This window comes from Dama dama, chromosome 32 (assembly GCF_033118175.1).
Source record: "Dama dama isolate Ldn47 chromosome 32, ASM3311817v1, whole genome shotgun sequence".
NCBI lineage: Eukaryota > Metazoa > Chordata > Mammalia > Artiodactyla > Cervidae > Dama > Dama dama.
In genome coordinates, this window is record NC_083712.1 from 30,810,569 (window position 1) to 31,098,926 (window position 288,358).

Here is a 288,358-nt window from a genome sequence, read left to right on the forward strand (position 1 = left end):
CTCAGGCCCGGACCCTACCCCAAGCAATGCTGCCCGCCCCTCTCCGTGCTGCCCCCACTTGCTGGCGGCGGATGCAGGTGTCTGGGGTACTTTTCTGCTGGGAGTTGCTTTTAGGCTCGTAATCTGTGGGTTTTATTTATTGTTTCCCTCCCAGTCAGGTTGCCCTCCGAGATTCAAACACTTCCCCCAGGCCCGCCAGTGCAAGGGTTTCCCGGTGTCTGGAAACGTCCTCTAAAGACTCCCTTCCCGGGACGGATCTCCGTCCTTAGCTCTTTTGTCTCACTTTTTATCTTTTATATTTTGTCCTACCTCCTTTCGAAGACAATAGGCTGCTTTTCTGGGCGCCTGATGACCTTAGCTAGTGATCAGAAGTTGTTTTGTGAAGTTTGCTCTGCGTTCAGTTATTCTTTTGATGAATTTGTAGGAGAGAAAGTGGTCTCCCCGTCCTACTCCTCCGCCATCTTGGCTCCTCCCTCTCTACATGGAAACAATCTAAATGTCCTTAAACATGTGAATGGATAAAGAAGATGTGGTACATACAAACAATGGAATGTTACTTAGCCATAAGAAATAAATGAAATAATGCCATATTTTCAGCAACATGGATGGACCTAGAGATTATCATACTAAGTGAAGTCAGAAGGAGACAGACAAATGCCATATGATATCACTTACATGGGGAAACTAAAATATGACACAAATGAACTTATCTACAAAACATAAACAGACTCACAGACATAGAGAACAAACTTGTAGTTGCCGAGGTGGGGGTGGGTGGGTAGGGAGAGGGGTGGATTGGGAGTTTGGGGTTGGGAGATGCAAACTATTATATAGAGAATGGACAGACAAGGCCCTACTGTATAGCACAGGGAACTGAATATAATGACAAAATATAAAGACAAAAAAAAGACAAAATATAATGGTAAAGAATATGAAAAACAATGTATATAAATGTATAACTTAAACTCTTTGCTTCATAGGCAAAAATTAACACAACACTGTAAATCAACCACAATAAAATAAAAAATAAAAAGCAGTTATTTTAATAGGAAGTTATCATTTACCACAAATTGTTACAGAAGTTAAAACAGTACACAGTGAAATATATAAACAGTTTTTATTGAGATGTTTCAGCTTCCTTATGTCAAGTTAGTCAGTTTGTAAAGACGTTAACAATTCCTGTAGGAAAAGAGACTTGAAATTAGAGAATATGCGTTACATTAAAACAAAGCAAAAACACGGAGATGGTTGAGCTACACAGAAGTGAGCAGAGATTGCAGGATTGAGGGGCGGGGGACATAAATTTTAGGGGTAATGTTAACTAACCCTAATTACACCTCACTTCACCCCAAGTAGTATTGAGCCCCTTTTGGAAGTCTACCAAAAACTGAATTTCTTGATTACATGTATGTTTCAGTTTGGTGTGAACAACTTGAGACTAAACAGAATCAGCAATTAAAAAAGTTACTGAGCATTCATTTGGTCTACATAATAACATCATTTTCCAATAAGAAAAAGATCTATAAGTTAACATGGCCTACTTTCACTCTGCCAGGAGTTTTTGGTAAGGGCATTCTGTGACTGGATCTCACCACCTGTTTTCCTCAAAGACACTTCCCAGACATACCTGTTCATCATAAGCTTCATTGACAAAAGTCTCACTATTCATTAGATTCTCCTCTTCTTGGTCATTTTCTTTATGGCAGGTCAAATTTCTTGATGATGCTGTACTGTTTCTAGAAATCAGAAAAAGCCAAAAGAGTTGTTCCTTAAGGTAGAAGCTGGGAATGGGGCATGGTTCGAAGACGTTAACTTGTCCCCTTATGAAAAGTTATTGTTATGGGAACGAGGTTGTGTTTTTATTGTCTCTATAACAAAGAACTGACCTAGAATGGCCAACACTTGAGTCAGTTATGATTTGTTACTAGGCAATCACTGAACTTCCAAAATGTATCTTCTCAGTTGAGAGAAAACTAGGGAATTAGTCAGTGAGAATTGGAAATCAGGTAAGTAGCAACTGGACATAGATGAGTTAAGAAAGCAGGTTAATGTAGAAGATAGACCCGATTGACAGTCAGAAGCACAAAGGAAGCACCTCAGTTCATCTTAACATTAACCAATGTTACTTTAGGCAAAGATATACCATTTCTCCTGGCCTTTTATCCAGTCTGTAAAGTGATGGCTGTCCAGAGGAGATGTTACTTTAAAGGGTTTTAGTTATCTCCATAATGTTTCTTGATATGTATTCTGTACTGTTGCAGGTACTGTGTGTTAGTCACTCAGTAAAGTCTGACTCTGTGCAACTCCATGGACTGTAGCCCATCAGGCTCCTCTTCTGTCCGTGGGATTCCCAGGCAAGATTACTAGAATGGGTTGCCATTCCCTTCTCCAGGGGATCTTCCCGACCCAGAATTGAACCCGGGTTGCCTGCATTGCTGGCTGATTCTTTACCATCTGAGCCACTAGGGAAGCCCCAGTGTTTCTTGATATATAGGCTGCTTAATATCCCTTCCCAATATGTTTAATCAGTTCCCTTCAGTTACTATATCTTCCTAAAGCTTATTTTGTCATCATTCTTAATCATTTGGGTCATTCTTTTTTGTTTCTTTTGTCTCTTTAATCCAGTGACTCTTGCTCTTAGATAAAACTTTATGCTTTTGCCTTAAATCTCTCTTATGAGCTTATCACACTTCTTGTCATGGGCTATGTTTTGTCCCCCTAAAATTCATATATTGACGTCTAACCCCTAGTACCTCCAAATGTGACCATTTTAGGAATAGGGTCCTCAAAGTGGTAATTTATGTTAAAAGGAAGTCATTAGGGTGGGGTCCTAATCCAACAGGACTAGTGTCCTTATAAGAAGAGGAGATTAGGGCATCAACATGTACAGAGGGAAGACTACATGAAGACACAGGAGAAGTCTGTATCTACAATCCAAGGAGAAAAGCAACCCTCTGCCTCAGAAGAAGCCAAGCATACTGACACATTGATTTCAGACCTCCAGCTCCAGGACTGTGAGAAAATAAATTTCTGTTGTCTAAGACACCCACTAGGGGGTGTTTGTTATAGCAGCACTAGCAAACTAATACACCCAAGAAATTTTCCCTCCAAACAGTCATTGGCACTGACTCTGCCTCACTGGGGGCTTCCCAGGTGGCGCTAGTGGTAAAGAACTTGCTTGCCAATGCAGGAGATACAGGTTTGATCCCTGGGTAAGGAAGATCCCTTGGAGAAGGAAATGGCAACCCACTCCAGTATTCTTGTCTGGGAAATCCTATGGACAGAGGAGACTGGTGGGTTACAGTCCATGGGGTCACAAAGGGTCAGACACAACTTAACGATTGAGCATGCATGCACACACACTTCCTCATTAGAGAGGACTCTCCTCACTTTATCCCTGAGACTATGCCCCTGACTGCCCCTTACATTACAGTTTGCTACAGGTCTCACACAAAGATGGTCCCAGTTATGATTTTTCCAGGTCATCTAACAGATAGGGCTGCTTCATTGCACAAATCTTTTCTCAGAGAACAAATTTCTACAGTGGATTCATACCTCTGATCTCATTAATCTTGTTTTAGTTTTATTTAACAAACTGCCTTTAGAATAAAATTCTCCCACGAGGACAAAAGTGGCTGCTCACCGCTTTAATTTGTGTTCTCTTCTGAAATATACAAATGCTCCCAGAATGACCAGAACAACCAGTAGGGCTATGGTTAGGCTGAGGGTGATGTGGCCAGGGGCAGGTCCATGGGCTGCTTCTTCACAGAAGTCTCCGCTGTAGCCCATCAGACAGTTGCATTTTCTCAGCTCTCCTTGCATCGTACAGATTCCCCTCCCATTGCAGAAATCGCTGCTACAGAGCAGAAGTTTTTCCCTGTGTGAATCCTTGGGCTGACCTCCTTCCTTGGTTTCTGGAGCCTTGCTCTCTAGAGCAGGAATCGGAGGGGTTAGCATCTTTCTGACAGGGTAATTCATTCCTTCTGGACCTGGAGATCTAGTCTTGGTGGACCTGGCACCCTGGAGCGGTTGGACAGCTTTTGGTGTTGGTCTCTTTCCAGACTCTGACGTTTTAGGTGTTGGTGTTGAATGGGTTGTATCTGGAGAGGTACCTGCAAAAACAGTAGGTGTGAGTACGAGTGTATATGCAGGTTTGTTATTGCCAATTAGTAACTATTTCAGAAGAACAAGAATTCCAGTGAACTTAACTGGATAAGTTTGAATTTTTAAAATCACAATCACTACCATTACTTTGGGCTTCCCTGGTGGCTCAGATGATAAAAAATCCACCTGCAATGCAGGAGACTTGGGTTCGATCTCTGGGTTGGGATGATCCCCTGGAGGAGGGCATGACAATCCACTTCAGTATTCTTATCTGGAGAATCCCCATGGACAGAGGGGCCTGAGAGGCTACAGTCCACGGGGTCGCAAAGAGTTGGACATGACTAAGCGACTAAGTACAGCACAGCACCATACTTTTGACAAAAAAAAAAAACTATCAAAAGCTGATTTAAAAAATACATATCTAAAGGCACTTAAAATATTTGGTTTCAGGACTGGTGTAGTCTATCATACCAATCCATTTTCAAATGATGGTATGCAGAATTTTAGCCAAGGTAGATGCCACCAGTTTCAAAAGTCTTCTCTCTATAAGGATGAGTGTAGTAGATCAAAATAGTATATATCTAGACTATAAGGATTAAGTTTATCTGTAAATATTTCACATTTTTTTGAGTCCAAGTAAACTGTAGGTTTAGCAAGATGTACAAGTTGCAAATATTGAACCAAATTTGGTGGCAGTGTGAGAGGGACACTCATAAAGCAGGGAGCAGACAACAGGGTTCTATCCAAAGAGCAATCCAAGAGCTAAGTTTATGTTTAAGGCATTTCACCATGTTCTCTGTCATTGTTGACACACGTGTTACTCCTCAAATGGAAGACCAAAGTACCAGGAGTGAAAAGAGAAGAATTAGCAATAAAAATGCGTCTTGCTTCTGTCCTAAGCTGGCCTCACAGGAGCATTTCCAATCCTGGGCATTTGGGGTCCTTGATAGCAGGTTACATCCAAGGGAATTCAGCTTAATTTTATATACCCAGTACCATTTCCCTCAAAAAAGTTTTATATGTAGTCAGGGTGAAATCATCAAGAAGCAGAGTCAGCTCTTGGGCCCAGCACATCAGGAATGGGAGGGCAAAAGAAGGTTAGGTTAGATTTTAAACCGGAAACCTAACCTAACCTCAAGGTGGTAAAGGTGATAAATTTCTCACTCATTTACCCCCATCCTTGAGTCATTGCCAACAGAGGACTAGCAACAAAAGCACCCTTAATTGCTGAAAAATAGAATCAACGATGGGAATCAAAATCCCTTATCTTTCCCATTTAAGATGAAGTGTTTAGAGGTAATAAACAGCCTTCCAGCCAGTCAGGTTTTACAGAAATAAGAATTTACATTGAGAAGTCAGTGAGAACTCTTCACTGTAAGGCTTCTTTTCGGATCTCTTCCTTTGCTGGTTATGACTAAGCCCACTGTCTCTTTGATTCTACCGTGAAGGGGACTTAGATACCAGAGGAGCTATAGCTGATGATTCTAGCAGAATTAGGTATTATGATTACTCATCTGTCTGGTCATGAAAACACCTTCCCATGAAGGCATGATTTGGAACAATATTTCTATAACAACCTCCTACAGCTAGCATTTAAGAATTAACTTGACAGTGTTATAATAATGTGACAGCTTTCTATACGTCCTCTTTAATTCCTTAATAACTCTGAGCTAGAATATGCTCTTTCCACATTCAAAAGGGGGAACCAGGAGAAGTCAACTAGTTTGCCAACCTCTTACTTTCCAGGTGATGCTATTGTGATCAGTTTCCATGGGCTGAATCGGATCTGGGTTGGAGGAGTGCTCTTTCAGGCAACATACACTGTCGAGCCCCATGGAGTGAACTATCATATGGCCTACTCTAAAATCGAATAGAGGGGACATTAGGTTTTTACAAAGAGTCCCCATAATCTATATACAGTTGCCCATAGTTAGTTTCATATTGTTCAGTTTAAGGAGTACACAGTGAGAAGGAAGTAACAGTTTAAAGGATAAAATCTTGAGGAACACTGTGGAATTAAATATTATTAAAGGTAAATCACCAAGGTGACCAATGGTGGGTCTTGGGTAGGAGTTACTCACAGTCCATTTCATCAGATCCATCCAGACAGTCAGCATGACCATCACAAACCTGTGTGGCGGAAATGCATTTCTGACCATCCTTACAGGACTGTGATGGTGCAGAGCATCGGACAGCTTCAAGGCACTTCTTTATGTCATCCAAGTAGTACCCACTGGGACATTTACAAGTCTGTCCTTCTGGCTTTGGTAAACAGATATGGCTACATCCTCCGTTGTCTTTTGAGCAATGGTTACTACCTGTGGATCCCCACCCCCAAAAAAATATTGATTTAGACTATTTCAGAAGGCTCTTCTGTAAACTTTTTGCAAATAGACCATCAGGTAGAGGACCCATTTTTTTTTTCCCCAGAGTAGATGGCTTTTCAGTTTAATTCCTTTTAGACAACTGAGAACCAAGTGATTGGTGATTCTTCTTCATGGATAAGGATGGCTTTAGAATATCAGGAGTTCACATCTGTAACTGTAATTAAGCTAAACATGAGTTTATATTGATGTCTCCAACTCTAATCTATTACTATATGGATCATTCTAGCTTCCTTCGCTTGCTTATCTGTAAATTCTCAATAGTGAGAAAACTGTCTCCTATCACCTGCTATCTATTTACTTCATTGCTCAATTCCAGTAAACATATATAGTGGTATCAGAATTGTTAGTCTGTACCCCAGTGGGAAACAAATTTATCAATGAGAGTACAGGGCTTATGTACAGTTTGTTTTGCTTCAGTGTTAGAGACTCCACTCATTTCCAGAGTTACTTTGCTCAGCACCTTTTCTATCTTTTCAGTAACGTCATTTCACACATTTGTAGAACAATTAGATTGTTTTGTCACAGTTTGTGTTCCATCCTAGAATCCCCTGACCTTCTAAATGATTTCTTAAAATTTGCATGTCTTAAGGTTTACTCTTTGTGCTGTGAAGTTCCATGGGTTTTGACAAATGCATAATTTAATGTATCCACAATTACATAATCATACAGAATGCAAGCCTTAAAAATATCCTCTGTGCTTCACCTATTCAACTTCCCTTTCCCCCCCTCCTTCCTGGAAAACACTGATCTTTTTTTACAGGGTCTATAATTACACTATTCCAGAATGTCACATAAGTATATAGCCTTTTCAGACTGGCTTCTTTCACTTTGTATTATGCACTTAAATTTAATCCATGTTTCCTGGTTTGAGAGCTTGTTTCTTTTTTTGTGGCTGGCTAATATTCCATTTGTACCACAGCTTGTCTGTCCATTCATACCACAGCTTGTTTATCCATTCACTTATTTAGGAACATCCTAATTGTCTTCAGTTTTTTGTGATTGTGAATAAATTTGCAATAAACATACACATGCACAAAACAAAACAAGCCAATAGTTCATATAAAGGGGCAGTTTAAGAAAAATTGAGGTAAACTTGGCTCATTGAAGATCTCCTGTAAGTTCTCCTTTCCCTTCACATCATGTAGCCAAGATCTTAACTAGAAGGGCCTTAGAAATAAAGCTCTCTTTAGATGAGAACTCGAAGGCTGTGGTCTCTCTCATCCCTCTAAGAGTCAAAGATACAGAGAACAGATTGGTGGGCGCAAGAGGTGGGGGTTGGACAGTGGGGGACAAGAGTCTGATTAAGTCAGCCATGTATAGCTTCCCATAGTTCTCCAAGGCTTCTATCTCAAACTTTGACTTCTGGTGAGGCTTTATCTCTTGACATATTCCAGGAATTCTGGAATAGATTATGGATATAATGAAGATAAAGTGTACTTCAGAAATGACAGGGACCCTCAGTTAGGCATTTGTGTCTATAAGAAAGGTGGAGAAACACATGCAAGCACCCTCAAGTTGATATTTGAAAGATAAGTTAACATCAAAAGTAGATGTAAGTGACAATGAGTAGAATGAAGACCAGTTTCACTCTAGAACTGAAAGGGGATTTCAGTTATATCACAGCTGTAATTCAGTCTTCAATAAGAGAACTTAAAATAGGACCCAAATATACCAAACTCAAGCCCAATATCCTTACCACCATGTGTCTCCTAGCTACGCAACAGGACTAGCTATTAACAGAAGCAGACCATACATAACTGCATGAAGATAACAGAGTTATATAGATCTACAGGAATGTGTCAGAGAAATATTTTAATGGGAAACACAGAGATATTCCAAGGAGATACTATAGGATGGAACAACTCCTTCATAGGGAAATTCAGTAGACTTCAGTGTTGTTATAATCACTGCAAGGTTGCTTACCCTGTTGGCTAAGTTTACTATAAACTTTTAAATCCACAATCTTCTGGTCTACTTGGAACCACCGGTTTTCTGAAAGTTCTGCTTTGCTGTACCAAACTTTACTGATCTGGGCTAAAACAAAAGGCAGTGGACAATCATTAACAAAAGTGAAATTTATCTTACAATTTCCTGGGCAAAGAACACTGCTCAGTATGAAAACTGTCACTCATCTGCAAAAACTCCAGTTTAATAACAAGAGTTTTACAGAAGAGACATGCATTTTTCTAAACCTAGTTCCTGGGAAGAAACTTAAAGATCAGTAAAAGCAGTTTTATGCTTTTGCCGAAAATAAAGTCCAGTGAACTTATGTCCAGCACGTTCATATACATCTGCATACACAGAGAGAAAAGTAGGATATGATACATGAAAATTCGGCTCAAGCAATTGATGGGTAATGATTTTAGGCATTCTTCCAGAACAGCATTTCTAAAAATGGCTTATTTGTAACAAGAGTCACCAGGGGATCTTAAATGGCAAAGGTCTCACCACATACCTAACAGTTTAGCATCTTTGCGGTAGGATCTGATAACTTATTTTTGCAGTTCTCATGAGGCCAGCCCAACTGGTCAAGGGACCAGCACTGGGAAATATAGAGAGACAGATTTACTTTAAACAGCCTTTTCCAGTTTTACCAGACCTAGACTCTAGTCAGAAATAACATACTAGAAAGAGTAGTGTGGTTTAGACAATCTCTTTGAATACTAGAAATATCCAGCAAGTATAGAATGCTCTAGAAGTCACCTAATACTTTCATGTGTACTTAGTCGATCGGGATAGGTACACTTCCCTCATGTTACAGGTAAGGTGTTATAGCTACTAACTGACAAAGCCACCTGGTCCCAGTTCCTGGCCCAGTTCTCTCTGTGCCATACCCTGGTGTTCTCCAAAGCCAAGAGCCTCCTACAAAAGCCAGAAATTTCAGGCAGAATGAGATAAAGCACATTCACATTTAAAGAAAAACCAAATAAGTAAAAGCTCCCTCAAATCACACAGTCACTGTTGACATTTATACATGTTAAATTAGGGAAACTGCTTAGCTATTCCTCCGCAAGAAACACACTGCCAAAGATCAGTACTAAGCAGTAGCACATTCACTTTAGATATCCAGGCATAAATTCAGCTCACAAAGACAATCGGATGTAGAATTAAGACCTACCATCATCGACGGTGGTCCAGAACATCATGCCTTGGCCATATGTAAACAGGTTAAGGCCCTGAATTCCTCTGCGGTCTACTCTGTATCTAGAGCCGTCTTGTTGAATACTTTCTATGAGTCCTCTCCCTAGAAGGAGAGTTTCAGTTAATTTCTGTTTGGAGCCCAAACAGCTGTACTCCATCCTGGGGCTCTTTATGTCCTGTCCTGCCTCCCCTCCAGAGGGATACATGCATTTCCTGAAAACTAGTTCTTATTCATTCTAAGAGTACTACACAAAGATTTGCTCATGCATATTTGTTAGGTTCTTGATTTCGCCCCTTCACCAAGAGGCAACTGCATGACTCTCTGGGCTAATATATGCTGCCCAGGATGGGGACTGATTGTATTTGTTTAGAAAGTGGTGCAGAAAATGTAAACTCAGACCTAAAAGCCATTTGAAGTTACAGCTGAAGACCAGAAACCATCACTATTTCTCTGGCCAAGGTCCCTCACCCTCACACTTAGGGTGGAGAAGATAACTGCTCACCAGGATCGGCCCAGTACAGACGAGTCCCTGCATCTGAAAAGCTCAGGCCCACAGGGACCTGGGGTTTCCGCCAGAGCACCTTCCTCCTGCTGCCGTCCATGGAGGCGCATTCGATGCTGGAGCCATGCCTACCATCCTCCTGGGGACCCAGGTCCACAAAACACATGACTGCAGTCGGCGGGTGGAGCACGACAGAGGTCGGGCGGTAGAGACTTCCGCTGAGCAGGGCGGTGGAGTACTGGCCTCCGGGGGAGGCTATGTTGATGTGAGCATTCTCACTGCCAATCCAGTATACATTTCCACTCAACCAGTCCACAGCAAGGTCAGTCACCGTGCCCGCCACGGATATGATTTTCCTCCAAGAGAGCTTTCCAGAGTCTTTGAGCCTCAGTAGCCAGATATCACCCGTATTCCACTCTGTCAGGTAGAGCACCTTCTCCTGGACGACGTAGTCCATTGATGCAAGCTGGTTGACATTGGTAAAGGGAAGAATCCTATGTCCTGGTAAAGTTGCTTGTCCTCGTGAAGCATCTAGATTTTTCAGATAGATCTGTGGGGAAAAGTTAATGGAATGACACCAGTTGAGACTTGTCAAATTCTTCATCTTGAATTTGAATTCATGTTCAGACACATACATTCAGATTTTCACACAGTCTATTGCCTAAAAGCAAATTGCATTTCTCTCCCTTCCTGGAGTTTCAGGCCCTTAAAATTCCTTGAATTCATATGCTTGAAATATTTACTCCTCTGTGAAAGGCCTCCCCCCTTAACTTTTTTAATATTTTTACTGAGATAAAACTGACATACAATACTCCGTAAGTTTAAGTTGTACAATGTGTGAATTTGATACACTTATATATATGAAAGGCCCTCCTCTTTAAATGAGACTTCAGTCTGAATATCTTACTGAAACTGAAGTTGGTCTTCCAACCCCAAAATTTGCTTTGTCATTTTAAAATGCCAAAGTCATCAAGTCCTCTGGATATGAGAAGTTAGGGGTGACTTGCTTGTTAGTACCTTTTCTCCTCCTATGATTTAAGAAAAGTGTCCTCACAAAATGTACTTACCTCTCAGGCTAGAACCCAGACAAGTTGCTTGTATTTGGAATCACTCTCCATCATCAGCTAGGTGCCTGGACAATTCGACTGAGTTAAACACTATGTCAGATCCCTAGCCTCACTATGTTCTGAGGTGCTAAGTGTTTCTTAAGGAATCTGAGTATGAGTGGTCTTCATTTCATAGCTACTTTTTTTTTTTTTTTTTTTGGTATTCATAGCTCCCAATACATAGTGAATATTCAAATTTAAATTGTATTTGAAGAATATTCCAAAGGGAAGAAATTCAAGGAATTCAAATTACCCAAAGTCTGAAATAGACTGTGGCCCAAGCATGTGACAGAATAGCATAATACCTGCATGATAACTGTGGGCAACCCAAGGAACAGAAACGCAGATTCCTTGAGGGGAACACAGTTGACACCATCGTCTGCAAGCAGGAGTCCAGCTGGACAGCGACAGCTTCCCTTAGATTGTGGGCTCAGAAGGCACAAGTGAGAACATCCAGTATCCAGACAAGGATTTGAAGACCTGGGCTGTAGCACTTCATGCATTACCTGGAAGAAAACACCTAGATGTCACTACATGTTGTTGCATCCTTAAAAACAGCAAGTAACTCAACCCTGCCTTTCAATCACTATAGATGGAAGTCCCTGCAGTTTGTCCTTGGGCAGCTCATATACATAGCCTTCCCAGGGAGGATCAGAGGATATTCTGAAGCATCGACTATAGACCTTTAGTCCGTAAGGCTGTTCCAAACGCTTGATGAGGACAGCCCGGTTCTTGCCAGTCATCTTTTTCATGCGTTGTACTGTTCTCGTCTTCATTTCAGACCAGAAGACTTCATCCTCGAACACAGCCACTGAGAAGGGGCTCTTGATTTGTGTTAGCTGCAACATCTAAAATGGTGATGGTGAGGTTCCTGGGATGAGTTTTACACAAGGCACACGACATTTCACACAAGCCTATTACCAAAAGAACACTTACGCTAATACCAGTACCATCTAGGTTGGCAGAGCCAATGCAGTGAAATTTGTCATCAGACCAGAATATCTTCCAACTCAATTGGTCGAGAACTATGCTAGTTGGCCAGCCAAGACCTTGACTGAGGAGTAGTTTTCTGCTGCTCCCATCCATTCCAGCTTGTTCTATTTGAGGCTGTCCTCCAATTTCAGACCAGTACATTAGCCTATGTGGATAAAAGTCAGCTTTAAGATAAAGAATTACCTCGCAGAAAATAACACCAGTTCATTCCTCAAAACCCTGATTTACAGCCCAATTATTTCTTTCCTTCAAACTTGGTCTATGCCTTAAACATAATTTGTGAAGTAGTAAAAGAAGGTTTTCTTTGAAATTTTATGGTGATTGTTCATTATTTAGGGATATAATATCTATTATGACCACTGTATAAGAAGTCTAAAAAATACATTAGACCCTAGCCTGGAAGACATCCAGGGAAACTGCCAGTCTTTTCTGGGCTAGAAAGTCCACTAGTTCCATGGGCAATGGGTGCTTCAGATCACATTCTTGGTCATAACCCATTAGATCCATCAGAAAACTCCTGCCAGTCTCCTGAGGACCATGTTACCAGATTCCTGGTTGGAGGTATTGAAAAGATGAGAAAAAAAGAGGGAAGGTATCTGACCTAGGTCACCTCTGGATCCTGAGTTTTGCTCTATCTTATTCTTACATTTGATACACACATGGCCATCCCAATTAGGGCTTTGCCTGGACAAGTAGGAAATGCTGCCTCTAAGCTCCTGGCCCTTTGCAGAGAGAAAGGGCTCTGGACAGAAGAGCTCAACCCCCACACCCAACTCCTCTGCCCCCATCACCACCCCCAAGTCATATCACTATAAATTAAACACCAGCTCTAGTTCCATTCTCCCCCTCCTGCCATTTTAAAGCCATACAAATTCTCGACTCAGAGGTACCTCTGTTTTAGCCAAAGAAAGTATAGGTGGGCTACCATGTGAGCAAGCCTACATCTCACTTTTCTAAAATAAAGGTCTTTTTGCAGGAGCTTTCACAACTACTATGTGTATGGTTGACTCACATCATAAGATCCAAAGTCAAGTCAAATAAGATTTCTATTCACTCATTCTGTGTTGAGGGAACACAACCAAAGGAGAACTAAAGAGGAACAAACCTGACAGACTTGACCAGGCATTGTGACACCCGGACTCACCCATTTAGGGGATCTAAAGCCAAAGACCGTGGTTGGTTCAAATCATTGTCCAGGACAACCGTGTACTCAGATTTTCCTTTCCAAATTGCCGTCAACTGAATTGCCAAAATCTGACCAGCTGTCCCATCTGTCCAATAGAGATTCCTCCCGATCCAGTCAACCGCTATGCAGTCTGCCTTTATCCCTGAGGAGAGGAAGCTATTCATCATGTGTACTTAAATTACAGCTTTTCAGAACGTTGAAGTTCACAGGCCTCAGACTTGCATGCCACGTTAGTTCATTTTCCAACTGATATATGCATCTCTATCAGAGCAGTCTTTTAAATGCTCCAAAATACTATTTGCAGAACAAGATGACCATTATGAGTAATGGTCACTGGCTGATAGTTTGACTGACTCTGTATCAACAGAGATGGCAACTTCTCATTTCTAGCTAACTATTGATGATAGCAAGACTTGACCACTTGTAGTTAAGGAGATATAAACCAATGTTTAGAAAGTTCATGGCCACTCATCCTATCTTTCATGCTATGTGTAATTAGTAAGGGCAAGATGAGAGCCTCTTATAAGGGGACAAACCTTTCACCATAGTCCCTTTCTTCTTCATGTCCATGCTTATCCACTGAATACTTTGAGCCCCGAGATCAGTCCAGAAGACTTTCTGATCCACCAAGTCATAGTCAATAGAGAAAATAATCAGGTTCTTGTCTGTAGTTGCCAGAATATCTTCTTTCAAGCTCCGCATCCCATAGAGGAGTAGCTTAAACTGGATTGCCACAAGCAGGACTGGTTCAGTACCTGTCAAAAAAGAACTGCTTTCAACATGGTCTTAAGGAGTTTGAATGGTGAGCCCAACACTGGCTAAGGAATCAGAGGACAAAGTAGTTTTTGCTTTCTCATTGACAGGGCTGTGGTACCAGCTCACTGGCATCTAAGTAGTTCTTCCCTTGATGTAATGGTTAAGCTAAAACATGGTTTGAAGACACTTAGAATTAAGGCATAATTAGCCTAAATTGAAAACCACATTTATAAGTAAATATTTGGTGTTAGGTGGACAGGAAAGAAGGTCTTGTCTGGTCTTTAGATATTTATTTGAACTTCAGGTAAGGCTGACCCATGGTTACAGAGGTTTAATTTATGGGTTTGTTATAATAATGCCTTATTTGTAGATACTTTCAGACTCAAATTCAAGGTATAAAATACAAAGTATAAACAGGAGGCTTTGGAACTGTGCTTGTCTTGTTCTGAAGACAAATAAAGCAGGCAGGAACACTTAAGGCCTGAGAAAGAGATTTGCATTGGTATTCCTGGATGTCCTAGGACCTCAAGCTCTCAACCTACAGTTGAGATATTCCCAGCTCCATTTACCTGTTGCTTTACAGGTATGGCCATCAGGCTCCAGTGAGTAGCCAGGATGACAGGTGCAGGTGTAGGAGCCTTTAGTGTTGACACAGTTCTGACTGCAAGGGTGACCACCCAGCCTCTGGCATTCATCCACATCCTCGCAGATCTGGCCACTGCTTTTCAGCTCAAAGCCTCGCTCACAAGCACATACCTGACAGAGGTTGGAAAACATGAAGACTTTCTAAAGGCAAGGTACACAGTTGATAAAAAAGACCTCAGCCTTGATATAAAAAGCACATGGCGATATGCTCCATGTCAGCAACTCAAACTGTGCTTTGAACCAACTTCATTCTGAATGCAGTCACTCTCTCCATCTCCTGCCATCTCCTCCACTCACCCCACACCCTTGCCACCCCCAGGGGTCCTAAGTTAACAAAGTTGTCCATTTCAGCCCAAGCCACCTAGGACCCCATCAGAATCTGTAAGTGAAGAGACCCCTAGACTTCACTGAACTGGTTGTCTGCCAACAGGACCAGACATCAGCATGGTTTTCTTCCCCTTGCCTGTCAGAATCAAGTTCACCATGTTCAGCCAACCAATAATGCCAGACCAGAACACGGACAGTTCTTGACTGAAGGGCAAGTCATATTCTAAATACTCACACAGAAAGGACTTCCTCACAGGCAGGTACTTCGTTTCCTGAGCTGCGGCATGGCGGGGAGTTACCTGACTCTTGGGACAAATCCCCCCAAACCTACTGCCTCACCGTGAATGTCGCAGTAGGGGACTTTCTGGAGCTGGGGGGGGGGGGGGGCAGGGTTCCAGAAGATGGGAGAGGGGAAAGGGACTAGACAGGACTCGGCAGAAAGCCTCCAGCACGGGGACGTGGGAGGAGGGCTCCGGGCAGCTCCGCCGTGGAAGACCCGGCGTGGGGAGCAGGCAGCCCGGCTGAGGGTGACCGCCTCGCCCCACACCGCGTCTCCCAGCAGCCGGAGCACAGAAGCAGAAAGCACTCACAGGTCCGTGGGGGGACGGGTAGCAGGCGTGGAAACACTGTCCCTGGCGGCAGGCGGACGACGAGCACTGCCCGCCCTCGTCGGCGCCATCGGCACAGTCCGGCTTCCCGTCACACACCAGGCTGAGGTCCAGGCAGGCGGAGGGCTGACACTGGAACTCGGAGCTCCCGCACTTCTCCGGGGGGCCTGGAGAACGACCTTCCGCCTTTAGAGTCAAACCCTCCGCCACACACCCCTCCCACAGCAAGGCTCTCTCGCCTACAATCCAGACACCTCCATCCCGGCAGAGGGATGGATTTCGGGCCCCGCAGCATTTGCCCAGTGAGCTGGGTCCCCCCGCAGCCGCGCCCCTCGGAGGCCGCCCGCCTCCGCGCCCTGCGCTTACATCCCGTCTCGTCGCTGCGGTCCCCACAGTCAGGCTGCCCATCACAGCGCCAGGGCTCGGGCACGCACTGCTCCCCGCTGGCACACGGCCACTGCCTGGAGCCACAGCGCAGCTCCTTGGGGTCACAGTCCTGAGGAGACAGTGAGCGACTCCGTCAGCAGCACCCAGGTTCAGAGCCCAGGAAGGGGCGTGGGTTATGAGAGAACCCTCAGGTCCCCTCTGCAGCGAGGCCAGAGATGTGGGTGATAAGCAACGCCTTCCTCAGCTGGAGTTTAGCCGAGGAATTGTGGGTGATACCAACGTGGATGGGAAAGTGGGAAGGAGATGCCTTATTCTGTAAACTGACCAGCCAGGAAGTCTTAATTCATTTAACCTACCGCTTGTTTAAAAACAACTAGATACAATATGATGATCGTGTACCTAGTTTGTTTCACTTTTTCTATTTCATATTCAATGGCCCCATTTCATTTAGTTTATGTTTTTCAATTTCTCTTTTCTCTTTCTTTTTAAACATTCTTTCTCAAGACTTTATCAAGCATAGTAGAAAAGCTTTTGTATACATATATATATGTAGTATGTATAAAAGTGAAAGTGCTGGTTGCTCAGTCTGGTTGTGTCTGACTCTTTGTGACCCCATGGACTGTAGCCCGCCAGGCTCCTCTGTCCATGGAATTTTCCAGGCCAAGAATACTGGAGTGGGTTGCCATTTCCATCTCCAGGGGATCTTCCTGACCCAGGGATCGAATTTGACTCTTCTGCATTGCAGGCAGATTCTTTACTGTCTGAGCCATTTTATATGTATATGTATGTATTTTAGAAAACTTATGAATTTTTGCCTAACTAAAAAATTCATGACATTTTGATTCCACGTGTTTGACTTAATATGAATAGAATGCTGTATTTCTAATGGAAAAAACAGATATGCAACAAGCAACAAAGATTAACTATATAGCACAGGGAACTGTAGTCAGTATCTTGTAATGACCTATAATGGAAAATAATCTCAAAAATAATATATGGGTATATGTATAACTGAATCACCTTGCTTTGCATCTGAAACATTGTAAGTCAACCATACTTCAATAAAATATATATATTAAGAAAAAACTATATAAAAAAATAACCCATGACTGATTCACATTGATATATGGCAGAAACCAACACAACATTGTAAAGCAATCATCCTCCAATTAAAAATAAAAAAATTTTTGAAAAGCATAAGCAAAAGAATCTGCTCTAGAAACTCTTCTTTGAATTCCCACCATTTCTAACGCACACTCCAGCATTTGTACCTATTCTGACTGGGATTCTCAGAACTGGTGCAGGGAGAAGGATATTTCAGATCTGTGCCCCTATGATACAGCAGCACCTTGAGATACAGTTTCAGCCCAGCAGACACTACCCATTCTATTGATGAGAAAACAGAACATCACAGCAGAGCTGCTTTCTTAAGGTCAAATGTGAGCAATAGGTTCAAAATTGGGCTGCATCTCGCACAATGCAGAAGCAACGGTGTATGTCATGGGAACTGGTTAGGCAGAGCTTCAAAGCATCTCTCTAAACGAGACATTCAAACTATGACCATCAAGACCTAACATTTGCAAAGCTCCTCCAATAAAGATCTTACAAGTTTGACGTTCAACCAGAGGATCTTAACACTTTGGAGACTTTGATGCAGTTACAAGTGGCTTTCTGGGCAGAGATTGTGGGAGACCTCTGTTTGTACATTTCCCCAAGTTTTCTAGTGAGGAAGTACATGTTACTGTTGTGATTAGAAGTCTACTGTGTTTTTTTTTTTTTTGAACGAAGAGTGGGCTACCTTCTCGTCAGTTCCATCTTTGCAGTCTAAGTCATGGTCACATATCCACTCTGCCAACACACACTCCCCGCTCCTCGGGCACTTCACCTCCCCTGATGGGCATGGCAGGGGCCAGGCAGGACAGCCCTCTTCATCCGAGTGGTCCAGGCAATCCCGGTTCCCATCGCAACGCAGAGAAGAAGATACACATTGGCCATTCTCACATTTAAATTCAGATGGGCTGCATTTTTCATGAACTGAAAAACAAAGCTTTAGGTAACAACTCAGCCAGATGGAGAAGAAGCAATCTGATGGCAAATAAAATGGTTTGAAGACTCCCAGTCTTCTCCTGTCACCTTAGGAATTAAGCCCCAGCTTAATTAGGGCAGGAAGGTGGGTTAGGGCAGGAAGCTGGTTCATACAGACTGTTAGGGCAGAAAAGGTCTATCAGCTAGCCCAGAAAATCCTCCTTTCCTGGAGGACGAGAGCTGGGGGACAGGGACGGGAGGACACGTAGGAGGATGCTCGGACAGGCAGGGGAGCGAGATTCCTGCCTGGGACCCTAATGTGAGTTGCCTGCAACACACCTTTCCAACCGGGGCTGAAAAGGCACCATTTTGACCTTAAGTTTCCATTCTCAGACTAAAAGAAGTATCCTTTTGGTAATCCTTTTTGTTGTTTAGTCCGCCAAGTCGTGTCTGATTCTTTGTGACCCCCATGGATTGTAATCCACCAGGTTCCTCTGTCCATGGAATTTTCCAGGCAAGAATACTAGAGTGGGTTGCCATTTCCTCCTCTCAGGGATCCCCCCAACCCAAGGATCAAACCTGCATCTCCTGCATTGGCAGGCTGATTCTTTACCACTAAGCCATCAGGGATGTCTTGCAGTCATTTAGGACCATGTTTTTGTTTTTGTTTTTTTTTTTAACTTTCTAGTGATTTTTCTATTTAAAATGACTCCAAATGTAGTGCTGAAGTGCTGTTTGGTGCTCCTAAGGGTAAGGAGTCTACAGTGTATCTTATGGGAAAATATACATGCATTCAATAAGCTCTGTTCAGCATGAGTTTCGGTACTGCCAGGTATTACTGAGTCAACAATACATGTTAAGTCATCTTTAAACAGAAACACACATTTTAAAAAGGTTCTATATTGATCAGTTGACAAAAATGTGACCAGAGACTCTAAGAAACCTCACCCTGTATATTTTCCAGGAGCAATGATCCAATATCCTCTAATTCAGTGTTCATGGCAGCTTTATAGAATGTAACTCCCACAAATAAGGAGAACTGACTACAGTGTAGTTGGAAAAACTCCAAATAACTTCCATGGAACTTACTACATCCTTGTTCGTCTTTTCCATCAGAACAGTCGGGGTGGCCATCACACAGCCAGCTCTTGGGGATACAGCGGGTCCTGTTGTCACAGCGCAGAGAGCAGTCTCCAACGGGCTTCCAGCAGCCCAGCTCATCGGAGCCGTCCAAGCACTGCTGGGCTCCGTCACAGTGATATTTCTCCTCGATGCACTTGTTTCCATCCAGACACTGGAAGACCCCTTCCATGGAACAAGTCAAAATCAAGGCCCATATACGTTCATCAAATTGAAGTTTTATTACTGGATTAAACTCACCCTCATTCTGGAGTTCGAGGGGTAGGTAGACTGATCTTATTTGAGTTGTGTGTGCATGCTAAGTTGCTTCAGTCATATCTGCCTCTTTGTGACCCTATGGACTGCAGCCCGCCTGTCTTCTCAATCCATGAGATTCTCCAGGCAAGAATACTGGAGTGAGTTGCCATACACTCCTCCAAGGGATCTTCTCAACCCAGGGATTGACTGAACCCGCATCTCTTATGTCTCCTGCATTGGCAGGGGGATTCTTACTACTAGTGCCACCTAGAAAGCCTGTTGAGTTCTAGATATACATATTTTTAAATTTTTTATTTATTTGACTGTGCCGGGTTTTAGTTGTAGCACATTGGATCTTTAATCTTTGTTGAGGCAAGAGGAATCTTTAACTGCATCATGCTAATTCTCAGTTGTGGCATGTGGGATCTAGTTCCCTGACCAGAGATTGAACCCGAATCTTCTGCATTGGAAGGTGGAGGCTTAACCACTGGACCACCAGAGAAGTCCCCTGACTTCTATATCTTAACTGATCCATAAGTGAGCTTTAATAAAGTGCTAAGGTTAATTAAGCTGAACTAGGTCCTTGAAATACTAAGGCTTCATATTGGTTTGGTTACTTTAACAACTTGTTAAAATATGACCAAGTCAGTTATAAGTGGTCCATTTAGGTCACTCTGTGCCAATATAAAGGCAGCTATTGGAGTACTTAGGCAAATTTGAGGAAGCAAGGAAACATAGTCAAATTATACCTGGTAAAACACTGTGGACTTAAATGTGATAAAATGAGCAATCAGACAGTCTGTGTCTGACAGGCTATGTGGTCTATGAAAATTTATAGGGAAAGCAAGTGTGATTATAATGAACACTCCGGCAATTCATCGCATGCACCCAAGGCAGAATTAGCACACCTGGGACAAGAGACCAGGAGGTGGTAACACACCTGGTCTGTTGCAGAAGTGGGAGCAGTTCTCTTCATCCGAGCCGTCCCCGCAGTCCTGCTTGCCATCACAGAGGTACCCCCGGGAGATGCACTCCAGCCCATCCCGACAGGGCACAGAGGATCGGGTGCAGAGGACAGGGGCTGGCGGGGGTCGGGGAGGAGGGCTGGGGGCTGCCTCTCCTTCGACCTCAGGATCTAGAATCAGCAATGTGTCAGCAGGTCAGTCCATCAGGTGTCAGCAGTGGAGACAGGCTTCTACCGCCCGGCTCCCCAAAACCCCGCGTCATGGCCAGGTAGCTATGTTTGTCTACCTTGCAGAAAGAAAAAGTAAAGACCCTGGATCTTTAGACCACGTGTGTGGTGTGTTGGCCCATTATCTCATGGTTTTGAATTGGGGGAAATTGTTTTTTCCTTGCAGGCCTATAAATTTAATTTTTTCCACTACCCAATGCTATATTCTAGGCATGCAGAATAAAGTAAGTTTCTGAAGACAGGACTTCAGTTTTATGGTGAGATGTCTGAGTTAGGCACTTCCAGAAGTTACCAGTTAGTCTTCTTCAGCACCTGTCACAGAAACCTAATGGATATGCTAGAAGAATAATCAAAACTGGATTTTTTTTTTAACCAAGAGTTAACCTCTTGTTAACATATTTTACCACCTAGGAAACATATTCCTACGTCTAATACTTCTTAACCTTGAAAAAATCAAGTCAAACCAATGAATCAGAAAACAACAGTTAAGATTGCAGGGGGAGATGAAAGACCTCTAGGGGGCAGGTACATGGGAAGAGGAACAGGTCTGGGCATCTCTGTTTCTACTCTTCCTCAGGGTTTTCAGCTGCTTCCACCAAGGAAGCCCCCTAAATCCTGTGATAAGACTTTTTTTTCTGCCTCAAGATCTGGAATCAGATTTTTTGGCACCGTGCCAAAGGTTTATATGAAAATAGTTAAACCAGCTTTAAGCAGATTAATCTGAATGATCAAGGCACAGCTTTAACAGAAGAGCTGCTTCCCCTGGTAACCAGGACCCAGAGCAGCTTCACAGAAGATCCCCTGCAAGATGTCACTGCTATGAGAAAGGGGGTTCCTCGGTTAAAAAAAAAAAAAAAAAGCCAGCTTGGGAAGCCAGCTTGGGAAACTGGTTTGTGTGAATCAGTGCTCTGTCGTGTCCCATTCTTTGCGACCCCATGGACTGTAGCCCACCACGCTCCACTGTTCATGGAATTTTCCAGGCCACAATACTAGAGTGGATTGTCATTTCTTTCTCCAAGGAATCTTCCCAACTCAGGAGTTAAACCTGGGTCTCACGAATTGGCAGGCAGATTCTTTACTGCTATGCCCCCTGGAAAGCCCAGGAAACCTGTTTAGAGCAAGTTAAATAGATCTCTTTACTGCCAAACTAAGAGCTTCAACATGCTAACATGAAAGATGATTCCCAAAAGGGGCTAGGGTGCGCACCCTCCTTGGGGTATTACTCAGGAACTGGTGTTGTTTAGCAACTTTGAGAAATGTGTTAGATTCTTACTTGAACAAGCTTCAGTACAAGGACAAGTTCGGCAGAAGGCCTGCTGAACACTGAGGAGAGCAGGGTAACATGGATCTCTAAGAAAACCCCCCAGGGGAAGACTTGCCTGGAACCTCCAAGTTCTCGGCCAAGATGATCATCTTCTGGACGTAGGCCTCTTTTGATACTGGGAAGGGCTCTGGCTTCCTCCTGTTCCACAGCACGAGAGCGGTTCTGTTCAGAGTCAGTAGGTAGGGCTCATGGGCCGCAATCATGCCATCACTCCAAATCTCGTTCAAGGTGTAGGTTCTGTTTTTTAGGAAACTCAGACTTTGCAACCCTAAGAAAGAGTCAAGTCCTTATAAGCTGATACAGAACAAGTAACCTGTGACAGCAAGGAGGCAAAGGCACCATTGGATTGAAAGTTTCAATGACCTTGCACTGAAAATATGCACAGATTTGTCTATGAAGTTTTGTAAGTTTTAGTTCTATAGTTAAAGATAATCCAAAGAAGTGTTTAAAGCTCCAGAAAAGTGAGGGGTACTGCATGGAAACATCAGATGTGACTTGACCACCAGTCCTACAACCCCAGTCATTAGCACAGTGCCATCAGGTCATCCTTGAGACTTCTGGGTGAGGAGATTATCATATTCAGCTACGAAGGTGTAACATGTACCTGCTGTCAAGTTATAACCAAAGTATCTGTATTTTGTTTATAATGGAAGTTTCATTCCATTACTTCTACTTACAGAAGTAGAAACAAATAGCTTTTTGCAGTGTTAAAAATTAAGTACGCTATTTCTAAAGTTTTCTATCTCTTCAATCATAAATTTAGACTCATAGATGAGAATAGTTTGAGATCAGTGACTTGTGCCCAAGCTTTAACTATGAAAATCAGAGTTTGACGCTATATCTAATTAGTTCTAAAAATGGTGTCATTACTACTAAAAAGAAGACTCTCATTCAGCCCCTCAAGCCTCTTCCAACCTCATTGGTTATGCAGTGCTTACCTAACCCTTTGGTGGTCCAGAGGATGCTGGAAGAGCCGAGATCTAAGGTCACGTGGGTGTCTGCCGTCCAACTGCCTCTCCAGACTGTCTGTATGCTTTTGCCATCAAGGGTCATACTTTGCAAGGGTTCCCCACTTTCCACCCAGTAGAGCAGCCTCCTCGGCCAGTCGAGAAGGAGATGCAGTATAACGCTGCCCGTTTTGTACAGGGTATGGGTGTCTGGGCCAGCAAGTCTCGTCCTCTGAATGGCACTTCTGTCACAGGGCAGCCAGTACAAGTTCCCAGTTGGAATGTCCACATTTGCTGAGCAGACTGTAAGGAGGACAAGTCGCTCCCATTAGGAAGGACATTCAAATGTGTTCTCATTCTGTCTTAAACTCTGGGCCAGGGATGAAGTCAGACAGTTGCAGGATGCAAAGATCATTCCCTAGAAACCTACATACCTTGTTTGCACGAGGGTCCCATCATGCCTACTCTGGTTTCTTGTCTGTCAGTATGAGCTCCCCTGATCCTTGACAACCTCTAGGCAAGGTAGACACTCACTGCATTTTATAAGTTGGATAGCTAGGTGGAAGACTGGCAACTTCCTAAGAACACACTGGCCCCATGGGGTTCTGTTTCTCTGGACCTCACTGGGCTCTGCCCTCTGCAGAAAATATGTGCTTTCCTCTGGAGTCAGATGTAACCACAAAAATCCCACATGTGAGCATCACAGAATGCCCTCAGAGTGACTCTACACCAGTTGTTAAAAACGTGCACTCTTTCCTAAGGTGGAATTTTGAAGCCCTCCCATTTTTGATTCAGAACTTCATCTGTTTTTTCTAGCCTCAAGTTTTAGTCTGAGGACAATATTAACACACCCAAGAGAAAATAACACAGATGTCAGTACAGTTCAGTTCAATTCAGTCGCTCAGGCATGTCCGGCTGTTTGCGACCCCATGGCCTCTAGCACGCCAGGCACCCCTGTCCATCACCAACTCCCAGAGTTTACTCAAACTCATGTCCTTTGAGTTGGAATCCATGTTCCTGAGACACTCTTCAGATCAGTGGCTGATGTCTTGATCCTTATAGAACTGGAATTGCTTCAGGCAATGTTTGTTTTTTTCCTTTGTTTAGGACACCCAGTTTATGTTACAGAATTGCTTGGTGTGGGGGGGGGGGGGGGGGACACATACTGGTGTCACAGGCACTGAGGTGTAGTAAAGGGCTTCCCAGGTGGCACAGTGGTAAAGAATCCACCTGCCAATGAGGAGACACAAGAGACGTGTACACACTGATATAAAAATAAGGTGAAAGCTGCAGACCCAAGAGTTGCAAGGAGGCCCTGAGATCCTGCAAACTGGCCTTGGGAGCAGAGGTCAAGCTGATTACTACCCAGAAAAGGCCTGCCTGGCTTTGTCAAGCTTTCCAGTTAACTGTGTAGGAAAAACATCTGTGTGTCTCCTTTGTGTGCGTATGTGCTCAGCCTCTCAGTCATGTCTGACTCTTTGAAGCCTGTGGCCTGCCAGGCTCCTCTGTCCATGGGATTTCCAAGGCAAGAATACGGGAGTGGGTTGCCATCTGGGGGATCTTCCCAGGAGATCTTTACAACCCAGGGATGACACTCACGTCTCTTGTGTCTCCTGCATTGGCAGGTGCATTCTTTACCTCTGTGCCACCTGGGAAGCCCTTTACTATACCTCAATACTTGTGATACCAGACATGTGCTTATTCCCCGCCCCACCCCCCCAAGCAATTCTGCAACAAAAACTGGGTGTCCTAAACAAAGAAAATAAAAATTGTCTGACGCCATTCCAGTTCCCTAAGGATTAAGACATCAGCCACTGATCTGAAGGGTGTCTTGGGAACGTGGATTCCAATACAGCACTTCATATAGTAAAGCAGTTCCTTGGCACTTAGAATACCCACAGTACAGGCATTCAGAAATCAGATTACTCACCCTGGAACTCACCTCTCAGTTTTCTTTTATAAAGCAGATATTTTCATTTAGGCTGAGTACAGGGAGCTAAGGGTGGGGTATGCCATGTAGGAGTGTGGGAGGGGAGAGAAAGTATATATTATCAAATTAAAAAAATATCTTGCTGGTTCTCTCTGAAATCTGCATTGCAAATTGCTTCTAAATTAGTGTAAGAAAAATCTGCAATGCAAAGTTGAAGTATTTAAGGTCTGTTTCCATCCTATCCAGATGTAAGGCCAGAAAAGTAGAATTTTAAAACCCTTATCGCTGACCTGAGTATTTCCCAAATCATGGTAGCCTTTTAAGAGTCTACACACCCTTCATAAGAACAAGGGTAAATCACAGACACTTAATATTTAAATTAGTTAAGAACCACTCTTTGGTATTAAGCTTGATTCAGATCAGAGACAGGTAGGGGTTTGGAGATGTTTGGGAGCCTACTTAAATCTAGAGCCAGAGAATAAAGGAAAAAATTCAAAATAACCAACCCAAGCTACCTGTATGTTCTGTCCAAATCTCTTGCTTGTCCCCCAGGTAGCCAGCTGAGCGAAACAGATGTCCCTGGCTATCTGTCCAGTAGATGAAGTTTCTTTTCCAGTCAATATCCAGCAAGTAGATGTTCCTTGGATGCTCTTGAACTAGGCTTCTCTCTATAGCAGTTCCCATAAAACCAACTTTCAACAAGTAGAGACGTTTGCCAGAGGAAAACACTAGTTTTAACTCTACCAAAGAAAAAGAGAGATGTACTGTTGGAGCATTTGTCAGGGACCCCCACGTTCCCCTCTGAAACAACACTGCTCTCTCAAGTTGAGTTTCCCCAAGAATTCTAGGATCTTATAAAGTTTGCTTCTGAAGCACATATACACAACCTGAATGCCTTGGCTTCCTTAGAGAAGGAAGTCATTTGGGCAAATGAAAGCACTGCTCAGCTTCCCTAAGGCACCAAGTCCTTTAAATTTCTGCAAAAAGATTAACATAGAATCCTAAGGATTAGGGCCTCAGCGTTACTGTTTGATTCAGTAAGGTCATCAAAGCCTTTCCTGTAGCACACACATTGCAACACAAAGAATTTTAAGCTTGGCTGCCTATCTAAAGAAAAGTTACCTGGGTGCTTAACTGTATAGAAGGTTCAGAAACATTTTAAGCTAAAGACTTGTGTTTGGCGCAACAGCTTACTGCACCATAATCATGCTCCATGGCTACCTATTGTGAATTGCCTTCTACAAAGGCAGTTAGAGCATCAACATATTTATATCATTTATTCTTCTTACAACCTCACTGTTCTATAGGAAAAATTCAAGGAGTTGGGCAGTGATGTTCAACCAATTATGTAGCCCTTAGAGTTTCAAAGATGGAACAGTGACACGAGGCATTATGTTAACAATGTTAACATAGACACTCTGCTTACAAGCATGAGTCAGTACATACTATAGTCATAAGACTGTAGAGGGTTTCTTTCTTATACCAACTTAGTCATTAGTCTTTCGTGTAAAACTGAGTAGTATAAGCTATTTTTTCTTGTTTTAAAAGTCACTGAACCCAAATATCCATTGATAGATGAATGGATAAACAAAATGTAGTATCTACATACAATGGAATATTATCCCACCTTAAAAAGGAAATTCTGTCACGTGTTATAACATGGACGAACTTTGAAGATATGATGTTAAGTCAAAAAAGCCAGTCACAAAATGACAAATACTGTACCATTGTATTTAGATGTGGTACCTGGAGTAGTCAGATTCACAGAGACAGGAAGTAGAATGGTGATTGCCAGGGGTAGGGGGAGAGGGGAATGAGGAGTTATTCTTTAACAGGAATAGAATTTCAGTTTGGGGAGATGAAAAAGTTCTGGAGACCAAGGGGGGCTGATGGTTGCCCAAACATATGAATATACTTAATGCCACTGAATACTACACTTAAAAATAAAGTGGTACCATTTGTTATGTCTATTTTAACACAATGAAAAACCTAATCAAGGTCTTTAGACAACAAAACTTGTGCTTTCAGGACAAAAGTGATTGATTCAAAAATAGAAATGATATTATTTCCAGACCTACCACAGAATGTGGCTTCTTGAGCCAAACCCACTTCACCCAGCATCCTTACCACTACACGTGCCGGAAGGTAAAAGAAACATCCCCTCTGGACAAACACACTTATAGCCCTTGGGATGGACGGGGGACAGGAGACACAAGTGGCTGCAAGAACCTGGAACATATGCTGGGTATTTACCTGTTTTAAAGTAAAAACAGATGGATTTATCCAAACCAATTCAAAACTTAAGACTCAAAGGAGTGAAGGCATTTTTGCTTTAAAAGGAATCCCAATATATTTGTCACCCTCTAAGTTAGGCATGCTGACCTTAAACTCCTGGGGTCCCCTGTCTTTCAGATGGTGACAATGACCTCTCTACAGTAAGCTCAGGCTAAGAAAGCTTCAACTAACAGTATCTTCCCCCTCCAAGTTAAGGCAAAATAACTGTCTAGCTTGCTGATAGGAAGTAAATAGTGGTTGCAGTTCTCCACTTTGATTAGTTACTTGGACCATGAAGAAGTATAATCTGAGTTGAAGCTGACAATTTCAGATTAACAAGCTTTTAACTCCTAGTCAACAAACATGTGACTTCCCCCTATAAGCAGGATGCCAAGCTTGGTTCCATTTTCTGTTATCAATTGACGTGTCAGTGAGAAAGCTACTCTGGTCCTTTGGTGAACAGCGCAACCCCCGTTTTGTGTATTAAAACTCAGATGTTTTGTGTATTAAAACTCTGGTTGCTAAAAAAAAAAAACAACAACAAAAAAACCTCTGGTTGCTATGTTAGATAAAAGCCAGGTATGTGCCTGGAACAAATTTTCCAGCAGATAGTTTCGTTCTGTTCATCTTACTCAAAAGTCCTGGGTTACGTCTGGAACGATACCCAGAACATTTCCCCGGCCCCAAAATAGCAAGTTCCAACAACAGATGGAGGTAGTAATTTAGGGGGGGTTTCCATTTAGTGCGAGTTCTGATTCATAAGTGTTTTGAAAGCAAGTGATGAGACTTACTTTTAGGCTGTTGGGATTGGTGGAGTACCAAGAAGGCAGATATGGAAGCGTTTAGCAGCACCACTCTCTCCTTTGTGGTGTGGGGTGAAGTGTGAAACAGCTGTAGTTTATTTGCCCAGAAGAAAGAGTTCTCAAATACGGCCAGTCCCACTGGATCATCCTCTTCCCGGAAGACCTTGGGAAAGGTGTGCCTCCCAGAGCCGTCCACATTCACCGTCTCTATGGACTGAAAGGGTGACAGGGTCTCTTGAGAGCGTGGCAGCAAGAGGGGTGACCACCTCAGTGCACCTCAGTTTCTTGGACACCAATTAAACATGTTTTGATATCAATTTGATAGAGATGAAGTGATCTTGGGATCCGCAGCGGCTAATGCCAAAGGCAGAGGATTGAGCTGCTTCTTATATCAATTAGGGTATAAATCTTGTGCAAGTAGCTACTATAACATAGTGTCTGCATCAGACATTGTACCAAATCCTTCTACTACATTCCCCAACCACCTCCCGAGGCAGGCATTCTCTCTCTTTCCAGAGAGGGCAAGAAGAGCTCAAACAGGCACCCTAGGTAACCAGAAATCACAGCTGGAAGAAATAGGTTTAAATATATGACTCCCAAGCCTGTGCTTTCAGCCCCCATGTCCAACTGGTCTTTTAGTTTGATGGTTTCAAAAATAAGATAACATGACCTGTAATATGAAAACCTAGAAATGTGGGCAGAAGACACTGAGATACTTAAGTAACTGCATGTTTGTTTGTTTTTTTGCCACCTTAAAACATTTTATATCCCAGGTACCATACAGAACATGACCTAGACAACCAGGAAATTCCAATGCTGGGTTTTGCTGTAGAGAGTTTAAGAAAGTCACACAGAGTCTCCCAACCTGTGCTGATACAGTCCAATTCCATCTGAAGATGCCGTGCTTTTCTCGGTTTTCACGGCCAGAAGCTACTTCACTAAGTTAATGCAACACATAAGAGAACTCTGTCCTCAAAAGAACCCTTGACCCCTACTAAACAGGTTTACCTTTTCCTCCTGACCCATCCATGGTACCTCTTTATATTCACTGATCCAGTAGAGTCTGCCAGCCACTTGGTCCAGCGTCAGCCCTGTGGGCTCCTCCATGTTGACCACCGCCAGCACCTTCCTATCAGAGCCATCCATCCCTGCCATTTCGATAGTCCTCAGGCCTTTCCCACCTCGATTTACCCAATACAAGTACCTGAGAACAGCAGAGACACAAGGGTTAGAGAATCCGCTCCAGGGCATGTATATGATTCTGACCAGCCAGGCTGCCCTGGTGGCTCGCAAAGACCTCTTATCATTCCACTGGTCAGAATGCTGGAGATTTCTGCTCTCAGACTCAGTAGACTTTGAAAAGTTTGGCTCGATGGTATTCAATTTAGACTTCAAAATTAAGAATGTTTTGGAGCAAATGAGACCTAGGTCGAAAAGGTTGACCTGTTCTCTTATCAACTTAAATACCTAAGACAACCAATGATTTGGGATATATTCCGAAGAAAGCGCGACTTACTTCTTTGCAGGAAACACGATGAGTTGCTCTGGCACGAGATCCTTTTCCAAGATTCTGACGTAGCCTCTGCCATCACTTAAACCAGCACAGATGACCCTGGCAAAGCTGCTAGCCCAATACAACTGCCCCGTGAACCAGTCCAAAGAGATACTGTTGATGGTTTTAAGTTCTGGGAATTAAAAGAGACAGTGTTATGTTTCTGTGTTCTCCTACACCCGTCTCACCTTGAAAAAAGAGACTCCGACAAAATTTTTCTGCACCTTCTGATCTCAAGCCAACAGGACACAGGGAATGAATGAGAGCTTCTGCTGTGTGAGGTATTCCCAATATACAGTGGGCAGTAAGGAAGGACAAAGGTCTTAGAAGTATAACCAAGACATCCAGGAGAATGTGACCTCAGTTTGGGACAATGTTCACTATCAAAGTTTTTGATATTTTTTCTGGGAATGCTGTGATGAATGCTACCTCTTAACTGCCAGCAGAGGATTTCTGTGCATCCAGGACTCTGCTAAGCACTTCTTCCCCTTAATCCCCATACTTACCCAATGAGACTGTTACCCAATGCTGTTATCTTCATCTTTTACATGGTGGTTCAAAGGAGTTAACAACCTGCTCAGGATCATACAGCAAGTGATGGAGCTGAGACTAACCTTGGCCTGAGCCCACATCTCTATACCTTCCATACTGCTTAACAATCTCATCTCAGGTTATGCTCTACAAAGCTCCTACAGAATCCAGCTACATAGACTTAAATGAAGACTTTATGTACTCTCATGATTCATGACAAGTGAGTCACAGAAGATGTCCGGATGAACATATATTTCTCACACAATGTTTAAGTAGCTTAAAGAAGCTAGGGCTCTTAATATCAAGGAATATACCTGGATAGAGAGGAGCAGGGTTTGGCTTCCCAAGAACAAACACATTTAAGACTTCATCCACCCAGAAGTACATGCTTCTCTCTAGATCATATGCAACAGAAGTAGGCCTTGATTTTACAGGTACCAGTGTCTCATAGATGCCTGTTCCTCGATCCAGGATACCAAGTTCTCTATCTGCTGCAATAAGAATTTTAACAGCATCATCTGCAATAGAAGTAGAAGGTGACTCATGACCATGAAACTTTCTTTCACACCATTCTCCTTAACTAAAGACGTTGGCTAGTGGCCCATGCCAAAACCTACTTATCTCTAAAGTCTGCACTAAGGTGGATCTAGAGGAGACCTGGTTGACCACCTGAAGCCTCAATTCCTCCTCTGAACTCTAGCACATTGAAATGAATCTTTGGAACTTTTCTGCCTGATTTCAGATTCAGCCCCTCACCCCTAGACAGAAGTCCTCTCCAGGCCTTATAGACAACAGCCAAATATAATCAAGTGTCCCATCATGGAAGTGGTACAGGACAAAGTAAGATCATCAATTGCACCTACAAGATCATCTACAGCACCTAGCTGTAGATCCTACAGAAAAACTAAATCATTTTAAAGACAAGCATGTGTGCTAACTCACTTCAGTCATGTCTGACTCTTTGTGACCCAGGGGAATGTAGCCCACCAGGCTCCTCTGTCCATGGGATTCTCCAGGCAAGAATACTGGAGTGGGTTGCCATGCCCTCCTCCAGGGGGGTTTTCCAACCCAGAGATGGAACCCATGTCCCATGTCTCTTGTGTCTCCTCCTCTTTACCACTAGTGCCACCTGGAAAGCCCAATCATTTTAAAGACACATGATAGCAACTGACACTCAAAACTGATCAACTAACATTATAATAGCAGTTCTCTATGGAAAGAGTGGCGTCATCTCTAATACCAGGCCCTGAAGTGAATTATCTATATCACTCTTACCTAAATGCTGCTAAGGATAGGGCAGGGGCTCTGCTTTGCTTCTGGTACTGAAACTCACCTGTAACACGACAGTCAGTGCCATTGTGGAGCTGGTAACCTCTAATACACCCACAGGAGTAAGAGCCGCGTGTGTTATGACATAGCTGGCCACAGGGGCTGTATGCCATTGAGCACTCATCCACATCTGATGACAGAAAGTTGGAAATTAGTGAAGACCGAGGAACGATCTCAAGTATTTTTGTTCTTTGGGGTCACTTTTCAGATGCTCATGGAGCATGCATTAAGTGGAGACGACTGTGTGGGTCCTGGGATAGAAAATCCCCATGTCCATAGGATTCCCATGTATGTGAGTGCCTTGCAGCAGAACCATCAATACAGGGACCCTAGATGTGTGTCCCTGTTACTCTAGCAGCATTCCCAGGGACATGACCCATCTCAAGCCAACCAGAGCCCAATTTAGAATGAGCTGCAAGGATGTGCAGAAATCAGAACCCATGTGCATTGCTAATGGGAATGTCAAATGGCGCAAGTTTGATGGTTTCTCAAAAAGTTAAACACAGAATTTACCATGGGACATAGCAGTTCCCCTAGTGTTGTATACCCAAGAATATTGAAAGCAGGGACTCAGTGAACGCTTGCACACCATTGTTTACAACAGCCTTGTCCACAGTAGCCAAAGGGTGGAAATGACCCAACTGTGCATCAACATATGCATGGATAAACAAAATGTGACACACGGTCGTCTCTTGGTATCCACAGGGATTGGTTCCAGGACCCCCAGAGAATACCAAAATCCATGTCTCTTGTATAAAATAGTTTGGTATCGGCATATAACCTATGCACATGCTCTCATATACTTTAAGTCATCTCTAGAGTACTCATAATCCCTAATACAATGTAAATAGTTGCTAGCAGACAGCAAATTCAAGTTTTGCTTTTTGGAACTTTCTAGAATCCCACTCCCCACACCACCCCCACCCCAGTATCTTCAACCTGCAGTTGGTTGAATCTGCAGATGTGGAGCCTGCATATACAAAGAACAAACTGTATGCATACAATGGAATATTATTTGGCCTTTAAAAAGGAGGGAAATACCTTTTCAACATGAATGCACCTTAAAGACAAGCTAAGTGAAGTTAGCCAGAAACAAAATGACAAACACTGTATGATCCCACTTATACATAGTACTGAAAGAAAGTGAAGGTGAAGTTGCTCAGTCGTATCCGACTCTTTGCAACCCCATGGACTGTAGTGTACCAGGCTCCTCTGTCCATGGGATTTTCTAGGCAAGAATACTGGAGTGGGTTGCCATTTCCTTCTCCAGGGGATCTTCCTGACCCAGGGATCGAACCCAGGTCTACCACATTGCAGGCAGACACTTTACCATCTGAGCCACCAGGGAAGCCCAGTACATAGTACTGGAACAGATAAATTCATAAGTAGAAAATCAATCAAGTTTACCAGGGAAAGGGGGACAGAGTTATTGCTTAATGGGTACAGGGTTTCTGTCTGGATGATGAAAAAGCTCTGGAAATAGTGTGATGGTTGCACAACACTGTGAATGTACATCAAAATGCACATTGAAAACGATGAAAATGGTAAATGTTAAGTTAGTCTAATAAGAACTTGTAAAGATGAGCCAAATGAATTCTGACCTCCACAGCTCTGGCCATCGGGCTGTAAGCGCCATCCACCTGCACATGAACACCGGACACCCCAGGGTGTGTCCCCACACTGCCCCTCGCAGCCCCCGTTGGCCAGAGAGCAGCTTCTCCCTGGTAGAGACAGCACAGTGGTCAGTACAGATGAACATGGTCAAGATCACATGCTTTATAAACCACGCTGTGTCACAACCTTCCATACTTCTGTGAGGAGGAGATGCCTGGCTAAAGATAACCTTTGACCCGCCCCCCTTCCCTAGGAAGATGAGCTAGGAAAGTGGAGGCTTTATGGGGAGACCAGAGGAAGAGAGAAAGTTAGGAATCACAGAGCTGGGGAAAGGTGGACCGTCTGGACTGTTCCAAGTGTTGGTGTGCGGTTCACTCATGGAGGGACCAGTGATGTCTCTTCTATTTTCTCTACAATCTGTAGACAGCTGGGACCATTAGTTCAGGAAGTGATATAATAATTTATTAATCCCAATGAATTATCTATACAGGAACAGAAGCCTGTATTTTGGGTCCTACTGTTTATGCTTTTAGTATCTCTTAAGTGCAAAGCTTCTTTCACGGCCTTTAACAGTACTAAAAGAGCTTTCACCATAGTGTCTAAGATCGATTTGGGGGGAAATGAGAGACAGATGACAAAATGACTGGGGACAGATGCCCGTCTCCCTCTGCCTCAACTGGAACCTTTCAGTTCTTTTTTTTTTTAATTAAATTATTTTTAATTGAAGGATAATTGCTTTATAGTATTGTGTTGACTTCTGCCAATCAACATGAACCAGCCATAGGTATACCTATGTCCCCTTCCTCTTGAACCTCCTCCCCATCCCACCCCGCCTCCCCATCCCACCCCTCCAGGTTGATAGAGCCCCAGTTTGAGTTTCCTGAGTCATAGAGCAAATTCCCACTGGCTGTCTGTTTTACATGTGGGAATGTTACTTTCCATACATCCCGTGTTACTCTCTCCACACATCCCACCCTCTCCTCCCCTCTACCCCCAACTGTGTCCGTCTGTTCTCTGTGTCTGTGTCTCCATTGCTGCTGCTGCTGCTGCTAAGTCACTTCAGTCGTGTCTGACTCTGTGCGACCCCATAGACGGCAGCCCACCAGGCTCCCCTGTCCCTGGGATTCTCCAGGCAAGAACACTGGAGTGGGTTGCCATTTCCTTCTCCAATGTATGAAAGTGAAAAGTGAAAGTGAAGTCACTCAGTCGTGTCCAACTCCTAGCGACCCCATGGACTGCAGCCTACCAGGCTCCTCTGTCCATGGGATTTTCCAGGCAAGAGTACTGGAGTGGGTTGCCATTACCTTCTCTGATGTGTCTCCATTGCTGCCCTGCAAATAGGTTCATCATTCCTCAGTTCTTTGGCTAAATCTTTAGAGAATTTGCCCTTTTGTCTTGAACAAATGATTTGCTTCTTTGTGGCAAGGTTTATGTTTCTTATTCCAGAATTTTAGGAGCCCTGTAGTTTGGGGGCTATTTAGCTAATCTAGTTCCATAAAGCTACAACATGAGAATGGCCCTCAATTTTTACAGTTCAGGTAACATTTCCTCGCATTCAGGAGACCAAAGCCAAGGGCTGGGACTTGTAAGGGATCCATCATTGAAGGATAACTGCTTCTAAAGGAGTTTGAGCCCAAGAGTTATCTCAGAGAGTAGACCCCATGATAACTGAGGTGCTGGCTTGTTTCATCTTACTCTCCTCTCTCCCATGTTAAGCAGAGCAATTGACTTCTTACCACACGTGATGGGTTCATCAGTACCATCTGTGCAGTCCACTTGCCCATCACACATCAGGGATTCTAGAATGCATTTCCCCTCATCACATCCAACCATGCCTTCTGGACAGGAAGCTGTGTAGGAAGTTAAGTATTCTTTTCATTAATATTTGGAGTGGTAGTAAAAATAGACAAGTCTTACAGCCAGGAAGGGAGGTGGCACTATTTCTATAACCCAAGGCAAGTCTAGGCTGGAAAGGAAGTTATCTTTTTAAGCAGAGTTTTCAGGAACTGGGACTTAAGACTTGAAAGCAACAGTGTTAAAACATCAGGGCACTGGATTGAAATTGTATTAAACTTGAACTGAGCTAGCATTAAATAGTTCTAATTGAAATCATATTAAAGTCAGATAACATTAGCCCTAAAAAAAAATACTCTCTTAAGAAACCAGGTTATAAATTACTATAAAAATGTTAGAACCTGAACACATTTACTATTACAGATTTAACTCTAGGGAAGAAGAGTGAAAGGTACTGAAGTTCATTAAAAAAACTGGAGGTTCTGCTACACTGTGTATTGAGGGTACAAAAAAAAAAAAAAAAGGAATGTAGCAGTCACCATGTTTTGGAGAGGCTTTCTATTTTTTAGTGACGAATGTTCTCTTTCCATATTCACCACACAAGGATGTAGGCATCTGTTAGGAGACTGCCTCCGGATGCTGGCGCTCAGGTGTTCTGCAAGTTGGCCAGACTTGATCAGCGGAAACAGTCTAGGCTGTGCCGTGAGTGTCCACTGCAGTTGCTATTTAAGCACTGCTTTATGTTTCCATGGATAAGGAAATCTTGGTTATTGCTAGGAAACACCCCATGTTTAGATATAAGATGGGAGTCTCAGTCATAGGGATTAAAGCACCGCTTGCAGAAAGGAGCCCACATGGTCCAACCTCCCCTTTAACGAAAGGTGGGGCAGGCCGAGACTCACCACAGCCCTGCTCATCTGAGGAGTCCCCACAGTGGTCCTCGCCATCACACCGCCAGCTGTCCGGGATACACAGACCGTTCCTGCACTGCCACTGGCCACTCAGACAGCGATGCTGAGGGCAGAGCGCATCCCCAAACCGCTTTCCACAGTCCTCATTGACATCACAGGGGTCCCAGGCATCTTGGCACTGCGGATCTCCTGGACACCGGGTTTTGGGATATGGACATGCCGTCCTTCTCTCTAAAAGGCAGGAGTTGGCTGGGTGAGGTAGAACCCCCCATCATGGCCTTGTTATTTAGGGATTTATGATTTGCTCATGAATTTAGTCCATAGAAAACCAAGAATGGGAGGGGACGGGAGCTGTCAGAGATGTGGCCATAATTTTGTGTTCTGAAGTTTCACCCCAAAATAGGTTTTAAGTCAATAAAGCTAATCATCTGTTTTTTAAAGACTTTTTTTTTTAAGGTGGTCCTTTTTTAAAGTCTTTATTGAATCTGTTACAATATTGTTTCAGTTTTATGTTTTGGTTTTTTGGCTGCGAGGCATGTGGGATCTTAGCTGCCCAAAAGGGATTGAACCCGCAGCCCCTGCATTGGAAGGTGAAGTCTTAACCACTGGACTGCCAGGAAGTCCCAAGCTAGTAATCTTCTTAATTTTAGGTAGTTTTGAAAAATGGAGAAGTGAGTGAAAACAGTCACCTGCAATATGGGAGACAATGTAAAGTCTGGGTTTAGCATATAGGCAGAAGGCTACTTTGTGATGGACTTCACTTAAGACAGTTGCTGCTCATCAATGCAGCTAATAAACAGAATGCAACCGAAGATAAAAAGATAAGCTGTACACACCACAGTTAGCCTCATCAGAGCCGTCTAAGCAGTCGCCAACACCGTCACAAAGCCAGTGGGAGGAAATACATCTTCCGTCATCACACTGCCAGGCCTGCGGGTGTCCACAACACACCTCCTCTGTGGGTCAGCGGCGGTGCCCGGGGAGAGGAACAAAGGAAGAAGTGCTCGTCAGGGCACTAGCAGCTTTTAAATTTGGATTTCCTATCAGGTATTTTCATTAGCAAAGGAATAATTCATTCCTGATTTGTCCCTGGAGTGAACCCTAAACTGGCCCATCCTTTCCATGTTACTTTTGATGACATCACTCAGTAGCCCTGCCTTAGGGGCAATCAGTCAGCAGATCAATAGACATCGCCTCATATATACAGATACACATATACCTATACATATATGGCTGAGTCCCTTTTGCTGTTCACTTGAAGCTATCACAACATTATGAATCATCTATACCCCAGTACAAAATAAAAAGTTTAAAAAATAAAAACTATCATCTCCTCCCCATCATTCTTCTAGAACACCATTGTCCACTAAATCCTTCTGTGACAATGGAAGCATTTTACATCTCTGCTGTCCCAAATGGCAGTCACCAGTTACACGCGGCCATTGAGCTCTTGAAACGCGGCCAGTACAATCCAGAAATTGAACTTTATTTGTATTCATTTAAATAAATTTAAATCCTCACATGTGGCTAGTTGCCCTTAAATTAGTTCAGTTTTCTAGGTTTACTACTCTGATTTCTTTTGACGTTTGAGACTCTATTAAGACCTCAGGCAACCTGGGAACTGGGGTTGGGGGCTTAATTAGACCTTCAAGTGTTTCCACCAAAGTCTGACTATAGGCCAAAGCAAGTCAACTTGAGGAGCTGGGCTGAAGTGTCTGGGGGCTCGAGCCCAAGGCATTTCTGCAAGTCTGAAATTTTACCCTAACCTGTAATAGTACACATTTTGATATCCAAGGTTTCATGTTAAATCACAGTAGGTGACCACCCCAGGAATGTGCGTGAGGGGAGCATTCACCCAGTGCTGTGGGGGTCTTCCTCTTTTAATGAGGAACGTCCCCTCCCATAGTCACTGCACCCCCCCAGGTGCCAGGCACCGTGTGAGGGGCTTTCCTCACACAAGCCCTCCAGCCTCCCTTCTGGGGTTTTAAGTTCTCTCAGCAGAGACGGACTTGAAATTTATTTCAGGAGGACATTTACCAAACGGCTAACTGACTTCTGTTGGTTTTATAGTTTTTGTCCCCAACTTGAAAACTGTTTTCAGTCACATAAAAGCTCTAAGCATATAAAAGTTTAAGTAGTTTATTGTATATAAAACTGTGGTCTGCAGGGGTTTTCTATCAAGGAATCCCTGTATTATTCCAGTTTGAGTAACACTGTCTCAGATGTTTAGGTCTGAATTGAAGATGAGGAGCCAGACTCTTGCTGGATTTTTCCATCCCAAATCTCCCTCCACATGTTTGCACAGCAGGGTTGCCAACACTTGAAGACACATCCCTGGCCTTCCCCACCAAAAGCCTGCAACAACTCAGAGTTCCCAGGGTTTTAGATTACTTCCCAAGAGGGTGAAAACCAGGAGAACTGTCAACAAGGCATGTAGCACTATGGACCAGGTGTGGGTGAATGCATTATATACAGCACAGCTGGGAGGCTGCTTACCGCACTGCTCGTCCACCCCATCCGGGCACTCCCACTCTCCGTTGCAGAGCCAGGCCACAGGAATGCACCTCCCACCACATGCAGCTTGCCTCGTCGCATGACACTGCATTTCATCTGCATTGGATGACCAAGAAGCAAAGCCATCAGAGTTCCCAGCTTCCTTGGGTCCAGGAGACCTTTTTGTGATAAGCTGAAGTCATTGTTCTCTTTGGAAGACCTTCCTTCGACTACTACCGAGGAGAACACTAGTGAGTTCAGTACCCTAAAAACCCATGCGATTTCACCAGTGATGACCCTTGGGGACCATTCTTTCTGATGCTGTGGAATGCTGTCATTCACCTCCTCATTGTCCTGTTAGAATGGCTCAGACTTGCACTTGTGCTTTGACAAGATATGACTACTTCCTCCAGGTCTGATTTGGTCTTAAAACTCAGAGTATGAAGAGTTGCAAGTTTAGAGGTTTGGGTTCAAAGCACTTGACCACACTTTACTTTTAGACATGTGTAGATATAACTTCAAGGGAAGTTAGGGTTTGGGGGTCCTACATGGCATCTTTATAAGAAAGCCTCTAGCAGCCTGGTTACATACACTTCAGTTTTCAGTTATTTTCAGGACACTGATTTATATTGTTGGTTTTATTCACATCATGAACTTGAGTTTATCAACTCTGAATGATTAATGGTCAAATATAATTCTGTTATGGATTCAGTGCTCAGAGGAAAACACTGGAAAGGCCTGACTGTATTTAGTTTACTTTTTTTGTCCTAACTTTCAAAGAGAAAAAGCCAATCCTTGGTTCCAAGAAAATATAAACTACATGGCCCACTCAGTAGAAGTTTCTGCAAGACACAGTGAAGACCCAGCACTCCTACCCCAGGGACAATGTGTACACATGGATAGAAAGTTGTGTGCAAAGCCATGTGATGGGAGTTGACAGTGGAAGCCCACTGCATAGACTTCACCTTCTTTGGTAAGGACCAGACCTCAGCCTTACTTATATCCATCTAAGGTAGTGCTTTTTTGCATACTTACTCGATGTTTGATTTTTAAGTGCTGGCTTATAAATTGCATTATAACTGAAAGACTCAGAAGGTACTGGTTATTACTGAATAGCTCACAACTTTGCCAGCTACTCACATACTATCCAGGCGATCCCATTTAACTGGACCAAAGCCATCCATCTGAGAGGAGATAAGGTCAGCAACCCCTAAGATGTATCCCAGGCTCAGTTGTCAGGCTACTCACTTGGAGTTTTGGTTAGAATACTCACTAACAACATCATCCTGGGAGACTTACTGCTTCAGTTTTTCTTGTCTATAAAGTGAGGATAGTGAATAAGTAGTTCTAAGAGGAAAACTCAAGGATTAAATGAGCACAAAATCACTTGGCATAAACCCAGCAAATAAACGCTCCTCGGTTTTTTTGCCACCTCTTCTAGCAGATCCTTCCAGAAGGATCCAAGTTAGGATTGCAGTCAACCCTCAGAGACTTGCACTGTTAGGCAAGTCCCACCTAGAACACTATTCTGCCCTGGGGATTCTCAGCCTGACGACCCAGTGTGCACATGGATTCTACACACCATCTGTAGATGAGTCTCAAACATGACTTTTCAAATTTAGGTACATGCTTGCTGTGAATAAATTTAAACTTTACTGATCTAATTACATATTAAATTTACAGTAGCATTCTCATAGTCTGTCAATATACAAAGTATATTGTGTACAATATACAGAGCAGATCACACACTGTTCTACAACAGACGTCATGAAGATGTCTTCACACCAGAAGGCTTCAGGAAACACTGCTTAGTGAAAAATGAAAGTAACTTTAAATCCCATTTCAGGAGTGGGGCAGACAGACCACACACAGGTAAGGGCTTCCTGCCACAACAGAGACCCTCCACCAAGTTAGGGGGAAACCCTGGGCATTAAAATCGCTCCTGGAGGACCATCTCCTGCAAACCAGTTCACAGTACCTTGACCAAGAAAGTGTCTGCGTACTTTAACAAATGATTTCAAGCCTGCCTCCATCCTTCAGGGCCAATCAGGAGCACCTGTCAGGAGAGATGCACTCCCGCAGGCCAGGTAGTCTGACAAACGCTGGACAGCTCCTGCACCGGCTAAGTCACCAGCCACCGACCCTACGGGAGCTGAGGGTGTCTCAGTCACCCTGGGACCCGACTCAGCTCTCCTCTGCCTTGCGGTCTGCCAGCCCCTAAGTGGTATTAACAAATGCCCCTCCAAGTTGCTTGCTGGCCGCACCTTAGGACCAGGCTCCGTCGCCCCCGCGGCTGTTGGTAGAGAGAAGCATCTCCTTCCAAGGTCTCGAGCCTCCAAGAGGCTAAATTTGCTGCCTGGTTAAACCTTGGCGACAGGCGCATCAGAGACCTGGGCTAGAAAGCCAACCCCAGTCCTCAGGACGCTCGGGGAAGAAAGAACCTAGGAGGGAGGGTGTGCCAAGCACTCAGGTGCGGAGGGAGCTTCCTTACCCTGCGGCTTGAGGGCCAGAGAGGACAAGACAGCCAATTGGTCCGCTGAGCCAACCCACCCAGCGGGGCTTGTTAAGGAGTTAAGGACTCAGAAACAGGGGCCCCTCCAGATGGTCCAGCCTTGCCCTCCCGGATAAAAGGTCACCGCAGGACCGGGGAGACGCCGCGCACACCTAGCGAGGACGCCCCAAGCTCTCCTCTGCCCCCGCCCCTCAGCGTCCCTCCCCGGGGGCCTCACTCACCGGTCGCGGAGCCCCCGAGGCCGCCCAGAGCGGCCAGCACGGGAAGCAAAAGCAGAAGGAGCGTCTGGCGTCCCATGGCCGCGAGGGGACAGCGCGGGACCCGGGCGCGCGGCGCGCTGCGCGTAGATGCCGCGGGCGGGCGGAGCGCTCCGGGCGCCCAGGAGGCTTTAACTCGCGCTCCCGCCCCGCAAGGGGAACGCCGGCGCCTGAGGGCGGGGTGTGCGGGGAGTTGGCGTCTCCAGATCCCCGAGAAGAGCAGCAGGGACGCAGTGGGGCTGCAGACTGAGCCGGGGCGCCTCGCATCCGTCTCCCCGGGAGGTGCTCGGGGACCGTGAGTGCCTGGCACCCTCGCGCCCCTCCTGCAGCAGGACAGCAGACGCTCAGCTGATTCAAGGTCCTTCTCACCCTTAAGGTCAAGGTAGGGATGGTCGACCATACTTAAGGCTTTTTAAACTTTGGTTTTTAAAAATTAAGTAGAGTTGATTTACAACATGGTGTTGATTTCTGCGGTACTGAAGTTCAGTTATATATACGTTTTTATAGTCTTTTCCATTACCGTTTATCAGAGGATATGGAATATAGTTCTCTGCGCTACACAGTAGGACCTTGTTGTTTGTGCATTTTATATATAATAGTTTGCATCTGCTAACTCCAAACTCCCACTCCATCGTGCCCCCATCCCTCTTCCCCTTAGCAACCAAGTCTGTTCTCCATGTGAGCCTGTTTGTTTCCCAGATATCATTTGTGTGATATTTTAGATTCCACATGTAAGTGATATCATATAGTATTTGCCTTTTCCTTTCTTATTTCATTTAGTGGGATAATCTCTAGTTCCACCCATGTTGCTGCAAATTTTACTGAACCAACCTTGGGTCTGCTTGCCCCAGGGCAGTAAAGTCCATTTAATTTCAAACACCTGGTTGTGGTAAAGACCTTAGAGCCTTTATTACAGGGCCAAGCAAGCCTTCCAGGGCAGCTAGTGCTTAAAAGACCCAAACTCCCAAAGGCTTTCAGGGAAAGGGTTTTAAAGACACAGTGAGGGAGGGGGTTGTGGGGGGTGTTATCAGCTCCTGGACATTCTTCTGACTGGCTGATGGTAAGGTAATCAGGAGTCAACATCACTAACCTGGGTGCAACCAGTCTGGCGTCTGCTTGTTTATGGGAAACATATGAATAGTTAACTTTTCCCACCTGATGGCCCTTTCAGTATCTGCAAAACAACTCCCAGGACATGGCTCAGAATAGTCTCTATAGCCCTTGAGAAACTACGGGTCCTAGATTTTGTCTAATGGTTAAACTATTATTATTTTGTCTTGCTTCATTGTTTTTCCTTTTTTTCCTGAATTTTTTCACTTCTTTGATTAAATTTATTCTTTGAGTAAAGTCTTTTTTGCAGACAAAAAGCAAGCTGAGGACATGAGGGCAGGGGTAGTTGCTCTGGGAAGGCCCCATAGGGTCCTGCTGGACTGTGCAAATGTCATTATTTTGTTCTTTTTCTATGGCTGAATCATATTCCATCATATATATGTACCTCATTTTCTTTATCCATTCATCTGTTGAACATTTGGTTGTTTCCATGTCTTGGCTATTGTGAATAGTGCTACTATGAACATAGGAGTGCATGTATCTTTTTGAATTGTAGTCGTATCTGGATATATGCCTAGGAGCAGGATTGTTGAATCATATGACAACTCTCGTTTTTTGAGGAACCTCCATACTGTTTGCCATAAATGGCTGCATCAACTTACATTCCCACCAACTGTGTAGGAGGGTAACCTTTTCTCCACACCCTCTCCAGCATTTGTTATTTGTGGACTTTTTTTTTAAGATTTATTTTTTTATTTTTGACGGTGCTGGGTCTTCATTGCTGCTCGTGGGCTTTCTCTATTTGTGGAGATCAGAGGCCACTCTCCATTTGTGGTGTGCGGGCTTCTCACTGCAGTGACTTCTCTTGTTGCAGACCGTGGGCTCTAGGGCGTGTGGGCTTCAGCAGTTGAGGAACATGGGCTCAGTAGTTGTAGCTCCCGGCTTCTAGAGCACAGACTCAGTAGTTGTGGCTCATGGTCACATAGTTGCTCCTTGGCATGTGGGATCTTCCCAGAGCAGGGATCAAACATATGACCCTTGCATTGGCTGGCAGATTCTCAACCATGGGACCACCAGGGAAACCCTATTTGTGGACTTTCTAATGATGGCCATCCTGACTGGTGTGAGGTGGTACCTTTTTGTAGTTCTTTTTTTGAAATTCAAACTATCTTTTTTTAAACACTTTAACAATACATTTCAAATTTATTACTCATGCTACGTGAATGATTTTGGAATTGTATTTCTTGCCAAGGTATATGTTGTGTATAGCCAAATGGAAAATATATCTGAAAAGGGGGGAGAAGGGGAGCTTTCCCACAAACTGACTGTCCAAGTGATTGCTGAAATAAACTTGAGGAATCAAATGAGTAATAAAAAACAGTGTGTTCATTGTGTTAAAAAACACTGTAACAATAAGAAAGATAACAAAAAGCCTAAGTTATCTGTGTATCAAACAAGATGGCATTGGGGCTGTGGGACTTCCATACAGGGCTGGGAAGGTGGCCCCCTCTTCTTGGGAAACAGGCCTGGCTTTCTTGGAGCCGGTCCTGGACCCTGGGTGACATGTCAGCCTCCAGGACTTAGAAGGCTCTGAGCTAAGGCATCTAGGCCTGGTTGGGCCGTAGTCAGGCCTCATAAGGCCCCAGTAAGGGCAAGAGGCTAAGAAGGTTGAATTTGTATATGTCAGAGGAGCGGGATGACTCAAGCAGACTCTGCATCCTTCATCCAGTCACTGCCCCCACACTCTTGGGGTGTCGGACTGATCTGGCCTCTGGCTCTGTCCAAGCAGCCACTCTGCCTCTCAGAACAATCAATAAAGAAAATGCTTGCTACCATGCTGGTGGGAGTAGATACAAGAGGGTCTTGGCAGATACACACTGATAGATGAGGAAGACTGTGAACAAGTTCCCGGGGGTTTTCAGGATCAGGAGCACCTCCTTGGGAGCCCAGTCAAGAGAAGAGTTTATCACAGGGTGTCGTCATTGTAGTTTTGTTTTGCATTTCTCTAATAATTAGCAGTGTTGAGCACCTTTTCATGTGTCTGTTGGCCATCTGTATGTCTTCTTTGGAGGAATGTCTACTTAGTTCTGCCCATTTTCAATTAGGGTATTTGGTTTTTGTTGTTGTTGAGTTGTATGAGCCATTTGTATATTTTGGAAATTAAGCCCTTGTCAGTCCGTTGTTTGCAAATATTTACTCCCAGTCCATAGGTTGTCTTTTCATTTTGTTTATGGTTTCCTTTGCTAGGCAAAAACTTGTAAGTTTGATTAGATCCCATTTATTTTTGCTTTTATTTCTATTGCCTTGGAAGACTGACCTAAGAAAACATTGGTATAATTTATGTCAGAGGATGTTTTACCTTTGTTCTCTGCTAAGAGTTTTATAATGGCATGTCTTATGTTTAAATCTTTAAGGCATTTTGAGTTTATTTTTGTGTATGTGTATTCTCACTTCATTGATTTCCATTGACTGTCCAACTTTCCCAACATCCCTTGCTAGAAAGACTTTCTCCCATTGTATATTCTTGCCTCCTTTGTTGAAGATTAATTGACCATAGGTGTGTGGGTTTATTTCTGGCCTTTCTGTTCCATTCATTCATGTGTCTGTTTTTATGCCAATATCACACTGTTTTGATTACTGTAGCTTTTTACTATTGTCTGAAGTCTGGGAGGATTATGCCTGCTGCATTATTCTTTCCCCTCAGGATTGCTTTGGCGTTCTGGGTCTTTTATGGTTCCATATAAATTTTAGGATTATTTGTTCTAGTTCTGTGAAAATGTCATGGGTAATTTGATAGGGGTCACATTAGATCTGTAGATTGCTTTGGGTGGTATGACCATTTTAACAATAGTCTTCCAAATCCAAGAGCATGAGATATCTTTCCATTTATTTGAATCATCTTTAATTTCCTTTGTTCATGTTTTATAGTTCTCAACATGTTAGAACTTTCACCTCTTAAGTTTTGTTTGGGGGGAGGGGGAGTGGGTTGGTATGATTTTTATGTGTCCAGAAAACACCTGGAAACCTCCTAAATAAGCAGACTCTGCTCCTGCAGGTCCAGGGAAGAGCCTGAGAATCTAACAGACTCTTAGGTGATGGGTTTGTTGGTCGCCCTCAGACCTCACTTTGAAAAAGCAGGGGTTTGAGGGCCACAAACTGAGGGCATCACTGTGACTGCAAACCTCTGGGCTCTTGGCCTGCTTGGACCCCTTGCTGCCTCCTGTCTTCCCACTTGAGCAGTGAGGCCTTCTTGACCCGGGTCTGTAATGACAGCTGAGACAGCCGTCCTCTTTAGCTGGTGATCATCACGCTGTTAATACCGAGTAACAGCACAAAAGTCCTGAAAAACACTCTTCCCCTTTTAGCCTCTGTCACAGCCAGGAGGAAAATGCTTTAATAAACAGCTGGGGGACTTCCCTGGTGGTGCAGTGATTAAGACTTCGCCTTTCAAGGCAGAGGGTGTGGGTTCAATCCTTGGATGGGGACCTAAGATCCCACATGCCTCAGGGCCCAAAAAATCAAAAGATAAAACAGAAACAATATTGTAACAGATTCAACAAAGACTTTAAAAATGGTCCACATCCAAAAAAGTTGGATATGGACGTGTATCAAATTTAATGAATCTGAATCAGAGTCACACATAATCCCTGTAGGATGGTAGACTTAGAGGACTGGAAGAATTCAGAGGTCATTTTACCCAAATGCTGCCATTTAGGAATGAGATGGTGGATAAAAATTAGACTGTGTGACACATGCCATAGAGGCTCAGACCGCCCTCCCACCCCCTTCCTCAGCTCAGCTGTGACATTCCTTCTTTCCAGTCCACCAGGAGAAGTGTCAGATTCTTGGAGAGAACACGATGGGGTTTGAATTTAGATGGAAACTGGCAGGGAACAGTTACAGTGTCTGGGAATGAAAGGCAGCAGTAAAACACCAGGAAAAAAATAGAAAATCGAGTTGCAAAGTGCCTTCTTAGGTTTTATTTGCAACACAGTCCTCCAACAGCTTTCTTTTAAATCATACCTCCTCTTCATTTTCGCTGCTGGTCCCATCAAACCACACTTTGAAGACATCGGAATGCCATATGCTATGGAACTTTAAAGTCATTGTAGGCTCTGATTACATAAGCCAATTAAAAGGACCCTTCTGCTTTTAACAAAAATCTAAGATGTATCAATTTCTGCTGAAATGTTGCTGCTTTGGAACAAGATTATTTGAGATGCTTAATAATGTTCGGTGACACAGAGGTACAAGAATATAGGCCAGTTTTCCTCACTGGTCCTCAAAGAGGCTTTGAAGCTAGTGGTAAGGTACTTGGGATGGGGGTATGAAAGACCTAGGTTCCAGTCTTAACTAAACAAGACCATATGCACACAGAGGATAGCAGCTTTATTGATGGTATGGGTTAAACGCTGATGCTCTGATACAGCCAACATCAGCTCTTAACCCATACCATCTGAGGACGCCACAGACACAGGTGATAGAAATAAGTGATTTAAATAAGGTTCCTCTTTATCTTTGGGCTTCCCTGGTGGCTCAACTGTAAAGAATCCCCCTGCCAATGCAGAGGTCAATCCCTGGGTTGGGAAGATCCCCTGGAGAAGAAAATGGCAACCCATTCCAGTATTCTTGCCTGGGAAACCCCATGAACAGAGAAGCCTGGTGGGCTACAGTCCACAGAGGTCATGAAAGAGTCAGACACGACTTAGCCACTAAGCAGGTTATCTTTAAATATATTCTATATATATATATCTATAAATATATATATTCTGTCTATCAAATGTTTCATGCAAGTCCTATGTGACAAGCATGAAAATTCACACCTTCATTGAATTCATTTAACAAATTCTCAAACACCTCCTCTGTTCCAAGCACTATTCAAGCACTGAGGATACATCACGGAACAAAAGCAATAAGGTTTACATTCCAGAAATGATTCGGAGGGGCAGTGGTATGTGTAGTTTGACCCAAAAGCAGAACAACAGGCCTAATGATGAAAGCAATCTAGCTTGTGCTCTATCTTCTAGACTCAACACGTAGGTTGAGAAAAGCATTCTCCCTGGAGGTACAAATCAAAGAGGTACAGTATTTCCCTCTACCTATCAATATTTTCTATATCATATTAAAACAGAATTTTAAACATGATTAATTTAGGCAGAATAATACATTGATTACATGTTAACATAAATGACATATTTTTATGAAAAATAATCACACTTCCCAAACTACAAAAAAAATTAGAGTGGTGGCAGGATTTTACATTTTTGCAAATCTTTTTAATGAGACTGATAGAAGACAGCTGTATTTTCATATGTGGTTTTGCATTCAATCTGTTATGATATGTTGTTTTGGTTGCTGTATATGAGGAAAATCTGGCCTCACACTGATACGTGTTGGCCACAGAAATATTTCACAGGCCTTTTCAGATCATTGTAAATATTCTTATTTGATACTGTTATGGGTTCAATAGTGTTTCCCCCCAGAAAGGAAGTCCTAACTCCCAGGACTTCAGAATGTTGACCTTACTTGGAAATAGGTTCTCTACAGATTTCATCAAGTTCAGATGAGGGCATTAGAGTGGCTCCTAATACATTATGACTGGTGTGTTGGTAAGAGGAAATTTCAGACACAGACATACAGAGAAGGAAAACACTGTGAAGAGAAAAAGACATGGGGAGAATGTTACGAGATGGTATTTGAGGCAGAGATGGGAATTAGGCCGCCACAAGCCGAGAGCCATCTGGGGCCACCAGAGGCTAGGAGAGGCAGGGGAGAATTCTTCCCCTAGAGCAGTGGTCCCCAGCCAGTTTGACGCCAGGACCGGTTTCGTGGAAGGCAATTTGTCCACACACTAGGTTTTCAGGGAATGGTTTTGAGATGATTCAAGCACATTACATTTATTGTGCACTTTAGTTCCCTTGTTATTACATCAGCTCCACCTCAGATCATCAGGCATGAGATCCTGAAGTTTGAATACGACTGATGGAGCCTTCAGAGAGAGCACGTACCTGCTTAATTTCAGACTTCTGGCTTCCACAATGTGACGTAATACATTTGTGTTCTTCTAAGCCATCTAGTTTGTGGGTTATGTCAGCTCTGTGAAAGTAATGTAGATACCAACACTTAAGAAATAACTTCTCAAAGGTTAGCTGTCATGTGAAATCTGAAACCGTATCAACAAGCATTTCATACTGTCCTCATTAAAATCTATTGGCCTGTTTTGTACTTTGAGTGGATCTTCTAACCATACAAAACTGTAACTTCATACGTTGCTCATTTGAAAAATATTGGTTCATTAAGTTACGCTGATGTTCCAAATGTTGACACCTTCCACTGTACAATATTTTGAAAACTGAACCTGTTAAATTAATTTCTGATGACTTTTGTAGTGATGTTAACTATCGGGAAACTATCAAGCTCATGATGATGGATTCAAGTTTTCAAAAATTCTAATTTTCCCTTGAAAGCTCAAATTCTATCATTGGGGGAAAAAAGCTGTCATTTTCCTTAAAGTGACACATACACACTCTTTGTTTTTTGAGAAACATGTGTGCCAAGCACACAAATCTGAATAACCAGATGTCTATCAGTCATTCTTTCCAGTAAAAATGATATTCTGTGAAAAGAGTGGCTAGGTACGCTTGCAACTGCACAAGAATTTTTCCTCCTCAAATCTTGACATTCAGCAGAAGGGCTTATGCAAACGTCCCATGTAATAAGTACTATGTACCGTGCTGTGTTGATGTAGTAGCAATGTTAAAAAGCCATGCACATCAGGGTTAAAATTTAATAAAGTTAATAATTTTTACTACATCATTAAATACATTCTTAAGTGAAATGGGTATATTTTAACACAGTATTGACTGGGGGTTATCTGTAGAAACTAATGCCTGTGGCCGGTGATTTGCTATGTAAGCAAATATTGAACTGTCTCCAATTAATAATGTTCAGGTAACAAAAGACGTATTAATATTTCTCTAGTCAATCAGTTGTTAAAACTTAAAGCGTGTAGTGGTGAAAGGTATGACCGCTAGTACGGGTTGATGCTACCACCTTGATGCATACTAAGGAGTCAGTAGTTTTACCCACCATTAGTTTTTTTTGTTTGTTTGTTTGTTTTACCATCAGTGCAAATGTCAGCACACCAAAAATATGCATCGTACTTTCGTTTTCTTTTGGAAACAGTTTTGACCTTGCAGACCTATAAACTATACTTTTAGATTAGAGAGATTTTTGCTTTGTTTTCGCTTTTTGACCTTGCAGACTTGCATCAAGTGTTAGGCAGGATGTGAAGCATCTGGAACTGCCATCCTTTGCTGGTGAGGATGTAAAATAGAACAATCAGCTTAGGAAAACAGACTGTTTCCTGTGAAATTAAACATCTACTTAATATATGACTCAGCAATCCCTCTTCCAGATATTAAACCAAGAGAAAGGATGTGTCCGTAAAAAGACTTTCACATTAATACACATTAATTTTGTAGCCACTTTTTTCACTGTGGCCCCCAACTGTAATAACACAGATGTTCATTAAAACATGAGTAGTTCAGCAATGTGTGGGGTATAGCCAAACAGCAGAATACTATTCAATGATAAAAAAGGACAACTACTGATAGGTCCAATAACATGGATAAATCTCAGAAACATTGTGTTAAGCAAAGTAGACAAACCCAAAAGAGTACATATGGTATGATTCCATTTATATGATGGTCTAGAACAGACAAAAGTAAGCTACAGTTTTAGAGTTCAGGTTACTGGTTGCCTGAGACTGGTGAGATTAACTGAAAAAATATGCAAGGAAACTTTTGGAGTTGATGGAAATATTTTATATCCTGCATGAGATGGTGGTTGCACAGCTATATTGATTTGCTGAAACTCATTTAATTGTCCACTTAAAGGCATTTTATTGTCAACTACACTTGAAGAGATGGTTTTTTATTTTTTTAAAGAATTAGACTCAGTTGACATTTTTTTAACTTGAATCCTAGCTCACCTTTAAAAGATAAATAATTTGAAAACTACTAAGACAGTCTATAAAGAAATTACACATCAGAGAAAAATATGGAAATAATGCCAATTTGTCTTATGAGATTACTGTAATTTTAATTCTTCATAATAGACAAGCATTACATATGAAAATGAAGGTAAAAGCCTAAAAAATTAAGTAGCAATAGAATTAGATGAAATTATGTCAAGTAGTTTAAAAGAACATAATACTAAATAGCTAGTAGGGTTTATTTTGGTAATGCAAAGTTGATTCACCATTAAGAAGTTTATTAATTACCTTAAATATTAAAGGATTAATACTAATCCATATCATTTGTAAATATGTGCTCAAAATCTCAATGAAATTCAGCAGCCATTCATAAATTTTTACAAGTATAAGTAAAATAGGAATAGAGAAATCTTCACAAGTAGGATAGGACTAAATGAAAACAACAGCCAGCATTGTAACAAACAATGAAATGCTAACGCACAAATTCCATGATTATTCTACATTGTCTTAGAAATCCTAGCTAATGCAGCAAGATAAAATAAGCAGTATAATAAAAAGTATTAGAAAATAAAGGAAATATTTGCTATATCCATAAAACTTAATAAATATTAAGTTATGCTGAAACTAGTAAGAGACTTTCCTAGTGGCCCAGTGGTTAAGATTCTGCACTTCCAATGCAGGAGGTACAGGTTCGATCTCTTGTCAGGGAACCAAGACCCCACGTGAGCCCCCACACACAAAAAAGAAATTAATAAGAGAATATGCTAATATGCCTATAAGCAATGTAACAGTTGGTATCTCCTCTCTATGCTACCAAATAAAGCAGTCGAAGTGGAAAAGCAAAAAAAGTAAAAAATGACAGTACAGGATATATCCTAAAGCTATAAAAATGTATTGACTTTTATTAATATTAAGTATATATTAGATATAGTATATTTCTATTAATGAAGTATATATACATACATATTTTGAGATATGAAGACCTTAATTGCATAAACATTTCTTTGATTACATGATAAGCAATATACTCAAAATATTTAAAGACTTTCTTAGGCAGTTTTTAATGGGGTCATGCTACCGTTGCTTCTGATATTATTGCAGTCTTTCTCTTTATACTTCTGTTCCCTAATACCCTTGAGGTTCAAGGCATGAACCTTGTCTTTATAAGCTTTGAGCTCCAGCATCTAACACATCTTTGATGTATGATAAACAAAGAATCAATGATTGTGAGTGAGTGAGTGAATGTGTGAGTGAATGACTTCTAAACAGAGGCGCCAACTGTTCTGTTCCCATTGAGGGCACTTGTAATAGCCCGGCGCTCCAGAAGCTGGTGTGCAAATGTGTAACTGACCTTTGATGTGGCCCAACAGGGCACATCTTGCAGTCTCCTAGTGTGGCTTCCTGATCCAATTGTGATGGTTAATTTTGTGTGTCCACTTGACCGGCCTCAGGGATGCCCTGATAGCTGAGAAACCATTATTTCCAGGTGAATCCTTGAGAGTGTTTCCAGAAGCGAAGAGATTAGCATTTGAATGAGTAGACTGAGTAAAGAAGATCCACCATCTCCCACGTGGTGAGCATCCACAGTCCATTGAGGGACCCCATAGAACAAAAAAGCAGAGGAATGTCCATCTTCTCCTGCTCTCCAGCATCAGAAGCCTTGGACTTGGACAGTTACACCAGCAGGCCTCCAGTTCTCAGGCCTTCTTACTTGGACTGAATTATATCACTGACTTTCCTGGTTCTCCAGCTTGTGAATGGCATCTCATAGCATATCTGAACCCCCGTAATCACGTGAATCAATTCCCATGATAAACTTTCTCTTACAGATCTAAATCCCTGGAGGAGGGTATGGCAACTCACCCCAGTATTCTTGCCTGAGAATCCCATGGAAAGACCTGACGGGCTACAGTCCACAGGGTCAGAAAGTCAGACATGACTGAGGTGGCTTAGCACGCACACACATAGATCTAAATGCATCCTATTGGCCCTGTTTCTCTAGTAGTAGTAATTTAGTCGTTAAGTCGTGTCCAACTCTTGTGATCCCACAGGGTGTATGTAGCCTGCCAGGCTCCTCTGTCCATGGGATTCTCCAGGTAAGAATACTGAAGTGGGTTGCCATTTCCTTTTCCAGGAGATCTTCCTAACCCAAGAATCGAACTCAGGTCTCCTGCATTGCAGACAGATTCTTTAGCGACTGAGCTATGAAGGAAGGTACCTGTTTCTCTGCAGAACCCTAATACAGCTGTGTCATGAAATGAACGCCATTCTGAATTGGAACTCTGTGTAAAACCAAAATCTAGACTTTAGCCCCTGGGCCTCTAGAGTTCTAGTAGATAAATTTTTTGTTTTGCATGTTCAGGATTCTGCCTAGAAAAAAGTTTGTATTTGTTCTCCTGCATATATATATATATATATATATATATATATATATATATATGCGCTAACAAGATATTTGCATTTCTGGTCATATCCCAAAATTTCAACTCGTATAAACAAAACAAGAGAGAAGAATCATGTAACATAATTTGCATTGCTGGACACTTAGAGTTGGAATCTATGCAGAAAAACTGAAAGTATTTTCATTCTGAAAGTTTATATTTTCACTGATTTTCTGAAATTCAGTGTCTGGTGAAACTGAACCAATATCTTAGTGACCAGTGTCTTGCATATAAGGATGTGTGCTAAGTCACTTCAGTCATGTCCAACTCTTTGCGACTCTATGGACTGTAGCCTTCTCAGGCTCCTCTCTCCATGGGCTTCTCCAGGCAAGAATACTCAAGTAGGTTGCCATTTGTGCATACAGGATATACACAACAAATGTTAAATTGGGTTGAACTTCTGTTGATGATCTGCTGTTGAGGTTTTTTTTCCCCCCCTTAATCCTGAGTTTTTAATTAATGCCTAAACTTTCTGATCAGTTCTGGAAAATAAGTGTTGTCATGAAAACTAAAAGATACTTTATGACTTCAGTTGATTTGAAACTAATCTTTAAAAGTCTCATGACTACCATCAGTAATAATAAATCTGCACTTACTATCAGCTCTTTTTGATTTAAAGGGAAAATAATGTTAAGGTGCACCACCCTTCTCCCCATTCAGTAGACACTTCCATAATTTTAAGAAGCACCCAGCACTGGAGATTCAAAATAATTTAAGATACATGCCCTATAGTTTACCATCCCCGTGACTTCAGTGCAGTGTGATATGTGTGACAGGGGGATGTGTGGATATTCTGAGAAAACAAAGAGGAGACAGAGATGGGCCTGGGAGAGGCATGATCTGGCAGGTTTCACAGAGAGCATGACAATGAGCATATTTCTAAAAGATGTCATCCAGATTAAGAACCTTCCAGGCAGACACTAGAAAAACACAAAGGCCTGGAAGCATGTTCTGAGAAATTGCTGCCTCTGCAGAATGGCTGGAGGGAGGGTTCTCGCCGGGTGATGGATAGCCATGAAGCTCGGCAAATGGGCAGATCCCAGGGTGTGAAGTGCCGTGGGCTGGAGCAAGGAAAGTTCTGGGGAACCTTTGGGACAGTTTGTAGCAGTTGTTCATTTGCTAAGTTGTGTTCTACTCTTTGCCATCCCATGGACCCCAGGCTTCTGTGCACTTCACTATCTCCCTGAGCTTGCTCAAACTCACGTCCACTGAGTCAGTGATGCCATCCACCATCTCATCCTCTGTCGTCCCCTTCTCCCCCCACCCTCAATCTTTCCCAGCATCAGGGTCTTTTCCAGTGAGTCAGCTCTTCCCACCAGGTGGCCAAAGTATTGGAACTTCACCTTCAGCATCAGTCCTTCCAATGAGTACTCAGGGTTGATCTCCTTTAGGATGGACTGGTTGGATCTCCTTGCAGTCCAAGGGACTCTCAAGAGTCTTCTCCAACACCACAGTTCAAAAGCATCAATTCTTCGGTGCTCCGCCTTCTTTATGGTCCAACTCACATCTGTCCATGCCTACTGGAAAAACCATTGCTTTGACTGTATGGACCTTTGTCAGCAAAGCTTTTTAATATGCTGTCTAGGTTTGTCATAAATTTTCTTTTGTAGTAGGGGAGGGACCTAAACTGTTCAAATGAACAATTTAATAATATTCAAGGTATAGTTATAGTGGAATTTCTTTCTGTATGTGACTTGTAAAGTGGTCCTGCAGAAAATTTTCAGAGTCCAAAAAACAAAAAGTAAACATGTTATGGAAATGTCATTATAGTAAATTCATAACCTTCTGGGAGGACTGCTGTGAACCTCCTCAAGACTTCCCAGGAGCAGTGATTTAGAGACAACACCTTGGCCATCTTTTCCATAGCATCTTGCGAAGGAGAAGGTAAGGGAACTGAGGGGAGGAAGAAGGAAGGAGAGAATTAGGACTGCAGCTTGGTTGAGATTGGGCCATCCGAGCTGATAAGCTGGCGTTCTAAAGCCAGTTCTAAGTTAGGAGTACATGGGCTTCCCTGATAGCTCAGGGTAAAGAATAAAGAATCTGCCTGCAATGCAGGAGATCCCTGGTTCGATTCCTGGGTCAGGAAGATCCACTAGAAAAGGGATAGGCTACCTATCCCAGTGTTCTTGGGCTCTCCTTGTGGCTCAGCTGGTAAAGAATCCGCCTGCAATGCAGGAGACCTGGGTTCAATCCCTGGGTTGGGAAGATCCTCTGGAGAAGGAAAAGGCTACCCACTCCAGTATTCTGGTCTGGAGAATTCCATGGACTGTACAGTCCATGGGGTCCCAAAGAATCGGACACGACTGAGTGACTTTCACTTTCACTTCAAGTAGGAGTACAAAGATTCCAACTAAGGTCAGGCCAAGAGCATCAAGAGGGGACCCAGGTGGAACTACTCTAGGAGTTCCGATCAGATGGGGGCAGTGGTCCAGCAATTGAAGACAAAAGAACCCATACATGCCGCAGGCTTCTCTTCACTGGCCCCAGGAGAAGCATGGAGCCACCATAAACAGAATCTGCCAGGAAAGAAATGGTCTGGAGGCCAGAACCAGCGATCACATTTATTTCAAAACCCACTGGCCATAGATTTTTTTTTCTTTAATGTTTTTTTCATTGTGGTGAAATATGGTCACATAATACAAAACATACTATTTTAACTATATTCTACTATACAGTTCAGTGGGGCCACAGACTGCTTAATGATATCAATGTTCATAATTAGGACCTTTAAATATTTTGAGTTATCAAAGATATTTTTGAAATATTGTGAAATGGTATGGAACAGGAGTGAGAAGGCCTGACTATTACTATAAAGCAATACTGTGTGGATTTTTTGCCACTTGGTATCCGGGCCCCTTCCCTGCAGCACCTGAATTTCCTTGTGGAGAATTACTTCCTTGCTGTTGTGGTCTTGGTGGGAGCCCAGTCCCCACCTCCTACCAGTACCCAAGGACAGATTGCTTTTCTGTCCTACCCAGCCCGGCAGGGAGTGGGCACCTAGCTTGGCTGATTCATCTCCCCTGGGTTTTGAAATCTGGAGCCAGAAATATTCTTGACCTTGAGGGAAGGCATTCAGTCTTTGTCTGTTACATGAAATAATGTTTTTTTTTTTAATAGATGCATCTGCACAAGTTCCTTCTATGCTTAGTTTATTCAGTAATTTTAATGTGAAAAGGAGTTAGATTCTGTTAAGTGCCTCTTCTGCACCTATCAAGATGATCGTGTGATTTTGATCCTTTATAATGTTCATATTGTGGAAGGAAATTGCAACCCACTCCAGTATTCTTCCCTGGGAAATCCCATGGACAGAGGAGCCTGGTGGGCTACTATCCATGGGTTGCAAGAGTCCAACACGACTTAGCGACTAAACCACCACCACCATTCTATTAATATGGTACGTTATGTTGATCTACTTTTCAGATGTTAGACTAGTTTTGGAGTCAGTCTCAGCCTATTAATAGTGATGCTATGGACTGGACATGCCTGGGGCGCTCACCTGGGCTATGTGACTGGCAGCCCCCAAGGACAGTTCCCAGACCACAGCCAAAGTGTGGCTGGACCAGCCCTTATAGTTTTTATTCTGATTACAGGAAGCACCTCAAAACAACCACCAGAGAGAGAACTTGGAAAAAACAAGGCTTATTTCTCACAGGTCCCGGAGGTACTGTGAGGTCTCTAGAGAGCAAGTGTGGACCTGGGTTTTGCCTTTGTTGAGGTTGGCAGTGGCGGGGCCTACTGTTTTGAGGCTTCATTTTTATTGGTAAATTTTAAATATAAGAGCAGGAATTAAAGCACAGGAATGGAAAAGTAGACAAGTGGTCAGTCATTTAAGTCACTGAGTACTTTCTGAAAAGCGGAGCTGCACGGGTGGGGTGGCCTGGTCTTTGTGTGGTTACGTATTTGGCAATGTGTTTTGTGGAGATAGCATCCTTCCAAGTGGATGCCTGGCAATCAAAAAGCTTAATGTTAGGCTCTCAGAGTACAATAAAAAAAATAATAATTGTCAGGAGTTTACATTACAAGCAACCATGCATTCCTGGGATAAATTCATCCCACTTGGTCGTAAATATAAATTTGTATTAAAGAAATATAGTGTGGTTAATGGACTGTACCCCCTCCATTGACTAATGAAAGCATGAGTGTATAGTCAGCACAGTATATACATATAAACAATAATCATACTATGACTGTTGTGAATCCTGGGTGCTGATAGAAGTTCAAAAATGTGCAATTAATAATAATAATAACAAATGATATAGTAAATTGTGATGAAGCTTAATACTTTAAAAATTGATACTAAAATGATTTATTTGGTGTTGTGTGTGTGCACGCTCAGTCATGTCCAACTCTGCAACCCCATGGTCTATAGCCCACCAGGCTGCTCTATCCATGGGATTTCCCAGGCAAGGATACTGTAAGTGGGTTGCCATTTCCTTCTCCAGGGGATCTTCTGGACCCAGGGATAGAACCCGAGGTCTCTTGCGTTTCCTGCATTGGCAAGTGGGTTTTTTATCAGCTGATTTGGTATTAGGTGCATTTTATTTTCTAACTTTGGAATTTGCTAATTTATGTATGTTTAAGCACGGTGAATCTCCATCAGTGAGTTGATTCACCAGCACCTCACCCTCTGTCATGCTGGGTAGCAGAGAACTATGTGGGTATCCATGTATGTGTTAACAGCTAAAAGGAAGAAATATTGAATGATGACTTGCCAGGCGATATCAGCCTGTAAAGATTATAGGAAAGAGGTGAAATTTAAGCAGCAATTTGAAAGGAGAAAGAAGCCTGCTACAGAGGACCATTAATGCAGCAAGCCCAATCTGTGTTAATTTTCATAGCTGTTGATTTGGCAATGTGGCAAACTAAATTACTTTGGAAGAACCCATCTGTTTGAGTATAAATACCAGAGAATCACCTTTTCCGAGCCTCCCTTGCTGGTGTCCATCTGGGCCATCTGATTAACAGATTGCTAATGTACACTGGTGTGACATGAGATGTTTTAGAAGCTGCTATCCTTGTCCCATTCTAAGTGACAACCCGCATCTACACCAGTGATTTGAACCATGTTTCTAGGGGAATCTTCCATTCCGTGGAGCCATTTGATTGCACTTCTTGCCCAAATTTGTGTCACTTAACGCTTTGCATTTAACATGTACTTTCCATTTCTAACGAGCCTCTAAAATGTTGTTGTCACTGGTCAAAATGAGTCATCCTGACTGCTTTTGCTGTTTCTCCAAAGAGTGTACCCCAGGGACTCAGGGTAGAAGACCTTAAAGGGAAATAGCAAGAAAAAAAATAGCACAGCTATTATTGGCGTGTCACTTACCGTTATTATTCTTCATCTTCCAAAGGGTAGTGGCAAAGGTCAGCATAGAATCAGCACCAGCAGGGACCACCAGCGGAACAGATGAAGACTGCAGGGCTGCAGCCTCTGGTTTGGGGTCAGTCTGTTCACACATTAAGTTTCTAACAAGAAAGATAGCAGTTAGTAACTTTCTTCTGTACTATACTAACCTTTGCCCAGCTTATTCAATCAGGTGCTTGCCAGGCTCTGTTATCCCACGTCTGGTACCTGCTTTTTCTGGCATCTCTGCCCCGCCTCCGTATGCCCACGGGCCCCCCCACCCCATCCCTACCACACACCCTTCTCAGCGGGTTTGCACTATGATCAAGTGTTGGACAGCTGTTCATTTTTCTGCAGCAGGTTACTCTGGTAAGCCTGCAAGTACTCTTACATTCCTTTCCACCTATTGAAAGATAGATCTTGATTTACTTGGCAATTTTCTTTCTCTGCTGTTTTTTACCCAGTCCTGCAAGATCGTGGCTCAGGGAAAGATACAGTTATCAGACTTTGAAATTAATAAAACTATAAAATATAGTTTTATTAGCTATCCAGTTTTGAAAGTGTGACTTCATACTTCATTTACCAGATGTTTTTTCTTCCTCCCGTCCCATCCTTTCTTTTCTTTTTCCCTTTCTTTCTTTTTGTTTTTGGGGGAGTAGAATGAAGAATCTCATCTCTTGCCTCAGATCTACTGGAAAGAAATGTACATAATAAGAAGGTCCCAGATAATATGTCTATTCCTTAAAGCAGCGGTCCCCAACCTTTTGGGCACCAGAGACAGGTTTTGGGGAAGACAATTTTTCCATGGACCAGGGCAGGGTGGGGGGTTGTCTCGGGATGATTCAAGTGCATTACATTTATTGAGCACTTTATTTCTATTATTATGACATCAGCTCACCTCAGATCATCAGGCATTAGATCCCGGAGGTTGGAGACCCCTGCCTTAAAGCACACCCTGGGCCACTGCCCCTAGCCGTGGATACCTCCTGGCATGTTATACTTACCTTGTCTGTTGAGTGTCTCTAGCAAGAAGGTGGGGTGGGGGATGCAGGGTCCAGACATGGAGGCTTAACCTGACATCTTCTCAGATCCGTTTGTTGTCAGTTTTCAAGAGTGTCTTTAGATGTTTGTAACAGTATGGTTTTCGATTTATAGAATGCCAAAGTTTAAAAAGATCTGTAAGAGGTCTGATTTACACTGATTGTATAAATGAACACATAGGCTAAGAAGTTTAATAAATTTCATAGAACAAATTTCTTGCATCAGGGCAAGAAAAGAATGTCTAGACCATTGTTCTCTGTCTTCATTCCACTGTATCCATCTCTAAGCAGTAATTTTTGTAGTTGTTCTGTAAATAAATACTAATCTTCAGATATAACCAGGGCAAACCTAAACCAGAACCAAATCAAAACAACAAAAACTCGCCGTGGTTTTCAATAACCTGACTTCTGTGGGGGCTGAGGGAACCCACTCCATAAAGAGGCAGCCGGTGAGGAAAGGTGAGCAGGCTGGCTAAAAAGAACAGGTTTGTTTCTGTTGGGGTTCTGTTAGCAGACAAAACAGGAGAGAACTTTACTAAAACTTAGGGGGTTCCCTGGCAGTCTAGTGGTTAGGATTCGATGCTTTCACTGCTAGTGGCCTGGATTTAGTCGCTGGTTGGAGAAGTAAGATCCTGCAAACCCCAAGTCACAAAAAAAAAAAAAACAAAACAACAAAACAATGAGAAAACCCCTCTAGCCATAGTCACCAAGAATAAAAGAGAGGACACAAATTATCAACATCGAGAGTGAAGGAAGGAGGGGGTCACTGTAGACTAACCCTTTCCCAGACGTGAAAAAGATGTCTTAGGTGAAATAGACAAATTCCTTCAAAGACACAAAGTGTAAGATTCAACAGAAGTTTTCAAAACTAAGGGATGACCGAAAATAAATCAGGCATGTGCAAACTGAATAATATCAGATGAAATGAGGTGCAAAAGCAGTAACTCTGATAACAGTTGTGGGAGAGCCATATGGCTTTGCAAGAGATAAAGAATCATCGGATGCCTCCTTGTCTCCTGTCTACCCCGGGAGGGTCTGCATGGTTTCCTTAGCAACCCAGTCAAACGGGGAGAGCTTGTTCTAGCCTAAGTACTGTGAACAACGGCTGTCACAGGCCATCATTTGGAAGCTGTCACTCATTAAGTGTCAAACTTAGCCAAGATAACTCCTTGTGGCTGAGAAGGACATTCTGGTTTTTTTTTTTTTAACTTAAACATGAATGCATCATTCTCTGGAGTTTGTGTTCGTGATCTCAGATCTCTTCATGAACACTGAAGAACAGATTGTTGTTTAGTCTCCAAATCGTGTCCCGACTCTGCAACCCCGTGGACTGCAGCACAGCAGGCTTCCCTGTCCTTCAGCATTTCCTGGAGCTTGCTCAAACTCATGTCCATTGAATCGGTGATGACATCCAACCATCTCATCCTCTGTCACCCTCTTCCTGCCTTCAATCTTTCCCCAGCATCAGGGTCTTTTCCAAGGAGTGAGCTCTTTGCATCAGGTGGCCAAAGTTCTGGAGCTTCAGCTTCATCGTTAGTCCTTCCAATGAGTATTCAATGTTGGATAACTTCAAATGATGTGTTAAATCCACAAAAATTACGGCTGTGAAAGACTTCCAGGTCTGTTTTGCCAGTCACAGTAAGCCAATAGAGGGTCCACTGTGATACAGGGCTGGCTTTTTTCCATGTCTGAGTTTCTGCTGCCACCTGCAGTCTCCGTCTGGACACAGTCTAGAAAAATGCAACTTCTCACACTTGCCAAAATGTCCCTTAAGTACTATATATGTTGCATATTGCACCATGAATTTACAAATATGAAGGCTCTATGAATACAGTGAGTACCCCGTGTAGGAATTTCAGGCAGACGTGTACATGTTAGGGAAAGCAGTGGGATAATGAACCCATAGGAGGAGCATCTTCCTTTGCCAGTCTCTGAGATGACCTCAGAGTGAGGAATCCTAGGGTTCACACCATCTCCCCAGCCTGGAAATTCAACTTTGGCAGCCCGTCTTCAAAACACAAAAGATCTGGTATAATTGCTGCATGCGTGCTAAGTCACTTCAGTTGTGTCTGACTCTCTGCGACCCGATAGACTGTAGCCCTCCAGACTCCTCTGTCCATGGACTTCTCCAGGCAAGAATACTGGAGTGGGTTTCCATGCCCTCCTCCAGGGTATCTTCCTGACCCAGGGATCAAATCCACATCTCTTATGTCCCCTGCATTGGCAGGCGGGTTCTTGACCACTAGTGTCACCTGGGAAGCCCCAGTTGCTGCAGAGCAGAGATGCCCAACTTAAAAAAATAATTTCTATTGTCAAAAGTACATAAGGTTTAATTGAGGAGAATGATCAAATTATTTCACCATTCGGATCCTCAGCTTCAGGGAACTAAATGAAATAAACCCCTGTAAATGATAATCATTTCAAACTTTTCATTTCAGTGGCCAGGAGATGATAGGCTAGTTGTATTTGCCAGTATTTGACACTGTGAAACTGAGAAAGATTTCTCCACAAATGTGTCTTTCTAATGACATGATACTTTCGATTTTACTGGTTATAAATAACCACTGTTGACAGTTTATACTGACAAGTGTTTGAGCTGTTGTCAGTAAAATGTTCATTTTACTGACTTTTTTTTTTTCCCTTAGGTGTATATCGTGACTGAAATTTAAGTAGCTCAGAGTGTAAATATTATTGGATTGGCAGAAAAGTTTGTTCTGGTTTCTCTGTAACATCATACATAAAAAAGCTGCAGGAGATTGGGAGAAAATAATAGCAAATGAAGCAACAAAGGATTAATCTTAAAAATATACAAGCAACTCCTGAAGCTCAATTCCAGAAAAATAAATGACCCAATCAAAAAATGGGCCAAAGAACTAAACAGACATTTCTCCAAAGAAGACATACAGATGGCTAACAAATACATGAAAAGATGCTCAACATCACTCATTATCAGAGAAATGCAAATCAAAACCACAATGAGGTACCATTACACACCAGTCAGGATGGCTGCTATCCAAAAGTCTATAGGCAATAAATGCTGGAGAGGGTGTGGAGAAAAGGGAACCCTCTTACACTGTTGGTGGGAATGCAAACTAGTACAGCCACTATGGAGAACAGTGTGGAGATTTCTTAAAAAACTGGAAATAGAACTGCCATATGACCCAGCAATCCCACTTCTGGGCATGCACACCGAGGAAACCAGATCTCAAAGAAACACGTGCACCCCAGTGTTCATCGCAGCACTGTTTATAATAGCCAGGACATGGAAGCAACCTAGATGCCCATCAGCAGATGAATGGATAAGGAAGCTGTGGTACATATACACCATGGAATATTACTCAGCCATTAAAAAGAATTCATTTGAATCAGTTCTAATGAGATGGATGAAACTGGAGCCCATTATACAGAGTGAAGTAAGCCAGAAAGATAAAGACCAATACAGTATACTAACACATATATATGGAATTTAGAAAGATCGTAAAGATAACCCTATATGCAAAACAGAAAAAGAGACACAGATGTACAGGACAGACTTTTGGATTCTGTGGGAGAAGGCGAGGGTGGGATGTTCTGAGAGAATAGCATTGAAACAAGTATACTATCAAGGGTGAAACAGATCACCAGCCCAGGTTGGATGCATGAGACAAGTGCTCGGGGCTGGTGCACTGGGAAGACCCAGAGGGATCGGGTGGAGAGGGAGGTGGGAGAGGGGATCAGAATGGGGAATACATGTAAATCCATGGCTGATTCATGTCAATGTATGGCAAAAACCACTACAATATTGTAAAGTAATTAGCCTCCAACTAATAAAAATAAATGAGAAAAAAAAACACAAAAAGCCGCAGGAATTTTTTGGCCAACCCGATAATTGAGCGGTAACTCTTAGCTTCCTACTGAGTGACCACAGAGCAAGCAGCTTTCCATCTGAGTCACAGGATTATGAGAGAATTAAGTGACATGCTACAGACAGCTTCGGTTGGTATTTTAGTAAGTTATTAAGAAATCCTAAGAACAGCTGCAAGTTTCTTTAGAGATGGTTGTCTAAGTCTCTCCAACAGGTGCCCATTGTAAGTGGGTAAGTGAAAGGTCTGTATATGCAACCAGGAAAACGCTCTCCACACAGCCTCTTCCTCAGTCCAGCTCTCCATACATCTGCAGCCAGACTTACAGCCTTATGGCAAGAAAGGAGGACCCCAACTCCTCTAGGGAACACTGACATTGAGATGCTGCCCAGTGAAGTGGTGAGGTCCCTTCCCAGTCATTCTCCAGTAAAGCCCACCAGATACTCGCCTCATAAAACACACAAGTTACAATCAGCTCAGAAATACACCTCACTCATAAATGGTGAGGCAGAACTTGCTGGATATTTCAGGAGCTGGTCTAAAACAAAAGTAAGATAGAAGAGACCAAAATGGACAGATGGAAACCACAAATTCAGAAGCAGCAGAGACAATGCAGGAAGCAGATTTTTTTTAAAAACCCATAAAATGATCACTGTGCTCAGAGAAACAAGCAGATGTGTATATGTGAAACAAGAACAGTATGTCTTTTAAAGAAACAGAGAATGTGAAAAGCTTTGGAAGTTAAAAATTTGGTAACCAATCTAAGTCAGGGAAAGTGTTGAAAGTAAAGTTGGAAAAAATCTCCCAGATAGTTTTTTAAGATAACAGGAGGTAAAAGATAAGTAAATTACAAAACCATTGCGGTGAGTGCAACAGCAAAAGTATCAGAATTCCAAACGGAGAGGGTGAAGAAGAGAGTGCAAAAGAGTGTAGAAAACAGTGCAAAGAGGTGGCAAAAGACAGAAGAAAACTGCCCTGCACTAAAGATGCAGTTCTCCAGATCCCAGACCCAGTATCTGCCCATGGCAATAAACAGACTCACGTGACACATCCCTCTAAATTTCAGAGCTGAAGATGAAGGGAAAAATCTAAATGTTTCCAGATTAACCAGGACAAAAGATAATAAAAAGGAATCCATATGGTACCAGATTGCTGAATGGTAACCCTAATAGTTACCTGCCTCTTGAGAAACCTGTATGCAGGTCAGGAAGCAACAGTTAGAACAGGACATGGAACAACAGACTTGTTCCAAATAGGAAAAGGAGTACGTCGAGGCTGTATATTGTCACCCTGCTTATTTAACTTATATGCAGAGTACATCATGAGAAACGCTGGGCTAGAGGAAGATTTCTCCCGGAATCAAGATTGCCGGGAGAAATATTAATAACCTCAGATACGCAGATGACATCACCCTTACGGCAGAAAGTGAAGAAGAACTAAAGAGCCTCTTGATGAAAGTGGAAGAGGAGAGTGAAAAAGTTGGCTTAAAGCTCAACATTCAGAAAACTAAGATCATGGCATCTGGTCCCATCACTTCATGGCAAATAGATGGGAAAATAGTGGAAACAGTGGCTGACTTTATTTTTCTGGGCTCCAAAATCACTGCAGAATGAAATTAAAAGACGCTTACTCCTTGGAAGGAAAGTTATGACCAACCTAGACAGCATATTGAAAAGCAGAGACATTACTCTGTCAACAAATGTCCATCCAGTTAAGGTTATGGTTTTTCTAGTAGTCATGTATGGATGTGAGAGTTGGATTATAATGAAAGCTGAGCACTGAAGAACTGATGCTTTTGAACTGTGGTGTTGGAGAAAACTCTTGAGAGTCTCTTGGACTGCAAGAAGATACAACCAGTCCATCCTAAAGGAAATCAGTCCTGGATGTTCTTCGGCAGGACTGATGTTGAAACTGAAATTCCAATACTTTGGCCACCTGACGTGAAGAGCTGACTCATTTGAAAAGACCCTGATGCTGGGAGAGATTGAGGGCAGGAGGAGAAGGGGACGACAGAGGATGAGATGGGTAGATGGCATCACCGACTCAATGGACATGGGTTTGGGTGGACTCTGGGAGTTGGTGATGGACAGGGAGGCCTGGCGTGCTGCGGTTCATGGGGTCGCAAAGAGTCGGACACGACTGAGCGACTGAACTGAACCGTAATAGTAAGAAAACATTGTATGCCTTTAAAATTCTCAATGAAAGTGATTTTTTTTTTCAGCCCAGAAATAAAGAGCCAGCCAAACTAAAGACAAGTTCTGTGTTACTCAGAAGAGTTGTAACCTCTGCAGCCCACATTCCCACCTATTGAAACAATGGAGACATAGCACTTACCTTGCCCATCTCCCAGAGTCCTTGTTAAGATAAAACAGCTTCCATCCATGGAGTACTAATCTCTATGTAAGTTCTAAACTCTGGGGTGATGTATTTTCATCTTTGGACTTTCTAAATTATCCAAGCCAGTTACTTTATACTCAGTAGATACCAATAAATAGTTTTTTTTTTTTAATTAAGTATGACATAGCCATGAAGCAGAATATTGTGTATATTAGTAGGCTGAGTGGTGGTGTGGTGGTAATGGTTTTGTGCCGGGACAGTGTTTTCATGATGGGCTTCCCAGGTGGTGTTAGTGGTAAAGAACCCACCTGCCAATGCAGAAGATACAGATTCAATCCCTGAGTCAGGAACATCCCCTCGGTTAGGAAATGACAACCCACTCCAGTATTCTTGCCTGGAAAATCCCATGGACAGAGGAGCCTGGCGGGCTACAGTCCTTGGGGCCACAAAGAGTCAGACACGACTGAGCGACTACAGTGTGTAGTGTCCATGATACAGTGTTTCTGTGTCTAAGGCGGATTACAGGTCAATAGGAAGTCACATCCTGCACACACACAGACATGCCCACACACCTGCTTTATTTCCCAGTTCAACTCACCAAAAAGAGAGAAATTAGCAGAAACAAGGTGGCTCCCAGTGGGAGAGCAAATGGAGATCCTGAGGGGTACGTCCTGGTCCTTGACTTCCCAGCAGTTCTGAAGGGGCTGGTGTTACCCTCTGACCAGGTGGGACCCGTCAGACTTGAGCAAGCAGCTCTGATACTCAATTTATGTCCTCAAGCCAGAATAACCTACATTGATAATCTGCGTGCTCCCTTTGGAAGAAATACTTATGAATATTGATCTTTTCTTGTTCTTGAACCCGACTTACCACACACAGGGCCCCTCCTCTTCCAGTTAGAAGGTCAAGGCAGTGCCTGGAGAGCCCTAAGGAATCCCTCTGCCTGCTCTTCTCTGCTGTCTCCCCACCGTCCATCTCAGTTTCCTGGGTGGTGATCCGTCTGTGTTGGCTTGAGCCCGCATCATGAATCCAGATAGTCTACAGTCTCAAATGTTACAGACGTAGACAAATAGAAGGAAATAGGACAAAATATTCATGATGGCTGCCTATGAGTGATGGGATTTCAGTAAGTTTTTATTGTTGCCCCTCTTTTTTGTGCTGTTTCATTTTGCATTAATGCTTTTTCAGTACTTGTTAAAGATTCTGTAGTCAGCATACATTCTGTGGAGCAGATATATATGAAGACCGTATGTGCGATCTGGAGAACATATAATATCCAACTCTCTGTGACCTTTCTGTGGATAAGTCTGAAATTTCCAGCCACAACTTCTCCTTTAAATTCCAGTCACATATTTCCAACACCCTGCGAAATTCTCTCTAATGTTGAGGGCATTAGCTTCTACAGTGATTTAGGGGCACATTTGGTGGCTTCTACTGGGCCTCATGTGGCTCAGTGGTAAAGAATACCTGCCAATGCAGGAGATGCAGAAGACGTGGGTTTGATCCCTGGATTGGGAAGATCCCTGGAGGAGGAAATGGCAACCCACTCCAGTATTCTTGCCTGGGAAATCTCATGGACAGAGGAGCCTGGCCGGCTACAGTCCACGGGGCCACAAAGAGTTGGACACAACTGAACGACTGAACACACAGACACACATGCTGTGTAGCTAGAGAAATTCTGCTGCTCCAAATGGGTTGATCTGTGGAGTGTTACTGAGGTAATTCAAGGAGAGTGAGCAGCTGATTATGGAGACGTGAGAAGTGGTTCAACAAAGAGCTATGTCCTGTTTTAGTGAGAAAGCTACACGCTCCATCAAGCATATGCTCATTTGTTGGAGTGAATCAATAGACACTGTGTGAAAAAAATTCCCATAGTACATCTCCTTTCAAAACAGACTTAATCATCTTCCATTCCTTACAAATCCACCATAAAATTATTAATGATATTCTTGAGATATGAACAAGTGGTGCTTTTTTAACCTTTTATAAGCTGTGAATTAAAAGAATAATAAGAATAAGCTGTGAATTAAAAGCAGCTGTTAGAAAGCTTTACTAGTTTTTGTGATCTGTAACATGCAATATAAAAACAATGAAATTCTTATGCAAATAAATGCAGCTTTCAGCCGCATCCCTTACCCCATCCTCCGCTGTATCCAAGTCCTGCCCACAGAGAAATGCTCCAGGTGCCCTGGTCATTCAGAGACTGGTCCTCAAACATTTTTAGTCCTAGAATAGAATTTGGTAAAAGCTACATACTTCTTGCATGTGGTTAAGTTGATATCAATATTTTCCATCATGTTTAAATAGCTTCCTCGGTGGCTCAGTGGTAAAACAATTTGCCTGCCAAGAGACAGAGGTGCAATCCCTGGGTCGGAAAGATCCTCTGGAGTAGGAAATGGCAAGCCACTCCAGTATTCTGGCCTGGGAAATCCCATGGATAGAGAGCCTGGTGGGCTACAGCCCAGGGGATTGGAAAGACTTGGACACAACAGAGCGTGAACGCGTGTTCAATAGCTACACAAGATGTCGTTTGTGATGTATTTGTAAATGTTGACATTAAGAGACTGGTAGGAGTTTTACTACTAATCTATTCAATAGAATCCAAATGCTATAGAGATTTAATAGCCATCAGCATCCATTTTAAATATATATATACACAGGCTCTTCTTTTGTAAGATACTTGACATTTTTTCTCCTTGTCTCTATTTCATATCAACCATAATTTTATCCTCTGACAATGCTTTTTTTAAAACTTGAATTACAGTTGCTTTACAATGTGTTAATTTCTGCTAAGCAGTAAAGTGATTCAGATATATATACCTATATATATATTTATATAATGTTCTTTTCATATTTTTTTCCATTATGGTTTATCACCAGGTATTGAATATAGTTCCCTGTGCTATACAGTAGGACCTTGGGGTCTATTTTCTGTACAATAGTTTGTATCTACTAACCCTAAACTCCCACTCTGTCCCTCTCTCATCCCACTTATCCCTTAGCAACCAACCACAAGTCTGTTCTCTGTGAATCCATTTCTGTTTTGTACATAAATTTGTTTGTGTCATATTTTAGATTCCATGTAAATGATTTTGCTTGTTCAGTCACTAAGCTGTGTCTGACTCTTTGCAACCCCATGGATGGCAGCATGCCAGGCTTCTTATCCTCCACTATCTCCCTGAATTTGCTCAAACTAAAGTCCATTGAGTTGATGATGCCATCCAACCATCTCATCCTCTGTCATCCCCTTTTCCTCATGCCCTCAATATTTCCCAAATCAGGGTCTTTCCCAATGAGTTGGCTCTTTGCATCAGGTGGCCAAAGGATTGGAGCTTCAGCTTCAGCCCTTCCAATGAATATTCAGGGTTGACTGCCTTTAAGATTGACTAGTTTGATCTCCTTGCTGTCCAAGGGACTCTCCAGCACCACAGTTCAAAGGCATCAATTTTTTGGCATTCAGCCTTCTTTATGGTCCAACTGTCACATCTGTACATGACTACTAGAAGAACCATAGCTTTGACTATATGGACCTTTGTCAGCAAAATGATGTCTCTGTTTTTTAATACGCTGTCTGGGTTTATCATAGCTTTTCCTCCACGGAGCAAATGTCTTTTAATTTCATGGCTGCAGTCACTGTCCTCAGTGATTTTGGAGCTCAAGAAAATAAAATCTGCCACTGTTTCCATTGTTTCCTCATCTATTTGCCATGAAGTGTTGGGACTGGACGCCGTGATCTTAGTTTTCTGAATGTTGAGTTTTAAGCCAGCTTTTTCACTCTCCTCTTTCACCTTCATCAAGAGGCTCTTTAGTTCTTGTTCACTTTCTGCCATAAGGGTGGTGTCATCTGCATATCTGAGGTTATTGGTATTTCTCCCTGAAATCTTGATTCCAATTAGTACTTCATCCGGCCTGGCATTTCGCGTGATGTACTTTACATAAAAGTTAAATAAGCACGGTGACAATATACAGCCTTGATGTACTCCTTTCCCAGTTTGGAACTAGTCCATTGTTCCTTGTCCGGTTCTAATGGTTGCTTCTTGACCTGCATACAGAATTCTTAGGAGGCAGGTAAGGTGGTCTGGTATTCCCATCTCTGAAGAATTTGCCACAGTTTGTTGTGATCCACACAATCTAAGGCTTTAGTGTACTCAGTGAAGCAGAAGTAGATGTTTTTCTGGAATTCCCTTTTTCTGTGATCTAGCGGATATTGGCAATTTGATCTCTGGTTTCTATGCATTGTCTAAATCCAGCTTGTTCATCTGGAAGTTCTCGTTTCACATACTGCTGAAGCCTAGCTTGCAGGATTTTGAGCATGAACTTGCAGGCATGTGAAATGAGTACAATTGTACCGTAATTTGAACATTCTTCAGCTTTGCCTTTCTTTGGGATTGAAGTAAAAACTGACCTTTTCCAGTCCTGTGACCACTGCTGGGTTTTCCAAATTTGCTGACATGGGTGCAGCACTTTCACAGCATCATCCTTTAGGATTTGAAGTAGTTCAGCTGGAGCTACAGCACCTCCACTAGCTTTGTTCATAGTGATGCTTCCTAAGGCCCGCTTGACTTCGCACTCCAGGATGTCTGGCTCTAGGTGAGTGACCACACCATCAGGTTTATCTGGGTCATTAAGACCTATTTTGTAACAGTGGTTATCTGGGTCATTAAGACTTTTTTTGTACAGGTCTTCTGTGTATTCTTGCCACCTCTTCTTAATCTCTTCTGCTTCTGTTAGATCCATACCATTTCTGTCTCTATTGTGCCCATCTTTGCATGAAATGTTCCCTTGGTATCTCCAGTTTTCTTGAAGAGATCTCTAGTCTTTCCCATTCTATTGTTTTCCTCTATTTCTTTGCACTGATTACAGAGGAAAGCTTTCTTATCTCTCCTTGCTATTCTTTGGAATTCTGCATTCAGATGGGTATATCTTTCCTTTTCTCCTTTGCCTTTTGCTTCTCATCTTTTCTCAGCTATTTGTAAGGCCTCCTCAGACAGCCAGTTTGCCTCGTTGCATTTCCTGTCTCATGGATGGTTTCGTTCACTGCCTCCTGTACAATGTTATGAACCTCAGTCCATACTTCTTCAGGCACTCTGTCTACCAGATCTAATCCTTCAAATCTATTCATTACCTCCACTATGTAATCATAAGGGATTTTATTTAAGCCATACATGAATGGCCTAGTGGTTTTCCCTTTCTTCAATTTGAGCCTGAAGTTTGTAATATATCATATGGTATTTGTCTTTCCCTTTCTGACTTCACTTAATTTGATAATCTATAGTTCCATATGTTGCATCAAATGGAATTGTTTTTGTTTTTTATGGCTGTGTAGTATTCCATGCGGAGAAGGCAATGGCAACCCACTCCAGTACTCTTGCCTGGAAAATCCCATGGACAGAGGAGCCTGGTAGGCTGCAGTCCATGGGGTCGTGAAGAGTCAGACATGACTGAGGGACTTCACTTTCACTTTCACACATTGGAGAAGGAAATAGCCACTCACTCCAGTGTTCTTGCCTGGAGAATCCCAGGGACGGGGGAGCCTGGTGGGCTGCCATCTATGGGGTCGCACAGAGTCGGACACAACTGAAGTGGCTTAGCAGCAGCAGCAGCAACATTCCATATGTATATGTATACACACACACACCACATCTTTTTTATCCATTTGACTGTCAGTGGACATTTAGACTATTTCTCTGTCTTGGCTATTGTGAGTAGCACTGCTATGAACATAGGGATGCATGTATCTTTTTGAACTATAGTTTTGTCTGATATATGCCCAGGAGTGGGATTGCTGGATCATATGGCAACTCTGTTTTTAGTTTTTTAGGTACCTCCCCACTGTTTTCCATAGGGACTATACCAACTTACCTATGTACCAACAGTGTAGGACAGTAACCTTTACTCCATTATCTTCCCAAGAATTTATTTGTGGACTTTTTCATGATGGCCATCCTGACCAGTGTGAGGTGACACCTCATGGTAGCTTTGATTTGCCTTTTTCTAATAATTAGCAATGGTGAGTGTCTTTTCATGTGTCTGTTGACCATCTGTGTGTCTTCTTTGGAGAAATGTCTGACTCTTCTGCCCATTGTCAACCGAGTTACTTGTGTTTCTGTTGTGTAGCCAGTTGTATATTGTAGAAAGTAAGCCCTTGTTGGTCATGTCATTTGCAAATATTTTCTCCTGGTCTGTAGGTTGTCTTTTCACTCTGCTTATGGTTTCCTTTGCTCTGCAAAAGCTTGATTAGGTCTTGTTTAGTTTTTGCTTTTATTTCTCTAGTCTTGGGAGGCTGACCTAAGGAAACTTTGGTGTGATTTTTGTCAGAGAATGTTTTGCTTATGTTCTCTTCTAGGAGTTTCATGGTGTGAGGTCTTATGTTTAAATCCTTAAGGCATGTTGAGTTTATTTTTGTGTATGGTGTGAGGGTGTATTCTCTCGTCACTGATTTACATTGACTGTCCAACTTTCCCAACACCCTTTGGTGAAGAGACTGTCTTTTTCCCATTAGGTATTCTTGCCCCCTTTGCTGAAGATTAATTGACTGTAGATGTGTGGGTTTATTTCTGGTCTGTTTTGTACCATTCATTCATATGCCTGTTTTGGGGTCAATATTGTGCCATTTTGATTCCTGTGGCTTTGTAACGCCTGAAGGTCTGGAAAGGTTATGCCTCCTACTTTGTTCTTTTCCCTCAGGATTGTTCTGGATATTCTGGGTCTTTTATGGTTCCATATAAATTTTAGGATTATTTGTCCTAGTTCTGTGAAAATGTCATGCATAATTTGATAGGGATCACATTAAATCTGTAGATTGCTTTGGGTAGTATGACCATTTTAACAGTTTTAACTCTTTCCAGTCAAAGACCTTGGAATATCTTTCTATTTCTTTGAATCATCTTCAATTTTCTCTATTATTGTTTCATTGTTTTCAGCATTTAAGTCTTTTATCTCCTTGGTCAGGTTTATTCCTAAGTAATTTTTTTGTGTGTGGTATGATTTTAAAAAGTGTTTTTATTACATTCTCTTTCTGATATTTCATTGCTAGTGTAAAAACATGTGACCAGTTTCTGTATGTTAATCTTGTGTCCTGCTACCTTGCAGAATTCGTTTTTCAGTTCTAGCAGTTTCTATGTGGAGTCTCTAGGGTTTTCTATATATTAGAAATAATGTCATCTTCACATAATGATAGTTTTACCTCTTCCCTCCCAGTTTGGATGGCTTTTCTTTCTTTGTCTGATTGCTGTGGTTAGGACTTCCAATACGATGTTGAACACAAGTGGTCAGAGTGGGCATCCTTGTCTTATTCCAGATTTTAGTGGCAAGGCTTTCAGCTTTTCACCATTGAGAATTATATTGGCTTTGAGTTTGTCATACATAGGATTTTGTGATGTTGAGGCATCCTGTCTCTATACCCATTTTGGTGAGAGTTTTTTATCATGGATGGATGTTGAATTTTATCAAAGCTTTTTCTGCATTTGTTGAAATGATCAGGTGGTTTTTGTCTTGTCTTCATATGGTATATCACATTCTTTGATTTGCTTATGTGGAACTGTCCTTATGAACTTGGGATGAATCCAACTTATTCATGATGTATGATTCTTGTATGTATTGTTGGATTTGGTTTGCTAATATTTTGTTGAGAATTTTTGCATCTATATTCATCAAAGATTATTGGCCTGTACTTTTCTTGTCTGGTTGACATCTTTGTCTGGTTTGGGTATCAGGGTGATGGTGACTTCATAGAGTGTCTTTGGGGGTGTTCCCTCCTCTTTAATCCTTTGTAAGAGTTTGGAAAGAGCTGGTATAAGTTCTTCTTTGTATGTTTGGTAAAATTCTCCTGTGCAGCCATCGGGTCTAGGACTTCTGCTCGTAAGGAGTGTGTGTGTGTGTGTGTGTGTGTGTGTGTGTGTGTGTGTTACAGATTCTATTTTCACTTCTAGTGATCAGTCTGTTCAAATTATTTATTTCTTCTTGGTTTGGTTTTGGTGGGCTGTAGGTTTCTAGAAACTTGTTCATTTCTTCTAGGTTGTCAAATTTGCTGGCATATAATCGTTCACAATATTTTCTCTTTTTTATCCCTATGCTCATTGACCTCTATGCTCATTGAAGGCAGGAGGAGAAGGGGATGACAGAGGATGAGATGGTTAAATAGCATCACCAGCTCTATGGACATGAGTTTGAGCAAGCTCCGGGAGTTGGTGATGGACAGGGAAGCCTGGTGTGCTGCAGTCCATGGGGTTGAAAAGAGTCAGACACGACTGACTGACTGAAGTGAACTGAATTCATTGACCTCTAAATGCTAAAAATTTCTTTTTTGGATTGTCTTTATAGTTAGTGGTATACAACTTTAATCAAAATAGCATAAATATCTTTCAAATTGTGATAAAAATTAAGCATAAGTGAAATTGCATCAGAAGTACATCATTTAATTAAGTGAATGTGGACTTTATTACTAAGTTTGTGAATCCACAGATTAAATTTAGTTCGAATTAGGCCAGGTTCAACATCCAATTTCTTCTCGTTTTTCTTATGAAAGATTTAAGTGATGAGAAATGATATTCATATAAATAAGTGAAATGAGAAGTATGTTGTTACTACAATGTTATTCAAGTCTTTACTTTCCTTTGGAGTGATATAACAAGCAACTTAGCGCACACACACAGCATGATCTATCATAAAAGTCATTTCCAGTCATCTATCATCTGGCAAATCAGTTAGATCCTTCTTCATTTTGCACCTCACTTGCAAAAACATTTGTTACCTGGGCAGTGGAGTGCTTTATATAAAACTGACCTTTTTCTGGTCCTGGGGAGGTTTTAACATTCAAAGACAATGAACAGACTAGAGGGCAGAGTGGGGAAGGCCGGTTGGGAAGAGAAGCCCCCTAGCGGCCCTGCACCGCCACTGCAGAAGGATTTTAGAAACAGTGGAAAGGAGTACGGAGTACGGAGTACTGACTCATTTGAAAAGACACTGAAGCTGGGAAAGATTGAGGGCAGGAGGAGAGGGGGACGACAGAGGATGAGATGGTGGATGGCATCACCGACTCAATGGACATGAGTTTGAGTAAACTCCAGGAGTTGGTGATGGACAGGGAAGCCTGGCGTGCTACAGTCCATGGGGTGGCAAAGAGTCAAACATGACTGAGCAACTGAACTGAACAGAGGAAAGGCTTCAACAGTATGTGAACCATGACCTTCCAGATGTTCAAGCTGGATTTAGAAAAGGCAGAGGAACCAGAGATCAAATTGTCAACATTCGTTGGATCTTTGAAAAAGCAAGAGAGTTCCAGAAAAACATCTACTTCTGCTTTATTGACTACACCAAAGCCTTTGACTGTGTAGATCACAACAAGCTGTGGAAAATTCTTCAAAAGACGTGAATACCAGACCACCTTACCTGCCTCCTGAGAAATCTGTATGCAGGTCAAGCAGCAATAGTTAGGACCAGATATGGAACAACAGACTAGTTTCCAAATTGGGAAAGGAGTATGTCAAGGCTGTATATTGTCACCTTGCTTATTTAACTTACATGCAGAGTACATCATGCAAAATGCTGGGCTGGATGAAGCACAAGCTGGAATCAAGATTGCCAGGAGAAATATCAGTAACATCAAATACGCAGATGACACCACCCTTATGGCAGAAAGTGAAGAAGAACTAGAGAGCCTCTTGATGAAAGTGAAAGAGGAGAGTGAAAAAGCTGGCTTAGAATTCAACATTCAAAAAATGAAGATCATGACATCTGGTTCCATCACTTCATGGCAAATAGATGGGGGAACAATGAAAAAAGTGACAGACTTTATTTTCTTGGGCTCCAAAATCACTGCAGATGGCAATTGCAGCCATGAAGTTAAAAGACACTACATCCTTGGAAGGAAATCTATGACCAGCCTAGACAGCATATTAAAAAGCAGAGACATTACCCTGCCGACAAAGGTCTGTCTAGTCAAGGCTTTGGTTTTTCCAGTAGTCATGTATGGATGTGACAGTTGGACTATAAGGAAAGCTGAGCACCAGAGAATTGATGGTTTTGAACTGTGGTGTTGGAGAAGACTCTTGAGAGTCCCTTGAACTTCAAGGAGATCCAACCAGTCCATCTGGAAGGAGATCAGTCCTGAATATTCATTGGAAGGACTGATGGTGAAGTTGAAATTCCAATACTCTGGCCACCTGATGCGAAGAAGTGACTCCTTGGAAAAGACCCTGATTCTGGGAAAGATTGAAGGCACGAAGAGAAGGGGGCGAAAGAGGATGAGATGGTTGGATGGCATCACTGACTTGGACATGAGTTTGAGCAGGCTCCGGGAAGCCTGGCGTGCTGAAGTCCATGGGGTCGCAACAAGTCGGACACGACTGAACGACTGAACTGAACCGAGGAAAGGCACTTACCTATAAACAAATGCCCTGGAAACCCTCTGGCAGGAAGCCTTGTGACTAGTCTGTGGAACCTCAAGACTGCACGGCCCCTAGATTAAAAAGTACTGATTCTGAACTCCAGGACTACCAGTTCTTGCTAAGAGCACCGCCTGCTAAGAAAAGTGCTGTTTAGGCAAGATGCCAAAGGGACTTGGAAACAGTCCACCTCTGGGTAGACGTTTCTCTGAAGTGAATGACCACTTGCATCAAGTGTGACCTGGGTGTTTATTTAATATGTTTAGTATGAAGATTCCTAGGTTCTGCTCTGAACCAGTTGAGCTGAAGTCTTTAGGAAGAGGGACCTAGGAAACTTTGACAAGCAGCCTACGTGTTCCTTAAGCACAGTTAATGTGGGAGAAATACTCTCTAGGCAACCTCATTTCTACACTTGGGGGGCCTAGATAAAGCATCAGAAGCTTCATCTTTTGCCCACAGGTCCTTCACTGAGGTTCCATGTTACACCCTTGGATTTTGTAAATATCACAGATAATTATGTGCGGCATCATTGTACCATTTATTAAAATAGCATAGTTTGATGTAGATGTCTATATCACTCAGTCTCCCCTGTTGCAAGCCTGTTAAGGATTTTAATTTACAAAGCAATGCTTAGAAATAAAGTATCTCCCTTGCTGGTCTGGAATGAGACCCAGTTATACATCACAACAAAAATTATGCCGTTTCTGTTTTTCCTTTGTGCCCTAACGGCCAGAAGCTCACAAGTTAATTTAAACTTGAATCACAGTCATGTTGAACTTTACAATTAAAAGAAGGATTTTCATTTTAAAATTTTTTTAAAAAAATTAAATTCTCATTTTCGTTGATTCTGAACTTCTCATGTTTTAAAATGTCATTGTACTTTTTGTAATAAACTATTTAAGTCTAAATCTTGGACAAGACTTTTTAAAAGTATAATAACTTAAGCCAGAAAGTTCAGTTATCTCCTTTTTATATTTTAAGCTTGGTAAAGTATAAAGAAGAATTGGTCTGTAATCTTACTATTCAGAAATAGCCAGAGTTAATATTAATATTTCCTTGCATTTATTTTCTTCTCTTCTGTACACATGAAGTTTTTATTTTTTTGGCCACACTGTGTGGTATACAGGACCTTAGTTTCCCAACCAGGGGTCGAACCTGTGCACCCTTGCAATAGAAGTGTGGAATCTTAACCAGTGGGCCGCCAGGAAAATCCTAGAATCATACTATACACTGCAAATCCTGTTTTTTAAAAACTTAACGTGATTATATTTATCAAAAGCATTAACCAGGTCATTAAACATTCTTGATAAACATGATTTCTTTAATATATCCCTTTTCTAAATGTATCAAAATGTGTGTATCTTCTCTGGTTGTTTTAAGTTATGTTCTGCTATACCTCTACGGTGATAAGCATCTTTTACACACATTTTTATGCTCATTTGTGATTATTTGGGAATAAACTCCTAGAAGCAAAATGACTGGATCCATAGGTAAGAACATTTAAATCTTGTATGATGTTTTACCAAATCACTTTTCTAGCAATGCTCTCTGAGTCTTTTGGAATTCTTCAGCTCCGGAGCTCCACAGCAGTGAAAGCCATCAGCTCTTTTCCTGCGGATTCCGTTTTCCTGCTGCCCAAGGTCAAGTCCTGTCATTTCTCACGCTGCGGGGAGGCTCCCCTCCCCCACCTCCCCGCCCCTCCCCCTATCTGTTCTTCCTTTACTTCCTCCACTTCCTTTGTGATTTGGGTAATTTTTGTTTTTAGTATTTTTGCTTTCCCTTTGCTCCCATCACCCTTTCCTCCTCTTTTGTTGATGCATAGTTTGCTCATTCTGTGGGACAAGGCTTGCCAGAAGTGGCTAAGTGTAGTGAGCAGGGCTCTTCATCTCTTGCTAAAAATGTCCACATCTTTATCATTTTTAGACCGCGAGCTTGAATTGTCCTATGTCCCGGCAGAAAATAAGCCCACATTTGGCACCTGTGCCCGGCAAACCTTGAACAGATAACTCCATTAGTCGTGGATCTAATTTTCTCCTTTGATCAAAAATATTGAAAGGCTCACATTTTATTACCCCCGCATGCAGTCCATTTTCCACGTGATAATCAAGACCATTCAGGGTGGTCCTTAGCCTGATTTCCAGTGTCATGGCTCATTATTTCTGCCTCATGGACAGTCTTTCCTCTGGCCAAAATGCCCTGCTTGTTCCTTCGAAAATCCTCCAGTCTATGCCTTCAGGCCTTGATTCATCTTTCCCTGCCTTATCCCTCTGTCCACAGTCTATACACCCTTCAAGGTCACCTTAGGGGCTCCGCCGGGAAGCTGTCCCTTATCCTCCTGCTTCCAGTCAATTGCTTTTGTTCCCTGGAAGCTACAGATTCTGCTTCACTGACACTTCCAAATATAATCCTTTGCCTCCACCGCAACCCTGGGGAGCCCTCGAATGCAGGGACTGACTCTGTGTCTCTTTGAACCACATCTCCCAGCCAAGTGACCAGCACACATGTGTGCCCAGCAGATAACAGTTGTATAAATGAATTCATATCCCAGTAGAAATACAGAAGTGAAGAAGGGGAGAGAATGGTTGAAGACACCTGCCCCCGATGTATGGTTAGGGTTCAATGACATTAAAATCACACTAAAGAGACTGGTGTTGTGGATTAGCACAACCACAAGCTGGCCTTTAAGTCATGTCTATCTCACCCTGTACATTTTTATTATCTTAAATGTATGTCATGAGATGGGGTCTGTGATGGCAAGAGCAGGATTCTGGGATGGAAGATAGGGGTTATGCCTTCAGTTTGGGCATCTGTGAGATATCAGGATGGAATGTGTGCAGATCTGTTTGCTGAGAACCCTGTCAGCCTCTTAGGAAAGAGTGACGAGAACTTCGGGATGTTTGTTAGGACGTTGGATATTCTGATTAACATTTATAAGGCAGGCCTGGAGATCTGTCCTCTGCTCTGGAGTTGGGGTGGTAATTTCAGGGGAGGACAAAAATCCTGCCTTTGGCCCAACTCCTGGGACTTTATCTTAAAGGCCTTAGAATGGGAGAAAAGAGTCAAATTACTCATTGGAAGACTAATTAGTAGTTGAAAATGCTAGTGGGTAAAGAATTTCCCTATCTGACTAGCACCCTGAAGCAAAAGACAGCGGCAGGGAACATGGTAATTGCAAGCTGTAACCACCAGATGGCGCAGCAGACCACAAAATTCTCAGCAGGCCCTGGCCAACAAGACGGCGGCAGGGAGCATAGCAATTGCAAGTTTTATCCACAAGATGGCACAGCAGGCCGCAAAATTCTCAGCAGGCCCCGGCCAACAAGACGGCATCAGGGAGCATAGCAATTGCAAGTTTTAACCACCAGATGGCGTAGCAGACCACAAAATTCTCCGCAAGCCAAGGTAAACCCGTCCCTTAAGCTCTTCTCCCCAGAGGAGTTTGGTAACCCCAAAAATTTATCTGGAGGAGGGCTAAGAATTAGACACCCTTGAGATTGTAGCCCAGTGTTTTAATTTCACCACTCTCCCAATTTTCCCTTAAAAAATACTTCCAGAAAATATAGTATCTGATAGAACTGGCTCTTGAGAGCCAATTGCTACATTTTCAGGAATTAGCATTTTTAAAATTACAATTAGAGTATATAAGTTTTTAATTAAGTAGGTTATATTAAAACAAATACTCAAAACTTAGTTATCTATTTTTTGACATTTTATTGTCTTTGTGCTTTTTGAGGTTATATTGTATCTTTATAAATTAGATAATGAGACTGTATTACACATCACTTGGTAATTTGAAATTAACCACTTGGAACTTGGCCATAGAAACTGGCAAATGCTACACATGAGCTTTTCAGAGGGCTGATTGGTGAGCATTTACCAAATACCAGTGGGTGAGGGAAAAGAAAGATGGCCCATGTATGATGCCAGGAGTCAAGGAAAAGGAGTTTGAAATTACAATTTGCTTCTGATGTTAATTCAGACAGAACAAAACACAATAACTTAAGAACTCATACTCTGCAGTCAGGATCAAGGCCTCGAATCTGTGCTCTGCCATTTATTAACTGTATCCCTTGGGCGATTGACTCTCAGTGCGTATTTATCTATAAAAAGAACGTAATAGTACCTTCATAAGATTACTGAAAGGATTAAATGAGTCAACATACATGTCACCTTAAATAGCTCTGTGTGTGTGTTCAGTCACTCAGGCATGTCCAACTCTCTGCAGCCCCATGGACTGTAACAGCCTGCCAGACTTCTCTGCCCATGGCATTTTCCAGGCAAGAATACTGGAGTGGGTAGCCATTTCCCAATCCAGGAGATCTTCCCAACCCAGGGTAAATATTAATAGCTCTATGGGTTGCTTATTCTGTTTGCTGAAAGGAGATGAGATTATGAATACTCATGAGGGAAGGAACGTTGATGCAAACAGCAGAGAATACATTTTAATTCTAAGACCCTAAAGCTATATATTTTCCAATCGTGTTAGATCTTTACATATAATTTCACATCATGATTTCCATTTATTTTCTGAAAAGAGATTAAATATAATGCCACATTTCAAGACAGAATAATGTTTACTGTCATACGTCTCTTTTTTTTTAACATTTGGGAAGTTAAAATTTCCAAAGTTTAGTTTGAAAGACTATCTTGATGTCTTAAGTATTTTGTAAATAATCAGAGAATAAGTTGAATTTTCCCAAAGAGCACGCCGTTTTACCCCAGAGTATATCTTGGGTTATCCCTGTCAAACTGAGAGGTTGCTCAGAAATCGAGTTAATAGAAAACCCACGTCTAACTCCTCTAATGAGAGGTTAAGAATTTATCTCCATACTCAAATGGTGACAGCCTTGGTGAATAAATTCAGAGACTGATCTCACAGTGACAGAAGGGGAATGAGAGGAATCTCGAGTAATTGAACACGTGACTTTCTCTGAAATCACAAATGACGACCCAGCTTCGTGGTATGAAGAGTTTGATCTGTGAGGACCAGATATGCAGAGGCACAGAACTTCGACTGTCGTTTGGCATTAAGCTGTGGAAGCTCTTCTGGGGAATGTTGGCGAACAGCCCACACTCCGACGTGTCGACACTTCCCTGCCTGGAGTCGGAGGAAAACGCTGTGACCCACTGGCCTCCCCTCCAACTGGCAGAAACTGGAAAACTTTTAAACAAGTTGGTCAGAAACTGTCCAGCCTACTGCATAATCCAGATTCTACAACCCAGACTGCAGAGTTCTCTCGTCACGCCAGTCACTTGCACCTTTTGGATTTATTTTTCAATTAGCTCATCAAAGGAGCATTTCTTAGCTGTTATGTATGCCCAACACTGTGAGAAGTGCTTTTAATTTGTTTAAAAAACTTCAACTGGGGAAGAATTTGAGTAGTTTTTCCAGGGAACCCAAAGATTGAGACGGCATGTTCTGTCAATTGGCGATAAATAAAAATTTGGTTAAAACATCAGTGACACATGAACTGTGCAGATAAACGCCAAGTTCATCGCTCTGGAACTCTGCTGCCCTCAGAAAGTGAACAGGGCATTTCTGTCCTACAGAGAGTGCACGCTGCCGTATTTAGCATTTCTTCTGTCTTACAGCATCGTCCTGGCCTCAGGGGAGAATCACGTGGCCCTCCCAGTCATTTGCAAGCACAGCTGTCTCACTATCAGACCCCACTGAGGACTGTTTTGGCATTTCCGCAGCTGCTGGCAGAGCCCAGAGGGGTGTAACCACGTCGGGAGAGTTAGTGATAGCCCAAGACAACCGACACCCGCCAGGTGCCAAGGGCGGACCAGGGGCCACAGCCCTTGCTAGCATTTTCTAAAATCACAAATGTACCTGTAGGAATAAATACACACTCACGGCTGAGAATGTGTAAAACATAAAAGCATGAACAAGATTAATTTTATTCTGTTATTGTTTTTCATACCCCCGCCCAGCTTTATTGAGATATAATTGACATATAACATGGTCCATGTTTGAGGCGCGGAATGTGATGATTTGATGATGGTGAAGGGCGGGGAGGTCTGGCGTGCTGCAGTCCGTGGGGTCACAGAGAGTTGGACATGACTTGGCGACTGAACGGCAACATACTTCACAGTTTACAATTAGGTCAGTTACGTCCTTCACATAATTACCTTGTTGTTGTTATGTGAGAACATTTAAGGTCTACTCTCAACAACTTTCAAGTACGCAAAATACAGTATTGTTCATTTTCATCACCTGTACATCAGACCCGTGGAGCTTATTCCCCTTATGACTGGGCGGTTAGACCTTTTGACCAACATCTCTACGTTTCCCCCACCCCCTTGGCATTCACTATAATCTCTGTTTTTATGAGGTTTTTTTTTTTTTTAGATTCCGCATATAAATGAGAACATACATATTTCTCTGTGTTGGACTCCACTTTGTATAACGCCTTCAAGGCTCATCCGTGTTGTCACAAATGGCAGGATTTCCTTCTTCATTAAGGCTAGATAATATTCCTCTGCATACACACACGCATACATATATATACACACATACACATGTATACATACACACATGTACGTGCATGCATACACATAATACACAAATATATATATTTCACATTTTCTTATCCATCTATCAGTAGACACTGAGGTTGCTTACATATCTTGACTGTTGTATATAATACTGCAGTGAACTTAGGGATGAATATATCTTCTCTGATTAGTGTTTTTGTTTTCTTTGGATAAATACTCAGGAGTGGAACTGCTTGATCATATGGTCATTTTTAATTTTTTGAGGAATGTTCATAACTGTTTTCCATAGTGACTGCACCAGTTTAAATTCCCACCAACAGTGCACAGGGGTTACCTTTTGCTCCATGTCCTTGCCAGGTCTTATATTTCTTGTCTTTTTGACAATAGCTGTTCTGACAGGTGAGGTGGTATCTGATTGTGATTCTGATTTGCATTTCTCTAATAATTAGCAATATTGTGCACTTTTCACGTACCTGTCAGCCACTTGTGTGTCTTCTTTGGAAAAATGTCTGTTCAGATCCTCTATCCAACTTTTCATCAGATTATTTGATTTTTGCTACTGAGTTGCATGATTTCTTTATAGATTTTGGAAATTAATCCCTTGTCAGATATATGACCTGTGAATACTCTCTCCCATTTGGTAGGTAGCCTTTTCACTTTGCTGTTTCCTAATCATTTGGTTTCCTTTGGTGCAGAAGCATTTTAGATTAATGTAGTTCCACTTGTTTACCTTTGCTTTGCTGCCTTTGCAAGAAGATTAACTTTAAATGTAGTGTCCCACCATCTAGATAGAAATACTATTAACAGGTTTGCTACATTTCCTTCAGACATGTTTCTGCTGGTGGGTTTGCAAAGAGAGTCACAGAGACACAGGAGAAAGGGAGAGAGAGGTTGAAAAAGAAGATATTTTTTCCTCCCCCTGCCCCCCACTATCTCTACCATTTATTTTGAAATAGTTTCAGGTTTACAGAAAAGTTACAAAAATAGTATAAAGAATTCCAAAATGCCATTCACCCAGATTCCCCAAATATTAACATTTTTATCACATTTGCTTCCCCCTCTCTCATATGTATATTATTTTTTCCCGCACCATCTGATGACAGATTGCAAACTGATACCCTCTAAAAAATATCTGCATGTATTTCCTGAAAACAAGACCAGTTTTATAGATACCTATGCTAGGCTTAACAAAATCAGAAAATTAACTGTGATATATTGTATTACTCAACCTACAGAATTTCGCCAGTTCTCTTCTTATTGCTCATTTAGCAAAAGAAAAAAGAAAAATTCTAGTCCAGGATCCAGTCCCACATCACTTATGGCATTTAGTCTCTTGGGTGTCCTATCTGGGTGGTTCTTCAGCCTTTTGTCCGGCTTTGACATCTTTGTAAGCACTGGCCCATTTCCCTGAAAGAGAGGTTTGGTTGTGTTGATGCTTCCTCAGCTGCTGCAGGAATGCACCAAAGTGAGGTGGAGTTCTCCTGGCATCTTATCAGGGCATGTGCCGTGGTTTTGACACATGCTGGTGATGTTAACCTTGGTCAGTCGTTAAGGTGGTGTCTGCCCACATGCTCTGTCATAAAGGATACCATTTTACCCTTTGTAATGAAAGAATATCCTGCAGGGAGATAACTTTAATATTATATAACAATTGTATTAATCTTACAGTTTTTACTTACTATTTCTATGATCCTTGATGTTCTTGCCTGAATTCAGTAGTATTATGATGGTGACCATGTAGCCATTTTCTAATTCCATCAACACTTATTTATTTGTTAGTTGGTGTTCTATTGGAAGGGAGCGCTTTTCTCCTCCCCACTTACTTACTTGTTCCCTTTTTTATGTCAGTATAAGATGTAAACACTGTAAGATGCAAGATACTCAGAGACTCTCATGAGTCTGGCTTATTTGTTGCTGTCTTGATTTATTTGATGCCCAAACGCGCCCGCCTCCCCCCCGCTCCCCGCCACAGGCGGTCAGGGGAGCCCCTTCAGTCTGGCTCTATCTTTTTGACATGTCCCATCGTCTTTTGAGTACACGCTTACCTGTTTGCACATCAAGATGCTCCAGCAGCCCTGGAATCAGCCGGTTCCCCAGGAAAACCGTTCCTTTAAGTTCCTTTAAGTGGAGTATTAGGGCACCAGATCTTGCCAGTAAATGCATTCATTGCTTCTGGGATGGCACTGCTCTCCAACATATTCAGCAAGCAGAGCCGGGAATATTTGCTTTGTGTCCTGAGAGTCATATTAATTTCAGTGTTTATATATTTAAAAACCATGTGTTTATATTCACATGTCCAGTTCCGATTCAATACCACAGGGCACATCCTAACTTTGCCCTTGGTGTATTTGTAGCTCCCTTCCCTGATGGTAAAATCTGAATTCCTTTGCTCAATTCAAGAAAATACATACAGTCATTTCAGAATTGCTAACATACAGCACTGTGAACAACAAAGTTCTTCACTACAATAATCACTTCTAGTTTTTGTCTTTAGCCTCAGAATATAAAATCAAACTACTATGCTCAAAAATCACTTGGATGGTTCCCCAAGCTCTCTTTCTATATGGCAGTTATTTTAGATATTATTAGGGTTGTTTCTGCTGACATTCTATTTGCAGTTTTTATTCCACATCCTCCTAGATTCTGATTATTAATTAATGCATTTGTGTATTTGAGTATGTGAAACAGACATGGTTCTAAAAAGTCAAAATGATACAAAAAGGTTACTCAGGAGTATCACTTCCTCATCCATTCTGCCCTGTTCCCATCCACCTGCCCTGAAGGTTTCCAAGCTCAATGATTTCTAGTCTCTCTTTCTAGGATTCCTTTTGCAAAAATAAGCAAATATATGTATATTTTCTTACTCCTCCCACTTTTTTTTGTTACACAAAAAGTAACATACAATGGATACTCATTTGTACACTTTGTTTTCTGTTTAACAGAAATCGTTCCATATCAGTGTGTAGAGACACTCACACTTTCTCACAGGTGCAGAAGACTCCACTGTACCGACACACCATAGCTGATCCAGCCTCCCGTGCCCAGGGGCTCAGGTTGTTGCCAGTGTTTTAAACCTACAAACAGTGCCACCATGAACAACCACGTGCATGTGAGTTTCATCTTGCTGGGGTTCTATATTCGGGGTAAATGCTTAAAAGTAGAATTGCTGGGTAGAAAGGTTGTTTTAAATAGATGTGCAGTGATTTGATACTGCTGCGGTCCCCTCCAGAGGTGCTGCGCCAATTTCCATTCCTGTGGGGCATTCTCCTACAAGGCGGTTTCTCATGGTTTCTTTAGTAGAAGGTGTAGTCAGGCTTGCTAATCGTTGCCAATGTGATAAGTGAGAAATGGCACCTCAGTGAAGTTGTCATTTGCATCTCCCTAATTATGAGTGGGGTTGAACATTTTTCACCTGCTTAGGCTATTTTTAGATTTTTTCTTTTTTATGAACTGTCTGTCTTTTGTCCTTTTTTCTACCTAGTTTTTGGTTTTCCTTTCCTTAATTTTAAAGAGTTCTTTATATATTTGGGACATAAATATAAATACATTTGCAATAAATAAATGTGCAAATATTTTCTCTCAGTTTATCAGGTGTATCTTGACTTTATTCATCTTTTGGTGAAAGATTTTTTTATCTTTTCTTCTTTCTCTTTCCTTCTGGATTTTTAATCTTAAAAAACCTTCCTCAGTCTGTGTTAACAATGGAATTTCTTTCTTCTAGTACTTCAGTTATTTAATTTTACAAAATGAAAATAATGAATTTTATATCCCTTTTTAAAAAGTTAACATTATATATGAAGACTTTTCTATGTTGATTAAGAATTCTCTGAAAATGTGCGCATTTCTGCTTTTTCTCTGAATGTTCCTACTACTGCTGTTTAGATGCTTAGTCGTGTCCAACTCTTTGTGACGCCATGGGCTGTAGCCCACCAGGCTCCTCTGACCATGGAATTTTCCAGGCAAGAATGCTGGAGTGGCTTGCCATTTCCTTCTCCAGGGGATCTTCCTGACCCAGGGATCAAACCTGCACCTCTTGCTTGGCGGGTTTTACCACTGAACCACCTGGGGAGCCCTTTGTTTGAATGGACTGATTATGATTGCTTGATTTACCTCTCCTGGAGTTTGCCCAAGTTCATGTTTATTGCATCGGTGATGCCATTGAGCTGTCTCATCCTCTGATGCCCTCTTCTCCTTCTGCCCTCGATCTTTTCAGCATCAGGGACTTTTTCAGTGAGTCAGCTGTGTGCATCTGGTGACTGAGATACTGGAGCTTCAACATCAGTCCTTCCAGTGAATATTCAGGGTTGATCTTCCTTAAGAATGACTGGTTGGATCTCCTTGCAGTCCAAGGGACTTTCAAGAGTCTTCTCCAACACCACAGTTCGAAGGTATCAATTCTTTGGCATTCCGCCTTCTTTATGGTCCAGCTCTTACAACCGTACATGACCACTGGGAAGACCATAGTCTTGACTACACAAATCTTTTTCAGCAGAGTAATGTCTCTGCTTTTCAATACACTGTCTATGGTCATCGCTTTTCTGCCAAGAAGCAATCGTCTCCTGATTTCATGGCTGCAGTCACCATCTGCAGTGATTTTGGAGCCCAAGAAGAGGAAATCTGTCACTACTTCCCCCTTTTCCCCTTCTATTTGCCATGTAGTAATGGGTCCGGGTGCCATGATCTTAGTTTTTTTTAATATTTAGTCTTAAGCGGGCTCTTGCACGCTCTTCCTTCACTCTCATCAAGAGGCTCTTTAGTTCCTCTTAGCTTTCTGCCATTAGAGTAGTGTCATCCGCATATCTGAGGTTGTTGATGTTTCTCCCCGCCTATCTTGATTCTGGCTTGTAACTCATCCAGCCCGGCATTTCTCATGATGCGATCAACATAGAGATTAAAGAAGCAAAGTGACGGCAGACCGTGGCAGTTGGACGTTTAGATAGCCTCTAATTTTTTGATAATGTAAATAATGCTATAATATATATCCCCATACATAAATCTTTGAACAGATATTATTATTTCCTTAGAATACATGTCTAGAAAAATAATGGACAGTGTTACGCCAGTTGACAGGTGAATTAATAAATTATGGTATATCCATAAATAGAATATTACTTAGAGAAAGAATAGAATATTCCTTAGAGAAAGGAATTAATTTGATACATGCAACAACATAGATAAATGTCACAATCTTGATCTTAAGTGAATATCTAGAGACGGGAAAAAAGGATGTATTGTACTATTTAATGTATATAAAATTCTAAAAGATGTAAACTAATCTGTGATGACAGAAAGCATAGAAGCATTTGCTTAGAGATAGAAAGGAATAGATTATGAAGTGCACAAAGAAACATTTGGGCATCATTGCTTGACTGTGATGATAGTTTTATGAGTGTATGAGTATATCAAAATTTTCAAATTGTTCATTTAAAATGTGTACAGTTCATGGTATACCAATTGTACCCCAATAAAACTGTGAAACAAATAAGATATAAGACCACAGGGACCAGGAGAAAAAAAAAATAATAGTCACCTTTAAGGCACTTAATACTTATTGCTATGCTGTGCTTAGTCGCTCAGTTGTGTCTGACTCTTTGCGACCCCATGGACGGTAGCCCTCCAGACTCCTCTGTCCATGGGATTCTCCAGGCAAGAATACTGGAGTGGGTTGCCATGCCCTCCTCCAGGGGATCTTCCCAACCCAGGGATTGAACCCAGGTCTCCTGCATTGCAGGCAGATTCTTTACCATCTGAGCCACCAGGGAAACCCAAGAATACTGGAGTGGGTAGCCTATCCCTTCTCCAGGGGATCTTCCTGACCCAGGAATCAAACTGGGGTCTTCTGCATTGCAGGCAGATTTTTTACCAGCGGAGCTACCAGGGAAGCCCTGATATGCTTTCTGCTTGTTGCCCACAAAGTCTTATATGCTATATAGTACAGTCGACCTTCTGTATCCATGGACACAGAATCCACAGATGTGGAGACCAGACTGTACCGCACAGTTTTATACCAGGATCTTGAGCATCTGTGGATTTTGGTATGGCAGGTGTGGTGGAACCAATTCCCTGAGGACGCTGAGGGACACCTGTGTATATGTATAGCCACTTCACTCCCCTCATTAGCAAGGATTTTGCATCTTTAAAACATCTTTGCTTGTTTGGTAGGCACAATCATGAGATTGTTCTCATATGCTTTTTCATAAATAAGGCAGTCAAACATTTTCATATGTGTACTTACTGTTTGCATTTCTCCTTTTGTGAATTCTCCAGGTTGTTTGATCATTTTGCTAAATTTAATTGATTTTTACAATTTCTTTTTATAGTATACCATCTCTTCATGTATGTTGCAAATATTCCTTTAAATTTGTTTCTTTTAACTCCTTATTTTGTTCATTTTAAGATGGACAGAACTTTTGATACTTAATCAAATGCAATTTCCTTTATGGTTCTTGTTAGAAAATTCAACCCCTTTCTGAAATCAAGTAAACAGTCACTTATTTTTCCAGTGTCTGTTTTAGTTTTTACGCTTAATCTCCTTATTCTTGTTTGGAATTTATTTAGGTGTGTATTAAAAAGAAAATATCTAACTTTTTTTTTTTCCTGATGAGTAGTAAAACATTTTCCAGGACCATTTTGGTGATATTTCTAAAGAACAAATGCCATTTCAAAACAGAGGTTTTTATTTATGTTATCCTGGTTTTTCTATCTGTAAGCTAGGTGTAATAATCTCCACCTCCTCATTTGCTCTCCAGGCTAGTTCTTATGTGCAAGATAAGCACTGTTAAAAGAGGATTATGAAACTCTGATGCCCTGAATTAATGCACCAGTGAGAGCTTAAATTAACTCTACCTGTAACCCACTGTAGGTAAGATGAAGGACTTGGGGGAAAATGTTCACACTGATGGTCTTCTCAATGTCCTAAGAAATGTCCTAAGATTCAGAGGAATACAAGTCAGATCAGCTTCAAGACAGGGAAAGGGAAAGAGGTAACAGAAACAAGTGGGCAGTAATATTCACCTACATAAAAGAAATGTACAAATCATTTCACCTACATAAATTTGACTCCACATTTTCCCCTCAGTATGCTATTCTCATATTTGATCCTTAAACACACAGTTGTTCCAGAAAAAAAAAAATAATGTAATGACACACTCTCTTATAAACATTCAGTTTTGCAGATAAAACCCCTGACACCTACTATGTAAAACTTCAAGTTTATGTAAAACATAAATTAGAAAGCCCCTACATTACTGCGAACTTACCTACTCTGTGGATCCTTTTAAAGAATTAGCCATCCTGGTACTTTTAAACCCTGCCCTGGTTGACAAAATACAATGTTTGTGGGTACAGAATATGAATCTTGTGACATTTCCTTTTGGCTTTTAGTCTATGTATAGCTGAACTTCTACCCAGGGAACACTGCAATCACCTTTCTGACCTTCATCCAGAAATCATTTTATAAGTGGCCTTACTATTTTAATAATATAGGAACCTCCTGTAACATTTTGTGATCACAGGCTTAGATAAACCATTGGTGATGTTAGGCAGTTGTAAAACAGAGTCACTAAACAGAGTCACTGCATGCTCAGCAAAGGCTTTGCCCGACATGGTCAGTTTTATTACCATTTCCAGCATCATGGAGGTTGGTCCATTTCTTCCTCCCTTGCCCACACACACATAAGCATTTGGGAGAGTCTCTGCAGGCTCTAAGTGTGCTGCTATTATCATCAAAGTCTCCGTCCTGAAGGGCTTGAATTTTAGTAGTCTGTCATCTTGCTAGTGGCATTTATGCTTTCACATGTCTAATGGTATGCCTTAGTCCATTCAGGCTGCTATAACAAAATACCTTAGCCTAGGTGGCTTATATACAAGAGAAAGCTATTTCTTACAGTTCTGAAGGCTTGGCAGTCCAAGAGCACTGTGCCGATAGATTCCCTGTCTGATGAGGGCCCTCTTCCTGGTTCATAGAGCCGGTCATCTTCTCACTGTGCCCTCATGTAGCAGAAGAAACAAAGGTTCTCTGGGGTTTCTTTATAAGGGCACTAATCCCATTCATGGGGGCTCCACCTTCACGAGCTCATCATTTCCCATTGGCCTCTTCCTCCTAATGTCATCACATCTGAGGTTAGGTTTCAACACATGAATTTTGGAGGGGATACAAGCGTTCAGCCTACTTCGTGGCTTTCACACAGTGTTAGTACTTTTGGGGGTCCTTTTTATTTTGAGGCCAATTTTTAGCTGCCTACAGGTGGAAACCTATCCTTTTTGGAAGAGGTTGAATATCTGATTTCTTTGTTGTTGTTGTTCAGTCACTAAGTCTTGTCTGACTCTTTGCAACCCCATGGACTGCAGCACGCCAGGCTTCACTGTCCTTCACTATCTCCCAGAGTTTGCTCAAACTCATGTCCATTGAGTCGGTGATGCCATCCAATCATCTCATCCTCTGTCACCCTCTTCTCCTCCTGCTCTCGGTCTTTCCCAGTATCAGGGTCTTTTCCAATGAGTCAGCTCTTTGCATCAGGTGGCCAAAGGATTGGAACGTCAGCTTCAGCATCAGTCCTTCCAATGAATATTCAGGGTTTCTTTGGAGCCTGGGAAATGTTTTGAGAGGAGGTAAGAGAGAAGGGGAATTGGCCGAATTCTGTCCCAGAAACTAACAGGGAAAGAGTTGATGGCTGTTGTCAGATCCAGAAAGAGGAAGTGTGTTGGCCTCGAGGTCTGCCTAGGGATCAAGAAGTCTGTGGGCTGATTGCTAATCCTGCCTTGCGGTCCTATCCTCCCCCGTCTCCTGCATCTCCACTTTCAATAGGAGCACACCATCTGATGGGGATGCAACTCCGAGCTCCCAGAGCAGTCTGTCTATGTACCTCTCTTTTAAGCATTTATAATGCAGTGGTCCTCCAAAGGTGGATGCCCAGGTCAGCATCATCTGGGATCAGACTGACTGACTCAGAAAGTCTGAAGGTGGAGCCCAGACATCTGTGGTTTAAGAAGCACCCCAGATGATCCATGCTAAATTTTAGAAACCACCCCTATTCCATACAGCTGTCTGTATCCTCTGCTTCTGCATTCTCAGATTCAGCCAGCTGCACATCCGAATCTATGGATGCAGAACGCTTGGATACAGAACACAAGTTGTAATGCACTGTTCTATACAAGGGCCTTGAGTGTCCTAAGATTTTGGTATGGTGCAGAGCAGGGCGGTGGGGGGGCTGGACAGTCCTGGAACCAAGCCCCCTTGGATGTTGAGGAAGGACTGTAATAGCTGGTTTACTCCTATATTCTCAGCAAGGGACTTCCCTGGTGTCTCAGACAAATTCACCTGCAATGTGGGAGACCTGGGTTCAGGCCCTAGGTTGGGAAGATCCCCTGGAGGAGGGCATGGCTACCCACTCCAGTATTCTTTCCTGGAGATTCCCCATGGACAGAGGAGCCTGGCGGGCTACAGTCCATGGGGTCGCAAAGAGTCGGACAGGACTGGGTGACTTAAGCACACATTCTCAGCCAGACAGAAAGTTTCTTAACGACAGAGACAAATGTAGTCATAAATATGTTAGTTAATAAATGAATGAAACAAATGAACATTTTTGCAGTCCTCACTATTTAATAAATGTTTAGTAAATAATTTCTGCAACATCAGGCTTGAGGTGGATTCCTAATGAACCAGAGCAAACAAATCACTGAAAAAAATCCCTCCCTGCATTCCACCAGTTTCACCTTAGTTGTGAAAACAAAACATTTCTCCATAATCCATTGAGGACTCATTTAAATAATTGTATTTTTTTTCTGATGGGAAATAGAATGCAGTTTTATTGCAAAACAGTTCAAAAATGCAAAGAAAGTAAGATTTATCTCTTACCCCACCCCCTTCTGAGTCTTTTTTATGGACTTTTATGCATATCCCTCAATTACCATGTTAGAGATAACTCTTTTCCTTGCAAGCAGAGCACATCTCTCAAAGATTGGAAAATATAGGACAGCATCACAGGGAAAAGAATAACACCAGTTAATTTCATCATTCAGAGATGTTAATACTCTGGGGTATCTTCTCCAGACTCTGTGTGTCTTTGTATGTATTTTGGGAGAATGTGAGGGTGGGATATTTCAAAAGAACAGCATGTATACTATCTATGGTGAAACAGATCACCAGCCCAGGTGGGATGCATGAGACAAGTGCTCGGACCTGGTGCACTGGGAAGACCCAGAGGAATCGGGTGGAGAGGGAGGTGGGAGTGGGGATTGGGATGGGGAATACGTGTAAATCTATGGCTGATTCATATCAATGTATGACCAAAAAAAAAATAATAATAATAAAAAAAAAAAGTCAAAAAAAAAATAAAATTATATCACAGTGAAAACAAACAAACAAAAAAAGCCATGTGTATGCTCTGTAGCCGTCTCCTCTTCTCTGATTCCATCGGTTCCAGCAGGTCATACACAATTTCCTCCTGTGCTGTCTAATATGCAAAACATACTCAGGGTTACCCCACAGGGCAGACTTCCAGGAAAAGCTTCTATGCTGGATGTGGCCCAAAAGTCCCAAGGTTCAAATCTGCTCTCTGATTTTCCTGAGCACTACTTTGACTTATTTTATGATGCCTTAGTAAGGCAGTAAGGAGACAAGATGCTGGAATCTTTCTATAGTTCGGGGCTTTCACCAAGTGAAAAGCCAGTTCCAAGAGAAAGTGTGGAGTCACTGGGGCCAGAGGATGGAGGTGTGCTGGGATAGTCCACTTTCACCTGGCTCTTGGGTAATGCTTAGCATTTCAGAACTAAGCCATGGTCCATGGATGTCCACCTTGCCATGTTTCTTCCTATTATCTTCAAAAGAATTATTTGAAATTAGGTAGGATATTGCTCCTACCTATCTTGAAACTCTCCATTACACTTGTCAATATGGGCAGTGACATTTGTAATAGTTATTACGAGCAGAAGTGAATTTGTGACTTTGATTTTCATGTTTCCATTGTATCTGCTGGGAGAAAGGCATGGTGGGGATGAACAGGGAGATGAAGTGGTCACCAGTGAGGGAGGAGAGGTCGTCTAAGGCAGTGGTCCCCGACCATTTTGACACCAAGGACTGCTTTCATGAAAGGCAAGTTTTCAGTGGGCCAGGCCAGGGGGAGTGGTTTTAGGATCATTCAAATGCATTACATTTATTGTCACTCATTTCTATTATTATTACATCAGCTCCACCTCATTAGATCTCAGAGACTGGGGACCCCTGATCTAAGGGCCACCCAGTTTTTTGTAATGATATTATAATTTCAAGATAAAACTTGTTGTAGGTAATTCGGAAAGCAGAGTAAAGTGGAAAGGAGAAAGGAAAAAAAAAAAAAAAAAAATCACCCACCCTCCCAAATCTAAAGTAACCTGTTAGCATTTTGCCTTGCATCTTTTCATCTATTTGTCTTCACAAATGTTGAAAAAATATTATACATAGTACTTGCAACCTCAGTTTTCCACTTAAAATTGTAGCAAACATTTTTGTATGTTATTATGAAACATTCTTAAGAAGTGTCATTGTAGTGATATTTTCCATCCTGCATCTCTAAGTCACTTCCCTGTTGTTGCTTTACATTTTTGCTAGAAACACAGATTTTTTTTACCATTTCTCTGTGATGGGACGGCTCGGGTGCTGCAGTCCATGGGGCCACAAAGAGTTGGACACGACTGAGCGACTAGACGACAGCAACAGCTATGATGTTGGGACAGATTCCTGAGAGTGGGATTAAAATTTGGACAGCTGGCAGCTTTGATAGCTATTCCTAATTGCTCTTCAGGGTGGTCCAAGTTCTACTGCCATGGCCTCAGCATGTTTGCAGAAGAGGCAGACATGAGAAGCACATTGTATGAGAATGTTTGTAGCACCAGATGACACGAGATGTCAGAAATAAGGTGTTTACTGATATGATCCTCCTTAGCAACGTGGTCAACATCTGTATTTTACAATCCTAATGATGTGATAGGAGTCTGTTTTGGATCCTGCCTGGGGAGTCTGGTCTCAGAAATGCCTCACATTAAAGTCCAGTCTGTCCACGTTTTCAAAACTCAGGTTCTAAGAGCAGTCTTCTAGAAGAGATGTCAGGGTATAATTGTTTCCCGTAAGCCAGATGGATGGTTGTCCTTTAGCTGTTCTGAATGCCTGCCTCATTTTCACAAGGCATCACCCTTGCACAGAAAATGGATCACTCCTCCGACCTCTCCACTAAAGAACTTGAACATTTAGTTCTTTTCACTTGAGTTTAAAAATAACATAAAATAAAATCCTGGAGGGCTGGTGACCTCGTGAATTGGTTCATTAACTGTCTCTGATCCTCTGTAGCTCAGGAGACAGTGGTTCTAGGGGCTGAGCCCCTAACACTCTGTATGAGTGAGAGGCTCAGGGTCGTCACCCTGGCCAGACCCCGTCCCCTCAGGCCAGCGTGTGACAGACACGGGGTTATCACATGGAGAGCCGGGTCAGAATGCGCGCCTGGGTCAGTGTGATTAGACGATCACCTTCGTGTGGACGAGTACGCTCAGTGACTTTGTCACTGTGAGACTACACTGTCAGGGACTGGCCCAGATTCAACTCTAACCCCGGAAAGCACCATAAGCAATTGCTGAGTGTGCAGATGAGCAGTTTAAGGCCTAAAGAAGCCCAGGAACACGCCCCAGATCCATGACTAGTTAGTGGCTCTCTAGGTCTGTAACCAGGCTTCCTGACTGCAAAGCTCCAGGCGCTTTCTAACCTGCGCTAGCTGCACCTCTGGCCCATGTCCATGGAGTCTTGGCAAGGTCAACGGGGCTCAGCAGAACTGGTTGAGAGACAAGCCTGCACACAAGAGAAAGCATCCTTTATCATTACTATTTATGCTGCTGCCTGCCCGGGTGGCTCAGTAGTAAAGAATCTGCCTGCCAATGCAGGAGATGTGGGTTTGAACCCTGGGTTGGGAAGATCCCCTAGAGGAGAAAATGGCAATCCACTCCAGTATTCTTGCCTGGGAAATCCTGTGGATAGAGGAGCCTGGTGGGCTACAGTCCACAGGGTCACAAAGAGCAGGACACGACTGAGCATGCACACCACCTGCACACAGTTAGTGGCATTTTATGGTGCAGCCCAGACACGGACAGTCAGCCCCTCACCCCATATGCGTCTCTCAGGAGGAAATAAAATTCACATAAGTACCCCCTTCCACAGCCCCACATTTATAGTAAGCCCCCCATGCACGAAGGGAATGATTCCAAACTGAGATTCTTTCCGTATGAGATGCAAACCAGTCTGCAGTGAAATGTGAAAAGAGACTGTTATTTCCTGACCCAGCACCATTAAAGCTCAGCAAAGCCATCACGTTAGCTTGTTTGCATGTAATTGTATAAACACAGTTTTCCCAGTTCAAAGCACTTGGAAGTATTTCATTATGCCTTCGTCCTGGCTGGGCGACACTGACCATGTGCCAGGGCTGAAAAAACCAGCCCGCCCGTGAGCTAGGGCTGATGTGGAGGAAGGCAGCTGGGCCAGAGTCTTGAGCTGCTTGTCACCGGTGTGATTGTACTCTCCCGGGAAACACGTGACCGTGGCCTTGGGTGCGGACACTGAGCATCACCGAAGAGCATGTGTCCCCCTCACTCTCTCCCCCCTAGCTCCTCACAGGTCGAGTTGAATTTGGTTTCACCAGCATGCATTGGAGGGGGGCCCCGTGGGGAAGATTCAGGCATAGGAATCAGGCCCAGATCCTGTGCTCAACGAGTTCAAGTTCCTAAAGATGAGAGAGGCATGTGAACAATGAACTCTGAGGCAGAAGTGTGGCCGCGATGGCCACGGGAGTGCTAAGTAGTATAAGCAAGAGGGGAACCGTCTTGCTTCAGAGATCCTGGGAGCCTGCGAGGAGCTGGTAGCATTGAGCAGGTGAAGGTGTTTCTGTGGAGAGGAACCTTTCTAAACAGCTTGAGCCAAAGGCTTGTAGCCGGGATGTGAGAGTGCAGGGCCTGGGCCGGAGGAGGGTAAGCTGGGGTGGGAGTGAGCATGATGGTCTCTGACCACGGGAAGATTTTCTTTCTGCAGAGGCCTGGCCTGCCTTAGCTAGCAGCGCTGGATCTCCAGCGCCAAACAGCACCCAGCACCTAATGAGTGCCCAGGAATTTTACATTTTTTAAAGTTGAAGTCCAGTTGATCTATGATGTTGTGTTATTAATAGTTGTAGGTGTGTGTGCATGTGTGCTCAGTTGCTCAGTCCTGTCTGACTCTTTGCTACCCTGTGGACTGCAGCCCGCCAGGCTCCTCTGTCCATGGGATTCTCTAGGCAAGAATTCTGGAGTAGGTTGCCATGCCCTCCTCCAGGGGATCTTCCCAACCCAGGGATCGAACCCATGTCTCCTGAGGCTCCTGAATTGCAGGCAGATTCTTTACCGCTGAGCTACCGGGGAAGCCCCAGTTTTAAGAGCACTGCAAAGTGATTCAGTTTTCTCTCTCTCTCTCTCTGTATATACACACACATACACACACATATAAATTCTTTTTCAGATTCTTTTCCCTTATAGGTTGTTACAAAATACTAAGTGCGGTTACCTGTGCTCCACTGCAGATCTTTGTTGGTTTCCTGGGATGCCCAATAATTGAATGCAGGAATTCCTAGGAAAGGTGTATTGCTGCAGCCGGGTATTAGGGGGAACAAATGTAGGGGTCCATTCTAGGTATCTCTCGGGAAGGGTGGGGCTCAGGGGAGGTGTGCCACTTTAAGAATATATTTGGACTGGAACAGTGGAGGTGACTCCAGGGCCCCACGATTGTCTCCAGATCCAGTTGCAGGACGTGTGGTCCCTGGCGTTGCTCTCCTGCATTGTTTGGCCAGCTGCCTCTGCTTCAGCCAGGCCTGTGCTCCAACTTTTTTTTAAATTAATTTTTATTAGAGCACATTTGCTTTACAGTGTTGTGTTATAATAGTTTCTACTGTACGGCAAAACGAATCAGCTGGACACATACATGTATCCCCTCCTTTTTTGAATTTCCTTCCCACTTAGGTCATCACAAAGCACTTAAAGTTCCCTGTTCCATACAGTAGGTTCTCAGTAGTTATCTACTGATTGTTGTTCATTTGCTAAGTCACACTCCATGGACTGCAGCACGCCAGGCTTCCCTGTCCTTCACCATTTCCCAGAGTTCGCTCAAACTCATGTCCATTGAATCAGTGATGCCACCCAACCATGTCATCCTCTGTCATCCCTTTCTCCTCCTGCCCCCAATCCCTCCCAGCATCAGGGTCTTTTCCAATGAGTCAGCTCTTTGCATCAGGTGGCCAGAGTATTGGAGCTTCAGCTTCAGCATCAGTCCTTCCAATGAACATTCAGGACTGATTTCCTTTAGGATGGACAGCAGTCCAGGGGACTCTCAAGAGTCTTCTCCAGCATCACAGTTCAAAAGCACCAATTCTTTGGTGCTCAGCCTTCTTTATTTCCAACTCTCATACCCCTACATGACTGCTGTAAAAACCATAGTTTTATACGGACCTTTATTGGCAAAGTGATGTCTCTGCTTTTTAATATGCGATCTAGATTTGTCATAGCTTTCCTTCTAAGGAAAAAGCGTCTTTGAATTTCATGGCTACAGTCACTGTCCACAGTGATATAGTCTCAAGAGTGTATATAAGACAATCCCAGTCACTCAGTTCATTCCACCACCTCCTTTCCCCTTTTGGTGTCAACACATTTTTTTTCTCTTCATCTGTGCCTCTGTTTCTGTTTTGCAAAGATCATCTTTGCCATATTTGTAGATCCCTCATATATACGATAATATGTTAACATATGATACTTGTTTTTCTCTTTCTGAGTTACTTCACTCTGTATGACGATCTCTAGGTCTACTCACATCTCTACAAGTAACCCAGTTTCATTCTTTTTTATGGCTGAGTAGTATTCCATTATAAATATGTGCTATATCTTCTTTATCTATTCTTCTGCTGAAGGATAATTTAGCTTGCTTCCATGTCCTGGCTATTGAAAATAGTGCTGCAATGAATATTGGGATGCATGTGTCTTTTTGAATTGTGGTTTTCTCTGGGTATATGCCCAGAGGGATTGCTAGGTCATATGGTTGTTCTATTTTTAGTTTTTTAAGGAACCTCCATACTATTCTCCATAGTGGCTGAATCAATTTACATTCCCACCAACAGTGTAGGAGTGTTCTTTTTCTCCACACCCTCTCCAGCATTTATTGTTTGTATACTTTTTGATGATGTCTATTTTGATTGGCGTGAGGTGATATTTCATTGTAGTTTTGATTTGCATTTCTTTAATCCTTGGAAGGAAAGTTATGACCAACCTAGACAGCGTATTAAAAAGCAGAGACATTACTTTGCCCACGAAGGTCCGTCTGGTCAAGGCTATGGTTTTTCCAGTAGTCATGTATGGATGTGAGAGTTGGACTGCGAAGAAGGCTGAGCGCTGAACAATTGATGCTTCTTAACTGTGGTGTTGGAGAAGACTCATGAGAGTCCCTTGGACTGCAAGGAGATCTAACCAGTCCATCCTAAAGGAGATCAGTCCTGGGTGTTCATTGGAAGGACTGATGCTGAAGCTGAAACTCCAACACTTTGGCCACCTCATGCAAAGAGTTGACTCACTGGAAAAGACCCTAATGCTGGGAGGGATTGGGGGCAGGAGGAGAAGGGGACGACAGAGGATGAGATGGCTGGATGGCATCACTGACTCGATGGACATGAGTTTGAGTAAACTCTGGGAGTTGGTGATGGACAGGGAGGCCTGGCGTGCTACGATTCATGGGGTCGCAAAGAGTCGGACACGACTGAGCAACTGAACTGAATAATTAGTGACGCTGAGCATTTTTTCCTGTGTTTGTTAGGCATCTGTATGTCTTCTTTAGAGAAATGTTAGTTTAGGTCTTCTGCCCATTTTTTGGATTTTTTAATTTTTATATTGAGCTGCATGAGCTGTTTGTATATTTTGCAGATTAATCCCTTGTCAGTTGCTTCATTTGCTAATATGGTCTCCCATTCTGACGGTTGTCTTTTCATCTCATTTATGGTTTCCTTTGCTGTGCAGAAGGTTTTGTTTAATTAGGTCCCACTTGTTTATTTTTGTTATTGTTTTCATTACTCTAGGAGGTGGGGCAAAAAAGATCTTGCTGAAATTTGTATCAAAGAGTGTTTTCCTGTAAGAGTTTTATAGTATCTGTTCTTACATTTAAGAGTTTTGAGTTTATTTTTGTGTGTGACACCAGGGAGTGTTCTAATTTCATTCTTTTACATGTGGCTGTCCAGTTTCCCCAGCACCACTTATTGAAGAGACTGTCCTTTCTCCATTGGATATTCTTGCCTCCTTTGTCATAGATTAGGTGACCATAGGTGCATGGGCTTATATTCCCCCTTATTTTTGTTATTTTAACCTTTTATTTTTCAAAGGGATTGCTCTGGTTCTGCATAAGTCACTTATTGGTTAAAAGCTGTGCTTCCATATTGTAAGGTAATTATCCTCCAATTAAAATAAGTTAATTTTAAAAAGTTGTGCTTCAGCCCTTCCATCAGTTACATTTTTACCTTTACTGTTGGATGTGAGTCTAGCTTGCAGGTTGCAATCACACTTCAGGAAATTTACATTTTGGGCTCCACGTTCAGCCAGGGACTAGCAGCTTGGATTTCCCTCTCCGATCACTCCTGAGAGGGCTCCTCTTGCACAGGAAGTATTCAGGCTCCCAGGAGTAGTGTGATTTTAGACACGAGCCTGGCTTCCTAGGAGTGGCCCCGGGTTGGGATACTGACTGTGCAGTCCGGATTCTCTCAGAGGCTGTGTCTCAGCCTGTGGCACCAGTGAAGCTTCTGCCCCAGGTTAGTGGGTCTGCCTGTGGCTTGGGGATGTTCTGAAGCCTCCCGCATGTCCTGCTCTGACCACCCCTGAGCAGTGCAGCCCAAGCACCCCCAGAATTGACTGTGATCCCCGGAGGACACCTCCGGGTTCTTTGTCTGGTTCTGGCAAAACTTCGGGCACTCTGCTGTTAGAATCACATGGCGGAGCTGCCAGCCTCCTCCAGCGCTCTCCCCCAGGTCCCCATTGCTGAGGCAGGCAGCCCCCTGGCTCTGCTCCTGAGAAGGTCAGTCTGGTCAGGCGGAGCTGGGGAGACCTTCAGCTGTGTGGCTCCATTTCCCCTGGACAAACCCCTGGGCCCTGCCCGGGAACTCGGGGTGGGGACCCTCTCTTCTGGGAGTGACACCCCTGCTCTACAGCCGGGCACTGAGGGAGGCAGAAATGGTGGTTCTGTCTTCCTGGCTTCCTCTCCTGGAGGGAATCTCCACCCTACCTGAGAGCTGGGGCGGGGGCACTCGCACCTGGGTACCCCTGGCCCACCCTGCCTGTCGGGGAGCCTTCAGCCCATGAGCAGAAGGAGACCCTGGTCTCTGGGTCCCTCTTGCCTGAAACAGAGCTTCTGCAATTAACCCCTGGGGAGGTTGAGAGATGCGGGCAGCCCGCTTTCCCCAAGATGAAACCATAGCCCCAGACAGCTGTGAGGGGAGAGACAAACTCCATCTTCTTGGCCACATCTGCCCAGAATGGAGGATCCAAGACATGGAGCTGTGGGTGCGGGGTGGGAGTGGGGTTTAGGGAGGTCATGGCTCAAAGGTCACAGATGCTGGCTGAGCGTATATTTAGTGCCTTTTCTTGAATGACTATTTCTCCATTTGCTGTATGTCCTCAGGACAGTTTTCAGAGATTTTAAAATAATAGTGGGTTTGTTTTCTTATTTTTCAACCATTTTCCCCACTTTGTATTGCTGGAGAGAATTTCCACCAGTTCAGCTGCCGTCTTGACCTATTTTTTGGAGCAGGAGAGAAAAGACGGACTGTATCTCTGGTTGCCAGGCATTACTTCTACCCCTCCATGCTCCCTGGGCACATGGCCTGTACCCAGCTTCATTTCATGCCATGATTTCTCAAGGACCGAGTGATTATAAAACGAAGCCATTTGTTCTGTTCAATGTGTACCACATCGGTTAGTGAGATTTTTTTTTTTCATTTCTGGTGAGTGAAACATGCGGGTTCACTTTCAGCTTCGGCAAAATATCCAGAGAAAAAGCATTACACCTGGAAGAGCTTCCTAAAACATATGCACATTCTCACAAATTCAAGCTCCCCAAATTTCAGAGTTGTGTTTATATGACCAGTTCGGCTGTATTGAAACATTTAAGAATGCAGAGCCTACTTTAAACTTCAAATTGAAGAAATACTCATTTTCTCATCATCATTCTTCTATAATCTTTCATTAAAGTTTTCTAGCAGAAATTTTAAAACTAGGGGGAAGTATTTTGTGGTGCAGGGAGGTCCTTCTGATGTACACGGAAATTGTGTGATCTTTCCATGGGCAGCGTTATACCAGACTGGATCCCTCCATTACGTTACCCAGATGCTCACGTATACCATCTTCATAATTTTTGCCATCTAGTCACCATTTTTTCTATGTCTGTGTACCACCTGCACTTATTCACTTAATATTTTTCTTTCTCATATATTTGAAGTGTTTCTTTCTAAAAGCATTCATCTTTTAAAAAATTATTTGCCTGTGGTGGGTCTCAGTTGTGGCCTGTGGGACCTTTGCTTTTAGTTGTGGCATGCGGGATCTAGTTACCTGGCCAGGGATCGAACCCAAGCCCCCTGCATTGGGAACTTGGAATTTTAGCCACTGGACCACCAGAGAAGTCCCTAAATACATTCATTTGTAAAGCAACTGTTCTATCACTAGTGGGAATAATCAATTAGTAAATACGATGAAGACATAACTTAAAAATTCTAGTTAGATACTATCAAGGACTCAGAGCTTAAGACTAGCTTTCCCAGTAAAAAAAGAGAACTCTATGTGTTACGAGAATAGGATGAGCTATGTTTGATGCCCATACTGAGAGCTGTCCCAAGTCCTTTACACATGGGATCTCGTTAGATATTCATCACAACTGTGTGAGGTAGATGGCTTGCTCCATTTCACGTGGGGACACAGGCATGGGAAAGTGGGTGCAGAGCCAGGATTCACAAGAGTGAGTGATCTGGGGCAGTGCTCTTTGCATGCTTAATCTGCCCAGTCATGTCTGACTCTTTGGTGACCCCATGGACTGTAGCCTGCCAGGCTCCTCTGTCCATGGGATTTCCCAGGCAAGAATACTGGAATGGGTTGCCGTTTCCTTCTCCAGGGGATCTTCCTGACTTAGGGAAGTCAGGCAACCAGGTCTCCCATGTCTCCTATACTGCAAGCAGGTTCTGTACCTGCTGAGCCATCGCAGGTTCTCTTAACCACCCTGCAATCCTGCCTCCAAAGAGAAGTGACTCTGTTGGTTGAAGCTACCTCTGCCTCACTGACAAGTGCCCTGGGCTCTGTAGACATCCTGTACCTTGGAAATGACAGATTTAGAGACTGTCCACAGCCATCCTCCCCCCTCCAGCACTTGTGGAAATGCCTTCTAGTCCACTTTGAACATTCACAATGTTCCTTGGCATCTAAATGGTTCTGAATCCTGCAGTGAAAATTCGTTTGTGCTGTGCGTAGTCACTTAGTCATGTCTGACTCTGTGTGACCCCATGGACTGTAGCCCACCAGGCTCCTCTGTCCATGGGGATTCTCCAGGCAAGAATACTGCAGTGGGTTGCTGTGCCCTCCTCCAGGGGATCTTCCCAACCCAAGGATCGAACCCAGGTCTCCCACATTGCAGGCGGATTCTTTTTAAGCTTTATTTAATTCACTTTCTCAAACTTAGAACCTCTTAATATTAAAATAGAGGAACATGTCTCAGTAACTCAGGAATTCTTCATGGAGCAGTTTGTGAAATACTGAGAGGACAGTGAAAAAGTTGGTTTAAAACTCAACATTCATAAAATTAAGATCATGACATCTGGCCCCATTACTTCATGGCAAATAGATGGAGAAACAGTGGAAACAGTGGCAGACTTTATTTTTTTGGGCTCCAAAATCACTGCAGATGGTGACTGCAGCCATGAAATTAAAAGACGTTTGCTCCTTGAAAGAAAAGTTATGACCAATCTAGATAGCGTATTAAAAAGCAGAGATATTACTTTGCCAACAAAGTTCCATCTAGTCAAAGCTATGGTTTTTCCAGTAGTGATGTATGGATGTGACAGTTGGACTATAAGGAAAGCTGAGCACTGAAGAATCGATGCTTTTGAACTGTGGTGTTGGAGAAGACTCTTGAGAGTCCCTTGGACAGAAAGGAGATCCAACCAGTCCATCCTAAAGGAGATCAGTCCTGAATATTCATTGGAAGGACTTATGCTGAAGCTGAAACTCCTATACTTTGGCCACCTGATGCGAAGAACTGACTCATTGGAAAAGACCCTGATGCTGGGAAAGATTGAAGGTGGGAGAAGGGGACGACAGAGGATGAGATGGCTGGATGGCATCACCGACTCGATGGACATGAGTTTGAGTAAGCTCCAGGAGTTGGTGATGGACAGGGAGGCCTGGTGTGCTGCAGTCCATGGGGTTGCAGAGTCAGACACGACTGAGTGACTGAACTGAACTGAGTTAGTCTTTGTGTTTAGAATGAAATTCACTTCATGCTAAATTATTTCTTGTGTTTAAAGATGGAGAGGTTATTTCTTTTTCAAAAAGCTTATTTTGGCTCAGCTGGGTCTTCACTGTTGCATGTGGGCTTTCTCTAGTTGCAGTGTCTGGGCTTCTTTCTGCAGGGGCTTCTTTTGTTGCAGAGTGCAGGCTCCAGGGCGTTCAGCTTCCAGAGCTGTGCTCGCGGGCTCTAGAGCACAGGTTCAGTAGTTGTGGTGCGCAGGCCCGGTTGCCCTGCAAATCATCCCAGACCAGGGATCAAACCCGTGTTTCCTGCACTGGCAGATGGATTCTTAACCACTGGAGCCCTTGAGTAAGATATTTCTTACTTGAGCTTAAATATTCAAATAGGGTTTCTAATACCCGATGAGTTTTCTCATGTGTTCAAACCCGTATTTTAAAGGTTCACGTGCTTCCTAAACCTCTTCCAATAACTCCACACCCCTCCCTACTGGTGCGACCATACAGCTTCTGCCAGGTGATATTCTTCCTTCTTCCAGGACTGCTGGGTAATAGTCATGGGCAAGGGAAACCCTGAGCATCTGAACCCACTATTTGTGGGACACTGTGCATTCAAAGCAAACTAGCAATCTTCTTCAAAAAGCTCACAATTAAACAGGAGAAATAGCTTTGGGAGGGAAGGATACATACGTGTGATGGATGACGCATTTGTAATCGTCACTGGGGGTGTCTGCTGGTCCGTGACCTACTCAGCAAGTGTAAAGATCTCCAAACTTATTGGCAAAGAAAAATGAGGCCCAAAGTGTGGTTTATGCTCCTTGTTTCTTTCCAGTTCAGGAGGGTTAGCGGTGGCACTGAATCTGAGGACTTTGCTTTACCTGGACATGGTCCACAGGGGTCACACCTCATTTCCTTACTCCTTTAAAAAAAAAATTTTATCGGACTGTGTTAATTTTCAACATTATGTTAGTTTTAGATGTACAGAAAACTGAATCAGTTATACACACACACATATATATACACACCTCCATTCTTTTCCATGCTTTTTTTTTTTTTAACCATATATTACAGAATATTGAGTAGAGTTCCCTGTGCTATACAGTAGGTCCTTACTAGTTATTCTATATATAGTAGTATGTATATGTTAACCCCAATCTCCTAATATATCACTTCCCCAATTTCCCCTTTGGTAACCGTAAGTTTGGCTTTGAGATCTGAGTCATTTTTTAAACAATTAATTAATTAATATGGTTTTGTTCAGTCTTAGTTGCCCAGAGCAGGGTCTTTTAGTTGTGGCAGGTGGGATCTAGTTCCCTGACCAAGGATTGAACCCAGGCTCCCTGGCATTTGGATCACAGAGTATTAGCCACTGGCCTGCCAGGGAAAGCCCTGTGAGTCTGTTTTGTAAGTATGTTTATTTCTATCACTTTTTATTAGATTCCACACATTGGTGATATCATTTGTCTTTCTCTGACTTACTTAGTAGGATAATCTCTAGGTCCGTTCATGTTACAAATGGCATTATTTCATTCCTTTTTATGGCTGAGTAATATTCCTTTGTAAATATGTACCACATCGTATCCATTCCTCTGTTGATGGACATTTAGGTTGCTTTCATGTCTTGGCTATTGTGAAGAGAGCTGCTCTGAAGACTGGTGTGCTTCCCTACTCTTGAAAAGTCTGATCAGCAATTGGTTTAAGCTTTTCCACTGGCAGAGGGAGACTTGACTTCAGGGCACCCAGTGACACCACTTACCTTCTCAGGAGTCTTACAACAAGGCCCTCCTTTCTCCCCTGTGTCCCCAAAGCTCCGGCACCTCAGGGCAGGGCTTGTGTGCACTGGGTCCTTCCCTAAAGGTTGTTGCTTCTGCAAGAAGCAACCACATGCATTTCCTTTCTTATCCTTAATTCAACTGTCCTTTAAAAAAAAAAACAGGGTGAATAGAAGTCTCTGACCCAGTATCCACGGGTCAGCCCCTTCAGCCAGCAAATATAGACCCCTGGGGCAAAGAAAGGCCGGGGAAAGGGAACTTGCACACCTATCATAAGTTTTGGTAGGAACATAGCAGATCACCGAGAAAAGGCTTTAAGAGACAAGTAATATTCCAGCACTGACTCTCCAGCCTGAACACAGAAGGGAGAGCATGAAAGAGGTTCTTTCATCTCCTTCCCCAACCAGAGCCACCACCATCCACCTCCTGTGGCTCAAAGTGACCTAAAACTAAAAACAGAATATAGTGATTTCCTAAGTGATAAAACTGAAACAAACAAAGACAGACAGAAATAACTAAACTCTGGAAATATAACTGCTTCATCATTTCTTTGTATTTTTTATTAAACTTTTTTGAATTTTTTAAAAAAAAATTTCTGCCCGGTTATGGCAATTAAATAGGAAACCACAATTACAATGCACAAACTGTGGCATGAAAAAAGAACACACACTCCATCAGAAATGACACCAAACCCTTTCCATTTTATTCATTCAAAAAGAGTCCAATGCACAAGTGTCAAATATGAGCACTGGCGGTTTTTTTCTTGGAAGGGGGAAAAAACATTTATTCTGGCAGCGCGTTTACAATTCCAGGAAGTGGTTTTGATACCACAAGATGCAGGAATAGAAACCATAACAAACTTGGAGGGCGTCTGTTTGCAAGGCAGGGACGACTTAGTTGGAAAAGATCCCCCTTTGTGCTTAGCGAATTGCCCATCAGTCAGCCTCCCCAACTGAGCCTTCCCAGGTGTTGAAAGAGAGAATGGAATTTCCTGCATAGATGAAGAAAATTCCTATAGAGCAGTGTGTTTTCTGTATCTCCAACCTTCCCCCCTCCCCCGAAGCAAGTTCTCAAGCTTTTCTGGAGCTGCTTTTGGTCACATGACCCTCTATCAGGATAACTTTTTTTTTTTTGCTAAAATACATGTGATACCAAGATTTCTTTTTACACTGCTTCTCTAAGGTTCAGATGACAGCATAAAACATCACGTGTCCAAAAAGAGCAGATATTAAGACTGTGGGCATCTATGTTCATAATAAGAGCACACACTTTGCAGGGTATGTCACCCAAAGGAACTTTTTTTTTTTTTTTCAGTTAATATGGTCCCCTGGGGAGTTAGCCTGAAGTCACTTTACCAGCCTTTTTCTGGTCAAAGTTGGTTAATTTGACAGTTGAAGAACTGTCTCCTGCCAATTGGAAAACTTTTATGCCCAACAATTCAGTGGTCCATAAAGCAATTAAATGTTACCATTCAGTTTACACTTACACACACATGCACACACGCACAGGAGAACTGTGACAGAAGGATTAACAAGGTGAATCTTGTGACTGTTCCAAAAGAAAATGAAATTGCAAATCGGAGGTGCCATACTCAAGTATTAAAATGCAGAACTAGTCTGATCCCATTTGATTTTATGATTATAAGAAATCATGCTTGTTTGACTAGAGGTTCTGGAGTTCATAAAGTTAACTCCTGGGGCACAAAACCATCTACAAAAATTGATTTGTGGTTTTTTTTTTTTTTTGTGATGCAGCCACTTCTTTGTTATTTTTTAAATATGTGGAGACATCGTATACTGTGGCATTCCAAGAGACAATACTTTATAGAAGTAAACGAGTAATACCGCTGACTAGTTTTTCTTGCCTTACACTGGAAAGAAACAGTTTCACACATTTTTCAATCAGCATGCAGAGGAGGCAGATGTAAACAGAGTCACGCACACTCTTCAAAGAATGTGTTACTATTGCAGTAGACGCTGTTTGGCCCCGATGAGGAGGAGAGAGCGGGTTGGTTGGTTGGTTGGCTTTTTAGGTTTTATGTCATGGAGATTTTAAAACCAGGGTTTTACTAGTTCTTGGCAGTAGACCATCCAGTCAGAGGCTCTGTATTTATAAATAACCAATGTGGGCTTATGCTCTCCAATTAGGCAACTCACTATCTTAGGGTCTGACACCAGCTTTCAGAGAGCTCTGCCAAATTTCACAGACTCTGTTCTAGGGGGTGGCGGGGGGGTGGGAACAGGACCTATTAGCAGAGCTCTTTACATGCTTTGGAACTAACGCCTGACTAAGCTATTGCAAGACTCCACTCTTCCTTGGATATGTGGACCCCTTAATCCCCCTCCCCTGAAGAATCTTAATCACCAGGCCTCCATCAGACTATCACCTAGTGACCAGGGACTTTTTACTGAAAAGGAGGGGAAGGGGCTATTGCCTAAAATGCATGTTTAAGGTTCTTGATGATTATTGTCAACCTCTATGAACCAACACTTAAGCCATGAGCAAAGAGATAGGTATCTTTTCTTTTTTTAAATCTGCAAAGTCTTAAAGAATAAACAAAACATCCGATGCTAAAGAAAGAAATCAGCCCCATGTTGGCACAGTTCTCATCAGAATATTGCACCAGTGTCAACTAATGCTAGAAGCTTCAGACTGTATAAATTTAAATGTATTTGCGTATTATAAAAATAAAGATAAACATATACATATTTTACACTAGTTGTGGAACAGCAATGAATGGTCAGTCGATCCCTCTTTCACATTTAACAGAACTGAAATCTGAGTGCTCTGAATACTGCCACCTGTACTGGAATTATGGCTTATATGTGCACGGAAAAAAAAAAAAAAAATCCCTGAGAAGCCATTCGACTTTATTTTTTTTTTTTTCTTTTCTTCAAGTAGCGCTCTCCTTGGAGGATCACAGTTCTGAGGTTCAGGTTGTAAAACATTTGCTCCATAGTCTCTCCCGTCCTTTCCCCCACCTGCACCCTCCCCACCTCATCTATAGGCTAGGTGTGCTCCCTTGCACGAAAACACCCTGAACACACATGCACGCGAATTCACAGAACACGCCTGGGAGTGTGGAGGGTTTGCCGGGTACAGAAGATGGTCCAGGTGCGTTCTGATGCTATTTTCTCCATGGAAATCCCACAGCTGTAAGAAGTCACTGGTTTCTGTGCTTTTCCCCAGCGTTCTTCCTATGTGGGTAGATGAGAAGAAAGCACAGAAATGAACCAGGGAAATAGGAAATGACATTCTCAATTATGAGAACAGCAAGCGATAATTTTTTTTTGGCCACAGATTTTCATGTCTACTTCTAGAGCTCCGTGTAAAATAGTAAATGCAGACAACTGATGTTCCTACAAAGGGAAGAGACTTTTTCACTAGAAACCTACTCAAACATTTCTGTTCATGACATTAAATTCAGACATAAAGCAAGGACTAGATGAATTAGCCATAACTACCTATTCCACTGTAATTTCACAGCTTAACTAAGAACCCTGAACTCCAAACATAGCACTGTTTCCTTTCAAGAAGCGCACACAGACATACTAAATAACTCTCTACAAGTAGGAATATATACTAAAACGTGAGAATGAGTGTCAGTCAGGACTCAAAAGCATGATTGTACTTAAAGACTGTCAAACTAAGAGCTGGAGTTAGATGAAGAGAAAATGAAGAAGCTGCTGCATCACCAGCTAATTAAAGTTTAAAGTTTAGTCGCTCAGTCATGTCCGACTCTTTGCGACCCCACGGACTGTAGTCTACCAGGCTCCTCCGCCCATGGGATTTTCCAGGCAAGAATACTGGAGTGGGTTGCCATTTCCTTCTCCAGAGGATCTTCCTGACCCAGGGATCAAACCCAGGTCTCCCATACTGTAGGCAGATGCTTTACCATCTTTAAACAAAGTGGCATTCAATTCAGGTAACATGGTTAGATGAAAACGTGTGAGATGCTCCCATCCCTTATTTTAGCTTTCCTGTAATGACGCACAACGTGATGTCTTTAAAAGTGCTTGGCAACATTTAATAAAACAGATCCACTTCCCCTACCCTTCACCCTACATCTCTTTTTCAAAACTATTTATTTGGCTGCATCCAGTCTTAGTGGCAGCAGGTGAGACCTTCGGTCTTTGTTGCAGCATGCAGGATCTTTAGCTGTGGCATGTGGGATCTAGTTCCCTGAGCAGGGATCAAACTTGGGCCCCCTGCACTGGGAGCGTGGAGGCTTAGCCACTGGACCACCAGGGAAGTCGCTGGCATCCCTCTCTTAATGCTGCCTGACTTTCTGGAAACTGATAATTTAGTGTCTACCTAACACACAAGAATCGGCTGGGAGCATCTGATCAATAACTTCACCAAATATAGGTACCTTCCATTCACTAAGTACTTATTACATGCCAGGAATGGCAGCCTTCACCATAGTGCATTATTTGATTAATCCTTAACTTTTAAAGCTCTAGCAGGTAGGCTCTGCCTTCACCAAAAAGGAAGCTATGTTTCCACAAGGTTAGATAACTTCCCCAAGGGCATACACCAGTGAGCAGCAGGGCCAGACCTTTAAAGACGGTTATTTGACACCGAGGTATGCTTGACAGCAAAAAGCAAGGCTGGAATATGTGGGGCCCTCGGGGTAGTTTCGTGTTTCTTTGGCGCTGAGCCATGGGTACTTTCAGAAGGCCTGTTAATATAGTCAGCTTCTCAGCAGAGAAGTTTTGAAAACTGCCTCAAAATCAAGTAACCATACATCGAAGTGTAAAGAGGACGGCAGGGTGAAAACACCACTCCAACCAAGCAGTTAACTCTGGTGCAGCGAGTTCTGGCTTCGTGTGGGGGAGGTGCTACGTCATGTTTTTCTCATTGGATCCAACAAATCTTGAGAAACACAGACAGTTGTGTCTGGCCGCCTGCTCCCCTGAGCCACGCGTTAAGACTGAGAAACACAAGGATACGTAATCAAGGGCACCCGGAGGGAATATTCCAGTGTTCAAGGGAGAAAAAGGAAACCAGGTCTTAACATTTTTCCACATGGATATCATTTTTCTTGTTTGAGTGCTGAGGGAAAGAGAGGAGCTGTCAATCACTAACCGCCCCCCCGCCCCACCTCTCTTTGCTCTTCCATCTCAAACTTGATCTCTTCCGACAAGATCCACCTCAAATGCTACCTCCTGGGGTTCTTCCCAATTCTGCGGCAGGGTTCTTTCTTCTGTGTCCATAGGACTTTGTCGATACACCTGTCATTGCAGGTATCACATTTTAACTGGAATTAGACACAGGTTTCTCTGGTTGTATCTTTGGTTCCCATTCTCCCCAAGGAGGCTATTATATTCCTGATTTGATTCTTAGATTCTGTTATTTTTGTACCATCAACACTTGGCCCAGTGCCTTGTTATTGTTGTTCAACTGATAAGTCATGTCTGACTCTTTGTGACCCCATGGACTATAGCATGCCAGGCTTCCTAGTCCTTCACTATCTCCCAGAGTTTGCTCAGATTCATGTCCAGTGATGCTATCTAACCATCTCATCCTCTGCTGCCCTCTTCTCCTCCTGCCCTCAATCTTTCCCAGCATCAGGGTCCTTTCCCAATGAGTTGGCTCTTGGCATCAGGTGGCCCAAGTATTGGAGCTTCAGCATCAGTCCTTCCAATGGATATTCAAAGCTGATTTCTGTTAGGATTGACTGGTTTGATCTCCTTGTAGTCCCAAGGGACTCTCAATAGGTTTCTCCAACACCACAGTTTAAAAGCATCAATTCTTCCAGCTTTCTTTATAGTCCAACTCTCACATCCATACATGACCACTGGAAAAACCATAGCTTTGATGAAAACAGACCTTTGTTGGCAAAGTGACATCTCTGCTTTTTAATATGCTGTCTAGGCTTGTCATAGCTTTCCTTCCAAGGAGCAACCATCTTTTAATTTCATGGCTGCAGTTACTGTCTGCAGTGATTTTGGAGTTAAAGTTTGTCACTGTTTCCATATTTTCCCCTTCTATTTGCCTTGAAGTGATGGGACCAGATGCCATGATCTTAGATTTTTTTTTTAATGTGGAGTTCTAAGTCAACTTTTTCATTGTCCCCTTTCACCCTCATCAAGAAGCTCTTTAGCTCCTCTTCACTTTCTGCCGTTAGGCACAGTGGCCTCATGGAGGGCCAAAGATTTACTGAATGAAGGAGGAATAGGATGTCATGAGAAAGTCTCAGGCAAAAGACAGCCAGGCTATAGGAGGGGTAGATGAGAGGGGGGAGGAGATGAGAAGGAAGGAGGGGCTGAGGACAGTCAGGACTGACGTTGGCTTCTCAGGGGAGGGGACACGTGGCCCGGGCCACAGGGATGATGGGTTGTCATCAGGTAGGAGAGAAGGGGCGGCAGCTGGCCATGGACTGAGAGCCGGCCGGAGGCCAGGTGTGGCTCACCCTTCACAGTAAGGGAGTGTCACGTGTCAGAAGCGGGGCTGGGGTCAGGTTGGGAAGCCTTGTGGGTCTTGCCCAGGATTTTGAACTTGAACCATAATCACCAGGAAGCCATTCAAGGCTTTGCAATAGGGAGCGAGGTGATGGGGGTCTGATGTTGAAAGATCGTATTGGTTTCCAGGACAAAGAGGCCAGCAAGGAGGAGGCAGGTTGAGATACCCATAGGGATCTTGGCAGAGACAGGAGGACTACAGGAAAGCATGGGCCGAAGATAGAGCTCAACAGCCAGCTTCACTCATTCAAGACACGCTGATGTGGGAAAGTTTTGCGCATAAACTTGGGGAGCTGAATAAATGGAAACAATTCCTTAAAAAAATAAGATGCACTGACAAGGTGGGGCAAGATGTCTCAGGGGACGGCCGAGTATGGGGAGAGGGGGAGAAGAGCGAACAGAGCCCCCAGCCTGGCAGCGGGTGCAGAGTGAGGCTGTCCCTGGAGACGGGAGGTGCAGACCCTGAAGGGCTCTGGGGCAGAGGACACAGTGAACACCTACAGAGCCCCTGGCACGTCCAGGGGAGCTGCCAGGTAGGACGATGGAAACAGGACCACAGATCCCACAGGAGAAAGGAGAGGTCAGCGCGGGAGGCTCCACCCCAGATCCTCCCAGGTCACAGGACCTGCCCTTCCTGGGGTGTGACAGCACACTCAGGGTATTTAGGAGCTTGGGCTGAAGTGATGCCATGCCATGGTGTATTAATTAAGCAGCTCCTTTCTGTCCTCTGATGCTTTGCTCACCCCGGGAGGGGCGGCCCCTCCTAGCCTCAGCCAGTCAGTTCCCAGACACAGTCAACAACGCAGATGCTTCTCGACTTCACACCAGGGAATCCAAAGTCCACACCCCTGACCACGCCCTTTATCGGGAGCCACACTCTGGGCCACTATCCACCTGCCCTAATCACTCCAGGGCCAGGCTCCACACTCGGGCTGTCTTTATGCCCCAGAGCCCAAGGGAGCTGGCCAATCCACCTGCCCCCTGCCTTGCCCGCACCTCCCTGCAGAAACCATAACAGAGGCTCCTCCCACAGCTCCTCCCTACCCTCAGCCTCCTGACCCTCCAGGTGCTTCTCCCTGCATCCCTGGGTCCCCCTTACCCCGCCTGCCCCCTCCTCTAAGGAACTGTCATAAACTCTCTTCCCCCCAGCAGTCCTTTCCTGATGGGCTGGCCTCACTATATCTCCACTTTTACATCCCCACAATGTACAGTTTGTCCAGACATTGACAATACGAAAGGAAGGATCCCACCCGTCTCCCCTTTGCCCCAGGAATGCACGGTTAGGACACTGATGTTACTAACTAGCTCTAGGTGGCCGCATAGATCTGCGTGTACTTCATCTTGACAGGTGGTAGACAGGAAGGTGAGCCTGCTTTCTCTCTTGCACACTCAGCATACACACTCACCTGCTGTGCAGAGTCACCTCATTAATACACTAGGCGGTCCTAGGTAAGTCAGTGAGTGGATTTTACTCAAGCATCTGTATTTGGATTTTGAAATTTTTTTTTATTATTCCCTTTATAGGTCATCCACAGTATGCATACTAATATTTCTAGTAGAAATTACAACAGCTGAATTTATTGAATGACACTTACTCAGTGTAAGGAAAAATGCTAAATGCCTCCCCTGCAAAGGTTTCTCTAAATGCACCAAATGACCCCACGAGATGGTGCCTCTGTGACCTGCACCTGTCACAGCCCCAACGAATCATAGGATTCAAACTTGGAGGCATAACTCCAGAGTCCATCAAACTGGCTTGGGAAAATAAATACCAACACTGCTTTTAAAAAACTATTTGCTGTGTTGATCAGCTTGAGCTTTTCCTGATGTTATATTCTTGCATTACATGAGTTTTTTTTTTTTAAATGGCTTTTTTCCCAAAAAGCATCTAAGGCTATTGATATATGCATTATAGTAAATCAGGCAAAAGAATCGAGCAGTTTTCTTATTCTTAAATCCCAAACACATCTTGATTCTGGATAAAAGATTTGTAATCTTAAAGTGTCTGGCTCTTTGGAATCTCTTCATCCCAAACCCACCCTCCCGCCGTTTCCCTCTAAACTCTCCAAGTCCTTAGGAAGCCCTTATCTATTTAAGAAACCCTCTCTGCTTCCCAGAGACTTACCCTTAAAAATTGGTGCTCCTAAAGTCACAGATTGGGTACAGTAAAAATGATGGCATAAGGGAAAGAAGCACTATCTTTTCCACTTAATTGTCCAAGAAAGTATGGAGATACCTGAGCAGAGAGGGAACAAATTCCAGTATCAATGTGGCTGATGGAAGACTAAATAATCAGAGAAACACTATTCCTCCCAGCCAGTGACAGCAACAAGGCAGGAAGCTGTCTTACTCTTTACAGAGAACAAAACAAATCAATGCAAATCAGTGTGACACGCCCCACAGGCAACCTCCACATTTCAGCCTCTTTTCCTTGTGAAATACCATCCCATCCCCACCCTGAGATCAGTGAAAAATTCTCCATTGTGATTAAGCCAAATTCATCCATTCCTTAAAAAAAAGTTTTTAATCTAGTCCATAGTAACTGATCTGAGTGCATTTAAACATACTTTGCCCATCTGGTAAGATAAAGACCACAGAATCGTCTTCATCCTACTTCTTACAAAAGCTTATTTGAATTGGTCTTAAATATCCTTATATCTTAACAATGTAACTGGCAAAATTCCTATGCAAAGTAATCATTCTACGTTGGAGAATACTTGCAAACAGTCAGTAGCTGGAATCTGACTCAAATTGGAATGCTCCAGTGTACACACAATAATCCAAGTTTGAAATGCAGTCTGAGCCTTGTCTTTTATTATCAGGAGACCACATAGAAGCATGTAATTTGCACTCCAGTATGTTCTTTTTTATTAATAGTTTATATTTTATACTGGACTATAGTTGATTTACAATATTGTGTTAGTTTCAGGTATATAGCAAAGTGATTCAGTTTTATATACATATATTGATTCTTTTCCAAATTCTTTCCCATTTAGGTTTTTACAGAATACTAAGGAGAGTTCCCTGTGCTCTATATAGTAGATCCTTGTTGGTTATCTGTTTTAAATATAGTAGGGTGTATATGTCAATCCCAAGCTCCCAATTTATTTGTATCCTGCAACTTTATTGAATTCATCAATGAGCTCTAGTAGTTTTCTGGTAGCATCTTTAGGATTTTCTGTGTGATATCATGTCATCTGCAAGTAGTGACAGTTTTATTTCTTCTTTTCCTAGTTGGATTCATTTAATTTCTTCTCTGATTGCCATGGCTAGGACTTCCAAAACTATGTTGAATACTAGTGGCTTGTCTTGTTCCTAATCTTAGAGGAAATGCTTTCAGTTCTTTGGTACCACTGGGCGGCATTGTGAATGGCTGCTTCAAAACCTTCCTGTTCTGTTCTGTGTTTGAGGGCTGTGCCTCAGAAACTAACCATGCCTCTTCAAATAAGGAAACTCCTCTTGTTGTTTCCTGTGTTGTGAATCTCTCCGGTGCTTCAGTTACTACTTCTTCCTCTTATCTCCATTCAGCCACTCTCTGGACCTCCAACTCCATCAGGTCTTCATTACTGAGCTCTTCGTGTTGCACAGAGAGAAGTTCAATGAAGTCACCCTCTTGCAGATCTAGCTTGAAATAAAGATGTTGTACTGTTGCACTCTGTTCAGTGACAATGTTAGCTGCTCAGTCGTGTCCGACTCTTTGCGACCCCATGGACTGTAGCCCACCAGGCTCCTCTGTCCATGGAATTCTCTAGGCAAGAATACTGGAGTTAAGTAGCCATTCCCTTCTCCAGGGGATCTTCATGACCCAGGGATCGAACCCACGTCTCCTGCACTGCAGGTAGATTCTTTACCACTGAGCCAACGGGGAAGCCCTGCTCTTTGTTAAACATTTCGTGTACCTTCTCTATCTGTGCCTCCATTCTTTTTCCAAGATCTTGGATCATCTTTACTATCATTACTCTGAGTTCATTTTCAGGTAGCTTGCCTATATCTACTTCACTTGGTTGTTCTGGGGTTTTATCTTGTTCCTTCATCTGGGACTTGTTTCTCTGCTATTTTGTCTAACTTTCTGTCACTGTGGTTTCTGTTCTGCAAGACTGGAGTTCTTGCTTCTGCTGTGTGCTTCATGGTGGATGAAGTTGGTCTAAGGGGAGAGGTGGGCAGCTGTGGGCTCAGGAAGACATTAGGCAGCCTGTCTGCAAATGGGTGGGGCTCTGTTTCCATCTCTTTGGTTGTTTGGCCTGAGTCATCCAGGCCCTTGAACCTATAGGCTGTTGGGTGGGGCCAGGTCTTGGTGAAAAAATGGCAGCCTCCAGGAGGGCTCATGCCAATGAGTACTCCCCAGAACTACTGCTGAGAGTGTCTTTGTCCCCACAGTGAGCCACAGTTCCCCCTGCCGACCACCACCTTCACAGGAGACCCTCCAATAGCAGCAGGCAGGTCTGGCCCAGGCTCTTGTGAGGTCACTGCTTTTTACCCTGGGTCTTGGGGCACACGAGGTCTTGTGTGCACCCTCCAAATATGGAGTTTCTGTCTGCCCCAGTCCTGTGGAATTCCTGTGATCAAACCCACTGGTCATCAAAGCCAGATTCTCTCAGGGCTCCTCTTCCCAGTGCCAGACCCCCAGGCTGTGGAGCCTGACATGGGACTCGGAAGTTTCACTTCTGTGGGAGAACCTCTGCATTATGATAATTTTCTACTTTTGTGAGTCACCCACACGGGCGGGAATGGAATTTGATTTGATTGCAATTGTGCCCCTATTCTACCATCTTGTTGTGTCTATATTTGTCTTTGGATCTAGGATATCTTTTTTTGGTAGGTTCCAGTGTTTTGTGTTTGTTGTTGTTGTTCAGCAGTTAGTTGTGATTTTGGTGTTTTCATGAGACGGAATGAGCACGTGTCCTACTTTGCCATCTTGTCTCTACCTACTGAATGTATCTCTCATATGTCTTAAGGTAAAAGACATGTCTTAGATATATTCATAGCTAACCTTCTAGATCCCGTCTTTTAAATGAAAATCAGTAGATAAGTTGAGTTAAACGGCAGTTTTTCAGAATATATACTTTGATAAAGGAGGGAAATCTCTTTGTAAATGAAAAAGAGAAATATTCTAAGGTAGCTAAAAATGAAACGCAAACAGCAAGCTGCCATTTCCCCAAAGAAGTTCACAGTTCCCTTCCAAATTGGAATTTTAAGTATCTCAACCTATAGAGCAATAAAATGGAGATAGGAATTCAGAGATAAAAATTCTAAAAATAAATTTCTTCTACTTTCTCCTTGCTTTCCCCACTGAAAATATATTTTTGCCCCCTCTGATCCCTAATGTCCAAGGCTCAGTACCCCTTTAATGTCCAGATTAAATGTCAGTGAGGTTGCCTCTCATAAGTTCTGAAGGGTAAATGTGAGGGATGGATGTGTTAATTAACTAGGTGATGGGAATCCGTTCACAGTGCATGTGGATATCAAATCACAATGTACATTTTAAGTATCTTACAGTTTTATTTATCAGTTTGACCCCAGTAAAGCTAAAAAAAAAAAAAAATCACTGGTTGCCCAAGGTTAAAAATGGACACAGGGATAAATAGGGGGAGCATAGAGGATTTTCAGGGCAGTGAAAATATTGTGTGTGATACTGTATCACGTCATTCTACATTTGTTCAAACCCATGAAATGTACAACACCAAGTGTGAATGCTAATATAAAGAATGGACTTCGGTTGATAAGGAGGTGTCAGTGTAGGTTCATCACCTGGGACAAATGTTCCACTCCGGTGGGAGATGTTGACGGTGGGGGAGGCTGTGTGTGTGGCTGGCGGATGAATGGAATCTTTCTGTGCCGTGTGCCCAATTTTACTGTGAACCTAAAACTAAGTCAGTGTTTTAAAATATTGCTCCCTATACTTTAAAAGAAAAAGAGTTCTGAAGGAGGCTGATTTCCCTCTAAGAAATACCATTTCCCTTCTATTGTTCAGTAAATAGAGGGCTGGCAGTGGGGGAAGCAAGTCAGTTCACTGACTTTAGACCACTGGGCCAGGGATAACAAGTGTTCATATGAATTTCTTTAAAACTCACAAATCTCTTTAATACCAACACAGCAGGGAGCAAAGCCATTACTGAAAGTGGCGCTAAAAATATTTATTTTCTGCATAGAACCAGGTATTGTATTAGACACAAGTAACTGCATGTGGGCATGAAATTTCTCTTTGAAATGATGAAAATGTTCTAGGATGAGACTGTGATGATGGTTGTCCAACTCTATAGATATATGAACCATTAAATAGGCACCTTTTATGAAAGTATACAGATAAAGCTTTAAAAATGTATCAGAATCCATATTCTTTAGGATGAGAAGTTTTCAAAGCAACCCAGCAAATCTGCTACTAAATGAACTTTTATCTCATCTCAATGTTTTTTCACCAGAGTATAGAAATAATCATATTTCTCTCTGATAATCAGCAAAGGAACCAAGGAGTCACTCAGATGCTAGGTTTCTCCCTGGAGAGTGAGGTGCAAGAGGACAGACATTTCATTCAATTCACGTAACCTCTTCCCAATGAAATGCTGGTAGAGATTTCACCATCACCCAAAGTGACTTAATGAGAGTAAGTCACACTTTTCTCTCTGCAGGGGGACAAAACACCTAGAAATTTTTAAAAAATGATAAATAGAAAGCTTGGAATTCATAAGGAAGATCCAATCAAATAATAGTCGTCAGTGGTTTTTGCTTGTAAAACTCAGCATAGCACCATTAATTTACTTGTCCGAAGCAGGTTGTTAATGACCAGTCTCATTTGACCTATAAAGGAGAGGCATAAAATGGTCAAACAGGGAGTTGGTGATGGACAGGGAAGCCTGGCATGCTGCAGTCCATGGGGTCGCAAAGAGTCGGACACTACTGAGAGACTGGACTGAACTGAAACTGGTCAAAGAGCTTGGAGTGCCTCTTTAAAAAATACTGTGACCTAGATCAATGACCTAAGAATTGGGTGATTATTCTGGCTTTCCTGGGATGGTTCTGGTTGGTGCCTGTCATCTTGGCATGATTACTAAGAATTTCTCCTGACAAAGAGACTTGCTGGCCTCCCACCTGGGAGCGCGGGGGCGGGCAGAAGAACCTCAGTGAGTAGAACGTCGGGCACACACACTTGAGACCATCAGAGTGACTCTTGTTTCTTAAAGCCCAGTGCCTGGCCCTAGAAATTCTGACACCCATGCCTGATCAAGAAAGTCTGATCTTGACCATCGACCTGCATTTCAGGGGATGAGAGAGTCATAAAAGGTTACTCTTTAGTGACTTGCCTAAGTTAACTGGGGCTGGAGTTGCAAAGCCCAGGCAGTAACTCCAGTCTCCCCATTTCTGCTGCCTGCTGAGACCCCGAGCCTCACTCTCAGGCTCAGACCCACGCTGTGTGGACCTAAAGACCACCAGCTGGGACAGTTTTCCTTATTGGTCCCCAGATCTCCCACATTTGGTACACTGCTGTCCACCTGTAAATTAGAGCATACAGTGGGTCGTGCAGGGCCTATTGGTTTACATTTTGTTCTCTAGGATGTTCCTTTATTTAGAATTGAGAGTTACCCTCTAAACCTACTGTCCATTCTATGAGACCCCACCTACCATCCATTCTATGAGACCCCTTGAAAAGAATCCATTTTAGAACACAACTATTCACAGAGCTAGGTCAAAACAGGTCAGTCACTAAAGGTATCCCCTCCAGCATCTCGATGTCTCAGGCCACGAGGCTCTGATTACCCAAGACTTGAAAGCTGCTTGTTCATATCAGGTATGAGAAACTGGGTGAGAGGGGAGCTGATAGCATTTCTGCAGGACAGCAGGAGCCCATAAAAGACACTGATAACACTGGCTCAGTGCCACCGTGGTTTCTGTACAAATGGATATTTTAACTCCGACCTCTATCTCGCCTACTAAATGCCACATAGCTATGACAAACAATAAGTTACCATCTCTCCTGGCTCAGGAAAATCTATACCCATGCAGAGTCTATTGAACAGTTGTTTCCCTCCATCCCAGACCCTGCTGTTTCTATAAGATCCCTTCATCCTCACCCTATCTGAAAGAGAGGGACCAGTGGAGACCAATTCAAAGAATGGTAACATTTTGTTTGGTATGCTCAGGAGAGGGGAATGTTCATTAAATAAGAAAAGCTGTAGAATATCCCTGCTTAGTTATTATGTAATCCTAAGAAGCACGTCAAGGTCTCACAGGGTCAATATACTATTCATATACTAGTGATGAATGAACACTATGTACATGTTAACCTTAAAAGCATTCTGAAGAGAAGAGCCTGAGAGAAGTTTCCCTTGGGTGCTCAGTGATGTTTTCCAGCAAAGATGGATTAGGGATGTTCTGTCTAATGAGTCAGCTGCTTTAGAGAAAAGGGGGCAGCTGCGAATGCATGAGAAAGCCCCTGCAGACCCCTACTCCGCAGACACTTGGAGGGTCGTGAGACATGAGTTCCTATCACACAAGCTCTCAGGGATGCAGCCTGATACCAAGTTTCTCAAGATGCATGACAGATCACCATTCTCCAGTGTGAACTTTCCAACCTCCCTACACAAAGCTTAGATATAGAAAAAAAAAATTCTGTATGGTCAACTAAGAAGAAAAATCAAAATTTCCTTCATGAATCCTTTGCTCATATCACCCAGGTGACCAGGGACTGCTACTTTTCAAGATTTGCAATAGAAAGAAAGGTATTTCATCTCAGTGTAAAAGTGGCCTGTTGGATTCTTAACACTACAGAAAAAGCCAAACAGATGAGCTAACCTAAATTCATCATCTGAGATTAATGCTAACATTGTATACGAAAGTTAGTTCACACAGGTATATTCTGTGTCTTGAAGTCCATTTTGGGGAGGGTGGGAGCAAACTACACAGTCTCCAATTGTCAAGACTGATCGAGAATCAGAGACCCACAGGTAAAAAAAAAAAGTCTACTTCAGATTTTCTACAGCTTTTCTTATTTAATGAGCTCTCACTGTTTTCTGAAGCAATGGCAGAATTAAAAGAAAAAACTGCTCTCTTTGGTTGCATTAGACCTGCAAGTATACTAAAAAATAGTCATATACTTTAAATGAGTGAGCTGTATATGATATCTCAAGAAAGCTATTTTAAAATGCTGTTAACTTTTATCAGCAAAAGAAAACCACAAATAACAAAACATGAAAGTTCCTAGATTGTTGTATAAGCCATGGTCTTGCTGTCACCCAGAAAACTAGGTCTGCCCTGGGAGGGGAGCTTTTCAGAGTTTGATGAAAGGTACTTTAACTTGGCTTCTGTTCTTACAATGACTGAGGCAGGTCCGAGAGTGAGGGACGGGGGCTACGGGATCAGAACTCACTTGGAACACGGGCTGATCACAGTTGGTGTGGGTGGGTAAACCAAGGCAACATTCACTCGCTCGCTGCCGTTCTTGGGGCAGATGATCTCTGCCACTCCCTCTGGTCTGGGCTGACTCAGCAACTCCCCTGCAGGCAGAGAGAGAAACAGGTGTTAATGAGCGGGGTATACAGAGCTTGTATGAAAGTTCTTGTGAGAACCTGCTCACAGGGTATCATCCTAGTAGCTTTCAGTGTTTTGTGTGCGTGTGTATGTTTGTGTCTGCACACAGCTAAATCTGTGCTGTGCTTATTCGCTCAGTCGTGTCCGACTCTTTGCTACAACATGGACTGTAGCCCGCCAGGCTCCTCCGTCCATGGGATCCTCCAGGCAAGAATACTGGAGTGGGCTGCCATGCCCTCCTCCAGAGGATCTTTACAACTCAGGGATCAAACCCAGGTCTCCCGCACTGCAGGCGGATTCTTTACCATCTGAGCCACCAGGGAAGCCCTAAAGAGTGAGACTTGCCTTCAAAAATGGGACCTTGTGACTTCCCTGGTGGTCTAGTGGTTAAGACTCTGCACTTCCACTGCAGGGGCCACAGGTTCAATCCCTGGTCAGGGAACTAAGATCCCACAGCTACACGATATAGCAATGAATAAATACAGGTTTAAAAAAACAAATGGGACCACCATAGAGAGGAATCCAGCACTTGGGGGTGGGGGGGGAACAGGGGAGGTAGGAAGGAGAGAGAATCGGAGAACAAACGATCAATCAGAGCAAAACAGGCTCTGTCCTTAGAACATTCTCCACAGTGAGGCGGACAAGCTGCTAATGGTGGTGGTGGGAAGGCCACCGTTCCAGACAAAGGCAGCATCTGCCGCTATTTTCCTCACCTTCCTTTCCACAGACGGGCTCCAGAGATCTGTATCTAGACGTCGCGGCAAACTGAGCCAGGGTCCCTGGAGCCCCAGAGAGGCAGAGCTGCCAAGGAGGCGTTCATAATTAGGATCCGGGCAGATGGGAGTCACGGCAGCCTTGCAACAAAGCCCTGCGTTAATGATCTGGAAGGGCATTCGACTAAAGGTGTGTTATCAAGGTAAACAGCCCAGCTTCAAGCTGGCAAGAGGATTTCCTGGGTAGGTAGGTGTGCAGATTTGAAAGGACCAGCACAGTGCTCTCTTGTGAGTCACGGGAGCTAGTAAAAACAGATAATTCACTTACTGGATTACCACAAGCCCCAGAGGCAATCTGTGTACTCTGCCCTGGATGCAATCTCTCCAACCAGATCATCAAATCCTCCCTAAGACCAGCAACGCCTTGGGTTTCCTCCCCACCATTCACTTAACCAGGAGCACCCTGATCTTTCTTTGTTTTCATGGTCATCATGGTGCTCTTGCTCAGAAAAATTCAAAAAATAGATTTTGGCGGACAATGGTGCCAAATTCCCCTACTTAGAAAGTAAATAAACCAAAGAGACAAATCATATGCCAACTGGGGAAAGATGCTACTGCAAAAAAAACACTGACTCTGTGACAGCCATCACTTGTATTACTGATTTGAAATTCTGGGGAACCAGAGTGTATGCCAACATGTGAGTATACAAACCAAAAATCCTTTGCTTCAGAATCCATATATCTAAACATCTCACCTTCAGCAGAACTCACATTGATAGAGCATAACCATATGCCAGCACTGAACAGACAGCTTTAAATATACATCCCATTTCATCTTTGCAATGTTACTATAAGGTTTATCCTCATTCTGCAAAAGTGAGAAGTGTGAAAGTGTTAGGTCACTCACTCGTATCTGACTCTTTGAGACCCCATGGACTGTAGCCGGCCAGGCTCCTCTGTCCATGGAATTATTCAGGTAAGAATCTGGAGCCGGTTGCCATGCCCTCTTCCAAGAGATCTTCCCGACCCAGGGATTGAACCCAAGTCTCCCATTGCAGGCAGATTTGTTAGCATCTGAGCCATGGGGGAAGGCTGTTTTGTAAAAGAGGAAGCTAATATGCAGGGAAGTTATGTGATGTACCCAGAGTCAAGCCTAGGCAGGGACTGACTGGGCAATGTGACCTGGGGAGCCCATCTCTGGGGCTCTTCCCCCCAAGGTGGAGACTGCAAGGTGGAGACTGCAAGGTGGAGACTGCAAGGTGGAGACTGCTGCTTTATTCCAGAACATATCTTTCCTAGAAAAGTAGTCCCCAAATGCTATTATTCAGTAATGAACTAAGTATTGACATATTTGTACTCTTATGAAAGACAACTGTTTCCTGGTTTGAACATTCTTATGACTTTGAACAATATGAATCTAACGTAATTTGAGTTTCTTAGCCGAGCTAAGGGCTTGCAGGAGACATAAGGGATGCAGGTTTGATCCCTGGGTTGGGAAGATCCCCTGCAGGAGGGCATGGCAACGCATTCCAGTATTCTTGCCTGGAGAATCCCATGGACCAAGAAGCCTGGGGGGCTATAGTCCATGGGGTTGCACAGAGGCAGACACGACTAAGGGGCTGAGCACGCACAACCAAACTAGTATAAACACCAAATGATTGCAAAAGTTAATTTAGCATCATTAGCTTGTATCATGGATACATGGTATCTGATACCAGCTAGGAAAAGATCTCAAATTATAAAAAGGAAAATTAAAACCATAAACATTAAATGCTCTCAAAGTCATAAAATGAACCAAAGTAAGAGTGTGTTACACCAGACTGAACCTTGGAAGTCATCCAGTCCAAATACCACTTTATGAGTCAGAAGCTCCCTGAGTTTAACAGATTTGCTCCGAGTCCCACAGAGAGATTTAAACCAACCAGCCGCCTGCGTACCATGGGGCTACAACTGCCCCAAGAGGATGTTCTGAACCATTCATACCTGCTAACATCCCCACTCCTGGGCCGCCCTCCCCTGCTTCCTCACCTGGTATTTTCAATTTCTACTTTCTGTCCAAAGGTTACTCCCAAGGCTTGAACCTAGACAGGAGATCTCTGGCTTCCCCTGAGGACTCTCTCCTGGTTGGAATTTTCACACAGGCTTGACTCCTTCTGCCTGCAGCTGCCTAAGAGCCCAGGATAACAAATGCCCACGGTAAGCCCCCAGCCTGGCTTCCCCAATTTTTCAGTGGTAAAGAATCTACCCGCAATGCAGGAGATGTGGGTTCAATACCTGGGTCTGGAAGATCCCCTGGAGGAGGAAATGGCAACCCACTTCAGTATTCTTGCCTGAAAACCCCATGGTCAGAGGAGCTTGGTGGGCTACAGTCCTAAAAAAGGGTTGCAAAGAGTCGGACACGACTGAACGACTGAACACACCTGGCACAAGCCCCAGGCGGCGGTTCCTGCATGGCTGGCTTCCTTGCTGGGGGTACTGTGGTGAGAAGACCAGTTTGCCAGAGGATTCGAAACAACTTGCAGTTGACTATTAAGCACTGGCTATCAGTTTCTCTAAACCAAGAGCTTTATGCTCCCCGCCCCAGATTTCCAGACTCACAAAGGTCTAGGTAACTGGTTTTGTTTGGGTCCCACCCCAGCAGGGCTGCCAGCCACTGAAACAGTTGGAAAGTTGAAGTCCTTGAGAAATTTCATGCATATGAAAAATTCACTTGAACTGTGGAGGACAGAGCAAGAAACAGAATTGCATACAAGCTCCAGGACACATGTGCTCTCAAATAAGCTACTGTATGGGGCCCGGGTTCTGAGAATTTAAGAAATGTGCCCAGTTGCTGAATTAAGAAAGTAAGAAAAATAGCCTTCCCCCCCCAACCCAGAAAAACCCCCAAAACTAATCAATAATACAGAGAGTGGTTCCTAATGTGTTAGCTACTTAAAATAGAAGCTAATCGGCTCAAATTTCCATAACACAAACTTGATTTTCAAACAAAAGCAGGGCTATTGGTTGAGCATCTAATTAGTGGGGCTTTTCTGATAGCTCAGTTGGTAAAGAATCTGCCCACAATGCAGGAGACCCAGGTTTGATTCCTGGGTCAGGAAGGTCTGCTGGAGAAGGGAAAGGCTACCCACTCCAGTATTCTGGCCTGGGCAATTCCATGGACTATAGTCCATGTGGTTGCAAAGAGTTGGATACGACTGAGCGACTTTCACTTTAGGGAGATCTTACTATGTGAGGAGAGCAGGGATACAGGAGTCTAACGCCAGGACCTTGAAGGGGAGGGTTCGGGCATTGGAGAGAATCACGTACACGAAAAGAAGCACGATGTACTTACTGTGCGTGGTGGGTGCCCCAAAGGAAGTTATGAGATGCTAGAGAATGAATGAGAAGGACAGACTAATAAGAAGGACAGAAGGACAGTCCTGATTTGCAGGACTGGAAAAGACCTAGAAGTGTGGCAATTTTAGATTTATGATGCATCTGTTATTGCTAGCAAACGCTAATAAAAAAATTCCAAAGTTGGTGGGAGCTGCAAGATGAAATGTCATATTCACAGAAAATGTGTTACCAATAGAGTAAGGAGAAATATACATGAGACCTGGTATATTTCCATTTTTAGGGATTTGCTTCAAGGAATGGGTCTTTCTTTCTGGCAAAAATTATACAATGACTATTCATAGCAACACTGTTTATATAACAGTGAAAACTTGGTAACCGTCTCAAATGTTCAACAAAGAGGAAATGATTAAAAATTATGACACAATTCAGCAGACAGAATTCTCTGTAGTCCTATAAAACACCGAAAACTTGGTAACCGTCTCAAATATTCAATGAAGGGGAGATGATTAAAAAGTAAGACACAGTTCAGAAGAAAAAAATTCTCTGTAGTCAGTAAAAACAGACTGATATTTCTATGTAGAAAGTAAATTTGAAAGTGCATTCTCATTAGAAACATAAACTGATAAGGAACACAAATGGATTTGGAGTGAAATGGGTCATTCAGGCCTAAAGGTCCTCAGGCAATTTATTTTTATGCTTGAGTCAATTAAGAAAAAGACTAAGTATGCTTCACACTGAAGGGAGGTGCCAGCTTTAAATGCTGGTGCTTTCTCCTCTGTTGGCAATTTTCTATTCATGTAGGGTCTTCATACAGCCTTCCTGAAGAAACAGAAATCTGGCCAGATGAACAGACCACTGCATCCACTGAGGCTACACAGCCTACAGTCTCTTTGTGCCCATTAAAGTTACGAAAAGCTATACTTACTTAATTACTTTGTCTCAAGATTTCTGGTTAACATGCTAGTGAACTCTCATCAGCTGTTTTTCCCCTTATGAAAAAATAGAAAACCAAGTTTTATTATGACTTACCTTTAAACAACAGGAGATAAGTGAAATGAGCTTGTCTTTTTTCTGCTTATCATCAGAATTCACAAATATTGACACATTATGCAAAATACTGAAAGTGTATCACTCTGACGACCCAAACCACAATATTTCAAAAGCCCCAAACCTGTCTTTTTCTGCGCAAATAAAACCTGTTTCCTAATCCAGGAAGTTCTGAGTTATCAACATCCCTCAAAACAGAAAAAGTGGTCTGGAAATTTTAAAATAAGCAATTATATAGGTTCTATTAAACAAGGAATTATCTAGATTTCAAGGCCTCGCTGAGCTGCCCAAAGTCCGCTGCTGTCTTTTAATTCAATGTGACTATGGATGAGGCACAATGATACACAAATACATGTTCCCCCATCCCCTCAGGGCAAAGGCAGCACCCTTGGAAATCGATGAGCAGGAAGGCTCCTACTCAGAGAAGCAAAAATGGGAGAACCCCACGGTCACTTTTATATGGAAGACGAGAACCAGAGAAAAATAAAAGGACATCTGGTCTTAAAACATAATAAAACCTAAAAAGTATACACACAGGAGGAGTCAACACTGGAAAAGTAAGTTAGTGCAGCCACTATGGAAAACAGTGTGGAGGTTCCTCAAAAAATTAAAACAGAACTACCCTATGGTTCAGTAGTTCCACTCCTAGTGTATCTGGGAAAACACTAATTTGAAAAGATACATGCACCTAATTTTCCTAACAGTAGTGTTTACAATGGCTAAGATATGAAAGCAACCCAGATGCCCATCACTGGGTAACAGGATAAAGAAGATGTAGTGGATACATACAATGGAATGTTACTTGATCATAAAAAAGAATGGAATGTTGCCATTTGCAGCAACATCAAAGGACCTAGAAAACATTATGCTTAACAAAATAAGTCAGAGAATAAAGAACAAACACTGTATGATGCTACTTATATGTGAAATCTAAAAAATACAAACAAACGTCTATAGTGAAACAGAAACACTCACAGGTACAGAAAAACTAGTGGTTACCAAAGGGAAGAGGGAAGGGGGAGGGACAGTTTAGGAGTACGATATTGATACAAAATAATATACATAAAATAGATAAGCAACAAGGATATACTGTCAGCCCTGGGAATTATAGCCATTATCTCATAATAACATATAATGGAGTATAAGCTGCAAAAATGAATCACTACAGTGTATACCTGAAACTAACACAAACTGTAAGTCAAGTGCATTGAATAAAAACATAATAAAAACATGCCACAGTGCACAGTCAAGGGCATGAGAAAAGGGAGCAGAAGCGATCTCTCGATACCTGTGGGTTCCCACTAAACCAGCTGTTGCAGGTCTGACCGCCTCATTCTGTCTCAGGGGAGGGTCCCCAGAGCTGAGCCTCCTCACAGCACAGCGGCTGGGAGGCTCCAGGTGGGCCACTGCTCCGAAGAAATAGAGTTTGTTGTACATTTTGGTGGTCCTGATTTTAAGAAAATCCATTGTGACTATGAATTAATGACTTTTTAAGAAGAGAAACTGACACATAGGAAGTAACACAGTGAGTCCATGTCAAGAGCAACAACAGACCTGTGGGCCGTCTATCCCCAAGCCCAGGATTGGACCCATCACCAGCCGACATCTTTATCACGAGGTAAAAATCATGCACAACTATGGAAACATGCTTTTCCCAACTTATAAAAGTATCTTAAAGGGCCATTTTATAATAGCCAATTGGAATAAATGGAAAAGAAGTTTTAAAACCAAGGGATATAGGTCACAAACTGTCACTGAACATGGTCTTTTCTAACATATTTAAATGAAAGGTGAAATTTACAAGTAAATTTAAAATCAGAATGAATTAAAGGTAATGTGGCTTTGGAATTGTTTTTGGAAATCTTAACCTTTCAGTATACAGGAAACACAATAACTTAAGAGGCAGGAATGACTTTACTGGCAAAAGAAATCCTGGTATAAATCAGATATGAAACAAAAGAGGAAAATTTATGTCCTAGGCCTGGTTCTGCCACTGAGTTCACCATTCATTCAACAGGTACATAACCACCATGAACTAATGCAATGCAGGCAGCTCAAGAAACTCTGAGAGAACAGCAGGGAATGAGATAGACAACGGTCCCTGATTTCGTGAAGCTTAGAGTCTAGGAGGAAGATTGGTGAGAAAAAAAACTGCTAACTACTTAAAACCTCGTTACACAGATCATTAAAACAGGGTAATGAGAGAAAAAGATTGACTGGGTTGCCTGAGATGCCTCTCCGAGTTGGTGATGTTAAAGCTGAAATCTGAATGATGAGGAGAAGCAAACCACGGGAAAAACATTCCAGGCCGAGGAAACCACTAATGCAAAATCATGAAAGTAGGAAGATGCTTGGTTGCCCAGTCTAGATTGTGGGGTGAAGGAGAAACACGACAAGAGGAGGAAGGAAGGGAGTGAGGCTCAGATCATGGGGACTCTGCAGACCAGGGGGAAATGTTTGGTTTTTATTCTAGGTGGTAAAGAGCCATGCGGAAGGTTTTAAGTAGGGTAATAGCATCTGATCTGAGAAGATCACTTTGTTGTTGTGTAAGGATGGCAAAATGAATGCCGGAGGGGGCGGGGGGACTTGAGGAGGCTCACAGATGAGTCCAGGTGAGAGGTGGTAGAGGGCTGGTCTGGAGAGGCGCCTACAGAGATGGAGAGACTGATGTGTTCTGTAGGCAGTCAGCAGACTTCCAATGACTTGGATGTGGAGGTAAGAGGCGGAGAATAACCAAGGGTAATTCCAAATCTTTGGATTGGGAAGATGACAGCTGGTGGTGCTACTTGTGAGACTAAGAGAGAAGTGACTTGTGGGAAGGGGAGAAATTAGGAGCTCTCTTTGGGTCAAGTTAGATCTGACTTGACCTGAGATCTGAAAAGAGATCTGAGCTCTCTTTTGGTCAAGTTAGATCTGACTGTTAGACAATCATGGTAATACATAATAAGTGTGCAACTACTTTTTAAATTCTGGACTTTGGGGAAGAGGTTAAGGCTGGAGGTAGAGATTCGGGAGAAATCAGCAAACATGTGATCCGGTAAAGGCATAAAAGTGAATGAGGTCACCCAGGAAAGTGAGTCGATAGAGAAGCGGAAGGAACTGGAGACGGAGCCTGGGGTGCTCCTAGCTGACGGCTGAAAGATGCGAGGCTGGCCAGGAACTGCCACGAGGCAGGAGAACATGGCTTCACAAAAGAAACCAGACCCCTTCAAGAAAAGGGGGTGACCAGCCGTACCAAATTCTGCTGTGTGGAAAGCAAAGTAACAGACATGGGGCCACTGGGTTTGGAGATGACGGGAGCCTTTGACAGAAGGTGGGGATGGGTGTGTGACTGAAGAGGCCTGAGGAAAGAATGGGAGGTGGAAATGGGGACCACAACCAGAAACACTTTTCTAAGAAGCTGTGAGTTATGTTGTACGTGCCACTTGTACTCTGAGCTGGTTATCCCACGCCTGAAAAACAGAATTGGGCAAGAGGCGTTGTCCATCTCTGAGTTTTTTCCAGCTCTAAGGCTCTGTGTCTGACTACTAAAATGAATAGGTGGGTAGATGGAGGAGTGAGTGATTGAAAGATCACAAGGCTTAGAAGATAAAAAAGGTAAAAAAGAGAAAGGAACCCAGCAAAAAGGCCCTGGAGGCGAATGTGATGAATGGCAAACGAAGCAACTGACAATGGATTTATCTCCAAAATATACAAACAGCTCATGTAACTCAATATAAAAAACAACCCAATCAAAAAATGGGTAGAGGGTCTAAGTAGACATCTCAACAAAGAAGACATACAGATGGCCAAAAAGCCCATGAAAAGATGCTCAACATCATTAATTATGAGAAATGCAAATTAAAACTATTAATACACTGAGGTATCACCTCACACCAGTCAGAATGGCCATCATCAAAAAAATCTACACACAGTAAATGCTAGAGAGGGTGTGGAGAAAAGGGAACCTTCCTACACTGTTGGTAGGAATATAAATTGGTACAGCCACTATGGAGAACAGTATGGAACTTCCTTAAAAACTAAAAATAGAACTACCCTATCACCCAGCAATCCCACTCCTGCACTTACACCCAGACAAAACCATAATTGCAAAAGATTACATGCACCCCAGTATTCACTGCAGCACTATTTACAAAAGCCAAGACATGGAGGGCAGGAAGAGAAGGGGACGACAGAGGATGGGATGGTTGGATGGCATCACCGACTCAATGGACATGGGTTTGGGGGGACTCTGGGAGTTGGTGATGGACAGGGAGGCCTGGCGTGCTGCAGTTCACGGGGTCGCAAAGAGTCGGAAACGACTGAGCGACTGAAGTGAACTGGAAGCAATTTAAATGTCCACTGACAGAGGAGTAGCTAAAGAAGACGTGTTACATATATACTATGGAATAATAATGTCATAAAAATATGAAATAAGGCCATTTGCAGTAACATGGATGGACCTAGAGACTGTCATACATAGTGAAGTCAGAGAAAGACCACATCATATGATATCACTTATATATATATATAGAATCTTAAAAAAAAAACAAAACAGTACAAGTGAACTTATTCACAAAACAGAGGTAGAATTACAGATGTAGAAAACAAACTTGTGGTTACCGGGGGGAAGGATAAACTGGAAGTTTGGGATTAACATATACACTCTATTATTGTATAAAGATAATTAACAAGGACCTACTGTATAGCACAGGGAACTCTACTCAATACTCTGTGATACTCTGTATGGGAAAAGATTATAAAAAACAGTAAATATATGTATAACTGGTTCACTTTGCTATACACCTGAAACTAATACAACATTGTAAATCAATTCTACTCCAATAAAAATTTAAAAAGACAAAAATAAATCAGTCTAAAGCACTTTAATCACAACAATCACCTCAGTGTATATGAAACTGCTGGTTGCAGAGAAATGTTACCAAGCAGTTTGGTTCTGGAATTAGCCTTTGTTCCAATCTTGGCTAAGATTTACTGGCTCTATGGTTCAGCCTACTCAGGAGACAGAAACCACAGACTAAGGTTTAATATAAATAATCATTAACCTATTACAGGGGATTCACTACCAAGGGGAAAGAGAATTCTAAAGAATATGCCAAAGCTGAGGGAGAAGAGTCAAGAAAGAAGAGCTTGGGTGTGGGGGAGCCCTTGGCCAGGCCAAGAGTCAGATCTCGTGAGCTGGAGTGGGGTGGGGTGCAGCCCCTGGATTGGGGAGAAGCCCACTGGGCTGCCCAGGCCAGACCAGTTCACAGTCAGGTGGCCGAAGCCAGCAGCGGACTGTCCTCTGGGTGCTGACGAAATTCCCCAGGAAGCTGTCTTGTGGGGGAAGGTAGGGAGCATGCTGTTGAAATGAGGCTAGATGGGGGTGCTGACTGGAGTCCCTGAAAAGCTGCCCCCACTGGATGCTGCTGAGTTAACGAGAAAGCCAGCTAGGCCACCCTCAAAACGCTCCAGGGAGGTCCCCTGGGAGTTACTGCTGAACTCGCCAGGAAACTGGGGTACCCCTAGATTCAGCAGGTGTCTTTCTGCTCAGTCACAGGGAAGTCAGCTGGGGTGCCCACAGCTCTCGTCCAGCACCTGGCCATACCATATACTCTTAGGGCACTCTAAGACTCCAAGAAGAGTTCCCTAAACTTCAAGGATTCTGCATTCCTTCTGTGAACACTTTGCTTTTGGCTCAATTTGTTCCTCTTGGAAATATGTCAGACTGATCGGACCACTTAATAATCAGTAATTGGACACATCCTAAGTTATGAATTCTGAAGGCAGCTGCAAAAACTCACACCATCAGACACCGTAAATCTCTTCCAGAACTGTTTTCATTTCACCATTTAGTCATGTCATTCTTCAAAATGTCGGAACCCAGTGAGATCTAGGCAAGTTAACAGTGTAAAGGCATTTCTGTCTCCAAGATCTGTTGCATTCTCAAGTTCAGTTTTGATTCTTAATGCTGGGCCTTTGTTTTTAAAAAATCACTCAGAAATGCCCTTCTGTGCCTTGAAGTTTTGGGGACAATTTTAAAGTCTTATCATCAAGAGAGTACAACCTACAACAAGCCATACAGAAGCAGGCCAGCTGGGGTTCTTAGAGATGACCTTGAACTAAGGGTACAACTCAGTACCCACCTTCAGCGAGTTTTCATGGCCTGTCATTAGGCTGCATTGGACAAACAATATTTCAATACTTCAGCTTCTTCCCAGCACCCTCCGAGGTGGCGCCAATAGTGACAGTTACAGGCAGAAGGAAAAACAAAGAACATGCTCCTGATGTCTTCTCTGACGCATTCAATTCAATAAAAATGATGCTAACCTGTGAAGCTCTAGACACTCCTGATGAGTAACTCAATGGAAGCCAAGCCTCCCCGGCCCCAAATCCGGGCACAGATGACGCATGCTTTGAATTTTTCCTTTTTCGCCCAGTGCTCCACTGGGAGCAGACAAGCCCAGCCTTTCCTTGTCTAACCCAATTCGGGACAGAAGATGATTGTCCTCATAGTTACATTTGCTTTTAATTACATAAAGCTTTTTGTTTGTTTGAGGGGAAGAAGGAGGCGACTAAGCGTCTCAGGTATGCTCCACTAAGAAGAATGGCATTTGGTTCCACTAAGAAGAATGGCATTTGGTCCAAGGCGCCTCTTGGATGGATCATCACACAGGTCTCTTCGGGATCAAAAGAGCTGGGACCTCAGATCAAGCATTTGGCAAAAGTTCAACCATGGAGTGAAAAAAAACTGCTGACAAAAGTTCTTTGCAGATCTTCCCTCACATCACAAGTGTACACTTCCTCTTCTTAATGTCTTTTTTTCCCCCTTCTTCACTTTTATGTTTTTATTTGCACACATGCAGCCCTCTGCACCATTGTTCCCCACTGGCTTCCCCACGCTCAGCACTTTGAAATTTCCCTTCAACATCCCCCCATTTCCACTACCTGTAGTGAAACAAGAGCCCTCATCCTCTCCTCCTCCTCCTCCAGGATGTTTTTCTGTCTAGACTCGCTTCACCTGCTGATAGAGTCCTAGGGTCCCCGGGGAGTCTTCTTCCTCAGGTGTCCATCCCAGCACTGGGACGAGATGCCAGGGAGAAACTTGGAGAAGGTTCCCCTTTGAAGTGCGAGGCCCCATCAGACACATATTCCTGGGGGGCCAGGATAAACATCCTGGGACAGCAGGTGAATGTGGCCCCCATAGCACTTATTAATATGCAGGAGAATTCCTCCAGGGAGGTTGCCAGAATCTGAGGTGCTTGCACTGGCTTTGTTTTTGGTTTGGAAAGAGAAAAAAATAGTGAAATAAAAGATTGATTTATATCACAAAAAATGGGCTGAAGAACTAAGCAGACATTTCTCCAAAGAAGACATACAGATGGCTAACAAACACATGAAAAGATGCTCAACATCACTCATTATCAGAGAAATGCAAATCAAAATCACAATGAGGTACCATCTCATGCCAGTCAGAATGGCTACTATCAAAAAGTCTACAAACAATAACTGCTGGAGCGGGTGCGGAGAAAATGGAACTCTCTTACACTGTTGTAAGAATTGAAAGAGACACGTGTGCCCCAATGTTCATCGCAGCATTGTTTACAATAGCCAGGACATGGAAGCAACCTAGATGTCCATCAGCAGACAAAAGGATAAGAAAGCTGTGGTACATATACACAATGGAGTATTACTCAGCTATTAAAAAAATGCATTTGAATCAGTTCTAATGAGGTGGATGAAACAGAGTGAAGTAAGTCAGAAAGAAAAACACCAATATAGTATATTAACACACATATATGGAATTTAGAAAGATGGTAATGATGATCCTATATGTGAGACAGCAAAAGAGACACAGATGTAAAGAACAGTCTTTTGGACTCTGTGGGGGAAGGCTAGGGTGGGATGCTTTGAGAGAATAGCATTGAAACATGTATATTACCATATGTGAAATGGATCGCCAGTCCAGGTTTCATGCATGAAACAGGGCACTCAGGGTTGGTGCACTGGGATGACTCTGAGGGATGGGATGGGAAGGGAGGTGGGAGGGGGGATCAGGATGGGGAACACATGTACACCCATGGCTGATTCATGTCAATGTATGGCAAAAACCACTACAATAGTGTAAAGTAATTAGCCTCCAATTAAAATAAATTAATTTTTAAAAAATTTAAAAGATTGATTTATATCAATGTTCTATACACTGGCTGTTGTCAATAACTTCATCATGTCCAGACTAGCCCAGACAATGTGCTTCCCTGGTGGCTGAGTGGTAAAGAATCTGCCTGCCAATGCAGGAGACAGGTGTGATCCCTGGGTTGGGAAGATCTCCTGGAGGAGGGAATGGCAATCCATTCCAGTATTCTTGCCTGGGAAATCCCATGGACAGAGGAGCCTGGCAGGTTATAGTCCAGGAGGTCGAAAGAGTAGGACACGACTTAGTGACTAAATAACACGATTTAGTGACTTAGTGACAACAGACAAATCATGATATCACAAGAACAAGGGATCCTATCTTTAGATTCTGTACAAGATTTCTCTAGAATGTCTGAAAACAAATCATGCGGTAGCCTAGAAACATAGACCCATAAGGCACCACTTGAAGCTTAAAGGAAGTGGTTTTAGGACCAGAAAGCCATCATATCGATGTGAAACATGCCTGAAAAACTCACCACCCTGAAATAAGATTGAGAAAAACAAATACTGTCTGATGTCACTCATAGGGAACATAAAAACCTAATAAGCAAAAACAAATGAACAAATCAAACTAAACAAAAACAAACATATAGCTTCAGAGAAGAGAACAATGGCTCCCAGGAGGGAAAGGATGAGGTCGGGGGAGTTAAAAAGGATTTTGAACTGTGGTGTCGGAGAAGACTCTTGAGAGTCCCCTGGACTGCAAGGAGATCCAACCAGTCCATCCTAAAGATCAGTCCTGGGTGTTCACTGGAAGGACTGATGCTGAAGCCGAAACTACAGTACTTTGGCCACCTCATGCGAAGAGCTGACTCATTGGAAAAGACCCTGATGCTGGGAGGGATTGGGGGCAGGAGGAGAAGGGGACAACAGAGGATGAGATAGTTGGATGGCATCACTGACTCAATGGACATGAGTTTGGGTAAACTCCGGGAGTTGGTGATGGACGGGGAGGCCTGGCATGCTGTGGTTCATGGGGTCACAAAGAGTTGGACATGACTGAGCGACTGAACTGAACTGAAATAGATGGTGATAGAAACTGAGTTTTTGGTGGTGAGCACACTGTAGGGTAGACAGAGGTAGAAATATAATGTTGTACACATGAAACTTACATAATGTTACAGATCAGTGTTACCTCAATAAAAAAGCAAAAACTCACTACCCTTGAGGAGTGGCAAGGGCTGGTCCAAAAAAGTGTGGACAGATCCATGCAAGTATCAGTAAATCAATAATGGACACATGGTGAGAAGGTCAAGTTTCCGACACTAAAGTTTCAGAGGACAGCTAAGACTTTCCACACCCTATATTCTGAGTGACGACAGAAGAAATGAAGTGAACTGATCATTCACATACATACAGATATCTCACTGGAGTTATGATCTGGAGTTAATTGATCAGCTGCTGGCTCAACTTGAGCTGCTATATAAACGGCCTTATGTATAAGCACATCCTCCAGCAAAATGCACGCGAGGCCTTACACCACCCTCTCCCGACCTTTGACCCATGTCAATGCTGACCCAGGGTATGGGGACCCACTTCCCTACCCATTCCTGCACTCAGTCATTCCAACCCCCAGCTCCTCAGACGTGTGTGCTGGCCACTTGGCTCCATCAGCATCGCTAAGGGTTTATATAAATACAAATCCACCCAAGAAAGGAAAAATATTTCCCCTTTTCCTGCTTTGGATAAAGTTCTAGCAGACTTGGCTGAGGATTAGACATGCTTCACAGATCAAAGTGCGCTAAGGGGAGGAGAGGGGGAGGAGGAACGGAGCCCAGACCCAGCTCTGGCCTGCCTGCTCTCAAGATGCAAGTCAGGATCATAAAAAGCCCCCACGCTGCTGGGCTGGAGTGCTTTCAAAAGGTGACTCTTTATTTGGATAGCCTGTCACCTACTTCTTCCTGGGAACAGTTCCAGGCTCAGAGGAATGAATGCAGACAGTTTCATAAAAGCCTTCAGACGAAAACGGTTTCCCTTCAACTTGGGTTCTCCTCTAATCTGAAAAGGGGAGGAACCTTTAGGACCTGAACTGAAATTTGAAACAGTGGCCAGGCCACCTTGTCGAAGTGGACCTGGTTTTGAAGGACAAAGGGAGCAATCTGAATTGTTCTTCAGCAATCCTGAAAAACAGTCGGAAACTCTCTTACCTTCATGTCTCCAAAGGAAGATGACAAGAATTCCTGCAAATTCATTTTTCCTTTGGTGAAAGGGAGGGGCAGGCAGAATGAATTTCTCTGGGTGAGGAGGGCACTGAGAAGCCACTAAAGGGGCCTGAAAGACCCCACAAAATAGAGTCAGACCCACAAAGCCTAGAAGGAACCTTGAAATTCTTCCACCTCCTTACTTTGCACATGAATAATATCACCCACTTGTATAAACAAACACTACTAGGAAAGTGGTCCAGCCAGACCCTCTTCCAACATCAGCTTTTCTTTATCTACTTCCCCCACCCAAGATTCATTCCCAGAAGATCCAGCCTGGACTTGAGTCTGTTTCAAACAAAGAAAAAGCACCCCTGGCATCGTGAAAAGCATTACATCACATGACCAATGGCAGCCAAGCCCTCATATCCAACCTCTTCAAAGTTGTAACTGTGAACAAGAAAGAATTCTTATTCAATTAAGTCTATTTTTTCTTATTTTTCAGGTACACCTTTCAGCAGGTAGGTGCAGCCGGCTTCCAGATGAAGCCTCAGTGCAGCCAAAAGAACATAATCATGAAAATGTTAATGTCCATTAGAAAGTAAGGGACCCCCAAACAGGACGGCTTCATCAGGGCAAAGAGCCACTTCCGGGGGCAGCTCAGTCTATGTGGAAACTCCCAGCAATCTGGCCACTTGCCTAGCCACGGTCTCAGGTCACCTCCAGTCCTGACTTCTTGCCTGAATATCACACTGAGATCTGACTACCTATTAAACACTGTCACTTGGACACTAATGTGTCTAAAATCAAACTCTTGATTCCCACTGGCCCCATGCCCCACTAAGTTACTCCTTTTCCAAGCTTCGCCGTGTCTGTGAATGTCCACTCTGTTCTTCAGTTACTTTGGAAAAAGTACATGGACTCCTTTATATCTCTCCTTTTCACTCACAACACACACTGAATACATCGGCACATCCCGTTGCTCTAGCTTCAGACCCATCTATCTGACCACGTCATCAGCTCCCTAGCCCACGTCACCATCAGCCTGCATGTGCGATGCTCTCCTAGCTGAGTTCCTGATCCCACAGTCTGTTCCCCACTGAAGCCAGAGGGGTTCCCACACGATGCACATCACACCGCGTTACTTATCTGCTCAGACTCTCTGACCCCTTTGTCACTCACACATCTACAGGATCCTGCCTCTTCTGCTCCTTTCTCCTGCCCCTCACCCCCTCTTCATCCTGCTCTAGCCTCATGGCCTCCTTGCAAAGCACACTCCCACCTCAGGACCCCGTTTTAACCACTTAGGTCCCCAACCCGCCTCCCCACACCCCATACACACTTAATTCAGGTCTCTGCTCAAATATCATCACCTCAAAAAGAACTTCCCAACCACCCTGTACAAACAGCATCATCCCCACCACCACCACCTCCTGGTCACCCACATCCCATCTCCTGCTTTGTTTTGCTTATGTTACTTCTGTCCACTTGACATACTGGTTGATGGCGTGTCTCCTCTACTAGAATGTAGGCATCACAAGTGTGGGGGTTTCTCCTGTTCGCTCTTGGAGCCAAGCGTCCAGAGCAGTGCCCAGCCCGCAGCAGGCCTGAGACAGATGGTGAATAATGGAATCCATCATTTGATGAGTCCATAAATGGACAGCATATTCAGGTGGTTTCCCAAGCTCCCTCAGGTCTGTGGTTCCAAACCCGACACTGGTGTGGCACACAAGTCCGGCCGCCAGGGCCACAGTCTACACCTTCTTCTTCCCAAGGGAACATGGAGGACCAGCTGGGCAGGTGTCCAGACTTCTGGGCACATCACTGCCCCCTCCACACACAGAGACTGGTGCAGAACCCAGAAGCGCTGCGCTCCTCTGGAACTCACTCTGTTTCTCCATCCTACCTGGTTCTCACATCTTTGACAAACTAAAAACCACGCCAAAGTTAAGATCCATTTGGGGAGATTCTAATGCCAACATCTTGAATTGTCTTGTAAATTTTGAGAATTATGACTCAGAGACTCTTTAGGGCAGGGGTCCTCAACCTCAAGGATCTAACGTCTGATGGTCTGAGGTGGAGCTGACATAATAATAATAGAAATAAAGTGCACGATAAATGTAATGCACTTGAATCATCCTGAAACCACCCCTTGCAGCCTCAGTCTGTGGAAAAATTGTCTTCCATGAAACCAGACCCTGATACCAGAAAGGTTGGGGACTTCTCCTCTAGGGAAACCGGCGAGGCTAAAAATGCCCTCTTCTGAATTATAGTTGGAAATGGGTTATTTAGAGAGTGCGGGTGGGGAATCAGGAAGCAGACGTGTCACAAGTTTTTTAGGGCTCTGAGTGAGGGGCAGGAGGAGACCACAGCTGAAATAAGATCTAAGCACCCCCCACTGTTTTCCACAGTCTTAGATCATTTGCTCACACACATGCGCTGATCAGCATCCTGCTGGTTCTCCAGGGAACCCTCAGGAGGTCTCTCTCCTCTCCAGTCTTCTGTCCTCTAAACTCTACTCACCTGGGCTCCTTTATTCAGGGGTCAGCCTCAGTCCCCGCTCTCTGCACTGTGCCTGGGTACTCTCAAGGCACTAGGCTGGGACAATTATTTGTTTCCCAGGATTCAAGATCATTGTCCTTTGTCACCTGGTGCTCTGGGTCTCGAATATCATGATTTTATATATTTTTCTTGGATTCTTTTCCAAGTGCAAGAGTAAATACAGTCTCTGTTACTCTACCTTAGCTGCAAGTGGAAGTGTGGTTATTAAGTTTGAAAGTGCTTTTGATACCATAAATAAAATAGTTTCTTTCAAAATGGTAAACCCATCAAAGTTAACAACTTATGCTCTTCCAAAGACACTGAATGAAAAGATAAGACACAGATGAGGAGGAAAGATTTGCAAAGCATAAATCTAATAAAAGGACTTGTATTCTGAATATATAAAGAAGTCTAAAAACATAGTAAGAAGGAGATAACCCAATTCAAAAAGGGGGCGGAAGCAAAAGTCTGAATGACATTTCTCCAGACAAGTTGCACCAATGATAAATTAACACATGGAAAGATGCTCAATGTAATTAATCATTAGGGAAATGCAACCAAACCAGAAGATCACATCTATGAGGGTGACAAAATGAAAAAGGATGACCACACCAAGCATTAGTGAGGGTGTAGAGAAACTGGAACTCTCAAGACACTGCTGATGGCATTTCTTGAAAAGCTGAATATACCTACCATGTGATCCAGCTATTCACTCTTAAATTTTTACCCAAGAGAAAAGCATAAATCCAATGAAAGATTTACATGTAAATGTTCATAGCAGCTTCATCTGAACTAGCCAAAAGCCAGGATCAACCCAAATGTCCATTAAAAGGTGAGCAGATGATGAACTGTGGTATATTCATATAATGGAATACTGATCAGCTATAAAAAACACTGGATATATATCCAGTTATACTGGATGGATATACACAACATATATATGGATATACACAACTGGATCATCTATACACAACATAGATGAATCTGAAAATAACTGTGCTGAGTAAAAGAAGGTGCTTCCCTGGTGGCTTGGCAGTAAAGAATCCACCTGCAATGCAGGAGCCTTGGGTTTGATCACTGGGTTGGGAAGATCCCCTGGAGAAGAAAATGGCAACCCACTCCAGTATTCTTGTCTGGGAAATCCCATGCACAGAGGAGCCTGGCGGGCCACAGTCCATGGGATTGCAGTGTTGGACATGACTGGTGGTTGCCTGGGGTGAGGGTGGAGGACAGGAAGCAACAGGAGTGAACAAAAGGAAACTCCTGAGGGAGGTGGGTTTGTCCATTATCTTGACTGTGGTGATAGTTTAATGGGTATATACACAGCTCAAAACTTATCAAATGGTACACTTTCAAATTGTGCATTTTACTGTATGCCAATTACATCTCAACTATATCTCAATTAAAAATAAAAGCAAAAACAAACCCTATAGTTAACTAAAAACCCAAACTAAGAAACACCCATTGGTGTTACAGCATAACCACCCTCACTCCCTCAAAAATGAAACGCTCAACAGATTCTGGGAAGGGTAGACTTCATTCAACCATATCTTCCATGATGTTCAAGCCGAAAATCCAGGGAATCTCAGATCAACTCCATAGAAGGTGGAAATGTTACATAAGCATGCATTTTTTGGCTGAGACTCTTTTTTCAGCTTTTATAATTATTTCACATGTGCCTCACACTGTGATATTTGTAAAATGAAAAAGTATATTCTTTTAGATGAAACACAAACTGAAGCCATACACAATCATATACAAAGTTCTAATAGTATTAATAGTAGATACTATCTAATACCTGGTAATAATTGGCGGGTGACACCACCTACCAATGGCTATTAAGTCAGTAAGTCAAAGTAGTGAAACATCATCAATGGTTACAAACTTTCAGGAAGTAGCAGTAACATGGAAACACCCCAGTGTCAGTTGCGGGGGCATAGACATGTAAGAGCTGACACTTGTGACAAGGTAGGTCAGGGTAAACCTATTCCCATCCCCCTCTGACCAACTAGAGACCTGTAAGCTTGGCTTCCTCTTCTGTCTCAGGAAACCACTCTCTGCCTATTGCATGCTTCGGAGTATTATCACTTAAGAGGTGAGACATAAACTTTGGTTCATCCAATGCTATCCCACCTAACTTCCAGGAGAAGACACAGCTAAGGAGAAGATGACATTAGGACACTGGATCCTTTCAATCTTTTATAAGTTTTTTTTTTTAATGTGGACCATTTTTAAAGTCTTCATATTTGTCACAGTACTGCTTCTGTTGGTTATGTTCTTGTTTTGGGGCCATAAGGCAATGTGGGATCTTAACTCCCCGACCAGGGATCAAACCCACATCACCTGCATTGGAAGGTGAAGTCTTAACCACTGGACCACCAGGGGAGTCCCTCCTTTCAGTCTTGAAGCACAAAGTAATCTAGTGATTGACTTATAACATTAGCTCAAAAGAGTACCATCTACTCTCCATCAAGTGGAAATTACACCACTTTTGATAATGAATAGAAAAATGAATAAGTACCACAATAAGCTCTATCACTTATGAGAAAATTTATCCTGGTTTTTATGGGAGGAAAAAAATCTCCTTACTTCTTGAATTGAGAAATTACACCAAATTATATCCAGGCTCTTTAATTTAAGCCCATTTGTATCAGAGGCTATTAGTCTAATAAAGCTGTTTGAAACAAAAAGTAGAGACAGTTGCCAATCTACATACATTTGACTTTCAAAAATTATACATGGCCCCATTCTGCTTAGCAGTGATGCTTTTAACAATTTCACCTAAACAAGCTTTCTATTACTCTGTGTTTTGTGCCAGCGCCGAGCCTCACTGTCGCCATGCCCCCCAAACCCCATCCCACTCACAGATGTGGTAGACACTGCCATATTTTCCTCCTTATATCTCTTACCTATTTGTACATCCTCACCTATGCATCTTGCTATGGACTGGGAGTGCCAAGATGTTATGGCCACCAATACTGTTCAGAACATTGTAGGTTTACGTGGGCTTCATGCTTCAGTCAGAGCATCACTGCCTCAGGCTGTCTTCTCCTTCAGAGTTAAAGAATTTTTGGAACACAGCCCTTTTGTACATTAAGGACAATCCATATAATCCAAAAGCAAACTTCCTCTACAACCCACAAATCTATTTACAGAGCTTCCGAGGCACAAGCAATGGCAGACATTCATATTTCAACTCTAAGTGACACCAATCTTCTATTCCTAGTTCTTTGCTCAGTACATCCCTACCTTTTCTGCAGTGCTAGAGCTATAGAGATTTCTAACTGTCTAAGAGAGAGAAGGAGAAAGATCAGAAAGAACAGACGTACTCTGACACACTCAGAAAGTTAGCTCTGCCACTCACCTACTGTGTGATCTTAGGTAAGTTACCTAGCCTCTCTGAGCCTCACTTTTTTCATCTGTGAACTGTGGATAGTAAATGTCAAATACATACCTCATATATGTGTGCTACATGAATTAAAACGATGATATTTGAAACTGACCTAACCCAGCACCTGGCACATAATAGCAGTTTCCTATGTTTATTTCTTCCTCACAACCTTGCCATCTGAAACATAAAAAACAAGGTTTGAACACAAATAAACTTCTGGAAAGAGAAGAGCCTTAGAGGAGCAGTTGAAAAGGCCCTGACTTTCCTAATGCCTTCTCTAAAATTCCTGTCGCTGCTTTTATACGATACCCATCTCCAAGGCAGCACTGATCTCTGAAGACTGTCTAGCGCTTTCACACATGTCTGAAGGAAGCGTCAGTTTGTACCTCCTGCCTGGAGAGAAATTTGGCAGTTCCACTTCAAGATATTTATTCTATGGATATAAATGTCTAAGGATACCCTGGCAGGTAATTACTTCAGCATTGTTTCCAAAGTGAGACACTGAAAACACCTGAAATGCTTGTTCATCATAAGGCTGGTTAAACAAAACCAGTGTATATAATAGAATATACATAAACAAATATAAAAGGAGTCAGATGGCTCTATATGTCCAATAAATATTTTTAACTTAGAAAAGACCCAAGCAGTGTTTAGTGCTACCATTGGGGGCAGGAGGGGGAGGCATGACTTTCTCTTCCCCTATTTTTACATTCAAATGTATATTTGCAAAAACACAGAGCATCTTGAGAGGATACCCAGGGCAGACCACAGGCAAACAATCCCATCTGGCGAAATTGGCTGCCTCCAGGAGGAGAAATAAGTGGCTGTACGGAGAAGACTTCCCTTTCCCCATAAGAGCTTTATGTATCTTTTGAATTTTGTACCATTTACATAGACTACCTGTTAAGCATAAAACTTAAAATAATCTACCCCAGTGTAAATTTCCCCCCCTTTCCCTCCCTAGAATAGCTTTCTTTTTTTTTTTTTAATATTTCTTTAAATTGATTTTTTGTAATTATAAAAATTACCATGCACTGCTTTTAATAAGAAAATGAACATAAAATGTGTAAAGAAAAGGCTATAATCCCTTCCACCATCTCAAGTATCCAGGGGTGAACTGGTGTGGACCCTTCCTTTCCTTTCTCCTGGCTCAGACATGCAGATAAAACATATACACACACCAGGGACTTCTGGGGTTGATTTCTTTTCCACCAGGCAGAATCCAACCATAAGCCTAAGTGCAGCATTCCTTTATTTCATCTGACAGTATATTATATAACAGTCATGTAAGAGTGATAGCTATATTTGTTCCTAATTTCTTTATTCATTGAATCTTAATGTCTTTCTCTTCCTCGCCCTTCCTTCACTCCCCCAAATAATTTTACATAAATGGACTCACATCACACATTCTTTCTTCAATGGGGTCCTTCTGGTTTTGGCTCCCACCCAGTACCCCCATTTCCTAAACAGTCTCATGGCCCCTTGGAGGGTGGGTCTGTGTGCCCACAAGAGACCCCGTGGTCTCCCCAGGCCCACCTTGAAGCGGGGTCCTCCGATTCAGGGGTCCCCTGCGGCAAGCCTCAGCCTGCTGGCCTGTCAGAGAATCTGGGCCTGGCCAAGTGTCAAGTGTGAGTCCAGACTCCAGTCGAGGCGCCGTTTGCATCATGGAATTAAACAGTCTAAAAGGAGAAGCTGCTGGAAACTCTCACCAACCCAAATCGCCCATCTGATTAAGAAAAAGTAGCCCAAGTGACAGAGAAAAGCTCTCCAGCAACTAAAGGCCTCCAGTTCCAGCATCCTTCCCTGGCTGTCCTCCCTTGCAGAAATGAGAGAACATGATGAGACAGGACGGGACCGATCGGGGCGTCTTCACACAGCCCGCCCACCGGGTCCGAGGCCACAGCCTGCCTGGCCTTGGGGAGGAGGAAGCAGCTGCCAGATGGAGGCGGAATGCACTGCAAGGGGATTAGCGGCTTCCGTGTAAAGCTCATGGGATGCCTCCAAGGCCCCCGTGGCAGGAGGTCAAAGGAACAAGGAGGGGGCAGTGGAAACGGAAGGTCACTCACTACCAGGCCAGTTCCCGACCCACACATTTCACGGAACACAGTGAAGAACTTGCGACCTTTGTTCAGCAAGAAGGCTAGGGTAGGAACAATCACCTCGCTCCCAGCCACGCTTACAGTTCTTGTGTCCATGGGAAATCTTTCCTGATGTCAGGCGTTATGAAGGGACAAGTCAATCTGATTACTGATTACTCAAAATTTGATTTACAGCAGAGCTTCACAATTTCTTTCAAAAGGGATGCAGGAGCTTTTAAAAATTCCACACACCAGCTAGTAATATTTAAACCTTACTTGGGTGTTTCTATTTATGAGGACTTGACCTAGATCAAAGAAATCCCCCTGGACCTGAAGCATGGTAGACACCATGAGGGGCTCAAGTGAGATTTTGTATAAAAATCCTGCTGACATCAAGCCTGTACTGATAGCCCAGATGTCTTCACGGTGATGTCCAGACTCATGCAAAAGACAGTGGGGTGACTTAGCATCAGAGCGTTCTGACTTATTAGGGATCCACTGATTAACTTCACAAAAGCCCGGCATGAGGAGGAGTAGGGTGCAGGACTGATTTTGGAGGCTGCCTGCCAGCTCAGCCACCTCCTGGCCGTGGGTGCCCAGGCAATGGCTTTACTGGTGCTGGGCCTGAGTCTGCACATCCCTGTGGGGGACGATCCATCACAGGGTCTCCAAGGACTCAATAAGGTCACATATGCACAAGAGTTTAGCAAGAGGCCGATTCCCTTCCCCAGAGCCCCTGAGGTCCCCTGGGACCCTGGCCCCGGAACTAGACCAGGACGGGCCACCTGGCCAGAGGCAGCCAGTTCCTCAGTGGGATGGCAACACACTGCTGGTGAGAAAAGCTGACGTAGGTAGATCAGATGGCTCTGTGGGAACTGGAAGTTGGGGTGAGAGGTAGAATTGGTCTGTCGGGGTGGGGGGCGGTGACTGAAGCAGAGAGAGGCGGACACAGTCACATGGATCACATATGAGCTGCAGAGTAAGCTGGTCTGAGGGGAGAAGGGAAAAGGGGGCAAGTCCCTAGGGAGAGACAGACAGGACATTGAGGGGTGAGCACACCTGAGGTGGCAGGCAGAGGATGGGAGGGGGCCCAGGAGGGGAGATGGGATCAGCCGGGGGGTGGAGATGGGGTGACGGAGGACTAGAATGACAAGCCAGGAGGTACCAACAGACTAGGCTGGCGGGAGGGGGAGGACAGGGGATCTGGGACAGAGGGACTTTCTGTGGATCCAGGAGAAGGCTCTACTCTTGACATAATCCTGCTTTTTTTCCCCCCCTTAAATTTGCCTAAGAGCTCTGACTAGAATGTAATGATTAATAAATGGCTTTACTGAGAGTATCCATTTTGTGCATTAGCTGTGTTATTGCTATTATTTGCCATGAATTATGTAGCTCTAATGAATTACTGTAGAAACCATTTCTGAAACCTTGGTTTTGAGATGAACAACATATCCCTCTGTGTCCGGGGAAAGGTTTTTCAAAAGTCGGGTGAGCATCCCTGCTGGAAGGGAAAGGGGCAAGGGCCCTGGCGTCCGATCCTGGGCTCCAACCCTGCAAGTTCCCAGCAAACCCCAACTCCTCTGGGCCTCAGGGCTTCAGCCACAAAAGGAAGAAGCCGAACTGGTTTATCTCCAGGGTCTGCTCAGCTTAAAACAGTCTGTTCCAGCTTAAAATACTGTGAAAATGTATTTTCTACTGAATTTTCTAAGCTTCTCGAGTTAAACGCCTCGCAAATTTGGCATGAAGTAGAACAATCTCTTAAATTAGGCCAACAGACACGTCCCGGGCTCTCTGTGGCCACTCTCCACCATCCCCTCATTCATCCATGCCCCTGCCTCCACATAAGGTACTGGCACCAAGAAGAATGTTATCTCTGAGCTCAGTCTCTTGCTTAGCATGGAGAAGAGGAGGGAGGCCGAAAGAAATTATATGGCCAGAAAAACGCATCCAGAGATGCGTCTGTCTCTCTGGGCTTCAAAGAGCTCTGCCATGGCTGGCATCATATATAGCTGAGCACCTGCATGAAAGGCCTGTTACTCTGTTCTCATCACAGCAAATTTCCCTGGAGTGAGAAAATAATGCTAAACCATACAAAAAATTGTGAGATTTAATTTTCCATATAAATAAAAGTGCTTTTCATTTACCACTTAGCAAAAAGGCAGTACAGTATCCCCCAGGCGCACACAGAGACATGCCGCTTGGCCAGACCTAAATATTTCTATCTGTGCGGCTCTCTCCTCCCACACGAGGGCCTCCGTAAGGGGGACACGCTGACCATCCAGGCTGCCCTGACCCACCCATGCTCTGGGCTTCCAGGAGAAGAAACGGGTACACAGGCCGGCGAAGACCTCACAAATGAGGCCGCCTCCTGAGAGGGTCAGCAGGGAGCAGAGCGCCCTGAGGCCAGCCTCTGCTCAGCTGCAGTCAACTGAGCCCCTGATAGAAACGCAGGCCTGGGCCCCTCCCAGCACATACCTTGCTGCCCACCCAAGTCACTGCCCACGCCAGCTCCGGAAGTGGGCCCTCATTTGGCCCCAGGAAAGATAAGAGTCTCCCTTTAACTGGAAGACTGCAGGCCATTTCAGAGTCCTCTGGCCCTGGTGAAGGTCAAGATCTGGCTTAGACAGAGTGCTGGGCTGGAGAAGGTGTGAGACCCCAAAGTCTGTCTCTCACACGCACGCACTCTCTCTCTATCCCCTCCCTGCTTCATCAGCAGTGAAATATACATATTGCCAAAAGGAGTCATAAAGTAACTCCTGTAACACAGGATTCCACCCTCAGATCTCACCAGCTGCCCAGGTGCAGATCTTCCCTAAAAGGCAAAACCATTTGTGGTCAAGACCAACTTCTCAGCCAGAGGCCATGCAAAGAATCAAGAGCACAGGAGAGCATCCATCAGTTCTAAAGGTCAAGGACAGAAGATGGAGCAGAAAAGAGGCAAACAAGCTGGAGGTGGGGCTCCAGGGACCCCAGGAGTGAGGTGTGCATGGCAGTGAGAACTGGTGAGAGGCTGGCACTGGCCTCGGAGTAACAGGCACACGCTTCTTCCTGCCCACGTTTGTTCCGTATCTCCAGGTTCCCTGGGGACCAGATTTCACTGGGGACAGGACTAGATGAAGTAGCCAAGTCTAGGGCCATCTCAAGCTATCCTGGAGATGCTGCAAAATATAAAACTATCCCCACAAGAATTTAAAGGGATAGAAGACTGTATTTGTTTGCCAGGGCTGCCATAACAAAGCACCACAGACTGGGTGGCTTAGAAAACAGAAAGGATTATCTCGCAGTGCTGGGGGCTAGAAGCCCAAGATCCAAGTGTCAACAGGGCTGGTTTCTTTGGCTATTTCCTCCCTCTGTTGTCATATGGTCTTGCCTCTGTGTGTCTGTGTCCACATCTCCTCTTCCTATAAAGACACACATACTGGATTAGGGCCCACCTGCACGGCCCCATCTAACCTTACCTAAACCTCTCTCCACATACAGTCACCTTCTGGGGTACTGTGGGCTAGGACTTCAACATGAATTTGGAGGTGGGGGGCACAATTCAGCCCCTAACAAGAGACTAAATAAGAACCTCATCAAGGTGCTGGGTTTCTTTTGTGATTCAAGGAGCATGACTTTTAATCCCCTTCTCCAGTTCCTGGAGATTGTGAAATTAACTGGAAGAGATTCAAACCCAAGAGTCCAAGATAGGATCTCATCTAATCTTTCATCTTACAGCTGAAGCTGAAGCCCCCAGGCTCTGAGGAACTGGTTGGACAGCTGTACCCAAGGGGTTTGTCAACTTCCCATCAACTTCCTTCCTTTAAAGTTAACACACATGCATTGTCTTTTTTTTTTTTTTAAAAAAACAAACTCAGCAGGAAAGAACAATATAAAGTAAAAAAATATGTCTCTCTTCCAACTGCCAGCTTATTCCGAAGAGGTAACTACATCTGTTACCCATTTTTCAAGGCCCTCCCAGAAATACTGGAACGCAGACACAAATGTCCATGTGTGTGAGTGATGCGCGGCACAGGTTTCTGGCTGCCTACCCAATGTCCCCTCTCCTCCTCATCCATGCTCCAGGACCCTGGGCGATGTGTCAGGAAGACTGTCTGCCTTATTAAAATCCTCGCCTTCACAGACCCCCTGAAGGTCTGGGGAGCCCTGGGACAGTTACTCTAGTCAATGAACCATAAGCAGAAGTCTGCTCAGGATTTCTGGAAATGTTTTGGCTTTCATGATATAGGAACCATCCTTTCTTTCTACTTTTCTCTGAATATAGTTTCCTACCTGGAAGTGCAGATGGGAGGCCTGGTGGGGATCAAGAGAAAAAAGAAACTTGAACAAAACTCAAACTCTTTGTGACCCCATGGACTGTAGCCCGCCAGGTTCCTCTGTCTATGGGATATCCTAGGCAAGAATACTGGAGTGGGTTGCCATTTCTTTCTCCAGGGATCTTCCTGATCCAGGGATCAAACCCAGGTCTCCTGCATTACAGGCAAATTCTTTACTGTCTGAGCCACCAGAGAAGCCACAAATGGAATAGACTGTCTCTAATGGGGTTACTCTCAGAGGTGTCCTGAGGCCAGGTGGTCTGGTGGGAAGGCCAGAGACGATGTTCACCGTCCAAAGTTGAAACGTGCTTCTCAACCTTGAAGGTACATACCAGTGCCCACCTGGTTCAGTAGGTCTGGGGTGCAACCTGACCTCCATTTCTAACAAAACGATGCCAAGGCTACTGGTCCAAGGACCACACTTTGAAGATCAGAAGATTAGATGACCTCCAGCTCTCTCCAATCCTGAGATTAGCCCATGACAGGAGAGGTGGCCCCACAACCTTTGGTCTGTGGAGGCATGAACCAAGAGCCAACAATGAAGAGTTATATGTTGGGAAACACCAAGATAAAAGGCCCAAGGAAGGAATGACTGTAAAATCTCCTAAAATAAAAGGAAGAGTCCCATCGGCATCACAATGTTCCTGAAGCACTCCCACTAAAAGGATACTAAGTAATGGTTAAGTGCCAGGCACCGTTTTCATGAAGCTACTTGGTTTTCAGTGTTGCTTGTGCTTGGCTATTTTAAAACCTGAATCACTGCAAAATGCACAAGTAAAAGAGAAAAGCATTTATGATCTAAAATGACAGATTATTAGATTGAAATGGGACACTGGGTGGAGACTATTCTAGAGTCAAAATTTCCTCATTGACAGAAAATTGAGGTCCAAGGTCATTTAAAGCTCACACTGAAGCAAGATCATTGTCCTATAAGCTCGGTGTACTTCACTTGCCTTTAACGTCAGTTTTAAAGCAACTATACTCCAAGAAGAAATAAAGTCAATTTAATGTCTAACTCTTCAGTTTTCAGAAGTAAATAAATAAAATATTTGAGAAAATTTGATAAAAGAAATCAAACTTATACATCTTTTCCGTAACTCAACTTGATCTCGAACTTACTACAAATCTACAATAATCAAGGTATCATGAACAGACATAGATTAATGGGACAGAGTTCAGAGTCAGACAAGCACTTCCATGGTCAACTGATTTTTAACAAAACGGTCTAGTTAATTCCAAAGAGGAAGGGCAGTTTTTTCCAACAAATGGTAGTGAAACAACCAGATATCTGAATGGGAAAAAAAAAATCCCTTGACCTTTATTTTATGAAGTGAAAGTGAAAGTCACCCAGTCATGTCCAACTCTTTGTGACCCCATACAAAGAATTGGAATGGAATTCTCCAGGCCAGAATACTGGAGTGGGTAGCCGTTCCCTTCTCCAGGGGATCTTCCCAATTCAAGGATTGAACCCAGGTCTCCTGCATTGCAGGCAGATTCTTTACCAGCTGAGCCACAAGGGAGGCCCAAGAATACTGGAGTGGGTAGCCTATCCCTTCTCCAGTGCATCTTCCCAACTCAGGGATTGAACCAGGGTCTCCTGCATTACAGGCAGATTCTTTACCAGCTGAGCTATCAGGGAAGCCCTGAATTTATTTATTTCATAGCACACACAAAAAATAGTTTGAAATGAATCCTAGACCACAACTTGAAAGTTATAAAACTTCTAGAAGAAAATTTAGGTGAAGATCTTAATCTTGAGATAGTCCCCCCCAAAAAACTAATCAGAAAAAAAACCTGATATATTTGAATTTTAAATTATTGTTCCTTAAAAAATACTGCTAAGAAAATGAAAAGAAGAGCCCCTAACTAGGAGAAAAATCTTTATATACATACAGAGAAAATACATATATCTGATAAAGGACTCATACCCAGAATACATAAAAAACAAAAAAATTCTTACAACTCAGTAAAAAGAAGACAAGCAGCCCAATTAAAAGAATGGGCAAAAGAGCCAAAAACACACCATGCACAACACACACACACTTGCAAAGGTGCTCATCATTAATCTTCAGGGAAATGAAAATTCAAACCGTACTAAGACAGACAACATATCCAGTAGACTAGCTAAAAACTGACAATGCCAACTATTGTGAGTACTGGAGCAACTACGATTTTCATACTTTGTTGGTAGGAGTACAATGGTACAATCACTTGGAAACGTTTAGCAGCTTCTCATAAAGATAGACATGTGTTTATCATATTCTATTCTCTAAGAATAATTCTATTCTTAGAGAAATGACAATATGGATCTGCCTACACAAAGACTCGCAGATGAATGTGAACAATGAACATCGTGAATATGGTTCTATTCACAATAGCCAAAAAGTGGAAACAAAGGCTGCCATCAAGTGAATGAATATACAACGGTGTTTTCTGAAATGAACTAGTATTGAGCAATAAAATAAAGGAAAAAACTAGTAACACATCCAACAACATGAATATATCTCAAAAAGTTATGCTGAGTCAAAGAAGCTGGATGTCTGGTTCTCAAACTCTGTACTACCCTGAGCACCATGGTGAACTCACAGGTACCAAAGGGTATTTTAAATTTTTGAGGAAAACACAGCAACTGAACCATGGCACCAAATACTTCTACCGTGTTCTCTGGACCTGATGGAACCATTAGGTATTGCGGCTGACGTGTGAAAAAAATGACTGATTCTCTAAAGGTGTTATGAACCAGGAATGTCTAGCAACCTCTGAGCCAGACGTGAGAGAGTACATACTCTGTGAATTCTATCACAGGCAATCTCAATCTACAGAGACAAAAAGCACATTGATGGTTGTCTGGGGTTCGGTGGGGGGAGGACTGGAACACCTTTTGAGAAGATAGAAATGTTCCGTGTCTTGATTAGGATGGTGACTGCATGTCAAAACTCGTGAAATTTATCATATGCTTAGAATAGGTACTTTTTTTTTCTACATGTAAATTATACTTCAAAAATGTTTATTTTAAAATAAAATATCCCCCCAAAGTTAAAACATATGTAAAAAAATATCCTCTCTCGTGGGCCTTGAGCATCTTTCCCAGGTGATAAGTACCTTTGGAACAGAAGTGTGTGATGCCATTCCAGTATTTTAGCTGCCCTCAGGGCCTGGGAAAGCATCTCAGTTCATGCTCAGAAAACACATGCTCATTAATTCCCTAATTTTCCTCACAATGAAGATGTTTCCACAAGGAAATGAAAATTGAAACCAAATTCCAACTCGCCATATAATGATCTTTCCATGAGAACAAAATTTTAGCTCGGCAGTTTAATTTTTAGCATTCATAAATATTTATAAAGCTTTTCTCTCTTACTCCCTCAAGAGCCTAGTCACTGAATAAGGTTTCAAATGAAAAATTTAAAAGACCTTTTAACCCGCTAAGAATATTTTTGGATCCCAATAATACCACGGAGAACAGTCAACATTTGGAGACAGCTCTCATTAGCCATGTCTTAAGCTTAAACCATGGACCCCTGAGATTAGTCAGAAATCACCAAAATAGGGCCCACTGCCTGCTCCTGTAAATAAAGTTTTATTGGAATATAACCATGGCCAGTCTTTTAACAATTATCCATGGCTGCTTTCCAAGATGGTACAACTCTGCTTTTCCTCTTTGCTACAACAGCAGAGTTGAACAGTTGCCAGAAACACTCTAGGACCCATAAAGCTGAAAATAATATCTAGAGCCTGATGCTGGGAAAGACTGAAGGCAGAAGGAGAAGGGGGCGGCAGAGGCATGATAGTTGGATAGCATCACCGACTCAATGGACATGATTCTGAGCAAACTTCAGGAGATAGTAGAAGACAGAAGAGCTTGGTGTGCTACAGTCTATGGGGTCACAGAGAGTCAACACAGGACTTAGCAACTGAACAACAATAAGCTCTTTGCAGAAAAAAGTCTGCTGAACCCTGATCTAAGATGTATCTGATCTAAAACAACATGTACCATAGAAGCCTGGAAGAGAAAGAGGAGGAGAAAACCAAAAACTTATGAAGGATTTCTTTTTAAACAGGATGAAACAATTCTCTGCAGGCTGTGATGCAGGAGGGAAATTTATTGTTTCAAATGCAGATTTCAGGCTACTCTGTTTTTCCCCCACAAAATGTGTAGCTTGAGGAGCACCAGGTTCTGGATTGTCTCTGACTCAAAAAAACCTACCTCTGCGGGCTGTTTCAAGTTGTAATCATCAATGGCTCTAGACTTCTTAGAAAAAAAGTACCCAGCTTTCTATTTTAAACACTCCCTTGGTGTAGTGATTCATCTATCCATGAACTCGACATTTTCATGAGCAAGATTAATTCAGGGGAGAAAAAATAAAGTGGAACTGACTTTCTTTAGTTTCCCTTTCTCCTCACAAGGGTCGGAAAAACCTGACTGCTTTTCTCAGCTAAATTTAATCATTTTTCTCTAAGTTAACCAATCTTAGCCCGCCCCCCCTGCCACCACTCCCCTGCCACCCCCAAGTAATAGTCATCTCATTGTTTATTTAAACTGGCTTTTTACATATGTATGAGTTTCATTCTGCCTAATGTAGAGACTGAACATAGTTACATGTAAATTTTTTAAAGATATTTTTGTACAAGTTGAAGTGAGTTAGGAAGAGCAACTTGGGAAGAGTGGCCTGTGACTCTGGCAAAATGTAACTACATTCTGTGTCTATATTCATTTAGTATTGTGAAATAGAAACTGTTATCAATATATAATCAGCAACTAGATGTTTATAACACTGCAGTTCTTAAATGATGATGCAAACGCTCTGCTATTTTGAGCAAGTTCTTTATATATTCTTGAAGCAGATGACTAAATAAGTTATCCTGCTAGGCAATCAGGACAAAATATTTTAAGTAGCAACGAAATAAATACTTGATTTTCTCCAAAGAAGACATATAAATAGCCAAGAAGCACATGGAAAGATGTTCAACATCACTAATCATTAAGGAAATGCAAATCTAAGCCACCATGAGATACAACTTCACACCATTAGAATAGCTACTATCAAAAAAACCAAAAACAAGTGTTGATGGGAATGAAAAGTGGTACAGTTGCTGGGAAAAACACTATGGTGGTTTCTTAAAAAATTAAAAATAGAATTACTGTATGATCCAGCAATTTCACTTCTGGGTATGTACTCAAAAGAATGGAAACCAAGATCTCAAAGAACTATTTCTACACCCATGTTGAAAGTGGCATTATTCACAATAGCTAAAACATGGGATCATCCCAAGAGTCCACAGACAGATGAATGGATAAGCAAAATGTGGTATAGACATTCAATGGAATACTATTCAGGAATAAACTTTGACACATTCCACAACATGGATGAGTTTTGAGGATATTATACTGAGTGAAATAAGCCAGAAAAATAAAATATGCCCTTCCGTGTTCTCTCTCAACTACCTCTCTTGTAGTTTGGCAATTTGGATTTATAACTTAGCATGTTTATAGGTTTGCATATAAGATTGTGAGAGAGAAAAAGAGTGGGGGCGGGGGTCTGTATGAGAGAGAACAAATTAAGAGAGAAAGATACTGGGTATAGATTGGATGGGGCAAGGCAGGGAAGGTGAAGAGAAGAGAGGATAGAGATAAGGAGCCCCATCCCCGTGAAAGTGAAAGTGAAAGTCCCTCAGTCATGTCTGACTCTTTACGACGCCATGGTCTATACAGTCCATGGAATGCTCCAGGCCAGAATACTGGAGCAGGTAGCTGTTCCCTTCTCCGGGGATCTACCCAACCCAGGGATGGAACCCAGGTCTCCCACATTGCAGGCAGATTCTTTACTGTCTGAGGAACCAGGCAAGCCTGCCCCATCCCCATAAACACCAGCAAATCCACTCATTTTATAGGCTGGAAACCAGAGACTAGCATTTTGCTTAAATTTAGCTTTTATACTAAGATCAGTGAAAACAAAACAAAACTGGAAAGGCATATAAACTGAAGAATTATTTCTCTGTTCTGTCATTATCTGGGGGCAGAATTATGCATAAAAAGGACAAAATATAAACAGCAGAGACATATTTTATAAGTACTTTAGGATCAATTTCACTGGAGACGGGAATGAGAGACCACTTCAGCATTCTTGCCTTGAGAACCCCATGAAGAGTATGAAAAGGCAGAAAGATATGACACTGAAAGATGAATTCCATGCGGTCGCAAAGAGTTGGACACAACTAAGTGAGTGAACAACAACAAGATCAATCTCAAGTAGGTAAAAACCTGCCTTTCTCCGAGACCTTGACTGCATGGTCATCTTGCTGAAAGACACAGAGACGGAGATTCTAATCGCACAGAAAAGCACGATAGACAGAGAGGAAAGGAACCCTTGACTGTGGTGTCAGCCCCTCCACTAACCAGCAGGGAAACAAAGGGCAGAGCTTGTCCTTTTCAGCTTTGTCACTCAAAGAAATGGGAGAGCTCAGACTGCATAGTCTCTAAATGTTCCTCCCTTCAGCTCTAAAAATGATATGATTCTATGTCATATGATCATTGTCCCAATATTACTACTCTTAAAAATGGGGAAAATAACCCACAGATGTTCTCAGCAGATGTGGGCTTCAAATGTGCTACTTGTTCCCTTTGGGTAAATAGTACCACTTTCTTCAAATACAACTGTGTTCACACTTAACCAGGTTTCTTTACAAAAATGCAAATATAATACACACAGGCACATACATCACTCCTGTCATTGTTTAAAGTTAACAGTGCTCTTGCACCAGCTTCTTATCTGAAAAGATCTAAAACTACACAAGTAAGATGCTTTAATTCTGCAGAGGCAAGGCTGGCTTCCATCCATCTTTTCCATCATAAACCAGGAGGCTGGTGCAAGGTTGATCTCAGCTTCAGATGCCTCCTCAGATAATCCCATGCACTGCCCATCACTCTCTAAAAAGACTGTAAGGTAAGTGTAAGACTCGCCTTATACTCACTAAAGCTTAACTTGTATATCTGCATAGTGGATACTGATCAGCCACCCATTCCACACAACACACACACACATTAAGCTAGATCTTTCAACTCTTAGACAGCTGGGGAGAAAAATATCAATAACCTCAGATACACAGGTGATACCACCCTTATGGCAGAAAGCAAAGAGGAATTAAAGAGCCTCTTGATCAAGGTGAAAGAGGAGAGTGAAAAAGCTGGCTTAAAACATTCAAAAACCTAAGATCATGGCATCTGGTCCCATCACTTCATGGCAAACAGATGGGGAAACAATGGAAACAGTGACAGACTTTATTTCCTTGGGCTCCAAAATCACTGGGTAGGTGACTGCAGCCATGAAATTAAAAGACAATTGCTCCTTGGAAGAAAAGCTATGACCAACCTAGACAGCATATTAAAGAGCAGAGACACTACTTTGCACACAAAGGTCCATATAATCACAGCTATGGTTTTTCCAGTAGTAACGTACAGATGTGAGAGTTGGACAATAAAAAAGGTTGAGCGCCGAAGAACTGATGCCTTGAAACTGTGGTGCTGGAAAAGACTCTTGAGAGTTCCTTGGACTGCAAGGAGATCAAATCAGTCAACCCTAAAAGATATCAATCCTGAATATTCATTGGAAGGACTGATGCTGAAGCCGAAGCTCCAATACTTTGGCCACCTGAGGTAAGGAGCCGACTCATTGGAAAAGACCCTGATGCTGGGAAAGATTGAAGGCGGGAGGAGAAGGGGATGACAGAGGATGAGATGGTTGGATGGCATCACCGACAAAGGACATGAGTCTGAGCAAACTCCGGAAGATGGTGAAGGAAAGGGAAGCCTAGCGTCCTGCACTCCATAGGGTCACAAAGAGTCAGACACAACTGAGCAACTGAACAACAACAGACGTGTTGGTTGCACTGCAGCACCCGTAGGCACCTAAGGATGCTCCATTAACACTGCTTCAGTAAGCAGATGTAAGTTCTCATCCTGGGCACTTAGGTTATTGCTTTATTTTTAAAAGAAGGCCCCAATACTTTCAGCATTAATAGAACAACTCTTGGATGAATTTGTAAATGATAACAATAAAAGATGAAGGACAAAGAGAAAAACAATTCACTTGAGCTGGAATACGAGAAAGACTATGAGGACATTCCAAATGGAGTAAGCTACAATGTCCCTAGGTATTTTGAATGAGCATATGTTTTTTTCCCTTTAAAGCCAGGGATTAAAACTGGCTGGCTTTCAGCCATACGCAAAGAAAATAAAGTGGATTTTTAAAAAACATTCTGTTTCAAAACTGCCATTCTTTCCCATGCATGATCAGCTAAACAACTAATGGAGTTTTCTAGTTTAGTTCATGTAAAAGGTAGAAAGAGTACCATTTAAAAAAATAAGCTATTTCCACAGTGCAAACCAATATTGGAAAGGTGATTAGAACTGATCTATCTATGATGCCCAGGAAAAATCCATACTCCTTTTCAGTAATGTGAGCCCCATCACACAGCACATCGGGTAACAAAAGTCCAAACCTGGGAACACACCCAGTTAGAGCCAGAGGCATGAACAAAAGATGTTAAAGGGCATGTGTGGAGGCTGTTTGGAAACCGGTTCTCAGTCAGGCGCCTATAGTTTGATTAAATTGCATTTTATAAGACGTTCCTGCTAGGGCCAACATCAGGCTTCTGGGAATGTCTCTCCTCACTGGCTTTTTCTGATCTTTATCCAGAAGTTTTCTTCCCTTGACTTAAACATTTCTGCACCTTAAGCTAAGTGTTTCTTTGAGATTTATTAATAAAAGCGTACATCCCTGAGGAAAAGCATTGGGGAGACTGAATGAGACAAAGTTTTGATCAATTACCGTAATAAAAATCTACATGAGTCCCACATTCAGATTTTGATTTTTCCCATCAAAATTTCCTCCTCTTCCTTTCTTTCCCAGCTTGGTAAGTGGCAACTCCATCATTCTGGTTCTTCAAGACAAAACCCTTCATCTTTATTTACTTCTTTTTTTTCATAACCCAGAACCTCTCAACAAACCTTTCAGTTCCATCTTCCCATTAGATCTAGAATTTGACCACTGCTCACCAGCTCCACTGCTAGGAAGCTTTCCAAGCTACTATCAATTCTTGCCTAGATTACAACAACTGTTCTACTTCCCCTCCCTGCTTTCTCCCTTGTCTATTCACCCACACATCCTCTGTGATCCTTTAAAATTATTTAATTAAAAACTTCCTTAATTTTCTCAGTTCAAAAACCTCCACTGGCTTCCCAGTTGTCAGAGTTGATGAGACTACAAGTGATTTTAACTTTCTTTTCACTTTCATGCATTGACAATAAATATATTTTTATTGTCTCTGGAAGGAGCAGCCAGAGTTTTTGTTTCCAATAAACTAGTTACAAATGTCTTGAGAGAGAAAGATTCTCAAAAGTAGATAGGAGTCACTTAAACTGAAGAAAGAAAATATGGAATAGAATAGGAATTCATTATTGATAAGGCAGTGGCTATATACAATAAAAATAACCTATTTTTTAAAAATTGCCATGTATTAATTTCCTGAATGAAGACACTTCATGGCAAAGTTTTGTAGTAAAATTCCCTGCTCATTCTAGCCTTCAGAAAACATGTGTTGACTAAAGTTCTTCCTGATGATGAATGGTGAAAGCAATACTTCCACTCCCAGCCATTTCAAATAGCAGGCATCTAAAATGAAATCATTCTTCCATAACATATTCTGCTTATAACCAATACTCAGTATAGCCTGTGTGGCTGAATAACCTCAATTTTCTACTCCATCAATGCTTTAGAAAAACATCCACAGACACTGGGGGTGTGTATTATCTGGTATGGCACATACAGGGAGGATAAAGCAGTTAACAGATAGCCCTCCCTATTTTGGGATATCTTCTCCCAGCCTATGGTAAAAGGTGAGAGAACACAACGTAGACACTGATGTAAGGAGATTGCTTGGACATTCACCCTGGACCAGTGCTTTATCCCCACGGCAAGGGCTGCCCTTTCTTCTCGGTCTCTTTGACTGACACAGTGTCCCACCTGCTACCAAAAAGCTTGAAAGGGCCATTTGTGTCCTGCTGGACTGATACCTTTCATCATTTCCAGCACATTTATCAGAATAGCACTCCTCCTATTCATCAAAGAAAGGACTATGACCCCAATTTATACACAGTTGAACACGTTAGCCATTTTGAGGGAGTGACTCCTCGCCCCATTTTATAAAGAGCTAGTTGGGCTGAAGCATGAAAACAGTCATCCAATTTCATTTCCTTCTCCATCTCAAGCAAAAGAATAAAAATGAAAGCCATTAATATAAAAAGACACAGGGGTAACAGCAAATAGAACTCCCAGGGAACTCAAAATCCCCTCATCGTTTAAGCAAAAACTGAGATAGTGAAATACTTCAAGAGTTGATGGGAAACCCTCTGACTAACAACAGAGCTGGATACTCATTTTTAGCCAATAAGTGAAACAGTCAACAGAGAACTGATAAAGTTTTGTGTCCTAATATTAGGATTATTTTTTTAAGTTAACAAATGAAAAATGCAGGCAATTAGAGTAAGCTACCAGCCTATAGGTAATTTAACACACAAAATTAAATTTCCACGCAACTACTTTTATCAAACACAGTGCAGTGTGGATTTCTCCCTGGTTAGGAAAACTGTGGTTAAATCAAACAATCCTTTTATTTTTCTGAAAGTGGGAGGAAGACTTACTTCTAATTTTAAAGCACCATTACACTTATTTTCCTCTTAAACTGTGAACTGATTGAACTTAGTATCTCTTTCCTAAATATCATGGTAAAGATATGCAGCTGAAAGAACAGCACTCGGAAACAGCTCTGGAAGTTTGCAGGTCACTGACTTTTATTCCTTCTTGCACCTACATACGTATGTGTGTATGTATCTATATATGCCTACAGATGTATATGTAATTTTATATCAGGAATATTTATTACTGTGACACAGCAATTTAGTAACATAATAGATAGTAATTCATATTATTAATATGATATAGTATTATTTTACATATTTTATTCTCTATTTTTTATATTCTAGTTTTACATATAGATAATAGTCATAAATATATAAGGGATATATATAATATATAGAGATGATGTTTATATTATTCATATAATATGTATAAAGGCTATATAACATAAAGGATATACACTATATATATAATATGCATAAAGGATATAAAATATAATACACATAAAGGATGTGCCCTGTGCTCAGTCGTGTCTGACTCTTTGTGGCCCCGTGGACTAGGTTGTAGCCCACTAGGCTCCTCTGTCCATGGGATTCTCCAGGCAAGAATACTGGAGTGGGTTGCCATTTCCCCCTCCAGGGATACATAAAGGATATATACATATATATATATGTATGTTTATGGATTCCTCAGAATTCAGCCCAAATCTGGTACTGAAAGAGTCTTCCATAGGCTGTTAAGTGCATCTGTGTCTCCTGGACACAAAAGGAGCAGCCTAAGTGCTGCTTTATCATGGTCAAGGGCGCTAGGCTTTTGTAGAAACGAACTATTTCTTTTTTAAAACTGCAGACAGGTAGGGGCAGATAAGCTTTATTTTGTAGCAAGGGTGAAAGTTCTCTCTTTTTCCTTTCTCTCCAAGGAGGTGGTTTATGGCTCAAAGCCCTGATTGGTTGGTGTGATCCAGGAAAAATTCCATCTTGAGAAAATGCAACTTGCCTTAAATACCCTGAGACAGAAAGCAGGCAGGTCTCTGAAGAAGCCACTAGACTTTCTCAGGATGGTAGACACTTTTAGAAAAGCAAAGGAAGTTAAATTACTTCAACCTAACAGGGAGTTTGAAATCTTTACCTTGAGCAACACTGAAAAGCTAATCCTGTATGCCTGTGCTTATGAAGATGATTTACATGAACATCTATTCTTGACTAGGTGTGAGCAACCAAAACTAAAAATCAGATTGTGAACTTGTAACTCCCGTGGCAACTATTAGCTGGTAAACTAGTTAGCTCTTACAAACTATTAACTCCGAGCTGCACCCCCTGGTAAAGGTTAACAGTCACTTAAAGTTCTCTTCCATTAACTGAAACACAAATAGCTAAACCCAGACGTGACAATATACATGACTAATTTCCCACTTTATACTTTAATAAAATATTAACAATATTAACAGTAATTTTTGCTGACACTCAACCACAGTAAAGAATCTGCCACTAATACACACACACACTCACACACAACCTGAAAATACTCCCCATATTAGAAAAGTGGGCTGTAGTGCCGATTTTTTCACAACAGTATATTTCCAAGTGAGAGCAGAATTTTCAACCTGGAAGGGACTTTAAAGGTCATTTAATCCAGCTGCTCATTTTAAAGATTAGGAGACAGGACTAGAGAGTTGAGATGTCGAAAGTCACAGAGTTTATTAGTAGAAATAACACTGGAAGGCCCTGAATTTCATGCCCTCACACTATATATCAACCCACCAGGCCCTTCACCACTCATGTGATCTCAGCAAACTCTTCCCCTTCCCTGACTGGCTCCCAACTAGCCACCCTTCCTCCAGCAGGTTCCATACACATCCCACAGCTCTATCAACCGTTTTTTTTGTTGTTGTTGTTTGTTTGTTTGTTTAAAATCATTCTTGGAACCAGTCACCTCCAGCCAATCAGCTTTTCCTTAAAGAGAACCTCTGTACTTCAGATCCCAGAAGTCTCACCCAGAGTTACGTGTGTAAGTTTCCTCTCAAGGGGAAAACTCCAGAACTAAGTACAGTACAGCAAACTGAAAGGTTGTTTTGCTTTTTCACTAAGCTTTGGTTGTTTTCAGGATGCCCAATTCTGCTGACAAGATTTTGCACTTAAGTCTCCATTTGTGCTAAGATCTTGACTTGGGTATCCAATTAATAGGAACTAGATTTATTATCTGATCCCAAATATTGATATGTAGTATTCTTCTGGCACTTAATATTTGCCCAGTTTCCGTCCCTGAAATGAGTAGTATGCTCGCAGGTGAGGACACTGGGCTTCAGGGGACAAGATGAACAGTCAGCAAACAAGCACCCCACAATACATAGGTGCAGGTGAACCCTCCTAAAAAATGAGCTCCAGATTCCAACAAAGGGCCTCTGCATTCTGTGTAGAGCTGCCACCTGAAGTTTAACCACATTCCTTAAAAATAAATAATGGAGTTTTAATGCATTCTGAAAGAACCCGGGGATAGAAAGTGGAAACCACTTAGCCACTGTTGCCAAACGTACCTGGAAACAAGACTCTGTTCTTTAACAGTGGACCCCTTCCTCCTACCTTATTTTTCTCCCTCATTCACTTAGTAACACTTTAACCAAAGAATGCTTAAGATAAAAACAAATGCAGGAAGTTAATCTGAGTGAAACACTGGCAGTAATGTTAAAACTAAGGTAAATGGAAAATAGGAAGTTTCAAGGCCTCCCATAAAAATGAAGGTTCCTGAACCTGTGAGACTTTCAGAGTGCCCTGTCATCCATTCCCGGTTAAGTCCTTGGTGATGGAAAGAAAATGTTTTCTCTGAGTAAAGTGGAAACTTAAAGTGTAAATTCCAGGTTATCAAGACCCCTACCAAGGGCTGAATGTTCTTCAGAAACACCTTCACAGAGCTCAGTTTTGGAGATGCAGGCAGTGGGGGTGGGTTGCCAGCTTCCCATCCAGCAATCACCAGGACAGCCAGCTCCAGCAATCACCTGACAGCACCCCCCACCCCTCCCTCCCGGCCAATATCCTTTCTTCCAGAGAGCTGAGGTTTCAGGAGTGCCTGGTATATTACATGCGTCATTTGCATGACTACTGAAAACATACCACACACAGTTTTCAATATAGCATCTGAGTCTCCATGGCTTCAAAACTAATGGGAGCGTTTTGTTTCTTTGCAAATTCTGTGTTCTCAGGACACCATCACCCTTCATTAAAGCTGAGATTCCAACTGCCATGGCCATTTGCCACTGTTGCTTTTAATAACTATACATCGATTTGATTCTCAAGTCTAGAGGAAAAGCTTTCTATTTTTGCTTTCCCTAATAGGGTAGAGCCAACATAGCATCCCCACCAGGCACAGCTCTAATTTGGGTGACAGCAGAACAAAGTCTGTTAAACAGTTTCTTAGAGTAGGCTATAATTGCTTTCAGCCCTAATGAGTCAAGTTTACAAGCTGCAGCAAGAAGGACATGAGTCCTCAACTTCCAAATACTTTAGGTCAGAAGATATAACAATTCTGTTTCCACAAAAACGTTTATACCCAGACCTATTAGAGTCTTACTTTGTGGATGGGAGGATAACCTAAAAAAACCCATTTAACCAGAAGGAGGCAGGAGGTCCTAATTCTATTCTCGGCAACTGCCTGACTCAGACTATGTATCTGTTCTCAAAGATCTGATTTCACCCATACCTGCTCTTCTTTCCCCAACTATAAAAATGGGGATTTACCCCAGAAAAACAACTAAATGAAGTGGAGATAGGCAACCTCCCAGAAAAAGGATTCAGAATACTGATAGTGAAGATGATTCAGGATCTCAGAAAAAGAATGAAGGCAAAGATTGAGAAGATGCAAGAAATGCTTACCAAGAACTTAGAAGAACTAAAGAACAAACAGATGAACAATATACTAGAAGGAATCAACAGTAAAATAACTGAGGCAGAAGAAGAGATAAGTGACCTGGAAGACAGAATGGTGGAAATCAGTGTTGCAAAACAGAATATAGAAAAAAGAAAGAAAAGAAATGAAGACAGCCTCACAGACCTCTGGGACAACATTAAATGCACCAATATACACATTATAAGGGTCCCAGAAGGAGAAGATGGAGGGAGAAAGGACCCAAGAAAATATTTTAAGAGATAATAACTGAAAACTTCCCCAGCAGGGGAAAAGAAATGGTCAACCATGTCTAGGAAGCACAGACCGTCCCAGGCAGGATAAATCCAATAGAACCCACTGAGACATATGGTAATCAAACTGACAAAGGTGAAAGACAAAGATAAAATTATTAAAAGCAACAAGGGAAAAAAGACAAATATACAAGGGAAAACCCATAAAGTTATTAGCCAATTTCTTAACAGAAACTCTATAAGCCAGAAGGCAATTTCTTGATCTATTTCAAGTGATAAAAGGGAAGAACCTACAACCAAGAATACTCTACCCAGCAAGACTCTTACTCAGATGTGATGGAGAAATCAAAACCATTCCAGACAAGCAAAATTTAGAATTCAGCACCACCAAACCAGTTTTACAACAAATGCTAAAGGAATTTCTCTAGGCAGGAAACACAAGAGAAGGAAAAGATCTAAAAAAAAAAAAAAAAAAAAAAAAAAACCCCAAACAATTAACAAAATGGTAATAGGAGCATACATGTCAATAATTACCTTTAAATGTAAATGGATTAAATGCACCAACCAAAAGACACAGACTGGCTGAGTGGATACAAAAACAAGACCCATATGTATGTTGTCTATAAGGGACCCACTTCGTACCTACGGACACTTCAGACTGAATGTAAGGTGATGGGAGAAGGTATTTCACACAAATGGAAATCATATGAAAGCTGGGGTAGCAATACTCATATCAGACAAAACAGACTTTAAAACAAAGGCTGTTATAAGAGACAAAGAAGGACCTACATAATGATCAAGGATTCAATTCAAGAAGAGACTGTAACAATTATATATATGCACCCAACATAAGAACACCTCAATTATGTAAGGCAAATACTAACAAAGGGAAAAATTGACAGGAGCACAATAATAGTGGGGGACTTTAAGACCTCAGTTTCATCAATGAACAGATCATCCACACAGAAAATCAATAAGGAAACACAGGCCTTAAATAACACTTTAGGCGAGTTGGACTTAACTGATATTTATAGAGCATTCCATCCAAAAGCAGCAGATTACACATTTTTCTCAAGTGCACATGGAACATTCTCCAGGAGTAACCACATGCTGGGTCACAAGGCGAGCCTTGGTAAATTTAAGAAAATCAAAATAACGTCAAGCATCTTTTCTGATCACAACACCATGACGTTAGAAATAAACAAGAAAAAAACCTCTCAGCAGCACAAACGTGGTGGCTAAACAATATGCTATACTAAAAAACCATTGGATCATTGAATAAATCAAAGGAAAAATTTAAAAATACCTAGAGACAAATGAAACGAAAGCACAACAGTCCAAAACTTACAGATGCAGCAAAAGCAATTTTAAGAGGGAAGTTTATAGCAATACAATCTTACCTCAAGAAAAAAGAAAAATCTCAAACAATATAACTTTACACCTAAAACCTCTAGAGAAAGAACAAACAAAACCTAAAGTTAGTAGAAGGAAGGAAATCATAAAGATCAGAGCAGAAATAAATGAAATAGAGACAAAGAAAACAATGGCAAAGATCAATGAAACTAAAAGCGGATTCTTTGCAAAGATAAACAAGATTGATAAAACCTTTAGCCAGACTCATCAAAAAAAAAAAAAGGGAAACGATGCAAATCAGTAAAATTAGAAATGAAAAAGGAGAAGTTACAACTGACTCCACAAAAATACCAAGAATCCTAGGAAATTACTATGGACAACTGTATGCCAGTAAAATGGACAACCTGGAAGAAACGGACAATTTCTTAGGAAGGTACAGTCTCCCTACACTGAATGAGGAAGAAATGGAAAATATGAACAGACCAATCACAAGCACTAAAATGGAAACTGTGATTAGCAACCTCCCAACAAACAAAAGCCCAGGACCTGATGGCTTTACAGGTGAATTTTATCAAACATTTAGAGAACAGTTAAACCTATCCTTCTGAAACTGTTCCAAAAAATCAGAGGAAGGAAAACTTCTCAACTCATTTTATGAGGCCACCATCACCCTGATACCAAAACCAAAGATACCACAAAAAAGAAAATTACAGACCAATATCACTGATAAATATAGATGCAAAAACCCTCAACAAAATACTAGCAATCTGTATCCAACAATACATTAAAAAGATGATTGAGTGGGATTCATCCCAGGCATGCAAGGATTTTTCAACATCTACAAATCAATCAATGTGATACACCACATGAACAAATTGAAGAATAAAAACCACATGATCATCTCAATAGATACAGGAAAGGCTTTTGACAAAACTTAGTATCCATTTATGATAAAAACTCTTCAGAAAGTGGGCATAGACGGTACTTACCTCAACATAATAAAGGCCATATGTGACAAACCTACAGCTAGAATCATACTCAATGGCAAAAAGCTGAAAGCATTCCCTCTAAGATCAGGAACAAGAGAAGAATGTCCACTCTCAGCATTTTTATTCAATATAGTTTTGGAAGTCCTAGCTACAGCAATCAGAGAACAAAATGAAGTAAAGTGAATCCAAACTGGAAAAGAAAGAAGTTAAACTGTCACTGTTTGCAGATGACATGATACTATACATATAAGATACTAGATGCTTCCAGAAAACTACTAGAACTCATTAATGAATCTGGTCAAGTTGAAAGTTACAAAATTAATACACATAAGTCTGTTGCATTTCTATATACTTAACAACAAAAGATCAGAAAGAGAAATTCAAGAAGCAATTCCATTTACCATTGCATCAAAAAGAAAAAAATACCTAGAAATAAACCTACCCAAGGAGACAAAAGACCTGTACTCCAAAGACTATAAGATGCTAATAAAAGGAATCAAGAAAAACATAAACAGATGGAAAAATATACCATGTTTGTGGATTGGAAGAACCTATATTGTCAAAATGACTACACTACCCAAGGCAATCTAAAGATTCAGCTCAATCCCTGTCAAATTACCAATGGCATTTTTCACAAAACTAGAACAAAAAAATCTCAAAATTTGTATGGAAACACATAAGACCCTGAATAGACAATGCAATCTTGAAAAAGAAAAATGGAGCTGCAGTAATCAGGCTCCCTGATTTCAGACTATACTACAAAGCTACAGTCATCAAAACAGTATGGTACTGGCACAAAAATAAAAACATAGATCAATGGAACAAGATAAGAAAACCTGAAATAAGCCCCTGCACCTATAGTCAATTTAGTTCAGTTCAGTTGCTCAGTTGTGTCCGACTCTTTGTGACCCCATGAACCGCAACACGCAAGGCCTCCCTGTCCATCACCAACTCCCAGAGTCCACCCAAACCCATGTCCATCAAGTCGGTGATGCCATCCAACCATCTCATCCTCTGTCATCCCCTTCTCCTCCTGCCCTCAATCTTTCCCAGCATCAGGGTCTCTTCCAATGAGTCAGCTCTTTACATCAGGTGGCCAAAGTATTGGAGTTTCAGCTTCAACATTAGTCCTTCCAATGAACACCCAGGACTGATCTCCTTTAGGATGGACTGGTTGGATCTCCTTGCAGTCCTAGAGACTCTCAAGAGTCTTTTCCAACACCACAGTTCAAAAGCATCAATTCTTCAGCACTCAGCTTTCTTTATAGTCCAACTCTCACATCCATACATGACCTCTGGAAAAACCATAGCCTTGACTAGAGAGATCTTTGTTGGCAAAGTAATGTCTCTGCTTTTTAATATGCTGTCTAGGCTGGTCATAAGGAGTATGTTCTAAGGAGTTTGTTCCAAGGAGTAAGTGTCTTTTAATTTCATGGCTGCAATCACCATCTGCAAAAGGAAGCAAGACTACACAACATTGGAAAGACAGTCTCTTCAACAAATGGTGCTTGGAAAAGTGGACAGCCAGATGTAAAACAATGAAATTAGATCATTCCTTAACTCCATAAACAAAAATAAGCTCAAAATGGATTAAAGACCTAAATGTTAGATGAGAAACTATAAAAATCTTAGAGGAAAACAGGCAGAACACTCTCTGACATAAATCACACCAAAATCTTTTTTAATACATGTCCTAGAATAATGGAAATAAAAGCAAAAGTAAACAAATGGGACATATGTAAACTCAAAAGTTTTTGCACAGCAAAGGAAACAATAAACAAAACAAAAAGACAACCCACACATTGGGAGAAAATATTGAAAATGATGTGACTGACAAGGGATTAGTCTCCAAAATTTAAAAACAGCTTATGACACTTAATAGCATCAAAACAAACAACCCACTCAAAAAATGGGCAGAGGACCTGAATGGACATTTCTCCATTCAGTACATACAGATGGCCAATAGGCACATGAAAAGATGTTCAAAATCACTAGTTATTAGAGAAATGCAAATCAAAACTATAATAAGATATCACCTCACACCAGTCAGAATGGCTATCATCAAAAAATCCACAAACAATAAGTGCTGGAGTGGGTGTGGAGAGAAGGGAACCCTCTTGAAGTGTTGGTGGGAATGTAAATTGGTACAACCACTATGGAGAACAGTATGGAGGTTCCTTAAAAAACTAAAACTAGAGCTAACATGTGACCCTGGAATCCCACTCCTGGGCATATATCTAGAGAAAAACATGGCCCCCAAAGATACATGCACTCCACTGTTCATTGCAGTACTGTTTACAATGGCCAAGACATGAAAACAGCCTAAAAATGTCTGTTCACAGAGGAACAGACAAAAAAAAATTTTTGTGTTTTTGTTTTTAATATTGTATTTTTTAAGAGTCTAACCTCTACTCTAGATCATTAATCTTTGTTTTTCAGTATTTGATATCAATTTTGGACATTTAAGAATCCAATATTCAGTACCCATTTTTACTCAGGAGTGTGATGATTAATCGTTCCCCCTTTTGACTCGCCTTTTTCTCCCCCAAATCACCTCTATTTCCTCCCCCCCCCCTTCTCTTCTCAATCCAATTATGTGAATCTCTGTGGGTGTTCTGGGCTACGGAGAACACTTAGGGAACAGAGTACTGCATAGATCTGTCTCTCTCGAGTCCCCCTTTTTCTCCTCCTGCTCATCTCTATCTCCTTTCTCCCTCTCCTCTTCTTCATGTAACTCTGTGAACCTCTCTGGGTGTCCCTCACTGTGGAGAATCTTTTCACCATTAACATAGAGGTTTTATTATCAGTGCTGTATATTTGGAGAAGCCTTGAGGCTACTGGAAAAATAAGACCAAAAGCCAGAGGCAGGAGACTTAAGCCCAAAACCTGAGAATACCAGAGAACTCCTGACTACAGGGAACATTAAGTAATAAGAGATCATCCAAAAGCCTCCATACCTACACTGAAACCAACCACCACCCAAGAGCCAGTAAGTTCCAGAGCAAGACATACTACGCAAATTCTCCAGCAACGCAGGAACGTAGCCCTGAGTGTCAACATACAGGCTGCCCAAAGTCACACCAAAAACACAGACCCAGCTCAAAACTCACTACTGGACACTCCATTGCACGCCAGAGAGAAGAAATACAGTTCCATGCACCAGAACACCGACGCAAGCTTCCCTAACCAAGAAACCTTGACAAGCCAATCGTCCAACCCCACCCACTGGGAGAAACCTCCACAATAAAAAGGAACCACAGACCACCAGAATACAGAAAGGCCACTCCAAACACAGCAATCTAAACAAGATGAAAAGGCAGAGAAATATCCAACAGGTAAAGGAACACGAAAAATGCCCACCAAGCCAAACAGAAGAGGAGGAGATAGGGAATCTACCTGAAAAAGAATTTAGAATAATGATAATAAAAATGATCCAAAATCTTGAAAACAAAATGGAGTTACAGATAAATAGCCTGGAGACAAGGATTGAGAAGATGCAAGAAATGTCTAACAAGGACCTAGAAGAAATAAAAAAGAGTCAATTAAAAATGAATAATGCAATTAATGAGTCAAAAACACTCTGGAGGGAACCAACGGTAGAATAATGGAGGCAGAAGATAGGATAAGTGAGGTAGAAGATAAAATGGTGGAAATAAATGGAGCAGAGAGGAAAAAAGAAAAAAGAATCAAAAGAAATGAGGACAACCTCAGGGACCTCTGGGACAATGTGAAACGCCCCAACATTCGAATCATAGGAGTCCCAGAAGAAGACAAAAAGAAAGGCCATGAGAAAATACTCGAGGAGATAATAGCTGAAAACTTCCCTAAAGTGGGGAAGGAAATAGTTACACAGGTCCAAGAAACCCAGAGAGTCCCAAACAGGATAAACCCAAGGCGAAACACCCCAAGACACATATTAATCAAATTAACAAAGATCAAACACAAAGAACAAATATTAAAAGCAGCAAGGGAGAAACAACAAATAACACACAAGGGGATTCCCATAACAGCTGATCTATCAATAGAAACGCTTCAGGCCAGAAGGGAAGGGCAGGACATACTTAAAGTAATGAAAGAGAATAACCTACAACCCAGATTACTGTACCCAGCAAGGATCTCATTCAGATATGAAGGAGAATTCAAAAGCTTTACAGACAAGCAAAAGCTGAGAGAATTCAGCACCACCAAACCAGCTCTTCAACAAATGCTAAAGGATCTTCTCTAGACAGGAAACACAGACAGGTTGTATAAACATGAACCCAAAACAACAAAGTAAATGGCAACGGGACCATATCTACCAATAATTACCTTAAATGTAAATGGGTTGAATGCCCCAACCAAAAGGCAAAGACTGGCTGAATGGATACAAAAACAAGACCCCTATATATGCTGTCTACAAGAGACCCACCTCGAAACAATGGTCATGTACGACTGAAAGTGAAGGGGTGGAAAAAAATATTTCATGCAAACGGAGACCAAAAGAAAGCAGGAGTCGCAATACTCATATCAGATAAAATAGACTTTCAAATAAAGGATGTGAAAAGAGACAAAAAAGGACACTACATAATGATCAAAGGATCAATCCAAGAAGATATAACAATTTTAATATATATGCACCCAACATAGGAGCACCGCAATATGTAAGGCAAATGCTAACGAGTATGAAAGGGGAAATTAACAATAACACAATAACAGTGGGAGACTTTAATACCCCACTCACACCTATGGATAGATAAACTAAACAGAAAATTAACAAGGAAACACAAACTTTAAATGACACAATGGATCAGCTAGACCTAATTGATATCGATAGGACATTTCACCCCAAAACAATCAATTTCACCTTTTTCTCAAGTGCACACAGAACCTTCTCCAGAACAGATCACATCCTGGGCCATAAATCTAGCCTTGGTAAATTCAAAAAAATTGAAATCATTCCAGTCATCTTTTCTGACCACAATGCAGTAAGACTAGATCTCAATTACAGGAAAAAAAACTATTAAAAATTCAAACTTATGGAGGTTAAATAACACGCTTCTGAACAACCAACAAATAATAGAAGAAATCAAAAAGGAAATCAAAATATGCATAGAAACAAATGAAAATGAAAACACAACAACCCAAAACCTATGGGACACTGTAAGGCAGTGCTAAGGGGAAGGTTCATAGCATTACAGGCTTACCTCAAGAAACAAGAAAAAAGTCAAATAAATAACCTAACTCTACACCTAAAGCAACTAGAAAAGGAAGAAATGAAGAACCCCAGGGTAGTAGAAGGAAAGAAATCTTAAAAATTAGGGCAGAAATAAATGCCAAAGAAACAAAAGAGACCATAGCAAAAATCAACAAAGCTAAATGCTGGGTTTTTGAAAAGATAAACAAAATTGACAAACCGTTAGCCAGACTCATAAAGAAACAAAGGGAGAAGAACCAAATCAACAAAATTAGAAATGAAAATGGAGAGATCACAACAGACAACACTGAAATACAAAGGATCATAAGGGATTACTACCAGCAGCTCTATGCCAATAAAATAGACAACTTGGAAGAAATGGATAAATTCTTAGAAAAGTATAACTTTCCAAAACTGAACCAGGAAGAAATAGAAGATCTTAACAGACCCATCACAAGCAAGGAAATCGAAACTGTCATCAGAAATCTTCCAGCAAACAAAAGCCCAGGACCAGATGGTTTCACAGCTGAATTCTACCAAAAATTTAGAGAAGAGCTAACACCTATCTTACTCAAACTCTTCCAGAAAATTGCAGAAGAAGGTAAACTTCCAAACTCATTCTATGAGGCCACCATCACCCTAATTCCAAAACCAGACAAAGATGCCACAAAAAAAGAAAACTACAGGCCAATATCACTGATGAACATAGATGCAAAAATCCTTAACAAAATTCTAGCAAACAGAATCCAACAACATATTAAAAAGATCATACATCATGACCAAGTGGGCTTTATCCCAGGAATGCAAGGATTCTTTAATATCTGCAAATCAATCAATGTAATACACCACATTAACAAATTGAAAGGTAAAAACCATATGGTTATCTCAATAGATGCAGAAAAAGCCTTTGACAAAATTCAACATCCATTTATGATAAAAACTCTCCAGAAAGCAGGAATAGAAGGAACATACCTCAACATAATAAAAGCTATATATGACAAACCCATAGCAAACATTATCCTCAATGGTGAAAAATTGAAAGCCTTTCCCCTACAATCAGGAACAAGACAAGGGTGCCCACTCTCACCACTACTATTCAACATAGTTTTGGAAGTTTTGGCCACAGCAATCAGAGCAGAAAAAGAAGTAAAAGGAATCCAGATAGGAAAAGAAGAAGTGAAACTCTCACTGTTTGCAGATGACATGATCCTCTACATAGAAAACCCCAAAAACTCTACCAGAAAATTACTAGAGCTAATCAATGAATATAGTAAAGTTGCAGGATATAAAATTAACACACAGAAATCCCTTGCATTCCTATACACTAACAATGGGAAAAAAGAGAAATTAAGGAAACAATACCATTTACCATTGCAACAAAAAGAATAAAATACTTAGGAGTATATCTACCTAAAGAAACAAAAGACCTATACATAGAAAACTATAAAACACTGATGAAAGAAATCAAAGAGGACGCAAATAGGTGGAGAAATATACCGTGTTCATGGATTGGAGGAATCAACATTGTGAAAATGAGTATACTACCCAAAGCAATCTATAGATTCAATGCAATCCCTATCAAGCTACCAATGGTATTCTTCACAGAACTAGAACAAATAATTTCACAGTTTGTATGGAAATACAAAAAAACCTCGAATAGCCAAAGTAATCTTGAGAAAGAAGAATGGAGCTGGAGGAATCAACCTGCTTGACTTCAGGCTCTACTACAAAGCCACAGTCATCAAGACAGTATGGTACTGGCACAAAGACAGAAATATAGATCAATGGAACAGAATAGAAAGCCCAGAGATAAATCCATGTACTTATGGACACCTTATCTTTGACAAAGGAGGCAAGAATATACAATGGAAAAAAGACAACCTCTTTAACAAGTGGTGCTGGGAAAACTGGTCAACCACTTGTAAAAGAATGAAACTAGAACACTTTCTAACACCATACACCAAAATAAACTCAAAATGGATTAAAGATCTAAATGTAAGACCAGAAACTATAAAACTCCTAGAGGAGAACATAGGCAAAACACTCTCTGACATAAATCACAGCAGGATCCTCTATGACCCACCTCCCAGAATATTGGAAATAAAAGCAAAAATAAACAAATGGGATCTAATGAAACTTAAAAGCTTTTGCACTACAAAGGAAACTATAAGCAAGGTGAAAAGACAGCCTTCAGAATGGGAGAAAATAATAGCAAATGAAGAAACAGACAAAGGATTAATCTCAAAAATATACAAGCAACTCCTGCAGCTCAATTCCAGAAAAATAAATGACCCAATCAAAAAATGGGTCAAAGATCTAAACAGACATTTCTCCAAAGAAGACATACAGATGGCTAACAAATACATGAAAAGATGCTCAACATCACTCACTATCAGAGAAATGCAAATCAAAACCTCAATGAGGTACCATTACATGCCAGTTAGGATGGCTGCTATCCAAAAGTCTACAAGCAATAAATGCTGGAGAGGGTGTGGAGAAAAGGGAACCCTCTTACACTGTTGGTGGGAATGCAAACTAGTACAGCCACTGTGGAGAACAGTGTGGAGATTTCTTAAAAAACTGGAAATAGAACTGCCATATGACCCAGCAATCCCACTTCTGGGCATACACACTGAGGAAACCAGATCTGAAAGAGACACGTGTACCCCAGTGTTCATTGCAGCACTGTTTATAATAGCCAGGACATGTAAGCAACCTAGATGCCCATCAGCAGACGAATGGATAAGAAAGCTGTGGTACATATACACTACAGAGTATTACTCAGCCATTAAAAAGAATTCATTTGAACCAGTCCTAATGAGACGGATGAAACTGGAGTCCATTATACAGAGTGAAGTAAGCCAGAAAGATAAAGACCAATACAGTATACTAATGCATATACATGGAATTTAAAAAGATGGTAACAATAACTATATGCAAAACAGAAAAAGAGACACAGATATACAGAACAGACTTTTAGACTCTATGGGAGAAGGCGAGGGTGGGATGTTCTGAGAGAATAGCATTGAAACAAGTATACTATCAAGGGTGAAACAGATCACCAGCCCAGGTTGGATGCATGAGACAAGTGCTCAGGGCTGGTGCACTGGGAAGACCCAGAGGGATGGGATGGAGAGGGAGGCAGGATGGGGGATTGGGAAGGGGAACACATGTGAATCCATGGCTGCTTCATGTCAATGTATGGCAAAAACCAAAAAATTTAAAATGAAAAAAAAAAAAAAAAGAATCCGCCTGCAGGAGACATAAAAGAGGGTTTGATCCCTGTATTAGGAAGATCGCTAGAGAAGGAAATGGCAATCTACTCCAGTAACCTTGCCTGGGAAATCCCATGGACAGGGGAGCCTGGCAGGCTACAGTCCATGGGGTCCCAAAGAGTCAGACGTTACTGAGCACACACACACAACAGCACATGCTTATTTAGCTATATCCTAGATACACACCGATCCACACATACACACTCATGAAGCAACTCCATGAAGTTATCTCCCTCTAGCTCAACAGATAACAAGCTCCTGTCCTGCCTGACACTCCCCATCTTACAAGAAGGAAACGGAGCACTGGTGAGCTTTCCCCAGAAGAATAGAAATAGCGGAAGGGGAGAAGGAGGCCAGTACCTCTTAACCACAGTTCCCTAAACCAGACAAATATTTTATTAATATGCACAATCTCCCCAAATGTCTGCTTTTTATTACCACAAAAACCTTAGGTTGGGAGGGCCTGGCTCAGAGAAGGCCAGAAGCACTAGCAAATCCATTTATTCAAGTCCTAACTGCCTATTTCTGTTATCAAGGCTATGCAGGTGTTGCAGAAGAAATGGTTTATCTTCATAAATGCTATTTGTGAAGGAGGGTGATTATTCCTACTTGCAGTTCCCATACTACAAGCCCTAATTGCCTTAATTGGGGTCACATTATAGAATTATACTTATTTGGGTTTAAAAAATAGTTCCAAGGAAAGGACATTACATAGGATTGTTTGATTTAGCAAATAAAAATACAGGATGGCCAATTAAGTCTGAATATTGCATGGGGGCATATTTATACTGAAAATTATTTGTTGCATATCTAAAATTCAACTTTACTATTCAAATTTAACTATTTAAATTTAACCTACTTAGAATAAAATTTAGTTGTTATTTATTCGAAATTCAAATTTCCCTGAACATCCTACATTTTATCTGGTGACCCTGACATTGCACTAGGGCTTGGAAGGAAAACAAAGATGAATAAGACATGGCATCCGACCCCAAAAAGCTCAAAGTCTGGTGAGAACCAAAACAATACAGGTTACTATAGAGGAGTAGAGGCACTTACCAAGTGCTTTGGGGCTTCCCAAGAGGTGCTAGTGGTAAAGAACCTGCCTGCCAATGCAGGTTCAATCCTTGGGACGGGAAGATCCCCTGAGGGAGAGCATGGCAACCCACTCCAGTGTTCTTGCCTGGAAAATTTCAAGGACAAAGGAGCCTGACTGGCTTCAGTCCATAGGGTTGCAAAGAGGGGACATGACTGAAGTGACTCAGCATACACGCACATGCACCAAGTGCTTTCAAGAGATAGCAAAGGAGCCATTAAATCCTAATTTAGCACACAAATACCCTGTTCTTCACAATGAAAGTGAACATAATGGAATTTTAAAAACTCTAGAATTCTGTATATCTTACAGATTTCTAATGCTGATACTTGAACTTGCTAAGTGTTCCACACGTTTTTCCCTGACTGGCCATCACCCACCACTCCTCTTTCAGGAGTAACATCCACAGGAACAAGTAAAGCCCAAGCTAAGCTGAAGCTTCCAAAACTTCTAGGAGTGAAGAACTTGGCTCCCTGACCCAGAGCTCTGCTGCTAACCTCACAGGCACATATATGAAAGCAGAGAGCAGTGTGGCTTGTCCGCAGTTGCTCATTAAGGGTCATCTGGATGAAGAGACCAAAGGTCCTAAATCCACACCATCTCCAAGTGGGAACCCCAAAACATGAACAATCATGAAGATCATTCATTCCACTTTCTGCTGTTATTTACATCTGAAGCAAGTTACTGTCAAGGTAATCTGGAGAGAATTACAGGATACTGGACGTGAAACAGATTTGAAAAGACCAGAGAACATACTGAGTCGTTTCTATCTCCAAATGCATTTCATCCCGAGCCTGAGGGCTCCCACCGTCTGGGAGTGTGTCTGTATCGAATATGGCGCAGAGAACAGTCTTCCCCATTTCTGCTGAGAGCAGGGATTCCCCACATACTACTCATGAGAACAGCTCTGAAAGGATTTTGGGCCCATATTTGGAAAACCAGCTCTCCTTTTCTGACTCAAGTTCTCTTAGTGCCAGCAGCCAAGGGAGCTGGGCAAGGCACAGAGTTGACTGGTCAGGCGGGGTCAGGCAAGGACAGTGCCAGAGAGACCTGCTCAGCTCACATCATTTTCAGAGGGCACCCAGGAGGTGTGATTGGCGCCACCTGGCAGAGAACCAGCTCTGGCCTAGAAGTCTGCTACAGTTTCTCGTGAAGAACTACTTCATTTCCCCTGGATTCCAAGATGACTGGAGAGAAAGCAAAAGGTGGGTAAGGAGAAAAAGAAGCTAAGAAAATGGGTGATGTGTCCTGCTGGAATTGCCTCTGGGGTTCACTGGTGGGAAATCAAGGGCATATGTCACACCAAAGGCAATAATTCAAAGACTTATAATTGGGTAATTAGCTTTGTATCATTTTACTCACAAGGTCTCGTTTAGTTGCTAATTCATGTCCAACTCTTTGCGACCCCATGGACTGGAGCCCACCAGAATCCTCTGTCCATAGGATTCTCCAGGCAAGAATACTGGACTGGGTTGCCATTTCCATCTTCAGGGGATTTTCCCAACCCAGGAATCAAACCCGAGTCTCCTGCACTGGTAGGTGGATTTTTTACCACTGAGGTACCAGAGAAGCCCACAGGTCTCACAGTTCAGTATTAAAAATATTACTACTTTAAAAAATAGGCCTCTTATTCCAAGCCTATTCATCTTTGCATCTCCAGCACTGAGCACTGTCATGGCATTTAGCACATACCCTATAATGTTGATGAGTCACTGGATAGTGTCCATGAACCCTCAACCCTATGAGCAGGTTCCCTACCACAGGCATTCATTGTTTATTACTGTTCTCAGGGAAGCTTGTAACCACACACTTCTGTTCATACACTTTCCTAACAGCCAACAAAATCCTTTAGGTGTTAAAGAGAAATGAGCAGACCTTAAGTTCTCATCTTTCAAGGTCTAACACTAAAACTTACTCCAAATCAGACACATCTATAAGTCAGAAGAACCCACTCCAGTACTCTTGCCTGGGAAATCCCATGGACGGAGGAGCCTAGTAGGCTACAGTCCATGGGGTCATGAAGAGTTGGACACAACTGAGCGACTTCACTTTCACTTTTCACTTTCATGCACTGGAAAAGGAAATGGCAACCCACTCCAGTATTCTTGCCTAGAGAATCCCAGGGACAGAGGAGCCTGGTGGGCTACCGTCTATGAAGTCACACAGAGTCGGACACAACTGATGCGACTTAGCAGATAAGTCAGAAGAGTAAAAACACTATTTTATACTATATCAAAAAAAGAAGCCAACCTGCTTATAATTTTGTTTTGGAGGCAGTGCAGAAGGGAACACTTTGGAAAGCATTGCCAAATTCTTGGGGAAAAAAAAATTCCTAAAAAAGTAAAAAACAAATTCAGCCTATTAAACAACAACTGTATCAATTCAAAGCAATGGAAGCTGAAACAGAAAGTTCATGAAAGATCAATAAATAAATTCCAGCTGTGCCCCCACTGTTTAACTGGTAAACAGTCAACCCAACTTTTATTGGTTAACCAACCCAGGAAAGGCTTGCTTCTAATTTAATATCCCTTTCAGATCTCTGACTCCATAATGAGATACTGTCCAAGCCAACATAGGCCAACTTTTTCTGCCTTAAAATAAACATGTGAAGTTTCTGGGCTTAGATACTTTCTTCTTCCTCTTATTCAGCCACAAATGGTCTAGTCACCTCAACCACATTCAGTAATACACATAAGTAACATATAATTAAAAATACATAATACATTTATATATATACACACATAACTAGTGTATATATGTAAATATACAGTAGGTATATAAAATTCAAAACAAAAGTGAGTACAGATAACTGTCAAGTGAGATGAATTAAAATGATGAAATTCTAAGAATAATTTTAATTAAAAATAAGTTCAACATTAGTCAGTCTTCTGTTTTGAGAACTCAATAGATGTATATGACTTTTAACTTAATGGTGACTGTTATAAACTAATTATAAAAATGCCTAAAACCTAAGGCAAGTTTTCCTTCACAGTCAGGAAAGTTCCACCTGCTGATCTGCCCCACTTGCTGACACATACACATTGCTATCAATAAGCCACCAACACCAGCTTATGGTAAAACATTTTCTAATTGGATTGAGAAAAACCAAGACAATTCCAATACCTGAACTCTGTTGAACAAAATGCTCCAATGCAATGATCTGGGTCATTTCCCCACCTTTGAACCTGACAACCCTTGACCCCAGCTAGAGCAATCACCATCTATCTAGCATCTACACTCAATCCCCAGGAAGGGAAGGAAGGAAATGGTTTGGTAAGTGCCTACACTGTGCCGGGCATAATTAGGCACTTTTACACTGTTTAGTATCTTCTTTAATCCTCACAATAGCTCTATGAAACAGATTTAGCTTTTGCATATAGTGCAGGAAACAGACTCAGATGTCCCCGTGTCATCTAAATATATCAAAGTACTCTTTTTCACATCTTTTTTTTATGCTTTGTTATATAAGAAAATTCTATTAAAATGGCCCATCCAGTTTTGGAGGCTAAGAAGGGTTTAATATTGAGTTATTTATCTTACTAGGACCTAAAACTACAGGCTGTGCTAAACTAAAACTAAAACTACAGGGTCAGTGCAATTTAACATGTTATATGATACTATGATTGCAATTACATTAAAAATGCTCATGTCTTTCAGGGTGGATACGTTCACTATCTTGATTGTGGTGTTGGTCTCATGGGAAAACACAAAGGTCGAAACTTAATTGTATACTTGAAATACGTGTGGTTTATTGTATGTCAATTTCACTTCAATAAAATTGTAGAAAAGAAAAAGAAACCAAAGATATGCTCATGGATCTGACCCAAACAGGTATAATGAAAGTGAAAATATCCATAACTGATAAAATATCTTGAGTCAAAAAAGCCATATGATGAATATAAGCAAGATTTTTCTGCCAGCATTTCTCAAAGTATATTCTATATAACATCAACTCTGGGGGATGTACACAAGCGTTTTATACACACACGCACACAGGTTCTGTGGTCACCTAAATTTGAAGAATATGTGCTTAAAGCAGGCACACCACATTTCTTAACTCTGGAAATTCTCAGAGGCTTTCTCATATGCTAAGAAACATGGTGTTTTTCAAAAACAGCTCTATAATACACAGGTTTTCTGAACTTAATTTTACCAGAAAACCCTTTCTTTCAGAGGATCTCCTTGGACTGATAATCTATACAATATACTTTAGAACCAGGGCTTTAATTCACAGACTCCTGGGGTTTGCACTGGCTAGGCATTTAGGGATGAGTGAGTCTGGGGATCTCAGCACTTAGCCCAGAGAGTCACTGTAGCTCTTAACTCATGACCTGTCCTTCTTTTGTCAGCAAGGGTAAGGGGCAGAGCGCACAACTCAGAGGCAACGAAGGACAACGGAGGGTGTTAACAGAGGCTGTAAGTGAAGCCAAGCTGCAGACGTCCTCCTGACCCTTCCTTTACCGGTGCCCCACAACATCTGCCGTAACAAAGGACCGCAGGCTGAGGGGCTTACGCCACAGAAACGTACTGTCACAATTCTGGAAGCTAGAAGTCCACAATCAAGGTGTCAGCAGGGTTGCTTCCTTCTGACGGCTTCAAAGGAGAATCTGAATCAGGCCCCTCTTCCTTAGAAACACATCTGTGTTCCCGTTTGCTTGTCTGTCTCCAAATTTCTCCTTTTCAAAATGAGGATGCCAGAGAGACTGAAATAGACCCATCTAAGGAATTCATCCTAACTTGATCACCTCTGTCAAGACTGTCTCCAAATAAGGTCACATTCTGAAGTAGCCGGACTTAAGACTTTGGGACACAATTGAACCCACAGTGTCCTCCAATAGAGCTCACTGGCCAGAGATTTAAGAGACGTCCAGTTGTCAGAGTCACCCTATCTATGGAAGTTGGGCCTGATCGATTGTTACTTAGCTGAACGTCCTTCTGTATTCTCTAATTTATACCCTGATTTGGTAAGCTATCCTTGTTCTGTAAATAGACTATAAAATGTTCTCCTTCATTTAATATCTACATATAGGTGGCTTCTCACTGTGGATTCTATTAATGATTTATTGAGCCTAGTATATGTCAGACACAGTATTCACCATCGTCACTTGCCTTTGTGAAAGTGAAAGTATTAGTCACTCAGTCCTGTCCAACTCTTTGTGACCCCACTCACGGACTGTAGCCCACCAGGCTCCTCTGACCACGGAATTCTCCTGGCAAGAACACTGGAATGGGTAGCCATTCCCTTCTCCAAATGTTTGAACCGAGGTCTCCCTCAATGCAGGCAGATTCTTTACCATCTGAGCCACCAGGGACAAGTAGGTGTTTTTCATATTTAAAGAGAGGGAGTAGACAGGTGACTTTCTCAAGGTCACATAGTTAGCAAGGAGCAAAATGTTGGGATTGGAACACACATCTGACTCCAGAGTCCCTACCCTTCCTTTCCATCTGGGATGGCTGCATTTCCCTTGTACTTTGACTGAGGTTGAACTCATAGAAATAGCTTAGAGAGGGGAGAAAAAAAATCATGAGCTCTGTTTTAGACAGGAGATGCCTATTGGACATTCAAGTGGACATATAACACAGGGAGCTGAATATGTTAGTCTGAAATTCAAGGGATGGTTAGAGCTGGAAGTATACATTTTGGACTTTTCTGGTGGTCTGGCGGTTAAGAATCCACCTGCCAATGCACGGGACACAGGCTGGATCCTTGGTCTGGGAAGACTCCACATGCCACTGGGGCAACTAAGCCCATGTGTGCCCGCATGTTCTAGAGCCTGGGAGCTGAAACTACTTAAGCCCATTCACCCTAGAGCCTGTGCTCTGCAACAACAGACGCCACTACAATGAGAAGTCCTCGCAGAGCAATTAGAGAGTAGCCTCCACTTGTCACAACTAGAGAAAGCCCGTGATCAGCAACAAAGACCCAGCATCACCAAAATTAAATAAAGAAAAATTTTAAAAAAGAAAGTATATACTTTTCATCCATCCACATATAAGTGCTATAGTTAGACCAAAGCTGGATGACATCACTTAGTGATGGAGAGTAGGTATCAGCAAACTACAGCCGATTTTGTATGACCTGTGAGTTAAGAGTGGTTTTTACATTTCTGAAATGGTAAAAAAAAAAAAAGAAAAAGAAAGGCAATATTTCTTGATGAAGTTAAAAATATTAGAGTCCAGAAAGAGTCTGTACTGGAATACACTGTATGCCACGCATTTATCTAGGGCTGTCTTTGTGCCACATCAAAGTTGAATAACTGAGTATACGGCCCACAAAAAACTTAAAAGATTTGTTATTTGGCCCTTTCCAGAAAAAGTCTGCCAATCCCTCCTAGAGGAGAGAGAGCAGAAGTCAGGACGGAGGGATCTTTGGTGGCCTGTGACCTTCACGCTGGGATAAGGAAGGATACCAAGCAAAAAGGACTGAGCGGAGCCCCCAGTGAGGGAAGAAGACACCTGGGCCAATAAGGTCCTGAAAGCAGCGAAGCAGCAGGAAGCTGGGGGGAAAGCAGTGTCTCCGGAAGGATGGAGGAAACAATAGGAGGGTCAAGTAGGAGGGGGACTGAGAACTGACCACTGACCACGTGCAAATCCCTGGAGACCAAGGCAAGAGCAGTGCTGGGTCAATGGTGGGGGTAAAGTGGGACTGAAAGAGATTCAAAGAAAGAACTGGGAAGCAAGGAGATAACTATGGAGGGTGAACAACATTTTCAAGGAACTTTACTATCAACAGGGTAGAGACAACAACCAGAGTGAACCATAAGGTGCAAAACACATCTTGTTTGTTTTAAGAAAGGAAATGCTACAGTCTGATGACTGGCTGACAGGACTGATCAAGCAGAGGGGAAACTGGTAAAGCAGGAGAGAGGGGGTTCACTCACTGTAGGATGAAGGGCTTCCACGTGGACGAGAGTAGATGACGGCCTGTGAGTAAGCGGCCAGAGCAGAGACAGTTCATCTACCACAACAGGCAAGGCGGACTAAGCATGTGGATGTGGATGCCAGTCAGCTGCTAAATGTAGCGATGGGAAGATGAGAACGTTCTCTTCCTACGCTTGCTTTTGCCTTAGTAAAAATAAAGACATTAGCTGACAGGGGGGCATGGAAGGCTGCTGGACATTAAAGAAGAGGTGCTGATAAGAAACTCACCCCAGAGAGGGAGAAAGGGAGCTGATGGGGGTGATGCGGAAGGACTGTGTTAGTTCTCAGGGGACACTTGAGTGATGGAGTGTCATACTTTTAAGGAAAACCACTCCATGTGGTGGTTTTTTCTGCAGCTCCACTCAAATACATGAACCCCAAACTGACTGTGCGGCATGGAAACCCAGCTAAGGGAATTGAGATGAATAGTCAGTAATGGACCATGTAATTTAAACTGGAGGTAAGGAAGGACATGAGTGGGGTTAGAAGACAATATAAAAGTGGAAAGTTATGGAGGTCTCAGTGAGATCAGAGAATTTTTAAGTAGATTATGTAAATATGCCCTATGAATTTGGGTCTTCAAATATCACATTTTTTAAGAGGTAAAGCAGAGTCTTATCTAGAGTTCAGGGGCTTCCCAGGTGATGCTACTAGTAAAGGATCCATCTGCCAATGCAGGTTAGACATAACAGACATGGGTTGAATCCCTGGATCAGGAAGATCCCTGGAGCAGGGTAGGGCAACCCACTCCAGTCTTCTTGCCTGGAGAATCCCATGGACAGAGGGGCCTGGCAGGCTGCAGTCCATAGGGTCGCACAGAGTCAAACACAACTGAAGTGACTTAGCATGCGTATCTAGAAGTCAAGCTGGTGTCTGACAGGAGTTTTCTTGAACAAAAACATAATCAATTAAGAAGCAGTCACCCCTAACCACCTATCAATCATTAATTTCCTCCTGTCAAGCGAGAGGACTCGATGAAGTACAATATCATTTGATTCACATCTTCTCTGTGCAGACATGAGTGAAAAGGCATCTGAGGAGAGCAAGAGAGAGGAGGAAGCAGGCTTAGGGGATGCAGGGTAGAAGAACAGGCATTCATGGGATAGGAAATAGAATCAGGAAGAGAAAGGAAGTGAGATGGGGTTCAGGGAAAGAAGGCTGAGGGGTGAAGGTGATAGTAACTATAAAAACCACTTTTAAAAAAGAGTCAAGGAATTAATGAGTTTTACACATGGAGGTGTCCGCACCAGGAAATGTCCCTGTCACATACTGAGCAGTCGTCAGCACCAAGATTCCAAATTTACCAAACACCGATGTCCTTTCTTCCTATGCACAGAGAAACTGCTGTTTTAAAATATCACTTTTATTAAGGACAGTGTATTAAAGTCCTAGGGCTGCCATAAAAATACCATAAACTGGGGGCTTAAACAACAGAAATGTATTTTCTCAACAGAAGTTCAAGAGCAAGGTGTTGGCAGGGTGGTTTCTTCTGAGAGTTGTGATAGGGAAGCTGTTCCATGCCTCTCCCCTGGCTTCTGCACTGTGCTGGCAAGCTTTGGCTCTTTGGCATTTCTTGGTTTATAGACAGAGCACCCAGTCTCTGCCTTTCTCTTCACATGGTACTTTCTCCTGTGTGCATGTCTCTGAGGCTATATTTCCCCTTTTTATAAAGACATTGAGTCATACTGAACTAGGGCCCACCCTAATGATCTCATTTTTCACTTATTTCTACAATGAATCTATCTCTGAGTAAGGCCACATTCTGAGGTACTGGAGTTAAGATTCCAAAATATCTTTTTTGGCAGGGACACGATTCAACTCATAAGGGACAGGAGACTTGTCTTACTTTTGTCTTTTAAATTAGAATACAAGTAACTTATGCGGATATCATTTTTCAAAGGACTCAGATTGTCTCAAAAGATGGATGGATTTTATAGACAAAGTGCACACTTTACAACCTTGGTTGGAGTTGATGTTAAATGTGGTACAAAACACAATTTTGTTAAATTTCATGTCAATGTATGATTTCATTAGAAAGATTCTCAAAGTAGAGGACATGGTTTGGGAATTACTTTCCTGGAGTTTAGCTTTTCCAATGTGCAGGACTATCTAAGTATTTCCTAAGAAAGGGGTGAAGAGAGAAGGAAAAAAATCACATGTTGCTCCCCCCATGCACACACACATTCCTGTCACAAGCAGAAAAATGATTCCTGACATATGCATGTTTTTAATCGTAAGCTAAAGATTTCCCTAACTTAAGAGTGATATGACATATAAATTGAGCATAATTTGTACCCACAACCTTTTTCAAGAACAAGTCTTTGCAAAGGAGGAAGGGTGTGAGTATGAAGAGTCAGCAGGAGGGTGTTTTAGGGGGAATAGGATTTTTCTGTTCCCTGATTGTGGTGACTACATGAGTCCATACATGAGTTGAAATTCATAGAACTGTACACTGAAAAAAGCCAATTTTACCATATGGTAATTTTTTAAAGAATATTGGCACTTAGTGTCTATTTCTCAACAATCTTAAGTGACCTCGGAATTAATTCCATTTTTTCAAATGAGAAAGGTGGCAGCTCAAAATTAAATAACATGCTCAGGATTATATACCTTAAGTGGAGGATCTAGGGCTGATCCGCATTTGGCTACAATGCGTAGCCAAGAGTACAAAACACGTACTCTTTTCCGCTGTCCCACAATGGCACAAAAAAACCTACTGCACTACTTAATTTGAGTATGCCTGTTCCCTCTCAGAACTGCAAAGGCTTGATCAAGAGTAAAAGCTATTGTCAGAGAGAACACACACACAGACATGAGGCTCCATATAGAGCACAGAACAAAACATGGAAATCCATCCCACTTACATAGCATTGTTTCTTGGGTACACACTCTCCTGGGGCAGAGGACCAAAAACAACAGTCAACTGTGTCAACTATCAACTATAGTCAATATGTGTCAACTGTCAAGCATCTTATCTCTGACTGCTAGTATAGCTCCACTCTACATAAAAATAACAGCCAGGTGCCTTCTCAGTCCCCTGGACTTATTTAGGAAAAGAGAAGGAAGAAATTCACCAGAGCCGGGAAACATAAACCATGCATTCTATCGTTTTCCATTTTGCTCAGATGGGTCTCCATTTAGACACCTAAGGAAACAGGCTGATCGAGTTGACCAGCCTGGACACACTGCTGTATTGAATTCTAGGATATGTCTTTAGACATTTCCCAGGACTCTGCATTTGATGGCCCCTGTCACTCGCCACCCCAGCAAACAATGAAATCTAGGATAAAGTGACAGCCACTTTCCCCACATTTTCTGCACACCAAACAAAAGGCCACAAAGATACCCAGAAGCCAGCCTCCTTAAGCAGTGATCACTCATTTATAACCAATGGCTCAATACACCTAATAACTAAAGGAAGAGTCAGTGCAAGGTCATCCACTAAGTAAGAGCAAACTATACAGACTTTTCTTGAAAAAGGTTAAGAGATGCTCATTCTTGGGAGATTCTAATTTTATGCAAATTGCTGGTCTTGTTTCCTTTTTTCCTTCAGGCTCATATGCACCCACATTTCTATAAACACATTCACAATGACTTACTTCTTCAATAAGAAAATCCAATTACCTTCTTATACTTGCCACAACAGAGACAACAATGACTAAGAGTTGTATTTTACCGTCATGATTTATAGCAAAGTCTATACATGTCTTTTAATTTCATCCCCTAAATTCTCCCAGGCAAGGGCAACAAATTGATCTGTATATCCATCCACTGTAATTCCAAGTAGAATGCCCTGAAAGTGGTAGAGACACATGAAACATCTACTGAACTGATAAAGTGAGGGAAAGAAAATGCGCAACTTAGAACAAAAATGTAGGCTTTTCGACTTACAAAACCCGTTAAATTTGACCACTGCCACATAATCTTGACCTATAACAGCTGCCAAAAGCCTAGTAAGTTAGAAAGCCAATTTTTTCCTTAACAGGAAATTGATATCTCTGTAGATCAAAAATTACTGGATATCAGTGATTTCATATAGTTCAACCTAACAGAATACAATCACCCAAAAGAGGGAAATCTGGATCTATCCTCATAACGTGCTTTACTTTTCAAAATATTAATACACAAAGGATAGGATCACAAGACACATACTACATTAATTCATGTGTTTTGTAAATATTTTCTCTTGAACTATAAAATATTTCAAGAGAAATATTTTCTCTTGAACTAAATTAAATTCTCTTGAATTTATAGTTCAAGTCTTAATAGTCTTATAGTCTTAATTTTCTTAACAGAGCTTTTGAAGACCAAAAGTTTTTCATTTTAAGTCCTATACTGTATAGTAAAATTTTTTAGATAGTTTCTGTGCTTAAAAAAAAAAAAATCTTTGCCTATTCAAAGGTTACAGAGAGTTTCTCCTATGCTTTCTTTGTGAGATTTTACAGTCTTAGCTCTTACATTTAGATCTATGACTCATTTCAAGTTAATTTGTGCGTATGGTACAAGGTACCGGTTGAGGTTCATTTTTATAAATACAGATATCTAATTGTTCCAAAACTATTTGTTAAAAATAGTATCCCTCCCTCACTGAATTACTCTTGGACGTTTGTCAAAAATCAATTAACCCATTATATATATGTATGTCTCATAATTTATATATACATCCATTGTGTTCTACTGACAGATTTATCTATCCTTGCACTAATATCACACTGTCCTGATTACTTCAAAGGAAGTCTTGAAATCAGATAGTATAAATCCCTCAACTAAGAATATGTGTGTGTGTGGCCACATGCTCAGTCATTCCATCATGTCTGACTCTTTAAGACCCCTACTGACTAGCCCACCAGGCTCCTCTGTCCATGGAATTTTCCAGACAAGAACTGGAACGGGTTGCCATTTCCTACTTCAGAGGATCTTCCTGACCCAGAGATGGGATTGAACCTACATTTCTTGTGGTTCCTGCGTTGCAGACAGACTCTTTCCAACTGAGCCACCTAGGAAACCTTCAAATTAGAATACCTATTTTTAAATAATTTAATAACTGATGACTGATTCTGCAGGGGACAATTTTCCCCCAATGGACAACATAAGTCCTCCAATTGATGCTGCTGCTCACTTCATCTCCCCATCCTTTCTACACATACCATAAGCTTCAAAGCCCTTCATCTACTTCCTGCTTAGATATAACACAAAGAATTCCTACTCATTCGACCTTACCAACAACAGGCTCTCACCTAGGTTATTACCCCTCATGCTCTTGTGCCACCAGCCATGATCCCCTAGACTCTTGGTCTCTACCCCTTAAATTTCTCCAGACCACATTACCAAAAGGTTGCTAACCTCTGTGTTGACCACAGGACTCCTACCACTTTGGGTGGCCCCAGAGAATGATTTCCTTGGGGTGCTGTGACCTAGCTCATGCTAAGTTTGGACGTTACCCCTAACCAACTATAACCACAAATGAATAATTGAATGAACAGATATTTCCACTTGCAAGCCAACTAAGCCTGTTGCCAAGGACCAAGAGAGCTGTTCAGGGCATGACAACAGGGACACTGCTCACGCTGCCTGCAGCGGGATTGTGAAAGAATACAGCCCTGCCCTGACTCTGGCTCCTCTCTCTCCCACCCAGACTCACACAGGGGTGATACAACATCTTCATATTAAATATTACAGAGTAAAAATGTGTTCAACGTTCCCTGGCCCAAATTCATATCCTAAATATTTTTATGTTGACTTAGGTGTGTTTCAGACATGTCCAAATGCAGAAGACCTCAATTAACTGGGTGAAAGCTCTTTTTACATTTCTTCCCCCTAAAATGTTCAAACATATTTATGTTGTCTTATAGAACTATAATCAGCGTAAGTAATCGATTCCCTTCCTGTAATGTGTACAACTATCTACCAAATACTTTTTGAAATTTATTTTATCATGAATTTTCCCAGTTGCATCCCAAGATAAAACTTGCCTATAGGCTCTAGGCTCTGTTTAAAGAAAAACAATAATAAAATAAAATGAAGGAGGGAGGGAGAGAAGGAGGGAAGAAAAACAGGAACTGAGATGAAATATCCTAAAGTTATTAACATAGCACTGAATTTTTCTCATCTTAGAGATACTTGAGATTTCTTTTGGCTTTATGTGTGAATTAAAATCCCCTGGAGAAGGAAATGACTACCAATTCCAGTATTGTTACCTGGAAAATTCCATGGACAGAGGAGCCAGGCGGGCTTCAGCTCGTGGGGTTGCAAAGAGTCTGACATGACTGAGTAACAGTAACTACTAAAAAGTGTATCTAGTTTCCAAACAAATCAATTAAGAGTCTACCTAGGTTTAAAAAAAAAAAGTTTCAAAAACTGAGAGGTTTAGAAACTGTTTCTTAGCTCTTCTTGAAGAAACTAAACTCAAAAGGCAAAATTGAAACCTCCTGGGACTTCCCTGGTGGTACAAGATATAAGAATCTACCTGCAAATGCAGGGGACATGGGGTCAATCCCTGGCCTGGGAAGATTCCACATGCCGAGGGGCAACTAAAGCCTGTGTGTCACAACTACTGACCCCGTGGTCAGGAGCTCGGGAGCCGCGACTACTGAGCCTGCGTGCTGCAACTACTGAAGCCTGTGCACCTAGAACCTGCGCTCTGTAACAAGAGAAGCCACCACAATGAGAAGCTTGTGCCCCACAATGAAGAGCAGACCCTGCTGACCGCAACTAGAGAAAGCCTGCATGCAGTAAGGAAGACCTAGTGCAACCAAAAATAAATAAATATAAAAATGGAAAACTCCTGGGTATAATGATTACAAATATGCAGGGAGACAAAGGTAGAAGCTGGTGAAGGCACAGATTACTAGTTACCCTAACTCAGGAGGACTGCTAGCCCAACCAGGGCCATGGCCCAGGAAAGCCCTGCAGAGGAGAATCACACCAAAAAGCAACAAATGACACCTGACGTCAATTACTCTCTGGACGCCTTCTCTTCATTTTAGAAAGTGTCTGTTGAGTGCAATTTAAAATCACTCAAGTGTCAAATCTTAGGCTGTTTCAAGTGAGTTAACTGTGACTTCTCTGAAATTCCTAGTAACTACTATATTATAAAAGTTGAGTCTGGAATAAGGCATAATGAAAAAGAATAGAAAAAAAGTGTGTGTGTGTATGTGTGTGTATATATATATAACTGAGTCACTTCTTTGTACACCAGAAACTAACACATTGTAAACCAACTCTGTATCAATCTAAAAAACTGAGTCACATTATTAAACCATACTTCCCTGAGTGGCTCAGACTGTAAGGAGTCTGCTTACAACGCCAGAGACCTGGGTTTCATCCCTGAATCAAGAAGATCTTCAGAAGGAAATGGCAACCCACTCCAGTATTCTTGCCTGGAGAATCCCCATGGACACAGGAGCCTAGCAGACTACAGTCCATGGGGTCGCAAAGAGTCAGACACGGTTGAGTGATTAAAACTTTCACTTTCATTAAACCATACAGCCCCTTAGTCAACTACTTTTTGTTCCCAAAACTGACATTTGGTGCCTTAGAAACTTGGGAAAAAAGCTATGACAAACCTATACAGCAAATTAAAAAGCAAAGACGTCACATTGCCAACAAAGGTCTGTGTGCTCAAAGCTATGGTTTTTCCAGTAGGTATGCATGGATGTGAGAGTCGGACCATAAAGAAAGCTGAGCGCCAAAGAATTGATGCTTTCGAATTGTGGTGCTGGAGAAGACTCTTGTGTGTCCCTTGGACAACAGGAGATCAAACCAGTCAATCCAAAAGGAAATCAACCCTGAATATTCATTAGAAGGATTGATGCTGAAGCTCCAATACTTTGGCCACCTCATGCAAACAGCCAACTTATTGGAAAAGACCTTGATGCTGGGAAAGACTGAGGGCCCAAGAAGGGGGCGAAAGAGGATGAGATGGTTGGATTGCATCACCAACTCAATGGACATGAGTTTAAGCAAACACCATGAGACAGTGAAGGACAAGGGAACTTGGTGTGCTGCAGTCCATGGAGTGGAAAAGAGTCAGACACAACTAAGGGACTGAACAATGAACACTTAGAAAAACTAAATGTTCACAGTCCAAAAAGGACAAAAAGGTCAGAAACCTGATTATAGGAGAGTTGTGTGCTCTTAGTTTACTGGGGAAGTCAGGATGAGGATAGACCACTCCCATGGCAGAGCTGGCATCATCCATGCCCCCGCCCACGTTGCTCCCTCTGCACAGGAAGTACCAACCATGCCAGCCTCAAAAGGAGGAGATAACGAAGATGCTCCAATGCTGGCTCTCCCAGGACTTGGCTGGCCAACTTGGGGAGAGCTTTGCTCCCTGCTAAGGTGGTTTTATTATGCTCTTTTTCAAAGCAGGAAGATAGAAATTCAGGGACCTGGCATTTTCCTACCTGATCATTGTTTTTTAGAAGATAAAACTCGGGCATTTAAATGGGGATATAGAAGAGGGTTCTATGGTTATCTAGTAAAGATCACTCTTAGAGCTGGGAAAAAGGAAAAGTGATCCTAAATGACCACAGGTTGATTTTCTCTTTCTCCAGTCTCTGACTTAGTGCCACAGTGAATGCTTCATTTATTTTTTGAGGAAGATAGAACTGCCTAAATGTGATGGAAAATGTTCATTATATGACTTGGATCTCTAATCTTCTGAACCACCCAAATAAGCAATTACCTTGAGGAATCCCCAAATAAAACTACAGTACGAATTCATGAATCAAGAAAGTGCAGCTAATTTGCATAATGAGGCTTTAGAGAATAAGGAGATAAATATCTGATACAATTCTAAAAGTATAATCCCATCATTTACTGAGCAAAAACAGAGAAGGAGAGAGAGTGAAATGGCTTTGTATGATCTACTTTTAGCAGACAGTTCAGCTACACAAAATATAGTCACAATATTTCCTATACTACTAAGACACATCAGTATAATAGAGAAGGGAAAAGAAAACAGGACTCAGATGGAAGGAAACCAGACAATAAAGCAGATGGATTGAGCACTTCAAGTCCGTGCTAGCACAGAATGCAATTAAACAAAGGCTAATTAAACAAAGAATATGGTTTTATTAAAATCACAATGGTTAATAGCCTAGGCAGACCCACTAAATTCTTCACTGTAAAAACTGCCCGGGTTTACAGCCCAAATTAAAAATGTAATCTCACACTATGAGAAGTATGCCTTTAAACTGTTTCTAAGATAGCAAAGAAAATAAATGTTCCAAATAGCATCAAAATAAAAGGAGGTACATTACGTTCCTTATATGCATTGCACACAAAAATTTTTTAAATAATCAGTGTCTCTACTTTTTAATTATTATTTCAATCCCAGGATTTGAAAAACAATGCAAAGTACTATTACAAGAGAATGGGATAATGATAATTCAAAAATTATGGATTACTGCATTTTTTTAACTAACAGGTTAAAAGCCCAGGGATTTGATTGACGATCCTTGAGAACAAAAAAAGGAGGGGGCTTCTTGGTGGCTCAGATGGTGAAGAATCTGCCTGCAATGCAGGAGACTTCCCTGGGTCGGGAAGATCCCCTGGAGAAAGAAATGGCAACCCACTCCAGTATTTTTGCCTGGAGAATTCCATGGACAGAGGAGCCTGGCAGGCTACAGTCCATGGGCTCTCAAAGAGTTGGACACGACTGAGCAACTATCAGTTTCACTAGAAGAAAAAAAGACCATCTGTGACTTTCTTTGTTCACACATGCCTTTCCCACCACCTGTAAGTGGAATTCTAGTTTCCCCGTGACCTACTCTGTTGGGTTGTCTCTTTCTCCACTGAATCCTCAGGACACTGGGTCTAGACTCATTTTACAAGGCTTCACAGTGGTGCCCAAGCCTCATCTCCTTTCTGGACCAAGGTCCTGGAGGACAGGCTCTGAGGGTGATTCCTGCTGGATGTCCCCTGGTGCCCAGCCCTTGCTGGGAAGCCCAAGCGACCTCCTGCTGAATGAACACAGGATTAAGTGAATGCGTATCCTGACAAATGTCTCTCTGGCAGGCGCTACCCCATTCCTCTACATTGCATGAGCACTGTGTTGTTTCTTTTGGTTAACAATATAGACAAACTGAATTAAGTGTTGTTTCCTGCAAAGATTTTTTTTTTAATTTAGTATGAGCTAAAACTGTGATGAACCACTGAGACTGGAGTAGCCTCAAAATTATGCAACTAACTATACTGTGGAGCTCTGATGAATACATGGGAGCCAACCCTTGGTAGAGGTGCACTTTCAGAAGCAGCCATGGACCTTGGAGCCTCATCTGGTGCGTGCTCAGTCCTGTCTGACTGTGACCCCATGGACTGCAGCCCACCAGGCTCCTCTGTCTGTGGGATTTTCCAGGCAAGAACACCAATGACCATCTTAGGGCTGATAGTACGGCTCACCTAACCACTGTGAAATACATGGGTAGACCCTGTCTAATTGATTCTAGATGAGCTAGGCCTGACACCTGGGTCTGGGAGACTCCACTTTCATAAAGTAGATAGTACATTCACTATAGAAAGAAGTTATGAGTGACTAAAAGGGGCAATGTGACCACCAGCTTCCACTTATAGTCATCATTCCTCCATGTATGAAATGTAAACAGTACCTCTCATAGTTTACTCATATTCTAAAAGAATCTTTGCCAGGGGAGGGGAGGAGAGGGGGAAAGAGAGTACAAACGAATTCCCTGCTGTGTTCCATGTTTTTTAATCCTCTCTGATTGCACTGAGGGTCTAGAGAAAATTAACTGGGAGAAAAGATCATAAACATGTTAATAACTTATTCCAGTTTATTCTGTTTAATTATTATTAGGTTAAAAAGTAGTTAAGGCCTAACCCGCTTCTACTCAGAGCATAAAGATCTTCGTGGGGCTCGTTGCCTCGAAGAACTGAAAGAGGCTGCAGCTCAGAGGAAGGAGGAGCAGGGAGAGAATTGCTTTAGAGACACGGAAACCAACAAGGGGTGTGCCAGCCTCCTGCTGGGTCATTAGCCTGACCCACAGCTGTTAACTCCACCAGGGGTCCTCTGCCACTGTCCCCAAATCCCACCCTACTGTGGACCAATTTGATAATGAAGAAACAAAGAGCCAACAAAAGCAACTAACAGAATAGGATGGTCAAAAAAAAAAAAATATCATCCTGCAGCAAACAGATCTCTTCAATGGATTTGCTTTGACCCCTTCTTTTACAAGCAACCCCACTGAAAATAAGCTAGAACAAAGAGGATTCGTTATGCACAGCCATAAAGATCTCCAGGGCATGCCACATCCATAATTCATGATGCAAACCCAGCGCCATCAGCATCGTTTATCCTTTCAATATTTTAAAGTGGTGAAAGGTTGCTGGATATTTATAAAGTCGCTGATTCTTACAGGATCCTTCCAAATTGAAGAACAAGTGGGGAACTTTATTCTTCTGCAAATGACATTATTTACAAACCTAAGACTATAAATCTACTAGAATTCACTTGGTATCCATCACAGGAGGGTGACTAGACAGCCCTCCTAAACCAATTAAGCCAGCAGGCAGCATACACATATCAGTTCTGTTGAAATTAATCTTATCAAATAGCTTCTGCTTTCTCTTTTAAAAATGAACGCCCCAGTTTTCTTCTCATTACAGTTAAAATCCACCCCATCCAATACAACCAGATCAAAGAGACATGCTTTCCTCCTCCTAGACTGGAAAAGTGAGGCCCAGAGAGCTACTTAGCTAGCTCAAGATCTCCCAGTCAGGCAGAGAAGCCCTCATTAACACATGGCCTGTTTCCTTCATTCCCAGAGACCTGCCTGAGAGCCCGTATCATATAACACAGAGTCTGAATGACCTCAAGAGTGATCCCCTGACTCCATTCCCACTCCATTCAAGTCCATCTTCCATACCGCTGCCCTGAGTGGTCTTACAAAAACTAAACTTGACACTGCATCTATTTGACCCTTCAATATGTCCTTCTCATCCTAGTGGGGAAAAAAAAATCATCAAATCAAATCAAAATATTTCAGCTTTCTATCAAGCTGCCAAGAATTCTGTCAAGAAGTTTAGCTAATCAGGTAGACAGGCTAAAAAAGTATTGACATGGCAAGTACACTGATAAGTGAAAGAGCTGACTTCTCGTCCCCATTCTGACTCCGCTGCACTTCAGTGGAGACCTGGTGGTTTGCAAAGTCCCCCAGCATCACCTCCACTCAGCTAGAGACCTGCTCCCATCCATCCAACGCCACCCACAAGGCCCCTCCCATCCTCAAGCTCCTCCTGGCCCCTGGAGATCTTTTTATCCCAGCATTTATTGCAGCACTGCAACTGTCCATTTAATGTGTTCACCACTTTCCTAAACCACTGCTTCCTCTTCACCATGGGCTCCCCATCACCTGCCTTATCGTCATGGCAGAGTCCCAGTTAGTGCAAAGAGTCTGACACTGCAGAGTTAGACACACATCTTTCACATACATTATTTCATTTTTCATTCAACCAACTGCCTGTTTTTGGCAGGTGGGCCCTGCCACATACTGGGTGCACTTGGTCACATTCTTCAGCCCCCACCCCTGTGCCTCGGTGTCCCTCCCTGTAATCAGGGATCACCAGTTAACATTTACTGAGCGTTCACTACATGGTAGAAACTAGCCTGGACCCTTGGCGTGCATGAGGTCATTTAATCCTCACAACCTCTGAGGCGACTGAGCAAATGCTTAGGAAGTGTCAGAATTATTTTTCCTCATTCACAGATGAAGAAACTGAGGTTCAGGGTGGCTTCCCCAAGGTACGGGCTTCTTTCCTCCCTAATCCACTGGCTTTAAAAGGTAAAAGACACCGGCCTCTTTTTTCTCTGATGCTGGTATAGCTTAACACAAGGAAGCTGCCTGGCAATATGCATATCTAGCTGTGGCTAAAGGGACATTTTTCCAACGTCACTCTCCAGCAGCAGCTATGTTAGACCCCTCGGGATAAAGATCTGTCCTGTTGGAGAAATTAGCTAAGTCGGTGGAGGAGGAAGCAGAAAGGTATTTGAAGTAGCACACACCCAGATTCCGAGCATTATCAAATCACCAGCACGATGTGAGTGCCTGCACCCTTAGAAGGCGAGAGAGCATGTTTGCCGCATGGACGGAAACAAAGCTACCGATACGCCACCAGATTCTTCAAAAGCAAATATTTGTCTACAGCCAGAGAACCAGGATTCTTTTCTAACAAAGAACAATGTACACCATTCTAATTCCAGACTCTTCCTCCTGCTCTCTGATTTCAATGGAGACTCCCCCCAACGAATAAACGTGTCTTGAGTCCCAGCTGGCACAATCAATCAGAAGATTTATGGACTGTAAAAAGGGATGACACGAGTGGTCCAACCTTCATAGAACACCTGGGGCTGTGTATGCAGCAGCTTTTCAATTCCTGGAAACTGTCACCTGTCTTGCTGGCTCCACAAGAGAATTTAACAGCCCTGGTAATCAACAAGATGCGACCATGCCTGCTATTTGCACGAGCTTTTAATGCTGTGCCCCATCACACAGACAAAGCTCACAGATGCTTCAACAGTTTTCAAGAAGCGGGTGAGAGGCAAACACAGACCCGATAAGCTCTGTGGGGCTACAGGAACACCTGACCCAAAAGCCCCAAAGGCAAATTCTTAAAACGACCAAACAGAACACTAGGGAATTTTCCTCCTCCCTACACCAAGGGAAAAAAGATGGAAACAAGGGACCAGCCAGGGAGGATGCACATTACAGTATACAGTAACCAGAGGGCCAGCACATGTCTTTTTCCTGAGAAGAAAAGGCATACATAGTGGCAGAAGCTTAATAAAAGAAATGAATTCGAAAGAACACCTGCCCCAAGCTAAAGCAGGGCACGACCAGGACCGTGCCAGTCACTAGCCATCTGGGGGCAAGTGGTGTCAGCAGAGGGGACACATGCATCCTCCTGTGGGGGCCTGGCATATCATTTTTTGCTTCTGTAATCTGGACACAAAATGGCCCAGCTCTCAGCAGACCAGTGAGCTGTTTGGGGGCATCACAGTGTTCCAGAAAATTTCATATCTTGCTTTTTAGCTCTTCCCCACGTGATTCATAAACTTCAGTTCATGGGCTCCATGAACACGACTGAGCGACTGAACAAGTGATTCATAATCAAACAAACCCCCTAAATCAAAGACACCCCAGCTATGCCATGTCGATGTGCAGCTAAGGTGAGTCAAGGTCATCCCAGTGAATACATATGCTTCAGTAAGAAAATGTGGTTTCCTTTTCCCCACCAAGCTGTCTGCACTGATTTAGACATTTCCTGTAGGAGGGAGGATTTTTAAGACCAAACACTTCAATGAACCCTGTGTACAATCTCTTTTCCCCAAGAACCTGACTGGTGATGATTTTGTTTGCTTTAAGCAAAACGTACAGCTAAATAGCTTTTAAACACATAAGTCACTCTACCAGAATTTGTTTACTGTTCTTCCACATCAAACACATTTTAGTGGGCTGGATTAGACCCATTCTTTATTCATGACACATACACAAACAGTTCGGATAATCTCTTAAATCTTGGTCCCTTACTATGACACACACACAAACAGTTCAGATAATCTCTTAAATTTTGGACCCCTACTAGTCCCAGGATAAAATATCCAGGCACATCTCTGAATAACACACCAATCTGAGGGCAAGAAAATACAATGGTATGGAACTCTGGGGCTAGTTACAGGACACAAATGAAAACTGCTCGGCTGGCCCAGGTGCACTGGCCTTTAGACAGTAGTTGTGATAGAAAAGTAGAAGCAATGTTTTGAGCCAATGAGATATGATTTATTATCCTTTACTTTTCATTAACATCCCCCAACGACGCAGCACTATTCTTGCTACCACTGTCTTATTTTGATCAGTGGTATATTTATCTGTAGACATGCAAGATTTGTAATCATTGCGATGTCTAAACATTACATCACATTATAAAGGATGAATTAGGCTGGTAAATGCGTAATTACGTTGCAAACAATGGTATTCCAATAGGCATCACAGAAGCCAATTAAAAAAGATTACCCTCATTTTAAATCACAGAGTTAAGTTTTTATAATTCCCCAGCCCCCCTTTTAAGTCCCACCATGTGACTGAGTGATTTGTCTTTTTCTAATTGCATCCTGACAGTGTCCTGAGCACAAAGAGGGGTCACCAACACTGAAGGAAATAAAACTGAGTATTTCCCAAAATTCTGGAAAGGGAGAACTTAGTTTAAAAACTATAAAATAATCTGAAAAGAATCAAAGGTCTGTCAATATAGGACTAACTAAACAGTGCATCCATTGGTAGAACATTATATATACGAACACACACAAGCACAATAGGTTTGTAATTTCCCGTATGGAGACATGTCCAAAATATATTTTAAGTGACTAAAAGCAAGGTGCAGAATAATGAATACAGTATGATCTCTTTCTGGTTAAAATATATGCAAATATATGTTTTATCTTCCTTGAAAGCAGTAACTAGAAATAGTTTAAAGATAAGAAAGGGGGCTGAAAGGGGCTTTTGCTTTTGAATATGACATCCATGTGCAGGTATTACTTTTTTATTGGCAGTAGAGGTTATATAGGTAGACAATTATGGTTCACTGTGTGGTCCCTCCTATTCTCTCTATTTAGAAAACTAATAATGGTATTTCATTTAATCACAAAGGAAGTCCTCAATTCATTGTATCAAATGAAATTTTTTAAAGATCAAAAAGGCAAACAAGCCAGAAAACAACACCTTAAGTACAACGGGGTTCAGGGCAGGCCACCCCAAAATGCACCACAGTGACATATACTTTTGAATTAAAAGTTACTTAAGAAACAGCCAATGCAAGGACACTCTGACCGTCCTTTGTCCTTCCTGAAAGTAGGATATAAATCTCCCAGGTGAAAGGTGCCCACCTGTATCAGGAAGTAAAGAGACATTTTTATCCCTCGAGATAGGGAACTCGGGGTAGAGAAGGAGTATAAACAAACTCTACTTAGTTTTATCATGAATTAGTGCTGAAGCCTTAAGCTTGTCTTCTCAGTTCTTCACAAATTTATTTCCTTGTCTAAAAAATATATAAACAGCCGGCTTTGGTTACCTCTTGGATTCCATATCTATAAGATCTCTGTCCTTATGAAATTAAATTTGTTTTTCTCCTCCTATTAATCTGCCATGTGTCAATTTAACTACTAGACCAGTCAAAGCAACCAAGATGGGTAGAGGGGAATGTCCCCCTCCCTGACAGTTTGATAGACAAAAGGTTACCATCCTTCATATATGGTTAATATAAACTGAACTCTGTGATTATAAGAAATCACTGTGATTTAAAAATATATATATCAATTATCAATAAGATGATCCCAAAAGGCATGATCAGACAATCCACAGAGAAAGCAACACAATAGGTAACATTCATTTAAGAAAATAAGCATGTACCCTAATTAAAAATCTGATATATCAGTGATATATTGCCTCCCATTCATTGTTAGTGTATTTTTAAGATGATGCCCAATGCTGAGGAAATGCAGTGAAATCAATCTAGCATCCCATGCAGGCAGCACAGTATTTCCCAAATGAAAAGCAACGTAAGCATGTATTGAACATTAGGCATTCTTTGCCTTTGACTCATTGAGTTCGCTTCTAGAATTACTGCCCAAATAAGAGCCTTTATACAGAAGAACAGTCATCAAAGAATTACTCATAACAACAAAACTTGAAACTACTCAAGTGTTTAATGGTTAAATAAACAAAGGTAAAAATCTCCTTGATGTACTATTATGCAAGCATTTATAATTACCATGTAGCTACTAATAATATGAAACCATACTCATGGTAGCTAAGGTTAAGAAAATTATTATTTACACAATATGATTATCACTATTATCACTAGACATTTTAATGGGCTTCCCTGGTGGCTCAGATGGTAAAGAATCCGCCTGCAATGTAGGAGACCCTGGGTTCAATCCCTAGGCTGGGAAGATCCCCTGGAGGAGAGCATGGCAACCCACTCCAGTATTCTTGCCTGGAGAATCTCCATGGACAGCGGAGCCTGGCAGGCTACAGTCCATGAGGTCACATAGAGTCAGACACGACTGGCGACTAAGCACAACACAGATATTTTAATAAACCTAAAGTTAAAGGGAAAAAGTTGAAAAAAAATAGAGCAAAATGTGTAGTTATGTTAGATACCAACATGACTATAGTTTTTCCTCTTCACACTTCAAATTGTAAATATTTTAATAATAAGAAAAATGCATTTTGAAAAGAGTACGAATACAAATCACAATGTACTATGGTCCTATGAAAAAGACGAGCTTTATCCATAAGCTGATCTGATTTCCAAATAGATCTTTAGGATTTCCAAGTAGATCTTTCTGGAATAATGGTAGAAACAGCAGAAGCTAATACCTATGGGATTCCTGCCACAAGTCAAGTGTCATTCAAAGCATTTGACTTGTATTAACTCAATCTGCACGGTCAGCCTATGAGACAGAAACTATTATGACATCCAAAGTCACACAGCTAGAAGTGGTGGACCGAGGATTTGAACCCAGCAGGATCTCAAGAGTCCTTGCAAATAACCAACATGATACTTCCATTTTAAAACGCAACACATGCACCCAACCTGGGCTGATGATCTGTTTCACCCTTGATAGTATACTTGTTTCAATGCTATTCTCTCAGAACATCCCACCCTCGCCTTCTCCCATGGAGTCCAAAAGTCTGTTCTGTACATCTGTGTCTCTTTTTCTGTTTTGCATATAGGGTTATCGTTACCATCTTTTTAAACTCCATATATATGCGTTAGTATACTGTATTGGTCTTTATCTTTCTGGCTTACTTCACTCTGTATAATGGGCTCCAGTTTCATCCATCTCATTAGAACTGATTCAAATGAATTCTTTTTAATGGCTGGAAGGGGGGATCAGGATGGGGAACACATGTAGATCCATAACTGATTCATGTCAATGTATGGCAAAAACCACTACAATACTGTAAAGTAATTAGCCTCCAACTAATAAAAATAAATGAAAAACAAAAAACTACAAAAAAAAAAAACCACACAACACAAAATTCCAAGGGTTTCAAACAAGATATAAACAAAATTAAAAGTTTTTTAACATCTTGCACTTCCTAGGATTTTAATTAAAATGTAACTAAGTATATTTTGATAAATTGAGAGGCACAGGGAGACACTCTCCAATGGGGATATGAAGAAAGGTGCAAAAACAAAATGCCATCACAGAGTGATAAGTGAAATCCAAACAAATGAAGGGCATAAAATATGCTACTCCATCAGAGCAAAATTATTTTAAAAAATGGTTATTTTCAGTCAGTCTGCAGTGTGACAAGAAAGCCTGAAATAAAGACAGGAAACAGTCCACAATAAATTGTGTTACAGCCAAATTCGCCTTTATCGCAAAATCTGTTATGGTAAGATTTCAAGTCAGGAAAATCGATGTTCTGTATACATTCCTAGGGATCACAGAGGCATGTGGCCATCTGGCTGGGGGACCAGCCAACGTCCATGTTCCCTCTGGACTCAGGCATGGAGAAGGGGGCTGGGGCACGCTGAACTGGGGATCACACAGGACAGGAGCTCTGTCAGCCCAGCAGTGACTATGAGTCTGAGCAAATCATCTGAAACCACCCTTAGGTCCTCCGAGCCATAAATCCCCTCCATGGTCTCAACAGAGCCCCGTCTGATGGACAAGGAATGAGCGAGGGCAGTGTTCCCGAAACTCTAGTTCCTGGGCCAGTTGTGGCCACTGGCAAACTCTGACCAGGCCATAAATGAAACTTAACAGCGAGAAGCCTCCTTTATGACAACTGCTAACTGCTTTTGGGCACACACACTCACCCCAAGGCATTGCCTGCGAATCTATCTGAATGCCCTCCACCTTTTTAAGAGCCTTTCTAATTTAAAATACCCTTTCCCACTCCCCCACGGCTGACTGGGAAGGGCAATCTTCACTGAGCTGCAGGCAGCCCTTTCAGGAACCCCTCTGAGACCTCACCTGTCCCCAGCACCTGACCGTGACCTCTGCTGACCTCTGTGCGGCAGGTCTATGCCTCATCCGACCCCGTATGTCCAACACTGAGACTGTGGCCAGCATGCAGTAACACAGAACGGACATTTAGGAAAGAGGACAGAGGTGAGCCTGTGGGTCCTGGGGGGCAGTGGGTAACCCAACCTCAAGGAGCAGGGTGGGAGAGTGAGTGGGAGCAGAGGTCGAGGCTGAAATCCCAGGGTGTTCTAATTCTAGGGAACCCAACCCTGTGAACCTCAATTTCTCCCCCTGAAAGTCAGGACAGTGATAATACCAACCCTCTAGAGCTGCTGGAAAAATTCAGTGACATCACCCATAAGAAGTACTTCGCATATCTAGAACATAAGAGGAACTCAAGAGTGTTACTGACTCTCATATTTTCTCCCAACTCTGTATCCCCAGAGTGACTGATGTGATGATTAATATAACAACAACCTCTATGGCATGAAAAATAAGACTCCCCTGGAAACGACAACAAAGTGAGGAGTCAAACAAGGGTATCTAAGAGAAATATTATTTTTTATTTTATATTTTCCTTACCCATTAGCTTTTTTAAACTTGCTCTTTTCAAAAGAAAAAAAAAGAAGGAAAGAAAAGAAAGGAAGGCTTGTTCTGCTACCCTCAAGTTCACTGCTACTGTAACAGGGTACTAATACAATGTCAAGATCACATGCTTCATTTCAGAAGTGGAGAGGATCTAGGAAAATTCTTTAAATTCTGTCAACATTTAATAGCCTACAAGTAGAAAACCACCCCAACAAAGCATTCCTTAACAAAGACATCTCTAAGCAGCAGCCATATGTTTTTTAACATGACAGTATCCAATTTAATTTAGACTGTCTTTGGAGGCGGTGTTCACGCAGTCTTTGGGGTTCAGAAATCACTGCTGATGTCAATTTGTCTCAAAACAAAAGCAAATCCACAAATAACTCTGAGAAATGTAAAAGATTCCTGAAGAGGAGGCATTTTCCCTCCTCAAAAAAGCTGATTCATTTTGGAAGTTTTGAGAAACCCTCAGATACAATGCCTTTTCATTTTTCAGCATCCTCTCAAGACCTGTCTGAGATTTCTCGCAAACAAGTGACCTAAACTATAAATAACTGCAAAGAATGACTATGTCAAGAAAAGTCAAAATTATACACAAGTTTTCCTCCATATGACATTTCCTTCTAGAAAATTAGAAACCTGTGTTGTTTAGTCATTCCTTACACATGCAATGAAATTTCTTCATATATGATCAGATTCCACATGTACAAAAGTCAACAATTACACCAACTGAAATCCCATCTTGATTCTTCATGAACCAGGCCAGGTATTTTTTTATTCCCCTAAAAATCCTAATTTGGCACAGACTTCCATATACAGCAGGTACTCAACAGTGATTGATGACAGCATCCAGCTCATAAACTTATGATACACTTCTCTGTCATTGGTAACGATCTAATTTTGAATGAATGCAATCCTCATCCCCTTAACCCTCATATATGCCAACAGCCTTGCCAATCCTGCCAGAGCTCTACTCAAAATCTATGCGGGGAAAAAGCACCGTCCAGAAGACAGTAATTACATGGTACTTCTGTGCGCTCCTCACCTACATGTCCTTCGTGCGTCAGTCCCCCATTAAACCTCACATGCACAAAACAGACCGGAAGGCTCCTCTCATCAACACTAAGAGGAGTCTCAAGGCAGCCGTCTTAAAAGATGTCCATCAGTGTGGCATCTCAAGGCCCAGCTTAAGAATCCCTTCTCAAGTCACGCCTTAGAAAGACAGTTGCCACAAAGAACCTGGCGAAAGAATCCCAGACCATTCACCCCAGGAAGTTACCAACCTCATCTGCTCCTTCCTTCCAGAAACACCTGCCTTATGGTTGTGGCTGCAAGGCACTGTGATTGCACTAATACCAGGGAGCTGTTCACTCAAAAATGGTTTATCTTAAATGGCATAGGTGGTCTTATTTGCAAAACAGAAACAGAGACACAGATGTAGAGAACGAACATATGGACACCAAGGGGGGGAACAGGGGTGGGGTGGGGGGGCATGAATTGGGATTGACATATATACACTTTGACATATATATACACATATTGATACTGTGCATAAAATAGATAACTAAAAAGAACCTAGCACAGGGAACTCTACTCAGCTCTATGGTGACCTAAATGAGAAAGAAACCCAAAAAAGACAGGATATATGTATATGTATAGCTGATTCACTTTGCTATACAGCAGAAACTAACACAACATTTAGAGCAACTATACTCCAATAAAAATTAATTTAAAAAAATAAAGTGGAATATAAGCTATTAAAAAAATCATTCATTTCAAGCTTCATTCTAGATGCAAATGGGCACTGTTGTTCATGGTGTCCAGATATCATTGATGTAGCCACACTGAGACATAGGTTTTTCTGTCATCACGGTAATTTTATTGCAGCAGTGACAAGACTTGTGACCTGTTTGGCTAGGCTCACGAGTGAAAGCTGATGGAACAAAACTTTTCAGTATTAGAAATGATGAAGGAACAATAATTTGCCAAAATAGCAAGGTACTTCCTACAACTTCCAGGGCCCTAAAGTAAATTGTGTGAAGAACTGGACCCCAAAGATTACAGATGGAGAATTTTGGAAGCAATTCCACATTCAAGTGAAGATCAAAGAAGCCCAACTCAAAAGAAGCATGGACGGACTAAAACGGTAACTGTTATCTTAGCAAAAGCTCTCTTTAAAAGGGTTATCTTGAAGACGATGACTCAAACATTGAGGAATCAAGGTGATGGGCAGTAGTAGGAATCATAACATGTGAATTCTTCAAATAAAAATTTGACTTTAAATCCTTTTGCCAGGGTTACTCATGATTTTTTTAAAAAAGAAAAACTATATTGTTTTAAAAAATGGTTAATATCACATATGTGAATTTCACCTCAATAAAAAGGAGAAGGAGGAAGAGCAGAAGGACTGGACTCAGTAAGCCAGCCCACCCAAAAAAGCAGAAAGACAAGCATGACACAGAGAACCCTCAAAGAGCAGTCTTGATACAACTTAACACAACTTCCTTTCTCCTTCTTGACCTTCTCCCACCCACCCTTGTGTGCAGATTTGCAAAAACAAAGGAAACAGCTGGTACGGCCCGGGTGCCTAGGACTGCCAGTCCAGAGCAGGAAGTTCCTTCCTGAGGTGGTAAACCAGGCTCCAGGCTTGCAAAGCCCATGCAAACCTCCGAGGGATCTCACCAGGACCCGAGGGCCTCTCCCCTGCTCCCCGCTCCGGCTTTCTTTCTCCTTCTGTATACTCTACTTTTTTGTAAACAGACAGCTAAAGAGAAAGAAGTTTGCGGATGGCTTTTCACTAATTTACCCTTGGAGAAACAAGGCATCATTATTTACATCTAAGAGATTAGGTTAAAGAAGGACAAATGAGAAAATGTTTTCTTGCTTTCAGAGCCAAATGTAAAAATAACTAAAAATTTTCTCCTCCCTCTCCGCAAATAAGTCAGCCCTGCTGGCAATGTGTCTGGGAGTTGTTACCATAGCCTGTAGTATGTGGGAACCAGTGCTGCCTTTGTTACAGCCAGCAACTCTTCCATGGTCTCCCCTGAACTTAAACCAGCAAGAACGCTGGAAGGAGCTTCTGGAAATCAACAGCACTCGGAAGAAGGCAAAACAGCGGGTACCCACGACGGCAAACCTCTTCTTTCCTGCGTCACCACCTTCATTTTCCTTACCATTTGTACTTTCCCATATCTACAGGATAAGTCAAGGGAGAGTCAGGGGCTAGTTAGAAAGGAAGAGCTATGATACTGGAGGGAGGGAAGCACCCATTGCCTCAAAGAGAGTGACTGCAAGATCAGGTGGTAGAAACTTTCTGCGGCCGTGCTTCAGTCTCTTTCACATCCTGATAAGCTGACCCTTCACCACTCTTCCACCATCTCTGTAAGGATCAGGAGGATGGACACAGAGGGCAAGGACTGATGTGCCAGAAAAACCCCATGGGAAAACTATACACGCTTCTGAAAGTACACACTCTGAGAAAAAGAACATCACAAGCAACCTACAAAAAGCACTCTGCCGAAGGATAAATTAAGAAACACTAGAATTTCTTGAATTTTTGAAAAATAACCAATCTGCTTTGAGTCCCTTCTACCTGCTCAGCCCTACGCCAGGCACCACCTGGGGAGCAGGGTGCCATCACATGAAACATCAGAGAAGTGAGGGTATAAAAACAGAACAAACCGCCATGCTGGACACAGAGGGCCTTGATGGCTTGACAAAACATGTCATCCACAGTCACAGAGAAAGAATATACGGATATCAAGGGGGAAAGGTGGGGAGGGAGGAACCGGGAGACTGGGATGGACACATATACACTATGATACTGTGAAAAAAATGGATAACTAATGAGAACCTAGTCTATTGCACAGGGAACTCTACTTAATGTACTGTGGTGACCTGAATGAGAAAGAAATCCTAATGGGAGGGGATATGTGTATATGTACAGTTGATTCCCTTTGTTTGTACAGTAGAAATATAACATTTTAAAGCAATACACTTCAGTTAAAAAGTAATTAAAAAAAATAAAGACAGGTTATCATATATACCTGGAGGCTCTCTGAGATGCCTGTCAATCACTCTGGGTTCTAGAGGCCATACAGACTTGAGGCAGTAAGCCAGGACTGGAGGGTCAGCTTCCTGAGTGCTGGAGCAGGACTGGAGCAGGCAGCCAAAACGGGGTCTCCCAGCCCTCCCCTCTGAAGTGAAGGTAGCCAGCTCGAGAGGACGGTAAACCCGACAGTGACCCGGCACTGGTTTTGCAATCAGAGCAGCTGAACCAGGGGGAACAGAGGCCTGGCTGAGCCTGCCCCAGGCAGAGCCTGAAACACAAACCACTCTCCTCTCCAGCCCCGGGCTCAGGCGGGTCACGGCTGCCGCAGACAAGAGACGGCAAGCGATGAGGCCAGCACTGGTCCCCTGCTTAAAGATAAAAAGCCCTCCCTGATGGATGGATGGTCAGATCCTTACTATAACTTCCATGGAGAGAAGAACTAACTTCACCTAAAGTTAGTAGGTGAAGAAATCAACCAGAAATGCTCACTCCAATATCAGCAACACCCCCCCGCCCCCCCGGGCCTCCATCACGTTCCCTAACCCCAGTGCGTGGAGCAGAAGCCCCTCATTTCCTCCAGATGCTGGAAAACAACTACTTTCCCAGACAGTCTCTCGCCTGATGCTCAAAACGACCCTGTTAAGTAGACCCTATACATTTTCTAGGTGTTCAGATAAAGTAAATAGGTGAGGTTTGGGATGGACATGTACACACTGCTGTATTTAAAATGGATAACCAGCAAGGACCTAGCGTAGGGCAGAGGGAACTCTGCTCGATGTCATGTGGTAGCCTGGAAGGGAGGGGAGTTTGGGGGAGAACGGATACATGTATATGTATGGCTGAGTCCCTTTGCTATTCACCTGAAACTATCACAACATTGTTTGTTAATTGGCTATAGCCCAATACAAAATAAGTTTAAATAAAGCAGGTCGGATTTCCTGGGGAATAAGATGAACAGGTGGTAGAGGATGCACAAAACATCTGTTAACAAATTAAAAAATTCTTTCTCTAGGAAATTCTAAACTGCTTGTGCAGAGAGGAACTTGAGAGTGGATTCTAGTGTTTGAAGGAGAGGCCTCAAATATTTAAAATAATTTGAACACTCCAATGGCCTTTCAAATCTTTGAATTCTGTTATGTGGGGAGCTTCTTTCTTCCACTGCAAAATGAAGGTTTTGATTTTTAAGTGAAACAAAGTCCAAGAGAGTTCAAAGAGGACTCACCACAAAAGTAAAAGCCAAGCGGTATCAATATTAATAATGCCAAACTAAAGAGATATATTTAATAACCTTTGCAAAATTAAAAACAATGACTAATTCAATCCAAGCAACTAGGTCAAGCTCAAATTCCAGTAAATCTAAAAGTGAGATAGAATAAGGCAAGAATTTTGCTTTGCTTCAGTGGTCAAAGTGAAGGGCCCATTCAAGGGCAAGGCTGGAACTACAGTCACAATGAGAACATCAGAGGGACAAGTGCAGGGCCAGGGAGGGGCGCTGGGACACAGGACAAAGGGAAATGACCACAAGAGTACCACCTGGGAATCTGACAGAGCATCTGAGCATCAGAGGGAAAAAAAATTTCTCACAAAGACCAGTCGTCTAGCAGACAGCTCAGAGGTTCTTACAGAAGCCGCAGAGTCTCCGGCGTGTTTCCTGCTTGGAGGAAACCAGTGAACAAGCTAACCAAAGAGATATTAGGACCTCCACAAACAGCCACACAACAAGGCAAAACTGAGGGCTCCAGAGAGGTACAGAGTGTGTAAGAAATTAAACAGGGACAAAAGGCACATGATTAGGGAGAGGCAGCAAGGTGCTGAGCCACCAAGGAATCAAAGGGATCAAATATATAAACCATCATCTACCAGTTCTCTGCCTACCGCTTTGGGTGGCTTTCCAATTATTCTTAAGAATGATCTTGAACAATTTGGAGAGTAGGATACTTCAGGCAATATCTTACGTGGCCTAAGTTCTACTCACCAAGATGCATTCTTCCAATTGCAAAACACACCGCATGCTTTCAAACACTGAAGTGGATAGCAAAGCACTAGAATCTCACATAGGTAAATATCCCACAAGAACTTACTCTAGGCCAAGAACATTCCACCGAGTTCCCTTGTTAGAGAGGCTGTCAAGGCTGGCAGTCAAGTCAGTATCTGCAGAAGGCAGGTAAGGACTCACACCTGACACGCAGGCTGCATCCTGGGCCTCCTTTCAGCTTGCAAAAGCCTCTCGTCACTCAACCATTTAAGTCCAATGAAACAAACAGGTGATTTCTCTGACAACGTGATTAGATCTTTTTTACAAGAACTTTTAAAAACAAGTGGCCAGGGGACTAAGGACTTTCCTGAATACTGCCATTTCTTTTGTAAATCAAAATAAGAAAAGAGAAATCTAGCATTATACTTCCCAAGGCCAACTACCTTAGCGCAGCTCAGGCCAGGAAATTCAGTGTCCTATGGACAGAGGCAGAGCACACACAAGAAAGAAAAGGCAACTTTGTTTCTTCTTCATAATATCAAAGGAAACACTGATTAATTTCCTATTTAATCTTAATGTCTTGAAGTTGAAAAAACTAGAGCCAGTGTTTCTTTCACCATTGTATATAAAATTGTTAGTTTACAAGAGAACTTGACACTTTAATAAAATGTAAAACTAAGTAACCAACTTTTTTTAACATCTCTAAAAGCCAAATGACTTCTTAAAGAGAGGAAAGACTACCCAGAGATTTCAAAGGTTTCCACTGAGCTACAATACATTTTAATAAACTAGGGACTTGAGCATATTCTTAAATGTATGCATGCCTTCATTAACTGAACACCCAACGACAGAATTCTGTTTTTACATCACCTTCTAGCTTATTACTTCAGCTCTTCTCAAATCTTTCAGAATTGTGACAAATACTAACAAATGATGGCTATCACAGAAAACTATAAAAGAAGAAAATGCTTTTCCCCCTTGTTTTTTTAATGTAATAAAGGTATTATAATCATCCTTTTCCCCACTACTCTATACTCTCTGCTATGTTTGGAAGAAATATAGTCCTAAACGAAGCAAAAAAGGTAATTTCTTTCTCTGATCATAAATAAGAAATGTTCAGTCCATATTATAAAAACAGCTGATGATTTATTCCCACTCACTATTTAAGATATTCTGACAACAACAAAAAAAGATATTCTGACAATTTTCAACCATTTAATTGCTTTTTATGTTGAATCCTCTCTTCCCTGCAGATGGATTGTAAACCAGGTGACCCTCCTTTGAAAGACAAAAAGGCAAAACAACAACAGGAGAATGGGGGGTCCTTTCTGCATCTGGAGGCGAGCTTGTTTGTGGACTTAAATAAAGAGCTGAGGTTAGAAAAAAAATTCAGCCTCATTGTTTACTCTTCAAATTTCTTGGAATTCCTCTACACAGATCCTTACTTGTTCAATAATTTCTGTCTTTTCCTTTGTTGTTAATAGCATCAGTTTTATTAATGTTCCATCTTTGCATTAAGAACTGGCTTTAAGTAGCTTTTTCAATAATCTCTGTGAATATGTAAACCTCAACCTCTTTCTTCAATTTAGTGGCACAATAAAGAAGTATTTTGCTTTCATGAATAAAAGACAATGGCAAACATAAAACTGAAGAGGCTACCAAGTCACGAAACTGACGAGACACTAGATAATACAGAGAATGGAGGCTCTACTGACTGGTAACTGGATATGGTGACTTTTTTCAAGCTGAAGAATTACACTCAGCCTAGATCTAGGGCAACAGGGAAATGTTACCTTCAGAAATACTGGTGTCCAATTCCTTCCTGATACTATCATGAGCAGCATTCAGACTAGGACAAAGATGACGGTGGCATGCAGTCTTCCATTTCATCACCACCTCAGTGTACTCTGGGGTGGGGGACCGAGGGGAGACACTGGCAATGATGCTATTATTGGGTTTGTCCTTAGGACACTTAGAATGTTGTTAACCAAGCCAGCTCCACAAAAATCAGAGCTGTTTAGAGAAGAGTTTCAAATAAATGGACCCATTCTCAGACACTTAGAATACTAATTAACCAGGCTCCAAAAATCCCCCTAGTTTTGGAATTCTTCCACTCACCTAAAACATTGGGGGGGGGGGGGGGAAGTCTTCTGGAAAACACTCCCCAAAGAGAGGGGAAAAAAAACCGAAAACTTGTCCATTTTTTTTTTTCTTCTCAGTTTCTTATCCATTCCATTTCTTACAAAGCACTTCCATAAAGCTACACTAACACTTAACCAAAACCAGGCCTCAAGATGTCGGTAAAGCACAAAATTACCAGGAAATACCCCCAAAACTCCCCTTAGAGATTTCAGTAATCTCTCTTTCATGCCCCAGAGTGTACCGGGTGAAACAGAGATCCCAGAATTGAGTCACGCCTTACAGACTGACATTTTTGTCTTTACTAATCATCATTCACCCTGATTACAAAACATTTTTCTCTGGAGTTTCTTAAGAAAAAGGTGCAATAATTCTACATAATGGTCAGTCTGAACTTAAACAAAAGAATATGATGACAGATATTTCAAATTCGGAGCACCCCCTGGATATGTGTCTAACAAGCATTATAGCCCATGACTCAACATCAGACACCACCCATCTTCTGCACAACCATTTGAAATTTCCTTCCAAGAAAGGCAGGCTGAACTGGGAAGACGGAAAAGGAGATCCAAAATGTTTGGACTGGAACCCATTTCAGAAGTCTGAATCTTTCTAATAGGAGAGTAGAATCCTGGGGACTGTATTTCATATTGTTCACATACTGACTGCCTCTTGCTGGTCCCCAAATCCCCTTCTATTTACCCTGAAAAGCTTTCCTGGGAAGCAGGTGAGATTAAGCAAACAGTCTGAAACAGGAGAAACAAACATTTTCCCCAAGTGCATCTTAAGACACTCCTCAGAAGAACCAGGTCCCTCTGCCCTCTTACCTGGGAAAGCGTGTGGATTGGGCGACCCTCTCTTAAGGCACTTAGAACAGAGAATGTGCACCGTGTAGTGCAGTCCAGGCCATTCCTGAAGTAGGACATTCAGTTCCTCTACCAAGGGGGTGATGGCTTGCCATGCCGTCCATATGTTCGGTAAGGATGCGTGGCTGGCAATGGACAGGGTGTCCGGCTGCAGGACCCCCTTGGCAGGTCTGTAGCTCACCACCACCGGGACCTTCCCCCTGTAGGCAAAGATCTGAAGTTTGCCATCCGACCTGTGCACCACGTGGTTGTTGATCTGGACGCTGTAACGGGCGAACAAGCCGGGCGGAAAGGTGAAGGGAAAACTGTATTCAATCTGCAGCTGCTCAGCCACAAAGGACTGCCCGGCCAGGTTGGTCCCGTTAATCCAGGCTTCGGCGTGCGGCACCTCGTTCTGCACGTAGCAGGGGAACTTGTACCAGGCCGTGGACCCATTCAGGGGCTTGCCCTTGGCTTTGTTGAGGCAGTAACAGAGTCCCATCTTCTCCAGCAGCTCCAGCAGCAGCTGCAGGTCCTGCTGAGCTTGGACGTGAGGCTTCAGCAGCAACCGGATGACGTGGGCTGGCAGGAGCCCGTGCAGCAGAAAGCCCTCCACGTAGTGATGGAGCTGGGTGGCCCGAAGTGCGTCCTGGGTCGGGGCAGGCGGCGCCATCAGCGGGGAGCTTTCTGCCCGGCCCTCGGCCTCGGCCTCGCCGCTGGTCCCCAGGAGCAGCTTCTGCAGTAGCAAGGAAGGGTCCCTCTGGAAGAAGACGTTGAGGATGTCTATGAGGCGGGAGAGGTTGTGGAAGACGTGCTCCTTGAGGGCCGGGCTGTCCTCGAAGTACAGCAGCTTGCCGCTCTCGTGCAGGTAGGATAGGGCGCTCTGCAGCCGGTCCTCGGTCAGCCCGGCCTGCAGCCCCAGGCGAGCCGAGTCCCACCAGCTGAGCCAGAGCCGCTGCGCCTGCGGGGGCTGGAAGTGCAGCTCCTCCAGCACCTGCCAGGACCGGGGCAGCACGCGGTGTAAGTTGGGGAAGATTTCGCGGTGCTCCGCCACCGAAAGCAGTTTGTCGCGCAGGCGCTGTAACTGGCGCGGGTCCCGGCAGCTGACCGGCAACACGGGCGAGAGGATCTGCAGCCTGTGGTTGAGCAGGTACTGGAAATGGGCCTTGCGCCGCCGGAGGTTCTTGTCCGACACCCCGTAGTAGGCGGCATGAGGGCTGGCGGAACGGAGCTCGAAGTCCCGGGCCAGCGCCTCGTCCACCACCTGGGCCAGACGGCTCAGCCCCTCGGCGTCGTGCTTCTCCTGCAGGGCGATCTGGCGGTGGATGTCCAGACACTTCTCCTCCAGCTCCTGCTCCCCGCACAGGTCGGCGTGGGTGCCCACGATGCACACCACGGCGTGGGGCACCCGGGCCCCCACCCGATGCAAGAAGGAGCCCACGGTGGTGGGAAAGCGGAGCGGCTCATAGGTGGCCAAGTTTACCACCAGCACGTACAGGGCCCCGGGGGAGAGGAAGAAGGGCTGGATCACCTCGTAGCGTTCGTCCCCGGCTAGGTCGTACACGATGAACCGCAGGCCCCGGGACGCATCCGCCGTCCAGCTGGTCACCTCGATGCCCTTGCTCCCGAGCAGAGGCGAAGGCGGGTAGGTCTTCTCCTGGCCCCCTCCTCCGTGCTTCCCCTCCACTCTGCCCTCAGTGAGGCAGTACCGGAGGAGGGTCTTTCCTGCCGCCTTCTGACCCATCAGAAGCAGCTTGAGGCGCGGCTGGACCGCCGGCTGGGAGTGAGCCAGCTCCTTCTGGTAGGCGGCGATGTACGGGATCCCCTTCATACAGACCTCGTAGGGGGGTTGGATCAGCGGGTTGTCCTTGATCTTCCACAGGCCTACGCGGGAGAGCTGGCCAAAGTTGTCTGGCAGCACGGCGATCTGGTTCCCCTGCAGGACAAGCTCCTCCAGGCCGGTGAGCTCGACGATGGAGTCGGGCAGGTAGCGGATCCGGTTGTTATCCAGCCACAGGGTGAGAAGACGGCCCAGGCCCGAGATCAGGGATGGCACCGAGGTGAGCTGGTTGCGACTAAGGTAGAGCTCCTCCAGGCCAGCCAGGGGCAGCAGGGCGGCCGGGAACTCCTCCAAGAGGTTGGAGGAGAGGTTGAGCATTTTGAGTCGCTGCAGACGGCTGAACTGGGGGGGCAGAGCCCGCAGCCCGTTGTTGTCCAGCATCAGGCTCTCCAGGCTGGCCAGCTCGCAGAAGCCGCTCGGCAGGGTGCCAAGCTCGGCCCCGCTCAGCCAGAGGATCTTGAGGGCGCGCAGGGCACTGATATCCTCAGGGAGGCCCCGCAGGCGGTTGCTGGACACGTCCAGCTCCTCCAGGGCTGCCAGCTGCAGCAGCTGCCGGGGAAAAGCCGTGAGCTGGTTATGGTCCACGTCGAGGGTGCGCAGGCGGGAGAGGCCAGCGAGGGAGTCGGGCAGGTGCGCCAGCCGATTGAAGCTGACGTCCAGCTCTTCCAGGTGGACCAGCGCACCCAGCTGGGCAGGCAGGGCGGGCAGCTGGTTGTGGCTGAGGTTGAGCTTCCGCAGCTCGCGCAGGGCGCCCACCGCCTCAGCGCCCAGGACGCTCAGCCGGTTGTGGCTCACGTCCAGCTCGGTGAGGTGGTGGCCCAGCTCGGCCACTGCCGGAGGCAGCTGGGCGAAGCGGTTCCGGCGCAGGACCAGGACGCGGAGGCTGCCCAGCGCCGAGCCCAGCCCGTCGGGCACCTCCTCCAGGCCGTTGTTCCCCAGGTTCAGCACCTCAATGTCCCCGATGTTGGCCGGGAGCACGAGCTGGGGGGCGTCAGGGGAGTCGAGCTGGTCGGTTCCCGGGCAGCCCCCGGCCGAGCTGAGGGTGAGCTGGCGCAGGTTGCTCCGCAGCTTCCTGGCGCGCAGGGCGGCGTCCCGCCACAGCCTCACCGTCTTCAGGTTCCCGCTGTCCGTCCCTGCCATGGCGGGGCCCCGGGCCGACACCCTCGCGCGGGAGCCCGCAGCTACATGCCGCGCTGCGCCCCGGCGGGCGCCAGTCTCCGGGGCCCTCTCGCTCCCGCTCTTCCCTTCCCACCGGCCCTAGGCAGCCCGCGGCGGCGGGTCCTAGCGCAGCCAGCGGCCGGGCGCCCGCAGCTGGGGGGCGGCGGCGACGCGAACAGCTCCGTTGGGCGCCGGGCGCGCGGCGCGGGCAGAGGCGGCGGCAGGCGGGGAGCGCAGCTCGCATTCTCCGGGCTCCCGGGCCAGGGGCGCGCCGGGGCAGCAGGGCCGCCGCCCGCCCGCCGCGCCGCGGAGGATGCCTGCCGCTCCTCCTCCCGCTCCGCCCGCCTCCGGCGCCTCGGGGCCGACTGCCGCCCTGCTACCCTCGCCGCCGCGGCCCCGCGGCCCGCAGCATCGTCGCCTGTGCGAGCTCCACGAGGACTGTGGCGCCCGGCTCCGCCGCGGTCATCATGCGGGCGCAGGGCCGGGCCGCCGCCGCCGCCGCAGCCTCCTCTCCGCTTCCCCGAACTCGGGCGGGAGAGCGAGCGCCGCGTCCCCGGCACCGGGAGGGCGAGATCGGGAAGCAGCAGCGCCGCCCGGCGGAGCGGCCCCCACGTGACCGGCGGAGGCGCCGCGTGTTCCCGGCACCGCCCCGGGGGCGGTGGCCAAGGACCGGCTGCGGGTGCGGGCTGGGGGCGCCTCGCCGGTGCAGGCCGGCAGCGTGCACAGCGCTGGGCTGGAGGTGCCCGGGGTGGGGCCCGTCCCCGCTGCAGATCCGGGTCCCCGGGTGCTCCAGCTTGGGTTCGCCTGCGTCTGGCTCTTTGTTGGTCCTGCACCTCTAAGGATATCTTTCTCTTTTTCCCTCGCGTGTGGGATCCCTGGCCTCCCTTACTCACCCTTCATCTCCCTTACCTTTTCCACTCATCCTACATCCACACCCTAGTAGAACTGGCCCATGCAGGGCCCTGGGATTCATTGTAGGAGGTTAAAAAGAGAGTGTGACTAAACAAAAGGAGAAAAGCAGGCAACCATTCATTCACTTGGTAAATATTTATTGAGGCCCTATTTTGTGCCAGATCAACAGAGACAGACGTTCTCCACTCCCCTGGGGGAGGCTCTGAGTTGGATCCCCGCTGGCCTAATTGGAGGGTGAAGCAAGGGGTGCCATGCATTGTTTTGTCCAGGGTATTCTATTCATCCTCCCAACAGCCAAATACAGAACAAATACTGTATTTCAACTATACAGTACTCCTTATGCTGTAGGTTCAAGAAAATGAAATCTGTTTCAAGCAACATCTGCAGCCCAGTGCTCAACTTGAAGATTTATTTAGGTGAGGCAGTTTCTTTGAGATCACATCTATACTAAGTGAATAATTTCTTCAGAATGTACCCAAACCTTGAAATCTATCAGGCCCGCGAATACCACCTCCATCACTGCCCCTAGCTTAGCTAATAATAAAGCAAATAGTTTTCAGAGATGCAAAAGCAAATTTCATTGGTTAATTGCACCAGTTAACAGTCATGGCTCTCCTCTATACATGATATTGTTGTCATCTGGAGACCCAGATTCAGTGTAGGTATTTGAGTCGTCTCTTCAAAGAGAGCGACTGAATATCTGGAGCTTGAAATCTGTCCCCGAGACGGTTAACAAGCCTGGGGTGGTACAGTCTGTAACTGAATGATGCTCCCAGAGCCAGGTGGATCCCAGAGGCCCCAAGTACCTTAACAGGATGCAGGTGAGCTGTGTTCACCCTGCAGGGCTTCCTGGAAGACCAAATTGCTCAAGAATTCCTCATACCCTCCCGCCCGACCTGGAGGAGGAAAATTCAAAATCACCTAGGCTGACCCTTTTGTTCACAGAGATGCAAACAGGCCCAAGTAAAGCAACCTCTCAATTGGCCATCCATGTAAAAGGGAAAAGCCAGGTGTGCTAACTCCCCTTGTGGGGTTATTCCCCTGAATGTATCACCTTCAAGGTATTCTTAGGGCTTTCCTGGTGGCTCAGTTGGTAAAGAATCCACCTGCAATGTGGGAGACCTGGGTTCGATTCCTGGGTTGGGAAGATCCCCTGGAGAGGGGAACAGCTACCCATTCCAGTATTTGGCCTGGAGAATTCCATGGAGTGTATAGTCCAGGGGGTCTTGTGGGGTTATTCCCCTGAGTGTATCACCTTCAAGGTATTCTTAAGTCAGACCCAATTTCTCTGGGCTTTATCTCTTGGGCAAGACGAACTGGAGAAAGCATCAGCTTCCTGCCCAACTTGTGGTTTGAGTGTGATAATAACTCAGGCTAAACTGCTCCCTTTTAGAAAGCATCAGAAGATTATACTTCCATCTCAAATGTCTTTGAGAACTGTTTTTCCTTTGCCAGGAGATAATATGTAATTTGCTTTATCTGATAAAGCTGGATGGGACCAGAGAATACCCCGTCTGGGGCCTCTCACTGGCGCACCACAGCCTGGAGTGGATGAGTTTGATCAATGGAACATTCTTTCTGGGCCCTTCAGCCTGCTTGAGCTGTTGCATTCAATACTGTGGGGTGCCTTACTGTAAAGTCCTGTCCATGAGTTCTTTGAAAGTCAGATCAGGAGAATGCAGTGATCAAATATAACTGGAAAAAAGATAATGTGTCTAGTATGGTTCTTGAACTTGGGCAAGAAGGATCCTGGCCTGGACACACAAGCTGGTCCTCCCCTTGTGACATTCTACCACCTGCTGTAAAGTTTCTGATGGGCCAAGGAGTTGATGGACATGGTCCATCAGCCTTCTAGAACACACTTGATGTGAAGGACGCTGAATGCCCAGTGCAAACACCCTGAAGCCTCTTTGGAGAAGGCAGGCAGTGTTTCACAGTCATTCAGGAGTTGTTGATGTGCACATCCTCGTGGTGTGGATGGAGCTTGATGTCCCTGTGAGCCCACAGGTCCCTCACTGTGCTGGGTAGAGCCCAGGTTAGGAGAGAGGGAGGTGGGTGTACCATGTTTGTTGGCCTGAGGTAGCTCATTTAAGATTAGGTGTTATGTAGATGGGCCTCCATTGGTACTTTTGCCCCAGACTCTGCCAGTACTAGGTGACCCTGCATGTGTTGGGCTTTTCCTAAAAGTTGAGAACAATCTCTGCTTGGAGAAAAGCAACTTTGATTACTCGAAGTTTTCTTGCCTTGGATATTTACCCAGTCATGGCCCCAAGCTATCAACTTTCTAAAGCCTTTACATTTATCCTGTCTTTCTTATTCTGACACTATTTTCATTTTAGCTGCTGCCATATGACTGCAACTGGCTTGCCCTGAGTCCAGACCCTCTGCGAGGGCACAAGTCATTTAAAGGCACAGGAGACCACATATGAAGAGGCTGAGTCTTGAGCTGGGCCTTAAAAGATATGGCAAGCCAGAAGGGAGGACCCTGGACAGATGGGCCAGAATCTTTCACTAAAATATTTGTCAGTAACAATCTGAATGGCTCAGGTGGCAGGGGTCCTCTCCTCTTGGTAGCAACAAGCTCCAAGTAAGCTTTCTATCCCTGGTTTCTTTTCTTTTCTTTTTTTTCATTTATTTTTATTAGTTGGAGGCTAATTACAATATTGTAGTGGTTTTTGTCATACATTGACATGAAACTGGAGCCCATTATACAGAGTGAAGTAAGTCCCTGGTTTCTTTTGTTCTGTCTTAGACACACTAGACTTTCCTCCATCGTGATAGGTTTTTTTCTTGACTGTCTAACCCCCTAGCTACTGGCTCCGCGGTTTACTTCCTTTCCCTGTCACATATCTTACCGAAGGGGTCCAGGGCTGTCTGCAGCCCCTCCCCTGGCCCCTCCTTGGGCCCAGTCACCTGGCTCCCATCACCACCTGTCAGCAGTCCTGCTCTCTGGTCGGGCACCTCACCCTTTCCTTTCCTTCCCATCGCTGAAGGTGTTAAGCAATTTCCTTTGGAAACTTTCTCCTTTCTTCTCCTGTAGGATATTTGGTGTTGTGTTAAGGTTTGGGATTTCCAAAAGAATGCCCTAAAGGCTAATTATTTCCTTTTAGGAAAAAAAGTTTGCCATTAGAGTAAGTGCTACCAAATGAACCACTGTAACTGCATGGACAACTGTCCAGGATTCGCCTATATACGGAGAGCATTTTAGGCAAGTAGTCATTAGGCTTTTTATGGTTTTTTTTTTTAATATTATTCTATGTATATTAAAGATGCATACTTTGGAAAAATCATCTGAGTACCTTTCCACTGAATTTTAACTTCACCAGCCACAACTGAGGTCTTTATTTTAGGGTGACCAAATGTCCCAGGGTGCATAAGACTGAGGGTGTTCCAGGACAGGAGATGTTCTGTGCCTAAAACCAGGGCAATCCCAGGGAACTAGTATCGTTAGTGAACCTACTTCGTCTTTATCTTGCCCTCCTTTTGCCTTTCAAGAGTTCAGAAAACACAGCTTAACAGAAATGCAGGATTTTACTTGCTTCAGCTATTTTAGACTTTCAAAATAGTTCTGATTTATTTATCTCCGTATTTACTTAGGCTGACTTCGTTTTATTGTACTTTATTGTGCATTGCAGATACTGCATTTTTTTACAAATTGAAGATTTGTGGCATCCTTGCCTTGAGCACCATTTTTCCTACAGCATTTGTTCACTTCATGTCTCTGAGTCACATTCTGGTAATCCTTGCACTATTCCAGACTTTATTATTATTATATTTGTTATGGTGATCAGCAAAGTTTGATGTTACTCTTGTAAGTATTTCAGGGCAAGTACTAATATGAGATGGTAAACTTAATAAATGTGTATATTTTGACTGCTCCAATAACCATCTCTTTCCCCATCTCCCTCCCTCTCCTCAGGCCCCCCAAAACATAATAACATTGAAATTATTTATTCAATAGCTTTACAATGGCCTCAAAGTGTTAAGTGAAAGGAAGAGTCAACTGATTGGGCAACCTTCACTGTTGTCTTATTTTAAGAAATTGTCACAGCCACCCCAACCTTCAGCAACCACCACCCTGGTTAGTCAGCAGCCATCAACATCAAGGCAAGACCCTCCATCAGCAAAAAGATTATGACTTGCTGAAGGCTTGGATGATGGTTAGGATCTTTTAAACAATAAAGTATTTTTTTAATTAAGGTATGAGAATGTACTGTATAGCACAGGGAACTTTACTCAATGCCCTATGGTAAACTAAATGGGAAGAAAATCTAAAAAAGAGGGGATATATGTATGTATATGGCTTTCCCTGATGGCTCAACAGTAAAGAATCCACCTGCAATGCAGGAGATGTGAGTCTGATCCCTGGGTCAGGAAGATCCCCTGAAGGAGGAAATGGCAACCTTCTCCAGTATTCTTGCCTGGAAAATTCTGCGGACAGAGAAGCCTGGCAGTCTATAGTCCACAGGGTCGCAAAGAGTCAGACAGGATGGAGCACACACACGTGATGTATGTATATAACGGGTTCACTTTGCTATGCAGCAGAAACTAGCGCAGCATTGTAAAGCACCCATACTCCAATAAAAATTAGTTTAAAAAAAGACTAGGATACCTTGGTGCTTTATCAAAAAAGAAAAATACTTCAGTGCTAGAACAAAATCATACTCCCTAAAAAGTTATTTCAGTCCCAAGTGGCCACTGATGGCTTTCATACCATATAATACATTGTCTTCCCACCAAAGCTGCCTGATTTCCTTCAGCACAATGAGTTCCTTGTGCATTGTCCGAATGCTGTCTGGATTTAATATATTTCTCTCCCAGCAGTGTAATAAGTATAATTTACATCACTTCCTGTGTAGTCTAAATTCACCAAAGAACACCTACACAGCCCATTCACTTGCATGACTATTTCTGACATAAATTACATTTTCCTTGTACAGGAGAAGAAAAGATCTATACACTATTTGTAGACATAATGCTATTGCACACTTAAGAGGCTACACTATAGTGGAAACATAGCTTTCATATCCGCTGCGAAACCAAAATGTGTGTGATATTTGCTTTGCTGCTGTGGTCGGGAACTGAACCCGCTGCAGCTCTGAGACAGGCCTGTAAATGCTTATTAACTCATCAGAAAAGACATTCATGGGCTTGAGGTTCTAATTAAATTTAGACTATCAAACGTATCTATCTAGTCTCAAAAGGAAATGTGGCTACTCCTTAAGCCTTCAGTGTAAATGAGACCCGAGGATAAGCAATGAGGGGACTTGGCTTAGTTGTTTCCTTGAAGTCTGGAGAGCCCCAGTACATCCTGTCTTTATCATGCCAAGAGGGAAAGGGCTTCCCACACTTCTCCTTTCCTACAATTTAGATTCAGTGAATATTTTGCTGTAAATAAACAATAACAAAAATGCTCCCTCCTATCTGGTTAAAGATAATAAGGGAAAATCCACTTCCATGATTCTCATCAGACTATACCCTTCCTGGGACTTCCCAGTGACTCAGCCATAAAGAATCCACCTGCAATGCAGGAGATACAGGTTCCATTCCTGGGTCGGGAAGATCCCCTGGAGGAGGAAATGGCAACCCACTCTGGACTTCTTGCCTGGGAAATCCCATGGACAGAGGAGCCTGTGGGCTACAGTCCATGAGATTGCAAAAGTCAGCCATGACTTAGTCACTAAACAACAACAATACCCTTCTTGTCTTAGTTTTGTTGGAGGAAGAAATCAAGGGGGAAAAAAAACAGAGAGGACAAAGGAAGGGATGCCTCTGTAAAAGGTTTTAGGCTTATCCCAAAGAAGAGGCTAGAAATCAAGCCTTAAGAACTAATGTGGGTCAGTTCAGGAAGTGGATCTTCGAGGAGGTGTCAGTTAACTTTTTAATCCTGGGCACAACTAACTGGTGTATCTGAGAATCATCACTGGTAATAATAGCTAACATGGATTCAAGATTTTCTCCGTACACAGGCACTGTGCTGTCTGCGTTTCACATAGTATTTCATTTAACCTTCACAACAGCCTTGAACAGCAGGTCGCATCATCATCCTCATTTTACAGATGGACAAGAACAAAGGCAGAATTAATGAGTGGCAAAATCGAGACTCAAAATAAGGCAGAGTCCAAAATTCATGCTTATTCGCTGTTCTATTTCTTAGGGGGTTGGGCAGGGAGAGAGGGGGATGCATCTTAGTTCACCGTCAGCAGATAGTGTATTTAAAGCTGCAGAGTGGTACCAGCTGGAGAGCAGGCCTGACACTTCATCTTCAGTAGAAACTGAACTTTGCTCTTACAATATTGAAGAAAGTCATATTGGGCAACCCAAAGCTCTAAACAAACAGTATCCCCGAACTACAAGAACTGGATTGAACATCTGTTATTCAGTGTTACAGCAGGAAACAGAATTTCTACACCATCTGTAGTTAAGTTGTGTTTGATTTGTTTGCTTTTTGTTTTAGAGAGAAAGGATTTAATATAAATGTTCATTAAATCTATACTTCGATTAGAGGGCATTTCAGATTCTGTCTTTTAAGAAGAGCATTAAAAGAAAGAAAGAAAACGATGGAAACCTGAATTATCAAGCTAATATTAGATACAAAGAATCTGACATTTTTGTTTGGGTGGGGAAAAAAAATCAAACTTTCCTCACCCCCTCTCCCCCACTTTCCCCATATTTGATAAATCTGCCTTGGACTCACCATCTGATTTGTATGCAAGACAGTTTATATCAGCAATGGCTAGGAAGTCTGAGAATGGTCATTTAACTACCAACAGGGAACATAAAAAATGTGTTCAAGGCACTGTCTCCCCCAGAGAGCAAAAGAAAAATTATATCAATATGGGTGTTGTTTTTTCTTTCCCTTGCTCTCCAGAAAACAAATTTATCTTGGAATAGGCAGCATTAAATTTAACATCAGATCTCTTTGTGTTTCCAGGTCAAGTGGGAACACATATGCTCCCTACTGAGGAAAATAAACTGCAATGTATTTTTAGCATCCGTTGGAAGTACTTTCAGCTGAAGATCGTCTGCAGGATCTAGGCAATTTCACTGAAAGTCAAAGGATTTGCAGCAATGTTACCTAGAATTCCAGAACTTGCCCCAGGGGTCTGTAAATAGCATTCTCCCCGAACCCATCACACCACCCCCAATCCTGGTGCAAACATCCTCTTTATGAGAAAATGGAGGAAAATCATTCCAGTGAAGGATAAATGAAAAACATCTGTGAAGTAGTTACGACAAATAAAACTAACCATAGCTCACTTGGCACTTTGAGCACGGGATGGGGAGGATGGGGAGCAGAGAGTTTGTTCCCCCCAAATTTTGTGCCTCAGGTGGAAGGTAAGCCAGGGACAGGAGGCCACCATCTGGTGTGCCTCTGTGAAAGGTGGAACAGTGCACCACCCCGGTAGACCTAGGAGAATCCTGTGGTTTCCGCTTCTGGTCCCTGCCTCCAAGGGTGGTATGTGCAGTGCACAAGCTGTGTAGTGGAGTCTTAGTTACTGGTCTGAAATGTTCATTTGTGAGATTCAGTGACAGAGACAAACGGCTTCAGATCTTCCTTCTCTCTGCGCAGTTTTGCAAACTATTTCCCATTTGAAAAACAAATTTAGTTAACTGCTAGCTTTTAAATAAATGACAACTGGGATGTTGCCTCTTCCTTGAGAAACATTATATTTCTAAAATAGAAACAAAGTCGACCATGACATAGTAGAAATAAAGTCTACCCTAACACATAACATAAAGCACAGCAAAGCATCAGAAATGTGAAGTCCTCAAAGAACTGTAATTTTGATGATCATTATAATAAAAGTAATAGTGAAGGGCAGGGAAGCCTGGATGCTGCAGTCCATGGGGTAGCAAAGAGTTGGACACAACTTAGTTACTAAACAAGAACATAATAAATTCATATATTTATTCAAAGGCAAGGAAGCCAAAGTCACCATTTATATTCTTCCTGATATTTTATTACTTTTGCATTATTATTCTATTTACTCTTCTGTAGAACAATAAAACATGACTCCCTACCTCCTCCACTTCATAACATGAAATGGTGACACACCTGGGAAAAATGGTGCACAAACAATAGGGATGATGGCACGTCATGATACAAGCATCATGGTTGGTCACAACTTCATTATTAATTCAACACATACTTATGTAAAACTGTGCAGCGTGCCTGGATACAAGATAATTTGAGGAGGCTTCTGTCTCTGTTGTCTTTGTCAAGGTATAAAAATAAAGCATTGTCTACTGCTGATTAAGATAGTCTTCAAAAGCCAAGGACCTCTCATCGGTTACAAAGATATTGTCTATTTCAAAATTTTCGGAGCAGATTTGATGGAAGTCTAGCAGATGCCTCAATTTCGTTCCTTTGTCCTTGCACCACGATGGCTCTTCAGAGACAAAAGAAAGTGAAAAAGTCGCTCAGTCATGTCTGACTCTTTGCGACCCCATGGACTATACAGTCCATGGAATTCTCCACGCCAGAATACTGGAGTGGGTAAGTAAGTAAGTAAGTAAGTAAGTCGCTCAGTCGTGTCCGACTCTTTGCAACCCCATAGACTGTAGCCTACCAGGCCCCTCTGTCCATGGGATTTTCCAGGCAAGAGTACTGGAGTGGGTTGCCATTTCCTTCTCCAGAGCCTTTCCCTTTTCCAAGGGATCTTCCCAACCCAGGTCTCCTGCATTGCAGGTGGATTCTTTACCAGCTGAGCCACAAGGGATGGTCTTCTGCTTCTTGAAGACAGTTACATTAACATTTACATTTTCAAAATGGAGAGTATTAAGTTTATATATTAGGAGTTTGGGTAAAGTTCTAGTGCATAATATTAAATTTATTCTTTTTTTCTTACTTTGGTGTTTTAAAAACAAGTTTTTGTTTAAAAAAGTTTAACATGACGTACAAATTAAATGACCTTGTGCCCCAAAGTAAACCAAAAAGATTATGGAGCTTTATCCTACAGGTTGAGCTTTGTAGAAGAGGAAAAACAATTTCCTCTCTACTTCTGTGTTCTTAGCTAAAACCCTATAATGAAAGATTAATAAGAGAAAAGCAAACAGAAGTTTATTAACACATATACCTCGTGGATACATGGGAGAGGTCTTCCCTACTGGCTCAGACGGCAAAGAAGCCACCTGCAATGTGGGAGACCTGGGTTTGATCCCTGGGTTGGGAAAATCCCCTGGAGGAGGGCATGGCAACCCACTCCAGTATTCTTGCCTGGAGAATCCCATGGACAGGGGAGCCCTCTGTTACAGTCCATGTAACAGAGGAGCTGTCAGGCTACAGGCCGTGGGGTCGCAGAGTCGAACACACGGAGTGACTAAGCACATGTATGTATACACGGGAGAAACCCGAGGGAAATGAGTCATTCAAAGCGGTGGCTTTGACCTCTGACCTATACAGCATCTCCAGTTGAAGATATAAGAAAGGTACGGGGCAGACCAGCCTTGTGGGTGATGGGAGGGTGTGTTTCATAACACATTTAGGTCCATGCCTTCTCCATTGATAAGGGTCTAAAGTTGCCTACAAGGATTAACCTTTATCCTTCCTGGTAGGGAGGGGAGAAGGGACACTTTTGAAAATATGTGTCCTCCTTTTCCTTAGTATTGTCAGCCTTTTTGATGAATTAACAAGGGTTCATTTGGTCATGTTCAAAAAATATTGAATAGAACAGAAGCAGAGAAAAGACTTTTTTAAAAGAACTTTACTGGATGTTGGCAAATCGGGGGAAGACAGATTTTTCTCATATCTGCTTTTCAACTGCCTTCAGCTCAAAATAATAACTATGCTAAAGTGGCATATTCTATGGTGAGATATTCTGCTATCATTCAGGACCAAAAGTATGAAAATCAGTCTTTCTGTGGGTCCAGGTGTTACACTAGAAACCATGAGCTGTTATCTTAGACTATCAGAGAGACGGGAACAGAGGAAATCTGGTTCACCAAGAAAGAAAAAGGCAGAAGTGAAAAGATCACAGATATTAGTGACAGAGCATAATTCTTGGTTTTTCAGCATTTTGGTTTCTTGCCTAGCATTCTTGAGTCTGAGCTTTTGCTACAACACCCTTGAATTGGTTTCTCTTCCTTGAAACCAAAGCACTCTTAGCAGAGAAACTGTTTTCTGGAAGTGAGTCTGCAAGTTACAGACCATGCTCAAGAAAACCGTTGTCAAAGCAGATGGGGTGAGAAGTGGGTAGTCCTAGAAACAAAAGAGAAGATGATAAAGTGTGTTCCATTCTTGCAGCCTTTCAAGGAAGTGCAATAAGAGCAAGAAGGAGAGAGGCTTGAGGCCAAGGCTGCCCAGCCAAAAGCAGACAGAAAAGCAGTCGTAATTCAGGTGGGAACCAGGATCCTTCCTGACCGCAGCCAGCCATCTAACTGCTCAAAGACAGTTTAAAAAGCATCTAAAAAGACACAGATCAATACAACCAGATTCTGTCTTGTGACTGTTTTCAAAACTAAAATTGGGGTGTTTACTGAGAAAATGTGTAATCTCGACAATTAGAGTTGGAGTATCTGGAAAAGTCAGGTGTGCTACAGAGTTCAACCCCCAAACTCCAGCTTTAACACCTCAGATCCTCTCTGTGACCCTGCCACCACTCATCTCAACAGACAAATGTGATAAGACCTGTCCCCACTGTAAAACAGTTCAGCTGAAATCAATTTGAGAGCACAGGTGACATTTCATGATACACTGGAGGAAAAAGGTGCCAACATAAGCTAAAGAAAATGACAAATGGGAAATATTTTCAACACATACAACATGGGGTTTTTATTAAAAATATATAAGGAATTCTTACAGATCAGTTTGCAAATGATGAATAAGCTAATTTTTTAAAGGCACGGAAAATAGTTTGCCTTAGAAGAAATACAAATAGGAAATGAATATATTTTAAAAATAGTTTAAACTCCAGAGTAATCAAAATAATACAAATTAAAATAGGATACCATATTTAGCCTATAAAATTGGCATACAGTGTATATGTAATTTTTTCAGTTTTGTTGTGATATAATTTATATATATCACCACATAAATTTAACGTGCACAGCACAACAGTTTGACTTACATATATTATGAATGATTACCACTATAAGTTTAGTTAGCATCCATCATTTCATGCAGGTATAATAAAAAGTAAAAGCAAAAAAAGAAAAAAATGTTTTAACATGCAATATTAATAGAAAAAGGGTACTCTCAGGTTATCACAGCCAATACAATATTGGTACAATTTCGTTCAGGGCATTTAATAATATGCAGAAAAATCCTTAAGAAATATTCTACCCAGGGGAATTGTTCTAAAGGTAGACATGGCCCTCAAATATCCATATTCAAGGATATCCAATGGGGAAAACTGAAAACATCCTGATTTCCAACAGTTAAGTAAATGTTGGGGAAAACTGAAAACATCCTGATTTCCAACAGTTAAGTAAATGTTGGCATGCATATATAATAGAATCTATGTAGCTGTTAGAAACTGCTCTCCAAGAAAATTTAAGAACTTAAAAAATACCTATGTAATAACATTTGATGAAAATATTCAGTTCTTCATATAAGCATTACCTCATGTTAGTGTAAATACTAGGTTGGCCCAAACTTTTGTTCAGATTTTTCCATGAGCTGTTATGAACTTTTTGACCAAATCAATACATTTTCTGTTGTTTAGTCGCTAGGTCATGTCCGGCTCTTCTGCGACCCCATGGACTGTAGCTTGCCAGGCTCCCCTGTCCACGGGATTTCCCAAGCCAGAAAACTGGAGTGGGTTACCATTTCCTTCCCCAGGGGATCTTCCTCACCCAGGGATCGAACCCATGTCTCCTGCACTGGCATGCAGATTCCTTACCACTGAGCCACCAGGGAAGCCCCAACCCAATACATACACACATACTATTACCAAAACAAATTAGGGTCCATTCCCAAGTAAAGTCAATCTACTGACACTGGGTCATGGTGAAGGAAAGTGCCGCATTTACTGTGGGAAACCAAGCAAGGAGTCCACGCAGCTAGTGCTCACAAGGCCTGAACCTGCTGATGGGTTTCGGGAAAGGTTTTTAAAGACAGGGTGAGGAAGAGAGCTGTGGGGTACGTGATTAGCTCGTGGACATTCTTCTGATATGTTGGTGGTGAGGTAATTGGAGTTAACATTATCAATTTGTTGGTTTCACGTGGTCTGGGGTCTACGCAATTGTGGTCAATAAGCAGTTAACTTCTTCCACTTGGTGTAGGTTTCAGTATCTGTAAAACAGCCCAAAGGATTTGCCTGAAAATATTATCTCTAGTCCTTGAGGAGGAACTAAAGGTCCTTGACTTTGTTTAATGGACCTAAACTATTATTATTTTGTCTTGCTTGACTGTTTTCCTTTTTGCATTTTCTCACTTCTATGATTTAATATATTCTTTGGAACTTGGGGAAGGCTTAGGAGGCTAAATTTTTTCTACAAACATGAGGCAAGCAGAGGACAGGGTTGGGGGGCAGAGATGAGGGGGAGGTGTGGCAGGAAGACCCCCATAGAGCTCTGCTCAATTATAGTACCTATATGTATATATGTGTATGTTTGGGGTGGGGGGTAGGTAGTATGAATGGACCTTTACAGAAAAAAGCCTGAAAATATCAGAGAAAATACATCAAATTGTCAGTAGCTGTTACCTGAATTGGAGAAAAAAATTTTTTACCTGGAATTACAAGTTTTTTTTCCAAATTTTCTATAATAGGTATTATCTTTGTCATTAGAATAAGTTATATTTCAAAAGAAAGTCATGCAAAAAAGGACATATGTTTTGCTCAAGCAATCACAAAAGTGCTTGTTATATTTAAGTTATAGTTAAGATTATGTTTCTATATTTCAGTTTGTGATTTGTTTGAGAGCAAGTATGTTCACAAGGAAATATCCCCTCTTTCCTGGAATATGGATCTAAGCTTCCTTCTTGCCCTTTGTGCAACATTTTATTTAGCATGTGCGATTTCCCCAAGTTAATTGTGTGAGACTCATAAAGCTGGTATTTTAAAATACATGTCAAAAACATTGAGACTACGTTGCCTAGTAATTGAATACAAAACATTTCCCCCCCCCCCCAAAAAAAAAAAAAATTTTCAGAAGTCTCACTTCTGGCTACAAAAAAATTCCAATCAGTTCAATTTCTGAAAATGCCGCCTTGCTTTATTCTTGGTAAACATGGTTTCCTGCCCCCTCCCCCTTTTTTTTGACATCAGATTTCTCTAGCCTCTCTTCCTACATGTTCTGCAAAGCTGGTCATTAGAAAAGGCAAATGCATAAAGGCCTCAAAGGCAACAACAGATTAGGGGTCCAAGAGTCCCAAAGGAGAATTCAGCCTGCGAGAGAGTCTGGGTGAGTGACCCCTGTCATCCTCTGGGTGCCTTCATCTGGCATTTGGATGCAGGGCAGTGCTTAATATCCTGTCTATGTTAATACAAGTGCAGACAGGCTTTCCATATCCTCAGATTCCACACCACAATCAACTGTATATCAACAATATTCGGGGGGCAGGGGGGGGGCGGAATTCCAGAAATTCCAAAAAGCAAAACTTGAATTTGTCAGGTACATGCAGATATTTACATTGTGTTAGTTAACATAAGTAATCTAGAGAAGAATTAAAGTATAAGGGAGAATGTGTGTCTGTAATGTGCAAATACTTCATTTAATATAAGGGACTTGAGCATCCATGGGTTTCTTATGCATGGGGGTCCTGGAACCAATGCCCCCTCAGATACCAAGGGCTGGGTGTTACCTGAAACCCCCACATGCGAAAATTTGAGGCACTGTCAGAAGCTGGGTGGGTGATACCTTGGGCCCAGTGAGGCCGCTCACATCAATCATTTGCTTAGGAATTTCATAACTAAGATAGTAAAAATCATTTGGAGTGAACCTTCTACCCTGCTTCAATCTGTAGCTGTGCGTGGGACACTTAATCACCATGACTCTCAATTCCACTAAGCATAAAAGAAAGGACATGAATTATACCAGATGCTTGAAGTATCAGATGGTCCATAAACACATGAAATTGTAAGAAAAATTATATGCATTTTATGAGAAAGAAGATCCATAGCTTTCACTTGATTCTCAATTCATGTATCTAAAGGGATTATAGCTCCCCGAGTTACAGAATCTTCACATTCAACATTAATATTCCATGATTCTCCATTTAGGCATAATTTGGATAGTGCTTTTACCTATCATTAGTACAACTAGAGAACTGTATTTTATACCATGTTTGGTTTACTTAGACTTCAAACTGGTAAATATTATTTCCCCCAATAATAATATTGGAAGATGAAGTGAATATTGTTATTTCCTCTCTCATATATAAGGCATTTTGTGACAGGAAGGGTCTGTATAGATACATATGTACAAGAGAACAAAATGCAGAAAGCTTATTAAAACAAAAAATGATACAAATTAACTTATATACAAAACAGAAATATACCCACAAACATAGCAAACAAATTTATGGTTACCAAAGGGGAACGTAGAGGGGGAGGGATAAATTAGGAGTTTGGGATTAAAGATATACACTACTATATACAAGATAGACAACCAACAAGGACCTACTTGTCTATATACAAGATAGACAAGCACAAGGAACTCAAACCAATATTTTATGTTTTATATATATATATATAAGGTAAAAGAATATGAAAAAGAATATATATACATATGTGTATATATATATATATATATATGACTGAATCACTTTGCTGTACATCTGAAACTAATATATCATTGTAAATCAAGTATACTTCCAAAAAAAGTTAACCATCAATCATATTTCATGAAATTAAAAGACTCTTGCTCCTTGGAAGGAAAGCTATGACAAACCTAGACAGCATATTAGAAAGCAGAGATATCACTTTGCCAACAAAGGTCCACATAGTCAAAACAACGGTTTTCCAGTGGTCATGTATGGATGTAAGAGTTGGACCATAAAGAAACTAAGCACTGAATAATTGATGCTTTTGAATTTCAGTGTTGGAGAAGATTCTTGAGAGTCCCTTGGCCTGCAAGGAGATCAAACCAGTCAATCCTAAAGGAAATCAATCCTGAATATTCATTGGAAGAGAGAAAATTGGAAGATGCCAAAGCTGAAGCTCCAATACTTTGGCCTGATGCAAAGAGCCGACTCATTGGAAAGGAGTTTGATGCTGGGAAAGATTGAAGGCAAAAGGAGAAGGGGACAACAGAGGATGAGATGGTTGGATAGCATCACCCACTCAATGCACATGAATCTGAGTAAGCTCCTGGAGATAGTGGAGGATAGAGGAGCCTGCAGCCTGGCTGCAGTCCATGGGATCACAAAGAGTCAGATATGACTTTGTAACTGAACAACAGTATATTTCAAGTCAATGGTGAAAATTTTGTCATCACACAATTTGTTGGTTTAGTCAACGTAATTAAAATATTTCAAGGACTTCCCCGGTGGTTCAGTGGCTAAGACTCTCTGTTTTCAATATAGGGGGCTCAGGTTTAAGCTCTGATCTGGGAACTAACATCCCACATACTGTGTGACACAGCCAAAAAAAAAGGAAAATATATTTTAAATTTCATAAATGTTAATATATGATCCTGATGTTGACTTCAGTATAATATTTTTAAAGAGTAGGTTGGAAAGAAGTTGGGAAGTCCTAGAACTGTAATTCCAATATTCCAACCCTGTCAATATATAATTAACTACAATGAGTTCAGAACCTTCAGATTTTCATTCCCTGACATCAATAATGCAAAATATCTATTCCCATTTGACTCTCTGATATTTACATAGTCTTTCAAGAGACTGCATTAGAAGTGACTTAATGACCATGCAGGCTCACAGCATCTTGTTGCTCTACAAGCTGACTTCAGATGTATTGGGAAATTCTGTGTGGGAAAAACACTGGCAGTGCCTCTGCCAAGGGCACTGAATCAACATGCCAGAGCCCCGTCCTCATTTCCAGCCGGCCAGGCTGGGCACACAGAGCCAGGCTCACTGGCTCAGGGCACCCTGCAGTGATGCTGGCCTGTGGGGCAGGTGACCGCATCCACCAAACGGGTCCTGTGGAAGGCAGTGTGCCTTTGGCTTTGCTCTGTTCCTCTGGCCACGATGCATGGCTTGAGAGATCTTAGTTTCCCGACCAAGGACTGAATCCAGGCCCACGGCAGCGAAAGCTCTGAGTCCTAACCACTGGACTGCCAGGGATTCCCAAGCAGTTTGTTTTTATTTTTGAAGTGGTTGACTTTGGATTGTTGGAGTTCCTAAAATGATCTTTCAAAGCATTTATATTCTGTCAGTTGATTCTTAGATTCCTCGTCTCTTTGGGTTTTGAAAAATATCACTACCACATATTCTATGTGGCCTTTTGCCCCTAAAGAATTCAGTGAATTTGTAAATAAAGCTGGAAATAAAACAGTTAAAAAAGAATTATGAGATAATCAGATAGACAAAATATACACAATGTAATATTATTCAGTCTTAAAAAGAAAGAACATTCTGACACATGCTGCAACATGGTTGAACCTTGAAGACATTATGCTCAGTGAAATAAACTGGTCACAAAAGGGCAAATACTGTTTGATTCCAATTTCATGAGGTATCTAGAGTAGTCAGACTTACAGAGACAAAAAGTACAATGGAGGTTGTCACACTACTACTGAAGCATCGTTCAGTGTTTTTTGCTTGTTTGTTTTTTTGTTTCAAGACTATCTTTTTGAGGTTCCCTGATAGCTCAGCTGGTAAAGAATCTGCCTGCAATGCAGGAGACCCTGGTTTGATTCCTGGGTCGGGAAGATCCCCTGGAGAAGGGATAGGCTATCCACTCCAGTATTCTTGGGCTTTCCTTGTGGTTCAGCTGCTAAAGAATCTGCCTGCAATGTGGGAAACCTGGGTTCTATCCCTGGGGATCCCCTGGAGAAGGGAAAGGCTACCCAGTCCAGTATCCTGGCCTGGAGAATTCCATGGACTGTATAGTGCATGGGGTTGCAAAGAGTCGGACACGACTGAGTGACTTGCACTTTCCCTTTTCACTTTCTTTCAAGGTAGAGGTTTCTCTGGTGGGTCAGATGGTAAAGAATCTGCTTGCAATGCAGGAGACCCAGGTTTGATTCCTGGTTCAGGAAGATGCCCTGGAGAAGGGAATGGCAACCCACTCCAGTATTCTTGCCTGGAAAATCCCTGGACAGAGTATCCTGGCAGGCTATAGTCCATGGGGTAGCAAAGTGTCAGATATGACTGAATGACTAAGTCGGTTTTCAAGGTACATAATGTAATATTTACAGATAAAATGATATGTTATCTGTCATCTGGGTAATACTGGATACAGTTTTGGCCATGAGTTGTTTAAATTTTTTTTTTTAAAGAGAATGAGAAAATAAGACCAAGTTATTTAAGCAGGCATTGCTGTTAATCTTATATAAATGAAATAAAATACAGATTACAGATTATCTTTAACCAAAATGTGTTATCCATTACCTTATTATCTATACATTTTGGTTTGCCTAAAATATTCAATATCTTTCAGATGTTTTCTTATTATTCTGATGATAAACCTGTTAATATGTTTTCCTTTGTCAGTACTATATTCTACAAGATATATCTTCTAGAAAGCATTCACTGTGTTCTTCTGAATAATCCTTCAGTCTAATCAAAAAACAGAGTGGATTGTTTGAGATCATAGAGAAAATTTTAAAAATTAGTCTTTTGGAGCCTAATTCCAGTGTCATTATTTTTTAGGAGTCACTTTTTTCTTATTGTGTAACTTGGCTAGAATTTTTTTTTTAAAGTGTAACATCACCAGCATTTAGAATCTGTCTAAACACTAGCACAAACATAATACTAATTTAATTTAGTTTCATCTGAGAGCAAACTTTGGTATATAATTCTCTAAACAGTATACTGCTTGAGAACAAAATTTGTTTTTTTAATCTAGGAAATAATGGGTACTAATAAGTATTTGACTAAAAAAAGGATTTCCAGCTATAAGATAAATACTGGGGATATAATGTACAACATGATAAATATAATGAACATTGCTGTACATTATATATGAAAGTTGTTAAAGGGAGTAATTCCTAAGAATTCTCATCACAAGGAAAAATATATTTTTTTCTTTTTCTGTTATTTTGTATCTGTGTGAGATGATGGATGTTCACTAAGCCTACTGTGATAATCATTTCATGATGTATCTATGTCAAATCATTATGTTGTATGCCTTAAACTTATACAGTGCTGTATGTTAATTATATTTTTTTCAATTATATTCATATCTGAATAAAACTAGAAGAAAGAAAGAAAAAGAGGGAGAAAGGAGGGAAGGAAGGAAAGATGGAGAGAAAAGAATATTTAGGTCTATGTTTTTGGAGTTCCTATGCTAATGTGTAAACCATCATTGTATACTTGGGAAAGAAGTATAGTATTACTTTGACTCTGATAATGCATGGATTGATACTAATTTAAAATAGTATCTCCCCACTCACTCCATTCCACTTGTGATGGCCTTTGTATTATTCCTGAGGATCTGGAACCCTGCCCACTAATGAATCCTTCTATTTGGAAATCTCTCTCCTAAGACGTTTGCATGAAACTCCTTCCTGCATTTTTTCTTGTTACCTTCCCTAGAGACCTTCTCTAACCAAATTGGATCCACACTCCTACCCTGTTTAACTCTCTCTCTTTACCCAACTCCTTCTACCCCTTCCTCAAGCACTTATGTTTACCTGGATATGTTTGGTTGTTTTCTGTTTCTCCACACAAGACTATAACTTCATGAGGATAGGGGATTTTTTTCACCCCTGAGTAACCTAAGCATTGGCACATGATCGGTCACAATTGAATTGAATATTTGTTGAATCAATGAATGGACAAAGAGTTGAAAAGGCACTCATTTAAGAGAGTCTAACTTCCAGCTTGAACAATGAGCTTTAGTCATATCTTCAGCAACTTCCATGGGAACTCTCATGGAAGTTAATTACATGTATTTTTCATCTTCAAAGTGCATTATAAATAATTTTTAATACTACCATGAAACAGATGCTAATACTCTATTTTATAGCTGGGAAAATGAAAGCACAAAAAAACTAAATCCCGAAAGATCAATGAGTGAATCAATGTCAGAGCTAGATTTAGAGAAGAATTTTCTATATTCAGTCTTGCTTGAGCAACCAACTCCCCAAAGTCATTTATCTACATCTTATGCTTGTTACAACTCATTTAAAAGCATTTACTATTCCTGAGTTTGAAAGCCTCTCAGGTAAGAAATCAGTTTGTTGTGACAGCAGGTGACTCAGTTACTGTAAATGTTCTTTCAAGATCTTGTTCCTTAATCTGTAGCCAGTAATTCCAACAAAGCAAGTTGCTGCCCTAGCAGAAAATACATGGTCTACAAGTAATTACCAATTAGTCTCATTATGCCCATCCCTCATTTAATTTTAAGATGCTTCCACCACCCCGAATCAATTACAAACATGGGGAAAACTTTTTATGCACTGTCTGTAAAAGAATTTCTCAAAGTCTAACTTTGCTTTTGATTCTTCAAACATTATTAGAAATGATGGGACCCCAAAATTCTGTATGCCAGAGGGTCACACAAGCTCATTTTTCATCAAGCAGTTCCTTTTTGTATAGGGACAGTGGTTCTCAAATCTGGTTATATCTTAGAATCACCTGAAAATTTCACCTGAAAATTTTACAAATACTGATAACTGGATCCTGCTCTCAGAGATACTGATTATTTTATCCAACGTGTGGCTTCCTTTTGGAAACTTCTGAAGGGCAGCCAGATGGAGACTTTTGCAGAAGAGCCTCAGTTCAGGGATCTTCTGATGTGACCCAAGAATGGACTCCAGGAAGGAGACAAAGCCAGAGGACCATGATGTAATGGTTTCTAGATTTCTGTGTAATTCTACATACTTTACCCAGGAGAAGGGAATGGCTACCCACTCCAGTATTCTGGCCTGGAGAATTCCATGGACTATATAGTCCATGGGGTCACAAAGAGTTGGACACGACTGAGAGACTTTCACTTTCACACTACATATTTTTTTTCATTTATTTTTATTACTACATATTTTAAATTATTACAAAATTATTAAAATCTTATAGTAGTCTTCATCCCAGGGTTTTTGTTTTGTTTTGTTTTTTTAGAAGAATCTAGTTTTAAATATATTTGTAAGATGTAAGTTACCTTGAGCTAAAATGAAACAGATGTCAAGGTGACACCAATGGTGATGAAGTGTCTGAAACACTTCTTAAAACTGTCAAGCTATGGAAATTTGAGAGATACAATTAATAGTAGACAAAATTTTGTCATGCTACATGAGCCACACAGGATCAAAACAGCCATTTGTATGATATAAACTGTTTACAAAACCATTCTTAGTAATAAACAAAATTCACTCCAAATGTGTTTACTTGTACTTTAGACACATTATGCCTTCATCATCAGTCACTCTCACTGGCATAAAGATGGTGTTTGTTTCGCATGTTTGAACCTTCTAAACATTCTAATACCTACAGCTTCAAGTAAAACAGAACCCTGTTGTAACAGGGTAAATGTAAATATAACTCATTACCTTTAGCAATACAGATCCCTCCACACAAAAGCATATATGGTTTTCATTTGTTTTCTGTCAACTTCTTTTTTTTTTTTTTTAAACAAAGATAACCTGATAATTTATTTCACTTAGGAATGTCCTTGATAAAGATATATATATATATATATAAAATCTCAACTTTTTTTTTTTTTTTCATTAGTTGGAGGCTAATTACTTCACAACATTTCAGTGGGTTTTGTCATACATTGACATGAATCAGCCATGGATTTACACGTATTCCCCATCCCGATCCCCCCTCCCACCTCCCTCTCCACCCGATTCCTCTGGGTCTTCCCAGTGCACCAGGCCCAAGCACTTGTCTCATGCATCCCACCTGGGCTGGTGATCTGTTTCACCATAGATAATATACATGCTGTTCTTTTGAAATATCCCACCCTCACATTCTCCCACAGAGTTCAAAAGTCTGTTCTGTATTTCTGTGTCTCTTTTTCTGTTTTGCATATAGGGTTTTTCTGTCAACTTCTTACACTTGGTACTTATTTGGTTTGCTGATTGTGAACAGAGCAAAGGTAACAGAGAAAAATGGATACAAATGAGGAAAGAATTAGTGAAAAAGAAATGATTTGTAAAAAAAAAAAAAATCATCAAGGAAAAGTACATGAGCTTAGCTCTCTAAAAGCTAGGATGAGAAACCCTGTCTCTCTCAGTGGCTCATCTTGCTGGGTGCTTCCAGAACCCTCTCTGGATCTTCAGTCCCTCTGCATCTTGTGTTTCATGTCACTTGATTACTTAAACTCCTTCAAAGAGTTGGTTTCCCCCACTTGCTCCGGGTTGCTGGGCTTGCAATGGGTATAAGTTCTCTGAAGCAACGAGGCTGGTGTCATCATTCGGCACTCCTATTTAAACACTCCCTTAATTCCTCCTGTTTAGTCTGGCTCATTGGGTGTCGCCCATAAAAACAGTATGGCTTTTGTAATCACCATTAGAGCAGAGTAGGGGGTGTGACTAATCAGGACACTGCAACTCTGTTATCTTCTGCGAAGTGAGTCAGTTTCAACATAAGCTTTGTGCTCATATGTCACTCCCTACTCTCTGGTGTTCAAGTCCATATTTGTTCCAGACTCTGGATGCTTTAAAAAAAAAAAAAAGGCTGTTTGTTTTCTTTATGAAAACATGTTCTATACACCCTCTCAGGAGAAGAACTAACGCTGCAGGAATTTGGAGAAATTCCAAAAATGCTGTCTCACTATGCAGAGTTCCCATGGCAGGGGAGATATTTGTTCCCTCAGTTTGGGGAATTGTACCAACAAGCTCAGGTCAGCACAAACAATACTAATATTAATAACACTAACAAGATCAGGTCAACACTAGCAATAACGTCAGATATGCAGATGACACCACCCTAATGGCAGAAAGTGAAGAGGAAATGAAGAGGCTCTAGATGAAGATGAAAGAAGAGAGTAAAAGAGCTGGCTTAAAATTCAACATTCAAAGAACTCAGATCATGGCATCTGGTCCCATCACTTCATGGCAAATAGATGGGAAAAAAATGGAAACAATGACAGACTTTATTTTCTTGGGCTCCTGAGAGAGTCAATTCCTAGGCAGGTGGAGAGAAAGTCCGGGGTCCCCAAGGAGGAGAGAGGGGTCTAGGGCTCTCAAGGAGGAGAAAAGGACAAACATGTTTTTTTTCCTCTACATTCCTTAGTCTTAGTCACATAAAACATTTTTTTCTTTAAGCCCAGAACTGATGATTACACAACAAATTACTCAGTTTAAACTCCCTACTAAGGATTATAAAACAGCAATGTATCCTGCTTGAGGACAGTTTCTCCTTCCTGAAAACCTTCTGACGAATCCTGTTATCTTAGAATGTAAATTATAGGAGTGGGTCTAGTAAGATCTTTACAACCTTGAGACACTCTTTCAATTTATTGTAATAACTAATTTAAAAAGTATATAACTCCCTTGCTAACACTAGCGAGGGGGCACTCTCCGTCCCCCTTCAGATGTCGATGTCAGAAGCTTTCTCTGCCCCTTTTCATATTTTAATAAAACTCTGCTATGCAAAAGCTTTTGAGTGATCAAGCCTGGTCCCTGGTCCTGAAGCCAAATCTTCTTTGGAGATCACCAATCTGACACAGTTCACCATAAGCTATCACTCCCAAATCACTGCAGATGGTGACTGAAGCCATGAAATGAAAAGATTCTTGCTCTTTGGAAGAAAAGCTATGATAAACCAAGACAGCATATTAAAAAGCAGAGACATCAATTTACCAACAAGTCTATATAGTCAAAGCTATGGTTTTTCCTGTAGTCATGTAGGGATGTGCGAGTTGGACTGTGAAGAAAGCTGAGCACCGAAGAATTGATGCTTTTGAACTGTGGTGTTGGAGAAGACTCTTGAGAATCCCTTGGACTGCAAGGAGATGAAACCAGTCAATCCTAAAGGAAATTAATCCTGAATATTCATTGGAAGGGCTGATGCTGAAGCTCCAATACTTTGGCAACCTGATGCAAAGAACCAACTCACTGGAAAAGACCCTGAAGCTGGGAAAGATTGAGGGCGACAAAGGATGAGATGGTTGAATGGCATCACCAACTCGATGGACATGAGTGTGGGCAAACTCCAGGAGATGGTAAGGACTGGCGAGAGCAGTCCACGGGGTAGCAGAGTTGGACACAACTGAGTGACTGAACAACAGGTCAACACACACACACTGAACGCTTACAATGTACCAAGTACTTTTCATGTATTATTATCTTAAAAAATAAACAGTTTATTTTAGGGCAGTTTTTACATTTTTATTTATTTTGGCTGCGCTGAGTCTTCATTACTGCATGCAGGCTTCTCTAGTTGCTGAGAACGAGCGGCTACTCTTGGGTATGGTCCACAGGCTTCTCATTGCAGTGGCTCCACTTGTTGTGGGCTTCCCTGGTAGCTCAGCTGGTAAAGAATCCATCTGCAATGCGGCAGACTCCGGTTCGATCCCTGGGTTGGGAATATCCCCTGGAGCAAGGGAAAGGCTACCCACTCCAGTATTCTGGCCTGGAGAATTCCACGGACAGTCCGCGGGGTCGCAAAGAGTCGGACAGGCCTGAACGACTTGCACTTGCACTTTCACTGTCTTGTTGTGGAGCACAGGCTCTAGGGCACCTGGGCTTCAGTAGTTGCGGCTCCTGGGCTCTAGAGCGCAGGCTCCATAGTCGTGGCACACAGGCTCAGCTGCTCTGCGGCATGTGGGGTCTTCCCGGGGAAGATCTTCTCAGGGATCTGTGTCTCCTGCATTGGAGATGGATTTTTTTTTTTTTAACCACTGACCCACCAGGGAAGCCCAGGAGCAGTTTTATATTTATAGAAAAATTACAGAGAGTACAGAGAGTTTCCATGTATCCCACACCCAGTCTTCACTATTACTATTTTACAATACTGTGATATAATTGTTATAGTGTAATGAAATACTATCATGACAATATTGACATGTTATTAATAACTATTGTCCCTATTTTTCATATCTCCTTAGTTTTTACCTACCGTCTTTTTTCTAAGACTTCATCCTGGATACATTTAATCATCATATCTTCTTAGGCTTCTATTGACTGTGACAGATTCTCAGACTTTTTTTTTTGGTGAACTTGACAGTTTTGAGGAATAAATAGAATGTCCCTCCACTGAGAGTTGTCTAATTCTTTTATCATTAGACTGGGGTTAAGTGTTCTTTTTTTAAGGACATTTTAAAAATATATTCTCATTTGTTTATTTATTTGGCTTCACTGGATCTTAGTTGTGGCCTGCAGGATCTTTGATCTTTGTTGTGGCATGTGGGATCTAGTTCCCCAACTAGGGATTGAACCCAGGCCCCTGCATTGGGATCATGGAGTCTTAGCCACTAGACCACCAAGGAATTCCCCTGGGGCTAAGTATTCTTAAGAGGAAGACCCCAGAGGTAGCAGAATGCCATTTTCATCATATCATGTCAAGAACATAAACTTTCAGCATGGGTTATCATTGTTAATGTTACCCTTAATCTCTTGGCTGAGATAACATTTGTCAGATTCCGCTATGGTAACTTTACAATTTGCCCTCTTTGTCCATGTTTCCATTCTGTAGCCTTCACAAGGAAGTCACAATGCAGAGTTCACACTTAAGGAGTAGGGAGTTATGATCCATCTCCTTGAGGGCAGATTATCTACATAAATTATTTGAAGATCCTATTTATTCAGTCATTTTCTGTATCAGTACAGATTCACGGTTTTGTAAAATACACTTTTAGTTATAATCCAATAATTTTAATTTTTTAAAAAAATTGGAGTATAGTTGCTTTCTACTGCTGTGTCAGTTTCTGCTGTACCCCAAAGGGAATCGGCCATTTGTATACACACATATATCCCCTCTTTTTTGGATCTCCTTCCCACGTAGGTCATCGCAGAGCACCAAGTAGAGTTCCCTATGCTATATAGTAGGTTCTCATTAGTTATGGGTTTTATACACAGTAGTGTGTATATGTTAATCCCAATCCCCCAGTTCATCCCATCCGCCCCTCCTTCCCCTTTGGTATCGATGTTTGTTCTCTATGTCTGTGTCTCTAGTTCTACTTTGCAAATAAGATTATCTATACCATTTTTCTAGATTCAGCATATATGGTTAATATACAACATCTGATTTTCTTCTTTTGGACTTACTTCACTCTATATGATAGTCTCTATGTCCATCCACATCTCTATAAATGATATAATTCCATTCCTTTTTATGACTGAGTACCATTCTATTGTATATATGTACCACATCTTCTTTACCCATTCCTCTGTTGATGTAAACACTTAAATCTCTTGCTCAAGGTTTTCCAACTTTGACCACAGAGAGCCTTTCAGTTGGCTCCTTGTTTCTTTGACATGGTTCTTCATTGTGGTTTTTCTTCAGCACTTCTTCATTTTCTGGTTCTATAAGGTGCTCCAAGTTCATCTTGCATATTTTCTGCCACGGTCTTAGGATGAGCCATTTCTTGAGACGCCCCGGTTCCTTTTACTGGAGGATGGTATTGGAAATCAAGATCTGGGAGATATATGTGCTCATTGCTACCGGGGTGTTTTTGCTTCTCAGCTGAAAGAGGAACTGTATGTGTGTATACTAACCCATGTATTGACACACATCCTTCAGTATTTCTATACATAACTATTTGCATGTATATTAATCTAAACCTGAAAACATATAGATACTTTCACCTCAAACCCACTACCACATAGATCATTATAGCCAATTTCCCTTGCTACAACAGAGAAAAAACTGTTTCTCACCATCCATGTCTATTTACTTAACTGTTCAATTCCGGCACACATGTATAGCAGTTTCAGAATTGTTGTTAACCTGCACTCCTGGGGGAGGCAACTGCATCAATAGAGTGGTTTTCCAGAGAGTATGGAAAACATTATTCTGAACAGCCATGAGCCTGGTATCACTGAATGATTTTCTACCAAGGAAGAATGAGGAATGGATAAAGACCATTAATGGATCAATGCACTCCACCATAGAAAGCATTGGAATGGCAGGTCAGGGCGGAGAAAAATTCAGTGGGGTTCATTTTGAATTTTAGCTGAGTTTCTATGAAAAAGGCATTTGTTCTCTTCCTTGGACTGCAAAACTTTTGACACAAAGCTCATGTTGTCTTCTTCCACTTTCTTTCAGCCTCCACAGCCATAATCATGATAACAGAAGGGAGCAACTGTACTGGGTACATTATAACATGAGAGGTGAGAGGGCACAGTTGGGTAATAAGGTGATGAGGGATGGATAAATGAAGTATCAGCTAGTTACTGGTCAGCTGGAGGTAGCAGAGATTGCAAATAGCTACTGACAGGTTCAACATACTAATACAACAAGGGGGAGATATGTGTGATGGAATGGGATTTTACAGTTGACCGCTAGTGAGGCTCTATCCACAGCTTTCACGGGTCTGTGCCCTTTCATTGATCTATTACCAAATCAGCTGCCAATGTGCTGTTTTCATGCAATGACACTTGGCATTTCTAAAAAAAAAAAACAAAAAAAAAAACCTTTCACAGCCACTCTCCAGACCTGATCTGGTATCTAGAAAGTGTTATGCCAATATATGGGAAAGAGCAAGCAACTCTACATAGGGATATCTAAAGTTTTCCCTCCCACATGAGAAGATTCAGATTTGAAATTCTTGGAGACAGAGAATGGCATGGAAGAAGGAACGGAGGCTTTGAAGATTCATCCATCTCAGTTTGAATTCAAGCTCTGCCACTTAACAGCTGTGCAATGCTAAGCAAACGATTTGCTGTGGTTTATAATCTATTTCTGCTTTATTGACTACGCCAAAGCCTTCGACTGTGTGGATCACAATAAACTGTGGAAAATTCTGAAGGAGATGGGAATACCAGACCACCTGACCTGCTTCTTGAGAAACCTGTATGCAGGTCAGGAAGCAACAGTTAGAACTGGACATGGAACAACAGACTGGTTCCAAATAGGAAAAAGAGTACGTCAAGGCTGTATATTGTCACCATATTTAACTTATATGCAGAGTACATCATGAGAAATGCTGGGTTGGAAGAAGCACAAGCTGGAATTAAGATTGCTGGAAAAAATATCAATAACCTCAGATATGCAGATGACACCACCCTTATGGCAGAGAGTGAAGAGGAACTAAAAAGCCTCTTGATGAAAGTGAAAGAGGAGAGTGAAAAAGTTGGCTTCAAGCTCAACATTCAGAAAACGAAGATCATGGCATCTGGTTCCATCACTTCATGGGAAATAGATGGGGAGACAGTGGAAACAGTGTCAGACTTTATTTTTTGAGGCTCCAAAATCACTGCAGATGGTGACTGCAGCTATGAAATTAAAAGACGCTTACTCCTTGGAAGGAAAGTTATGACCAACCTAGACAGCATATTAAAAAGCAGAGACATTACTTTGCCAACAAAGGTCCATCTGGTCAAGGCTATGGTTTTTCCAGTGGTCATGTATGGATGTGAGAGTTGGACGGTGAAGAAAGCTGAGCGCCGAAGAATTGATGCTTTTGAACTGTGGTGTTGGAGAAGACTCTTGAGAGTCCCTTGGACTGCAAGGAGATCCAACCAGTCCATCCTGAAGAAGATAAGTCCTGGGTGTTCATTGGAAGGACTGATGCTGGAGCTGAAACTCCAATACTTTGGCCACCTCATGTGAAGAGTTGACTCACTGGAAAAGACCCTGATGCTGGGAGGGGTTGGGGGCAGGAAGAGAAGGGGATGACAGAGGATGAGATGGCTGGATGGCATCACCAACTCGATGGGCATGAGTTTGAGTAAACTCCGGGAGTTTGTGATGGACAGGGAGGCCTGGCATGCTGCAATTCATGGGGTCGCCATGACTGGGTGACTGAACTGAACTGATAATCTATTTTAATGTAAATTATTATACATAATATATTAAATTACTAGACTAAATTATTATACATAATATATTAAATATCAAAACAGTTTATGTTATTAATATTTAAAATTATATGTAACAAAGCCTATAGAATTTTATATGTATAGCACAAGGAGTGAATCATAGTATATGCAAATTTATAAATCATTTAGAGGAGGGTGAGGGATCCTGAGATAGAACACAGCATTGACAAAACAATTTATCTGTATTAAATGTATAAAGCAGCCTCCTGGCGGGAGGGTAGGGTAGCAGGGAATCAAGTGTTAATCTAAGTAGCTCTGAAAATGAATGGAGTGTGTCAGACTACAGGCTTAAAAGAAACTGTCCATGAACATTGTGGTCTAGTTGGAAGTGGGATGTGAAATTTCCAGGAGTGTCCTGAAAGGGAGGGGACTCCCTTCTCACTTTTCTTCTTTCCTACTGAGCACAGTGGGGCACCATGTCCAGCAGGAACCCACACCTGGGACAAGGTGGAAGACAGGGTTGAGGACAGAAGAAACTCATTTCTTGTGACTGCAGAACCACCATACTAGCTGAATTGACACGGAATGACAAAGACATTTCTGCCTTACTCAACCCACTCTTGTTTTGAATGTCACAAATCTAATCCCAACTAATATAGATTTTACTTGTATCTTTTCCTCCCTGCCTTCTATCTTCCATCAATCCCTCAATCCCTCACAAATCGAGGGTACATAACTTTTTACTATATACCTCTCCTAAGACACTCTGGGGTCTTCTTAAACACCTAATTCTAGCCAATGAAAGGGGGACACAGAGTGGACTCCTGCTCACAATAAGACTATGCCCTTGAATGGAGTAATAATTGGGAACATAATTCACACGAACTCATCATCTTCACAAAAGAATTTTTAAATGAGCTAAAGGACAGTACAAATTTAGTTTTCACTTCTTTTATATCAAAATTATATACTTACTGGATTTTGAGAGAAATGTTAAGCATAACCTTTAAAAATTAAAGCAACATGGTGGGAATGTAAATTTGGTGAAACCACTATGGAAAACAGTATGGAGTTTCCTCAAAAAAACCTAAAAACAGAATAACTATATAATCCAGCAATCCCACTTCTGGGTATTTTTCAAAGGAAAACAGAAAGAGTAATTTGAAAAGATACATGCATGCCTGTGTTCATCATGGCATTATTTACAATAGCCAAGACAGAGAAGCAGCCTAAATGCTCATCAGTAGATGAATGGATAAAGATGTGATATATATACATATATACACAGTGGAACATTATTCAGCCACAAAACAGAATGAATCTTGCCATTTGCAACAACATGGGTGGACCCAGAGGGTATTAAACTGAGTAAAATAAGTCAGACAGAGAAAGATAAATCCGACATGATTTCATATACAAGTGTAATCTAAAAAACAAGACAAATTAACAAACATAACTAAACAGAAAGAGATACAGAGAAAAAACAGGTGGTTGCCGGAGTGGAGGTGGGAAGAGGGGAAGAAATGAAAAAAAAAGGTAACCATGTGAGGTAATGAATGCTAATCAACTTGACTATGATGATCATCATTTTACAACGTACATTAAATATGAAGTCATCACACTGTGCACCTTAACTATGCAATTTTTATTATACTTCAATAAAACTGGAAAAAAGATTTTGAAGCAAATAAAAGGCAAAAATAAATAAAAAATAAATTAAAATGCAAAGCAACACAAAATTAAAACACTAACACATTGGTTTGGAAAGTGGTAAGTTGTGGTCTAAAACAGTAGAAATAAAAAGAAAATAGTCATTCATGATAGACATATGTTTTTCAAGTATTTCCATAAATAGGCACTAATAGTCTAAAATCTCTCTCTCTTTCTCTCCCTAGCTCCTGCCCTGGACTTCTGATGTTACACTGGATTTAGCAATTACAAGTCTGTTTATAGAATAATGGAGCAGAAAGGAAGGATGGCAGTTAATAGTCGCTAGGTGTCCATTTCAAAACGGTTACCTAGCAACAGTCCGAGCTTGTAGCTGCAAGGACAAGCGCCAGAAGCTTACAGTTAAAAAGCTTGCTTGAGCTACATACTTACTCCACTAAACATCTCTTCTGCATAGTTTTCAGAATAAGAATCACTATTTGAGGTCATGTGGGCTGATGTGCAACGGACCATCTGTTTTATTTGTCTCTCCCTGTGACAGGAGAATGTACTTGCAGTGGTTTACAGCAAACCACTTAGGTTGCAAGGGGAAAGTTTGATGGTATTTGAAGCTAAAACAAAATCTCTCTCAAAATTCCCAGATGCAAGGGATAGCAGCTATCTGTGTTTGGAAATAGGCTTTTTTTTTTTTAAGCCCACTTTTAAGTAAGAAAACTAAGTTTTCTGAAACCCACAGAAGTAAGTTTGAAGAGTTTAAATCGGTGGTAAGTAATTTTCACTGGAGTTAAGTATCATTCTAAGAGCACTCTAGGGACTTCCCAGGTGGCACAGTGATAAGGAATCCACCTCCCAATGCAGGAAACGCAGGAGACAGGGGTTCGATCCCTGGATTAGGAAGATCCCCTGAAGGAGGAAATGGCAATCCACTCCAGTATTCTTAAAATTCCATGAACAGAGGAGCCTGGTGGGCTACAGTCCACTGGGTCGCAAAAGGTCAGACACAACTGAGCATGCATAGTTGAGCATACACAAGAACACTGTAATCAATTTAGCCCCCCAAGTTTTCAAGTCTTTATGTTCAGTTTCAGGAAACTAAGACAAATATCTATAAAAGGAGATGTATAAATGCAGGATGTATTACAGTGGTTATGATATTTGATATTTACATCTAGTCATTAAGCTGCACTTTTATTTCCTTTGCTTTAAGCCTCTCTCCTTGTTTACACCTATTTTCTATCTACATTTCAAAATTAGGAAAATATTTCAAATGTATGATTTCTTGGTGAAGTCTCTGGAGCTCTTTAATCTCTTGAAAGAAAAGCCTCAATATGGTTTGAATATACATCACATGCTGAATGGGTTAGGAATCTATTAAAAATCAAATTTGTAGGGATTTGGGTATTTGTATACACAATAGATATCTGTACATGATAAAGTTCACAGCAGAATTACTCAAAATAACCAAAAAGTGGGAAACCTGGGTCTATCAACAGATGAATGGAGAAACAAAATGTGGCTTGTATTAAAAAACAGAATAGTATTCATCCCTAAAAAGGAAGGAAATTCTGACACAAGTGCCAATGTGGATGAACCTTGAAGACATGATGCTAAGTGAAATAACCCAGGCACAAAAGCACAAATATTGTATAATTTCTCTTGTATGGGGTATGTAGAATCATCAAATTCACAGAAATGGAAAGTAGAGTGGTGGTTTCCAGGGACTGGAGTGAGAGTAGGGGCAGGGAGTGGTGGAGTTATTATTTGTTGGGTGCAGAGTTTCAGTTGGAGAAGATGAAAAAGTTCTGGAGATGGACAGTGGTGATGGCTGTACAACTCTATGTATGTAGTTGATGCGAATCAACTGTGCAGCTAAATCTAAAGTGGTAAAATTGACTTATATATGTTTTACCACAATTTTTAAAAATTCAAAAGCATTTGTTTGGTCCAGACCAAATGTTAACAATACTCTGATTTTTCCTTGTGTGGTGATGGCTGTACAACTCTATGTATGTAGTTGATGCAAATCAACTGTGCAGCTAAATCTAAAGTGGTAAAATTGACTTATATATGTTTTACCACAATTTTTAAAAATTCAAAAGCATTTGTTTGGTCCAGACCAAATGTTAACAATACTCTGATTTTTCCTGTGTTTCCTTGTGTGCAGGGAGAGAAAAATCTACTGTGGTGACTGTGTAATGAACAGAGGGACCAGGCTAGCAAAAGAACAAGATCCTGCCCGATTCTTGCTGGGAATTCTGGTATCAGATGAACAATAATTTTTTTTTTTTTTTTAAGTGAAAGAATGCCTCTTTTGAGGAGGGAAGGGATTGACAATATGTATCCTAACAAATATCTTTTGTGTTGTTTCCTCCTTGGTCTTTTTCCTTCAATGGCCAGACATTCAAATTTGTCTATCCTGAAGAGTTAAACAAAATATATTTAAAACTGAACTAGACTTGAAATGGAGAAGGCAATGGCAACCCACTCCAGTACTCTTGCCTGGAAAATCCCATGGACGGAGGAGCCTGGTAGGCTTCAGTGCATGGGGTCGCTGGGAGTTGGACACGACTGAGCGACTTCACTTTCACTTTTCACTTTCATGTATTGGAAAGGAAATGGCAACCACTCCAGAATTCTTGCCTGGAGAATCCCAGGGACGGAGGACCCTGGTGGGCTGCCATCTATGGGGTCACACAGAGTCGGACATGACTGAAGAGACTTAGCAGCAGCAGCAGCAGACTTGAAATTGTATTTTGCTATTGCTTTGTCTAAGCAGAACTTTCATAAATTCTACATGGCTTTTGTAATTGATCCTGTTTAGCAATGTAATGACAATATACTAGATTTGCTTGTTTTCTCATCTGGGTCCTAAACAGAAACACTGAGATACTATCACACCGAGATACAGCCATGCTAATTATAGTACCCCGGGTTAATCACAATGGACCCCAAATGAAGACCAGATTAGAGTTTTAGGCTCTTTTGAGTCACATGTGTATGATGTGTACTTTTCATAAAGAAGGATCACTTTATTTAAAAGCATGATTTTCATCTTTTGATATATATTATCTTTAATCTTTATCCCTCTTGCAAAAATAAAGTGTATCTATTCAATATTATAAAAAAAGTCAGGAAACATATGTAGGCCTAGTAAGTCCTGAAGTGAAATGAAGTGAAGTGAAGTTGCTCAGTCGTGTCCGACTCTTTTTGACCTCATGGATTGTAGCCTACCAGGCTCCTCTGTCCATGGGATTCTCCAGGCAAGAATACTGGAGTGGGTTGCCACTTCCTTCTCCAGGGGATCTTCCCAAATAAGTCCTAGGGCCCCACATAATCCAATGGCCACAGAGAATTCCACTGAAGAAGCATGGTAGGCTAGCCTGTCTGCCTCTAATGGTGCCATGCTGATTATGTTCTATTTGTTGCACCCCATTTCCTCCGGAAGCACTCCCCCAACCTCCTCTGTGCTGCTTCATCCTCTTAGAAGCCATGCCTCATACACACAGCTCATATACACACCATGTCACCCGGGTTCCCTGCCTTCTGCTTGGGTTCTTCCAATGGGAAGACAAGTAGCCCCACATTTCCACATTGTAAAGTAACTACTTCCCAGAAGAAATATGGAGTCCTACTTGGGGATTGTCCAAAAGTAGATCTTGAAACAAGGCCTTGAATGCAAGTCATTTATTTAGGGGGGTGATTCCAAGAAACAGTGGTAAGGAAATGAGGAAGAGAAGGAAACAAATAAGATGGTATACTGTCAAGCAAGTCACGCTGTGGGCAATTGAAATTTAATCTCTTGGGAGAAAACAGGGAGAAATTTTAGAAATAGTGAAGAATATGCATCTCAGAACTGTCAACCCTGTGAAGGGTGAGTTATTTATCATCAATTTCCATCTGTCATTATGGGTGGATGACCCAGGGATAGCGTATGTGACAACTTAAGGGATATGCCATCGATTTCTCCAAAGGAGTTGTTGGAAGGACAGAGTCAGTGGAGTGGGAGGGGTTGATGCCAGAATGCTTCAGAGAAAGATGTGGTGATGATGTGTGTAGACAGTTCTTTCAGAAAGCTTGATTCTGAAAGGGAGGAGGCGGGGGTTGGGGGGCTGTGGCCCAAAGGCTGTAGGTTTACAGCAATGTTTTTCAAACTGGGACCTTTGAAAGTATTCTCAGTCCATCAGACCTGAGAATTTAGACACACACACACACACCCCATACAAATCGTATGCCCGGAATGCCCACTGGTAACTGAAAACTACTTGGGGATTTCAGTTGCTCTGACCATATTTGTGTTTACAATCAAGTCGCAGCCAGGCAGTAACACTTTAAAGAAGACTTTTCAACAGAAATTGTTCCTGCTGAACCAGAAAAAGGATGATCTCCACGGAAGTAAGCATCTGTTTCTGTGTTGACAAGAACACTGACCCTGTCCTGTGTGCGACTTGTTCCAGCTTTGGAGATGTCTGAATCAGAATGAACATTTCCCATGGAAAACGCTTGGGTCTTAGAAAAGACACTGAGACTCAAAGAGAACAAAGAGAAACAGAGGGAACAAGATATTGGGGATGAAGGATTTGTAATATTAAAACAGGAACACAAGCTGAAAGCTTGACCACATGTAACCACTAAATCACTCTGACTACTACAGGACACGTTTCCAGAAATCAGCTCTGAAAACTTCCAACCCCGAAGGACTCAAGGACTTGATTTTCACAGAGAAACTAATTTAGTGGGTCTATAAGAGAATGTCTCAAGCAAGATTCAGTGGAATTGGACTCCCCAGGGACCATGGCAACATTGGAGTTGGGAACATAAGAGGTAAGCAAGATGTAAAAGCCACGTGTTCAGCCATCCAAGAGAATCTTCTTGTCTGTATAAGAATGTAGGCCATAAACATGATTTAGTGTGTATGTGCAAAAAGCAAAGAGAATCTGTCATAGGTAATCTCAAGATTCTGATGTCTAATAAGAAAGCTGAAGAACTTAGTGTCAATGATTAGAATAAATCATCTTAGAAGTATTCAGTGTTAAAAGTAGTTTTACCAAAAAGACAAAACACAAAAAGACATACCCCCCCAACACACACATATACCCACAGAAGAAAAACACTTTAACAGCACAACTGCTTGCAACTTGTTATCTGGTCTTTCCAATCTTGATCTGTAAGCCTATGTTTATTAAATCCTGTGGTCAATGTGTTGAATATTTCATGAGTGATCCCAGACAAACCACGTCAGCTCCACTAGTCTGCTTTCCTATCAACAAACAGGGAGAACTGCCTCGATTTCACAAGGTTATTATGAAGCACAAGTGAGATAATATAACATAAACACAATTTGTAAACGCTAAAGTGTAAAATTATGAGATATAATACTCACATGTGATTGCTTCTTATATGCTTTTATGCATCATTTTCAATGGTTACAAAATATTCAAATTAAATTGCTATCATTGTTTATTTAAACACTGTCTAATTGTTGCTTATTCCTGCTTTTTGCTATCATAAAAAAGCTGATTACAAACATCTTTGCATGATTAGCAATTTTCCCTTCTGAAATATTTCCTTAAAATGAATTCCTGGAAGAAGAACGACTGAGTCCAAATAGTAGCTGGGGCATATTTTTCTTTAGATGATGTACATCTTCTTAGTACAACACCCCTACCCCATCCAAAACTTAATTATGATACACCACAATTCAGACAAATTAAAAATGAAATCTAATCCTGGTGATGGCAGAAAATCAGGATATACAAAAACCATATCATAATTTTCGAAAGCAAATAGTTAGATTTTTTTTGATCCTGGAGCATGTCTCCCACTGGCTAAAAGTCCTCTTTTTGAAATGCAAAGACCCTGACCTGTTAACCTTCTTTTCCAGTTTTAGTATCCTCTATTTATGTGAGACCTGGTTTTCAGAGAATAAATGTCTTCCCATTTGAGGCTTCAGGCATCATCTTCTCAGTTGGATTAGATTCAGAGCAAAGTAATTTTGGTGAAATGACTGTTTGCTACACAGATTTTTAGGTTAAAGCCAGGGACATTAATTTTGTGCCACATGTATATAAAGTACAATATATTCCTCATGATCTGGTTGCAGTTTTCTGGAAATACTATCTTAATATTTGTAATGTATCTGCAGATTCCTAGGCTCCTGAGCTCTACATGCTCACAATATCAATTATGATACTGTTTTTGGAGGCTTAAATGCTCAGAATGGCAGGAGTTCTCTCTGTGTAAAAGATTCCTTTTTTTTTTAATTGAAATTTTGCTTTCCTCCAGGCCATTTCTTTAGGGATGGCTGCAGGAATCAAACAAGAAGTATCTGACCAAAGAAATATGGTTCAGTAGAAACTTGACCTATAAGATGTTTCAGGGAAATTTTACTTATATCACTAATGAAGGGACTAGTGTGGTTGATTACTGAATGATGAACTACACATGGATCATTTTGCCTCTCCAGATATTTCTTTTTGATTTTTCAAAAATTTTTTGACCTTGCCATGTGGCATGCAAGATCTTAGTTTCCTGACCAAGGATCAAACTCCTGCAATAGAAGCTCAGTCTTAACCACCAGACTGCCAGGGAAGGCCCCAGATATTTCTTTTATAAATGGCCTGAGAGGGAGTTCAGTTCAGTTCAGTTCAGTTGCTCAGTCGTGTGCAACTCTTTGCGACCCCATGAACCACAGCACGCCAGGCCTCCCTGTCCATCACCAACTCCCGGAGTCCACCCAAATCCATGTCCATTGTGTCGGTGATGCCATCCAATCATCTCACCCTCTGCTCTCCCTTCTCCTCCTACCCTCAATCTTTCCCAGCATTAGGGTCTTTTTAAATGAGTCAGCGCTTCACATCAGGTGGCCAAAGTATTGGAGTTTCAGCTTCAACATCAGTCCTACCAATGAACACCCAGGACTGATCCCCTTTAGGATGGACTGGTTGGATCTCCTTGCAGTCCAAGGGACTCTCAAGAGTCCTCTCCAACACCACAGACCAAATGCATCAGTTCTTTGGTGCTCAGCTTTCTTTATAGTCCAACTCTCATATCCATACATGACTACTGGAAAAACCATAGCCTGGACTAGATGGACCTTTGTTGGCAAAGTAATGCCTCTGCTTTTTAATATGCTGTCTAGGTTGGCCATAACTTTCCTTCCAAGGAGTAAGCGTCCTTTAATTTCATGGCTGCAGTCACCATCTGCAGTGATTTTGGAGCCCAAATAAATAAAGTCTGACACTGTTTCCACTGTTTCCCCATCTGTTTGCCATGAAGTGATGGGACCAGATGCCATGATCTTACTTTTCTGAATGTTGAGCTTTAAGCCAACTTTTTCACTCTCCTCTTTCACTTTCATCAAGAGGCTCTTTAGTTCTTCTTCACTTTCTGCCATAAGGGTGGTATCATCTGCACATCTGAGGTTATTGATATTTCTCCCGGCAATCTTGATTCCAGCTTGTGCTTCTTCCGGCCCAGCTTTCTCATGATATACTCTTAGGAGGAGGAATAATGAAAAAGTGCAGGCTAAGAGATGTGTCTGATTTCAGCTTTCCCACTAAACAGCTACAGTAACCAAGTTACTATTTGATCTTCAGTTTCTTCCACTACAAAGTTGAACCTGACAAACAATTCTTCTATATGCAGCAAAGGTCACGTAGAGAGTCAAGTAACATAGAAAGTCTTTTTCTAAATGTTGTGCTGTTGTTGTTCATTGCATTTGTGTGTGTGTATCTGTATGTGTGTTGGTAGAGCTTCCTACTTCTCTAGTTCTACTTCTCTAGTATCAGTAATTGAAAAACAGGTTGGAAAAAAAGTGTTCTCCTATGTTTGGGCAAATAGGAATCAGGCCACTCTGACCTCATGGTCACAGAGAGATCGCCAGAAAGCCTACAAACCTCATCCAGTGCTGCCCAGACAGTGTGTGTGGCTGAGAGGAAGATGGAAGATGTGGTGGAGAAAGTGAGTGCCTGTTCAGAGGTGAACAGGTACTGCCAAGGTGCTGCATGTACTAAATGCTACAGTAACACCTGCCTGGCAGTCACTGTTAGCTCTTACAGAAATGGCCAATAGAGTTATCTCGGGAAGTTGCTGTCGTTGTTGCTCAGTCGCTAAGTCGTGAGCCACTCTTTGTGACCCCATGGACTGCAGCACGCCTGTTTCCTGGGCCTCCACTATCTCCCAGTTTGCTCAAATTCACGTCCACTGAGCTGGTGATGCTATCTAACCATCTCATCCTCTGTCTTCCCCTTCTCCTCCTGCCTTCAATCTTTCCCAGCATCAGGGTCTTTTCTTCACATCAGATGGCCAAAGTATAGAAGCTTTAGCTTCAGCATTAGTCATTCCAATGAATGTTGGGGTTGAATTTCCTTTAGGATTGACTGGTTTGATCTCCCTGCAGTCCAAGGGACTCTCGTAAGTCATCTCCAGCACCACAATTTGAAAGCATCAATTCTTTGGCGCTCCGCCTTCTTAGAACATGCACTCTGCAGGGCTGTGTGGTCATCCCAGTGGCCTCCGGCTCACCCAGGCTGCATACCTCTGCAAACGTCTGTTAGAGTCACACTTTCATTTCTCCCTAAAACTTCACTAGCCCTGCCACCTGGCTGAACACCATGCTGCTTCTTTACAGCCTCCTCAGCTCCAGGAAGAACCAACTGCTCTTGGCTTTCAGGTGCCCTTCGCTGGCTCTCTGCCTGGAAGGTTCTTGCCCCTGCTTGCCAGCCTGGCAAACTGGTAAGCCTGTCTCCATTCAACATCCAGCTAAAGTGTCTCTTCCAGGTGTTGCGTCACTTCCTCCTTCGAACTGCCTTACTAGCACCCAAGACAATACTATCTACACAGGACAGCGTGAGTTTCTTGGAACCACGCATTTCATTTTGATGTCTGTATTTCCAGCACAGAATCTGGCAAACAGGAGCTCAGTCCATACTTTGCCCTGCGTTCTAATCATCTCATCTGCAATTCCTATTTGGAACAGGGGGAAGGGAGGAGGAGCTTTAGATGAAAAAAGTTGTGGAAACTGCCTTGGGAGAATCTATATGAAACCATGTTCAAATTTCAATTTGCTTTATGGAAACTCATCTTTAAACAAAGGAAAACGGGACCAGATGACGTAGGGTCTCTTTTAGTTTCAAAGATCTTATCTAAGAGGAAAGTCCCTCCACACTCAACCCCCCGTTCACTCTCCCACGAGTTTCTTTTAGAACTTTTTTTGGGTTGTGCTAGACTGTCACTGCTGCACGTGGGCTTTCTCTAGCTGCAGTGAGTGAGGGCTACTCTTCGTTGTGGTGCAGGAGCTTCTCGTTTGCAGTGGCTTCTCTTGTCTGCGAACATGGGCTCTAGGGCACACGGGCTTCAGTGGTGGCAGCTCTCAGGTTCTAGAACAGAGGCTCAATAGTTGCGGTGCAGTGGCTTAGTTGCTCTGAGGTGTGTGGGATCTTCCCAGATTGGGGGTCAAACTCATGTCTCCTGCATTGGCAGGTGGATTCCTATCCACTGTACCACCAGGGAAGTCCTCTCTTACACTTTCTATCAACCAACGGCCTATTTAGGTTAACAAATTACTCTTTTCAAAACTTCATTACTTGCTGGGAAAGCTAAGCCTTATTTACCCTTCAGTGCAAATTATTCTAAATAGAAATTTTGCTGTGGAAAGCCACATGCTGGGGGCAGAGAGAATACATCGTTGTTTGCGTATTGAAGTATAACTGACTTACAATGTTATATCAGCTTCATTTTGTCTTTTGTTTATTGAAGTATAAATGACTCACGATATTATATTAGTTTCAGGTATACAACAGAATGACTTGATATTTTTATACAATACAAAATGATCACCACATGGAGAAGGGTACTTTGAATGGAGGACTCTCCAGGCATATAGGTTACAGCTCTAATGCTAATTAGTGCTTCTGCACTGCAATCCACTTTTGGCCCAAATTCCTGGCCTGTGCAAAGCCATTCTCCATGGTGTAAAGAATCTTGGCATCCTTGCCAGGCAAAGCTCATTTCAAATCCTGGCTCTGTCACATACTGGCTCTATGACTTGGGTGCGTTACTCAAATTAAAGAGAGCCTATTTCTTCACCCATAAAATGGTGAAAATAACAATATATACCTCACAGGTTGTCAGGGGGGTTAAATGAGATGATGGGGCCAAGGTCCTGACATCCAGCAAGTGCACGTAAGTAGGGACTATCACACCTTTGTATGACCCTGGCGTTCCCCAGACTTGCCAACAGTAGGTCTGGTTGGTTGGCTATCAGGTCTTGCTCTGAGCTGGAGGTGGGTTGGTGTGAGAGTGGTTTGGTGGTAGGACGGGAGGCCTAGTGGTTACCAATCATGTACAGCACACTGTGGGGCCCTGATGTTTGATCAGCTGGGGGCAACACACTTTCCAGGAGCTCCAGGAAAATCATCAACCCAAAACCTGCCCATGACCCTAGATTCTGGAGGGTCTTGCAGCTGAAGATCTTTTCCATTCCTAACCTGCTTAACTATGGAAACCACTGCACTTTATAAAACTGTGAAATACTCAGAATTTTTTATTTCAGACATAAAATAAAATGCCAGAATCAGTTTTGCACCTGTAAACACTCTATCTCACCTTTAGAAGTGAAGCCCATAGAAGGTTTTTTCTCAAAGTGGGTGTTCAGAGTAGCTACACCTAGGCCCCATCTCAGACTCTCTGAATCACGATCTCTGAGATGGGGATGAAGAGCCTACACTGAGTCAGGTCCTCCCAGGTAATCCTGCCACACCCTGAACCCTTGCTTCTGCAAGTGCATCACCTGAGAGCGTGTAAGAAATGCAGATGCTCAAGCCTTGCCCAGACCTACTGAATCTGCACTTTTAAATAACTGCGCTAAAATAGGCATAACACAGAATCTGCCATCTTAACTATCTTTAAGTGTACAGTTCAGGAGTGTTAAGTATATTCACATTGTTGTGTGGCCAATCTCCAGAAGTCTTTCCATCTCGCAAAACTGAAACTCTGTACCCATTAAGACAACTCTCCATTTCCTCCCTGCCCTCCACACCAGCCAGAGGCAACCACGCAGAACTGCAATTTGACAAGGTCCCCAGCTGATTCATACGCCCATTAAAGGTGGAGAGGCACTACCCTGAGTATGAGACCCACACATAAAATTAGGAGCCACTGTGACTTTCTTGAGGCACCCAGGCCATGATCTTGAGTCAGGCAATGGAAACGAGCCAGCAGAGCAATGACTAGACTCTACAGACAATTCTGATGCATGCTCAAGTGGTTTGAGGACCCCTTCTTTAGACGTGATTTGCACGCTTGCCTACACACTAGAACCATCTAGGAACTTCAAACTTCACGCCTGAGACCCATCCCGAACCAATTAACACTAGTCTCTAAAGGCAGAGCCCAAGTAATCTGTATTTATGAAAGCTGTCTCAGTGATTCTGATAACTCAGCCAAGTTTCAGAACCACTGATCTGGACAGATGAACGAGGCTGTTGGGATTCTGTGCCGTGCATGGAATTTAGAGGGCATGATGGCTCCAGGGAAGGCATGTGAATGACTGCTCCATTTAAAAAAAAAAAAAAGCTGGGGACTTCCCTGGTGGTCCAGTGGTAAAGAATCTGCCTTGCAATGCAGGGGACTCAGGTTTGATCCTTGGTCGGGGAACTAAGACCCCACACAATGTGAAGCAACTCCACCTGCATGCCACAACTGCGGAAGCCAGAGCGCTCCGGAGCCCACGTGCGCCGACTGGAGTCTGTATCACAACAAAAAAAGATCCCGCGAGCCACGACTGAGGGCTGAGGCAGCCAAATTAACACATAAATAAAGTAATTAACAAATTTTAAAAAGCTGGCCTTGTGAAAAGAAATGGCTGTCCTCTGAGAAGCCCTCACCCCTCCCATTGCCTGTCATTATTTCCTGTTACAGGGCTCTGTTTATTTTCTTCACGGCATTTACCACAATCGGCAGTTATCATGCTGCTTGTCTGCCTCCTCTCACTAGACCAACACCTGCCTCTGTGTAACAGCCAGGTTCAGAGCTCTGGCTCACCTCCCCCCGCTCACAGAGCCCCTGATAAATATTTCAGCGAGTCAATCAATCCTGCGATGTCACCGATTTGCCCTGCCTGGTGGTGGCTTCTGACGGTGAAAGCGACTGCTAATCTGTCAGGATGGAGAGAATCATGGTGGAGTGGTGGGAGGAACTGGGGGTCTGCATGGAGCAGTCAACGTCAGTGAGGGAGAGTTTTCCCAGGGGGAAAAGGCCCTGGGGAAGTGCAGAGAGCAGTGTAGGTGGATTCACTGGGTGAAAATCAGAATTCTTCAATGAGTGACAGGGACTTTGAGCTAGTGAAATCTTGAGTGTACAAATGTGAACTCATCTAGAACCTCCCAGCTAGTGATGCTTGGATAACAACACGTTTATACAACACTCTTCCACACGATGCCCATCCCAGGTGGAATTCTGTAATGGAAAGAGCATAGATTTTGGAACAGACCCACATTCCAATTCTGCTCCCTCTTCTAGCTTCAACAACAAGAAGTTATTTATGTGAGCCTCAGATTCCTCATCTAGAAAAATGGAATAACAATGATTATCCCACAGGTTACATAAAGCACCTGGAAAAGTGCCTGACAGAACACAGCTCAATGAATGTTAATTCCCCAATCTGTAATCTGGATTTACTAAAGTACTCTTTTACAAACTGCTTCTTCCTTTTTTTTTCTAAAAATAATTTTTATTGGCATATAGTTGCTTTACGATGCTGTGATAACTTCACTGATCCTCTACATGTTTGAATGGCAAAAAAAGAAAATCACACATTGACTTGTGGATTGTCTTCTATCACTGTATTGAGAGCTCTTGTATACTGAATACATGAAAAGTTGAAGGATTTATTGAATTTACTTCCCAGGCTAAATGGAAATGCCTTTGGGGACAGGAATCTTACCTTCTGCTTCCTTCTGTCCTCTACACTGAATTCTGCGATCAGATATGAAAATCTGAAATGGACTTCCCAGATCTTCCTGAGCTACTGTTACGATGGGAAGCCGTGGTTGCTCCAGAATATTCTGCATCCCTGAGAGCAATCTCTGCTCAAATGCAGCCCATCTGTGCATTCCTGACACTATGCCTCTATCTCAATTTTGATGATACTCTGTACTAATTGAACTAGATTTTTCTCTTTTTTTAATTAAGGTTTTTATATGCTTTATCTTTTAACAGAATTCAAAGTATTATAAAGAGGTATAATATCTTTCAATCACCATGCTATTATTTAAGACAGTGTCCAGGAATGCAAACTTCTTCACCCAGTCTAATTTTTCCCTTTTCCTTTATTTTTGGCTGTACACTGCAGTCCAATTAAAGGATGACATTTCTGATTCTCATGAGCAGTTGACTGAGTCAGATGTTGGGGTATTTCCCATAGAGATGTGAGAATACTGTGTAGCACTTCTGGGTGAAGTCTCCTTATTAAGTGTTTATGTGTTTATTCTTCCTCATCTGTTGCCAGCCTGGAACATAGATGAGATGGCTGGAGCACCAGTTATCTTCACAGACCATAAATACCAGGTCCACACTTTTAGAGATTACAGAGCTAGCAGCCAGAAGGAGACTGAGTTCTTAAAAAGAATTCAGTACTCCTGCCCAAGCAAACCCCAAACTGCCTGTAAAATCCCTTTGCAAGAGAAAGTGGCCAACTATTACATGAAGCTGAACTTAATTTGAACTAATATAGGTATAGTTAAATTATGCTTCTTGAATATTCAATTCACATAAATGAACTATAATCACAAATAATTATTGCACTGATTCCATAATGATCAAATAGTTTACAGTCTACTAACTGCACTGAACTACTGACTGAATGTAGCATTTTGACTTGTAATGCAAAATTTAAAATATTAAGATGCTTTGAGAAGTGTAGCTGATCCAAAAAGCCAGTTTTACACAGCACTAAATAGCCCTACGCCTCTCTGGGCACCATATATTACCCCTTCAGGAAAACATATGCAAAAAAGCACCATAATAAAGTAAAAGCATACTGTTGGTTTTATGGATTTTACTAGCTATTTTTATTTATCTGAAGTTTTGAATATTTTTTAGGCACATTTATTGTGCTTGAAAATTTTTATCACTAGCAAGAAATAGTCTCTGTCCTAGAAACACATACATGCCCTTTTGGTTTTTGCTTTTTGTCAGAAAATGAGCAGAGTGGGAGAGAAAAAGAGACAATATGAGATTAAGGGAATATAGGTTAAAGGCAATGAAGTGAAAGGTCATGAAACTGGTCATTGGGAAACAGGGAAAAGCAGAACATGGAGAACGGTGATGAGAGAGTGTGTCCTCTGGGCTGGCTGGACATAGGGTAGAGATAATGTCTGCTGGTTGAATGATGGATTTCTGATTATAAAGCCCGTGAATTATCTTCCTCAGAGACAGGTGTGGAAACACAGGGAAGGGTTGCCAGGGGTTACTAGTTAAGAGAAGGAATGACTAGGAAGGAATTGCAGGAGGCATTCCTTGGGATGATAGAAAAGATAATGTCTCTATACTCCACTGTCTGAGATAATGAAGGTTGGCCAAGGTTGGGTCAAATATCAGGGAATGATTCAGATTTTGACCTCATAATCATACTTTTGTGAGATGCTCTTTATGAAAAATACAAAATTAAGTAAGCCAGAGTCTTGAACAAGACTCTGAATAAACAAATGAGAGCTTATCAGCCTTAGCCTTGTTGTAAATCCAAATCTGATCATTTATCTATACTTTAAAAACAAACAAAACAGGGACTATACTGCAAAGACTGTTAGTAAACATTTTCCCCTCAACTGTACATTTTGAGTACACTTCCCTGTCAGTACATGTGACTGCAGCTCATCTTTTAAAATAATTCTGTGGTTTTTCTATTATTCATTTTATATATATATATATATATATATATATATATATAGAGAGAGAGAGAGAGAGAGAGAGAGAGAGAGAGCAAGCAAGAGACAGAAAGAACGATATTTAAATTTTGTCCACGTGTTGATTCTCTCACTGGGAGATGCCTTCCATAACAACAGAGCCTGGAATATGATAAGCCCTAGATTAAATGTTTGTTGAATTGATACCTTGTTTGAACTGTGTAGTTTCCAGGTCTGACAGGGCTAAAAGATGGTGATTTCCACTCTGAAGCGCCCCGCCCCCCCTGGCTGGAGTGGTTAGTCGGAGACCAAAGCACCAGTACTCTATTCTGAATGCCTGTCACATCCTTACATCCTTCCTCTCTCTCTCTCTTTCTCTCTCCCTTCTGGGCTGTCAACATTCAAGGCTCTTCTGAATGGTGGGAAACCTCATTTGCTCAGGAAGCAAAATGGTATTGCAGGAATATGCTCTAGATTTCAAAGCACGTCTAACCTTTCAGGGAAAGTTTCCTGAATATCTTTCTCTGGATGGATGACAGCAAAATCTCAAGCATATAACTGGAAAGATAGTGGCACTCGGAGAGTCCTGAGTCCATGTAGCCACTTTGAATTTGAAAAACAAAGAATATTAAAAACGAGTCAAAATTTCACAGGATCAAGGGGTGTGGGATTCTGGAAATGAAGTTCTCTTTCTATACTTATGTTTCATCCCCAGTGCCTGAGTGTCTGGCAGGCACAAGTTTCAGTAACCAGGTCACATGTTTCTCCAAGTTTTCTCCAGATCCTCGAGTTATCTTGGCATCTCTTTTTGGTATCCTATTTTTTAGGATGAAGACCTTAGATGGACACTGTTAGTTCACTAATCACCATCTGTTTCTACTTCCTAACATACTTACATTGTCTTTCTGATATTTTCCAGTTTCCTCTGCAATCCAGACATTTCGGGAAAGCTGACCCCATCTCCAGCTCAAGAGGCGGGCTACAGGCCACAAGCCCGTTACAGTCCCCTGGTCAGTTCATCTGTTCAGGAAAGTGCCTGTGACTCCAGATGAATCTCAGTGTCTTTCTTAGAACACAGGGACTGAGGTGCCCTATTCTCACTGAGAACAAGCCAGAAAACATTTGGCTGCCATTGCAGCTGGCGAAAGCTAATTAAACATTATCCAGTGTTTCCTTTGTTCCTGGGCGCACAGGTCACTCCATTTCCCAGCCTCCGTGGCCATATGGCCGAGTTCTAGCCAATGGAATGTGGGTCAAATCCCTGTCTCTCCTTTCAAGCCTGCTCGAGTGATCCTCCCTCTTCTTTCCCCATCTGCTGACTGAGAGGAGAACCACAACGGGGAGAGCCCGGGTAACCACTTGGAGAAGAGCGTACCAAGACTGTTGCTTGACCAGGAATGCCAGACTCAACTGCATGGAAAAACAATTTTATATTATGTGAGATCATCAGAAGTTTGAGGTTATTAGTTACAGTGTTAGTCTCTCCTGATTAGTTCACTTCTTTGCCTCTTTCCCTTTTTATGGTCTCACAAGTCCTTTTTATTGATTAAACATGTTTGCATTGGGTTTCCTATTACTATTTAGAACATATGGATCCTGCCTTGCATCTTAGGATTGCACTATGGCTTTCTGGTTGTGCTCTTGATACTTATTCATCAGTTCATTTCTGGCATTCAATTTCACCCTGCCTAGGGAGCGTGATCTTGTTTGGTCAATGGTTTAACTAGTGGTTGTGGTTAGATGCTCTGCCTATTTTCTCTATTCACTAAATTAATTCTTGTTTTTTTCACTACAATTTGCTCTCCACTTAGGGATTGAGGATAATCAGTACTGGCTCTATGCTGCTCCTGGTTAATTACTTAATGCTTCCTAATTACTTACTAAGGAACCCAGTAGCCAGAAATGTAACTAACAGCACAAGGTAAGAGAAGATAGAAACTTAGACAAGAGCGTCTTATCCCTACTTTCATGGAAGTTATATTCCTCTATGACCAGATCAAAGTATCCACATTCCGTGTTCCCATGATTTTCACAGGGACCAAAAGACCTCAGAGGCAAATGGCAAGGGTCAAAGGAACAATAAAGTGGTTTGATTTAGTCCTTCGCAGAGAACTATTTAGAACAAGCAGCCTCCTGTGTTAACAGCAAAGGCCACACCTATGTCATATCCACATTCATAAACAAACCAATGTTAAGGAAGTGCCAAATAGGACCACAGGCAAGATCTTTTCTTTCTGCTCCAACCTTTCTTTCTCACAACCCTTTACTGTCCCACCCAAAGAAGCCATCCTGTGCCACTCACTCCATCAGATTAGATGTTTTAAATATCATACCAACTATTTTTTAACCTATTAATCCTGCTCCCCATCTTTTCTACCCTCATTTGTATTGACCACTGGAATTACAAAAATGATTAAGTTAAAAATTCCTTCCTTGAAGCACTTACAACCTCATGAAGGAGACCAAACTCATATTTAAGTTTAGTAAAATGTGAAATGAGGCACAGAAAAGGACCACTTAGCCCAGTATAAAGCTCATAAAGGTTTCCAGGGGGTAAGATGCCTAAGCTACACCATGAAAGCTGAATACTATCTGAACATAAACCATGAGGCAGAGATGCCAGCATCTGATGAGTGGAGGGACATATCCAGCTAGGATGAGGAAGGCAGGTTTCTTTCCTCTGTTGTTCATGTTTTTGACTCCCTGTTCTAAATTCTTGATAATATATTCTGAGCTATTTTTAGTTCACTAAGCTGCTTCTGCTGTATTCTAGTATCCAACCTGCTGAAAAAGATGTCCATATATGTATGTGTGTGTGTATATATATAAATTATAAAATATATACAGTTTATTATATATATACATATATATATATATAATCTGTTTGTTCCTTAACCAATCTATGTTGTTTTTATAGTTTTCTATTTCCTGCAAATACTTTCAATATTATTATTATCTTTAATCCAGTAAGCAAAACAGCTTATCATCTGACACCAGAAATCTATACAGCCTTTTCCTGCTGTCCTGTTTCAGCTGATTCTCCCTCCTGATGTTTTTCTCTCTTGTGAGCTTGGTTACCTATAACTGCGCATTTGCCACTGACCTTGAAGACTGCCTGTGAGGTTTTCCTCCGGCCTGAGATGAATATGCTTCCTCCTCTGGGTTTTGCATTTGCTGCTGTCAGAGTCTTAGAAACACCGCTACTTGGGAACCAAGTCAAACCAAATTTAAGACGTGACTTTCTCTGGCTCCCTCAGATTGTACGCACCCCAAATTCAAGTGCATGTGAGAGCTGGCCTGTGGCCAATTTTCTGTGGGATTATTTTTTCTTTTCCTTCTTCCTCCTGTTCTGCTCAGCTCCAAGTAGCACTTTCTAGTCTCTTGTGGTTGTGATGCAGAAGAGCATGTTTAATTCTACTTAACTCTCACTGATGTTATTGCAATTTGAGGTTAAAGGCCATAGAGACGGTCTTCCAGAAGTGCCCTCCCTGTTGGACTTGACCTCTGTCCTTCCTGCCCCTCAGGGCCAACAACCTTGGTCAGCGGGGTGTTCTCTTGCATTCTCTTCTGGCATCTGCAGTTTTGATTCCCCATTCCCACCATCACCCTTTTCAAATATTATTCTGAAAACAGTCTTTTATAAAAAAAAAAAAGAAAGAAAGAAACCTGACAGGAAAAATGTAGAACAGTGGCAGCTTGACTTTACTTAAGGATAAAAATGTTTATGATATGATGCAATGTTTATTGTCAATGATTAACAACATAAATAATTTCAAGTGGCGTTATTAGTCTGTAACACTGTATGAAATTCCACCTACAGCTGCCTCGCTTTCTAGACACCAGATACCCAATTGGCAAATGTGTTTTGAATAATCAAGGATGCAGATGGTGTCATTAACTAGTATCTTATCACATAACCTTCAGTTTCTATTTCTCAGGTCTGAAATGAGAAGGGTGAATTCTGACCTCTGAAATGAGAAGGTCACTCTGGCTCTTTCAGAGCTAATAATCTGGGCTAACAATATTTCAGCTCTTTTCTCTGGGGAAGGAAGAGAAAGACAGGTTTATCCAGTTACTATTTTTTTCTCTTCTCCATCCAAAAAAACAGGAGTTTGTAGCAGCAAGCAAAAATATATCAATATAATAATACAGAAAAAATATATTGAGATTTTAAAATGAGAGGAAGGAAAAAAGAAATGAAAGCACAGGAGTTTATCCCATAATGTATTATAGTTGGGTCACAAAATCTATGCAGGACTTCCCAGCACTTCCTAACTTAGCGAAAACATATACTATATTTCATATATATATATTTAGTAGTTAATAGGCTAAACAGAAAGCTCCTACATGAGTGTGATTTTCAGTACAGAAAAGACTGATGGTATAATAGGCATTACTATGTCTTTATTCTTCAGTCACAAGTTTTGGCAGATACTCACCGGTTAAGTTTAATGCTAACTGAGGTTCTACTATATACTATTTCAAGTGGCACAGAAAATACGGCACATCTTGTCTGACCCATTGATTGAGTTTGATTTTGGACTTATCACCAACCTCCACAAGAGCACCTCACTCAAAGAAAGGAGGTATTGCTCTAACCCCCTTAATGTTGATAACATGCTTCCCTCAAAAGAAAAACCATTATAGAATTTTAGGACATCCTAAAAAGAATTAAAGGTCTATAATCTATCTTTCCCATCTACATTCAGCCAGGAGAAAGGAAGAGAGTTAAAGCCAACTCCTTTGCCATGTGCTGGAAGGTCAGTTCTAATGCACTGAGCCATCTGATATAGTAAGTGCATTTTCTTTTAAAAGATTTTTTTGATGTGGACTATTTTTAAAGTCTTTATTGAATTTGTTACAATATTGCTTCTGTTTTATGTCTGGGTTTTCTGACTACAAGGGATGCAGGGTTTTAGCTCCCTGACCAGGATTTGAACCTTCACTCCCTGCACTAAAAGGTGAAGTCTTAACCACTGGACCACCATAGAAGTTCCTTACATGCATTTTAATTTTTCTGTCTTGATATTTTGTGACTCCAGTGGACTAGCTACTGTTGCCAAAGCAATATGGGTTACTGCAGGGATCCAAAGGTGTTTTTGCTTGTTTGTTTTAAAACAGTAACATGACAAAAATGGGAAAAGTAAATATACAGAGTAAATTCAGCCCCTTTTCTGTTCAAAATGCATGAAATCTAGGTCCTCTGGTCATCTCTCTGATTATACAAAGGCTCATGAAGTGACTTTCACAACTGGTATAGAGACTTTCTCCCACTCAGTGGGGCTGGCATTACCAGAGTCCTTTTCTCAATTTCTGTTCTCAATTGAGAACCCTCTGAAAATGTGGGACATTGAATCTACACAATATTAACTACTCACCTGCAACATGTTTACCCACAAATGGAAAAATGCCTTCTTTATGTAAATAAAGGTGACCAGAAAGGTCCAAAGTGTTATATTTCAGGGAACTTGTGAAGAGAAGAGAGAGAAATGCAGGGTGTAAACCATATAAATAAATTCAGTTGGGTTTGCAAAAGACTCAAATGCAAATGAGAATCAAGATTCCACCATTAACCGAATTTTTTCTCTGTGATTATTCCTTCTAATCAATATAATCTAAAAATGTTCAGACATGATGATGGACTCCAATCATCTTATGCCAAGAAGAATCAATGCCTCTACCTTCTGCAATACTACATAAAACTTCCTTAAAAACAGGTAACATATTTGCTTCCTACTAACTGAAATGCAGTATTTTAAAAATCAGGAGTCTACATGCACAAGAAACCCTATAGTACAGGGCACTTTTTTTTTTTTTTTTTTTTTACAGGGCACTTTTTAATCAAAACCTCCCAAAGCAGGATCTCTTTAAGACGAACCAACGATCAAGCAAAATGTCATGTTGCTACCAGAAACCTGGAGATAACAAGTCTTTTAAGAACAACTGAAAACCAACTCAGGAACCTCAGAAAAAAAACCTATGTTTAAAGAAATATGTAGAAGCTCTAGGAAAGTGCGTGTCTTATGCTGGGAAGCTCACTGAACCCCATTGGCTCCTGCTCCCAATAAATTATGCTGAGAGTGTGTCTGGAAGATAAAACATGAGACTGAGCATTCACAGGAACAGTATAGGTTTTATGTCCATGCACATTTTCACATGGTAACACAAGAGCAGAACTCTGCTTCCATTAAAGGCAAGTGCTTCTCAGTATGTCCATGCACATTTTCACATGGTAACACAAGAGCAGAACTCTGCTTCCATTAAAGGCAAGTGCTTCTCAGTTCAGTTCAGTTCAGTCACTTAGTCATGTCCGACTCTTTGTGACCCCATGGATTGCAGCTCGCCAGGCCTCCCTGTTCATCACCAAATTCTGGAGTTTACTCAAACTCATGTCCATTAAGTCAGTGATGCGATTTAACCATCTCATCCTCTGCCATCCCCTTCTCCTCTTGCCTGCAGTCGTTCCCAGCATCAGGGTCTTTTCAGATGAGTCAGTTCTTCACATCAGGTGGCCAAAGTATTGGAGTTTCAACTTCAGCATCAGTCCTTACAATGAATATTCAGGACTGACTTCCTGTAGGATAGACTGGTTGGATCTCCTTGCTGTCCAAGGAACTCTCAAGAGTCTTCTCCAACACCACAGACCAAAAGCATCAATTCTTTGGTGCTCAGCTTTCCTTATAGTCCAACTCTCACATCCATACATCACTACTGGAAAAACCATAGCTTTGACTAGACAGACCTTTCTTGGCAAAATAATGTCTCTGCTTTTTAATATACTGTCTAAGTTGGTCATAAATTTTCTTCCAAGGAGCAAGTGTCTTTTAATTTCATGGCTGCAGTCACCATCTGCAGTGATTTTGGAGCCTAAAAATATTAAGTCTGTCACTGTTTACATTGTTTCCCCATATATTTGCCATGAAGTGATGGGACTGGATGCCATGGTCTTACTTTTCTGAATGTTGAGCTTTAAGCCAACTCTTTCACTCTCCTCTTTCACTTTCATCAAGAGGCTCTTTAGTTCTTCTTTGCTTTCTGCTATAAGGGTGGTATCATTTGCTTATCTGAGGTTATTGATATTTCTCCTGGCAATCTTAATTCCAGCTTGTGCTTTATCCAGCCCAGTGTTTCTCATGATGTATTCTGCATATAAGTTAAATAAGCAGGGTGACAATATGCGGCCTTGACATACTCCTCTCCCTATTTGGAACCAGTCTGTTGTTCCATGTCCAGTTCTAACTGTTGCTTCTTGATCTGCATACAGATTTCTCAGGAAGCAGGTCAGGTGGTCTGGTATTCCCATCTCTTGAAGAATTTTCCACAGTTTGTTGTGATCCACACAGTCAAAGGCTTTGACATAGTCAATAAAGCAGAAATAGATGTTTTTCTGGAATTCTCATGCTTTTCCAATTATTCAACGGATGTTGGCAATTTGATCTCTGGTTCCTCTGCCTTTTCTAAATTCAGCTTGAGTATCTGGAAATTCACGGTTCACGTACTGTTGAAGCCTGGCTTGGAGAATTTTGAGCATTACTTTGCTAGCCTGTGAGGTGAGTACAATCATGCAGTAGTTGAGCATTCTTTGGCATTGCCTTTCTTAGGGATTGGAATGAAAACTGACCTTTTCCAGTCCTGTGGCCACTGCTGAGTTTTCCAGACTTGCTGGCATACTGAATGCAGCACTTTCACAGGATCATCTTTTAGGATTTGAAATAGCTCAACTGGAATTCCATGACCTCCACTAGCTTTGTTTGTAGTGATGTTTCCTAAGGCCCACTTGACTTTGCATTCCAGGATGTCTGGCTCTAGGTAAGTGATTACACCATCGTGATTATCTGGGTCATGAAGATCTTTTTTTGTATAGTTTTTCAGTGTATTCTTGCCACGTCTTCTTAATATCTTCTGCTTCTGTTAGGTCCATACCATTTCTGTCCTTTATTGTTCCCATGCTTTCATGAAAACCACAATTACAGAAAACTACACATCACAGAAAACCACTTTGCAGAAAACTACACATCACAGAAAACCACAACCACAGAAAACCAACCAATCTGATCACATGGACTAGAGTCTTGTCTAACTCAATGAAACTATGAGCCATGCCGTGTAGGGCCACCTAAAATGGACGGGTCATGGTAGAGAGTTCTGACAAAACGTGGTCCACTAGAGAAGGGAATGGCAAACCAATTCAATATTCTTGCCTTGAGAACCCCATGAGCAGTATGAAAAGGCAAAAAGATGGGACACTGAAAGATGAACTCCCCAGGTCGGTAGGTGCCCAATATGCTACTGGAGATCAGTGGAGAAATGACTCCAGAAAGAATGAAGAGACAGACCCAAAGAAAAAACAACACCCAGTTGTGGATGTGACCGGTGATAGAAGCAAGGTCTGATGCTGTAAAGAGTAATATTGCATAGGAACCTGGAATGTTAGGTCTATGAATCAAGGCAAATTGTAAGTGATCAAATAGGAGATGGCGAGAGTGAACCTTGACATTTTAGGGATCAGTGAACTCAAATGGACTGGAATGGGTGAACTTAACTCAAATGACCATTATATCTACTACTGTGGGCAAGAATCCCTTAGAAGAAATGGGGTAGCCATCATAGTCAACAAAGGAGTCCGAAATGCTGTCCTTGCATGCAATCTCAAAAATGACAGCTGTTGTCATTTCCAGGGCAGACGATTCAATATCACAGTAATCCAAGTCTATGCCCCAACCAGGAATGCTGAAGAAGTTGAACATGAATGGTTCTATGAAGACCTACAAGACCTTCTAGAACTAACAGCCAAAAAAAGATGTCCTTTTCATTATAGGGGACTGGAATGCAAAAGTAGGAAGTCAAGAAATACCTGGAGTAACAGGCAATTTGGCCTTGGATTAGAGAATGAAGCAGGGCAAAGGCTAATAGAGTTTTGCCAAGAGAACGCACTGGTCATAGCAAACACCTTCTTCCAACAACACAAGGGAAGACTCTACACATGGACATCACCAGATGGTCAATACCAAAATCAGATTGATTATATTCTTTGCAGCCAAAGATGGAGAAGTTCTATACAGTCAGCAACAACAAGACTGGGAGCTGACTGTGGCTCAGATCATGAAAGCCTTATTGCCAAATTCAGACTTAAATTGAAGAAAGTAGGGAAAACCACTAGATCATTCTTCAGAGTGCCTGAAGAACTATGGATGGAGGTTCGTGACATTATACTGGAGGAAGGGATCAAGACCAGGAAATCAGTCCTGAATATCCACTGGAAGGACTGATGCTGAAGCTGAAGTTCCAATACTTTGGCCACCTGATGGGAAGAACTGACTCACTAGAAAAGGCCCTGATGCTCTGAAAGATTGAAGGTGAGAGGAGAAAGGGCCAACAGAGGATGAGATGGTTGGATGGCATCATTGACTCAATGATGGACATGAGCTTGAGTAAACTCCAGGAGTTAGTGATGGACAGGGAGGCCTGGTGTGTTGCAGTACATGGGGTCGCAAAGAGTTAGACACAACTAAGCAACAGACCTGAACTGAGGGGGAAGGTTTTTTCACATAAAGCTAAAATAAAACATGAAGGTCTTTGAGAACAGAGACTGCCAAGAGGGCAGTGGAAGGAAAGAGTGGGGAGAAAGGAATACCTCCTTTGAAGTTAGGGTAGTTTTTCCAAGAGCCAGGTTTAGTCTCAGTTTTAGGAGAACACTTTTAAATACCTTGGACAGCTCAAAACTGCTGTTCAGGGAACCAAAAATCAAATGAGGCAAGAACAACCAGAGCAGTGTTTTAAAAATCCTGGCAAGAGGGCGGGGACATATGTATACCTATGGCTGATTCATGTTGATGCAGAGCAGAAACCAACACAACACTGTAAAGCAATAATCCTCCAGTTAAAAATAAATTAAAAAGAAAAGAACCGTACAGAATTAAAACTCTACCACCTTGCAGCTATGTAAACTTGGACAAGTTACTCAATTTCTGTAAGCCTGAATTTCCTCACCCATAAAACAGAAATAATAATAATAATTGTGACTACTAAATGAGATAAAGCAGCAATGAGTTAAAAAGAAAAAAATCCTGGCAAAGCAGCAAGAGGATGAAGAGTTGGTTTTGCATAGTTTTGAAGACAGGAGTGAAGAAGCAGAGGCAACTGCTCCAAAAGGCACTGAAATCCTCTAGCGTCAAGGGATCAGTTACAGGGGGCAAAGGAAGCGGTGGGGTCGCCCGGGGCACGCACCCCTCCCTACGCCACCCCACTATGCCGTTCATCCCTTCACTCTCGACCTCCAGAACCCCGCGATCAGCATCATCTCTGCAGCCCGGATTCCTCTGGGAGCAGGGAAGCTTCTGGCACTGGAAGCCAGCCTGGTAAGGGCGCAGTCGGACCTGGAGGGCGGGGTGGGGGCCTGGCGCTTTAAAGCCCATCCACGTCCTCCAAGCGGAGGGAGGGATGCCTCCTGCTAACAGTGCTTCCGCTGTGGCCAGCCTGTGGTTGGCCTGTGTTGACGATGATCAACACTCACCTGACCCCGCAGGAACCACCTCCTAACTGTGCCCCTCATTTCCACCCGAAGGGTCCTCAGGCGTCTGTGACCTAAAGTCGGGCGAGGCCAGGGCTTCAAGGGTCCCTCCAGTCCACCCCCCCCACCCCCGCCCCCTCCCCGACCCTCAGGTACTTCATTCAATAGAGGAAGGAGCGCAGAGAAACGTGGCTGAATCAAGGGGCCTGCCAGCCTATGGACCAGTTTTAAGCCGGAAAGGTAAGTAAAACCGTTAGTCGCTCAATCGTTTCTGACTCTTTGCGACCCCCTGGACTGTAGCCCCCCGCCGCCCCCGCCCCAGGCTCCTCTGTCCATGGAATTCTCCAGGCAAGAATACTGGAGTGAGTTGCCATGCTCTCCTCCAGGGGATCTTCCCGAACCAGGAATCGAACCTGGGTCTCCCCAAGAGTCAATAAAATATTACAGGAACCTGCTGTAAGGGGTGAGGGGGAGGAGAGGATAAAGGCTGAGGCTGAGTCCCACGCGGGACCCCGCACAGCACCCCACCCCACTCCCCCACCCCACTCCCGCCACGTCCCCGCCGTCGGGGCGAGAGGCGCTGAGGCCCGATTCCCTCAGGACGCGCAGGCGGGGCCCAGGGAGCCGGGCGGAGGGCAGCCCTAGACGGGGGACCCAAGTTCCCGGGACTGAGGCGCCGCGCGCGGCTCTCGGTGAGCAGCGGCGGCGGCCCGCAGCCAACACCTCAACAGTTGTTCTCGCGCCTCAGCCCGGGACGGGCGCACGTACCTGACGCCGGCCCCCCGGGCTGCAGGGGCTTCGGCCGGGGCGGGGGCGTCTGGAGGCGGCGGGGAGGCCTTGGGCGGGGTCGGGGTGTCACACCGCCTTCCCCTCAGGCTCCGGGGAGCTGGGGGAGCGGCAGGGAGGAGCAGGGCGCCTGCACTGGCCGCAGGACAGCGGCTCAGCTGAGGCCCTTCACAGGCGAGGACACGCGCCCCCTACGCCCCGGTGCGCGCCCCACTTCACCCCCTACCCCGCGCGCGGCCGGCGCCAAGGCCTGGTTGCGAGCGCCCCCTGGAGGCTCCGGGTGGAGGGCACAGTCGGGAGCGGAGAGCGCCGCCCCTCCCCGCCCAGAGAGGGGTCCTGGACACGGGGTCCGTCCGGGCAGGGGGTCCAGGACTGAGGGGGTCCCGTCTCGGGTGGTCACAGCCCCGGCTCCAGGACTGGGGGTTCCGGTCTTGGTGGTCACAGCCCTGGCTCCATACCTGGCCCCGCCGCTCACCTGGGGTTTCTAACCGTGAGGACCTCCTCTCTACTTCGCGGGTAAAGCAGAAGTAACTGGAAGGAAGTGGGAGCGATGCTTCCTTTCAAAACACATTCCAGGAAACTTTTCGGATGGATGCTCAACTGCCACCGAAACCGGCGACGATATCGCTCCCCTCTGCATCCTCGGTGTCTGTAAGAGCGCCGGGCATATGGTAGGAGCCTGGTAATTATTTTTCATTGAATAAATGCATGGATAAATGAATGGACAATGTGGCTTTTTTTCCCCCCATTCTATGTCTTCCTGAGTACATTCGCTTCACAAAACATCTAAGATAGAAATGCTTAGGGAGCACCAGTATTCAAAAACATACATAAACACGTTGACTTACATAAGAGGTAACCAATGCCACATGTTATGAAGCAACTTAGAAAGAATGCATGGCTTTTCTGCTCCAAACAAATTAAAGGTCGAATTCTTGCCTGGAGAATTCCATGGGCAGAGAGGCCTGGCCGGCTACAGTCCATGGGGTTGCAAGGAGTCAGAGAGGGCTGAGCGTCGAACACTTTGACGTTTCAGACAAATGAATGCTGGAGGTATATACTGCACGTTGCATCTGTTTGTTTTTGCAAGAGTAGGTAAACTAGACAGCTACATTCTCTCAGTGTAAGGTATTGTCAGAACCACAAACTGGACTTCAGAATCCATAAGACTCAGAAATGGCTGTCTCTGACACTGGGATGACATGGAGGATACTATATACAGTGTTAATATAGATCCAGGGACATAGGAGGGTCTCCCTCCCCATCCTTTTAAGGCACATCCAACCAGAACTTTCTGAAAATCTAGAGGGTGGATGGCAAGAAATAATCTCTTTCTGTCTTTGTTTGAATTCTCACTTCCTTTTATGAAAATAGATCCTTTTCGGGATGGAACCCTTTCAGATTTCAGATTTATTTGTTGCTGTTGAGTCACTCAGTCACGTCTGACTCTTTATGACTGCATGGACTGCAGCATGCCAGGCTTCCCTGTCCTTCATTATCTCCCAGAGCTTGCTCAAACTCATGTCCATTGAGTTGGTGACACCATCCAACCATCCTATGTAGTCCCCTCTCCTCCTGCCTTTCCCTCCATGCTGGGAGGGGAGATGCTCAATGTTTCCCAGCATCATGTTCTTTTCCAATGAGTCAACTCTTCTCATCAGGTGGTCTAAGTATTGGAGCTTCAGCTTCAGCATCAGTCCTTCCAATGAATATTCAGAACTGATTTCCTTTAGAATTGACTGGTGGGATCTCCTTGCAGTCCAAGGGACTCTCAAGAGTCTTCTCGAACACTACAGTTCAAAAGCATCAGTTCTTTGACACTTAGCCTTCTTTATGATCCAGCTCTCACATGCATACATGACTACTGGAAAAACCATAGCTTTGACTAAATGGACCTTTGTCAGCAAAGTAATGGGTCTCTGCTTTTTAATATGCTGTCTAGGTTTGTCATAGATTTTCTTCCAAGGAACAAGTGTCTTTTAATTTCATGGCTGCAGTCACCATATGCACTGATTTTAGAGACCAAGAAAATAAAGTCTTTCACTGTTTCCATTGTTTCCCCATCTATTTGCCATGAAGTGATGGGACTGGATGCCATGATTTTAGTTTTTTGAATGTTGAGTTTTAAGCAAGCTTTTTCACTATTCTATTTCACCTTCATCAAGAGGCTCTTTTGTTCCTCTTCATTTTCTGCCATAAGGGTGATGTCATCTGCAGATTTACTTGTTCATGTTTTATTAATAGTTACACAGAATTCATAAATATATTAGTGCTATTTGGCCCATTTGACTGATCAGATACTGACAAGGTGTGATTTATGTGCTCAGAATGACACGGCTGACAGGCTATTTGACTGTAATTCTTAGGGTTTTATTACCTTCCCTCCAAATGAAAAGTGTGCAAATATGAAAGCACCAGTTGTTCCCAATTACTTGAGATATTTTCTGTAAACATTTAACCCATTCCTGTATTTTTATTAGCCAAACTGAAGGGAAAATGTTCAGATGATTGCATGAAATTTTAAAATAAACAAATGTGCCTTAAAATTGGTTAATAGACAATTAAGTGGTTAAAACATGATCATCAGAGATAATAATGGAATTCAATTAGGATGATATGCATCACATCTGATAGTCAATGTTATGGTAAATAACAAATCAAATAAATAAATACATAGAAAATACAATGTAACATTTTATGAATAACAGCTTATTGCCACAATTAGATAAAACTGACTTCACAAATATAAATAGCAAAAGAAATACTCCAAAGCAAAACTCTTTTTTAAATCAATTTTTCCTCCCAATAACAACAACAAAAAAGCCTAAGAAGTATAATAAAATAAAATTAGGAATTTTCTCTACCTACTAATCTGTGTCTTTTCCTTGGATACAAAAAATTTTACATGCATTTGGTTGTAGCAGCCTGTTGACCTGTTAAACTAAGGGGTATTTGATTTTGTTTGTGTGACATTATGTGCACGCAGAAGTGCTAGAGTTCTTGAACCTGAAGATATTTCAAAACAAGAAAGAGAAACAAATTTTCAGGTTTCTCATGCTTGTTACATTGAAGCATTGAGGTCCTCAGAGCTCACTGGCAGAACAGTTGGCTAGTTGTCCCCTTAGGACAGTCTGCACCAAGTGGGTGGACATGCTGGAAAAATTCAAAACTATCCTAGAATCTCAGGGTCACAGAGTACCTTCTATACCAATGAGAAGCCTGCATATACTTATAAATGACCTGTTCAGTGGCCGAATTGTTTAATTATTGTATCAAAGCATAATCGAAACAGTGACACAGCATTTGGCCAAGTAATTCATAGTGTTTAATAATTTATCTACTGGAGACTCAGCTCTAGGAAATAGTCCCCTCTAACCTACTTGATTTTAGGAGTTTAGGAATATAACAAGACCATTTGGATGACTTTACTGTTCTGTCATCCCAACATTTCCATATGCCCTAACTTTTGTTGCACATGTGGGCTTAGAGATTTTTATAAATAGAAACAGTTTCCTTCTCCAAGGGATCTTCCCAACCCAGGGATCAAACCCTGGTCTCCCACATTGCAGGCAGATTCTTTACCAGCTGAGTCATTAGGGAAGCCCAAGAATACTGGAGTGAGTAGCCCCTTATCCAGGGGATCTTTCCGACCCAGGAATCGAACTGGGGTCTCCTGCATTGCAGGCATATTCTTTACCAGCTGAGCTACTGGGGAAATCCTCTTCTATCCCCGTTCCTTATATTATACATATAGTGGTTACAAATAGAACAAATATGACCATTTGCTGGTAATAGTGCTAGACGACTTTTTTAAAAAAGACAACCCCTAATCTCTCCTAACTATACACATTTATCTACACAATCTAGATAAATGAAATATTAATAATTCATGTGGATCAGATAAAACCCATCATCCTTCCCTTACTGTTAACTTCTTAGATAGTTTATATTTCCTGATGCCCACTGTCTAGCTTCTTTCCACTCTGTGTTCTACTTTTTTGTTTAGTTGATGCTCAAGAGCCTACTGAAATGGACACACAAGAACCGAATGGAATCTCTCAGGCAGGAATTTCTTATATACAGTGCTCTCACTGAACTATGGTTTTGCTCACACACCAGACTTACAGAGTGCAGCTGACTCTGTGCAAAGGCTCTGTCAGTGGAACCAACCCAAGGGCCAGTGTAGGGGCTCATTCAGGTACTGAGCGCCCCTGCTGAGATGAGAGCCTCTTCCCAAGGCAGTTTAATAAGACAGAGATGTTCAAAGTTGAGTACTCAAGAAAGCTTTCAAAAGAATAAAACATCCTCTGAGAGGTCCAAAGATCCAGTGTAAAAACATTCATATTTTATCCTATAAAAAGATGTTTTGATTGTAAATGATCACTGCAAAAGCAACAGTTTGTAAGAGGGAGTGGCTTTTGCAACTGGGCCTTCTGTTGCTGTTGCTGAGTCTCTAAGTCGCATCCAACTCTTCTGTGACCCCATGAACTGTAGCCTGCCAGGCTCCTCTGTCCATGGGATTTCCCAGGCAAGGATGCTGGGGAGGGTTGCTATTTCCTTCTCTAGGGGATCTTTCCGACCCAGGAATCGAAGTGCATCTCCTACATTGGCAGGTGGATTCTTTACCACTGGGGTAAAGAAGGGAAGCCACCGGGGAAGCCCATGGAAATGATGAATGTTTGGTTATCCTTTGAGCTTCTCCTATAGTTATTATTCCCCTTATGGAAGTTTAGGAACTTGTATTATTTTCTATTTCCATTTTCCAAAGAATTGCAGATATCTTTGGCAGGACAGATAACTGAGGAAATTGCCTAGGCTTAAAATACAATAAAAACAGCTTCTGTGGTATAAGTACATGGGGAAATAGAAGGGTACCTCCCCCAAAAAGAGTTTACTGTGCGAAAACCATAAGAGAAACTCTGAGTGGAACTTTGGTTATCAGGAAAGAGACAAGTCGCTTCCCGGGAAAAGGGCGACATCACCAAGAATGTGGTGAGATTTGGAGAAGATAAATTATGGCTGATTGAAGGATCTGCCCCATGGGAGTGGGATAAATAAGCCATCTTCCAAACTCCCTCCTGATTAGGAGGGATATCAGTGTATTCTTATTTAGTGTAGCTCTAGGGACCATGGAACAAGGTAGCATTTTGGAGAAAAGAAATCAATAGGTTCTCTCCCATTGAAGATGCCAAAAGGATTTAGAATAAGTGTTCCAGGACTTCCCTGGTGGCCCAGTGGTTAAGAATCCACCTGTCAGTGCAGGGCACACAGGTTCAATTCCTGGTTCGAGAAGATTCCACATGCCAAGGGGCAATAAGTTACGTGCCACAACTACTGAGGCTGCGTGCCTAGAGCCTGCAACAAGAGAAGCCACCACAATGAGAAGCCCATGCACTACAACTAGAGAGTAGCCCCCACTTGCTGCAACTAGAGAAAAGTCCTGCACTGCAGCAGAGACCCAGCATAGCCAAAAATAAATAAATATACATTTAATAAATACAAATTTTAAAAAATAAAATAACTGTTCCATTTGACTATATTTTCAAATGCACTTTCCTATAAACAAAAGCAGGACATCATCTTTAGAAATTATTTACACACGTATATTCTGAAAGGCATATGTATTCTGTTACCAAAGAAAGCTATACATGAATGCTTATATATCAAGAAAAAGTAGTTAGACAGACATGTATAAAAATGTTAAGAGTGGCTACTTTTGGGAGGTGATGGGGCTGGAGACGGGTGAGGGAGTGAGTTTTTGCTTCCCACTTTATATGCCATCTTTGAAAAAAAGTTCACCTGAGTGGGTATCATTTTTTTTAATGCTTTTTCCTTTTTTGCTTTTTTTCTTGTGCTTGAACCTTTTAAAAATTGAAGTATGGTGGATGTACCAAAGGTATCATTTTATAACAATTAAACTTCTAAAAATATTTCTTTGTGGGGATTTCCCTGGCAGTCCAGTAGCTAAGACACTGCACCCCCAATGCAAAGGTCCTGGGTTTGATCCCTGGTCAAGGACTAGTTTCCATATGCTGCAGCTAAGAGTTTACATCCTTCAACTAAAAACCCCACGTGCTGCAAAGAAGACCAAAGATGAAAGATCCTGCACACAGCAACTAAGACCCCATACAGCTAAGTAAGTAAATAAATAAATATTTTTAGAAAATTTCTTTGTGCACCTGATCTATGCAAGGAAGAGAATGCATAAGAGGTGTTAGAACAATATGAGTGACATCACAGTGCCCAAACACGTTTGGATGCAGACTGTCACTGATAATCATGTTTGGCTAATAAATACTGATATTCAGATTACTTCTGAGCTGTAATTTCTTAATTGCAGATACCAAAAAGGGGAGATAACGAATTGTCAAAAATCGGAAACAACCAAAATGACCCTCAATAGGTGAATGGATAAACAAACCGTAGAATATCCATACAATGGAATATTATTCAGTGATTAAAAAAAGAGAACTATTAAGCCGTGAAAGACAGGGAGAAACCTTAAATGCACATTGTTAAGAAAGAAGCATATTGCTTGAAAGAAGCCAATCTGAAAAGGCTACATTCTGTGTAATTCCCACTGTATGCCATTCTGGAAAAGGCCAGACTACAGTGACACGAAAGATCAGCGATGCCAGCGGTTGGGAGAGGAGTGGGAGAGAGGAATGAACAGGTGGAGCACACGGGATTTTAGGACAACGGAACTATGCTGTGTGCTACTATAATGATCCATACATGACATTCATTTGTCAAAACCCATAGAACAGGGCGATAACAACAGTGACCCCTAAGGTAAACTATGGACTCGGTAATAATGCAGCTACATTCTTGGGCTTCCCTTGTGGCTCAGCTGTTAAAGAATCCGCCTGCAATGCAGGAGACCTGGGTTCGATCCTTGGGTTGGGAAGATCCCCTAGAGAAGGGAAAGGCTACCCACAATAGTATTCTGGCCTGGAGAATTCCATGGACTGTATAGTCTATGGGGTCGCAGAGTCGGACACAACTGAGCGACTTTCACTTTCACTTTTCATTTTCAGTATGTTGATTGATCAGTTGTCACAAACATACTACACTAATGCAAGATGTTAAGAGGGAAACTGGGGAGGGGAGTAGGGGCACATGGAATTCTCTAGACTTTCTGCTCAATTTTTCTGTAAAACTGAAGCTGCTCTTGTAAGTCTATTAATTTTAAACTAACTTAATATGAGCTTTTAATATTCATATGTAACAATAAACAGCCAATAATAACATTGGCATAATAAGCATTTCAAAACCAAACCAGGACCATGGTGTTCTAATCATGTTTTATAAGGCGCCAAATGCTCTTCTGCCCCATCTAGTTTGTTCAGCCATCTGGGACCCGTCCAGGTCCTGCCTCGGGTGGAACAGGTGTGGACCTCATGTGCCCTTGTCCACTGGCACGACCTTGGTAAGAGCTCGCATGCCCTCCATCGCCAGGATCCCTCCAGTTCCCTCCAGGCTGTCAGGCACTAGGGGCAGCCCCCTGGGCTGGCAAGTGCCTCTCACATCGACTGGTGATCACCGCGGGCCATGGCCACAGCCATGCTGCGGGGTCCATGCGTCCCACAGTGCCGGCTCCACCTGCCAGCCGCACCCCTTCTGCCGCCACAGGGCTCCCAGGGATGGCGAAGATGTGGAGCGAACGGGTCTGCCCTGAATCCCCTCTGAGAAGCGGGGTCTTGGCTAACAGGGTGCAGGAGCAGGCAGCCTGGAGGCGGTGGCTGGGAAGGAAAGCCCCCACACCGGTTTGTTACCACCTCTCCGCCCGGCTCAGGGCCCTAACCCTGCAAGGCCACAGACGCACTTCCACCGCTCTGGACTTTCTGTCTGTCATTCCCAAAGTCTGGGTGGCAGTGCTTGCAGCCTAAAAATAAACCCCCACTTCCCTTGGGGGCATTGAGATTTATTTTATCTAAATTGCACACATTGTTTTCATTCCTCGGGGTTTGAAGCACTGAAAACTGGAATCTGCTTCTCAGCTCTCTGCCTGTATTTGTTTCAGTGACAGAGTCACCCTTGCAACACAGGCTGCTCCTATGGCAACTGCCGCAAAACAAGATGAGGCTTCCACCCTGCTGGGGAACACGAAGCCTCCGAAGAAAGACAAATCCTGCTGCCTTCCACAGGTGTGACCCTCCCTTTTAAAGAATCTGCCTGCAATGCAGAAGACCTGGGTTCGATCCCTGGGTCAGGAAGATCCCCTGGAGAAGGGAATGACTAACCACTCCAGTATTCTTTCCTGGAGAATTCCATGGACAGAGGAGCCTGGAGGGCTACAGTCCATGGGATCACAAAGTGTCAGACACGACTGAGTGACTAACACACACACACAGGAAGGGAGGGCCTGGTGAGCAGGCCTTGAAGAAAGACCAGCATGACAAGGCATGATGAAGTGCTGCATGATGAAGTCCAGCATGATGAAGCATGATGAAGCATGGTGCTAACTCAACTGAAAAAAATTTTTTAAGTAAGCCCTTCCCTTTGGGTTAACGCTTATTTCAATGTTCTGTGGCAGCCTGGATGGGAGAGGAGTTTGGGAGAGAATGTACACATGTATATGAATGGCTGAGTCCCTTTGCTGTCCAGTTGAAACTATCATAATACTGTTAATTAGCTATGCTTCAAATATAAAATGAAAAGTTTTTTAAAAAAAGAGTTAATGCTTATTTCAAATGGTTACATGAGGGGCAAGTGTTGTACCTTATTTCACATTTATATAATTGCACGCACTGTTCTTAATATTGTAAATATATAGATATGACATAGATAGATATGCAAGATATAGATGGATATATATATATGTACAGTGCATACAACATGTATATATTATATATAGTTATAGCATATTGAAAAGTAGAGACGTTACTTTGCCAACAGAGGTCTGTATAGTCAAAGCTATGGTCTTCCCGGAAGTCATGTATGGATGTGAGAGTTAGACCATAAAGAAAGCTGAGCCCCAAAGAATTGATGCTCTTGAACTGTGGTGTTGGAGAAGACTCTTGAGAATCCCCTGGACTGCAAGGAGATTAAACCAGTCAATCCTAAAGGAATTCAGTCCTGAATATTCATTGGAAGGACTGATGCTGAAGCTGAAGCTCCAATACTTTGGCCACCTGATGCAAATAACTGACTCATTAGAAAAGACCCTGATGCTGGAAAGATTGAAGGCAGGAGAAGGGGATGACAGAGGATGAGATAGTTGGATGGCATCACCGACTTGATGGACATGAGTTTGAGAAAGCTTTGGGAGTTGATGACGGACAGGGAAGTCTGGTATGCTACAGTCCATGGGATCCCAAAGAGTTGGACATGACTGAGCGACTGAACTGATTGCCTATAAATACATAATGCTCCCCTTATTTAGAAACTTTGTACTTCTGAGCAGATATTGCTTGGAAAACACTTTTGGCACTTAATATTTAACACTTGCTTGTATTAAATAGAGTTGAGGTTCAAAATTCCTCTGGATCCAACTTGAAAAGCACGGTTCCATTTCCTTCTAACAGAAGAGTTCTTGATCCTTTTAGACCCTGTGCTCACTTTTTAATCATGAATATTTTGTAATGTCTCCTTAACTATCTTGAAGTGAAATTTATGGTTAATATCATTTACCTACAACTTAATTTAAAAAAATCAATACAATGCTCCAAGTGAAATATAAAGGAGAAATAAAATGGAAGTCATTAATACTAATATGACACAGGGACACGATGTAGCGTCCCTTACATGTAGAGTCACATACGAAAGTTACAGCCACAAATGAAGGCTTACACAAGTGTCTCATATTGACAAGTAAAAAAATCCCAAATTGGTGATACTATCAGTATTTTTTGAAATGACAAATAACTCTTAGTAAAGAAAGCAAAACAAAGTGTGATCTTCCTCTTTCTACTTTATAATTACATTTATGAAATTCAGTGTATATTAAAGCCATGCAAAAATATTTTGTGTTTATAGGTAAAATGAGTTGGGTTCTAGGCTCTGGTAATCATATAAATACAGTGTTTGGTTTATTTCATTTTCTTACACAAAGATCTGATGGGGTATTCAAAAGTTGATGAAAGTGTCCCATGCCAACAACACTACCCAAATATTGTGACAATGAATCGTCTCTCCCACACAGATTTCCAGAACATACCCTCAGGGTAATTCCAAACCATCTTGCCTTTTAAAGTGAAGTGAAAGTCACCCAGTCGTGTCCAACTCTTTGTGATCCCCTGGACTATACAATCCATGGAGTTCTCCAGGCCAGAATACTAGAGTGGGTAGCCATTCCCTTCTCCAGGGGATCTTCCCAACCCAGGGATCGAACCCAGGGCTCCTGCATTGCAGGTGGATTCTTTACCAGCTGAGCACAAGGAAAGCCTTATCTTTTAAACCACTGTTCTACATGGCTGATTCATGTCAATATATGACAAAAACCACTACAATATTGTAAAGTAATTAGCCTCCAACTAATAAAAATAAATGGGAAAAAAAAACCCACTGTTCTAGACAGAATTCTGACTCCAACAAGAACACAATGTTAGCATATTTTATTCACTGTTTTGAGATTTGAATCAAAGTTGGAAGGCAACTGGAAGGCAAAGTTGCTGAAAACCAGACTTTTCTTTTTTTAAATAGATGGAACATTAAATTCTTTTAATTTTATTGTTATTATTATGGCCATGCCATGAAGCATGTGGCATCTTCCCTGACCAGTGATCAAATCCATGCCCCCTACAGTAGAAGCGCACAGCCCTAACCACTGGACTTCAGGGGAGTCCAGGCTGGGTGGTAAAAATAATCATAATAAAAGGAATAGCTTCTGAGAACTTGGCACTTTGAGATTAGGCTGAAATGATTTGTTTATTCACAAACCAAAAAAAGCTAGGTCTCCAAAAGCTTTTCTTATATATAAGCACTTTATATAAGAGCAGCTGGTCCCAAGGCCAGGTGATGCCTTAGCAGCTCAGCCATGGGGAATAACACGGAAGACCAAAATGAGGCCAGTGATGAGCTCAGTGAAACGATGGCATGAGATGCAGAATTCTCAGCTTCTCCATCTCCAAACAGCTGCCTGTCTGTAAAAACCACGTCAAGCCTGCTTGAGCACAGTATCCCTTCTGCAGGGCTAAGTGTCATCTGCTTGTCTGGAAATAACATAAATCCCAAGCAGATTCTATATGCTATCTACCAAATAGAGACGTGGAGTCATCCAAAGAAAGAAGCCTATTTTAAGAGGAAGGAGATGAGGCAAGAATTCTCAACCTTGGCTGCACACTGAGATCGTTTGGGAAAACATTAAAAAAATATGGGTAGCTAGGCCCTTCCCTTTGGTATTTTTTTTTTAGTATGTGAACTAAAGCATCGCTTGCCTTATCAGTAAACAAAGGATATTGTAGTCGATGATGAGCCCTGAGGGAACTCAGGATGCAGACAAAGGGGATGCCCATTGCCAAGCCCATTTAGCAGTCAGCTGATGCAATAGGACTTGTTAATTCTCTTCCACAAAAGCACATACTAGGCTTCATTCATTTTCCTCAGAATATCTTGTATTTTAATTTCTATCCATTTATGTTCTACAAACCTGATGGGAAGAACTGACTCATTGGAAAAGACCATGATGCTGGGAAAGATTGAAGGCAGGAGGAGAGGGAGACGACAGAGGATGAGATGGTTGGATGGCATCACCGACTTGATGGAGCAAGCTTTGGGAGATGGTGATGGACAGGGAAGCCTGGCGTGCTGCAGTTCATGGGGTTGCAAAGAGTCGTACATGACTGAGCAACAGAACTGAATTGAACTGGTGTTCTATAAATACTAACCCCAGACTTGTGAAACCAGCACTTTTCTGGCCCTTAGGGCTCCACCAAATGGACTAGGATCATCATTATAATGTGCAGTCTACCCAGAGAGTGTAAGGTGATCTGTGGTATTGAGACTGAAAGAACAGGGTGGGAGAGTCGGCTGTTACTCACCTCTCTCCTTTGCTACCACCAGGAACAGAGAGGGAGAGAGAGAAGGTTTAGCTTCCAGGCTGCAGAGCAGTGAGCTGGGCTAAATGATGGGAAGGATTCACCTGGCCAGGGCTAGAAGCAGATCCAAGGCGCTTCACCGTAAGAGTGGGATGAGCAGCCTCTAGGGGCCTCCTTCCTCCTTCCTCAGTCCAAGTCACAGTCTCCAGAGCAGCCCAAAAGGATGAGGAATCCAAAGAAGAAGAAGGGATTGGGCTCCCTCCTGAGAGCTAGATCAGAATGCCTCTAATCCCCCAAACTGTACCTGGAAGGATCTCATTTGCAAAGGACAGAATCCAACTCCAATACCTGAAGAAGGAAGAACAGCATTTGAAGGCTATTCGGAAGCTCCCACTCCTGTGAGGACGCTGGAGGATCAGGCTTAGAGACAGTGTCAAAGGAGGGTGGGCGGCTGCCAGAACCACCAGCCAGTCCAACGAGGACACCACTGCTGCTGTCGTGGACACGAGACACCCCCCTCCCCCACCCGCCACCCACCACTGATGCTGGCACGAGATAGTGGGCACTGCTGTGGGCATTACTGCCACTGCCTTTGGGAACTTGAGGTTGCTCCTCCAGCTGCCCCACCACCCCCTGTGAGTGCTATTTTCACCTGATTCTTGAAGAGGTGCTGTGCTGGGCTTAGTCGCTCAGTTGTGTCCGACTCTTTGCCACCCCATGAACTGTAGCCCGCCAGGCTCCTCTGTCCATGGGATTTTCCAGGCAAGAATACTGAGTGGGTTGCCATGCCCTCCTCCAGGGGATCTTCCCAACCCAGGGATTGTACCCAGGTCTCCCACACTGCAGGTAGATTCTTTACCGTCTGAGCCAGCAGGGAAGCCCTGAAGAGATGCAGCCCCTCCAAAGGACAAGCAGGCTAGGCCAAACTGGGGAAGAGAAAGCAAGTCCCTAAAGGACTGAATCTCAAAACATACGCTCTGGTCCTGTGGTAGTGAAAGTAAACACCCCTGTGTCTGATATCGACATACGAGCATCCCAACCCCTGGGAGATGCAGTGGGAAAGGACTGTGAGGACGGCTGCTGTCCACACTCTTGGAATGAGCTCCCCCACGTATGACTTTTCTAGGGGGAAAGGCTTATTTTTTTTAAAACAAATATTTTCATAGATTGGGAAAGACATGATTTTGTTGTTGCTATGTAACTGCAGTATCCTCTTATGCTTTCTTTTCCAAAGTAAGATAAATTTTTGACTTGATTTAGAAGGTAATCTTTTTAAAAAATATTTTATTTGTTTGGTTGTGCCAGGTCTTAGCTGCAGCACACTGGATCCTCGATCTTCAGTTTCGACATGCAGGATCTTTAGTTGAGGCTGATTGGACCAGTCAAGTTCCAGCTTTGAGAGACCGGGATGAACACTCTCTGAATCTCTTGGCAGCAACTCCATTAAGTGGGGGAGCACAGAACTGCCCTGAGTAACTCACATACCTGTTTTTCAGGATTCAACTGGCAAATAAGTGTAAACATAGTAATAAGATTATTTTACTATTAATGAAAGTACTTGAAAAGTACATCAAAGGAACCAGCTTTTCTGCTGTGTCTGGATTTGCTTGTTAAAGATCCATTCTATACAGAACAGGTTGAAACAGAAAACGAAGCCTCATTGCCTGGACTTTTCTGACTAATAGAAGCACCTACATAAGAATATAAGTCAGTTAACACAAACTGAGTGAGTTCATTTACTTTGGTAGGCAAATTCCAACTTCTTCAATCAGCATAATGTAAAAAACAAAAAGTTAATTCAATGCTTTTATAATAGTGTGGTCATCTTATTCCATGACTTACTCTGTGACTGAAAGTCACATTTCTGATGACCGAAAGAGAGCTAAATTTTTAACAGTTAAATATCCTGTGGATTCTTTTAAAAATAATTTTATTCATTTATTTTTGTCTGTGCTGGGTCTTCATTCCTGTGCAGGCTTTTCGCTAGTTGCGATGCATGGGATTCTCACTGTAGTGGCTTCTGTTGCTGCAGAACACGGGCTCCAGGGCTTCAGTAGTTACGGCTCCCAGGTTCTAGAGCATAGGCTCAATAGTTGTGGTGCACGGGCTTAGCTGCTCCACAGCATCCTGGATCTTCCCGAACCAGGGACTGAACCTGTGTCTCCTGCATTAGCAGGGGGATTCTTCAGCACTGAGCCACCAGGGAAGCCTCCTATGGATTATCTTGAGAAGCCTGATTTTACTCAAAAATGTTCCAATAGTCGATAGGTGAAGAATTCTAAATTGCAAGTAATTCTTTCAGATTTTGGAAGATATTGCTCCAGTGTTTTCTTTTTTGCTTCCAAGGTTACTATTGAGAGGTCAAAAGCCTGTTTGCTAATACTGAGCATACTACTACTTCTATCTGTCTAGAAACGAGTAGTATCTTCTCTGTATCCCTGGATTTCTAATATTTGACAAGAACTTGTCTCAGAGTGGATATATTAGGCAGTCCCTAGGGCTTTTTCAATCTGGCAATTTATGTCATTCAATTCCAGGAAATTTTCTTGAAGTTTTTCTTCAATTATTTTCTTCCCTGCATTTTTTTTCTTCCTGGAACTGCTATTATCCAATTGTTTGATCTCTTGGATGATCCTATGGTTTTTTTTTTTTTTAATCTTTTCTCTTTGTCTTCTGTTTCATGAGAGGAGTCCTCAAATTTACTTTCTCAGGGCCACCAATAGAGCTTTCTGCAATGATGGAAATGTTCTATATTCGAGCAGTCCAACATCTTACCCACTAGACACATGTGCTTTTGAGTACTTGAAATGTAACTAATGAAAACAAGTTTTAATTAATTTTGTTAATTTTGAGTAATTTACTTTTCAGTAGAGTGGTTAGTGGCTACCACATTGGACAGCACAAGTATTAGTTTTCTGCTACCATGTTTTTAATTTTCAAGAGCCCTTTGCAGTTGTACTTTCCCCTATATTTTCAATTTCCATAGCTTTGGTTCTTGTTTAATGGATGCAATATTCCCTCTTCTCTGAGGATATGATTATAGCTTTTGTTTTTAAGTCTTGACTAATTTCTGTTTCCTCCAAGATGTTTCTTCTCTTGTTGCCTGTTTGTTTTGGTCTCTATCTTCTATATAACAGGCTTCATCAGGTAATCCTTGGTGGTCTGCTCAAAATTAAGAGTGGAGAATTCAAAAATCGATTAAAACTCTGAGCTTGTGACTTTCACTAAAGGGTGATGTCAGTAGAAAGTGAAGTGAAAGTCGCTCAGTCATGTCTGACTCTTTGTGAACCATGAACTATTCAGTCCATGGAATTCTCCAGGCCAGAAAACTGGAGTGGGTAATCTATCCTTTCTCCAGTGGATCTTCCTGACCCAGGAATATAAACCAGGGTCTTCTGCATTGCAGGCAGATTCTTCACCAGCTGAGCTATCAGGAAAGCCCTGATACTTCTATTGATTTTCAGTAGAAAAGCTGTAGGCAAAACCTTAACATCAGTATATTTAAGTGTTTTCTTTTTTGGCTGGCCAGATTTCTCCAGGGAAGAATCTTCCAATCTCCTACCTCGAGAAAGTAAAGATCTATCAGCTGCATTTTGGGGACCAAGTTGGGGAAGAGGCTGGGGAAGGAGATGATTTCTTAATCCCCCTCAATGAGACTAAACATGCAGACTTCTACCAGGCTGAGGAAGGGTCTAGAGCTCTAATTTCTTCTCAAACAGCTTTCACCCTGGTCCTCCTTACATTAGCTCTTTTTCTTCCTTTTACCTCCAGTCCTGGAATTGCAAGAGCTTACAAATCATGCCCTTTGATGATTCTGCTATATGATTCAGTTCAGCTCAGTTCAGTCGCTCAGTCATGTCTCTTTGCGACACTATGGACTGCAGCACGCCAGGCCTCCCTGTCCATCACCAATTCCCGGAGTTTACTCAAACTCATGTCCATTGAATGGGTGATGCCATCCAACCATCTAATCCTCTATCATCCCCTTCTCCTGCCTTCAATCTTTCCCAGCAACAGGGTCTTTCAAGTGAGTCAGTTCTTCGCATCAGGTGGCCAAAGTACTGTGAGTTTCAGCTTCAGCATCAGTCCTTCCAACGAACACCCAGGACTGATCTCCTTTAGGATGGACTGGTTGGATCTCCTTGCTGTCCAAGGGACTCTCAAGAGTCTTCTCCAACACCACAGTTCAAAAGCATCAATTCTTCAGTGCTCAGCTTTCTTTATAGTCCAACTCTCACATCCATACATCACTACTGGAAAAATCATAGCCTTGACTAGACAGACCTTTGTTGGCAAAGTAATGTTTCTGCTTTGTAATATGCTGTCTAGGTTGGGCATAAATTTTCTTCCAAGGAGCAAACGTCTTTTAATTTCATAGCTGCAGTCACCATCTGCAGTGATTTTGGAGCCTAAAAAAATTAAGTCTGTCACTGTTTCCATTGTTTCCCCATCTATTTCCCATGAAGTGATGGAACCAGATGCCATGATCTTAGTTTTCTGAATGTTGAGTTTTAAGTCAACTTCTTCACTCTCCTCTTTCACTTTCATCAAGAGGCTCTTTAGTTCTTCTTTGCTTTCTGCCATTAAGGGTGGTTCATCTGCATATCTGAGGTTATTAATATTTCTCCCGGCAATCTTGATTCCAGCTTGTGCTTCCTCCAGCCCAGCATTTGTCATGATGTACACTGCATATAAGTTAAATAAGCAGGGTAACAATATACAGCCTTGACGTACTCCTCTGCCTATCTGGAACCAGTCTGTTGTTCCATGTCTAGTTCTAAGTGTTTCTTCATGACCTGCATACAGATTTCTCAAGAAGCAGGTCAGGTGGTCTGGTATTCCCATCTCTTTCAGAATTTTCCACAGTTTCTTGTGGTCCACACTGTCAAAGGCTTTGGCATAGTCAATACAGCAGAAGAAGATATTTTTATGGAACTCTCTTGCTTTTTCGATGATCCAACAGATGTTAGCAATTTGATCTCTGGTTCCCCTGCCTTTTCTAAACCCAGCTTGAACATATGGAAGTTCACAGTTCACGTACTGTTGAAGCCTGGCTTGGAGAATTTTGAGCATTACTTTACTAGCGTGTGAGATGAGCACAATTGTGCGGTAGTTTGAGCATTCTTTGCCATTGCCTTTCTTCAGGGTTGGAATGAAAACTGACGTTTTCCAGTTCTGTGGCCACTGCTGAGTCTTCCAGACTTGCTGGCATATTGAATGCAGCACTTTGACAGGATCATCTTTTAGGATTTGAAATAGCTCAACTGGAATTCCATCACCTCCACTAGCTTTGTTTGTAGTGATGTTTCCTAAGGCCCACTTGACTTTGCATTCCAGAATGTCTGGCTCTAGGTTGGTGATCACACCATCGTGATTATCTGGGTTGTGTAGATCTTTTTTGTATAGTTCTTCTGTTTATTCTTGCCACCTTTTCTTAATATCTTCTGCTTCTGTTAAATCCATAGCATTTCTGTCCTTTACTGTGCCCATCTTT

General features: G+C 42.4%; 2 protein-coding genes and 2 non-coding genes across 5 annotated transcripts; 2 read left to right on the forward strand and 2 right to left on the reverse strand.

Annotated features, from left to right (window-relative positions):
* Nucleotides 1-1,123: 1,123 nt before the first annotated feature.
* Nucleotides 1,124-30,485, reverse strand: LOC133050536 (low-density lipoprotein receptor-related protein 1B-like). Its single transcript, XM_061134783.1, has 26 exons — nt 30,413-30,485; nt 29,532-29,700; nt 29,051-29,219; nt 28,004-28,229; nt 27,066-27,191; nt 25,454-25,678; nt 23,000-23,311; nt 22,117-22,329; nt 20,486-20,680; nt 19,258-19,473; nt 17,942-18,177; nt 16,123-16,252; nt 15,739-15,923; nt 14,746-14,932; nt 13,957-14,175; nt 13,379-13,562; nt 12,178-12,379; nt 11,925-12,089; nt 11,547-11,747; nt 10,136-10,685; nt 9,610-9,735; nt 8,415-8,525; nt 6,186-6,422; nt 3,644-4,112; nt 1,628-1,736; nt 1,124-1,179 (listed from the first exon to the last, which is right to left on the reverse strand). The coding sequence occupies exons 1-26, from the start codon at nt 30,483-30,485 to the stop codon at nt 1,150-1,152; spliced, it is 5,265 nt and encodes a 1,754-aa protein (XP_060990766.1). The 3' UTR covers nt 1,124-1,149.
* A 75,276-nt stretch (nt 30,486-105,761) lies between these two features.
* Nucleotides 105,762-214,289, reverse strand: MFHAS1 (multifunctional ROCO family signaling regulator 1). Of its 2 annotated transcripts, XM_061134730.1 has the most exons (4): nt 211,156-214,289; nt 121,052-121,178; nt 113,816-113,926; nt 105,762-108,423 (listed from the first exon to the last, which is right to left on the reverse strand). In XM_061134730.1, the coding sequence occupies exons 1-3, from the start codon at nt 214,151-214,153 to the stop codon at nt 113,899-113,901; spliced, it is 3,153 nt and encodes a 1,050-aa protein (XP_060990713.1). In that variant the 5' UTR covers nt 214,154-214,289; the 3' UTR covers nt 105,762-108,423; nt 113,816-113,898. The 2 variants fall into 2 exon arrangements, with proteins under 2 accessions (XP_060990713.1, XP_060990712.1); XM_061134729.1 differs by lacking the exon at nt 113,816-113,926 and having other exon boundaries at nt 211,156-214,287.
* On the forward strand, nt 121,582-121,654 carry TRNAG-UCC (transfer RNA glycine (anticodon UCC)). Its single transcript has one exon. It is a non-coding gene; the product is annotated as a tRNA-Gly (tRNA).
* Nucleotides 203,942-204,073, forward strand: LOC133050702 (small nucleolar RNA SNORA1). Its single transcript, XR_009691680.1, has one exon. It is a non-coding gene; the product is annotated as a small nucleolar RNA SNORA1 (small nucleolar RNA).
* Nucleotides 214,290-288,358: the final 74,069 nt, after the last annotated feature.

Bases quoted from the DNA above. Each gene is read 5' to 3' on its own strand.
- LOC133050536 (XM_061134783.1), bottom strand. From the start codon at position 30,485: ATGTACTTCTGGGTGGATGAAGTCTTAAATGTGTTTGTTCTTGGGAAG. The intron at 18,178-19,257 runs GTAAGTTCCATG...TTTGTTTTTCAG, and splicing joins AAAAGACGAACAAGGATGTA to TTCATGAAAAATGCAGCCCA. The intron at 1,180-1,627 runs GTATGTCTGGGA...CTTTTCCTACAG, and splicing joins ATGAAGCTTATGATGAACAG to GAATTGTTAACGTCTTTACA.
- MFHAS1 (XM_061134729.1), bottom strand. From the start codon at position 214,153: ATGGCAGGGACGGACAGCGGGAACCTGAAGACGGTGAGGCTGTGGCGG. The intron at 121,179-211,155 runs GTAAGAGGGCAG...CTCTGCCTGCAG, and splicing joins CAATCCACACGCTTTCCCAG to GGGAGTTGCTGAGTCAGCCC. The intron at 108,424-121,051 runs GTGAGTTCTGAT...CTACCCACATAG, and splicing joins GTGATCAGCCCGTGTTCCAA to GAAGAACGCTGGGGAAAAGC.